Here is a 288,358-nt window from a genome sequence, read left to right as displayed (position 1 = left end):
GGCGGTAGTGCTAACCACTGAACCACCGTACTGCGGGAAAGATATGAAAGTACTGCTGAGGATTATAAATCACCATCTCATAGATTAGTAGTACAGGCCCAGTGGGCCAAATGGTCTACATTTGCTTAAACCTTACAATATTATATCTCCAAATGATCTGTATAATGAATGGCAAATATGTGATTTGGAGGGCGAGGGATGATAGGATTGGACATAACCATTCGTTATTGTGAATTGCATTGTTTGCTCTGGTGATTCTTCTAGTTGGCAATGTTGCCCAGTAGCAGGCTTGGGTACTGCGCTACAGAGAAAATGGTGCAAAATGCCTGAGGTTCAGTTAAGGAAATCTCCAAGTGCCCTTATACCCAAATTTGAAATTAAAGCCAGCAATGTCAGCTGTGGCTTAGTTAATAGCACCTTTTGTTTCTGAATTAGAAGTTTATGGGTTAAAATATTTGTCTCAAGACTAGCACATAAAATCTAGAGTAAAACTTCAGTGCCACCGAGGAAGAAAAGCAATGTTAGAGGTAAAGCCTTTTTAATTCATATGTTAAGCAGAAACTAGGAGGTAGCAAAAGATCTCGGGAGATGTCAAAGGAGTGTGCAGGAGTTCTCCTGGTGATCTGGCCAATATTAATCTCTATGAATGCTTCTAAATTGTTTGACCATCTTTACTGTTTGCACAACTTCAATGTGCACAAATTAAATGCTGCTTTTCCTACAGTATACAATGAGTACACTTTAAAGGTGCCCCATTAGCTGTGAAGTGCTTTGTAATATCATGAAAGCTGTATAATTGCAGAGCTCTTTTCAAAGTTAATATTGCAGCTCTTGATGTACAAATCTGGAGTGTGGATTTAAGGTGGACAATCCTCTACCAAAGTGTTAGAATATTTGTGTATCCGCTTGAATACACCTCTTCCTACTGCCCCTTCAACCATGACCTGACTCCCCATCACCAAACCATCATCTCCCAGACTATACAGAACCTCATCACCTCAGGAGGTCTCCCACCCACAGCTTCCAACCTCATAGTCTGGAACCCCGCACCGCCTGATTCTACCTCCTTCCCAAGATCCACAAGCCTGACCACCCAGGCCGACCCATTGTCTCAGCCTGCTCCTGCCCCACCGAACTCATCTCCACCTACCTCGATACTGTCCTATTCCCCCTCGTCCAGGAACTCCCCACATACGTTCGAGATAGTACCCATACCTTCCACCTCCTCCAAGATTTCTGTTTCCCTGGCCCCCATCGCTTCATCTTCCCCATGGCCATCCAATCCCTCTTCACCTCCTTCCGCCATGACCAGGCCCTCCAAGCCCTCCATTTCTTCCTCTCCCGAGGTCTCCAACAGTGCCCTTCCACTGACATACTCATTCGTTTGGCTGAACTGGTCCTCATTCTTAACAATTTCTCTTTCGAATCTTCCCACTTCCTCCAAACCAAAGGGGAAGCCATGGGCATCCATATGGGCCCCGGCTATGCCTGTCTCTTTATTGGCTACGTAGAACAGTCCAGCTTCCGTAGTTACACCGGCACCACTCCCCACCTCTTTCCCTGCTACATTGATGACTGCGTCGGTGCCACCTCATGCTCCCATGAGGAGGTTGAGCAGTTCATCAACTTCACCATTACATTCCACCCTGACCTTAAATTTACCTGGACCATCTCTGACACCTCCCTCCCCTTCCTGGACCTCTCCATCTCCATTAATGGCGACCGACTAGACACTGACATTTTTTTACAAACCCACCGACTCCCACAGCTACCTGGATTACACCACCTCCCACCCTACCTCCTGCAAAAATGCCATCTATTCCTGATGAAGGGCTTTTGCCCGAAATGTCGATTTTCCTGCTCGTCGGATGCTGCCTGACCTGCTGTGCTTTTCCAGCATCACTCTGATCTAAGCTATTTGTGTATCAGCTTGTTTTGTTTATACCTTCTGTACAATGTCTTCCTAGCAAGGCCTGTATTTGATGCTTATTGATAATGAGGTAAAAACAGTGACTGCAGATGCTGGAAACCAGATTCTGGATCAGTGGTGCTGGAAGAGCACAGCAGTTCAGGCAGCATCCAAGGAGCAGCAAAATCGACGTTTCGGGCAAAAGCCCTTCATCAAGTATAAAGGCAGAGAGGCTGAAGTGTGGAGAGATAAGCTAGAGGAGGGTGGGGGTGGGGAGAAAGTAGCATAGAGTACAATGGGTGAGTGGGGGAGGGGATGAAGGTGATAGGTCAGGGAGGAGAGGATGGAGTGGATAGGTGGAAAAGGAGATAGGCAGGTAGGTCAAGTCCGGACAAGTCATGGGGACAGTGCTGAGCTGGAAGTTTGAAACTAGGGTGAGGTGGGGGAAGGGGAAATGAGGAAGCTGTTGAAGTCCACATCGATGTCCTGGGGTTGAAGTGTTCCGAGGTGGAAGATGAGGCGTTCTTCATCCAGGTGTCTGGTGGTGAGGGAGCGGCGGTGAAGGAGGACCTCCATGTCCTCGGCAGGGTGGGAGGGGGAGTTTAAATGTTGGGCCACCGGGTGGTGTGGTTGATGTTCCCTAAAGCGCTCTGCTAGGAGGTGCCCAGTCTCCCCAATGTAGAGGAGACCGCATCAGGAGCAACGGATACAATAAATGATATTAGTGGATGTGCAGGTAAAACTTTGGATGTGGAAGGCTCTTTTAGGGCCTTGGATAGAGGTGAGAGAGGAGGTGTGGGCGCAGGTTTTACAGTTCCTGTGGTGGCAGGAGAAGGAGCCAGGATGGAAGGGTGGGTTGTAGGGGGGCGTGGACTTGACCAGGTAGTCACGGAGGGAACGGTCTTTGCGGAAGGTGGAAAGGGGTGGGGAGGGAAATATATCCCTGGTGGTGAGGTCTTTTTGGAGGTGACGGAAATGTCTGTGGATGATTTGGTTTATGCGAAGGTTGGTAGAGTGGAAGGTGAGCACCAGGGGTGTTCTGTCCTTGTTACAGTTGGAGGGGTGTGGCCTGAGGGCAGAGGTGCGGGATGTGGACGAGATGCGTTGGAGGGCATCTTTAACCACGTGGGAAGGGAAATTGCGGTCTCGAAAGAAGGAGGCCATCTGGTGTGTTCTGTGGTGGAACTGGTCCTCCTGGGAGCAGATACGGTGGAGGTGGAGGAATTGGGAATACGGGATGGCATTTTTGCAAGAGATAGGGTGGGAAGAGGTGTAATCCAGGTAGCTGTGGGAGTCGGTGGGTTTGTAAAAAATGTCAGTGTCAAGTCAGTCTTCATTAATGGAGATGGAGAGGTCCAGGATGGGGAGGGAGGTGTCAGAGATGGTCCAAGTAAATTTAAGGTCAGGGTGGAATGTGTTGGTGAAGTACAGAGACGACTTGAATAACTGCAGTTCACCTGGTGCAGGTGGAATGATAGTTTAGTTGGGTCAGAAACCGAAGTGAAGTCACCTGACAGGGCAGCACTCTAAAAGCTTGTGTTTTCAAATAAAACTTTAACCTTGGTGTCACATGACATCTGACCTTGCCCAACCCAGTCCAACACTGGCACCTCCATGTTAGTTTCATTAGGAAGAGACTTCTAGGAGTTTGACAAATACTTTACAAGGATGGTAATACAGTTCCAAGTTAGGATGGTGTGGACTTGTGCTGTGCAGTTAAGTGTTCCCATGCATTTGTCCTTTTAGGTTGTTGAGGTTGAGATGTCATGCATATTATGAAGTTCATGCCCATTTGATTTTTACATTAACATTTTAAAGGCTCAGTAACTTGCTGTTTTCAGGTTAATGGATTCATTTGTCATGTTTTTGCCATACAGTATTTTCTATGACACAAGTACAAATGATAAACGTGCTTGAATAGCATGTTGATATTTTTAAAGTCTGAAAAAATATTGTGAATATTTGTGTGTTAGTTTGAAAGCAATTCAAGAAAATCTGTAAACTCGGGTAGCTTTTGTTGTCGTCTTAATGTTGGAGAACATTTTAAAGGCAGAAGTGCACACCAACCAAGCTGAAATTGGAAGAGGGATGAAGTCAAAGACATCATCGAAGAGGTTTTGAAAACAGGCATGGTGAGGTAGGAAAATAGAATAATTTTGGGGAAGACCTCATAGGGCATAAACCTAATTTATGAAAATATGGAGGAAATAGAAGGCAGTTAGGAATCTGGAAGTGGAAGAAGTTGGCAAGAAAGCCATAGACTATTACTTATGTAAGTTGGAGGTAATAATCAAAGGATTTAAAGGTTTGTCATTTGACACCCAGTGGAGGTTGGCAAGAATTAAAATGCTGCTTGTGAAGTAGAGATATTGGTCAAAACGTGATGTGCAAATTAGTTTTTTTTGACTAGTTAAGTGAGATTTTTAATCAGTTAAGGGTATCAGTGGTTATGGGGAAAGGGAGGAAGGTTGAATTGAGGATTATCAGGCCGGCTATGATCTTATTAAATGGTAGAGTAGAAGCAATGGGCTGAATAGTTGACTTCAACTTCTGCGCTTTGTTTCTGAAGTCTGTGTGTTAATTTGGTACTGGATGTGCGACTATTTTAAAGCCAAACATCCGTGGTAAAATGTAATATTGCAAGAAATGCAGTGTTGCTAAAGCTCAATGATAAAAGCCACTAAAGATGAAAGCCAAATCCATTCACAAAAATTTGATTTTAAAGAATGAAGAAACTAAGCTGCTCATTGCAAAGCAAAACCATCATTTCATTTATGAAATGAAAGCCTTTGAGATGTTTCAAAGAGCTTTACAGTCATGTTGTACTGTTGAAGCATGGTTACAATAATAATGTAAGACACATGATAGCCAATTTATACACAGCCATGTTCAACAAATGTGATGTCTAATCTGTTTGTCATGTTCTTTCAGGGGTAAATACTGGCCAGAAGGCAGAGAGTGATTCGCTGCTACTACTAACAATGATGGAACTTTGGCTATATGTGAATAGGGCAACAATTTCTTTATTCTGCTAGTTAGTGCCAGTTTTAACATGATTAAGTTGGGAAGAAATGCATCTTTGTTAATGATATGTGGATTGCCTCATTAATTGAATAATAGAGTGCATTTCTCAAGACATCTTCAGAGATTAGCAAAGTCTCCTTGATGTGAGCCAAGTACAGTTAAATTTTTAATTTGTGCTGAGCTGAGATCCATGATTCATTGTGCCTTGCTGCTGGGTTAAGTACGTAATTGCCTTAGATTGACAAGCGCTGTTTTAACTTAGACCAAAAATTTGAGATTTGTCTTGGACCTGGGTGACTGAGAATAAATTTAGCTACTTGTAGTCCATTTTAGGCTTGAATGAGTAATTAGAAATTAAAAGTTGAAATTTTAAAATTGAGTTTAAATTTTTAAGAGCAAAATGACTTTTTTTATCAAAAAGACTTGGAAATTTTTGAAAAAGATACTTGTAGTTTTCCAGTGAAATCTAAATTCTCTTATTATGATGTGTTCATAATGTATCCCTGCCAAAGCTGAACTTGGTATCCCTGCTTAGCCTGGAGTACGACGCTGCATGGACCTGCTTTGTTGTTAGAAAAAAAATTCCATTGTTTCTGTCTTGTTCTCATTGCTCCGGCCATCATTTATTCAAATAGTTATGCAATATGAAATGCAATGCGTTCTTTACTTATTAATGAGTAACACCTCTGTCAAATGTTTACCTCATGTCTTAACACTGATTTCCTCACCCAGGGGGAAGCCTTTCCTTATTTATCCTGCCAAATTTCTTCAATGTTAAAACACCTGTACTAATGTTTTCAGTGTCTCTGCTCCAGTGGAAACACCCACTGTCTTCGTAGCTTCTTGGTTCCGGTTTCATGCTGACAAATCTGTACTCTGTTTTGTTATCTTCGTTCTTTAAAGAGACTTGCGAAATTGTTCATAATTTTTGACTGAGCCATTGCTTTACGCCAGCGTGGTTGTGTGTGTAGTTTTGTTTTTGTTTTTTTTTGGAAGAGAAGTCAAAAATTAGATTTGTCAGAATAACCTGTTCCTCCCAGTTTGGGAGTGGAATGGTTTTTGTTTCCTCCCCTCTTCTGATGCTTGGGGTCCATATCATCCAAGTACTGAACAGCACATCTACATGCAAATAAAAGTTGCCTATCCTATAAGCCAACTTCTGAAGAATGTCCTTTTCTTAACGAGAACAAAAATGGCTTGCTGATTTAAAAAAAACCGAAGTGGAATAGATATGTCAGTATATTTAGTTTGACAGACACCCATTGGAACTGGCTTAACAATTTCAGAGCAAATCTTAGCCAGGAAGCTGATATCTGATAAATAAGCTTGCATTCCATTCATAGAATCCCAATAGCATGGAAGCAGGCCATTCACACATGTCCACACTGTGACCCTCTGAAGCACATCCCATCTGGACCCACTCCCCTACCCTATTTCCCATGGCTAGTCCATCTAACCTGCACATCTTTGGACTGAAGGGGAAAACCAGAGCACCCAGGAAGAAACCTTTTGCAGGCATGGCAGGAATATACAAACTGCACACAGTCACCTGAGGGTGCAGCCGAACCTGGGTCCTTGGCGCTGAGAGAGAGCATGGCTAACCACTGAGCCACCATGCCACTTGTTAGTCTGGTTCATATTACAAACTAGCATTGAAACTAGACTTGTGTTCCTGACGTTTTGCTTGTTCAATAAATGGTTGATTGTTCTTTTACTTTTGGAAAATAAGTACTTCAAGAGAAATTCACAAATAATGAATGCACATTATTTAATGGCTCTAAATGAGGAATTAACGTGCTGTACATAGAGGTATAAGAATTGGAGTAGACTAATGACCCTTTTAGTGTGTTCTACTATCTGACAAATTTGTATCTTAATGTAATCCACCTGTCTTGGTTCACTAACCCTGAAAACACTCAACTAACAAATATCTTGAAGTTGAAATTTTCAATTTCATGAAGTCACAATGTTTTTCTGGGAGAGAATGTTACAGATTGCCCTCCTTTGTAGGAAAAAAGTATGTTCTCTGTCATATAGAAATGTCAATTCTTGCAAATTACTGGAATAAATGAAACCGAGCAAAATCTGTAGTTTTAATGCCCTCAAGTTTGCGTAACCTTAATTCTGTAAACTTTGTCTAACAGAGGAAACACACCTGAGACGAGGGGAACTGCATACGTAGTGTACGAAGATATTTTTGATGCCAAGAATGCTTGTGACCACTTATCTGGGTTCAATGTGTGCAACAGATACCTTGTAGTTTTGTATTACAATGCAAACAGGGTAAGCTTTGTTTCTTGGTTCTTCGTGTTGAAGTTTTATAATCAAGCCTGATTTGTGTAAACGATGCTGGAAATGGCCCATTAAAAATATACTTGTCTTTCGATAGTTAAAAATCCAAGGTATTTCACAAAAAGGGTAAAAAGTAACCAAAAAAAGTCATCGTAGGTATATAAAGAATGGATGACAATCTATTACATATAGTTCTTGTATAAAGTGATGTTCCAGCAGTGTGATTTGTCTATAACATCACTGAAGAATTAGGGAATGGTATTTTTGAGAACACTTGCCTCTGTTCACAATAACACGATTCGAGCGGCAATCAATTCACCTGCTTCATTTTGTAGTTGTGCCAATGTTGGCTAAAGTCAGAGCATGAGAGATACAGTACGATACATTGAGCAGCTTCATCTCAAAAGTTAACCTAATGAATGTTCATTGCTCTCCCTCTGAGGCAACCACAACTGTACCTGAAGGTAGTGGTGAAGACGCTCTGTCCCTGCATTAACAATATTTTTTTAAAGTAATGTATTAAATGTATTTAAATATGGTTTCAGCCTTCACTTCAGGCTGTGCTATATTGTGTTAGTATTTGGGTGGTTTTTGAGCAATCGTGAGTGATTTTAAATTGCTGTTCTGCCCCTAACCCCACCTTTCCCATAGGCCCCATTATTTCTGTTAAGCAAGGTTTTACTGGAACACAACTACTGCATTATAGGAGATCTACCTGTATAAGTTGGTGAAATAGACTTCGACAATGTTCCAAAGAGTCTGATTCAGCTTAATGCTCTGCACAGTGGATGGTAAAAGTGGGTTGGGGGAAAGGTATGCAGATTGATGGAATTCAGAATAAACCGCTTGCATGAGAATGTATAGTGTTGGAGTAATGTTGAGCTGCTATGGAGTAAATATTTTAGGGCTTAAACTTTTTTAATCCTTTTGGAAATGTGGATGTCGCTGGCAAGGGTGGCAATTATTGTCTGTCCCTAACTGCCTTGAAACCAGTTTACTTGGCTATTTCAGAAAGCAATTAAGTCAACCTCATTACTGTGGGTAAAGAACATGGCTTTCGATCTTTTAAATGGAGTTTTAAGATCATATCACTAGGACTAACTAGATTTTAGTTTAATTGGAATTTGATTCCGTCAGCTGCCATGTTAGGATATGAACATTTCTGCTGTGCATTAGCCTGGTTTCTTGACTACTGGTCCAATGACATTAGCACTACACCACATTTATCCTGAGTGTTTAGTATGGAGGACAGGAAACATGTTCAGGACTTGGGAGAAATTGGATATGTGTTGTTGAACTTTGGACAAGTTAGAATTTCTAAGAATGAAATGAGAAGCACATCAGGGTAGTTGTGTCTGGAAGTGATTATACTTTGTATAAGAGATTCAGACAAAGGAACTCAGATAGGTGCCATAGATTATTGTCAATCCACTTGATTTCTGAGCAACACCCCCGGACCACAAACAATCACTGCATAACCTGGGGAAGTGTCACATCACTGACAGCAACTTCTGGGTTTCTGCTTTTCTGCATATGTGCCGACGTTTGCTGTATGTTTCAATGGAATAATGACTGAGTGCTGCTTAGTTTTGTAATCTTCACCGCTGTAAACCTAATGACACCATCACTTTTGGGAGTAATTCTCAATGTTCTGGTAAATGTTGTATTTTGGTTTGCCATTTCTTGGATTAACAGTTGATCAGTGTGCTACAGTGGCTGTTTATTTGAAAGTAAGGTTTTGAGCTTGTTACACTTAGCCTTGATCTTTAAATTCTTTGTGGTGTTCCTTTCTGGTTAATGATCTTTTGAATCCTTAACACGAATGGAATTTCATTTTTCATTGATATAGTTCACATTTTGTAAATCTATAGCTGGATTTGGCTATTTTTGTGACTTCAGTTGGTTTTAAAAAAAAATTTGTTCTCCTTTTTACAGGCTTTCCAAAAAATGGATACAAAGAAAAAGGAAGAGCAACTTAAAATTCTCAAGGAGAAGTATGGAATCAACACTGAAACAAAATGAACCATTGGGTTTTGTTGTTTTAACTTTTGCATTGTAAATACTATTGAAAGGACTGTTGAAGATGTCATAAACTTAGCAATTAGGATAAATCTCACCAGGTTATTTTGTAGTTTAAGAATGCCATTTACTTTGAATAATCAGTGATTGTTTTAAACATTACTTCTGTTTATTTTGACTTTATGTAATATTTTCTTAATTTGAAACATAACATAATTAAGTTTGCATACAAATGGTGATGTTTATATTTGCAAATACTTTTACTGTAACTACACACCAGTTACCATGGTGATCCAGATATTATTTCTGTCAAATGTGCACTCTTGTATTCAAAACGATTGTTTGTGTACAATAAACTGTAAAATGGTTTTACGTTGGTCATTATTGACGTATTTTTGTTGCGAAGTGTGAAGCCAGTGTTCTAGTGTAAGCCTGTTGATACCAGTGTCTTGCCTGTTGATACCAATGTCTTAGGTAGCTAGAGCACTGGGTTGTGGCCTGGTTTGGGACGTGAAATGAAGAAGTCCATCTCGCCCGTAAAACAGAAGTCCATCTGTTGTTCAGTATTCTGACCTTCTCTGTCTTGTTATCCTCCCTCAAACCAGCACCTCCAAACATTAAGTGTAAATGTTGTTGTCATTAAATAGTAACCAGTTGTAAAGTTTTGAAATGTTGCAATCTTTATATTTCAAAAATGTGTAGCTTTGTATATGTATGCAAACATGTACAGAAAAAGAGCATAGTTGCTTTACCTCATTCTCATCTCTCCAGTGCTCTTCTGATCTAATACCAACTGAGACATCAGTTTGGAAAGCAATTGTAACCATTTTGAGTGACCTTTGACTGTTACAAAGCATCTTGATAAGAAATCCATTTATTTTTTGTAGCTGAACAACAATTTGATTTTTTTCTCCCCCTTGTGATCTTTGCAGTGTTTTGAGGATGTTGTTTACAGATCTACGTTAACTCGAGGCAGCCCGTTGATAATTCCAAATGCAGTGCCGTTTCCCTCTGTAGTAAGACATATTGGCCAGAATATGCCTGGCCAGATAGTTGTGGGTTTTGGTACATATGAAGTTTCAGGAAAGTGATATTGCCGAGACTCTTGGATTCCAGCCTCCATTTAGCTTTGTCCAAGGTAAGCTACAATTTCTGTTGAAATCTCTTGAAATTTTTATCCGAACAAAATTGAGATAATTTTTAAAAAAACAATTAAGTGATATTTTCATTATGAATTGCCTGTTTGAGAGCTGTAAGCTATGTCTGAATCTCACCAGGGGACTGAGGAATGTGTACAATGGGAACAGCTTATAGAATCATTAGAGATGTATAGCACAGAAACAGACCCTTCAGTCCAACCCATCCATGCCGACCAGATATCCCAACCCAATCCAGTACCATTTTCCAGTACTTGGTTCGTATTCCTGTAAACCCTTCCTATTCATGTACCCATCTAGGTGCCTTTTAAATGTTATTGTAACAGCCTCCACCACTTCCTGTGGTAGCTCATTCCACGCACTCACCACCCTCTATGAAAACTTTGCCCCTTCGGTCCCTTTTAAATTCCCCCCCCTCACCCTAATCCTCTGTCCTCCAGTTTTGGACTCCCCCATCCCAGGAAAAAGTCCTTGTCTATTTATCCTCTCCATGCCCCTCATGATTTTATAAGGCCACCCCTAATCTCCAATATACCATGGAAAACAGCCCCAGCCTATTCAGCCTGTCGCGACAGCTCAAATCTTCCAACCCTGGCAACATCCTTGTGAATGTTTTCTGAACCTTTTCAAAAGCTTTGTCAGTGAAACTGGGAAAGCTCTCATCTGTTACACTGAAGGGATCTAGCCATGGCCATTGAGAAGTTGCTGCTGAGTACTTAAACTGTTTGACAGCTGATTGCTAATTTCTTGAAAGACACTTTAATGGTTAAGCACTTCATTCACCTTCAGCTGCACTCCCTGCTGCCAAACGTCAGCATGGCTTTGGAACAGTGTCTGCAATGTCAGTATCCAAAACTGCTGAAGGGAAAGAGCAGAGGTCACGTAACAGGCACCAGGACCAGTAGGAGCACTAGCTGATATCCATTCATTACCCCTTGTCATGAAGAGATTAAAATATACACCCTTAATACATATCTTTCTAAACTTAATACACATTTTTTGTAAATATATTTATTAGCAAATTTTTTTAACTTTACAAATATTGAAAAATATAATCGATAATTTATAACAAATCTCAATATAATAAAAAGAAAACAAACACAAAAACAATACAACTGCTGTCTCCTAATTGTTAACCTACCCTCTTAATACAAAACAAACTGCAAAGCAACACCAAATAAAAGCAAAAAACACAGAATACAGAACAGCTATGCTCGGCGCAAAACTCCCAAACAGAGGAACGGAGGCATTGTATATATACCCGTATTAACTTGGGAGAACCCCCTCCAGGACCCAGGGCTTGACAAATCTAACCATTCTGGTTAAACAAACGCCCTAGTTAAGACAACTGACAAATCTGTTTCCAAATAACCCCAAGTAGGGCTGCCATGTCTTATAAAAATGGTCTGTTGTGTGGTGCACCATGTTTGTTAAAAAGTCCAAGGAAATGTGCTCCATAATTAATTTCTGCCATCCCAGCAAGCCCGGTGGGTTCTCAGGCACCCAATTCATCAGAATATTCTTCTGTGCACAGTATGCAAGCGTATTAAATAGTTTCTTCCCATGCCTGTCTAAAGATGGTAAATTCAGTAGAGGAGAGATATCGGTCTACTTTGACTTCAGTCCTCAATACCCTCCCTATCTTTCCCGCCATGGCGCTCCAATAAACACGGAGCCTGTGGCATGTCCAGAAGTAATGAGTAAAAGTACCTCCACTTATTTTACATTTGGGGCACACTTAAGATACCCCTTTTTTTTAAAACTTTGCCAGATGAGCCCTGTGTAGAACTGTTAACTGCGTAGCGCAAGTCCTATTACAGATTCAGATCCTTCGAGTATTCTCCCATGTTTCAGAAGAGATCTCCGCTCCTCGCTCTTGTTCCCAGACCTCTCATAACTGGTTAATATCCTGCCAGGCCCTGTCACCCAGCAGGCGATAGAGGGCACTAACCGAAAGGGTGCTTGTGGAATGTAACAATAACCTCTCTGTTTCGGGCTTATAGGGCTTAGTGAGAAGCGTAGTGTTCGTCTGGATGAAATCCCTAACCTGAAAAACACAGAAAAAATCTCTGCTGGGTCACCCATATTTGCAATTCAGTTGCTCAAAAGACATAACCTCCCCCTCAAACAAGTTTCCAAAACTAGAAACTCCTCTCACTGCCCATAGTTTGAACCCTGAGTCCATCATCCCTGGTCGGAACCCTGGCATACCAACTATAGGTGTAAGTGGCGAAGTCTGGGATAAACAGCCCTCACTCTGACCCATCGCCCTCCAAGCCCTGACTGTACTAATGATAATGGGTTCCGGCAGTGGTCCATAACTGTCCTCATCTTATCCGTGAACAATAGGTTAATAAGAGGGCACTTTGCTTGGGAAGCCATATTGAATTTGGATTGTTACCTACCCAATCACAGACAAAGGACAGCAGGGAACTCAATTGATCCCTTCTCATCCCTTCTTCCTCCTCCTTGAGACAACTGCAATTTAGTAAGTTTGATGAGAGGGCCGTCCACGATGCCAGACAAAGGAACCAAACCATCCCATAAGCTTCCGCAGTGTTGAGTTGGGAAATGTTAGAGGGAGCATACGCATGGGATAAAGCAAACGAGGAAGAACATTCATCTTAATGAGAGATATTCGGCCCAGCCACGAAATTGGAAGAGCCTCCCATCTCTGGAGATCTCGTCTAATATTGTCGAGTTAGTCCGAAATAACAGATCAAACTTGGGTTAGTAAAGATGCCTAGGTATTGGAACCCTGCCTGTGACCACTTAAAAGGAAACTTAGGGCCACCTTCAACTTCTGGCACATCCTTAAGGTTCCCCAAAGGCATAGACTCCGTTTTTGCAAAGTTAATCTTATATCCTGAAATAGGCCCAAATGAATTGATACATTGTATCAAATGGGGTACAGAGGTCATCGGGTTCGATAAAAAACAGAAGGACATCATCCGCGTGCAGTGTAATCTTGTGTGCCCTCGATCCCACTTCCGGAGTGGTTACGTGGACGTTCTGACGAATGGCCTCTGCCAGCGGCTCTATCACCAACGTAAACAACAACGGTGAGAGGGGGCAGCCTTGCCGACTACCCCGACCAATCCTAAAATTCCCAGACTTCACCCAGTTGGTGATGACCGCGGCCAGAGGGTGGTGATATAAAACCTCTCCCCACCGAGCAAAGACTCCACCCAATGCAAACTGTTCTAAGGTATAAAAAAAGATATGGCCATTCCACCCTGTCAAATGCTTTCTCTGCATCTAAGGAAATCATCAACCCCTGAATCAATCGTTGCTGACAAACTTGGACCATGTTCAGCAACCTTCTAATATTATTAGAGGACCTACGGCCCCTTATAAAGCCTGTCTGGTCCTCTTTAATAATATGGGGCAACACCCTTTCCAATCTCAGCGCCAGGATCTTGGACAGAATCTTGAAATCTGAATTTAATAGAGAGATGGCTCTGTATGAGGCACAATCCTCAGGAACCTTCCTCTTCTTAAGAATTAAGGAAATGTTAGCTTCTCTCAAAGATGGTGGTAGGCATTCATGCATATAGGAGTGATTGTACATCTCCAACATCGGCCCTGACAGAATCCCTATAAACTCCTTATAAAACTCACTCGGAAGACCATCAGGGCCAGGTGCTTTCCCACTCTGAAGTTGCCTAGCTGCCTCCTGTATTTCCTGAACTGTCAAGGGGGCATTAAGGAGAGAGGCCTGTTTCAAGGTTACCCCTGGGAGGTCCAGGTTCTTGAATAAGGTTTCCATTTTAGCCCTCCTGTCTTTGCAACCTTCAGACCGATACAATTCAGAGTAAAAGCTCTGAAAAGCCTCATTAATCTTTTTAGCATCGTATGTAAGGACCCTGGTGCTGTCTCTGATTACAGCAATGGACTAAGGAGCACGCTTTTTCCTAGTCAGGTACGCTAAATATTTCCCTGGCCTATCCCCATAGTTGAACAGCCTCTGTCTAGCAAAAGCAAGTTCTTTCTTTCAGTATTGAATTCAAAGCAGCCTGGATGGCCACGATCTGCTGTAGCTTAGTCACTGAAGGCCGCGCAAAATGTGCTGCCTCTGCAGCTTTCAACCGCATCTCACGTAGACGCTGCTGTTTCTCCTTCTGTTGTTTCCAGCTAGCCAATTAGGAAATAGCTAATCCCCTAGCAAAGACCTTAGCAGTCTCCCATAGCATGGACGGAATACTAGCCATGTCTGAGTTGATAGTCAAGAATTCCTGAAACTCCTTCAAAAAGTATTTCACAAATTTGGAATCCTAAAGGAGAAAAAGGTCCAAACGCCAGTGCTGCAAACCTAGCCCTTCACTCTTGGCCTTAACCTCCAAATATACTGCCGCGTGGTCAGAGATAGCTATATTCCCAATTCTACAACCCATAATCGAATCCAGAAGGGTCGAGGGAGCCAGAAAGAGGTCAATCCTCGTGTGAAATTTATGTGGGTTTGAAGAAAAGGTGAAGTCCCTGCCGGTAGGGTGAAGACATCTCCAAATATCCACCAGCCCCAACTCCTCGCATAAGTCAACCACCTGCTTGGCCTGCAAAGAAATGGTTGGGGGCCCACAAGTCATCCTCTCCACTGTCGGATCCAAAAGACAATTAAAATCCTGCCCCCCCCCCCCCATAACAACGTGCCATGTTCCAAAAGCACTCAACTTAGAGAAAGCACTAATCAAAAATTTGAGGGGGGATGCGCCAGAGGACAGTAGACATTTAAAATACCATATTCCTCCCCATGTATCAGGGCTTTAAGTATCACAAACCGTCCCTGCTCATCTTTCACTTGCTGTAATAATGTGAACGGAAGATTTTTCTGGATAAGTACCGCCACTCCCCTACTTTTAGTAGTAAAGGATGAAAAGAATACCTGGACATAATCCCCCTGTTGTAATTTCAGGTGTTGCCCATCATCAAGATGGGTTTCCTGCAACAAAGAGATATCAACCCTTTTCCCTCTCAAGGCTAGAAAGCACTTTTTTCCTTTTAACAGGCGAATGACCTCCCTTAATGTTCCAGGTGCACCATTTAATAAGACACTTAGCCATACCCCCTTTCAGACACCCTTGAACCCCTCGGAGGGAGAGCCCTGCTTACAAAGCGCAGAGCATAAGTAAATAAAGACTCATGGAATCAAGAAACTATATATACAAAAACTACTCTATCATAACTATAAACAACTATTACTACCAAAGAAATACAAAGAAAACCAACTATACAACCTTGAATGGAAGACTCTTCCCCCTGCCCACAGGGGGTATTCACCCTACCCATCCCCTCCTTCACAGCCCCTTCAAACCCGGACTGTGCCCCAGCCTTACGCCAGAAACAAAAACAAGGAGATGATCCTTAAGTCAACAGAAAAAAAGACAAAGTCAGGATGAGCACTCCACCCATCCCTGGCTTCATGTCACCCCTACTTGTGACTAAAAGAGAAGCAGAACAAACAAAAAACAAGGGGAGAGACAACAAAGAACACCCACAAAATTTCCCATCAGAAAATCCAGTTATTAAAAAAAAGGAACAACTTATTCCAAAGTCTTTCCCCACCTCTCCAAAAGGAAATTATTAGGGAGAAAGGAATAAAAAAAAGAAAGGAAAACATAGGGAAAGATAGAAAAGAGAACAAACATTAACCATATTCTTCTGGCCAATCCGTCTATTTTAAAGTGTCCATGAAGCTTTTAGCCTTATCCACCGAGTCAAATGTATAAACTGAGTTCTCGTGGCTGAAATGGAGCACTGCGGGGTATCTCATGGAGTATTGGATGTCCAGGTTCCTCAGCCTCTTTTTAACTTCATTGACGGACTTCCTCTTTCGAATTACAGCCGCTGAAAACCCAGGAAAAACATGATTTTTGACCCCTTATACATCAGCGCCTGTGTATTTTTTCCCAGGGATCTGGAAGCTTCTATGACTTTTTGCTTGTCCTTATATGAGTAGAAGTGCACTAGGACCGAGCAGGGGTGCTGCACTGGCCCTGACCTGTGCACTGTAACCCGATAAGCCCTTTCAATCTTCAGCCTGCTGGACTCCATGTGAAGGCCCAAAAACTTCGGCAGTTAGTTTTCAAAGAAACTGACTGGTTGCTCACCTTCCTCACCTTCAGGGAGCCCGACAATTTGGAGGTTTATCCCCCGACCTCGATTTTCGAGGTCATCGATATGGTCTCGCAAGGCCCGCACCTCTCGCTCCAGCACCTGGATGAGGACTTCATCGCAGCTTCCGAGGCCTTAGTTCAACCCTCCGCCTCCTCAGCCTCTCCCTGAGGCCCTGGATCTCCTGCTCGTGCTTCTGCAGCATGGATGCGATAGGTTGGACCTGGGCACGGATCTCCCCAAGGATCTCCTCAATCGCAGCTGCAACTTTCAAGGTAAGTCTTTCTGTCGCCGCAGCCACTTCCTGTGAGTCTGTCAGGTCCCCGGGAGGGGGGTTCAGGAGAGGCTGCTGCTGCTGCAGTGTCTGGTGGGGTAAGTGCTGCAGGGGAGTGTCCTCCCTGCTGCTGTTCGCTCGCTCCTTTTCCCTTTGGCATCCTTCCCACTCCCAAATATTAACAAATATGTGTTCTGTAAGGTTTTAAACTAATAATTCCACCACATAAGTTGGCCAGGGATGGCAAAAAACACCGGTATGCCTTGGCTGTTAGGCAGAGCTGACAACAGCAGTTCTACAGAATCGCCGCCATCTTGCCGAGTTAATACACATATACATTTAAAAGCACACCAATAGCCCAACAAAGAAGGCTGCTATAATGAAATGTCAGGTCAGGTGACCCTTCCTTATCAGTTCTGAGGACGGGTCGCCGGATCCGAAATGTAGAGTTTGATTTCTCTTACAGATCCTGCCAGCCCTGCTGAGCTTTTCCAGAAACTTCCGCTTTTGTTTCTGATTTACTGCATCTGCAGTTCTTTTGGGTTTTTTTATTTGAAATCACAAGCTTTCAGAGCGCTGCTGCTTTGTCAGGTGAACCTGACTGTTAGCTGAGCCATAGAATACAGGAACAAGGAGTCTATGCTAGAACTGCAGAAAATGGTGGTTAGGCTACCACTGGAGTACAGTATGCAGTCTGGTCACTGTGTTATAGGAAGGCTGTGGTGCACTAGTACATGAGGAGATTTACCAAGATGTTAGAAATCTGAAGTAAAAGCAGACCATTTTCCAGTACTTGCTGTTTTTAAATTATACATATATTGTTTTCCTTAGAGCAATGAAGGTTGAGAGGGGAACTGATGGAGGTGTGTAAGATTATGGGGGGATACCATAAGCATGCATAGGAAAGCACTTTTTCCATTAGTAGATAACCAGTAAGTGGGGGCATAGAGTTAAGTAAAAGGTAGATGGCTAAGGGAGGAGTTGAGGAAAAATTGTGGGTGGTGTGAGTTCAGAACTCACTACCTGAAACAGTGATTGAGTCAGGAACTCTCGTAACATTTAAATAGTATTCAGATATTCACTTGCATTGCTGTAACTTCCAGGGTTAGAGGTCTAGAGCTGGAAAATGGGATTAGGTTACACAGATTTTTGTTGACAGCATAGACATGATGGGCAAATTCCTTCCTTTTTTGTAAACATCTACTGTGTAACTGCTCAGATTTATGTTTGATGGGAAACAATCATTTCTTTGTGTCCCTGAACTGCTTTGGTCCAGCCCAAATTCCAAATCCACAAGATTAGATATATTTGATACTCCACTGGGATCAGACACAATCTTTCATTCTTTGCGAGATGAGATAAACAAATGGCTCATTTTTGAATATCTGTTGGAAGAAGCACATTAAAGACTTGTAATTCTGAAAAAAAATGTGAGCACATGCCAGCGTTTAATATTAGCTTCTCATTGCAGCCATACTGTTTTATTTTACGGCATATTTAATTGATTACTGGGACAATTATCCTTAATGGAAATAATTATATTGATCTGAGTTTTCCACATGATAGATTATAATTACAAACTTTGTGTTTAGATTTAACATGATGTATTTGACAGCCTCCAATAGTCACTCAATCAGAATAGGTTTATTGAGTGCTGATCTGAATTATTTCAAAACAAAATACACCAAACATCAACAATTTGAAGTGAATATAGCTGTCCACAGCACGCACATCCATTGTCTCAAGAATGCACTTCTGATCATGGTATGTGTCAGTTATTCCAGCTTTTATTTGTATTTCCTAACAATACATTGGATTATTTTTGACAAAATAAGCTCAGCATCAGGAATTCATTGTTTGAAGTGCCAACAACAGTCAGAGTCATAGAGATGTACAGCATGGAAACAGACCCTTCGGTCCAACCCATCCATGCTGACTAGATATCCTAAATTACTCTAATCTCATTTGCCAGCATTTGGCCCATATCCTTCTAAACCCTTCCCATTTATATACCCATCCAGATGGCTCTTATTCCATACACTCACTACTCTTTGCATGAAAAATGTTGCCTCTTAGGTTCCTTTTAAATCTTTCCCCTCTCTCCTTAAGCCTATGCCCTCTAGTTTTGGACTCCCCCATCCTGTGGAAAATACCTTGTCTATTTACCCTCTCCATGCCCCTCATGATTTTATAAATCTCTCTAAGGTCACCCCTGTCTCCAAAGCTCCAGATAAAACATCTCCAATCTATTCAGCTTCTCCCTATAACTCAAACCTTCCAACCCTGACCACATCCTTGTGAATCTTTTCTGAACTATTTCAAATTTCACAACATCCTTCCTACAGGAGGGAGACCAGAACTGCATGCAGTATTCGAACAGTGGCCTCACTAGTGCTCTGTACATTTGTAACATGACCTCCTAACTCCTATACTCAGTGTACTGACCAACGAAGGCAAGCACATCAAACACCTTCTTTATTATCCTGTTTACCTGCGACTTCACTGTCAAGGAACTATGAACCTGCACTCCAAAGTCTCTTTGTTTAATAATACTCCTCAGGACCTTACCATTAAGTATACAAGTCCTGCTCTGATTTGCTTTTCCAAAATGCAGCAACTCAAATTTATCTAAATGAAACTCTTATCTGTCATTCCTTATCCCATTGGCCCATCTGATCAAGGGCCTGTTGTACTCTGAGGTAATCTTCTTTGCTGTCCACAACACCTCCAAATTTGGTGTCATCTGAGAACTCACTAACCATACCACCTACGGTATGTTCACATCCAAATCATTTATATAAATGATGAAAAACAGCGGACCCAGCACTGACCCTAGTGGCACACCACTGGTCACAGGCCTTCAGTCTGAAGCAACTCTCCACCACCACCCTCTGTGGTCTACCTTCGAGCCAGTCATGTTTAAATTACTCAAATCCTGTCTTTTATATTTAAATGGTATGTGAAAGGTTTACATTCTTTGAGAGGCTTTTATTTGATTCTTGCCTTAAGAGCAACATTTTGACCATTAGTTTCTTTAAACCCCTATATTTGAAATCAGATATATTAGTTGAAGGTGATCAAAGTTCCACAGATATTCTTTAACAAACGTGCCTGCAGTGCCACCTGCTGGTCAATATGCAGAATAACAGAATCACTTTTGTGAACATCAAACAGTACAGCACAGTACAGGCCCTTCGGCCCACGATGCTGTGCCGAACATTTATCTTAATCTAACATCAAACCCTTTGGGTAAAGTTACGATCATGAAGGTGTTAATATCTGTGCACATTGGCTTCACCCATTCTCTTGATATTATACACAGTGGGTGGAGCCAAGGAGTCCTACACTAGCTTTCAGGTGCAGTCGATCCATCTGCTCCAACTCTCTAAGGCTTGACCAAATGTAGTTGTACTTTGTGCTGTCATATACCTTGGGCTAGATTTTCTGAGCAGTGGAAATCTCACATCAATTGTTACCTTCGCCCTTCTATTTGACAAAAAGAATGGATCCACGTTTCTGACAGGAGATTCCACTTGAGGCTTCCTCAGAAATAGAGTCATAGAGATGTACAGCATGGAAACAGACCTTTCAGTCCAACCCGTCCATGCCAACCAGATATCCCAACCCAATCTAATCCCACCTGCCAGCACCCGGTCCATATCCTTCCAAACCCTTCCTATTCATATACCCATCCAAATGCCTCTTAAATGTTGCAATTGTACCAGCCTCCACCACTTCCTCTGGCAGCTCATTCCATACACGTACCACCCTCTGTGTGAAAAAGTTGCCCCTCAGATCTCTTTTATATCTTTCCCCTCTCACCCTAAATCTATGCCTTCTAGTTCTGGTCTCCCAACCCCAGAGAAAAGACTTTGCCTATTACCCTATCCATACCCCTCATAGTTTTGTAAACCTCTATAAGGTCACCCCTCAGTCTCTGACGCTCCAGGGAAAACAGCCCCAGACTGTTCAGCCTCTCCCATAGCTCAAATCCTCCAATCCTGGCAACATCTTTACAGGTCTTTATAGATCCCTAAGGGGCAACGGAATAACTTTATGGAAAATGACCAGAAAGGGGAAGCAAGCATGTAAAAAAGGAGGTTTTCACCTCTCAGCATCAACAGCACTAGAAATAGCAGGAAATAAAATTCCCACCAGCACGAGCTAGCTGCCCTCAGTATTATGTCACTTAGTAAGAACCAGTTGGGAAGAGGCGAGACCTCCAGTGCAGGGTCTACAGCCCAAGGCTCAGCTCTTGTGTATCTTAGCTGTATCTCAGGGGCCTCAGTCTTTCTTGGTAGGTCCCTGTTGATATCTGTATCCTCTTGGAAGCACCTTTTTTCCCCAGTGCATCCAATGAACACATATTGCAAAGCCACCTTCATCTCCAGGATCCTCAAATGCTGCATCCCTCCATTTCCCTGGAAACATGTGTTCTCTTCTCTTATAAGCAGAGAAATGTTAGTTTAAGAAGTGGCTTGTGTGGAGACGAAGGAAAGCCAACATTTGTGAAGGGTGTCTGTCAGACCTGGGTGGATAAGGACAATAGAATGAGAGTGTGTATGAATCATGGGTACTCAAATGGGGAGAAAAGAACGAGAGGAACTTCTACATGAGTTTATTAGATGATTTCTGTAAACGTGTATGGTGGGAAAGTGCAATGCTTTGTGTAACTAATATTGTCTTTCAGAATAAACTGTGCCACATGATGACCTGGAGATAGTCAAGATGAAGATGTCTTCACCAAATAGACTCAATCATCACCAAACGTGATCCTCTGAACAGCATTCTGATCACACACAGCTACCACATCTGCACCACGGTTAGCAAGTAGTCCTTGAAGTTGTTAATTCAAAGCAGAAATGGAGTTCGCATATCAATGTCAACTATACTGCCTTCATTCAAAAACTAACAGTTTCAAGACTTGACTGAAGCGTTGCATTCTAGCATTCCCACACAAAGTGCAGAGGTGAAATGGAATACACTTTGAGAAGCCATTTATGAATCTGTACTTTTAATATGTGTGAAACCACAACAGAAAAATGTTTACAGGTTTGAGGCTAATATCACAATAGTGAAACATGTTACTCAAGCAAAACCTAGACTCATTAATTACAAGAGATAAGGGCAGCACGGTTGCACAAAGGTTAGTACTGCTGCCTCACAATTCCACCCTCAGGTGACTGTCTGTATGGAGTTTGCACATTCTCTCCATATTTATGAGGATTTTGTCCAGGTGCTCTGTTTTCCTCCCCCAGTCCAAAGATGTGCAGGTTAGATGGGATTGACCATGCTAAATTGCCCATACTGTCCAGGGATTTGTAGGCTAGGTGGATTAGCCATAGGAAATGCAGGGTTACAGGGATAAAGTGGGTCTGGGTGGAATGTGCTTTGGACAGATGAGCAAAATGATCTGCTTCCATCCTGTAGAGATTCTATGACCCAAGCCAAAAAAGATTCAGAATGCACTGAATCCTACCTGCCTATCTTCTTTTCCACCTATCCACTCCACCCTCCTCCTTGACCTATCACCTTCATCCCCTCCGCCACTCACCTATTGTACTTTGTCCCCACCCCCACCCTCCTCTAGCTTATCTCTCCATCCTTCAGGCTTTCTGCCTTTATTCCTGGTGAAGTGCTTTTGCCCGAAACGTCGATTTTCCTGCTCCTTGGATACTGCCTGAACTGCTGTGCTCTTCCAGCACCACTAATCCAGTAAGTGTGGGTCTGGGTGGGATGCTCTGCAGGTGATTGGTGTAGACTCGATGGACTGAATGACATCTTTCTGTAGGAAGTCTATAAAATAAAAACAAAGTGCTGTTAATGCTGGAGTCTGAAATAAAAGCAGTGTGCTGGAGAAACCCGCAAGTCTGGCTGTACCTATGGAGAAAGAAATAATTAATATTTTGAGTCCTTAATCTGTCACAACAAAATCATTACCATATTGCTGTTTGTGGATATTTTCTGTCCTTACATTGACTACCACCTTCCTGCATTAAAACATTGACTATATTTCAAAGATACTTCACTTCTGTAAAACGCTTTGGATACCATGTGGTTGTGAAAGGCACTAAATTAGTGTAAGATTTTTTTAACATTTTCCATATCTCTTCAAAATGATGCTGATCTGATCTGCAATTTACTAGGATAGAAGTAATTTGTAGGTAATATTTCGGTCTGATCTAGACCTATGTGGCTCCAGGTTTCTGCAATTAATATAAAGGCAGAAAATGTTACATATGTAGAGAACATTGATCAGCACACATATCAATGGTTAACAGTTGACCAGAATAGAGTCATAGAGATGCACAGCATGGAAACATAACTTTGAATTCAACTCGTCCATGCCAACTAGATATCCTAAATTAATTAGATTAGATTAGTTTACTTACAGTATGGAAACAGGCCATTCGGCCCAACAAGTCCACACCGACTCGCCAAAGCGCAACCCACCCAGACCCATTCCCCTCCATTTTACCCCTTGACCTGACACTATGGGCAATTTAGCATGGCCAATTCACCTAACCTGCATGTTTTTGGACTGTGGGAGGAAACCGGAGCACCTGGAGGAAACCCACGCAGACACGGGGAGAATGTGCAAACTCAACACAGTCAGTCGCCTGAGGCGGGAATTGAACCCAGGTTTCTGGTGCTGTGAGGCAGCAGTGCTAGCCATTGTGCCACCCACAAATCTAGTCCAATTCACCAGCACTTGTCCAAATCCCTCTAAACTCTTCCTATTCATATACCCATTCAGAAGCCTTTTAAATGTTGTAATTGTACTAACCTCCACCACTTCCTCTGGCAGCTTATTCCATACACGCACCACCCTCTTTGAGAAAAAGTTATCCCTTAGGTCTCTTTTAAACTTTTCCCCCTCACCTTAGACCTATGCCCTCTAGGTTTGGACTTGTCCACTCCAGGGAAAATACCTTGTCTATTATCCTATCCATGGCCCTCATGATTTTATAAACCTCTATAAGGTCACCCCTCAGCCTCCGACGCTCCAGGGAAAATAGCCCCAGTCTATTCGGCCTCTCCCTATAGCTCAAACCCTCCAACCCTGGTAACATCCTTGTTAATCTTTTCTGAAACCTGTCAAATTTCACAACATCCTTCCTGTAGCAGGGATGTTGCTGAAATAAATATTCTTTTTCATCATGCACTCATCAGGACCATTTATTTAAAAAAATTAGAGGGGAAAAACCCTTGAACATGTAAAAATATATATTTTTAAAATTATACTGCATGAGAAGAGAGTGCTGTAAAATGGGTGATGGCAATTTTAGGAAGCATAGGAAGAATTTAGAAGGATATGGGCCAAATGCTGCCAAATGGAACTAGATTAATATAGGATATCTGGTCAGCGTGGATGAGTCGGACCGAAGGGTCTGTTTCCATGCTGTACATTTCCATGACTCTCTGAGTCTAATATCTAATATTCAAGTTCTGTACTATCAAATCACTACCAAAGGAAGAAAGTAATTTTTTTGACAATGTTTTGAATTTTTTTGTACCTTTTACCTTGTGTTGCATAATGTCCCAAAGGTTTTTCATTTTCGAGAAAGCTTGATGCTTATTTGTCATACAGTCATAGAGTCACAAAGATGTACAGTGTGGAAACAGACCCTTCGGTCAAACCTGTCCATGCCGACCAGATATCCCAACCCAATCTAGTCCCACCTGCCAGCACCCGGCCCACATCCCTCCAACCCCTTCCTCTTCATAAACCCATCCAGATGCCTCTTAAATGTTGCAGTTGTACCAGCCTCCACCACTTCCTCTGGAGCTCGTTCCATACAAGCACTATTCCATTTGCGTGAAAATGTTGCCTCTTCGGTCTCTTTAATATCTTTCCCCTCTCACCGCAAACCTATGCCCTCTAGTTCTGGATTCCCCCACCTCAGGGAAAAAACTTTGTCTATTTTTCCTATCCATGCCCCTCATGATTTTATAAAACTCTATAAGGTCACTCCTCAGCCTCTGACACTCCAGGGGAAACAGCTCTAGCCTATTCAACCTCTCGTTATAGCCCCAAATCCTCCAACCCTGGCAACATCCTTGTAAATCTTTTCTGAACCCTTTCAAGTTTCACAAAATCTGTCCGATAGGAAGGAGACCAGAATTGCACGCAATATTCCAACAGTGGCCTAACCAATAATGAGGGCGGCACGGTGGCACAGCGGTTAGCACTGCTGCCTCACAGCGCCTGAGACCCGGTTTCAATTCCCGACTCAGGCGACTGACTGTGTGGATTCTGCACGTTCTCCCCGTGTCTGCGTGGGTTTCCTCCGGGTGCTCCGGTTTCCTCCCACAGTCCAAAGATGTGCGGATCAGGTGAATTGGCCATGCTAAATTGCCCGTAGTGTTAGGTAGGGGTAAATGTAGGGGTATGGGTGGGTTGCACTTCAGCGGGTCGGTGTGGACTTGTTGGCCCGAAGGGCCTGTTTCCACACTGTAAGTCTAATCTAAATCCAATATCCTGTACAGTCGGAACATGACCTCCCAACCCCTGTACTCAATACTCTGACCAATAAAGAAAAGCATACCAAATGCCTTCTTCACTATTCTATCTACCTGTGACTCCACTTTCAAGGAGCTATGAACCTGCATTCCAACAGTCTCCAGGACTGTGGCTGAACTACACCTCCAATTTTAGTGTCATCAGCAAACTTACTAACTGTACCTCTTATGTTTGTATCCAAATCATTTATATAAATGATGAAAAGTACTGAACCATAAACCGATCCTTGTGGCACTCCACTGGTCACAGGCCTCCAGTCTGAATAACAACCCTCCACCACCACCCTCGGTCTTCTACCTTTGAGCCAGTTCTGTATCCAAATGGCTGGTTCTCCCTGTATTCCATGAGATCTAAACTTGCTAATCAGTCTCCCATGGGGAACCTTGCCAAATGCCTTACTGAAGTCTATGTAGATCACATCTACCACTCTGCCCTCATTAATTCTCTGTTACTTCTTCAAAAAGCTCAATCAAGTTTGTGAGGCATGATTTCCCATGCACAAATCCATGTTGACTATCCCTCATCAGTGCTTGCCTTTCCAAGTACATGTACATACTGCCCCTCAGGATTTCCTCCAACAACTTGCCCATCACCGACGTAGGGCTCACTGATTTATAGTTCCCTAGCTTGTCCTTACCACCTTTCTTAAATAGTGGCACCACATTAGCCAACCCCCAGTCTTCCGGCATCTCATCGTGACTATTGATGGTACAAATATCTCAGTAAGAGGCCCAGCAATCACTTTGCTAGCTTCCCACAGAGTTCTATGGTACACCTGATCAGGTCCTGGGGATTTATCCACTTTTATGCGTTTTAAGACATCCAGCACTTCCTCCTCTGTCATATGGACATTTTTCAAGATGTCACCATTTGTTTTCCTACATTCTATATCTTCCATGTCCTTTTCTACAGTAAATACTGATGCAAAATATTCTTTTAGTATCTCCCCGACCTCCCTAGTTAACTTTTGTCCTTAATGTTTTTGTAAAACCCTTTGGATTCTCCTTAACTCTATTTGCCAAAGTTATCTCATGTCCCCATTTTGCCCTCCTAATTTCCCTCTTAAGTATATTCCTATGCCTTTATACTCTTCTAAGGACTCACTCGATCTATCCTGTCATATACCTGACATATGCTTCCTTCCTTTTCTTAACCAAATCCTCAATTTCTTTAGTCAACAGCATTCCATATACCTACCAGCCTTTCCTTTCACCAAATGGGAATATACTTTCTCTGGACTCTTGTTATCTCGTTTCTGAAGGCTTCTCATTTTCCAGCTGTCCTTTTACCTGCGAACATCTGCCCCAAATCAACCTTTGAAAGTTCTTGCCTTATACCGTCAAAATTGGCCTTCCTCTAAATTAGAACTTCAACTTCTATCCTTTTCCATCACTATTTTAAAACTAATGGAATTATGGTTGATGGCCCCAAAGTGCTCCCCCGCTGACACCTCAGTCACCTGCCCTACCTTATTTCCCAAGAGAAGGTTAAGTTTTGCACCTTCTCTAAGAGGTACGTCCACATACTGAACCAGCAAGTTTTCTTGTACACTCAACAAATTTCTCTCCATCTAAACCCTTAACACTATGGCAGTCCCAGTCTATGTTTGGAAAGTTAAAATTCCCTACCATAATCACCCTATTATTCTTACAGACAACTGAGATCTCCTTAAAAATTTGTTTCTCAATTTCCCTCAGACTATTAGGGCATCTATAATACAATCCCAATAAGGTGATCATCCTTTTCATATTTCTCAATTCCACCCAAATAACTTCCCTGGACGTATTTCCAGGAATATCCTCCTTCAGCACAGCTATAATGCTATCCCTTATCAAAAACATCACTCTCCCTCCTCTCTTGTCTCCCTTTCTGTTCTTCCTGTAGCATTTGTATCCTGGAACATTAAGCTGCCAGTCCTGTCCATCCCTGAGTCATGTTTCTGTAATTGCTATGATATCCCAGTCCCATGTTCCTAACCATGCCCTGAGTTCATCTGTCTTCCCTGTTAGGCCTCTTGTATTAAAATAAATGGAGTTTAATTATCAGTCCTACCTTGTTCTCTGCTTTGTCCCTGCCTACCCGGACTGTTTGACTCGCTTTTGTTCTCAACTGTACCAGTCTCAGATTGATCTCTTTCCTCACTATCTCCACCCTCCACCCCCCACCCCCCTGTCCATCTTACTGGTCTAAATCCTCCTGAGCAGCTCTAGCAAATTTCCCTGCCAGTATGTTAGTCCCCTTCCAATTTAGGTGCAATCCGTCCTTCTTGTACAGGTCACTTCTACCCCAAAAGGGATTCCAATAATCCAAAAATGTGAATCCTTCTTCCATACACCAGCTCCTCAGCCATGCATTCATCTGCTCTATCCTCCTACTCCTGCCCTCACTAGGTTGTAGCACTAGGAGTAATCCAGATATTACTACTCTTGAGGACCTCCTTTCTAAATTCCTGCCTAATTCTCTGTAATTTCCCTTCAGAATCTCAACCTTTTCTGTTATTATGTCGTTGGTTCCAATGTGTACAATGACCTCCGGTTTGCCCCTCTCCCCCTTAAGGACATTCTGCACCCTCTCTGAGACATCCTTGATCCTGGTACCAGGGAAGCAACACACCATTCTGATTTTTTGCTGCTGGCCACCCAAACGTCTTTCTGTAACTTGGTGTAGGGAATCCCAGAACACTTGGAACCTGATGTACACCTCATCGTATTAGGGCCAGTCTCAATACCAGAAACTTGGCTGTTCATGCTATGTTCCCCTGAGAATCCATGATCACCTACATTTTCCAAAACAGCATACTTGTTTGAAATGGGGATTACCACAGAAGACTCCTGCACTCGCTGCCTACCTCTCTTACCTTTCCTGGAGTTAACCCACCTGTGTGACTGTATCTGAAACTTTTCCCCCTTCCTATAACTGCCATCCATCACATCCCCATGCTTTTGTAAATTCCTCATTGCCTCTAACTGCCTCTCCAACCTATCCATTCAATCTGATACAATTCGCACCCAATGGCATTATTGCAGATGTAATCCTCAGTAACCCATAAACTCTCCCTAAACTCCACATCCTCTAGTAAATATATTTCTTCATTATTCTTTGTTAATGCTGACCTTCCAAATCAGAACAACTATCGAGTTGTTCCATGTAATGTCCAATGATCTTTATCAGGGACTGCTATTCTAATAGAAGGGAGTGGATAACTTTCATGCCAACACATCCATCTGAAGTTCACAGGAGCAGTTCCCCACATCAGGCAAAATATAGTGCACACACACACACACACACACACCTGTGTCTGTGAGGAGAAATCTTGTCATCACTTTCCATATGCATTGACTAGAAATGTGACCATTTTCAGAGATGGTAAGGTTTTCTCAAGCGTGGTTCGTTGCACACAAAGTCCATGTGAGTTCAAATTGATCCTGTGTTTTTACTGAAGAGAAAAGGTTTATAATTGATGTGCAAGCTGTATCTGCTTACTGGAACTCATTAAACATATCAGTGGTATTTAAACAGCAAGCAGCCACAATGCCCTCATTTGTACAGCAATCCACAACACCCATATTATTTAAAAATAAGATACTGGAGGATCATTCTTAGAGTTATCCTCTGCATCCATGGCTACTGGCATCAAGCCCATAACAGGAGAGGAACACTTCATCTCAGACACTGGAGAGAACGGATAGACTGGGACTTTTTTTCACTGGAACATAGGAGGTTGAGGGGTGACCTTATGGAGGTTTATAAAGTCATGAGATGCATAGATAAGGTGAATAGCAAAGGTGTTTTCCATGGGGAAAGGAGAAGACAATGTCCCAGGCACCAACGTTGCATATCTCATGTCCTACCAACAGCACAAACCCAGAAGAGGTGCTATATAATTGGGATGTAATTGATGAAGTTTTGCCCTACCCCCACCCCGGTTTACTCCCTCTTTTTTTTTCCTTTCATTACCTTATTGTTTAATATTATCTCCAGGGGGTGGGAAGAAAGGTTTATTTATTCATCCTTTACTTAGCAATTTTCTTTTCCCCCCCTTTTTTTCATATATATATATAGGCCAGAGGGTCTAGTTAATGTAGATGGGGGGGAAGGTGGCTTATTTTATTTTATCTTTGTCCTTGGGAGTGGGGTTGTTTTCCCCTGTTATTTTGTATTAATATATTTAATTATTATTTGCTGAGACTGTCATATATGTTTATATATGGTATTAACATTACCAAATATATCCAGGTGTTGGTGTGAGTGGGGGGGGTGGGGAGTGGGGGATAGGGTACTCACTGTTAGTTTGGTTCAGTAGTATACTTGGATTTTCTTTATCCTATCGTGGGGTGCCTGGATCAAGGGTGGGGCACTGGTTGGGAGAGGTTATAATGGGTTTTTTGGAAAGGAAGTGATGCCCGCTGGGAAAAAGGGGGAAGATCTCCATTTAAATACGTTTTATACTTTTTTTTAACTATTTAGAAATAATTCTTTTTTATTATATTGATCTGAATGTACTAAAAAGCTTTTATTTTTGTGAATTTTATATGCTCTATGCTCGGGATGTTTTGGATAAATACGGGTTTTATCGTGATCTGATGTTAACACATTCCGAGCATATATGTCACTGCTCAACTTATGTGTTATCCATTGGGTTTTTTCTCTTGAATAATGTAAGAATTTTAAAAATACACTCTGGTTAGTTGTAAGTTAGATGAGTAGTTAGTTGAGTTTTGTCTTTTTTTTCTCTTGGTATTTCTGTTTTCTTGTTTGATAGATTTTGGTTATCATTTATTTAAGATTTAACTGTATGTCAATGTTCATACTTGGGTTTTTTTTTGTTTTCTTTTGTACTGCACCCTTACCATCTACCTTTCACAGCTGTAGCTGTTGATGCCAATGTTGGACCACCACACTATCCTTGTGGAGACTCAGTCCTATCTTCCCACTGAGTTGAGTTGTATTGAGTTGTATGACACCACCACTGTCCTGAATGGGTTAGATTTTGAACAGATTAAACAACTCAACTGGGCATCTGTGGCATGCTGTGAGTCATCAGCAGCAAGTTATGTATTCACTCACATTTTGTTACTTGATGACCTAGTATATATCCCAATTTACCATAATCATAACCAGTAAGACCTGCAAGGCATACCACTGGTCATACATATAAATTAAATAAAATTAAAAATTATCGAGGAGAAAGTGAGGTCTGCAGATGATGGAGATCAGAGCTGAAAATGTATTACTGGAAAAGCGTAGCAGGTCAGGCAGCATCCAAGGAACAGGGGATTTGACGTTTCGGGCTAAGCCCTTCTTCAGGAATCCCGAAACGTCGAATCTCCTGTTCCTTGGATGCTGCCTGACCTGCTGCGCTTTTCCAGCAACACATTTACAGCCAAAATTAAAAATTACACAACACCAGGTTATAATCCAACAGGTTTATTTGGAAGCACTAGCTATCTGACGAAGGAGCTAGTGCTTTCAAATAAACCTGTTGGACTATAACCTGGTGTTGTGTGATTTTTAACTTTGCCCACCCCAGTCCAAACCCAGCTCCTCTACTTTATAAATTAAATGTCAGCCTGGTGAAAATACAGCACAGGGCTACTTGCATGTCAAACAGTAAAAAGCAGCAAGTAATAGACAGAGCTAAGTGATCTCACACAGTACGAATCAAATCAAGAATCCACAGTCTTGTCATATCCAGTTGTAAATGGTTGTGGACAATTAAATATCTAACAGGAGGAGGGTGATCCACAAATATACTCATCGCTAATGATGGGAGAGTCCAGCACATCAGTGCAAAATACAAAACTGAAGCCTCTGCAACCAACCTTAGTCAGAAATAGGGAGAGGATGATTCATCTCAGCCTCTTTCTAACATCACAGACACTGGTCTCCAGCCAATTCGACTCATTCCTTATCAATAAATGACTGAGAGCTTTGGAGACTGCACAGACTATTAACTCTGGTAACGTTCCAGCACTGGTAATGAAGATTTGTGCTCCAGAAAATTAATCGTGCCCCTAGCCAAGCTATTCTTGGTTACAGCACTGGCATCTACCCAACATTGCAGAAAATTGCCAGCCATGTTCTTTCACAAAAAGCAGGACAAATTCAACAATTACCGCCCCGGTAATCTACTCTCACTCATCAGTAAATTGATGGGCAGTGCCATCAATGTTGTTATCATGCATCCCATTCTTTGAATAACCTAGATGTGAAGGTGCTGGTGTTGGACTGGGATGGATAAAATTAAAAATCACACAACACCAGGTTATAGTCCAACAGATTTATTTGGAAGCAATAGCTTTCGGAGCACTGCTCCTCCATCAAGTAACTGTGGAGCAGGACCATGAGACACAGAATTTAAAGCAAAAGATCTCAGTGTCGTGTAACTAAAATAATATATTGAACAAACCTGGATTGCTGTTAAGTCTTTCATCTTTTAGAATGGGTTGCAGGTTTTGATTCATTAATATATAAATCTCAGAACTTCTTTTAAGTCACATTTTCAAGATAACCTAAGGCTTTATAACAACAGATGACATCTCAGCTCAGACAATGTATTAAAGGTGCGAGATTAGAGTCTGTCTGTAACCCAATCTTGAGTCAGACTGGTTCTATTTCCAAAGTAGAATTTATAAAATATTACATGAATTGAACTGCCTGCATTAACTCCCCACAGATTGTGCACTTTTTGAGCAAAATAGAACTTGTCTGCAGATATAATTCTGCAAATGCAAATAACCCCATTGACTTGTGTGTGTGTGCGTGTGTGTGTGTATGTGTGTGTGTGTGCGTGCAAGAGAGAGAGTGTGAGAGTGAGACACAGACTCTAACTCACACCTTTAATGCATTGCCAGAGCTGAGATGCTACCTAACACTGCAGATTGTTCACCACCATTTGTGAATTCTCAAACATTAAATAGGTCTGTATACCAATGCGGTAAGACCTGGAGAATATCCAGGTTTGGGCTGAAAAGGTGGCAAACGCCTCCTATCTCCTCAATTACTGACACCAACCTGCTCCCCCCCACCGCCCCGCCACCTCCATCTACAAAGCAGTCAGAAATGTGATGGAATATTCCCCATTTGCCAATAACAATCAAGAAGCTCAACACCATCCAGAGTAAAGCAACCTGGTTGATTGCCACTTCATCTTTTTTGTAAAAATTCTGAGGGTTTGAATGTTTGTGTTATAATGGTTTCATCTATTCTGACGGCTCTCACAGTCTGTGGGTGGAGGCAAAGATGCAGGTGTTGACTGCTGTGTACAAAGTTAAAAATCACACAACACCAGGTTATAGTCCAACAGGTTTAATTGGAAGCTAGTGTGCTTCCAATTAAACCTGTTGGACTATAACCTGATGTTGTGTGATTTTTAACTCCTCCTCTTGCTTTCAAAAGAATTAGATGTATCTACAACAGCTCTTGAAGATTCTAGTAATTATATCAGATCAAATATAGGTGTACTCAAATGTAGCTGAAAACAAAAATTTTGTCAAAGCTTTTCATCTTATACTCATTACTGTATACAGCCTTGACACTGGTATTTCGTGAAAACTTTCCAAGACAAATAACTTCAATAAAGCATTAGCAACTTTAACAATGCTCAAGTTTTATACTACAAAATGACTACTTATTTTAATACTTATTATTATTGAAGAACACCACCTCTTCTGCATTTACTTTCACAGTAGTTTATCCTCTAATGAGTCTTAGTGTGGGCTCAAAAAAGAGACAAAGGCCAGCCACACTTTGAAAATACAGAATCCTCCACAAGGAGCATCAGAAAGCTCCAAGAGGTAACATTTGAAATTTCTAAATGAAAAGAGAATAATTTAATGAGGAATGGCACACAGACCAGAAAGGGAAAGTAAAGGAGTTTAAGAGACAGTTCTCTAATCTCACAACAAGGATTGCCACCATTAATATTAAGTGTCACTAGACACAGCAACAAGAAACAGTGAAATGGCAGGAAAAGAAATTTTGTCCGGGATTACAGATGTGTATGGAATGAGCTGCCAGAGGAAATCCTCCAGCCCTGACAACATCTTGTAAATCTTTTCTGAACCCTTTCAAGTTTCACAACATCTTTCCGATAGGAAGGAGACCAGAATTTCACGTAATATTCCAACAGTGGCCTAACCAATGTCCTGTACAGCCGCAACATGACCTCCCAACTCCTGTACTCAATACTCTAATCAATAAAGGAAAGCATACCAAACGCTGCCTTCACTATCCTATCTACCTGCGATTCCACTTTCAAGGAGCTATGAACCTGCACTCCAAAGTTGTTTTCTTCAGCAACAGTCCCCAGGATCTTAGCATTAAGTGTAAAAGTCCTGCTCTGATTTGCTTTCCCAAAATGCAGCACCTCACATTTATCTGAGTTAAACTCCATCTGCCACATCTCGGCACATTGGTCCATCTGGTCAAGATCCTGTTGTAATCTGAGGTAACCCTCTTCGCTGTCCACTACACCTTCAATTTTGGTGTCATCTGCAAACTTACTAACTGTACCTCTTATGCTCGTATTGAAATCATTTATGTAAATGACAAAAAGTAGAGGACCCAGCACCGATCCTTGTGGCACTCCACTGGTCACAGGCCTCCAGTCTGAAATACAACCCTCCACCACCACCCTCTGTCTTCTACCTTTGAGCCAGTTCTGGATCCAAATGGTTAGTTCTCCCTGTATTCCATGCGATCTAAACTTGCTAACCAGTCTCCCATGGAGGACCTTGTCAAATGCCTTACTGAAGTCCATATAGATCACATCTACCGCACTGCCCTCATCAATCCTCTTTGTTACTTCTTCAAGAAGCTCAATCAAGTTTGTGAGACATGATTTCCCACGCACGACACAGTGTTGACTATTCCTAATCAGTCCTTACCTTTCCAAATACAAAGGTTAAAAACAAGGACTGCAGATGCTGGAAACCAGAGTCTAGATTAGAGTGGTGCTGGAAAAGCACAGCAGGTCAGGCAGCATCCAAGGAGCAGGAAAGTCGACGTTTCGGGCAAAAGCCCTTCATCAGGAATAGAGGCAGGGTGCCTGCAGAGTGGAGAGGTACATCCTGTCCCTCAGGATTCCCTCCAACAACTTGCCCAACACTGACATCAGGCTCACTAGTGTTTTGTTCCCTGGCTTATCCTTACCACCCTTCTTAAACAATGGCACCACATTAGCCAATCTCCAGTCTTCCAGCACCTCACCTGTGACTATCGATGATACAAATATCTCATCAAGAGGCCCAGCAATCACTTTTCTAGCTTCCCACAGAGTTCTGGGTTCACCTGATCAGGCCCTGGGGATTTATCCACCTTTATGCATTTCAAGACATCCAGCACTTCCTCCTCTGTAATATGGACATTTTGCAAGGGGTCACCATCTATTTCACTACAGTTTATATCTTCTATATCCTTTTCCACAGTAAATACTGATGCAAAATACTTGTTTAGTGTCTCCTCCATTTTCTGTGGCTCCACACAAAGGCCACCTTGCTGATCTTTGAGGGGCTCTATTCTCTTCCTAGTTACCCTTTTGTCCTTAATGTATTCGTAAAAAAACCCTTTGGATTCTCCTTAACTCAATTTGCCAAAGCTATTTCATGTCCCCTTTTTGCCCTCCTGATTTCCCTCTTAAGTATATTCCTACTGCCTTTATACTCTTCTAAGGATTCACTCGATCTATCCAGTCTCTACCTTACATATGCTTCCTTCTTTTCCTTAATCAAACCCTCTTATGCTCTCTTAAATGTAAAGAAGATAGATAATCATGATCATGTATAGTCATAGGGTCATACAGCACAGAAACAGGCCCTCTGTTCAATTTGTCTGAGCTGATTATGTTTCCTAAACTGAACTTATTGCCATGTGCTTGTGTTTGGTCTATATCCCTCTAAACCTTTCTTATCCATATACCAGTCCAAAATTCTTTTAAATGTTGTAATTTTACTCTACCACTTTATGTGGCAGCTCTTTCCATATACACACCATCGTCTGTGTAAATATGAAAGCATTATCTTAAGGTGAGAGAGGAAAGATCTATGAGGGACCTGAGGGGCAACCTTTTTACACAGATGATACTGTGCATATGGAAAGAATTGCCACATAAAGTGGTAGAAAAATTAAAACATTTTAAAGAATTTTGGACTGGTATATGGATAAGAAAGGTTTAGAGGGATATAGACCAAACACAAGCACATGGCAATAAGTGCAGTTTAGGAATCCTGGTCGGCACAGATTGAGTTGGGCAAAGGGCCTGTTTCTGTGCTGTCTGACTCTATATGATCATGATTATCTATCTCCTTTACATATAATGCATCAATCAATGTCAGTGACAATTATTACTGAATAAACATCCATCTTTCATTGATATGACTGAAAATCTGAAGAAGTTTACTCCAAAGTGTCAAATAACCACAATTGGTGACTGTTGACATCCAGCCTGATCATACATGACATGTATCTTATCATGGGAGGCAGGTCAATATCTACAAATTCAAGAAATGGTCTTGAAAATGAAAATTCCTGATGTGCATGTCCAAGATACTGTAAAATGTAGATTATCTCTTCCAATTTAATGAGATTGCCTAATCACGAAATCCAGGGAGCCACAAAGAAAAAAGCATTTGTTTCAACAGAGCTGCTGTCTTTTAAGATGGACATTCAGGAGACAAAATAAAAGGTCCACTAGATGTTGTTAAGGGACAACTACCTGAGTTAGCAAAGAGGAATTTTCTGTACAGGAAATTCAGGAGATCAAAGTCCTCTCAGTAAAGCAGTAGGCCAACAAAAGGACATACAAAGAACAATATCCTTGGAAGACTACCCAAGAGTTAAAAGATTCTTCAGCAGAGAAATGTTTCAAAATCAGAATAAAGGTCAATAGCCCTTAAATGAAACATCTACCTTTCTTCCAAATCTGAAAATAGCATATTCTGAGAAAAGTGTAAAAAGTGCATTTGTGAAGTCAGAGATTGGGAAATGGGGTAATGGTAAGGGCAATATTGTTACGTACATGTAATATAATGGGTTAAGTTTGAAGAAAAATGTGGTTGGAAGATGATGTATAAGATAATGGTCCTGAAGGAGTTATGCCCAGTGCCTCTTCTGCAAATATTCTATAGTGGTGAATCCTCCATCACTAGTCCTTTGGTCGGCCCAAGAGAGTAGGAGGATTGATGTCAGTGAATGACCTCAAACAACACTTTCCCATATCATGTACTGGAAGAGGTGCCAAATGCCTCAAGTTACCAACACCTTAAAGAAAATACCACAGCATCCATCACATTCAGCATTGACTTCCTCTACCACCAACACACAGAGTGTGTATCAGCTGCAAAATACACTGCAGCAGCTCATCTTCAGTAGCAGCTTCAAAACTTTAACCTCTAATACCTAAAAGGAAATTGAATCACTGAATCTGAAGTTCACAGAATTGTTACCGTACAGAAGGCCATTCAGACTATCTGTCTGCATTGGCTCCCTGAGCATTTATCCCAGGCCAATCTCCTGATGATTCTCATAATCAACAGCATTGTTTCTATTTAAAAAATCATTTCATGCTCTCTCTCTCTCTTTAACATGCCGCCACATGCTTCCAAACATTCCAAAACCTAACCACTTAGTGTGTGAAAAATATTTTCTCACTGGCATTTGTTTCTTTTGAAAAACAATTTAAAACAGTGCTCATTGGTTCTTGGTTCATACAAAAGGAGCCAGTTTTCCACTAAACCACTCTGTCTAGATTCTTCATAATTTTGAAAACATCCATTAAATATCCTCTTAGCTTTGTTCTCTTTAAGGTACACAGTTCCAACGTCTCCAATTTTTCTTCATAACTGAAGTGTATCATCCCTAGAACCACTCTTCTCACACCCTTCCTACAGTATAATATCCAGAATTGCCTAACTAATCTCTATTATAAGTTCATCAATAGCTCCCTGCTATTGAACTCTATGTTCTTACTTATGAAGCATTGAATACTGTATGCTTTTTAAATATCTCTCTCTATCTGTTCTGCCACTTTTAATAATTTATGCACATATGCACCTAGGTCTCTCTGCTCCTGTACACCCTTTTAAACGAATACATTTTATTTTGTACTCTCTCTCTCTCTCTCTCTCTCTATGTTCTTTGTTTGAAGGTGCATTACCTCTCAATTCTCTACATTGTATTTCATTAGCCACCTATCTGCCCATGTAAATGTGTCAATGCCCTTATGCAGTTCTGCACCTCAGAGGTTACAATTTTCCCAAGTTTTGTGTCATCTGCAAACTTTGAAATTGTCCCCAAGTACCAAGATCTAAATCAGATCCATATATCAGGAAAAACAAGGACCCCAAACAAACCCCTGGGAAACTTCAGGAAAAACCTTCTTCCAACCTGAGAAATGGTTCCTCAGCCTGGAACTTCTTCCTAATAGCACATTCAGTGCACCAGCCACCACTGACCCCTGCCCCATCCCACACTCCAAATTCCCTCCTGTCCCCAGCATGGATGACAACAGTTCAAGAATGCAGCTCACTTCCACCTTCTCAAGTAAATTAGGGCTGAATAATGAATGCTGGGCTAGCCAACTGATGCCCCCGTCAATGATGAATGCATTAAAGAAATGAATAAATAGCAATTAATAGCATAAAATCTCCCAATCATGATATTCATTCAGTGCTTATAAATCTCCTCAAGTGCTAAATCTCTTAAAATACAATCAAACATCCATGGAGACTCCACATCAAAGGCAACTAATAATTTAATGCCTTTTTAAGCCGTCAATCTGTTTAAACTGTCGACATGAATCATCTGTTGAGGTAATAGTAGCTTCTTATAAATCAAACAGGCATTCATAATAACAACACCCCCTGGGAAAATGTCAATCAAGAACTCTACTGTAACAGCACAACCAGATGGTCATGTTTCTTTCAAATCTACACCAGATGGTCTGTCAATCAAGGCAGTCAAACGGAGGTTTTTTTTTAACTCTCATTGACATCTTAAGACTTTTCTCATTTTTGAAGAACGTGAGATCTAATGAAACCTCACTTAAACTGAACTTATGCACCCTTTAAAAACGGTTACATCAATTTGTACCTCCCACTTACAAACTAAGTCCCTTAGAACAGCCAAAATGTCCTGGCTGAATTTTGGGTTTTCTCCTGTGTGAATTATACTGATACCATTGACCGACTGGCACAAATAAATTCTGTCAGAAATGGGAGTTGGTTCTCCACATCTGGGTCCTGGTAGTACTTTCAAGATCCATAGAATCTCCACAACCTCCTCATAGATCAGGTGCTTAGTGTTAATTAGAGTCATAGAGATGTACAGCACGGAAACAGATCCTTTGGTCCAACTCGTTCATGCCGACCAGATATCCCAACCCAATCTAGTCCCACCTGCCAGCACCTGGTCCATATTCCTCCAAACCCTTCCTATTCATATACCCATCAAGATGCCTTTTCAATGCTGCAATTGTACTAGCCTCCACCACTTCCTCTGGCAGCTTGCCCCATACACGTACCACCCTCTGAGTGAAAACATTGCCCCTTAGGTCTCTTTTATATCTTTTCCTCTCACCCTAAACTTATGCCGTCTAATTCTGCTCTCCCCCACCCCAGGGAAAAGACTTTGGCTATTTACCCTATCCATGCCCCTCATGATTTTATAAACCTTATAAAAGATCACCCCTCAGCCTTCAATGCTCCAGGGAAAACAGCTCCAGCCAGTTCAGCCTCTCCCTATAGCTCAAATCTTTCAACCCTGGCAACATCCTTGTAAATCATTTCTGAACCCTTTCAGGTTTCACATCTTTCCGATCGGAAGGAGATCAGAATTGCACGCAATATCCCAACAGTGGTCTAACCAATGTCTGTACTGCTGCAACATGGCCTCCCAACTCCTGTACTCAATACTCTGACCAACAAAGGAAAGCAAGCCACATGCTTTTCACTATCCTACCTATCTGTGACTCAAGGAGCTATGAATCTGCACTGCAAGGTCTCTTTGTTCAGCAACACTCCCAAGGACCTTAGCATTAAGTGTATAAGTCCTGCTAAGATCTACTTTCCCAAAATACAGATCCTCACATTTATCTAAATTAAACTCCACCTGCCACTTCTGGCCCATCTGAACAAGATCCCATTGTAATCTAACAATTTTGGTGTCATCAGCAAACTTGCTAACTATATCTCTTATGCTCACATTCAAATCATTTATATAAATGATGAAAAATAGTGGACACTGAAACGATCCTTGTTACATTCCACTGGTCACAGGCCTCCAGTCTGAAAAACAACCCTCTAACAGCACCCTCTGTCTTCTACCTTTGAGCCAGTTCTGTATCCAATTGGCTAGTTCTCCCTGTATTTCATGAGATCTAACACCGCTAACCAGTCTCCCATGGGAAACCTTGTTGAATGCCTTACTGAAGTCCATATCGATCACATCTACCGCTCTGCCCTCATCAATCCTCTTTGCTACTTCTTCAAAAAACTCAATCAAATTTGTGAGACATGATTTCCCACGCATACAGCCATGTTGACTATCCCTAATCAGTCCTTGCTTTTCCAAATACATGGACATCCTGTCCCTCAGGATTCCCTCCAATCAATTTGCCCACAGAGAAGATTCTGGGTAATCCAAGATGGAGGACAGGAAAAATTTCTGGCTATAACAGCTGCTCCTTTTTTTTGAGGTATTTTAGATGCTGGAGGTTATTTCCTTGAATTGGAGGAGCAGCAATTACTGTTTTATATGCTATTGCATTGTTTTGGAACTTTGGAAAAAAAAGTCAAAACAACAGCAGTTTTAAACGGGAGAAGAACAGACAAAGGAAGCACATAGGGAAGTCATTGCAGGAGAGAGAGAACCTGCACAGTTACTGCCTTTAGTGTTTGAATTCGTGTTTCGCTGGACATCACAGTACATCTGGGAAAATGATCAAACAGTGAAATTCACAACTGATCTTGAAGGAACTGTTGGGCGAAGTTCACAGCAAAGAGTCAGACAAGTTAATTGTAGTTTTAAGTGTGGCCTACAGAGAATCTGCAGTAGGGAGTAGAGTAGGTTCTTTTTTGAATATATATTTTTGGAGATATGTCTCTTGATTAAACTTAAAATATAAGCCATAACTATTAATTTAACCTGGGGCAGTGTTTGTAGAGGTATAAGATGGTGTTATTTTCTGGGTCTGTAGATTGTGAAGGAGCAAACATGGCCTTTAATAGAGTGATATGTACTTCTTGTCAGATTAGATTACTGTGTGGAAACAGGACCTTCGGCCCAACAAGTCCACACCAACCCTCCGAAGAGCAACCCACCCAGACCCATTCCCCTACACCTAACACCACGGGCAATTTAACATGGCCAATTCACCTAACCTGCTCATTTTTTTTGGACTGTGGGAGGAACTGGAGCACCCGGAGAAAACCCATGCAGACACAGGGAAAACATGCAAACTCCACAAAGACAGTTGCCTGAGGCGGGAATTGAACCCAGGTCTCTGGCACTGTGAGGCAGCAGTGCCACCCCTCAAATGTGGGAGTTTAAAGAGAATTTAAGGGTTACTGCAGATTATATCTGTCATAAATGCTGCTGGCTGCGAATCTTATCAGATTAGAATGGATCGGTTAGAGAGACAGTTAGAAGCAATGAGTTATTTGCAACAGCAACAGTATGGGATGGTTGGCAGTTATAGGAAGGGGGGAAATTCTCAGATACAGTCACATAGATGGGTTAACTCCAGGAAAGGTAAGAGAGGTAGACGGCTAGTGCAGGAGTCTTTTGTGGACATATCCATTTCAAACAGGTATGCGGTTTTGGAAAATGTAGGGGTGATGGATTCTCAGGGGAATGTAGCACAAACAGTCAAGTTTCTGGTATTGAAACTGGCTCCAATTCAATGAGGGGTACGTCGGGTTCCAAGAGATCAGTTGTATTAGGGGATTCTCTAGTTCGAGGTACAGACAGACGTTTCTGTGGCCAGCAGCGAAAAAGCAGAATGGTGTATTGCTTCCCTGTTGCCAGGATCAAAGGTGTCTCAGAGAGGGTGCAGTATGACCTCACCGGGGAGAGGGGCCACATTGGAACCAACACCATCAGAAGGGAAAAGGCTGATATTCTGAAGGGAGATTACAGAGAGTTAGGCAGAAATTTAAAAAGAAAGTCCTCGAGAGTAGTAATATCTGGATTACTCCTGGTGCTACGAGCTAGTGAGGGCAGGAATAGGATAGAGCAGATGAATGTATGGCTGAGGAGCTGGTGTACGGGGGAAGGATTCACATTTTTGGATCATTGGAATCTCTTTTGGAGTAGAAGTGACCTGTATAAGAAGGACGGATTGCACCTAAATTGGAAGGGGACTGATATACTGGCAGGGAGATTTGCTAGAACTGCTCAGGAGGATTTAAACTAGTAAGGGGGGGGGGGGGGGAGGTGGGACCAACCCAGGGAGATAGTGAGGAAAGAGATCAATCTGAAACAGGTACAGTTGAGAACAAAAGCGAGTCAAATAACCAGGGCAGGCAGGGACAAGATAGGACTAATAAATTAAACTGCATTTATTTCAATGCAAGAGGCTAACAGAGAAGGCAGATGAACTCAGGGCATTGTTAGGAATATGGGATTGGGATATCATAGCAATTACAGAAACATGGCTCAGGAATGGGCAGGACTGGCAGCTTAATGTTCCAGGATACAAATGCTACAGGAAGGATAGAAGGGAGATGGGGTGGGGTGGGGTTGGCGTTTATGATAAGGGATAGCATTACAGCTGTGCTGAGGAAGGATATTCCCGTAAATATATCCAGGGAAATTATTTGGGTGGAACTGAGAAATAAGAAAGGGATGATAACCTTATTGGGATTGTATTATAGACCCCCCCCAATAGTCAGAGGGAAATTGAGAAACAAACTTGTAAGGAGATCTCAGCTATCTGTAAGAAAAATAGGGTGGTTATGGTAGGGGATTTTAACTTTCCAAACATCGACTGGGACTGCCATAGTGTTAAGGGTTTAGATAGAGAGGAATTTGTTAAGTGTGTACAAGACAATTTTCTGATTCAGTATGTGAATGTACCAACTAGAGAAGGTGCAAAACTTGACTTACTCTTGGGAAATAATGCAGGGCAGGTGACTGAGGTGTCAGTGGGGGAGCACTTTGGGGCCAGCGACCATAATTCTATAGGTTTTAAAATAATGATGGAAAAGGATAGACCAGATCTAAAAGTTGAACTTCTAAATTGGAGAAAGGCCAAATTTGACAGTATCAGGCAAGAACTTTCGAAAGCTGATTGTGGGCAGATGTTCGCAGGTAAAGGAACAGCTGAAAAATGGGAAGCCTTCAGAAATGAGATAACGAGAATCCAGACAAAGTATATTCCTGTTAGGGTGAAAGGAAAGGCTAGTAGGTATAGGAAAGGCTGGATGACTAAAGAAATTGAGGGTTTGGTTAAGAAAAAGAAGGAAGATATGAAAGGTACAGACAGGATAGATCGAGTGAATCCTTAGAAGAGTATAAAGGCAGTAGGAGTATACGTAATAGAGAAATCAGGAGGGCAAAAAGGGGACATGAGATAGCTTTAAGGATAGTGTTAAGGAGACTCCAAAGGGTTTTTACAAATACATTAAGGATTTATTAGGTACATCTACATACTGAATCAGAAAATTTTCTTGTACACACTTAACAAATTCCTCTTCATCTAAACCCTTAACACTATGGCATTCCCAGTCTATGTTTAGAAAGTTAAAATCCCCTACCATAATCACTCTATTATTCTTACAGATAACTGAGATCGCCTTTTCTCAATTTCACTCTGACTATTAGGGGGTCTATAATTCAATCCCAATAAGCTTATCATCTCTTTCTTATTTCTCAGTTCCACCCAAATAACTTCCCTGGATATATTTCCAGAATATCCTCCCTCAGTACTTCTTGTAGATAATAGTAGGTGGAATGTGCCGGGAAACTGATAGCTCTTGTGGTTGTGACCAAATAATAGGATAGTAAATATCAGATGGGCATTCATAGACCAAAGGAAATAACTAAGAAGGAATTACTTTACATTAAAAATCAAGAGAATGCAGAACTCACTGCCACATGGGATGGTTGAAATAGTTTGCACTGATACTTGATTTGATTTGTTACTGTCACATGTACCTAGGTACCTGTGCAGTGAAACGTGTTGTCTTACATGATTTACGGGCAGAACATATGACACAGGTGCATCAGGGTAAAAGAACAGAGTGCAGGATACAATGTTGCAGCTGTTGAGAAGGTGCAGAGACAGATCAATATTAACATTAAAGAGGACCATTCAAAGTCTGATAACAAATGGCAGAAACCTGTTGGACTATAACCTGGTGTGTGATTTTAAACCTTGTACACCCCAGTCCAACACTGGCATCTCCAAATCAACATATACTTGTTTAATGCTTGATTCATGCACGAGAAAGCATAAGTGTAGAGTGCGAGGAGATAATTAGGAAGAGCCTGTATGGTATATAAACACAAGTAAGGATTGTAGGGACTGAAGGGCCTGTTTCTTGGCTGTAGATTCTATGTAAGATTTGACACAGTCTGTCCTTTGTATGGCAAATGTAGGTAAGATAGATGCATTGGCCAGGCTGATCTTAGATGCATTTGGCTTGAAAAAACAGGGTTAAAACAATGCACAAGATAGTCCTTGATTCCATCACGACTTGAATACTACTATTCATTTCAAAGTTTTCTATTCTTGGTTTGCATTTCATGTCATGTGAATTATTTTTGGTGACTTGGCAGACACAAGACAGAATATATATGAAATATGTTTGCATAACCTGGAATTAGACAAAATGAATGATGTTCCTTTTAAAAGCAGGCCACCTGTTTAAAAAGCCTCTTCTCTGATTCCATGATAGAAAGAAAACTGCACTTGATTTAAGATGAATTATCTGTCATGACAGGAAGAAGTACATGCTTTTATTAGAGTTTTTCAAACCATTGTATGGTTTATCTCAGAGCATAAGAAAGCATGGTCTGAAATAATGTCTAACTAGTCTAAATACCTGTCTTTTCAAACAGTAGCAGTGCCAAGAATGATGACTCCATCATAATAGCCTTCAACCAAAAGCTGGATGATGAATGGTTACAAAGATGAACTGGGATAGCAGCAATTAATTAAACTTAGATTAGAAACCATGTTGGCAAGTCCAAAAATGTGATTATAATGATTTCCATGCTGGTCATATTGAGAACTATTCACACTCTTACTTTGGAATTCTTGTTAATTTCTTTATGTTTAACAATAAGCTTTCGTCATATTTTATATTGAGAAAATTACTTAGAGTGGAATTTTATAGGAGCCTGAATGATGTGGGCTGACACGAAATTTGTGGTAGAACCATGTGAAAAGTCCAGTTTGGTCAACTCACTGCTTCTTTCATGCATCTGTCGATTGGCAAGGTGGGTTTCATGCTGGATAATGATATGTTGCCAATTGAGGAATATGGTCTATTCTACAATTTTCTTTTGTGATATAGTTGAGGAAAATTATATCAAAATATTTATATTTAAGTACAACTCTTGAAGTTTACAATATGTAATAGTACTGAGTATTGTATTGTCTAGATTGAGGTACACTGCCCCCTTTTACATAGAACACTTGATGTTGCATGGCCCTTGATGTTGCACTGACCTGTGAACTATTCTCAGCTCGTCCCACTACACTATCCCATCACCATCCATGCGCTTATACAAGGATTGTTTAAATCTCCTTAATGTGGCTGAGTTGACTACATTGGCAGGCAGGACATTCCGCGCCCTTACCACCCATGTTTACTAACCAATACAAAAGATAATGTCACCATCGTTCTATCAATCCATGTAGGTGCTCAACATTTTTCAGTTGAGCACATTGCACCTTTGGGTGCCACAATCCAAATGGAAAATTGGAACATTCACTAAATATGACAAGAAATGTATACATCTCCATACAAGCATAATGCCCATAAAGATAATGTCATCATCATTCTACCGATCCATGTAGTTGCTCAACATTCTGTAAGCTAACAGTCCCCTGTTACATTATGGCAGAAAGACCTTAGATGGTGGCCTTTCCTCACGGCAGCAGTTGTCCCAACTTTTAGTGCGTCCCTTGACCCACAGTTCTGGACCTTCTGGAATGTATCAGTCTGCAATACTCAGTCAAGGACAACTCTTCGCACTTGAAGATCTACAAGTTTCAGGCAGACCAGAGTATGTTTTTCCTAGTCTTTCAGGATCAGTTGATGTTGGCACATATGTCTGAGAAAGAGATGACTGGTGGTGGTTTAACCTGAGGCTCATTATGCCTCAAGGGAAGAGAGAAGTTGAGAAAGATGATGGACTTCATGATAACCTTAGCCGGTGTGGGACTTGAATTGTTGGCATCACTCTGCATTGCAAGCCAGCTATCCAACTAACTGGGCTAAGCAAACCCACAACAAGGTAAGTCACCATAGTGTACCAGACCACTGGGCTGCTCACATTAGAGAGATAACTGGTGACAATTTAATCTGAGGATTACTGCACCTGAGGTGGGGAGGGGAGACCTTGAATCTACACCATTCGTGTCACTGCATCACAAACTAGTCAACTGAGCTACCAACTGATACCAAAAAGTAGATGGCTGACTCCAAAAGCACAAGTGCCTGTATCTATGTTAAAAACTGAAAGCATTCATGAACATAGAACAATACAGCACAGAACAGGTCCTTCGGCCCACGATGTTGTGCAGAACATCTATCCTAGATTAAGCACCCATCCATGTACCTATCCAATTGCCGCTTAAAGGTTGCCAATGATTCTGACTCTACCACTCCCACGGGCAGCGCATTCCATGCCCCCACCACTCTCTGGGTAAAGAACCCACCCCTGACATCTCCCCTATACCTTCCACCCTTCACCTTAAATTTATGTCCCCTTGTAACACTCTGTTGTACCCAGGGAAAAAGTTTCTGACTGTCTACTCTATCTATTCCTCTGATCATCTTATAAACCTCTATCAAGTCACCCCTCATCCTTCGCCGTTCCAATGAGAAAAGGCCGAGAACTCTCAACCTATCCTCGTACGACCTATTCTCCATTCCAGGCAACATCCTGGTAAACCTTCTCTGCACCCTCTCCAAAGCTTCCACATCTTTCCTAAAGTGAGGCAACCAGAACTGCACACAGTACTCCAAATGTACAGCTGCAACATCACTTCATGACTCTTGAATTGAATCCCTCTGCTAATGAACGCTAATACACCATAGGCCTTCTTACAAGCTCTATCCACCTGAGTGGCAACTTTCAAAGATCTATGTACATAGACCCCAAGATCCCTCTGTTCCTCCATCTGACTAAGAACCCTACCATTAACCCTGTATTCCGCATTCTTATTTGTTCTTCCAAAATGGACAACCTCACACTTGGCAGGGTTGAACTCCATCTGCCATTCCTCAGCCCAGCTCTGCATCATATCTAAGTCCCTTTGCAGCCGACAACAGCCCTCCTTACTGTCCACAACTCCACCAATCTTCGTATCATCTGTAAATTTACTGACCCACCCTTCGACTCCCTCATCCAAGTCATTAATAAAAATTACAAACAGCAGAGGACCCAGAACTGATCCCTGCGGAACTCCACTTGTAACTGGGCTCCAGGCTGAATATTTACCATCTACCACCACTCTCTGACTTCGACCGGTTAGCCAGTTTTCTATCCAATTGGCCAAATTTTCCTCTATCCCATGCCTCCTGACTTTCCGCATAAGCCTACCATGGGGAACCTTATCAAATGCCTTACTAAAATCCATGTACTCTACCCTCATCCACATGCTTGGTCACCTCCTCAAAGAATTCAATAAGATTTGTAAGGCAAGACCTACCCTTCACAAATTCATGCTGGCTGTCCCTAATCAAGCAGTGTCTTTCCAGATACTCATAAATCCTATCACTCAGTACCCTTTCCATTACTTTGCCTACCACAGAAGTAAGACTAACTGGCCTGTAATTCCCAGGGTTATCCCTATTCCCTTTTTTGAACAGGGGCACAACATTCGCTACTCTCCAGTACCCTGGTACCACCCCCGTTGACAGTGAAGACGAAAAGATCATTGCCAACGGTACTGCAATTTCCTCTCTTGCTTCCCACATAATCCTAGGATAGATCCCGACAGGCCCGGGGGACTTGTCTATCCTCAAGTTGTTCAAAATGTCCAACACATCTTCCTTCCTAACAAGTATCTCTTCTAGCTTACCAGTCCGTTTCACACTCTCCTCTTCAACAATACGGTCCCTCTCGTTCGTAAATACTGAAGAAAAGTACTCATTCAAGACCTCTCCTATCTCTTCTGACCCAATATACAATCTCCCACTACTGTCCTTGATTGGACCTACCCTCGTTCTCGTCATTCTCATGTTTCTCACATACGCATAAAATGCCTTGGGGTTATCCTTGATCCTATCCGCCAAGGATTTTTCATGCCCTCTCTTAGCTCTCCTAATCCCTTTCTTCAGGTCCCTTCTGGCTGTCCTGTATCCCTCCACTGCTCTGTCTGAACCCTGTTTCCTCAACCTTATGTAAGCCTCCTTCTTCCTCTTTACTAGACATTCAACCTCCCTCGTCAACCAAGGCTCCCTCCACGACCATTTCTTTCCTGCCTGATAGGTACATACATATCGAGGACACATCGTATCTGCTCCTTGAAAAAGTTCCACATTTCCACCACATCCTTCTCTGACAGCCTATGCTCCCAACTTATGCTCCTCAAATCCTGTCTTACAGCATCGTAATTTCCCTTCCCCCAATTGTAAAATCTACCCTGCTGTGCGCACCTATTTCTCTCCATAACCAAGGTGAAAGTCACAGAATTGTGGTCACCATCACCAAAATGTTCACCCACTAACAAGCCCATCACTTGTCCCGGTTCATTACCGAGTACCAAATCCAATACGGCCTCCCCTCTGGTTGGACAATCTACATACTGAGTTAGAAAAGCTTCCTGGACACACGTTACATAAGATTTTATTTTTCTAGGGAATGTTCAATCGGGGTTTTCCTACAATTATATTTCTATCAAACACAAATAATTTGCTAAATTTTGCTTTGCATTACTTTATTTAATTAGTTATATGATGAAGAGCTTTTGCTTGAAACATCGACTATCCTGCTCCTCAGATGCTGCCTGACCAGCTGTGCTTTTCCAGCGGCACACTTTTTGACTTTGAATTTAATACATCCTATAAATCTGGATTTACTAAACTGCAAGGAATCTGGCAGGATTAATTTTACTGTAGCTTTGCATTGTCCCCTATGAGAACCGAGTAATTTAGCTGACATCAAGTGCATTTAAATAGTGTTGGCAGACTGCGGGAGTATTGTCACTCTTGGCTGAGTGAAGGGAAAGAAAGGGTCAAAGCAGTTGCAGATTATTGTGGCTAGCATACCTTGGAGTCAACCTAACAACATACATACACCATGACTTATTCAATCAAAAGCACAGATAGAGTGGTGCTGGAAACGCATAGCAGGTCAGGGAGCATCCGAGGAGCAGGAAAATTGACATTTCTAGCCAAAGCCCTTCATTCAGGCTTCATCAAAGTCCTGATGAAGGGCTTTGGCTCAATACATTGATTTTCCTGCTTCTCAGATGCTGCCTGACTTGCTTTTCCAGCACTACTCTAATCTTGACTCTAATCTCCAGCATCTGCAGTACCCACTTTCGCCTCAATCAAAAGCACACTGATTGCAAGGCAACACAGCCCCAAGTGCTCAAGCCACTCTTCCCCTGCCTTATAAAGACTATTCCAACATGTGCTGAAAAATGTGTTGCTGGAAAAGCACAACAGGTCAGGCAGCATCCAAGAAGCAGGAGAATAGACGTTTCAGGCATCAGCCCTTCTTCAGGAATGAAGAACATGTGGTATATGAAAGAGTGGTCCGACGTAACCTGAAGGAGCAGTGCACCAAAAGCTTGTGATTTCAAATAAATCTATTGGATTATAGCCTGGTGTTATGTGACTTCTGACCTTGTCCACTCCAGTCCACCACCGGCACCTCCACACTCTGGAGAGGGTTCACAGGAATTACAAATAGGGTAGTACGCCTTGCATCCACCTCCAACAGCTGCAACATTTGTACTGCCAATGTTGGAAAAAGATTTTGGCGCCAGGGCCGGTCCAATATGTGATGAAAGATAGTTCCAACTTTGATGCTGTAACAAATTGATCTACAGTTGCAAAACTTCATGACATTTATAATTGCATCTCATGTTAGCTATTCCTGCAGCCATTCTTTCGACATACTCTGCAAATCTTACACTTCTTTGATTCCTTCAAGGTTTTCTCAAACGAAGAGAGGCAAGTTTACACCACCGACTGATCTGCACACTTCATTGCAGACTGTGTCAAATCCATCATTTATCCGAAACACCAGCATAAATAATAGCATTAGAGGAAGCATAAGACATGAGTATAAGAAATAAACATAGAAAATGCTGGAATAATTCAGCACCTGAAGAGAGAGAAGCATACTTTATTTTTCGAGTCTGGTATGACTCTTCTTCAGATCTTTTGAGTTTCTCCAGCATGTTCTGTGTTTGCTTCAGATTTCCAGAATCCACAGTATTGTGCTTTATATGGGTATAGTCACAGAATTGTTACGGTGCCTGCAATGGCTCTATTTTGTAGTGCCAATCTCCCGCTTTTCCCTTTATCCCTGTACACCATTTCCAACGAAATAATCATCCAATGCCCACTTGAGGAGGGTGAGTAGCCTTTTGGACTCAATAGCAAGTTCATTAACTGTAGGGCTTGAATTCTCCCATGTCTTTGCTCCTGCCCCCACACACCAAGCCTTGTTATCACATAGTCTGCTATTAAAAACCCAATGTTAGCCATTAAAGTCCCCATTAATAGCTATTCACCCTCCTAGTCAGATTGTTATCTTCTCTCTCTTTAGACTCTATTCCCCCTCCCCCAACTATTGTTTACTCCTTAACCCCTCTCTACGTTCTGACTATAAACACATATTTTCCTTGCTACCATCAGTTCTGAGGAAGGGTCACTGGGCCCAAAACTTTAACTCTGATTTCTCTCCACAGTTGCTGCCGGACCTGCTGAGTTTTCAAGCAACTTATGTTTTCGAACCTATTAGCAATGTTGTTTCCCTGTCCAACTGCCATATTCTTCCAGAAGTCATACCCTTATATTACAATATATTACTGTGATCACCAAAATGGAGCATGTAGAGGCAGGGAATTTTTGTTTGTTTTAATCTAAGTGAGTGGAAACTTGCAAATATAATGATCAATTGTGAATGTACAGTCACTAAATCTTCACAATTCTTAAACAATTCAAGTATCACAAACATGAAAGTGTTAGGGTGTACCAAGCTAACAACTCTATCTGGAGAACTAACACTTATAGAATGGCATGCTTTCCTGTTCCTGCCTGCTATGATTACCTACATGTTTACTGGCTAAACTGTCTACCCTTGCGGAATACATTTGCCATTAAAAGTTCTGATGCTTTCCAGTTGGAAATGTAAGAAAAGGCTAAGTCAGTCACCTCCTTCGTGGGACCAGACATTACCAGGCCAACAGGAAAGATCACATCTCTTTGGATATTGGATTTGATATCTTTCCTGATTAAGGGCTTATGCCCGAAACGTCGAATTTCCTGTTCCTTGGATGCTGCCTGACCTACTGCGCTTTTCCAGCGACACATTTTCAGCTATGATATCTTAGCCCAAGTACTGTTACCAGTCTGATAAGTAATGCTGATGGTCCGCATTTGCACACAACTACAGCAGTGAGACCGGTTTTAAAATTAAAACAAACATGAGGCACCGACAATAAAACATAAACAAAGACTCAGAAGGCTGGCTCTCCAATCGGATAGAGTCATAATGAAGTTTCTATTGCAACATGTTCCGGGTTCAGAGCGAACCCGGAAGCGATGACGTCACAAACGATCACGCGGACACACACGCCAAGTCGCGCATGAGCGGTCCTAGAACACGTGATTCGCCAACACGGCGCAGTCCATCTCACGAAAGGGGAGAAACAACTGTCGGCTCTAAGTAATTTACCTCAAACTCCCGAAACATGAGTCCGTGCTTTCCAACAGAATAATGCTGGAAATTATAAATAATAAAATATTTGGTATTGTTAAAAAAAAGATGTCAAGAGCCAACACTACCATTCCTCTCTTTCTCTGCCCGTTCCCTCGCAGGCGTCAAAGTGAGCGGAACCAGGTTGGCGCATGCGCGGCGTGGACGGCGCAGGAGAGTCAACCGAAGCACGTTCCGCCGCCACTTTTGAAAAAGCCGCTCGATTGTGGGCGCCATGATGCCGGGTTCCAATCGAATTCAAAGACTAACGGCCCCGGGCTCGTGAATGGGGCTCTGCCCGTTGGCGGAGAAAAACAATTGAACAGGACAGGACCGCGACGAGACGGCACAAGGAGCCGTGCATCGCGGTCGCAACACGATGTGCTCGACCGTCGGGCTGCCGCCGGCGGGCGCCTGCCTGGCTTTCCGGGTGACCCGGGTGGACACCCCCCGGCCCGGCTCGGTGCTGGTCAAGCTGTGGGGCCGCTTCCAGCAGCGGGAGAGGCAACCCGAGTACCAGCGGCTGCACAGCGACATACAGAGCTGGGCCAAGGCGGCCCGGCTGGGCGTCGGCAGCGGGCGGGGCGCCCAGCCGGCCCCCCCGTTGGAGACCAACGAGCGGTGCCTGGTGGACACGGGCGGCGAGTGGCACCGGGCCCGCGTGCTGAGCCGCGTGGGCGACGATTACACCGTCTTCACCCTGGACGAGGGCCGGGCGCTGCCGGTGCGGGCCCGAAGCCTGGACCGAGGTAAGAAGGAGTTCTTCCAGCTGCCGCCCGAGGTGGTCTGCTGCATCCTGGCCAACCTGGTGCCGGCGGCCGGGGCCGGAGACGGCGGCAACGGCAGCAGCCGCCACCACCTCGCCGCCGCTTCCTCCTCGTCCTCCGCCGCCGAGGACGACCAAGAGGAGCCGGAGGAAGCGGAACAGCCGAGGATACCGGAGGGCGGCAGCGAGGGGGGCGGGGGCGGCGGCGGCGCGACCACCTGGTCGCCGGGCGCGCTCTCCTTCTTCCGGGCCCTGCAAGGCCGCACCCTGGAGGCGCAGGTGGAGGCCGTGCTGCCCAACCGCCTGGTGCTGATCGAGGTGGCGCGGGTGTCGAGGCAGCTGTGCGAGCTGGGCCTGGCCCGGCCCATCGACCCGGCCGCCTTCCGGCTGATGGTGGAGATGTCCACCTCGCGGCCTTGCGGAGCGGGCGGGGCCGCCGCCACCGCGACGCCGCCGCCGCCGCTGTCCTTCAGGAAAGAGCGCGTCCCGGTACCGCCCGGAGGCGGCGCCGGTCCCACCAGCGAAGCGCCCTCCGCCTCGGGCCCGGCGGGTCACCTGCCCGGCGAGGCGGGCTACAGCCTCAACTACTTCTACCCGCTGCTGCAGGTGGACGAGACGGTGACGGTGCGGGTGACCCACGTGCGCTACCCGGACCGCTTCTTCTGCCAGCTGCGCTGCCACTGCCCGGAGCTCGAGCGGCTGCACGACAGCATGCACCGTTACTATGACAACAGTCGCGCGGCGCCAGCGGCCGGCCCGGTTCCAGGGGCAGCTCCGGACGCCCCGCGCCGCCTCGGCTCGCCCTGCGCCGCCAAGAGCGCCGACGGCCGCTGGTACCGCGCGCTCGTGCAGCAGACGCTGGCCGACGGCGTGCTCGAGGTCTTCTACGTCGACTACGGCGACCGCGAGGTGGTGCCGGCCCGCGCCGTCCGCAAGCTCAGCCCCGGCTACTTCAAAATGCCGGTGGTCACCTACCCGTTCGCGCTGCGCGACGCCTCCGACTACGGCCGTGGCTGGTCGCCGCGCCACATCGAGCTGCTCAAGTCGCTGATCCTGCGCCGGGTGCTGCAGGCAAAGGTGGAGTACTACAGCTCGGTGGAGAACGTCTACTTCGTCACCCTGCGCCAGGAGGATGGCTCCTCCGTCAACGCGGCTTTCAACGCCCAGGCCGAGAGCCTGCTGACCGGCTACTGCGAACAGGTCCGGGCCTGGCCCGACGCTCAGAAGCCCAGCGAGCTCCAGTGCGGCGGCGACTATCTCATAGGGGACCGGAGGACCGAGGGAATCTCCTCCAAGACCAAGGATCGCGTCCCTCTGCTGAAGAACGCCAATCTCAAGATCAACGCGTTTTATGATGTTCTAGTCGAATTTGTGAAAGATCCTTCAGAGTTTTGGATACGAACCATGGAAACGGCCAGCGAATTTGAAAAGCTCATGAACAGCATTGCCAAGAAATATGCAAACGTGGGTCGAAATGAAGGATTAGTGAAAAAACCCGAACCTGGTTTGTTATGTTGCGCTAAGTTCAAGGCTGACAACTTATTTTATAGAGCTGTTATTACTGAGATTCTTGATGGCCACTTCAGGGTATTCTTCATTGATTATGGGAATATGGAAGTCGTTGGCTGGCATGATGTTAAGGTCTTGCTTCCAGAGTATAGAAAATTACCTGCCTTGGCAGTGAAGTGCTGCCTTGCTGATCTCACACCAAAAGATGGGAGCTGGAGTAGAGAAGCTATTGCCTATTTTGAAAAGGCAGTGTTTGAAAAGCATCTGGTGGTTCACGTTTTAGAGAAGGAAATGGACAAGTACTTGATTGAACTTCTCGATGTAGAAGATGAGGGAGAACCCAGTGTGAATAAATTAATCTTGCTGGCTGGTTATGCTGATCGCAAAGAACTTAAAATTTCAAATTTCAATTCAAAGAACTTGGATTTGTTGGGCCATTTGTATGTTTCTCATTCATCTGAAGAAATTGTGCATACACATGGCAGAAATAACAAAGAGAAATTGGAACAAAGACCAATGACTCCTGAAAAAATTAGACCATTTACAGAGTATTGTGGAGCGTTGACAGCAGCCTTAAGTGATTCTGTAACCACATTATTTTCCAGTCAAAGTGAATTTGATGGTGGCACAGCAACCCACCTGGAATCTGCAATTATGGAGTCTCCCTATAAACAAGAATATCTTAAAGTGGGAAGCACTGTGGATGTACAAGTATCTTACATTGATGAACCTGGTGACTTTTGGTGTCAAATGACTAAAAATACACATGAGTTGAAAATACTAATGAGTAAAATACAGGAATATTATAATACACATGAAGATAGTTTTCAGCCTGGTCAATCTGCTTGTATTGTACGGTACTCTGAAGATGGAAAGTGGTACAGAGCACTAATCCTTGGGAAAGTGACTGCGATAGAAGTGGATGTACTGTATATTGATTTTGGAAATAGAGAGAGAGTACCCATAAGTGAATTGCGTCTAATAAAACCAGAATTCCTCCTTTTCAGAGGTCAGGCATTTAGGTGCAGTCTTTATAACATCATTCAGCCCATGGGTCCTGATCCGTTCATGTGGAATGAAGATTCAATTGCTGCATTTCAAGAATTTATTGATAATGCCTTAAGCTTGTACATGGAGCTCAAATGCACAGTATATGCATTGACTGTTGTAGAAGGCAAAGGGCTGTGCAATGTTGTAGATTTGAATACCCCTTTTCAGAGTGCTTGTCAGTTACTTATTGAGCGAGGCTTAGCCAAGTTTGTAGGATCACCTAGTATTCTTGCCCCATCAGTAAGCCTTTATACCTATTACTATTCAACTCATGACGTGAAAATTGGTAGTGAAGAAGAAATGTATGTGAGCCATGTTGCAAGCCCAACAAAATTCTACTGTTTACTTGGTAGAAACCTTGGCATACTAGATAAACTTGCTGATAAGGTTAATAAACTGTCTTCTAAGATGCAGGGGTATACTTTTACGCAGGGGATTGATCCTATCTGTCTTGCAAAATATACTGATAATCGGTGGTATCGTGCTTTGGCATGGCCTATGCAAGATAGAATTCGGGTCTCTTTTGTAGACTATGGCAATAAATTAGATATTGATAAAGATGATTTGCTTCCAATACCCAACAGTGCCAAAGATGTTAAATTTTTACCTATGCAAGCAATTAAATGTGGTTTGTCTGATATACCAGTGGACCTATCACTTGACATTATTATCTGGTTTAAAAAGGCTGTAATGGATAAGCCTTTAAAAGCTGTAGTTGTAGCAAAAGAAACTGATGGAAAACTGATTGTTGAATTATATGATGGAAACATACAAATTAATGCGAAGATTAAAGAACAGTTATGCCTGCAGAATATCAGTGAAATCAAAATAAATGGAAATACTGGTAGGCAAAAAAACAAAAATGAAAAGTCTTGCACCCCATACTTGAAGAGTGACCATGACCAATCCCCTCTTAAAAGACGTGCACTTGAGGACCAAGGTGATAATAGAGATACCGAGAAGGTGACTATCACTTGCAAGCAGGACAGGTGGAAAAACAGAACAGAAGTTATTACACAGACTGAGGAGACTGGGATAAAGAAAGGTGTTCACAACAAAATGTATACCAAGAATACAAAAGAATATTTGGATGTAAAATCTGCTATGGAAATTATCGATCACAAATTAGATAGCATTTTGGTTGAAAACTCCATCAAAAAGAGCTCTGACTTAGATATAACTTGGCCTAAGTTGACAGACCTCCCACTGATGACATTAAGTAGTGGATTTAAAAGTGAGGTATCTGTCTCGCATGTTATCAGCCCATCACACTTCTTTGTTCAGCTTCTCCAAAATGAAGATAAAGTAACTGCAATGGAAGAAAAGTTGAATGCAAGCAATATGAATGACAGCAAAGTGGGAAGCTTTCAGATTGGTAATGTAGTATGTGCAGAATTTCCTGAAGATGGATCTCAATACAGAGCTGTTGTAACTCAAGTTCATGGTGATACTGTTTCTGTTGAGTATATAGATTATGGTAATACTGCAACGGTGGATGCATCAAAAGTTTTTCCTCTTCCTAAAGACTGCTTGGAAGTCTACCGGCTTAGTGTACCATGCTTTCTTTCAGGATTTCAGGATTCGAGTTTAAAAGAAAATAAAGAGGAAGCTGTCTCTGAATTCATAAAAAGAACAAATAAAACTGGAATAATGTGTGAATTTATACAACCGTGTGGGCAACTGTGGGAGGTTAATCTTCATGATGACCAGGGATCAGTAGTTGATTTGTTGAATAACTTTGCATTTAGAAATGGTACACAGTATTCTGATCCCACTGAATGCCCCATAAGTGATGTAAGATCTGCTTCAAAGCTTCTTGCACATGTCTCTGCAGTAAACTCTCCTCAGCAGTTTTGGTGTCAGTTTAAAACAACAAGTGATGGCATATTTACTGAAGCTATTGAGAAAATGAAAGATAACTGCCATAATTTAATATCCAAGGATGATTCCGCTCCTAAGGCTGGTGTTCTGTGTATGGTGAAAAGTAAAACGAGTAATAACTGGGCTACTTGTGAAATTGTGCAAGTTTGTAATAGAGGTGTTGAAGTACTCTTTCTGAAAGAAGGCATAAGGGAAGAAGTAAACAATGAAGACACAAAGGAAGTAACTCCTGCATTTACATTAACTTATGAATGTAAGTTGCATGGCTTGTTTTCGGTTGATGGAAATAGCTGGTCTAAAGAAGCCACTGAATTCTTTAAAGCTTTGGTTTTGCACAAAACTGTGACTGTTAAGGTGATTAGTACTTCTGAAGATAATGTATTGGATGTGACATTGTACGATCACTTGGATACAATTGTGAGCAGCACACTGATATCCTCAGGATTGGGTGTTGAAAAGCCAAATGTGTGTGTATCTGACAGAACCAGTTATGGACGATACATCAAGAAACTTCCTTTAGTGGGTCAGACCATTGAAGGATATATAACTGCCGCAGAAAGTCCTAGTTATTTCTGGTGTCAGTATTCGTCCCCTGAAGTTCAAATGTTATCTAGAAAAATGCAAGAAGTTGGAGTACTTGGTGTTACTAATAGGGAATTACTCTCTGACCTTTCAGTTGACGACAGCTGTTTTTGTAAATATTGTGAAGATGGGCAGTGGTACAGAGCTGAAGTAAAAAAAGTAAATGGAAACATAATATCTCTACAATATGTTGATTATGGGAATGAAGATGATGTTGGAATAGAACAAATGAAAAGAATGCCCAAAGAGTTACTAAAGATTCCCACGCAGTCTTTTCCATGTTGCCTTTCAGGATATGATTTATCTAAAGGTTCTTGGAAAGACGGTGCTGTAGATGCTCTCCTTCGTCTTTCAGATCAGTTGTTAAAAATTACTGTGGTAGCAAATGAATGTAAAGACACCAGTTTACCATCTTTGTTATTTGTCCAAATTCAGTATGTTGGTGGTGTAATCAATGATATAGTAAGACCCTTGTGGAATCCACATGTTGAAAAATATGGCAAAAACTGCCAGGTATATGATAAAGATTCATTATGTACTGGTCAGTTAACTCCTCTGCTGTCTAGCCCTGGTGGTTTGAATCGAGAAGATAAACTTATGCAGGCTATAACTTCAAATGGAGGATGTTCTGAAGTACCAAATTCAGGAAACTTTGGGAATTTTAGCAGTTTGCACAATGACGAAGAAAAATGTCTTAATCCACCTGTAAATATTCCAGAAGGGAATAATGAATTCCTAATTAATATTCCAAATATTCCGGCATCTCCAATATTGGATTGTATAGGTAATGAGGAACTCAGACAAATTACTTCAAAAACTCATGAACCTGCTGCATTGTCTTCAATTCCCACTGAAGATACTACTGAGACAGTTGTGGTTGGCAATTTTGAAGATTCTGTCTCTTCGGGTCCAGATGAAGGAATGCTTTCAACACAGCCTTGTATGGATCAATACTCTTTAAGCAACCAGATTGAAGATGCAGATCTTAAAGCACAAGGACCATTTGAAGCAAGTGAACATCTGCAGGCCTCTGTGCAGAGTATTGATTTGTATGAAGAAATTTTTAACTGCCAACAGAATCAACCCTTCACAGAGGAGATTGGTGATGACTCCATGACCCGTATTCTCATCTCCCATGATGACGATGATGACTACTATGATCAAAATGTATCAGAGCTCCAGGTGAATACCAGTGAAACGGAGGACCAATTTGAGACAGGTGGGTAAGAGCTCTTTAAACTTTAGAAGTGGTCAGAATTTTAACAAACATTTTGGAAGTAAGCTTTAAACACCTGAATCAGATTTGATTTTGATGTACTTTCTGGGAACCTTTTTTAAAAATTTAACTTGTGTTGCATTTGAGCGATGTAACATGTATACTTACACCACATGCCAGTGAACACCAGGAAATGGAGCATTTTCCTTTTGGCTAAAGATCAAGTTTTCTGGACCTGATGGATGTAGCTTAGGATATGTAAATAGGCACCTGTGAAGACAGTAGTGAATGCGATCATAGTAATCTTCCAGGAATCCTTGCATTCTGGAACAAAGTTCCAGAGGATTGGAAAATTGGCAGCGTCATGCCATTATTCAAAGAGGAAGGATGCAAAACAGCATGCGGTTAGCTTGATCAAGCGGAGTCAACTAGCTTTGTGAAGAGGAAATCATGCCTAACAAATTGATTAGAAATCTTTAAGGTAGATAAAGGGGGCAAAATGGACGTTTGGATTTTTAGAAGGCATTAAGTTAGCAGATGTCACCTACTAAATACGAGTGTTTAATGTTGAAAGTAGTAATATTAGCTTGGATAAAGGATTGACTAATAGATGGCAGAGTTTGGCTAAAGGTGTGGTATTCTCAAGATGGCAATCTGTGTAACTATTGGAATGCCATTTGGATCAGTGCTATAGCTAAAATTTTACTACAAAAATGACAGGTGAGAAAAATGAATGTATATGAGGCAGGCTGGAAGGCAAGTGGTGAGGATGGCAATCTTCAAAAGAATTTATAGAGCAGTTATTTGAGTGGACAGATGCAATATAATGTAGGGGTTTCTGAGGTTACGCACTTTGCCAGGGAGAATAGAGAAGCTGAGTAATGGTTAGTTAGAGAGACATTGCAGAAAGCTACCGAATGGAGGATTTGGGAGTCCTTGTCCTTGAATCATGAAAAGCTGGCATCTGTTTTAACACTTAACAGGGAAGGCAAATGGAATGTTGGCTTGTATTTCAAGGGAATAGAGGTATGAAAGTAGGGATGTTTGTGTTAAGACTAGACAACCATGAGTCAGACTATAGCCGGAATACTCTGAAACACTGTCGGGGTACTTATCTAAGACATTGGAGGTAGTCCAGAAAATGTTCACTAAGCTGATGCCCAGTATAGAAATGTGTTATGAAGCGAGGCTGAGTAGGTTGTGCCTGTACTTGTCGGAATATAGAACACTGAGGCGATCTTTCTTGGGGGACTTGACAGGATAGGTGTGAAACCGTTTTCCTTTTGTGGTAGTGTCTAGGACCAGAAGACCACCTCAGAAAAGGGGGTCATTCATAAGACCGATGAAGAGAGATTTCTTCCGAGGATGATGAATTTCTGTAATTTACTACAGAAGACTGATGCTAAGTCACTATATTCAAGACTGTGTGTGAATCAAGGATTATGGAAAAGGATAGGAAAGTGGAGTTTACTTATATCTGATCAACTATGATCTTGTTGAAATGGGCTGAACTGCCATTCCTTCAGTGTTGCTGGCTCGGGGTCCTGGAATTCTGTTGATCACCTGACTGAACCCAGTTTGGCCAATGATCACAGTTGTGATGCCAGAACGACTCGTGTTCCCCTTGCCTGCCTTCAGCTGAGGAGTAGCTTATCTTGTTTTGGTAAGAACAAAACTTTGTATTTTTCCAAATAGTGCATTGATAATAATTTGGCAAAAAATAAGTTGATGCTAATTCAGTAGGACATTTTGGTCTCTAATTCTTGTGACTATTCCTTGTTTCAAATGCTTGAAATTTGGAAAACTAGTGCTATAACAGCAGTTAAATGAAATCTCGTCCTCTAATATTACACTGTAGATAACAGGAAAGTTTAGTGTTAAACTGACACAAATTTCCAAATATAAATATGGCGAGGAGAGCAAGTTGGAGGCTAAGAATTCTGCAGTGATAACTCACCACCCATCTTATTCAAACTTGTCTATCATCTAAAGGCACAAGTTTGAATTGTAATGGAATGTTGTCCACTTGTCTGGTTAAGTGCAGAGCCAATATCACTCAGCTGGGAACCATCCCAAACCAAGCAGCCTGCTTATTGGCACATCATCCACAGCCTTTGACAATCACACTCTCACTTCACTGATACACAGTGAGAACAGTGTTTGTTTTATGCAAGATGTATGGCTGAAGGCTGCTCTGACTGTACATTCCAAATTAAAGATGGCAGCCATTTAGAATGGAAATATGGGAATATCACTGCCTGGAAGTTTTCCTGCAGACCATCCAAGCCAAAACCTGGAACACCCTTCCAAACATCGGAGTATCCCAACACCTTACAGATTGCATTGGTTCAAGAAGGCAACTCACCAACTTCTCACAGCTGGAGATAGGTCAATATTTTTGCACATCTGGTAACATCTGCTTCATGTTAATGAATAAAGTGTTCTAAACTATTTTTGAGTTCTGGTATGGGTTGGCTGTATTGAATGGTTAGTTTATCATGTCTTCTAGGTCATGAATTATAACCATTTGATTTAAAATCTTGCATTTTTTTAAGTCCCTTTGAGAACTTGCAAGGGTCCAGATTGGACTTGACTTTAGCCGTTATGATTTATAGAATTTTCATCAAATTCCCCCTCTTCGCTCTTTTAAGTGCTCGTCCTCTTCCATTTCTAATCTTGAAAAATCTATTCAACTATTTTTGTGAATTACTTTTGGGAAATTTTAAATTACTTAAATCATAAAACTGAAAGCTGTTTTCCAAAATCAGCTTTATCACTTTGTTTAATTTGTTTGTATTTTAAACCGTTGTTTCATCCTCAACTCTTCAGATGACAAGTTCTTCATTCCCGGGATCATTCCTTCAAACCACCTCTGGACAATCTCCAAGGCCAGCATATCTTTCCTTACATACTGGACACAAAACTGCTCATAATATTTGAAGTGTGGTCTGACCAGCACCTTATGGAGCCTCAGCAAGGCATCCCTGCTGTTATATGCTAGACCTCTTGAAAAGAACACCAACATTACATTTGCCTCCCAAGCTGTCAACTGAACCGTCTGGTTAATCTTAAGAGAATCCTAAACTAGGACTCCTAAGTCTCGTGCTTCAAATGTTACCTGTTTTGAAATGGATATTGGTGTGATGTTACTCCCTCTCACTGGTAGCTTTTGGCCAAGTGGAAAGCTTAAACTTTTGAAGTAGGAGCATGGGGTTGGATGGCTTACTCCTGACATTATCAAGTCTGCTCTAATGTACGCTTAGATCATAGCTGATCATTAATCACAACGCTTTTTTTACTGATGTAGCTCTACATTCCTTGACACTGTTAGTTTCCCAACTTGTATTGAGTGTGTTCAAATGGAATTCAGTGATAGTTTCCACAGCACTCTGAGGCAAAAGTTCCAAAGGTTCACCACCTTTTGAGTGAATAAATTCCATCTCCTCTCATAATTGGCCTATCTCATCCTGAGTTTAGGTCCTATTGTTGGATGCTCCAGATGATGGAAAAATCTTATCCACATCCTCCCTGTCATGCCCTGTAGCAACTTCCCCCTTTTTTAATTCAATCTGGATAGTCCAAGGATTAATCTGGTGCACCTCCGTTACATAATCAGTGGCACGCATGTTCATCTTTAGATAAGGGGATCAAAACTCTGTCCAGTACTCCAGGAAATCTGCCTTTTAATGTACAGGTCTGTTCAAAAACCGCTGTATTTCTATTATAATTCACGTTCACTGAGACTCCTAGTCCTATGTTAATGCAGCAGGTAGTGAGACTGGTTGGATTATCAATATCTTTAGGGTTCCCCACCCCATGACCTCTACACTTGACTCCCTGTAACTATTACTAGACCTAACTACTGTTGAGCTCAGGTCATTAATAGCACATACCTTCAGTAATTGAGCAGTTGATCTTGCTTTTTTAAAAAAAGTAAAACTTCATATTCAAAAAGCTGTTGTAATATTCTTCAAATTCGCTATTGGAGAGGGAGACCATGTTAATTACCTGGTCCTTTTTTTGCCTTATTATAAATATTCAGTACTGCCTACGTTGATATAACAATTAACTAAATCGCTAGTCTAACGGCTTCCCTTTTGTAATTGAGCATATATAATGTAGTCTTTATCTTCAGTATTTTGCTTGGTTAGTTAAATGTTACTTTGAAAATTCTGAATTATAAATGTACTAACTGCAATTTGCAATGCTTCCTACTGTATTTTCTAAAAATTTGTGCATAATATAGTTGCTGCTTTATATCAGAACTGATCAGATAATAGATTTTTAGGTGAGATAATTTGGGATGTTTTAATGATGAGTGTGATGAATATCTGCAAACCATTCATGTCTGAAGAGGCTCAGCCACCTAAAAGGGGATTATTGACCCGTTCATGTTGTATATTTTCATGTGCAACATAGAAACTTTTAAAGGGGCCTTTGACCAGCTGGATGCAAAATCTGTAATATGGTAAACTGTTGAAAGTGAAAGTTATTATTTGGTTGCTAGCTGAAGTTTTAAAACTGTATTCTTTAAAATCCTATTTCATTTATTGTGTTCAGTTAAAATTTTGTTGTCCAAATCTGTCTACGTGCAGTGCAATTACTTTTGGCAGCACTTTAAACCTGCGTCTTTTTACATGTTTTGTGCCTTGTAGCACATTACTGTTTTTGGCACTTTCTGGCAACCATGTTGTAATTAAACAGAAATTTCCATCCTCTCCTAAAAGATCAGCAGTCATAGTTTTCTCTTGCAGCCGTTGGTAACTTTTTTTTAAAAAAGTCAAATTCTGACGAATTAATTAAGTTGAAAGAACCTTCAGTTTAATCCTGATCACTATAGATTTGTGGCATTCTGTACTCCATATTCATTCTTATACTGTATACCTAATTTTTTTTCACTTACTCCGTAGTTAAAACTGCTACATTGAATATCTACCTAGAAGACGATAAAATAAAACTCTTGAATTTATTGTCATGTGTACTGAGGCACAATGAAAAGCTTTGTCTTGCGAGAAATGCAGGCAGGTCACATAGTTAAGTAGCATAGATAAGGAAATGATAGGTAAACAGTGGCAAAAGCCAAAACTCTGGTACAGTGAACGTTAAGAGTTTGAGTCCATTGAGTATTCTACCAACAGTCTGATAGAAACTGTTTAGAAACTGGCTGGTGCGTGTGCTCAGGCTTCTGTACCTTCTCCCTGATGGTAGAGGTTATAGAAAAACATTGCCAGGGTGAGATAGATCTTTGAGAATGCTGGCAGCCTTTCCTTGAGAGCGGTGGTAGATGGATTCTATAGTTGGGAGGTTGGCCTTTGTGATTGTCTGCGCCGCATTCACCACTCTGTAGCCATCTCTGATCTTGAATGGTCATAATAGGTAGTGATACATCCAGATAGAATGCTCTCTGGCGCACCTATAAAAGTTAGTGAGCTTATTTGCCGTCATGTCAGATTTCCTTAGCTGCCTGAGGAAGAAGAGACGTTGGGCGTTTGTAGCAAGTCTGTCCAAGTGAGGAGTAAAAGAAAGATTGTTGATGACCACTCCCAGGAGTTTGGCACACTCCACTCGTTCCCCTCTGTGCTGTTAATGTGTAGTGGAGCATGAGTAACATCCCGCTGAAAGTCAATAATGCGTTCCTTGGTTTTGCTGGCATTGAGAGCTAGGTTGTTCTCAGTGCAACATTTTTCCAGGTCTTCCACCTCCCGTCTGTAATCGGTTTCGTCGCCATCTGAGATTCGATCGACTATGGTGATATCATCAGCAAACTTGTAAATGGCATTAGTCTGGTATTTGGCGACACACGCTCATGGGTATGCAGTGAGTACAGTAGGGGGCTGAGTATGCTTCCCTGGGGGGGGAGAGGGGGTTCCAGTGTTAGTGAGGATGTAATATTGTCCCCAATCTTCACTGATTGTGGCCTGTGGGTCAGGAAACTGAAGATCCAGTTGAAGAGAGAGAGGCTTAGTCCGAGATCATTAAGTTTAGTAATCAGTCTTGATGGGATAATGGTGTTGAAGCCCTGAACTATAATCAATGAGTAGGACTCGTACATCGCTGTTCTTGATGTTGAGATGTTCTCTGGAGGAGTGAATGGCAAATGATATGGCATCTGATAGGCAAATTGGAGTGGATCAAGAGTAGTGGGGAGACTGGAGTTGATTTAATGCCTTTACCAACCTTTCAAAGCACTGAATGACCATCAACATTAGGGCCACTGGATGGTAGTCATTGAGACATGTTGCATGAGTTTCCTTAGGCACAGGGATGATGTTGGCCCTCTTGCAACAGGCAGGGGCAGTGGCCTGCTGCAGGGACAGGTAGAAGATGTCTGAGAACACCCCTGCTAGTTGACCTGCGCATGCTCCAATTCCATGGCCTGGTACTCTGTCTGATCCCGTTGCTTTCCTTAGATTCACACAAAGGAAAACCTGATCTGACCTTTGCAGTGACTGTTGGGATAGATTCATCTGTACTTGTCAGAATAGGTGTTACCTCGCTGCTGAAATTTTGCTTAAAGTGAGCATAGAAGGCATTGAGACGATCTGGGAGAGATGTGCCATTGCCTGCTATCTTGCACTGTCTCTTTTTAGAACCTGTGATATCATTCAGTCCTAATGGCCCTGCAAAGGTCATATTTGGATTCCTTATATTTGAGTGGGTCTCCTGATCTGAAGGCCTCACCTGGTTTTTTTGGCAGGTTCTGTATGTCCTGATTCATCCAGGGTTTCCTGTTGGAGAACACCTGGATCGACTTGCTCAGTATGCGCTCCTCCACTCACTTGCTAGTAAAGTCTGTGACTGTGGTAGCATGCTCGTCCAAGGGACATGTGGACTGTTTGAATATGGCCAAATCAGCCAATTCCAGACAGCATAGGAGTTAATCCTCCGCTGCCTCCGATCAGCACTGCACCTCAACCCACGAGAGGGTCTCTTGGTTGAGTTTTTGCCTATATTGTGGTCAGAGGTGTAAAGTCAGTATGGATAGCCCTGAGAATTTCAAAGGGTAAAAAGGCCCTAATGGGAGTTATCTACGGGCCCCCAAACAGTAGTCAGGTTGTAGAGTGTAAGTTGTGTAAGAAGTTGACAATGGCCAAAGTAATATTGTTATAGGGGATTTCAACATGCAGATAGACTGGGAGAATCAGGATGGTACTGGACCCCAAGAAAGGAGGTTTGTGGAGTGCCTCCTACATGGATTCTTAAAACAGTTTGTACTGGAGCCTACCAGGGAGAGGGCAATTCTGGATCTGGTGTTGTGCAGTGAACTGGATTTGATCAGGGATCTAAAGGAGTCATTAGGAAGTGGTGACCATAATATGATAAGTTTTAATCTTCAATTTGAGGGGGAGAATCAGGTGTGTCAATATTGCAGTTGAACAAAGGGAACTATGGAGCTTTGAGGGAAGAGCTGGCCAAAGTTTAATGGTTCAGTACTCGAGCAGGGATGGCAATGGGACAACAATGGCAGGTATTTCTGGATATAATGCAGAAGGTGGTGGATCGGTTCATTCCAAAGAGGAAGAAAGATCCTAAGGGGCGGTAGGGGTGGCTGTGGCTGACTAGGGAAGTTAAGGACTATATAAAGATGAAAGTAGTATAACCTAGCAAAGCTGACGGGAAGCCGGAGAACTGGGAAACTTTCACAGAGCAACAGAGGATTACTTTAAAAAGCAGTACGCGGAGAGAAAATGAGATACGAAGGCAAACTGGCCAAAACTATAAAAGAGGATAGCAAAAACATTTTTAGGTATATGCAAAGAAAAAAAAGTTAAGACTAAAATTGGGCCCTTGAAGACAAACGGGTGAATTTATTATGAGGAACAAGGAAATGGCAGACAGATTGAATAGGTATTCCTCATTCCTGAAGAAGAGCTTATGCCCGAAACATCGATTCTCCTGCTCCTTGGATGCAGCCTGACCTGCTGTGCTTTTCCAGCAGCGCATCTTTCAGCTCTGATCTCCAGCATCTGCAGTCCTCACTTTCTCCTCAGGATTGAATAGATACTTTGCTTGTGTCTTCCCCAGTGAAGACAGATCCACTCTCCCAGATGTAATAGTGGCAGAAGAACCTCGGCGGAGCAGGTAACGGCTGTCTGGTGGGTTTTTTTTTAAATCGCGGTATAGTCCAGTTATTGTTTTTTTAACGGCTAATATTTAAAGTTTTTTTAAGCGCCTAGCGGACCCGGAAGCTGGTGTCGCGCTAGCTTACCTGGGAAGGTTTTTTTTCTTATAAAAGAGCGCAAGCGAGGAACCCGAGGCACTACAGGGGTAGAGCCTCCCTCCCACCCTCCTCCTCTAACCTAATAATAAGACCCGTTGTGGTAAGCAGGTAAGTGCTGCATTTTGCTTGTTTGTTTCTTTATATCTAGTTTTTAAAGTTTAACTTTTAGAGGGATGGCAGCGAAGGCAGTGCAATGTTCCTCTTGCAACATGTATGAGGTGAGGGAAGCCATTAGCGTCCCTGCTGATTACACTTGCAAGAAGTGCACCAATCTCCAGCTCCTCCAAGACCGTGTTAGGGAAGTGGAGCTGGAGTTGGATGAACTGCGGATCATTCGAGAGGCAGAGGTGGTCATAGATCAGAGCTTTAGGGAAGTAGTTACTCCAAAAGTTATAGAGAGATGGGTGACAGGGGGAGTGGGAGGAAGCAGCCAGTGCAGAGACCCCCTGCGGTCATTCCCCTCAAGAACAAGTATACCATTTTGGATACTTGTGGGGGGGATGACTTACCAGGGGTAAGCAACGAGGTTCAGGCCTCTGGCACGGAGCCTATCCCTGTTGCTCAGAAGGGAAGGGTGGAGAAAGGTAGAGCGATTAGTTATTGGGGACTCAATAGTGAGGGGCACAGATAGGCGGTTTTGTGGGGGCGACAGAGACTCACGATTGGTATGTTGCCTCCCAGGTGCAAGGGTACGTGATGACTCTGATCGTGTTTTCCGGGTCCTTAAGGGGGAGGGGGAGCAGCCCCAGATCGTGGTCCACGTTGGCACCAACGACATAGGTAGGAAGAGGGGTGAGGATGTTAGGCAGGCTTTCGGGGAGCTAGGTTGGAAGATCAGAGCTAGAACGAACAGAGTTGTTGTCTCTGGTTTGTTACCCGTGCCACGTGATAGAGAGTCGAGGAATAGGGAGAGAGAACAGTTAAATGCGTGGCTACAGGGATGGTGCAGGAGGGAGGGATTCTGTTTTCTGGACAACTGGGGTTCTTTCTGGGGAAGGTGGGACCTCTATCAACAGGATGGTCTGAACCTGAGGGGCACCAGTATCCTTGGGGGGAGGTTTGCTAGTGCTCTTTGGGAGGGTTTAAACTAACTCTGCAGGGGCATGGGAACCTGGACTGTAGCTTTAGGGTACAGGATCTTGAGTGTAGGGAGGTTAGGAACATGGCATCGATCTCGAAGGGGGGTGCCTGTAAACAGGAAGGTGGCTTGAAGTATGTATACTTCAATGCCAGAAGTATAAGAAATAAGGTAGGTGAACTTGCAGCGTGGGTTGGTACCTGGGACTTCGATGTTGTGGCCATTACAGAGACGTGGGTAGAACAGGGACAGGAATGGCTGTTGCAGGTTCCAGGGTTTAAATGTTTTAGCAGGGTCAGAGATGGGGGTAAAAGAGGGGGAGGTGTGACATTGCTTGTCAAGGATAGTATTACAGCGGTGGAAAGGACGATGGAGGAAGACATGCCATCTGAGGTAGTTTGGGCTGAGGTTAGAAATAGGAAAGGTGAGGTCACCCTGTTAGGAGTTTTCTATAGGCCTCCTAATAGTCCGAGAGAAGTAGAGGAAAATATTGCGAGGATGATTCAGGAGAAGAGTGAAAGTAGCAGGGAGGTTGTTATGGGGGACTTTAACTTCCCAGATATTGACTGGGAAAGCTATAGCTTGAGTTCGTTAGATGGGTCGGTGTTTGTCCAATGTGTGCAGGAGGGTTTCCTGACACAATATGTAGACAGGCCAACAAGAGGTGAGGCTATACTGGATTTGGTTCTAGGTAATGAACCAGGCCAGGTGTTAGACTTGGAGGTAGGTGAGCACTTCGGGGACAGTGACCACAACTCGGTGACTTTTACTCTAGTGATGGAGAGGGATAAGTGTGCACTGCAGGGCAAGAGTTATAACTGGGGGCAGGGAAATTATGATGTGGTGAGGCATGACTTAGGATGCGTGGATTGGAAAAATAGACTTCAAGGGAAGAACACAAATGATTTGTGGAGATTGTTCAAGGAACAGCTAATGGGTGTCCTTGATAAGTGTGTACCAGTCAGGCAGGGAGTAAAGGGTCTTGTGAGGGAGCCGTGGTTTACTAAGGAATTGGAATCCCTTGTGAAAGGGAAGAGGGCAGCCTATGTAAAGATGAGGCGTGAAGGTTCATTTGGGGTGATTGAGAGTTATAAGGTAGCCAGGAAGGATCTAAAGAGAGAGCTAAGATCAGCGAGAAGGGGACATGAAAAGTCCTTAGTTGGTAGGATTAGGGAAAACCCAAAGGCTTTCTATAGGTATGTCAGGAATAAAAGGATGACTAGGGTAGGTATCGGTCCAGTCAAGGATAGTAGTGGGAAGTTGTGCGTGGAGGCGGAGGAGATTGGAGAGACACTAAATCAATACTTTTCGTCAGTATTCACTCAGGAACAGGACACTGTTGTTGATGTGAATATTGAGTCACAAGTGATTAGAATGGATGGCCTTGAGGTATGTAAGGAAGAGGTTTGGGGAATACTGGAAAGGATGAAAATAGATAAGTCCCCTGGGCCTGATGGCATTTATCCTAGGATCCTCTGGGAAGCTAGGGAGGAGATAGCGGAGCCATTGGCCTTGATTTTTATGTCGTCGTTGTCTACGGGAATAGTGCCAGAAGACTGGAGGATAGCGAATGTGGTCCCCTTGTTCAAGAAGGGGAGTAGGGATAGCCCTAGTAACTATAGGCCAGTGAGTCTCACTTCTGTTGTGGGCAAAGTCTAAGAGAGAATTGTAAGGGATAGGATTTATGAACATCTGGATAGGAATAATGTGATCAAGGATAGTCAGCATGGTTTTGTGAAGGGCAGGTCGTGCCTCACAAACCTTATTGAGTTCTTTTGAGAAGGTGACCAAGGAAGTGGACAAGGATAAAGCAGTAGATGTGGTGTATGTGGATTTTAGCAAGACGTTTGATAAGGTACCCCATGGTAGGCTAATGCAAAAACTACGGAGATATGTCATTGAGGGTGCATTAGAGGTTTGGATTAGGAATTGGCTGGCTGGAAGGAGACAGAGGATAGTAGTTGATGGTATAGGTTCATCTTGGAGTGCAGTTACTAGCGGTTTTTTAGGACCATTGCTGTTTGTCATCTTTATAAATGACCTAGAGGAGGGGCTTGAAAGCTGGGTGAGCAAGTTTGCGGATGACACGAAAGTCGGTGGAGTTGTGGACAGTGAAGAAGGATGTGCCAGGTTACAGCGGGATATAGATAAGTTGCAGAGCTGGGTAGAAAGGTGGCAAATGGAGTTCAATGTAGCTAAGTGTGAAGTCATTCACTTTGGTAGGAGTAACAAGAAGATGGAATTACTGGGCTAATGGTAGGCTACTTGGTAGTGTGGATGAGCAGAGCGATCTCGGTGTCCATGTACACAGATCTCTGAAAGTTGCCACCCAGGTAAATAGTGCTGTGAAGAAGGCATATGGTGTACTGGGATTTATTGGTAGAGGAATTGAGTTCCGGAGTCCTGAGGTCATGTTGCAGTTGTATAAGACTCTGGTGCGGCCTCATCTGGAGTATTGTGTGCAGTTTTGGTCGCCATACTATAGGAAGGATGTGGAGGCATTGGAACGAGTGCAGAGGAGGTTTACCAGGATGTTGCCTGGCATGGTTAGGAAGATCGTATGAGGAAAGGCTGAGGCACTTGGGGCTGTTCTCATTGGAGAAAAGATGGTTTAGGGGAGATTTGATAGAGGTGTACAATATGATTAGGGGTTTAGATAGGGTTGACAGTGAGAACCTTTTTCCGCTAATGGAGTCAGCTGCTTTAGGGGACACAGCTTTAAATTAAGGGGTGGTAAGTATAGGACAGATGTTAGGGGTAGATTCTTTACTCAGCGGGTTGTGAGTTCATGGAATGCCCTGCCAGTAGCAGTGGTGGACTTTCCCTCTTTATGGTCATTTAAACGGGCATTGGATAAGCATATGGAGGTTATTGGGCTAGTGTAGGTTAGGTCGGCTTTGGTCGGCGCAACATTGAGGGCCGAAGGGCCTGTACTGCGCTGTATTTTTCTATGTTCTAACCTAGGGTAATGGATGAACTGAAGGGAATTTATATTAGGCAGGAAATGGTGTTGGATAGACTGTTAGATCTGAAGGCTAAGTCCCTGGGACCTGATGGTATGTATCCCTGGGTACTTGAGGTGGCTCTAGAAATCATGGACGCGTTGGTAATTATCATCCAATGTTCTATAGATTCAGGATCAGTTCCTGCGGTTTGGACGATTGATAATGTTGTCCCACTTTTCAAGAATGGATGGAGAGAAAACGGAATTATAGACCTGTTAGCCTGATGTCAGTGGTGGGAAAGATAGAGCCAGAACTGTACAGCATGTAAACAGACTCTTTGGCCCAACCCGTCCATGCTGACTAGACATCCCAACCCAATCTAGTCCCACCTGCCAGCACCTGGCCCATATCCCTCTAAACCCTTCCTTTTCATATAGCCATCCAACGGTCTCTTAAATGTTGCAATTGCATCAGCCTCCACCACATCCTCTGGTACCACACTCCATTCTCGTACCACACTCTGTGAAAAAGTTGCCCCATAGGTGTCTTTCATATCTTTCCCCTCTCACCTTTAAATCTATACCCTCTAGTTCTGGACTCCCTGACCCCAGGGAAAAGACATTGTCTATTTGCCCTATCCATGCCCCTCATAATTTTGTAAACCTCGGCCTCTGCTCCAGGGAAAACAGCCCCAGCCTGTTCAGCCTCTCCCTATAGCTCAAATTCTCCAACCCTGGTAATATCCTTGTAAATCCTTTCTGAACCCTTTCAAGTTTCACAACATCCTTCCGATAGGAAGGAAGCCAGAATTGCACACAATATTCCAACAGAGGTCTAACCAATGTCCTGTCCAGCCGCAACATGACCTCCCAACTCCTGTACTCTATACTCTGACCAATAAAAGAAAGCGTACCAAACGCTTTACTTGCGACTCCACCTTCAAGGAGCTGTGAACTTGCACCCCAAGGTCTCTTTGTTCAGCAATACTCCCTAGAACCTTACCATTAAGTGTATAAGTCCTTCTAAGATTTGCTTTCCCAAAATGCAGCACCTCGCATTTATCTGAATTAAACTCCATCTGCCACTTCTCAGCCCATTGGGCAATCTGGTCAAGATCCCATCGCAATCTGAAGTAACCCTCTTTGTTGTCTGCAAACTTTATTAACTGTACTTCCTTATGCTCACATTGAAATCATTTATATAAATGACAAAAAGTAGAGGACCCAGCATCGATCCTTGTGGTCCACTGGTCACAGGCCTCCACCTGCACCACCTCCCTCTGTCCTCTACCTTTTGAGCCAGTTCTGTATACAAATGGCTAGTTCTCCCTGTATTCTGAGAGACCGAACCTTGCTAATCAGTCTCCCATGAGGGACCCTGTTGTACGCCTTACTGAAGTCAATATAGATCACACCTACCGCTCTGTCCTCATCAATCCTCTTTGTTACTTCTTCAAAAAACTCAGTCAAATTTGTGAGACATTTTCCCATACACAAAGCCATGTTGACAAGCCCTAATCAGTCCCTGCATTTCCGAATACACACACCTGTCCCTCCGGATTTCCTCCAACAACTTGTCCACCACTGATGTCAGACTCACTGGTCTGTAATTCCCTGGCTTGTCTTTACTGCCCTTCTTAAACCGTGGCACCACATTAGCCCATCTGCAGTCATCCCGCACCTCACCTGTGACTATCGATGATGCAAATATCTCAGCAAGAGGTCCAGCAATCATTTCTCTATCTTCCCAGAGAGTTCTAGGGTACACTTGATCAGGTCCTGGGGATTTATCCACCTTTTACACATTTCAAGACATCCAGCACTATTTACTCTGTAATGTGGACATTTTGCAAGATATCATCATCTATTTCCCTACAGTCTATATCTTCCATATCCTTTTCCACAGTAAATACTGATGCAAAATACTCATTTAGAATCTTCCCCCATTTTCTTCAGATCCACACAAAGTCCGTGTTTTTTTTTAGGTATTTAGAAAGATGCTGGAGGCCGTTATAAAAGATGAAATTTCGACTCATTTACACTGTGAGCAGCATGGTGGCACAGTGGTTAGCACTGCTGCCTCAGTGCCAGAGACCCGGGTTCAGTTCCTGCCTCAGGCGACTGACTGTGTGGAGTCTGCGTGGGTTTCCTCCAGGTGCTCCGGTTTCCTCCTACAGTCCAAAAATGTGCAGGTTAGGTGAATTGGCCATGTTAAATTGCCCATAGTGTTGGGTGAAGGGGTAAATGTAGGGGAATGGGTCTGGGTGGGTTGCGCTTCGGCGAGTTGGTGTGGACTTGTTGGGTCGAAGGGCCTGTTTCCACACTAAGTAATCTAATCTAAAATTTAGATAGCAGTAACAGGATAGGTCCGGGTCAGCATGGATTTACGAAGGGGGCATCATGCTTGACTAATCTTCTGGAATTTCTTTTGAGGATGTAACTATGAAGCTGGATAAGGGAGAGCCAGTGGATGGAGTGTACCTGGATTTTCAGAAAGCCTTTAATAAAGTCCTACATAGGAGATTGGTGAATAAAATTAGGGGACAAGGTATTGGTTCCAAAATACTGACTTGGATTGAAAATTGGCTGGCTGACACAAAGCAAAGAGTAGTGATAAACAGGTCCCTTTCGGAATGGCAGGCGGTGATCAGTGGGGTACCATCATGTTCGGTGCTGGGGACGCAGCTGTTTACAATATACATCAATCATATTATTTTTAATACCTTCGTCTATATTAAAATTTGCTGATGATACAAGGCTGGGTGGCATGGTGAAATGTGAAGAGGATGTTATGAGAATACAGGGTGATTTGGATAGGCTAGGTGAGTGGACGGATGCATAGCAGACGCAGTTTAATGTGGATAAATGTGTGGTTATCCACTTCTTGGTGTCAAGAGCAGAAGGAAGAATACTATCTAAATGGAGTCAAGTTAGGTGTGCAGATACTGCAGGCAGTGAAGAAAGCTAAAGGCATGCTGGCCTTCATAACATGAGGAATTGAGTATAAGGAGCAAAGAGGTCCTTCTGCAGCTGTATAGGGTCCTGGTGAGACCGCACCTGGACTATTTTGTGCAGTTCTGGTCTCCACATTTGAGGAAGGACATTCTGGCTATTAAGGGAGTGCGAGGTAAGTTCACAAGGTCAATTCCCAGAATCGCAGGCTTACCATTACTTGTTAACATACCTTGTTCGTCATAAAGTGAGCAAAACTGCTATGCCTTAAATGCAAAATAGTTTAAATACATAGAGTTTGACTGATGTTCTGGTTCAGGTTTGCTTAATGGGACGACAAGCTTCCTAGTGAAATATATATTCCCTTTTTTTTGTACCAATCTATTGCTGAATTGAAGTCTCACTGAGGCATTAATGGAGCTACAGGGTTTAGTAGGACAGATGGTCTGTTTTGCCTAGCTGCTGCTAAGGTATAAACTATTTGATAAAAAGATTTTTGCAAACATTGCACCAATGATTTTGAAAACTAATTAGTTTTGGTATAATGAATGGTTGGTACTTTCAATATTTTTCCCTTAGGAATACAGATAGCAATAACTGAAGAAGGTGCTGTAAAAGAGAAAGACATTCCTTTGAAAGATCCATTTACTGGCATGGAGAAAGGTATGTAAAGTTTTCAAAAATTTCCTGATGGTTTTTACTTATGTTTCTGCATTTAAATGTACTTATCAGTGAACATATTGCAATCTTGCAAAGCATTAATTGTTTTGTAGATTGTATGATGTAAAATCTGAAATTTTCTTTATGTACTTGAATCTGTATTAGTGGTGTATTTTATTTTTTAATTTATGCAGGATATCTGGATGGTATGGACAAGTTGGACTGAAGGGTCTGTTTTTGTGCTGTGTATATATCTGCCTGCCTGTCTCATCTCCCTGCGCACCCCCCGCCCTCCAAAGCCTCATTGTACACTTATACCAAAAGTTCAGTCAGGATAGTGATTGTGATTTTTCATTTTTAAAATCCATTTTAACTTTTCAGTATTTCTCATTTCTGTGCTTTTGTTTTCTCCTTTAATAGTAATCCCATTAATTTCCTTGCCACCGGTATTAGGTTAACTGAACTCTAATTCCTTGGACATGCTTGCTCCCCCTTTAGATATAGGAACTCCATTAGCTATCCATTAGTCCTTTGGCATACACTTTAATCTAAAAATGATTAAATATGTATTTCTGCCTCGTGAACTCTTTCCAAGATTCTTTAAAAATATGTAAGTGGAATTCACCTAGCACATAAGCTTTCTTTTGAGATTTTATTTTTTTCATTGCGCTTTTTTGTTTTAACTGCTCTTGTCTCAATACTCATTTCATCCATTTGCAATCCCATTTTGTTCTAATCTATAGGCAAGTAACTAAATCAAATTATTAATATTACTACCATCTTTGTTACTGGGCTATTATTCTGTCTATTCCTTAATTGCCTTTTTCCTATCACAATCTTATTTATTGATGTACCTGTAAAACACTTTACTATTTGACTGTGTTCCTTTATAATTTGATGTCAGAATTCCTATTTGCATTAGTCCAAACCTGACCTTAACCTAAAAGATAAATTGCTGAATGCAAATTGAAAAACCTTCAAATGCATTAACTTCAAAGGATTTAAGTTTATAATTGTTTGATACCTTAATTCTTCTACTTGTGACAAGGCAGTTTTGATCTCCTTATGTTGGTCTTTGATTTGGTATTGATTTCAGCTAAATGTTCAAGGATAGAATCGTAATCTGTATCCAATCTTAGTCTGTGTGACCCTTCAGTCCAATTAGTCTGCACTGACCATATTCCCAAACCAAACTAGTCCCTGTTGCCTGTGTTTGGCCCAAATCCCTCCAAGCCTTCCCTATTCAGTATTTAACCAGATGTCTCTTAAACGTTGTAACTGTAACTATATCTGCACTCACCACCTCTAGTAGTTTACTCCACACGTGAACCACTCTGTGCAAAAAAAATTCTTTTTAAATCTTTTAAAAAATCTTTTACCTCTAATACTGTATGTGTGAACTGTATTCAAAACATCAGTGTCGGTTTCCCAGAGTTTTGAAGCCTCCATTTCTTTCCCTGCTGTAAAAACTGACAAAATATTTGTTTAGTATCTCTCCCATCTCTTGAGGCTCTACCCCTGCATGACCCTATTCTCTCCCTAGTTACTGTTTTGCTCTTATTTACTTGTAGAACCTTACCTACCAAAGCTATCTCATCCCCTTTTTTGCCCTTCTGATTTCCCTCTTAAGACTGCCCCTACATCCTTATACTCTTTTCAAGAGATTCTCCAGTTGCCTATTTCTAATATGACTTTATTTTTTTGCCCAGAATTCATCCATTGTTCCTACTCTTAACAGCCTTACACTTCACTCTAAATGGCAGTCATTGGTTGACATTGACATGTCACAGCTTTCATCAGTTTTCATTGTGTATTTGGTTGATCATACGTATTACTTTGGCTTTTTATTTGGAGTTAAATTTGCTTATATGGTGATGTGGGGATAACTTGAAATAGTCAAGGTAGAAACTAGGTTTTTAGTTAACATTTTGAGGTCCTTCACAGTTGATTCCCAGCTAACATCTATTGTTCTCTTGAGTGTGCATGATGACTGAGTATCCTTACCCTTGATGTAGAAAAAAAAATTCAAAACCTGAGAAACTACTTTCCTCCTTATTTCAATCATAATTGCTCAATTCCTTTATTGTGTGACTATGATTCAGTGTTTGAAACTCACTAGCAAGAGGGAAACAGCTGATTTATGTTTGCTCCGTCAAGCTCTCAAATTACAGATCACCAAATTCTTCTAAACTACAGAAAATTTAAAATTATTTTTAAAACAAGTGACCAAAATGGATTTTGTATATTGGAAATTTTGTTTCACTGTGGACCACTGGTTGATTGGCTGATTATTACAAATTTCAAGTCTGCCCTACATATTCTCTCTGACTTGGCTGCATTCAAATATTCCTAGCTTTCATTCGTCCTCAATGGTCTTTGACTTATCTACTATTTCCAGGTCACATTTTGTATTACAGTTGGAAAGTATTTGTTAGTATTTCTGTGCAATGTAAATGTGCAATAAACAAATCCTGTATCTCATGATTTTGTGATTGATGTTATTGAGCCCTACTATTACTAAGTGTTGAAAAGCATTATCTGAATTGGATAACAATCTTATATGTTTCCACCATGTGTTCTCCTTCAGCCTCCCAGAAAGGGCACTAATTAATTATTAATCAATCTGGTAACTAGGCTAAGTTTCAACCAATAGGTAGAATTGGCACTATTAGTGCCCACACAATGGGCACTAACAACAATCGTAGTAAATCACATGCAACTTTGACCAGTGATTTTTCTGATCATAACCAACCCTTCTACAGGAGAGTAATCCTTTCTTTCTTATCTCAAGATTTTCAGTCGTGAGTTAAACTGTTCTTGTTTTCTGACTGAATGAAAGTTCTCCTAATATTTTTAGGCAAGGATTGAAGAAATTACCTGTTTTTTTGTTTTCCTATGAATCACCCATGCTAAAATGGATGTTGAAATTCGCTGAACTTGCATGTCTTTATCAGATATTTGGAGAGAGGCAAAATTTCATTAAATCATCCAGGTGTAGCTCCCATTTTACACCTTATAGCTTATTTGAGAGTTTAAATCGAATGTATTAATTAGATACACCCCATGCGGAATTATGAATCAGCAGTCATTCTAGGTGGGATGGGATTAGTTTAGAACGGCATCAGGGCACAGATATGGTGGGCTGAAGGACCTGTTCTTGTGCTGTTCTTTTTCAAACCTGTGTTTTAAGGATGCATCTAATTAATAGAAAAATGCAGTTCCTTCATGAAAACGGGATGTTGTTTCAGTATCCACATTAGAAAATCTGTTCTGCATAATTTGCTACCTTTTTAGCTTCTTTTACCCTTTTATGGATCTTGTGTTTTAATCCTGTACATGACATGGCAGGAAATCTGGCTTTGTCTTTTTTGACCGTCCTTGATAAATTTTACCAGTCTAAACTTTGATTTGAATGTTCGTATTGTTGGTGAGTAAAGCAACACACAATTGTCTCCATTTTGAAATGTATCATCTTTTGAAGACATAGAAACACATGCAAAATGTAACAAGGGATGTGTCATTTTAATTGCAAATCTACCATTGAAGTAACCATGAGACAATTGGGAGTTGGCCACATAAAGGTAGACATCTGGACTGATTAGTGACTGATATCATCTGTATCAGTGGTAGTCTGGAATTCATAGTGATGTCTTTGATTTTGTATATAACTAGGATGCTAAAGTCCTATCTGGCAAATATCCTTGTGTATTACTGTTGTTTCAAGAAAATGTTTAAAAATCTGTCAGTTTAGCAAAAGGTGAGTAATGGTTTGTCTTCTTCTTAATTTAACTGTTAGGAGGATGAATTTCATTTGGTGGAAAGGAAATGGAAGTCGGTTGTATCTGATTCTTGTGCTGATGTTTCATTTCTGGTGTCTGTCTAATGGATTATTGCTAAGGGGTTGCAGTTCTTTGACCACCAGTTACTAGTTAGTTAGATTCTAATCAGAAAGTCCCTCTTACAAAGGAAATGGTATTTGATTTCTAACTTTCTACTGTTTTTGCTTTGTAAGATTTTTGACTCATTTAAGGAATGTTGAAGGTTGTGGGATTATAAGGGCGTACATTGAATAAAAAAATGAGTTGCAATTTAGGTGTGACTGTGGTAAAAGTGCTATAAATAAAGTGAATTTGGTGATAACTGGATTTTTTAAATTGCTGGAGGAACTTCTGTTTGAAATAACTATTGAAGATGTAAAGGTGCATTCGCAGAAATAACCCTTATGGATGAATTGTTTGTTTGCTTTTTCAGCAGTTACTCTAATGAAATAAAATCAGTAGCACTGTTTGTGGTTTGGACCAGATATTTGTGTTTTTTGCACATGTATTTCTTCAATTTTTCCAAAGGCACACTTGAACAAACTCTTGGTGAGTCGAGATTTGAAAGGAAATAAAGCAATATACTGATTCATATCAGGTGGGTATACTGGAAGAGTTAAGATTAAGTTATTTCCTGTCAAGACTTTGATAATTTCAATTCATGCTATTCAATTTGGGTCGGAATGGAGTTTCAATTTAAACAGGTTTCCTAACGCCTGTCTGGTACGTACAGTCAAGCTAAATGAAAATATCTCAATGATCAGATGGACCAATGGGGTGAGGAGTGGCAAATGGAGTTTAATTTTGATAACTGAGATGTACAGCATTTTGGAAAATCAAATCCTGTATCAGAGCAGGACTTGTACACTTAGTGGTAAGGTTCTGGGGGTGTTGCTGAACAAAAACCTTGGAATGCAGGTTCATAGTTCCTTGAAAATAGAGTTGCGGGTAGATAGGATAGTGAAGAAGGTATTTAATATGCTTTCTTTTATTGGTCAGACCGTTGGGGTTGGGGAGGTCATGTTGCCACAGGACATGGGTTAGGCCATTTTTGGAATATTGCCATTCTGGTCTCCTTCAGAAGGATGTTGTAAAACCTGAAAGGGTTCAGAAAAGATTTACAAGGATGTTGTGATTCTGTTCGCCGAGCTGGAAGTTTTTGCTGCAAATGTTTCGTTCCCTGGCTAGGGAACATCAGTGCTATTGGAGCCTCCTGTGAAGCGCTGCTTTGATGTTTCTTCCGGTATTTATAGTGGTTTGTTCTTGCCGCTTCCGGGTGTCAGTTTCAGCTGTAGTAGTTTGTATGTGGGGTCCAGGTCTATGTGTCTGTTGATGGAGTTTGTGGATGAATGCCATGCCTCTAGGAATTCCCTGGCTGTTCTCTGTCTGGCTTGTCCTGTGATGGTAGTGTTTTCCCAGTCAAATTCATGTTCCTGGTTGTCTGAGTGTATGGCTACTAGGGATAGCTGATCGTGTCGTTTTGTGGCTAGCTGATGTTCATGGATGCGGATTGTTAGCGGTCTTCCTGTTTGTCCTATATAGTGTTTTGTGCAGTCCTTGCATGGTATTTTATAAACTACATTAGTTTGGCTCGTGCTGGCTATTGGGTCCTTTGTTCTAGTGAGTTGTTGTCTGAGTGTGGAAGTTGGCTTGTGTGCTGTTATGAGTCCTAAGGGTCGCAATAGTCTGGCTGTCAGTTCTGAGCCAGACAAGCCAGACAGAGAACAGCCAGGGAATTCCTAGAGGCGTGGCATTCATCCACAAACTCCATTAACAGACACATAGACCTGGACCCCATATACAAACCACTACAGCTGAAACTGACACCCAGAAGCGGCAAGAACAAACCACTATAAATACCGGAAGAAACATCAAAGCAGCGCTTCACAGGAGGCACCAATAGCACTGATGATGTTCCCTAGCCAGGGAACGAAACGTTTGCAGCAAAAACTTCCAGCTCGGCGAACAGAACCACAACAATGGACACCCGAGCTACAAATCTTCAACCAGAATTTACGAGGATATTGCTAGGGTTCGAGGTTTTGAGCTATAGGGAGAGGTTGAATAGGCTGGGACTGTTTTCCCTGAAGCGTAGGAGGCTAATAGGTGACCTTTTATAGAGGTTTATAAAATCATGAGGGACGTAATAGGATAAATAGACAAAAGTCTTTTCCCTGGAGTGGGGCAGTCCAGAACTAGAGGGCTTAGGTTTAGGGTGAGAGGAGAAAGATGTAAAAGAGACCCAAGGGGCAATTTTTTCATGCAGTGGGTGGTACGTGTATGGAATGAGTTGCAAGTGGAGGAGACTGGATGAGTATATGAATGAGAAGGGTTTAGAGGGTTAGGGGCCAGCTGCTGGCAAAGGGAGCCAGATTACGTTAGGATATGTGGCTGGCATGGGCGAGTGCACTGAAGGGTCAATTTCTGTGCTTGTCTTGGCTTTCAAATGCTAGATTGTCCATGCTGGAGTTGATGCTTTGTTTCTTTATCTTCACTCTAGATACACTAGACAGTGATTAACAAAGACATTTATTGATTATTGCAACAACCTAACTGCTGTTTGATGAATCGTCAAAGCTACTTGTTTTAAAATTGATCTAACGTATAATGAATGAATCAATTTAGGAGCTGTTACACACAGCCATACTAACATTAGATGCTCCAACATTCTCTTAGGTAGGTCACTGCATTAAGACATGAAACATGAATGACCTTGTATACTACATGGCTATTTGAGCCATCTTGGTTTTGCCTGGGCAAAGATGGTTTTAAAAAGTACCTATATTGAAAAAAATTCCCAATTAGATGGCTGTCCTTTTATGCTTGTGTGAAATAGCAAATATGTGAAATAAATTAATCCCAATACGTACAGTTTTTTGGTTTGTGTTAAGTGCTCTTCTGCCCTATTTTGACCTCTACTCTTGGATTGAGACTAGCTGGACCTCAGACTAGCTTTAATTTCCTTTCACCTTTAGTCTTGCATTTTGAGTGTGTAGCAGCAATCAAGAAGCATTTATGATCATGCTGTCCTTCAGCTGGTCTCATAATTTCCAGGTCTGTTAATCAAAGCTAAAGTTCTATTTTGAAATTTGATTTTAATCTCTAACATCTGCTTCAATTGTAAGCTTTGACTACTGTTGCATAATGTATTCAATATTTGGGTCTCTGCTTCTTTCTGTTTTCTTAGTTTCTTTCAAAAAAACTCTTGCCTGTTCTTCACAATTTTTCTGATAAACGCAGGGTGTAAATCATCTCTTCGACCTTGATGTGATGCAGAATGGTAGACCACAAATATTTGGAGGTTTTCAATAGGGCTTCAAATGAATACATAAAACAAGTGTGTCAAGATTTTTGAGTTGATTGCTGTATGGAAATTAGGTCTGTTAATAATTAGGACACTTCTTTCCACAACAGACCTAGGGGCTGTAACTAGGCTATTTTAAAGCATTCTTTATCATTCTTTAATTGGTAATTGCAGGGTATTATACATGTGGTTGGTTGCTAAATTTGTAACAAGTATATTTTATTTTGACCAGCAGGTTTTTGGTTTATCCAGTTGAAGATATTTGGGGCCAGAAGGATGAACAGTCAAAACTGGTTTTTGACCAGTGTCCTTTTGCAACATAACTGTTATCCACTGGTGACCCTTATTGTGGTCATAGCTTGAAGATTGCCACCATGTAGTTGTTAATGCTGTCCCAAAGCCTCCTGAGTTCACAAGCAAAGTTTTGACTTTTCCTTGTTCATTTTTGTTTCTTTATTAGAATTACCATCATTGATACTTCAAGCTGATCATGATATTTGTGTGGATGCTCAAAGTGAGAAAGAAAACCAGAGCAGTGGGTCAAGCTATTCAAATCCCTGTACTGATGTCTCCCAAAAGGAAACGGTTGGTTTTGAGGCTCACTGTGAAAAGGAAGATGGTCAATTGCGATGTTCTCATGTGGCAACAACTGCTGATAGTGTTGAATCAGATAAAGAACAATTGATTGGTGCCAGTATCAAGGTCACTGATACTGTGCTACTTTCTACTGAATCAGAAATTGCATCGCTCAAACACTTCATTGATCAAAACCAACAACACCAATTGATGCCTATTGCTGCACTTTCAGCATCAGAAAAATGAAGTGGACGTGGAAAATTTGTCGAACAAAAATGTAGAAACTGATAGCTGCTTCATTGTACAGGTCACATCTAAAGGAGAATCTGTGATTTGTCTTCAATAATGTCATCGGAGGTCTTTAGAGAAGATTTATAAAGAACTATCTGATTATTCCTTATTAAAAAACACACCATGGCTACAAATAGTGAAATTAGCTTTTCATTTAGCCCAACTGATTTTAAAGATTCTTTGGAGAAGAATACTGTAGATTCTGGAATCAATCCCTAGTCCTTAAAACTGAAACCACTCTATAGTATGTTTATGATTGATCAGGTACCTAAAAGAGTAATAGGTGATCTTTGTTTTGGGATGTTACAGTACTTCAGTCAATGTTTTAAATTTAGGGTTGAAGCTTGCATACAATTCACAGCAAAACTCAAGGTTTTCTCTTACTTGCCATGAAGTTGTCTAAATTTCTGAGCGATGCTGTTGGTGGGGGTTGGAGAGGGAGGGAGGGAATGGTGTGGTCGAGGTTGTGTTATTAACAGGTGTATGGCCTGTTGGATAGATTTTGAATTTAAAGATTACTGCTGGTACCAATCAGTTGAAATATACCATATTTCATCTGTAATGGTGAGCATAGATACTTGAAGTTGTAAAATATGATAAATCTATTAAGCAAAAATTGTAAAGAATCTTGCTGAAATCTGATCAGTATGCAAGTCTGTCAATGTCTTAAAATTATTTCTATATGTGCGTCACAGCCAAAAGTATAATCACCCCTGGTTCTAGAAAATGTCCTTTCATAAACTCTGAATTATGGATTATAATACAAGTCAACTATTATTACCAGAAACAAACAGGATTTTTCCAATGGTAGTCATCAAAATACTTTTAATGTACACTGCAAACTGTTGAAAATGTGTTCAGCTGAAGTGACAAATAAAAGCTTGTTTACGCAGACCTTTTTTTTTGCAGCTTGAAATTTTAACATGTTGACGTTTAGAAGTTGCTTTATGTTGTCCATCCATTTTATTGCACAACAGCTTATGGAAAATGTAATTACATGTCCTTGAAGACTTAGTCATCAGATTATTATTCTCCATTTTCCCAAATACATGATTTGGAATGCCAGACCTGATTATGAATTAAGCATGTAATGAGAAAACATGATTGTGATGTGTATGAAAGTTATTAACAAATCCAAATGATTATTCAGTTTTGTGGTTAAAATGTTTGTTTAGTTTATTATGTAGTATCACTGGTTTTGAGCATTTGATTGGCTAAAAAAAACTTGCTCCCTCCAGCAAGATTTCTTGAGTACAGTGTCCTAGTCAGTAGCAATAATGTTGATTTCCTTGGTGTTTAATGGTCTCTTGGTAAGAAGTATCCAGAATGAAAGGTGATTACTGCACTATACTAAAACAGTAGTTCAATGACTTTGAAGTGCATTAACCGCCCAGTGGCCTTTCCACCCTCATGTCTTTCTCCTTCAGATGCACTTTTGTAGGTAGTGAAGTCATGATAGTAGTAACACAAGTTTCATTAAACACAGCTATATTTCACCTCTAGTTTAACAGTAGGGGCACTCATTGCGTAGAAAGATATCATGGTGTAAGGTGAAGTGATAAACTACAATTAAGCACATATTGACTTATGTAAGCTACCTTATGAGTTACCTTTTGAATTTACCAAGCGAATGGCCCAGGCTAATGCTGTGACAACATGAATCATAACAAACTTGGAGAATTTGATTCACTTAAGACTAATTTTTAAATTCAGAATTATTAATTGTGTCCATTAGCTAAAGTTCATCAAGTTCAGTTAATTAACTCCATTAATACTGTGTACTGAGGGAGTGTAGTGAATACACCAAGAGACTAGGCTGACCATATTAAAAAGCATCCTCAGCCAAATCCAAGCTTGATGGAGTTGAGCATTCCTGTAAGATGATCTCTTGTGAAATCCTTTATTTATTTGATAAGTTACACAGTCACTTGAATTAAATTCATCAACAATCCAGGGTCAGAGTTTGGTTAGAACATAGAACAGTACAGCACAGTACAGGTGTTTTGGCTCTCTGTTGTGCCAGCCTTTTATCCTGCTCCAAGAGTCACTTAACTGTACCTAATATATCTGGCTTTACTATTCCTGCTGCCACTGACATCTCCCCTAAACTTTGCTCCAAATCACCTTGAAATTATGCCCCCTCATGATAGATATGTCCGCCATGGGAAAGTCTCTGGCTATCCACTCTATCTATGCCTCTCATCAACTTGTACGCCTCTATCAAGTCACCTCTCACCCTCCTTCGCTCTAATAAGAAAAGCCACAGCTTCCTCAACCTTCATCAGACATGCCCTCCAGTCCAGGCAGCACCCTCGTAAAGCTTCCACATCCATCCTATAATGAGGCAACCAGAGCTGAATACAATATTCCAAGTGTGATCTAACCAGAGCTCGAAAGAGCTGCAGCATAACGTTGTGGCTCTTAAACTTAATTCTCCCTGCTAATGAAAGCAAACACCCCATATGCCGCCTTGACAACTCTATCAACATGGCTGGCAACTTTGAGGGATCCATGCATATGAACCTCAAGGCCCCTCTGTTCCTCCACACTACCAAGTATCCTGCCTTTTAACACTGTATTCTGCATTCAAATTCAACCTTCCAAAGTGAATCACTTGACACTTTTCCAGGTTGAACTCCATCTGCCACTTTCCAGTTCAGTTCTACATCCTGTCAACGCCCCATTGCAACCTACAACAGTCCTCCACACTATCCACAAGTACACCAAACTTAGGTTCGCCAATGACACAATCAGCCCATATTTCCATATCCTCATCCAAGTCATTTTATAAAAATCACAAAGAATAGAAATCCCAGAACTGATCCCTGCAGAATACCACTGGGTCACCAAGCTCGAACCTGAATACTTTCCATCTACTACCGTCCTCTGTCTTGTATGGGCCAGCCAATTGTGTAATCCAGACGGCTAAATTTCCCTGTATCCTGTGCTGCCTCACTTTTTGAATGAGCTAAATCTATGTACAACGCATCCACTGTTCTACCTTCATCTCAAAATGTATTTTCTTACATCCTCAAAGAATTCGGCAAGGTTTGTGAGGCATAACCTGCTCCTCTGAAAGCCTTGCTATCTCTAATCCAACTATTGTTTTCCAAGTAATCATAAATCATTGTTTGATGCCTATCCTACCAGTCACTGTTTTGACTTATCTCCTTACAGCTCTGCACTCCTGTCTGACATGAGTGAGAAACAGGCTATCGGGAGAGGAGGGATGGAGAATGTTATTATACAGTGTGGGGTTGTAGGGTCACGTGAACAAGTTACATATTCACATAGCCTGCCGCCTTGTAAATCTTTGAATTTTGTAGGCCACTATCTCTAGGTTTGCCAAAAAACACTGCTATTGCTTGTTTTTTTTTTGGCTGTTTTTGTCCACGTCTACTTGCATTATTAGACTGGCCTCGTAATACTAACCTCTTTACAGTCCCTCAAACCCTAAGCCAGAATCCCAAGGCCAAGGGAGCAGCTTTTGCAGTCCTCATCTCTATTCCTTTTGGTTTCTCAAGCCTTAGACATCCAATGTATAGCTTAGCCAATCTTAATAGACAGCTTGGTCAGATGTCCTAGTGCTATTGATATTAGCAATAACCTGCTGTAAAAGCCTGAGTCTCCTGAAAACGCTCCTTCATTTGACAAATTCATGCATCATACCACACCCTTTTCTGAATGGCAGCAAAGTGCAGATGTACGATTCTAATACTGTGACGGTGTTCAGTGGTGATGTCAAAGTCTGCTCTTGTATCAACAGTGTTTCAGGAAATGCTACCAATTATGCTGATGTTTGCAGGTCCTTTTAAGATGTTTCCAAGCATTGCTTCCAAGTTGATTCTTGAACTGTTATGATCCCATTTGGTGTTATTAATGGACAGGTCAGAGTCAGACTGATATCTGGCTTAATAGATGGTTTTGTTTTTAGTTTTAATAAGGTGGTCTTCTATTGAAACACAAAAAGGCAATGTTGCAAATTTGGTTTTAACAATAAAACTTGCACAAAAGAAAGGAAGAGGAAATAAAATAAAGTAAATTAGATAACACATTTCCAGCTTTTGAAAAATTTTTAAAAATGCAATTGAATTAATACCATCATCCCATTACAATCCTCAGAATTAATTTCTCTACTCCACGTAGGTCAAACCATATGTGTGGCTTCAGTTTCTGTTCATGAAAATTTGGCAGCCTCTTCCTTCATTCATGATGTGACTAAGCATAAACTTTTTCAGATTCCAATAACCCCATATAGAATTTTAATCAAACACTTCTGGTCTGGAACTTCTGCTAAATGCCTTCCACTAGTAAGATTCCTTTTTCTAAGTAATTGTAGATAATCTCCCTTTTGCAGGTGAACTGCTTTACACATCCAGCTTCACTGAAGAATACTGGCAATTTGTCCAAACAAACTTAAAAAATATATATTGTTGTCATATGGGTACTTCTCATAATCCAAAGAAAAATCATTTCTGACCTAAATTGGAGCCTAATGCATAATTGTTTATTTTGGGAGAATTTTACAAGCCAACAATGTAAAAATAAACCCATAACTCTCTAGGAAATGCCTCTCACTGTTTTAAAGAAATCCCCACTTCTACAAAAATACTTGAAGTAAATAATTAAATTCCTTCAGACACACAAAACTTACGTGCCACTTGTTCAAATTCAAAAACTCTCATGTACAAAACGACTTGATTTTCCTGTATACATACCACACTCGCTACAACGAAGTAGAAGATGAAGATGTTAAATTAGGAGAAGGTCAATTATAAATGAATGGGGCAAGAATTGGAAATGTGGATTGAGAGCTGCTGTTTGAGGGTAAATCCACATCTGACATGTTGGAGTCCTTTAAAGATCAGTCTATTAGAGTGCCGGACAAGTATGTTCCTGTGAAAATGAAGGAGAGGAATGACAGGATTTGGTAAACTTGGATTACAAGGGAAATCATCAGCTTAGTCAAAAAAGGAAGCATATCTAACGTCAATAGAAATTTAAAAATGAAAGTCATTGAAGAACATAGAGAAAGTTGGAAGGAGTTAAAACTGAGTCAGAAGGGCTAAAAATGACTATGAAATGTCCTTGTCCAGTGAGGTTAAGGAGAATTCCAAGGCATTTTGTACCTATTTTAGGAGCAAGAGGAGAGCTAGAGAAAGTGCAGAACCTCTCAAGGAAAAGAAGGGAGGTTGTATGTGGAGGAAATAGGGGGTGGAATGGTGGGGATATCCTTAATGAGGACTTTATGTCCGTATTCACCAAAGGAATGTTGACGTTAGGAAAAAGTGTGCGAATACTCTTAAGCAATTCAACATAATGAGGAGGAAGTGTTGGGGTTTATTTTTAAATATATACAAGTCCCCAGGGCCAGATGGGACCTTTCCCAGGATAGTGTGGGAGGCAAAGCAGGAAGTAGCTGGGGACTTAACAGATACTATTGCATTCTCTTTGGCCGTAGGTAAGCTTCCAGAGGACTGGAGATTGGCCAATGCTGCTTTATTTAAGGGGGGAAAAAAGAACAATTTAAGAATAAATTAGCAATTTAAAATTCAAAAGTTGACCCTCCAACAATCAAATTAGAAAACACGCAGGTACTTAAAAGGTTAGCGAGCATCATGTTTTATCTTCCAGGAAATTATTATTGTGACTTATTAAGATTATTACAGAACCTATTCCATTGGTGGCAGCAGACAACATACAATTCAGTCCACCCAATGCCTGTCCATCTCACGTATTGTTCTGATGCTCTGCATGTCAGCAATGATCTGTAATGAAACCTGCAGCCCCCTGAGAAATCTTTCATTTGACCAGTCTATCCTCACTAAATGGCAGTCAAATGCAGATGCAGGATGCAAGTTTTGTGGCTGCATTTAATAGCTACAGCTAAATTTGCTCCTGACTCAAATGGGTTACTAATACCTTACAGGTGACCCTAATACTTGAAGATCCATTAGGATATGACTCCACCCACTGATTCTGGCTGATTCTTGAGCCATGAAGAAAGATTCCTGGTATGAGTCATGCCATCTGGACAATCAGCTTCATTTTAATTCACCCTGAGCACTGGCTGATCCACATTGGGGTTGTTCACATGTTGCAGGATATTGGTTTATTGGCCTCACAATAGGCATTTGTCAGACACCAAGGTCGCTGCTGGTCAAGGCTGATCTAAAGTATCTGAATATTACTAAGTCTGAAAAGTAAAGAGGACCACCCTTTTATTTTCAGAAGAGGTCATTTATTTTTTCCAAAACGCTGCAACTATTACTAAGGTGTTACAAGTTATACTGTCAAAAAGTGTGGTGCTGCAAAAGCACAGCTGGTCAGGCAGCATCCAAGGAGCAGGAGCGTCGATGTTTTGAGCATAAGCTCTTCATTAGTATACTGCTAATTCCTGATTGACAGTTTAGTTGTTTAGGCAGACTGCACAGCAGATTATTGTATAATAACATTGTGATAAGTCATAATGAACACTATGTGTGTCCTAAATACACTTGCAACATGGAGTCATGCTCCTATCTCCAGGGATTTGCCCTATCCGACTGCTGTTCTTTGGTAATACTGTTTCAATTAACTGGAACCTTCATTCCCATACAGATGCCTCCACCATCCTTCTGTGATCAGTCATCTGGATTATACATCCAGTAATATTATAATATACCACCACAGCAGACTTTAAAGTAATGGTGTTAGATCACAGTTCATTAAAGGATGTTATAACCAGCCTTGAAAACTAATTAGAAGAGTTTTTATTCAAGCTAACAACAGAGATAGGAAATCTGGAAACCCTTCAACAGTTTCAAGTAGTCAACTAAGTGGCTGTTGGTACTGAGCTGGACTGGAGATTAATGGAAGCCATGAATCCTAAAGTCCTGTGGTCAGGCAGTGGATATAAAGTAGTGATGGAAGATCATTCAGCTCATAATTCATGGTCTTAAAAGGATGAGCATGATATATTGTACTAGTTTAAATCATCTAAGCAAGGGAGGAAATGAGGAAACAATTTCTGTCAAATTGGCCTGGACCTTTTACCTGTTTTCTCTACATTAGATCAAATATAATATGATCTGTATGTCACCATAGTGGATGTTGCCTGAAACCAAATAAAAGCATTGACAGAAAAAAAGCCATAGAGTCATAGGGTTCAATGATTTAAATAGTAGGTTTAACATCTGAAAAAAAAAGTAAGGAAAATTAACTCTGCTTTGATCCCTGGAAAGAACAAGAAGGGGAAAAGGAAGACATGAGTTTAACAATGGGTGAGTAAACTGAAGATTGTCACTGGAATCAGCGACACACTGGGTGAACTCTTAAGAGCCACAGACCGGGCAGAATCCAATCTGCACATTATAAATGTATGAGAAAATGGGCAAACAAATATCATCTTACCCATAAAACTTGACCCAGCTTAAACAATGTCAGCTTACATACTCCTACCATAGGAATAACGTCAAGTGGAATGGTAAAAGAAATTTGGTCACTTCACAAAAGCTCAGCAATTCCTCCCTTTTCAGATGCAGTGGGTGTGAACGACGTCCTATTGCTGTACTATCCTATCAGCTTTCACTGTGAATGTGTAACATGGAAAGTATGGTGTACGTGCCAGCTCCAAGGGGTTGAGGCCACAAATATGTTATTCTAAAAAGTCGACTCTCATGGGTACATGACAGTGTAATAGGGATGAAAATTGAGATGAGAAAGTGAGGATTGCAGATGCTGGAGATCAGAAATGAAAGTGTGGTGCTGGAAAAGCAGGTCAGGCAGCATCCGAGGAGCAGGAGAATCGACATTTTGGGCATAGCCCCTTCATCATTGAGAAGCATTGAACCTTCTGCAGAACCTGTTGCAGTCAAGGAGTGTGGGATGTGTCCAGCTGCAGTGTGGCACAACTGTGTTGACCTTCCAATCATGTATTTACAGTGTGAAAATGGTGGGCAACTCCATAAAGTACTTGTGAATATAGCTTGGAAGCAGCCTCAGTGGCCAACGCCTCAGCTTCTAGACAGAAGCTGCTCAATGGCTGAATACTGCAGTAACTTTGAATCTTGGTCATATAATCAGTCATTTTAATACCCGCATATCTTGTTGCTGTGCAGATTCAAACTGCTGTAACTATCAGTGCTGAAAGAGACATGCAGGTTCTTGTAACAGTCGAACTATCTACCCACCAACAGATTGCAGGAATGCCACCTAATGGGAGCAGCTCCCGGGTGCATGAATCTGCTATGTAAGGGAAAACAGCACTCAGGCTCCTACTATCGTCACCCTGCCTTTCAACCTTTCCGCTCTTCATCTGTGTTGAATTGGCACAGTCCAAAGTCTGAAACTCAACACTCAGAGCGTTGATTGTCATCTTTTTAATTCCCATTTTCATCCAGTTATTTAAATCATTAGAGGACTGTCATGTCTTTTGTAGATCAATGTTCAGTCATTCTTTGCAAAATGCAGCCAAGAGCACATTTCCAGGTAAATGACACACAGGATCATTGCATAAAGATGCTTCATGCTGTAGTTTCCATTTTAAACACATTGCCATTCTTCAGTGAGGCAGACAACCAGGTAGATTTCTGCTATTTTGAGCCAGACACTGGCTATCCATGTGCTGTCTTTGTGTTTCTTCTCCATAGCGTACCCTTCACTCCCATAAAAACGTAAATGAAGGGAAAACTGATGTGGCCTACAAGCATTTGTATTTCACTACAGATCACAAGTGCGCTAAACCTTTCCAGTTACACTATGATGGCTCTGCCACTTTTCACTATGTGTCCTTGTCACGCAATTTTCAGCCCCTTTTGCTTTTGGTCACATTCATCCTTGTTAACTGTACTTTGTAAAATTATTTAAATTTGCAATCCATGACAAAGAAAACACAAAAAACTTGAAAAAATAGAAGTTTAATTGAACAAGAGAAAAACGACTACATTTTAGAATCTTAAGAGAGAATGACATATTATGTAGCATTTTGTGCTTGGGACATACCGAGACCGCATTTCACTGACAAATGTTAAAGATTTTAAATATATCCTAATTTTGTCAAAGATAATATTAATGAAACACTAATTGAAGAACCTAGACTAGTACATGAAACTCAAATTTGTGTCAAAACAATAACTTTATAACTGATAATAAGAAGCTAATATTCTTGGCCTAAGAGGAATTTACAGCTTGCACAACATCTTTCAGATATCAAAAATTCCAAGATAATTCAGTGTCTTTTTTTTTAATGAGCTCTAACTCTTGTAAAGGAGATACTAGGACAGATAAACAAAAGGTTAGTCAAAGGAGGAGGAAGTGGAGAAGTTTAGAAGAGGCAATTCCAGTTTGAAACACAGGCATCAATAGCACAGTGATTAAAATTGGGCACTTAGGAGATCAGAAATATTGGAGAACAGGTATGTGATGTGGAGTTGTAGATTAGAATTACAGGCAAGACCATGCAAAGACTAAACAAAGTCAAGAATTTTAAAATCAGTGCTGCTTAACTATGAGCCAGTGTACAATAGCAAACAGAATGTGATGGGTTAAAGGTACTGACTACAAGTTAGAACAGAGTTTTGGATAATAAATTTTCACAGGGTAGAATGTGGAAGGCTGGTGAACAGTACAACAGAATATTTGGAGGTAACAAAGGCACTGATTAATGTTTCAGCTGAAGATGCGCCAAGGTCAAGCGAGCCAAGCAATGTTTCTGTGTTAAAAGCTCATCCCCGTGTAAAATGTGACACCAAGGCTGGTTCCATTTCTGACAGCTGCGAGGGTTCAGAGTTTGTAGAATGGACCAAAGACAATGGTAAATCAGTACTTGATGAAAACATTTGGAAATCCAGGACTAGTGTCTGCCAATTTATAAGTGCAACAGACTAGAGATGGTGGCAAAGTAGAGCTCTTTCTTCTAGTGTACATTCAGAAACTTTCCGAAGAGGGCGCTATCAAACAGGCAAATTGATCAACATAGTAGACTGAAAATTACTGCAGGAATGGCAAACCAATTTTAGGAAAATTCTTTGGTTGCAGCTAAATAAAATCAGTTGAATGCAGTTTATTCAGTGAAGAGGTGTTAAATGACTGTACAACCAACTGGACAGAACAATAATGGATTTTGTCTCTTTCAGAGTAAACCTGAGATGCTTTAATGTGCCTAGATTAATTTAGGATGTTTCATCTGCATGGATGAGTTGGACCGAAGGGTCTGTTTCCATGCTGCGCAACCCTATGCGTCTTAGAGATGCTCAGGGAGAAAAATCCTGACTGGAGAGATTTAACATGCAAGTCAATAAAAATGGGACCGATAGAGGATGTGAAAACAACAATAAAGGAAATGAGAGGTTGGAAATGGGATGGTAAATTTGAGGGAAAAAGGTTAATAGCAGTTATGAAAGAGGAACATTACTTGAGAGAATATCAGGTAACTGGACAGCTAAGAAATTTGGGTGGTCAGAAGCATCTTGGGAAGAGAGAGAAAGAGACAGTAGATTTTGTATACAAAGGTGAGCTCAGAAAGGGCAATAGGGAAGAGAAAAAAAACCCCAGAAATCCAGGCATATGTAAGAAGAGCCTTAGAAAGGAAGCTTGTTGACAGAGTAGGAGAAAGGGGAGCTGTCAGATGAATTGATCAGATGGTCTCATCCCTTGATAATCGATTTTCTGCCTCACCTGTTCAAATTATATCTTAAAGAGATAATGTCCATTGCTTCAGTACCGTCTTTGAGAATGTAAAGAGGGCACTATTTTCCCTGGAGTTCCTTTGACTGAGATTGTAGTAGATTTCAGGAAAATCCCTATGAAAATCCCATCTTTCCCTTGACCTTAGAATTGTCTAAGAAAATTCCTAGACAAGCGGTGTAGTGTACAGATTGGCATGAATTGAAGAAGTTTAAGATTAAGGCTTAAAGTTAACTTTTATTGTCAGTTATTTCAAATACTCCCCATAACTTAGTTAAGATTATAGATCAAGGTCAACAATTTGGTTAACCTTTATCATTATAAACACTGCTAGCTGCAGTGTAGTAAATATGCTTAGAAAGATCTGTTCATCTTCATACTCTTGTGTTGGCTTCTATTTACCAGCAGGGCAGCACCCAGTATAATTACACCATTAGTAAACAGGAAACTACTAGATAGGTGGTGACTGAAGAATATTTTGGGGACCAATACAAAGTAAAAAAGGAGACTGCTACCAAATTGAACTCATTAAATCATTAACTCTAGAATGAACTCATTAATACTTTATGCTACCTGAGCTGTTAAGCTGGTGGTCTGCATTGAGCTACCATTCTCATATCTGATCTTCATTTTGTTCCAATCAATGGATTGACACTTCATGGGTGATTGGTTACAAGTGGCAGTGAAAGTAGAATCTTTGTATTATTAGGCCAAAGAAGCTATTTATCTCTTCAGGAATTGAAACCCAGGTTTCCTTCCTTCCATACACTGGCGTTTTAAAAAAATGTGCAAATTATGCACATTATTCTGAGTACATTATCTGCAGCCAAAGTAATATCTTCATTCTGTGGGTGAAAGACCGGCATCTGGAATTAGATTGTTGTGCACGCAGTTAGAAATTCCCTAAAAAACAATTTTCGTTTCTATTCAGCTGTCATAGATTATAAATATTCCATATCATTTTGCACATCAGAGACAATGTTGCCACTGTATAGGAATGTACACATTCCTGAAGAACTTATGCCTGAAACGTCGACTCTCCTGCTCTTCAGATGCTACCTGACTTATTGTGCTTTTTCCAGCGCCACATGTTTCGATACTGTATAGGTTGTCACGGACGCGTTTTACAACAGAGTGAAGAAAAAGGTTATAAAAATAAATGGCTAGGAAAACTCAGTAGCATCTGTGGAGAGAAAGTAGACTTTATATTTTGGGTCTAGTTCTGAAAGGTCACTGGACAGGAAACATTGCTGTCTCTCCGCAGATGGTGCTTATGTTTCTTATCCAGTCACCCTTCAGAACGGGACCCAAATGTTAACTCTGCTTTCTCTCCACAGATACTGGCAGACATCTGAAATTTGCCAGCCATTTTGGATTTCCAGCATCCTTCGTTCTTTTGGGTTTTTTTGGTTATGAAGAGAAAATTGGTTGGTATTCAACGGTCAATAGCAATTACAAAGTGCCACTGATGTGTTTGGAAGGAGCTGATCTTGATCAAAAATTTTAAGAGCAGCAAAAAGGACACAAAAGATGTAAACAATCATTGTAAATGAATTTTAGCATACAAGCGAGCCAAGGAAAATCTGAATGAAATAATCATTTATGTTTCCAAAAATTTGTTATACACTAATTCTTAAGAATTTTTTTTCTTAATGAGTTCTAATCACAGGTGAACATTTAGCTTCATCACAACAGTAGTTTTAGGAAAACATACAGATTAAATTAATGCTGCATCATACCTGTAAATAGTTCAATGTAATTTCAAAATACTGAATGCAATAATTGAAATCCTTAAAAACTCAGTATAATACAATTCAATTTTAAAATTGAGACAATCAATAAGAGTTACTCCAACTTGGAACCCCACTGTTTTAGAGCCCTGGAAGAATGTTAGACCTGTACATGAATGTTATATTATTCATCCAAAAGATGCATGGATTTACACACAAAATTACAGAAATAATTCTGGAGGTAAATTGTATTTTATGGCTGAGGACACATTCCTTAAACTCTAATTTTAAAGATCGCATAAGGCAAATGTTTTGCACAATGTGAGTGTTCAGTGCAGATAAATCCATTCACGCTGATAGTTATTTTTATTTTACCACAGTACGCTCAACATTCATAGTTTGGATTCAGAACTCATGAGTCATTGCTTGGGCTCAGAAGGCAAATGAATATTTGTGCCTGGTATAACGTGTTCTCCTTGTCCATCAATTAGGGGATCCCATTGATCAAAGTCCTTCTCAAGACCTGCAAAGTGAATTTTGATATTCAATTAAATCCTGAAAAAATGGAATAAGAAGGAAATTTTCTCCCTGTCACACGGGAAATGTTTGATCCATATACAGAACGATACATTCACGTCTGGACATCAGTATTAACTTTAGAATGGGAAACTGTTCTTTCCAAAGCTATTTCACCTAATTTCTGATATACAACCTTTATTATACACACTATACATTAAATAGGACAGAACTTTATGGTACAGGTCATTCTGCTATAACGTGCATTTCATTAACACAAATGTGTTTCTAAAGCAAGAAGTTTTAAGGCATGTACAGAGGAACCTCGATTATCTGAATTTCAGATTATCTGAACCAGATTGCAAGCTTGGTTAAACCGTGTTATCTGGCACTCAATTATCTGAACATTTGATTATCTGAACAAAATACTCCCTCCCATACTATTTGGATAATCGAGGTTCCTATGTATTGGTTATAACGTGATTCCGGTCCTAATAGTTTAAATGGTGCTGCTATTACACGATTTTATTATAATATGAGAGTGCGTGAGAATCAAACTAATGTGTTATATCAGAACTGACTGTTTTAAAAATGTACATTGTCATTAAACATTTTGCAATTAGTTCCAATGGGAAGTATATGATTAATATTGAAATCACAATTTCATCACAAAATGATTCACGGACTCAGAATGACTACACATCAGAAATTCAAAGAAAGAGGCATATTTCTATAGTCTTCTTGGATTGCACCTTTAGTATTGTGTTGCCTCAGTTTTAAAAAAAATACTGCTCTAATTGTTCCGATTCTTGAAATTAGGTAAGTGTTTATTCTTGAAATATGAAAGCAAATCAGTTTAATTACTCACCCAAGTGTCTTTGCATGAATGCTAAAGAAGCTTTGTTGCTAATATCAATAGCTATAAGGGGGTCTATTGTTCCTTTTAATCGAAATATCTTTCCAAGGAAAGTGCCGGTCAAAAATGTGAAATCAGGGAAGCTCTGATGTACTGTTCCCCTATAAAGAAACATAGAAAGAAAAATTAAATTCCGTCTGCAATCCAAATACAAAACCAGGTACTTTTAAGAAATAGCCACATTTTTCTCTATTCATTCTAGGGATGAGTGTGTCACAGGCAATGCCACCACCAACTGTCCATTCCTAAATACGCTGGAGGAAAAGATAGTGAGCTGCTTTCTTGAACCAATGCAGCCTAGCATTGGATATAGTCAGCTTGTTTTTGTGAAAGAGAAATTGCGTTGAACCAATTTATTGAAATTTTTTGAAGTTATAACGCTCTTTAGATAAAGGGGAATCTGTTTATGTACTGGTTCTGGATTTCCGGAATACATTTGTCAAAGTTACACATAAAAGGTTTTGAGTATTTTAGGAGTTCATTAGAGGGTTAACATACTAGCCTGGATAGAAAATTGGCTGGCAGAAAACAGAATATATCTAAAAGGGACATTTTCAATTTGCCAAGATGTGCTGACCAGGGTCCTGTAGAGGTCTGTACATAACCCTCAACTTTTTACACTTTTTATCAATGACTTAGATGAGGTGTCAAAAGTTAGGGTTTCAAAATTTGTTGATGACAAAAAAAGTTAGAAAAATATGTTGTGAAGACGTAAGCAAGATTGAAAAAAGATATAGGTTATACGAGTGGTCAAAAGCCTTGCAGATGCAGTATATTGCAGGAAAACATGAAGTTGCTGTCTTTGGGAAGAGGAATAAAAAACGCAGTATTATTTAAATGGTGAATGACTGGAGAATTCCGAGGTGTAGAACGATCTAAGTATTCTAGTGCTTAAGTCCCAAAAAATTGAAAGCAGGTATAGCAAGTGATTACAGCAGGTAATGAATGATAGGTTATTCTTTATTATGAGTGAAGTTGAACATATAAAGGAAGGATTTATGCTACGAGGCATTGGTGAGAGCACATCTCGAATACGGTGTTAGTTTCAGTCTCCTGGTTTGGAGGAAATTAATATTTCAAATGAATGACTGTTGAGAAGATTGGACAGGTTGGGGCTTATTTTACATTAGAAAACAACAAGAGTGGTTTGATTGAAGTTTAGGAGATCCTGATTGGTCTTGCCAAGGTGGATTTAGAAAGAACATTTAGTGGAAGAGTCCAGAACTTGATGAGGTGATTTTCTTTCTCTCAGAATTGAGCCCTTTGGAACTTTTTGCCCAAGAAGGGGTTGGGGTGGAGGAAGATGGAGACCCTTGGGTGGCACGGTGCTCAGTGGTTAGCACTGCTGCCTCACAGTACCAGGGTCCCAGGTTCGATTCCAGCCGTGTGTGTGTGTGTGTGTGTGTGTGTGTGTGTGTGTGTGTGTGTGTGGAGTTTGCACATTCTCCCTGTGTCTGTGTGGGTTTCCTCCAGGTGCTCTGGTTTCCTCCCACAATCCAATCATGTGCAGGTGAGGTGAATTGGCTATGCTAAATTGCCCCATAGTGTTAGGTCAATTAGTCAGAGGGAAATGGGTCTGGGTGGGTTACCTTTTGGAGGGTCGGTGTGGACTTGTTGGGCTGAAGGGCCTGTTTCCACACTGTGGGTAATCTAAAAAGAAATCTAATCTTAACAAGAGCCAGGGTTAATGGAGATAAGTGGAATCTGGTGCACACGAACCGGTCAATGTGATCAAAGCAAATAGGGGATCAGGCTTTCAAGACTGAATAGCCAACTCGTGCAACTAAATCGTATGTCTGCACTATAATAGTGTAAACTTCAGAACTTTTAATATCTGTTCATAGATCAAAAGCAGCATTAATACCTCTGAATGAACTGTTAAGGGACAAGGACAAACTGTTATACAGGGATCAAAAGCAATCAGCCATGTCTGGGAAAAGGAGGAGTTCAAACTATATAAACAAATCTGTTTTAACATCTTATTGATAATGGGCTGCCTTATGCCACAAGGACAAGGGAGTGCCCTCTGAAGACCTTAAGGAGTTAATGAAAGAACAGGCTTTGCTTCAAACAGACACTGACTGCCAAATATAACAAGGAACAGGGAAGCTACTTCTGAGAAGGTGGCAAGCTGTAGACTTGACAGCTCCAGGAGGAGTAGTCAATATTTTAGATGAAAAAAATCTAAAGGATTACGAATAATGTCACACCATAAACCTGACGGACAGAAAATGGTATAAAGATTCACCTCCAGGTCTTTTCAGCATCAGAACTTCAAAAGAACAAGGATCGAACCCTGGAGACATTCAGAGATAGACACTGCTGGTTGGAATCGTAGCTAAATTCCACCATTAATCAGATAACAGGTAGGTTGGGTTTATGAAGTTTTACTTGCTTACTTGAGGGGTCTTATTTGGATACTGTATGCAATAAAGTTCAAGTTATTGCTTCAGTATTTGATTGTCTGTGAGATTTCTTAACAAATAGCCGAATTAAAGGAAACTGTGGCTTGTATGCACATCATACTTATCCTAACCGATGAAAGTCAGTTCATTTTCTCAGATTTAAAATGTAATTAAAATCCTTCAAACAGCCTAATTCTCATCTTTCTCTCTGATCTCATACAATGACCACCTGTCTCTATCCCTGCAAACTTCTAACTCTTTTCTAGATTTGTGCCAGTCCCATCGTTAGCAGCTCTGTCTTATGCCCACCTTAGCCCCAGCTATCAATTCTCTGCCCAAACCAATCTGTTAAGACCAACCATATCTTTCATCAAGCCTTTGGCTCTCTCCTTTGGCTTAGTACTGCAACCATTAATGGCTTTTGAGGTGGTTAACTGGGACACAAACAGAAGTGCAATGCTCATTAGAAAAGTTCACCTATTATTGAAGTGTTGGCTAACAGCTATGCTTTGGTTAGGACACTGGAATGATTCCCCTGCTTTCCTCTGAATATAGTGTCAAGAGATCATTTATGTCCATGTTTACCTTCAATACCATAGTCCCCATAAAATAATTACTTACACCCTAGCACAGGGCTAACCCTTGGCAAGTGCCTCACCTCCAGCTCCTAGAATGGCCACAGAATTGAATGGATATGGTGAACAAATACCAACACATTTACTCACATGATTGTAATCATTTTTCGCTGTATTTCATTTGAATCAAGTTTTTTCATTTTCAGGATATTAATAACCCATTGGAATTTTTCGGAGTTGATGAACAGTATTGGCTCCTGTACCTTGGTATATACCTCATCCTCCAGTGGGAACATCCAAGCATCTAATGCCACTCCACATCTATGTAAAGTAGTATAGAGTTGTTAATTATCCCACAGTTATCATAAACATATTCAGCAGCTCATGCCATCAGTTTTTAGCCAAATTACATTTAAATCAGAATATTGCCTTTCAAAAGCAAATTTCTTGTTTGATTTTTAAACACAAAAAAAAGCGACCCAGCTTCAAGTTATCCAATCAACACACTATAATTTTACCATAACGTGCCTACATTATTTGTATTTTAAAGATCTATAAATCCTAATATGTTAATTTTACTTCAAAAATATTACTTTACCCACAAACTGGACATTGAAAGTGACAGATTATTTTACTCTCAGGTACCTTCCTAAGCCCCAGTTTATTCAAATTAATTAAACTGTAGTTGGTCGTTGAAATAACTCCATAGAGGGTGGTATCCCATCACCAAGTCACCCTTTATTTCTCAATGCACAGTACATGGGACTCTGACCAGCTAGCTCAAGTCAGTTGCTAGAGTGATACAGGACTCCCTGATTGGCCCAGTTTACCAGCCACAATCAGGGTACTCATACTCAGATTCACCAGGCAACCTTGTTCCAATCACTACAGTCATTGCTTTTTGAGAGAAAATGAGATGTAAACATACAGAAGGTTTACAGCATCTGAACAGAGCCTTGGTGAAATCACATCTAGAGCACTGGGTGCAGTTTGGTCTTATTTCAAAAAAGATGCAATTGCTTCAGAGACAGTTCAAAGAGGGCTTACTCAATGTATTCGTGGGATAAGAGGATTCATCTTATGAAGGATGGTTGAACAGGTTAGGCCAAGATGTATTGGAATTTACAAGAATAAGAAGTCATCTTCCTGATATATGTAAGATCGTAAGGGACTATAAGTGAATACTGGAAGGATGTTTCCTCTTGTGGGGAAAACTAGGAGACATTGTTTTAACAACAAGGAGTGGGTGGGCACAAGAGTGGGGGAGATTTCCCAGGAGAGTTGTGAGAGTGACTTCCTTCAAGGTAGAGTTATATTTCTGATAGGCAAGGGAATGAGAAGCAGACAAGAAAGTGGAACTCAGACACAACCAGATCAGCTGTGACCTTACTGAAAGGTGATCCAGGCTGGGCAGGCCAAGTAGTCTACCTCCTGTTCCCAATTTCCATCTTCCTGTATATATTTATGTGAGGCATTGATTTAACTAATGTGACAAATTATATTCAATAGTATTTCATTTATGCCCTGCTTAACTGCAAAACTAGTTTAGCCTCTGTGCCGTTGCATCTAATTTTTATAATTCTAATTCTGTGCTTGGGAATATGACCAAATTACAGTCTATATTGCTGTTTAAATAATTCAGGAGGACGACAAACAGGAGACCAGGCACTGGCTCTTAAGATTCACTGAACATTCTGACATTACTCTTGCCTCAAGCACTCTCCTTGTGACAATCATGATGTACGATTGTACAGGAAGGTAAGCAGTTAATAGCATGAAATACTACAGGAAAAAGGAAGTAGACAAGTCAGGAACAGGGAAGTTTAAACTGGTTAAAAATGATACAGGAGAAAGTGAGGACTGCAGATACTGGAGATCTGAGTCGAAGGTGTGGTGCTAGAAAAGCACAGCAGGTCAGGCAGCATCCGAGGAGCAGGAGAATCGACATTTCCAGGTACAAGCCCTTCATCAGGAAGTGATGTGGGTGGGGGGGGGGGAGCGGTGATGGGGGGTGGGGGTGGAGAAAGGAGCTGAGAGATAATGGGGGGGGGGGTAGGGTAGGTGACTGGGAAGGCGATAGATGCAGATTGTGATAGCTCGGAGGGGAGGGTGAAGTGGCTAGGTGGGAAGGAAGATGAAGAGCCAGATTGGACAGTTCAAGAGACGGGGTGCTGAGTTGGAGGGTTGGATCTGTGATGAGGTGGGTTGAGGGGAGATGAGGAAACTGGTGAAATCAATGTTGATGCCGTTAAGGGGTCTCAAGTCAGAAGAGGAGGTGTTCTTCCTCCAGTTTTTGGGCGGCTTGGATTTGGCAGCAAAGTTGACCCAGGAATTCTATGTCCTTGGTGGAATTGGAGGGGGAATTGAAGTGGTCAGCCACAGGGCAGTGGGGTTGTTTGGTGTCCCCCAGAGATGTTCCCTGAAATATTCCGCAAGTTGGCATCCTGTCTCGCCAGTGTAGCGGAGGCCACAGAGAGTAACGGATGAGGTATATGGATGTGCAGGAAAATCTCTGCTGGATGTGGAAGGATCCTTTGGGGACTTTGACAGAGGTGAGGACACAGATTTTATACCTCTTGAGGCGGCAAGAGAAGGTGTCGGGAGTGGAGGGTGGGTTCGCGGGGGAATGTGGACCTAATGAGGAAGTCACAGAGGGGATAGTTTCTGCAGAATGCAGATAGGGGTCGGGTGGGAAACATATCTCTGGGTCTGATCGTAGGTGGCAGGTATAGTGGAGGATAATGCACTGTATCCGGAGATTAGTGGAGTGGAAGGTGAGGATCAGGGAATTCTATCGTTGTTGCGGTTGGAAGGGTGGGGTTCAAGGACGGAGGTGTGAGAAGTGGAGATGTGCTGGAGGGCATTGCTGACCACGTGGGAGAGGAAATTGTGGTCCCTGAAATAGGAGGCCATCTGGGATGTCATGGAGTGGAATTGCTCCTGCTGGGAGCAGATACGGTGGAGGCATGGGAGTAAGGGATCACATTTTAACAGGAGGGGGGAGTGGGAGGTGGAGTCCAGATAGCTGTGGGAGTCAATGGGTTTGAAAAACATTTCCATGTGGAGTCAGTTGCCAGAGATTGAAAAATGAGACAGCAATGCAAAGAGCTCCTGGAAATGAGCATTATTCTGGATTTTAAAACATAACTATCATTTAACAGCTTTATTATCTAGTTAGCAGTATAAAACATACTAGAAGACAACAATGTGTTTAAAAGTGCACTGGTTCTTGTGCATTTCAGAAAGAGACATTTAAATAGTTTACCAGTTATGCATCGAGTGGTGTTATAGTAGCTCTGTTGATTAAGCATTTGCTATTGGGATTCTGCCCTGCTGTTACCAGACTTCTGAATGGACCTCTATAATTTTAAATTTAATGTTGATCTCACTCTTTATGCAGCTGTTACATTGTATTCCTTGCTCTGTTCTATGACCCTTACGTAGTTTTAATGTTATGATCTGCCTGTATTGCAAAAAAAAACCAAAACACTTTTCATTGTAGGTACATGTTACAATAACAAATCAAACCAGATATCTCAGCTTGAAAAGTTGCATCGGCACAGTGGCTAGCACTGCTGCCCTCACAGCGCCAAGGACGTGGGCTCCACTCCACCCTTGAGACAGTCTTTGTGGAATTTGCACATTCTCCCCATGTCTGTATGGGTTTCTTCCCACAGCCCAAAGATGTGCAGGTTAGGTGGATTGGCCATGGGGAGTACAGGGTTACAGGATTAGGTGGGTTTGGGTGGGATGCTCTTCAGGGGGTCGGTGTAGACTCAATGGGCCTGCTTCCACACATTCTATAGTGTTTAATTCATTTACTGAATTATCCTGAGTTTCCAAACTTTTGCCACCAGATGTCTCTTTATTAGGCTTATAAAAAGGCTGGATTATTGGTGCTGGAAGAGCACAGCAGTTCAGGCAGCATCCAAGGAGCAGTAAAATCGATGTTTCGGGCAAAAGCCCTTCATTAGGAATACAGGCAGAGATCCTGAAGCATGGAAAGATAAGCTAGAGGAGGGTGGGGGTGGGGAGAGAGTAGCATAGAGTACAATAGATGAGTGGGGGAGGGGATGAAGGTGATAGGTCGGGGGGGGGGGGGGGGGAAAAGAGGGTGGAGTGGATAGGTGGAAAAGAAGATAGCCAGCGCTCCTCAAACATTCCAGAAGATTCCTCCGGCCTCTGGAACCGCTTGGACGCCATTAGCCATGTGGTTGGTGCAGCTGCCACCCACACGTTGATTGATGATGTCACTTCCGCCCCCATCATGGCTACTCCCACAACCACTTCCACCCCTCACAATTCCTCATGCATCACACGTGGCATCACTTCCGTCCCTCACATCATCGCTGATGTCACACGCTCAGTGACTTCTGCCACCCCTACTGCCGTGTCTGCCACCACTTCCGCCCCCCCATGCCACTCACCTGCATTCTGCTGACCCGCCCCCCCCCACACAGACCCCACTGTCACTATCCCCACCCCCTCCAGAACCCCGAGGGGAACACTACCCCTGCTCATGACTCCACCCCCATTCCCCCATCACACCCACTCCAGTTACTGGCTCCGACCCCACTCCCAGCTCCACATCCACACCAGATCCCAGCTCCCAGCCCTGCCGAGTTTTCACCATCCCTCCAGACCTCCCCCTCACTGAGGACGAACGATCAGTCCTCAGCAAAGGACTCACCTTCATCCCCCTCCGTCCACCCATCAATGAATTTAATACTCGCAGCGACGTCAAACACTTCTTCCACCGCCTCCAAGCTTACTTTCACAATCAGGACTCTCGCCCACCTTCCGAGGAGCCCTTAGCCCACCTCCAACACACTGCATCCACCTGGACACCCCGTGCTGGCCTATTGTTTACCCTCGACCTCTTCATTGCCGACTGCCGCCGAGACATTAACCACCTCAACCTGTCTACCCCACTCCAACCTCTCACCCTCACAACGTGCAGCCCTCCAATCCCTCTGCTCCAATCCCAACCTCACCATCAAACCAGCAGACAAAGGGGCCGCAGTGGTAGTCTGGCACACTGACCTCTACACCGCTGAAGTCAAACACCAATTCGAGGATACCTCTTTCTACCGCCCCCTCGACCATGATCCCACCCCCCATCACCAAACCATCATCTCTCAGACCATACAGAACCTCATCACCTCAGGAGATCTCCCACCCATAGCTTCCAATGTCATAGTCCAGGAACCCCGCACTGCCCGGTTTTACCTCCTTCCCAAAATCCACAAGCCTGACCACCCTGGCCGACTCATTGTCTCAGCATGCTCCTGCCCCACTGAACTCATCTCTACCTACCTCGACAACTGTCCTGTGCCCCCTAGTCCAGGAACTCCCCACATATGTTCGAGACACCACCCACGCCCTCCACCTCCTGCAAGACTTCCATTTCCCCGGCCCCCAATGCCTCATCTTCACCATGGATATCCAATCCCTTTACACCTCCATCCGCCATGACCAGGGCCTCCAAGCCCTCCGTTTTTTCCTCTCCCGACGTCCCCAACAGTACCCTTCCACTGACACTCTCGTTTGTTTGGCTGAACTGGTCCTCACCCTGAACAATTTCTCCTTTGAATCCTCCCACTTCCTCCAGACCAAAGGGGTAGCCATGGGTACCCGTACGGGCCCCAGCTATGCCTGTCTCTTTGTTGGCTACATAGAACAGTCTATCTTCCGTAATTACACCGACACCACTCCCCACCTCTTCCTCCGCTACATTGATGACTGCATTGGCGCCACGAGGAGGTTGAGCAATTCATCAACTTCACCAACACATTCCACCCGGACCTTAAATTTACCTGGACCATCTCTGACACCTCCCTCCCCTTCCTGGACCTCTCCATCTCCATTAATGACGACCGACTTGGCACGAACATTTTTTACAAACCCACCGACTCCCACAGCTACCTGGATTACACCACTTCCCACCCTACCTCCTGCAAAATTGCCATCCCATATTCCCAATTCCTCCGCCTCTGTAGTATCTGTTCCCAGGAGGACCAGTTCTACCATGGAACACACCAGATGGCCTCCTTCTTTTGAGACCGCAATTTCCCTTCCCACATGGTCAAAGATGCCCTCCAACGCATCTCGTCCACATCCCGCACCTCCGCCCTCAGACCACACCCCTCCAACTGTAACAAGGACAGAACGCCCCTGGTGCTCACCTTCCACCCTACCAACCTTCGCATAAACCAAATCATCCAGCCACATTTCCGCCACCTCCAAAAAGACCCCACCACCAGGGGTATATTTCCCTCCGCACCCCTTTCCACCTTCCGCAAAGACAGTTCCCTCCGTGACTACCTGGTCAGGTCCACGCCCCCATACAACCCACCGTCCCATCCTGACACTTTCCCCTGCCACCGCAGGAACTGCAAAACCTGCACCCACACCTCCTCCCTCACCTCTATCCAAGGCCCTAAAAGGAGCCTTCCACATCCAACAAAGTTTTACCTGCACATCCACTAATATCATTGATTGTATCCGTTGCACCCGATGCGGTCTCCTCTACATTGGGGAGACTGGACGCCTCCTAGAAGAGCGCTTTAGGGAACATCTCCGGGACACCCGCATCAATCAACCACACCGCCCTGTGGCCTAACATTTCAACTACCCCTCCCACCCTGCCGAGGACATGGAGGTCCTGGGCCTCCTTCACCGCCGCTCCCTCACCGCCAGACGCCTGGAGGAAGAACGCCTCATCTTCCGCCTTGTAACACTTCAACCCCAGGGCATCAATGTGGACTTCAATAGTTTCCTCATTTCCCCTTCCCCCATCTCACCCTAGTTCCAAACTTCCAGCTTAGCACTGCCCCCTTGACTTGTCCTACCTGCCTACCTTCTTTTCCACCTATCCACTCCACCCTCTCCCCGCCCCCGACCTATCACCTTCATCCCCTCCCCTACTCACCCATTGTACTCTACACTACTTTCTCCCCACCCCCACCCTCTAGCTTATCTCTCCACGCTTCAGGCTCTCTGCCTGTATTCCTGATGAAGGGCTTTTGCCCGAAACATCGATTTTACTGCTCCTCGGATGCTGCCTGAACTGCTGTGCTCTTCCAGCACCATTAATCCAGAATCTGGTTTCCAGCATCTGCAGTCATTGTTTTTACCTTATAAAAAGGCTGTTTGCAATGAAAGTAAGCTGAATTTACTGTGATCCTTCCCTGTTTTCTCCCTTGGCAATCTCATCCTGTTGGATTTACTTCCAAATTCTCTCCCTTAAAATTTTACTCTTATTCTAAAACCCTTTTTTTGATGTTTATGGTATTTTTGTGGGAGCACCTTCAAGCATAATGCTCCTGAAGGTGATTCCAATCCTCTAATAAAATCCTGCGCCCTTCTCCCCTCTTTACTCTTCCACTGCTTCTTCCATCTGGGTCCAATTTTCATCTACTTTCTCAATGGTACTCTAGCCAAACAGTGCACCTTGGTGTCAACTTCCCACACATCTTGGGAGATCAGGGAACATTGAAAACATGATGATAGATACAATTATAGATCCGATGCTGGATAACTATCTATTTAAAAGAGAAGGTAGAGAGACTGTGAATTAGAGGTGAGGAGGGCTGGCATGACAGGGGAGTTTAGCCATCTTAATCTGGGCAGATTAGCCATGATTGTATTGGATGGTAGGGCAAGTTTCACCTCTAAGAAGCTCTTAATTCTGAAAAAATTGAAGTGACAATGGACTTTGGAATAAAACAGGGCAAACATTAACATCACTGTGCCTTGGTACACCTGATGTGACGATCCAATCCAATATTTGTGGAAATATTTATGTACTGACTAATGCCACACATTAGATTGAAAATTTGTATCATTCCCTCCAGTAACCCATGACTAAAAGGAAAGCAAAATTTTAGGACAAACAAGACAGAGCTTGGGTAGGGCGCCTGATAAAGAATGTTTCCAAGTTAGTTGAATATAGAAAGGGCAAAATAGACCTAATTCAACCTCAGATTGCAATTTACAAACAATGGCTGTTTACTAAGATCTTTAGTTGATGCCAATTTAGGGATAACTAAGAATAACGCCTTTGAAAGTAATCTGTGGCTGCGGTTCTCCTTTACTTCTGTTAGAGTTCTTACTTTTTGACAAGTGGCTGCGGGAATGGCTAATTTAATATACTGACTAACCAAAGTGTGGGGTACAATTTTCAAATGGAATGAACAACTGGGACATATCTGATGGATGGTTAACATTTACACAACTTTCTTCTCCCTTCAGATGTTATCTGACTTGTTACGTCTTTCCAGCATTTTGTTTTTATTTCACATATCTATTATAAGCATTTGCTCAAAAATTTTTAACTAAAATTAGAAAAAGTTTCTAAGTTCCAGTGGAAGGTCATTGACCTAAAAGTGTTAGAGCTGTATTACTCTCTAGACAACTACTATCTGACTTACTATGTATTTCTAACATTTTCAGTTCCCATTTTCGTTTCAGACTTTCAGTATCTGAATAACTTTGCTTTTATCTCGTGAGCTGTTTGGTCAGTTTGACATACAGATGTTTAAATCACACAGTATCACTGACAGTTTTCATTTACAAGCAATTTTACAAGTCCACAAATGACACGTGAGACACATTTGGCAATGAAACTTGAATTAAAGTAGCAATTGTCTATTAGCATGCAGCATGTAGTAGGATGTTCATATCACTTTGGAATACTCAAGACATTTTCTATCAACATTCACCATATATTGTACCAGATTTATTCTGACTTACCCAAACCGAACATCTTTGCTGAGTGAATCAATAACTGTGGCTGCACCAAATGAGTGGCCCATGATAGCTACTTTGTGCAGATCCAGAGAATCCTACAAAAAAAAGTGAAAATTTTTTAACGTTTAAGTAATATTATGTTACTATTTTAGAATAGTTTTTTTTTGGAAAATGTCTTACTTTGAATCAGATTGTTTAATCTAAATTTCCTTCAAAAGGTAATTTCCAAGTTGTTTCCAAATGCAAACCATGAACTACCACAGTTACACAACACTCCACAGAAACTGGTTTTCCAGCCAGCTCAAGGTTATGACCAATCTTATTTTCAATGAAACCATGGATTCACCCACTCTAGACGTCATCATGGAATGGTCTAGCAGAGGGGACTCTGGAATCCTGCAAACTGTTATGCAGCCCAAGCAATTCAAGCTAGATTTCTATGTCAGTTTCTGATCATGAGGGAAGTACTTCTGAACAAAAAGGGTTTCTCTCTTGCTTCTAACCCTTTCAAGTACTTCCAGTTAGCTAACTGCTGAATATGTAGTCAACGTTATGGTAATAAACAATTGCATATGCAGCTATTTCAGCAGCATTCATATTTTCTGTACTGAAAACAAAAAATGCTGCAAATCACAGCAGGTCAGGCCTCATCCGTGGACAGACAGCAAGCTAATGTTTTGAATCTAGACAACTCTTCATCAGAGCTGACTGAAGTATGGAGGGGCAGCATTTATGTAATAGTGAGGGGTGGAGTACTGGGGGAGAAATGATGTTGATAGCGCAGACCAAGTGATCTGAAGTGAGAATGGCAGAACAATGGTGTGTCGAACATATTTTTTGAAGCCAACATGAATCACTGTTTGATTGTTTTGAAAACTTACACAAACGCTTTGGAGAATAGCTGGTTTACCAGGGATCACAATTTACTGTAATTACACATACAAATTGTGAAACATGGATGACTTGCAAAGTAAACTGCTACCCGGCCTGACAAATACAGAATACGTCATTCAGTGATCCATAGATCCTGACTCTTTGTCTTCTATAAAAATAATCTATTTTACAATGCAATACAGATTCTTAAATGTTTCGTCTGTGTACAAAACCAGTTTGAGAAAGGTAAAGACAATGGAGGGCAGGTATAGAAGGACATAGGGAACTAGCTTTTAAACTATTCATGCTTATTGGTATGGTGTGAAGGAACAGTCAAAGGATAAAGATGGGTCAAATGGAATGACCGCAGGCAAACAGGGAGAATGAATGAATGCAAAGAAAAAAGAATGAGCATGTATAAGACAGGACACAGCACACGAGAAAAGATGTGTCCCAGCAATAAGATTATTGAACAGAATACGCAAACAAGAAGTAAGTCATTTAACACCTGAACTCTGCTCTGCCTTTTAATAATGTTATGGCTGATCTGACTGTAATCTGAAATCCATATTCTTGCATACTCTGATAACCTTTCACCCCATTGCTCACCAAGGATTTATCCACCTCTGCCTTAAAAATATCCAAAGGCTCCTCTTCCGTCATCTTTTCAAGACAGGAGTTCCAAAGACTCTCAACCCTCAGACAGAAAAGAAACACTTCATTTCATCTGCTTTTAATTGGGTGACTATCTTAAACAGTGAATCCTGGTTTCAGATTCTCTCGTAACAGGAAAAGTCTTTTCCACATTCACCCTGGCAAGGCTCCTCAGGATCTTACTCTAAACTCTAACAGATACAAGCGAGCCTGTTCAACCTTCCCTCAGAAAAATCCTCCCCATCCCGATTTTAGTCTGGTAAACCTTCCCACCACATTTCTATCCTTTCATAAATAAGGGAACAAATATTGCAGACACTACTCAAAATGGGGTTTCACAAATGTCCTGTGTAACTGAAGCATAACTGCCAAAGGTTTGTATCCAAAATGATAACACTGTTTGTTTTCTTAATAATAACAACAATAACTTGTTATACCTATATACCAACACATTGTACTTCATGCAGTAGGACACCCAATCTCTCTCAGAGCTCTCCAATCTCTAACCATTTGCATAATACCCTTTTTGGTCATTGCTCTAAAGTGAACAACTGCACATTTACATGATGCTCCATTGGCCAAATCAACCATTTTTAAGTTTACTATCTATCTTTGTCTCTTTAGCAGAATTGGCAACCATACCTTCTGTCCCTTCATCCTAGTTAGCTAACTTATGAACAGTTGAGGTCCTGATACTAATTCCCATTTATGCCACTCCTTACCTCCTGAAAAAGACCCATTTAGTGAGTACTCTCTGCATCTGGTTAGCCAGCCAATCTACCATGCATGCCAATATGCTACATCCTACAACATGGGCTTTTACTTTCACAATAAACTTTGATGTGACTACTTATGAAATGCCTTCTGGAAACCCAAGTACGATACATCCACCAGGTCCCCTTTGTGCACAGCACATGTTACTTTCTCAAAGGATTCCAATAAATTAGTTAAACCTGATTTCCCTTTCTGCCTGATTAACTTGAACTTATCTAAGTTCTCTGCTTTAATAATAGAAAGGAGCTCCTTGATTGGACCAGATTAATAGCCCCAGTCAGGAGCTCCGGCTGACAAATATAAACAGGAGTGTCAGAAGTTCTGTTTGGAGCTGGATCAATGTCGAGGACTCTCCACATGTAAACAAAGAGTGACTTGGTAATGTGATACCAGCCTCTGGAGTTAATTCAATAGGCCTATCAATTTACAAACTGCAGTTCTATAATAAATATTTAAATTTTGTAAACAATTTTAAAGGGATATATCAAGTGAGTTTGTTCTAGACCAGCCTTATATATGTATTTTAGTGGTGAGCAGCCTAAAAAGACGGTCCTCAAAAGAAATCGCTTCCTGGCCATTCCGAAGTTGGTCCCAAAATGGCTCTGCACATTTTTGCTACAAAACAGGTGAATCCTAAAAGCAAAAGATAGAAATTGTGTGCATAAAGCATCAAAGGAGATCACAGATCTAGCAAATTAAATATACACCAAGAAAGAAGGAGCAACAAAATATATATAAAATAGTCAATGAAAACAATGGAACACCTAATACAAAATGACAGAAATCAGAGATCTGTATGTTTGTGGCTTTCTAGGACATAGGAGGCTGCAATACAATTGTTCAGTATGACACTACAGAGATTATTATTTGCAAGTTCAAGCGTGCATAAGACAATACCTCATTTACCATTTTATGGACAAATCATTATCAGAATTGTTTTAAATCTGTCCATACTAACTATTTGAAAGTGCCAAGCACTGAACACAAAAAAAGGCTCTCGCCAAAGGAAATGGGCATATGCTCCTCATTCATATTGACCAAAAGCAAGATAGAATATTAGAAATTAATCATCTCCATGTGGGTACCATGACAAAGCCAGATGTTATTCACCATCTCCAGTTGCCCGGAGGCATTAGAAAAATGACATAAAAACACAAAAAAAAGAACTGCTCATCAGGAAACACTGAGCAGAGTTCTCTTTTAAAAGAAAAGAGCAGATTATGGGATCGCCTGATAGAAGGCCTTCAAATTATGAAGGTATTTGATAACGCAGATGTAGGGAAGGTGTTTCTACTTGTGAGGGTGACTGCATTAGGAGCTGTAAATAACATAGTAGTTAATAAATCCGGAAGAAATTCAGCAGAAATGATGTTACACCAAGTAATGGAATAGGAACCTACTCGTTCATAGGATCAGACAACTGTAGGTCAAACTGCGTGACTATAACAGGTTACCTTTCCAAAAGTGTATTAGTGGACCTGGTGGATCTGAAGGAAAAACTGTATTTTAAAAACATTCCAATGTTGAAATCATAAGTTTCGACCAAGCGTTCCCCCCCCCACCCCCCCCTTTATAGCACAACTTGTTCATACCTTCATTTTAGTGAAATCAAAATTCACTGGAAATATATTATTGACTGGCTTTCCCATGTTTATATCAGTAAGCAGATTTAAGGCCTTGGTGCACTCTTCTGCTCTCTGATGTACCTGCAAATCACAAAACAACAAACTGATCAATGAGAATGTTAACTAATTTTAAATGGTTTCAGGAAATTAAACAACATCAAAAAATAACTTTTAGCAAGACAAATGTCTTGGCAAATTAAAAGCAGCACAATTATAAGATTAGATTACCTACAGTGTGGAAACAGTCCTTCGGCCCAACAAGTCCACACCAACCCTCCAAAAAGAGTAACCCACCCAGACTCATTTCCCTCTGACTAATGCACCTAACACTATGGGAAATTTAACATGGCCAATTCACCTGACCTGCACATCTTTGGACTGTGGTAGGAAACTGGAGCATCTGGAGGAAACCCACGCAGACACGGGGAGAATGTAAAAACTCCACACAAACAGTCACCCGAGGCTGGAATCGAACCTGGGACCCTGGTGCTGTGAAGCAGCAGTGCTAACCACTGAGCCACCATGTAGTATTATTCACTGAAAAATTAATGACACAAGGAGTTCATTAAAGCTATTAATGCAAGGCAACTACAAGATTTAATGTGAATGGCTGCATATGAGTTGGTACTGTCTAGGGTTTAGTTTTCAATCTTTTAAATTTCAGTGGCCCTATTTGTAATTTAGCTAATAAAAAAATACAAAAGTAAAAATAAAAATACAGAATATTAAAATGCACCTTCTTCTTTGGTCTAGCTCAGCGCCCTAATATGGTCGGCCAGAAAAGATTGTGCTTTTTGGTGGAAATGTTTGGGAACCCCAGAAAATAGCAACTCGAGGCTGAAGACCAGTTCTCAGGTTCAATGTGAAATATGTAGCTGTGAAAATTGAACTTCAATCGGGAAAGTGTCAAGATCAAGAGTAGGGTATTTGTGACAACAGCTCTTCTGTTTCATATTATTTCTTCTGGTTAAATAAACTAATGGATCTACAAATGAATTCCCCATCTCAAAAGATATGGAAAGCCAGAGAAAAGACACCAGACAGAACAAATCTGTCATAGCAGGATGATACACGACACCTTTGGAAGTAATAACAGGTTGCAAACTCTTTGCTTTGGCATAATTGAATTGAATTGAATGTCATGTGTACCAAAGCACAGTGAAAAGCTTTGTCTTGTGAGCAATACAGGCAGATCACGTAGTTAAGAAGCATAGATAAGTACATAATAGTTAAACAGTAGCAAAAACAAAAACACAGGTACAGGCAAATGTTTGTGAGTCCATTGAGTATTCTAACAACAGTAGGGTAGAAACGGTTATAAAACCGGCTGGTGTGTGTGTTCAGGCTTCTGTACCTTCTTCCCGATGGTAGAGGTTGTAGAAAAGCATTGACAGGGTGAGATGGATCTTTGAGAATGCCGGCGGCCTTTCCATGACAGCAGGCCTGGTAGATGGATTCTATAGATGGGAGGTTGGCCTTTGTGATTGCCTGGGTCGAGTTCACCACTCTCTGTAACCGTCTCTGGTCATGAATGGTATAGTTGCCATACCAGGTAGTGATACATCCAGACAATATACTCTTGATGGCACACCTATAAAAGTTGGCAAGGGTATTCACCATCATGCCAAACTTCCTCACCTGCCTGAGGAAGCGGAGACGTTGTTGGGCCTTTGTAACCAGTGCATCCACATGAAGAGTCCAGAAAGCTTGTTGTTGATGACCACTCCCAGGAGTTTGACTCTCTCCACTCTTTCCACCTCTGTGCTGTTAATGTGTAGTGGAGCATGAGTAACATCCCACCGAAAGTCAATAATGAGTTCCTTGGTTTTGCCAGCAGTGAGAGCCAGGTTGTTCTCAGTGCACCATTTTTCCAGGTCTTCCACCTTCCGCCTGTAGTCTGTTTTGTCGCCATCTGAGATTCGACTGACTATGTTGGTGTCATCAGCAAACTTGTAAATGGCATTAGTCTGGTATTTGGCGACGCAGTCATGGGAGGATATTGTGTACGCAAAACCTTCAATTGTCAAATAGGTTCAAACAGCCAATCACAATGACAGGCCCAATTTCACAAACATGAGAAGGATGATTACCTAACTACTGGATGGTTTTCCAAAAATACTCCAGTCACCTTCTGTCACACGTTCGGTAAAATGGCATGAAAGAGCACGTTCTGGTGCAATTAACAACTGACCTAGCCTGTTTAAATTAGTAGCATTTTGACAGGCATATCCATATCTGAAAGCTTTAGCTCTCAAATCAAACTTCTCCCAGTAAGTTAGTCTTTTGAACAGCTACAGGAGCAAGAACTTTTGTTGTAATTTCCACTATACATCCTGTCCCATAAATGGCTTTTCCCTACAATTCAGCTGCCAGTGTCCCTTTAAATTTAATCTCCACCAATTTATTTAAAAAAGAAATCACCAGTAGTAGCTTCCTTAATGTATCCAATTAAACACCATTGCATTAATCAACTAATCACAGAAAACACTGTTTGTAACCAGTGAACACCTCAGGAATAAACTCTCTCTACTGGACATCCAATAGTTAAACCTCCATGTTCTGTGACAGCTAACCTACTGTAGTTCTTATGGTTAATTTAATAGTTTAATACGAGAAAGTGAGGACTTCCTGATGAAGAGCTGATGCTCGAAACATCGACTCTTCTGCTCCTTGGGTGCTGCCTGACTGGCTGTGCTTTCCCAGCACCACACCTTTTGACTCTTTATACAGTTTAATATCAGGCAAGATTAGGACTTCCGTATGTTGTCACAAGATAAAATTGCTTGTTAAAGTGAAAACCAAGGGGCGAAAGTCCTGAGGCTACAAAGCCTCATGTCTATTTGAAGAATGCTGATACTTTTGCTTTTTGCCTTTTTATACTATCTTTTGGCTTTACAAAACAAAATTAAAACTAACAAATATCAGGATCCATGATTTGTCGGTTATCACTAAATTGCGATTGGTACATAGACAACATTCAGCTTTGAGACTGTAGATGAAACTGCACAGTTGAAGAATATTAACCAAAGTCTATTCCCAAAAGAAGAATAGTAATGAGTCAAATGGACTTTTATATATTATGGAGAGATGGTGACATAGTGGACAATATTCCAGATCCCCAGGTCAACGTTCTAAGACATTGGGTTTGAATCCCACTACTGTGGAGATGGTGAAATTTGATTGCCATTAAAAAATTATCTGGTTCACTGTTGTCGCTTCAGGAAGGAAACCTGTCCTTACCTGGGCTGGCTTATATATGACTCCAGACCCACAGCAATGTGGTTCATTTCTTCACTGCAGGATGGGCAATCACTGCTAGCCTAGCTACTGATGTTAACATCCCACAAGTGAATAATAAAGAAATTCTGCAGTGACTGTATAATTAAATATGCTTCAAATTAGTTATGTGAATTTGCACTGGTGTGATTTGATTTGCATTGTTTTAGCATCTGATCGATCATACCTCATCATTCATAACTCCCAGAATATTAAGTTAAAAATCACACAACACCAGGTTATAGTCCAACAGGTTTATTTGGAAGCACTAATTTTTGGAGCGCTGCTCCTTCATCAGGTGGTTGTCCGAAAGCTAGTGCTTCCAAATAAACCTATTGGACTATAACCTGGTGTTGTCTGATTTTTAATTTTGTACACTCCAGTATCTCCAAATCCCAGAATATTAATGTTAGTTAAGAGACCTGGACCAAGTTCTCTTTCAAAGGCAGATTACAAACAGGCCAGGTTAATGCAAATTGCAGGTAGTTCTCCTATAATGCCATAGCCGTGTTCCAGTGAAACTTCACTTAATATAAATAACGGGGCCTATGGGAAAAGTGGGGTTAGGGGCAGACCAACAAAAAGAATCTCTCACGATGGCTTAAAAATCATCCAGAAGTCTAATGCTAGGTATAGCACAGCCTGAATGAAGGTTGAAATCATATTTATTAATAAAACAAAAGTAAATTTAACTCCGTACATTTAAAATACCTAAGAAAGGTGCTCTCTATACAGTACTTCTCACAGAAAGCTACTCTGTCGGTAGCAGACATTGCACATGCACAGAATGGTGCATAGACTTTGGTGTATGTGCAGAACAACATGAAGACAAGCACCAGCATTGAGCATGCACGGGCACTGGCGCATATGCAGAATGGCACAGACACCAGTGCACGTGCAGACCGGCACGGTGATTTTGGTGCACATATTGACGCATGTGTAGAACGAGCGTGTGAACCGATCCCCACTAGAATCGCGCTATCGCCAATGGAGGCAATAAGCGTTCTCCAAAGTACTGCTCCCCAAGTCTTCAGTGATGTTACAGCCAGATTGTGCTGCTGAAATGCATGTTATACCAGAACCACCTGTAATAGGTTTAATTCAGAAAACCACGAATGAGAAATTTGACTTTCAAGACACCCATGAATTAGTTACCTTTTTTTTCCCAAATGAAAAAGGTAGTTATGCTCTGGATCGCCATGATGCATGTTTACTATCTCCACAACAGAGGTAATCTTGTACAACATGCAAGAATAGTTTCCCAATGCCTTACCTGGTCATTCCGGAGTGGAAATTCTTGCTCTCCCTCTTTAAGTGGCTTATAATAAAGCCATTTCCTCTGCAACTGATCTAAAGGAAGTGCTGAACTGCTAGTGGAGGTTGATTCTCCTACTTTATTGACTGCTTTCACTTTCTCTTCATAGTAGTAGGTGGCTGAAGCCGACCCATCCCTGAGAAATGAACAGACAAAGTCGATTTTTCCTCAGCAATTTTCTTAGAAAGTAAAAATAAGATTAATTTTAGAATCAACGAACTGGTTAAAAGCTCAGTCATAATTTCATTTGTGTGGAGCAAACGTGAAGGACTGCATAATCTACTCTGCGCCTAGAGATAAAAGATAGGGAAATAATAGGCTGAACTGAAGATAAAATTCATATTGCTCCGTCAACACTAATATCTTCTGTTGGTTTGCTAATATGAGGTTAATCATAAAATAAAGAGACCTTACAGTACAGGTTCATAGCACCTTGAAAGTGGAGTCGCAGGTAGATAGGATAGTGAAGGCGGCATTTGGTATGCTTTCCTTTATTGCTCAGAGTATTGAGTACAGGAGTTGAGAGGTCATATTGCGGCTGCACAGGATATTGGTTAGGCCACTGTTGGAATATTGCGTGCAATTCTGGTCTCCTTCCTATCAGAAAGATGTTGTGAAACTTGAAAGGGTTCAGAAAAGATTTACAAGGATGTTGCCAAGATGTGGAGGAGGCTGGTACAATTGCAACATTTAAGAGGTATTTGGATGGGTATATGAATAGGAAAGGTTTGGAGGGATATGGGCCAGGTGCTGGCAGGTGGGACTAGATTGGGTTGGAATATCTGGTCGGTATGGACGGGTTGGACCGAAAGGTCTGTTTCCATGCTGTATGATTCTATGACTCTACAAGTTAGTATCTGGGGAAGCGGGTAAAATTATTAGCTGAATCCTGTTCTTTACCATTACTACGTCTTCTTTCATTACACCAAAGAATCAAGGGGTCTGGGAAAAAAGGCAGGGAAGTGGAGTTGAGGATTACTAGATTAGCCATGATCTCATTGAATGACTTGGCAGACTCAAATGGTTTGAATGACCTACACCTGCTCCTGTCTTATGACAAAATAAGCGCTGAAAATGTGTTGCTGGAAAAGCGCAGGTCAGGCAGCATCCAAAGAGCAGGAGAATCGACGTTTTGGGCATGAGCCCTTTTTCACCAATGCCTGAAGAAGGGCTCATGCCCGAAACATCGATTCTCCTGCTTCTTGGATGCTGCCTGACCTGCTGCGCTTTTCTAGAGCTGAAAATGTGTTGCTGATCTCCAGCATCTGCAGTGCTCACTTTCTCCTTATGACAAAATAATACAATCTCAGCTGTCTTCTAACCTATCACAGTCTTTTCCTTTTGAACTTTTCCTCCTCCTCTGTCCTCCGGCTTGCAGCTTTAACCTTTTCTGGTTCTGGGAATTCCTCTTCAAATCTCTGTACTTTTCAGTTTCCCTTTAAGACTCACAACTCCTTGACCATCTCCCCTGATATCACTGTGTGGCTCATTACCAAATCATGTAATATAAATAAAGCACCTCGAGAGGTTTGATTACATCACAGGCAGTATAAAAAAATACAAGTTGCTGCTATTGTATTGTGGACCATCAAGAAACATGGACCCATAAATTACTGCATAGAATTTTCCCAAATTTATAGTATTATTAACAATTCTTATAAACCACTCATCAATTAGTGGTGAAGCAGATACAACACGAGTTCCAATTTTCCATAAAGTGCTGGACTATTCATGCTATTCCACAGTTAATTTCAACAAAACCAAACAAAAAAAAAATGCCAACTTCACCATGAGCCCCTCCATCAAAATGAAATGCATGATATGTGTTGGCTGGACTTGTGTTGCAAATCAAACTTAGTCCAGTTGCTGCTGGTTCATGTTGTAACTATCTTGTTAATGATTAGAGACCTGGATTAAACAACTTTAAAGCTCAAAAGGGAATGACGAGGCTCTCTTTCTGAGGTAGTAAATTATTCCTAGAGTTTTTCAAAACTTGTTATGCATCTTTTCAGTATTTTTGATCTGGTCTTGTCTTCCATATTTCATATTTATGTTGGAAGTTCAGGATGCAAGTCTGTGGGCCTTCTGATGTGACTGAGTGTGAGCAGGAGAATCTTCACAAATTTCATTCAGCATAGCGAGTTTTGAGAAGATTTGTAGCTCAGGTTGAGGTTCTGGATGTAGATTTGCTCACTGAGCTGGAAGGTTCATTTTCAGACATTTTGTCACCACACTAGGTAACATTACCATACTAGGTAGAAGCTTCACCAGAGGCTCACTGATGATGTTACCTAGTATGGCGATGAAATGCCTGAAAATGAACCTTCCAGTTCAGTGGGGAAACTTACATTTATTCAGTAGATTTTAATGTGGCAGTAACCGACATGGGTCAGATGGATTGCAATGGTATTTTACAGTCCTATGCTCCTGTGTGTACTCTGAAGAGCTATGAAATTGCAACTTTAATTCAAATAAGAAATTGCTATTTTGATATCTGGATTTCACGCAGTAATTTTGGGATAGGAGCAAAAATGTTCGTATATTTCACACACTTTTCACTCATTGCATTCCCAAATACAACTTAGTTACAGTCTCCTCTTTGTTTGAACTTTTCAATTTTGTTTCTGACCTTTTTATCCTTCTTCCTCCAATTTCTCTTTCTGCATCTAATTAAAACTTAGGTACACTATTTTCTATCTTTAAAATCTTTTGATTAAGATAAGTTATTGGCTAGATTAGTGAAATGAAATGTTGACATTACCTTGCCATGATAACAAATTGCAAGACTGCAAGTTTATCTGAAAGGGGAGGTTAAAAAAAAAATCCAGCACAGGATGCTTGCTGTAAGATTTGCCATTCCAGCAACTTCTTGTTTGAACTGAAGTTGCAGTTTCATAGCTCTTAAGAATACACACAGGAGCATAGGACTGTAAAACGACATTGCAATCCATGTGACCCATGTCAGCTGCTGTCACATTAAAACATGCTGAATGACATTTCGGGAGATTCTCCGTCTCACTCACAGTGACATCAGAAGGCCCACAGAAAAACAAACATTATTTTTATTTTGGAAACATTAGTCTTACAACAGTGACAGAAATAAACAGCACCTGACATCAAGCTCTGGGGAAAAAAAAGCGGCATCATTGACAGTACACAGCAATAAGGCTGAGGACTCATAGCTATGCAGGTTATTGGGGAATAAATAGGCACAGACAGTTAAACATATTTAGGAACACATGACCAAAATAAACTCAATGGAAGAAACAATTAAATACTTTGAATTTGCATTAATATGTGCATGCACCTGTAATTCATAATCGGCAATTACTAATTCATTTCAAGTCAAAATTACCTACAGCTCATTATTACTAAACCTCAAATTATAAACAACAACAACAACAACAACAACAACAAAAAAAGAGAAACTGCTGGAAAAAATTTTTGGTTCCTTGAAGTAGTAATTAGTCAACTACCCCTCGGGCAAATATGCTGCTGCAATTAGAGAACGTAGGTTGGAAGATCTTCCAGAGCATCGACAGTAGCATAGCCCAGGGGCCAATCTGTGTTTATTACAATGTAATAACAGTAATTTTTCCACAATTACGTACTTTTAAAAATAAACATGAAATAGGTACCATCTAGTAACCATATTTTACAATTAGGATAGGGGACAATTTACAAATCAGCTGATATGAAAACTATGATAAGAAGTTTGAACCTCCAACTTGTGATGTGCAATGCCTTTATATACATTCCCATCCCTTCAGAATGGCCAAGGGTGGAAAAGTAACAAATACTTAGCTTGGAAGATTTTTATTTTTATATGCAGGGTTAACTGCATCCTTTATATTTCTTCCAGTAAGAAGCTTTTGGACCATGTCAGGCAATCATGATCATTGAAGATGACAATTGTTATGATCACAGCTGATGGGAATACTGAATGAGTCAGATCCCAGAGTGAAACTGAATTGATGGATCACAAGTTCACTTTTTGAAGTTAGTTACTGTGGCTAGTCACTGAATATATTCGTACAAAACTGCCAAAGCTCTTTTACAGAAGAACCTAAATTTATTACACAAAAGTTAATTTTCCCCCTGCAATATTATTTATGGATACTCAATCCCAATGAGGTGGTACTATCTTAATTCTTTAATTTCTTATTCAACAGATTCTGTTCAGTTTTGATGACCTAGATACTACTTCTCAGCTCTGAAAGTTTGAAAAAAAATTACACTATGTCTCTGCTTGGAAACATCATAAACTAATCTAATCTCATGATGATATAAAGCTGTTCTTCTGAAGTGAACTCAAACCACTAGTGGCTCACGGTCTTGTTTATATGTAGGTCATTAAACTTCAATTTTGTAATTGAAGACTTCAATTGTGGGTCTTCAGTTCACCAAATTAATTTGATCCTTTTCTTTTGCTAAAGTGTCAAAGAAAGCCATGATGTGGAGGTGCCAATGTTGAACGGAGTTGGACAAGATCAGAAGTCACACGATACCAGGTTATAGTCTCTGCCTATAAGTTCTGTGCCTGTGTGCTTCTCTTCACTTCATGTGATGAAGCAGAGTCGCTCTGAAAGCTTGAGATTTCAAATAAACCTGTTGTTAGGACCATAACCTGGTGTCCTGTGACTTCTGACTTATCTTTTTAAAAATAAAAGAGAAGTTGCCTTTACAGAATTGAAGGAGAAAGTGAGGACTGCAGATGCTGGAGATCAGAGCTGAAAATGTGTTGCTGGAAAAGCGCAGCAGGTCAGGCAGTATCCAAGGAGCAGGAGAATCGACATTTCGGGCATGAGCCCTTCTTCTTACAGAATTGAAGCCAAACGTCTATTTATCCTCTACTTCAAAATCTAGAGGAGAATTATATTTTATCCACCCTTATTGTATAATTCATTGATAAACACAACATCTACTTAATCTAGAGAAAATGAAGTTTATAACATTATTCCTTTGGTGTTGGAAGCACAAAGTATTACCTGTACACTTTATGTATCTCTGATACATTTTCACATTTCTGCTCCTACTACTTGGGTGTGGTGAAATCTTTAAACGGTCATGAAGACTTTTTTTTGTGTATACATGTTAATTAAGAAAACAGTTCAATCTTATTTTAAAACAAATGATCTGCTAAGCTACCAGTGACCAAACACACACATTCATATAGTGCTTTGCAAACCGAGATTAAAAGATCATCATCCAATTAGTGTATTGCATGATTTTATTACAAACAGAAAATAGCCAAAGACATAATATAGCTAAGGAACATAATCCATAGTTAAGGCTAGAAACAACAGTTCTGAATAATAACAACACAAGACACAGCTTTCATCCACTTGACAAAATTTTTAACAACTCATGAGCAACCCAACTCATACCTATCCACCGGATATTGTGCAAACAAGATGCTTCATGCAATAAAAGCAAAGTGTTTCCCATACAAGGCAAATCACATAATGTGGGATTTTGTAATCAAAAATCTACTGCATCCACAATTAAATTAGCTGATCAGTGGAGAAGGCAGGTACCACAGGTGATCACAATTTCATAACAGAATTGCAAAGACTACAGAAAGTAAAATGTTGAAATGACTAAGTTAAAAGTCATAGTGACAATGACTAAAACCAGACTATGGAAAGTTAGAGCTTGCTGCAAAATATTACATACATCAGCCAGGGAACAGACAGAATTTTAACCGTTGTTTTCAACTTGACCACAGCTTCATGTTGATGATTCTGCAATTCTACTATTGACCAAGTCTACATGCCATTCATTATACCAGAACTGACAACACATATAAGGCAACTAGCTTAAGCACTGTTGAGGTTTAATGTCCTTACCTAACTGGTTTAGCAGTGACCCATGAAATTTGTCTTTTTCCTTAACAATAGAACATGTCCACATCAGCAAATTATTCCTGCTGAGGGGCATCTACAGCATCACTCCTTACTTTTCACTTGTTTGATTTGTGTGGAATGAGGAAGGAACCTTGAACCCACTTTGTAATTAACCAGAGGTTAGGTAAATAGCAACATTTTGAGAATGCATCTCACATAGCAGCAATGTTCAGTCAGTTGTGAATAAATGTTAGAAATGAATATGACAGGCTGTACTGTTAATTCAAGACTTCTGTAGCTCCCGTCCAATGAATTGGCTTTTTTTTTAAATTAAAAAAAAGTGATTACAATAGTTGTTGCTGACAGTGACTCAGTTTCATTGATGAACCTTCCAGCTGGAGGTGGGGTGGGGAAGGAGGGAGTTGAAGATGTTGGAAACAGAGAAAGAGCCATTGTCATTTAGTCATGATTACAACATGTATGAATGTTCTAATTATAGTGCAACATAACTTTCCTTCAAGAAATTGGTACTATTCTTAATCTCTGGAGAATCAGAAATATTGACAAGAGTTGCGGCCATCTACCCAAAGGTGAAACTTGGATATTCTGGACAAGCCAGGTGACAGCATTTCATAACAGCTGCAAAAACAAAATACTGAACGTAAATTAGTCTGCATGGTCAGGCTTCATGATTCATAACAGCATTGACCAATAACTCTCAGATGTCTAGATAAAAAGTAATGAGTTATCTGAATATCTCAATGATTAAAAAGAATATTGTCTGGAGGGGACAATCTAGTCATTTGGCATCTTTTTTTTCTTCAGGATGTGAGAAGTAGACGGCACCGGTAACTGGTTGTTGGCCATGGCTGGAAAGCTCGAATGGAGACTCAAAGTTGCTCAAGTCGAATGAGTGGATGTGCTAACAATCACAAACACAATGGCGGTGACTCAGGCCAATCAAGGAGAAGGGAAGCAGTTCTGGTACCTCACTGGGAAGATTGGTGCTTTGTAACACGACGTGGATGTCTGATTGGACTGAAGCCGATAAGAGTTCAGGAACAAAACCAAGCGTTGTGTTAGGACGGACTACCGTCCCCGTGTTCGTTTGAAGGAGAGAAACACTGGATCTGATTCAAAATATAAGCTGGTTTAATGAGAGAGAGCCGTACAAAATACAGTGAGGATTGCTGCTCACTGGAGAAAGCGCCTTCTGATCTATTGTTCTCTTTGTCTAGCTTTTTAGCCCCTCGCATCCCAGTGCTACATCCTTATTTGGTAGGATACGGTATACTCTTATGGGATTGGTCCCAAGCTGATAACATTCTGTTACCTCAGTATGAGCTACGTGCAATCTAACACGGTTCCAATGTCCTGTTATCTGTTCACCCTCCCTGGGGCCTCTTTATGCCATCAGCTTTTCAGTCTGTTCTTAGTGTAACATAATGGCTTACTGTTGTCTAGTGAAGCTAACAATTTCCAGACTTGCTAATACTACCTTACGTGAGCACTACCTAACAATAAAGTTTCTTAACACAACCTAACCTTAATAATGCTTCCTAACAGTTGTCAAAGCCCTCTAGCGTAACTCCCAGAGAGCAAGAGCACATGAACAACCCTTTGCCAAGAGGTGAGAGGTGAACAATGAACAAAGGAACTGTGAAGTCTGGCTAGCTAAGCATTCCTGGGTAATGTGTTTTGATTTTAAGTGCAGTATTGAGGTAGCAGAAAGGTAATTAGTGTGGTTTCCTTTGACTATTTACTATTTGTATTTGGGAATATTTTGATAGTTAGATTTTTTGATATTTTGATACTTTTGAGAATGAAAAGGTGAATTGGTTAAGTTAAATAGTACTCCATCTTCTAAACTAATCTTCACAGAGGTTAATTACTGAAGGAGACAGTCAACAAGGGGATAATGGCAAAACAGAATCCACCCCAAATTAAAACAGATTCAAGATATTCAGTAAAGTACCACCGGTAAGCAACCTTCCGTCCAATGGGATTGAGGACTTTTGACTATTTGTGAAAATTGAATAAAGAAGAATAACTATTTGTGTGTTTGTGAATGGGGTTGTTTGCTTTGATAAGCATTCACAATAGATTCCAAATTTCTCTGCTCATACAAGAAACCCAATCCCATATCCGCATGTAAAAAGGTAAAGACACCATAGTCTCAGCAGATCATGAGGCTGCCCTCAGAGGGAGATGACTGGTAATGATTTAGGGTCACCACACCTCAGGCAAGGGAAGAAATGGAGAAGGAGCATCCTTCTTACAAACCTCAGCCAATATGGGAACTGAAGCCATTCTGTTGGCCCCACTCTGCATCCCAAACCAGCCATCCAGCCAACTCAGTTAAACTACACACAAACATATACTCACCCACGTCTGACCACAGGACAATGTTATTTCATAATATGCTCAGATATTTACGAAGAGTTCTCTTGCACAGCTTTCTCTTCAAAACTATTTGATTCTCAAATCTAGTTTCCAACTTACCCCAGTGCCGAGACTATGCTGTTAAAATAACAAGTAATTTCCTTGGTGGTAGCAGCTGACAGTAGTTCACTAACTCTGACCAATCCTCCTCCTAATAGACCACTTCCATGGTACTTCTCTTATGTTCAGTCATAACCGTTATATCACAGAGATTGTGATGCAGTGGTATGTGTCATTGAGCGATTAATCCAGAGAACTGGATAATGTCTTGGATAACTGGGTTTGAATCCTATCATGGAAGATGGCAGACTTTGAACTGAATTTCAATTGTAGAAACTTGGAATTAAAACGCAAATGATGCCATTGAAGATTGTTGTGAAAATTGATCTGATTCACTAATATCCTTTACTGAAGGAAAACTGCTGTCCTTACCTGGTTTCACCTACATGTGTCTCTAGACCCACAGCAATCTGGTTGTCCCTCAACCATCCTCTGAAATGGCAGGCAAGTCACTCAGTTGTATTAAATCAACAAGTGTCAAAAGGAAAAGGAACAAAACTGGATGGATGTGTGGCCTTAGCTACAAATGACAATGGCATACTCTGCCCTCTTGACTTTGCATGGTCCCCTTACCAACATCTAGGGGATAGCACCAAAATTGGGAGAGCTGTCTTTCAGATTATTCAAGCAATAGCCTGATATAATCATGCTCATGTAAATCAGACCACACACATAGAAATGTCCCAGACAATACCACCACAATACCATCAGCAGGGCTCTAGCCGAGCTGTTTTAATGCAGCTACAACCTTAACCTGACAACATGGAAAGTTGCCCTGCACACAAAAAGCAAGACAAATCCAACCTGGCCAATTGCCACCCCATCAGTCTACTCAGTAAAGTGATGGAAGGTGTCATCAACAGCGCAAATAAAGGAGCACTTGCTCAGCAATACCCTGCTCACTGACACCAGTTTGAGTTCTGCCAGGGCTACTCCGCTCCTAACTTCATTACACCTTCAGTTTAAACATGGACAAACTGAATTCCAGAGGGGAGACAAGACTGACAGTTTTTGACATTAATGCTGCATTTGACTAAGATATGACATTGAGGAGCCTCAGTGTTATGTTCCAGACCAAACCCCCGACAAATATATCAAGGAGACAGCCTCGATTCTAACATTTATCTTATTTGAAGACAAGTGAAACAGGCTATGTTCCATATGTAATCCAATTGGTCACACTACTCGGCTTTAAGCAAGATATATTTTATTCTACCCCAGATAAAATATATACAAAAAGGAAGAAAGAAACTGGAATAACTTAACTCTATGGAATGCTTATCAGAGTAATTAGATTATTTAACTATTAAACAGCAGCTGTTCCAATATAATAACATATCAGAGACACAGCCTTGGCAAAGGCAAAGTCACAGCATGGAAACAGACTCTTTGGTCCAACTCGTCCATGCCGACCAGATATCCTAAATTAATCTAGTCTTCTAGCACTTGGCCCATATTTCTCTGAACCTTTCTTATTTATACACCCATCCCGATGCCTTTTAAATAGTGCTAGAAGACTGAAGGATAGCGAATGTTGTTCCCTTGTTCAAGAAGGTGAGTAGAGACAACCCTGGAAATTATAGACCTGTGAGCCTTACTTCAGTTGTGGGTAAAGTGTTGGAGAGGGTTATAAGAGATAGGATGTATAAATCAGCTAGAGAGGAATAAGTTGATTAGGGACACTGAACACGGTTTTGTGAAGGGTAGGTCATGCCTTGCAATCCTTATTCAGTTCTTTGAGAAGGTGACCAAATAGGTGGATGAGGATAAAGTGGTTGATGTGGCATATATGGATTTTGGCAAGGCATTTGATAAGGTTCCCCATTGTAGGCTTTGCAAAAATAGGGAGGCATGGGATTGAGGGTGATTTAGCAGTTTGGATCAGAAATTTGCTAGCTGAAAGAAGACAGAGGGTGGTGGTTGGTGGGAAATATTCATTCTGGGAGTTCAGTTATTAGTGGGGTACCGCAAGGATCTGTTTGGGGTCCACTGTTGTTGGTCATTTATATTAATGACCTAGATGAGGGCATAGAAGGATGGGTTAGTAAATTTGCAGATGACACTAAGGCCAGTAGAGTTGTGGATAGTGACGAAGGATGTTGCAGGTTACAGAGAGACATAGATAAGCTGCAGAGCTGGGCTGAGAGGTGGAAAATAGAGTTTAATGCGGAAAAGGGTGAGGTGATTCACTTTGGAAGGGGTAACAAGAGTACAGAGTACTGGGCTAATGGTAAGATTCTTGTTAGTGTAGATGAGCAGAGAGATTTCGGTGTCCAGGTACATAAGTCCTTGAAAGTTGCCACCCAGGTTGATAGGGTTGTTAAGGCGGCATTCGATGTGTTAGCTTTTACTGATAGAGGGATTGAGTTTCGGAACCATGCTGCAGCTATACAAAACTCTGACGTGGCCATACTGGAGAGTATTGCATATAGTTCTAGTCATGACATTATAGGAAGGATGTGGAAGCTTTGGAAAGGGCTTAAAGGAGATTTACTAGGATGTTGTCTGGTATGGAAGGAAGGTCTTACGAGGAAAGGCTGCAGTACTTGAGGCTGTTTTCATTAGAAGAAGGTTGAGAGGAGACTTGAGACATATAAGATAATCACAGGGTTAGATAGAATGAACAGTGAGAGCCTTTTTCCTCAGATGGTGACGGCTACATGAGGGGACATAGCTTTAAAGTGAGGGGTGATAGATATAGGACAGATGTGAGAGGTTGTTTCTTTACTCAGTAGCAGGGGCGTGTAATGCACTGCCTTCAACAGTAGTAGACTTGCCAACTTTAACGGCATTTAAATGGTCATTGGATAAATATATGGATGAAAATGGAGTTGTGTAGGTTAGATGGGCTTCAGATTGGTTTCACAGAGTGGTGCACATGGAGGGCTGAAGGGCCTGTACTGCACTGTAATGTTCTATATTCTAAATGTTGTAATTGTACCAGCCTCCACCACTTTCTTTGGCAGCTCATTCCATACTTGCACTACCCTCTCCATGAAAAAGTTGCCCCTTAGGTCCCTTTTAAATCTTTCCCCTCTCACCCTAAACCTAAGCCCTCTAGTTCTGGACTCCCTCACCCCAGGGAAAAGACTTTGTCTATTTACCCTATCTATGTGCCTCATGATTTTATATACCTCTGTAAGGTCACCTGTCCGCCTCTGACACGCCAGGGAAAACAGCCCCAGACTATTCAGCCTCTCCCTATAGCTTAAACCCACCAACCTTGGCAACATTCTTTTAAGTCTTTTCTGAACCCTTTCAAGTTTCACAACATCCTTCCAGAATTGCATACAATATTCCAACAATGACCTAACTAATGTCCTGTACTGCCGCAACATGACCACCCAACACCTATACTCAATGCTCCAACCAATCAGGGAAAGCATACCAAACACCTGCTTCAGGACTCTACGTTCAAGGAGCTATGAACCTGTACTCCAAGGTCTCTTTGTTCAGCAAGACAGAAAGAGGAAAAAAGAGCGAGAGAGCGCGCGAGACCGCAATACTGGAGTCAACTGGAATAAAGGGGAAAAACTAAAGACTGGTTAGTGTCATCCCTGGCCAACAGGAAGATAGTGATGGTTGTTGGAGGTCAGTCATTTCAGTTCTAGGATATCACAGAATGAGATCTTCAGTGTAGTGTTCTAGGCCCAAACATTTTAGATGCTTGATCAATAACCTTCCCTCTGTCATCAGTTCAGAAGTGGGGATGTATGCTGAAGATTACACAATATCAGAACCATTCATGACTCCCCAGATCATGAAGCAGTTCATGCCTAAATATAGAGAAATCTGGACAAGATCTAGGTTTGCCATCAAGTTGACAAATAACATTTGTGCCACGCAAATGCTAGGCAATGACCATCTGTAACATCAATGATCCTAACCATCACTCCTTGATGTTCAATGGCATTAACATTGCTGAATTTCCCCACTATCAATGTACTCGGGGGTTACCATTGAGAAGAAACTGAACTAGACCAGCTATATAAATACTATGACTACATAAACAGGTCGGAATCCAAGAATCTTGTCGCAAGTAACTCACTTTCTGTCTTCCCAAAGCCAGTCCACCATCTTCAAGACATAAGTCAGTTCTGTGATAGAATTTTCCGCACTTGTCTGGATGGGTGCAGCTCCAACAACACTCAAGAAACGTAACACCATCAATGACAAAGCAATCTGGTTTCTTCACTCCACATCCACTAACATTCATTCCCCCTCCCCCACCTTACCCGATACTCAATAGCAGCAGTATACTATCAACTAGCAATCATGACAGAAATGCACCATGGCTCTTCAGACAGCTCCTTCCAAACCCATGACCACTGCCATCTAGAAGGACAAGGGCAGCAGATACATGGAAATATAAATCATACCAGAAGTGTCACTAGGTTAAAATCTAGTAACACTCTCTGTAACAGCATAATGGGTCAAACTACAGCATATGGACTGCTGTACCTCAAGAAGGCAGATCCCCACCATCTTTACAAGTAGGATGGACAATAAGTACTTGCCCAGCCAGCAGTGTCCACATCCCATGAATTAATAAAAGAATTGAATATTACTTGAAAGTGAGAATTGTTCACCCTCAATGTCCTTTCTTGTGTCAGCAAATTATTTCCCTATGTTGGTTTAGAAATTAATGTTTTTCCAAAATTACTGGAGTTGATCAGTTCCCAAGAGTAACTACTCAACAGACTATCAATTCACAAATTTTTTGTGGTACTCAGCCTTTCATCCCTTCTCTTCATGTTATTTTACCTGATTTCTACTCCCCCTGTCTCATGTTCTCTGGTGCTTGTGACTGTCTATGGATCTTCCTCTCTCTCCTGTTCCTTTTGGTGGTGCTGACTTTATCTACAATGACTCTGCTGGCCTTGCCAATGATGATCCCATCTCATGACCGAATGTTAAAACGAATAGGCCTGGAATGTCTTTCCATGTGGATTTGGTGGAAAGTCAAATGTGAGAGATGGATTGTTGAAAAAAGGTTAAAACTGTTTTCTTGATGATCAATATATCCTTACCTCCTTAGTTTAGGATACTTTAACTCAGTGCAGTGAAATGCTTCCCGTATTTGAGGATAAACCATGGAAATCCAAGCTTTTACATTATTTACATCAATACTTTTTACATTAAAATTTTATTTGGCCTCTGTTCGGATGTTGAAGGATGATATAAGCCATAGACCATTAACAGATTCTTTATGCATCACAAACATGGAAACATAGGCGTGTTATTGACATTACCTGCTTAACAAGGGAAGTCAATGGTAATTGACGTATGTTTTTAAAAAAATCAGGAAGTGAATAACTGTGTAGCAATTATGGTTGTGTTTCAAAATCCAATGCTGAAATCCTCCCTGATCTAAGATGGGGTGACTACAAAGTATTATCTGTCAAACAAGTTTTAAGTACAGTGCATTTCACAAATCCAACCATTTGTAATTTTCCAGCTACAAAATCTGGCCACATCTCAAAATGGAACTCCCTCCCTAACAGCACTGTTTTAGCGCTTTTCTGTACCCAAGAACTTCAACAATTCAAGATGACAGATCACCACCACCATCTTCTGCAGCATGTTTAGAGACTGGGAATAAATACTGGCCTAGCCAGCAATGCCTACATTCTTTTGAATGAATGGAAAAATAAATTGCTGGCAAGCAAATCAGACCATCAGTCACAGCTGGCATTGGAATCTATGCATGTAGAATGACCGGATTGAATAAATGAGAACATTCGACACAGTGTTTCCAAGCAAGCTTTCTAAGTCTACAACGAAGATTCATGATTCATACGACATTTATGCAAATAATTTTATTGACTTAGAATTCAAAATTCTTACCTGTGTTCCACTGCAGCGACTACAAATCCCTGTGAAGCCAGTTCAATACATATAGCTGAATACAGAGTCCTACAAAGGGAGAAACAGACCTTAAATTCTGCGAAGGAGAGGAATTTAACATCTCAATAAGTAACTTCGCTGTACCCCTGAGAGCTCACATTCTCTCATTACGCAAGTATTGGGTTCTGAATTGAGAGGTCAGACCGATTGATAGACTAGTAGTTAGACCTCAGCATGTAGCACTGGGAGGTCTGTTTTCTTGAAAGAAAGGTATGGTGCATGAATATCATACCCCGCCATGAAGCGAAATGAATAATCATATCCTGCCATGCATCAAGAAACATCACAAAGAAGCTTCAAATCTAATCGATTACATTGAGCAAGTGCAATTCAGTTCTTGACATGCATCAATTCACTCACTCATTAGTTATTAAAATCAATATAGAATGCTTCAGAACTCCTCCCAATTGAGAAAAACTGTTTTTTATCGAATCCAAAATTTCTGACATTTGGGTCACATACTCTTCCCTCTGAAGGGATGTACACAAGTAGATATCAGATTTGGACAGGATCAGCCAGCTAAAAGAATTTCTTCTTGTCATGCAAGGAGACAAAGGTTGGAGGTGTCGCCGATAGTACCGAGGTCTATTGCAGGCTGCAGCGCGACATAGACAGGGTGCAGAGCTGGGCTGAGAAATGGCAGATGGAGTTCAACATGGATAAATGCAAAGTGATGCATTTTGGAAGGTCAAACTCGAATGCTGAATATAGGACTAAAGACAGGATTCTTGGCAGTGTGAAGGAACAGAGGGATCTTGGTGTTTAAGTACATAGATCCCTCAAAGTTGCCACCCAAGTGGATAGGGTTGTTAAGAAAGCATATATTGTTTTGGCTTTAATTAACAAGGTGATCAGGTTTAAGAGCCACGAGGTTTTGCTGCAGCTCTACAAAACCTTGGTGAGACCACACATGGAATATTGTGTCCAGTTCTGGTCGCCCTACGATAGGAAAGATAGAGGGGCTTTGGAGAGGGTGCAAACAAGGTTTATCATGATGCTGTCTGGAATGGAGGGCTTGCCTTATGAAGAGGGTTGACTAAGCTCAGACTTTTCTCTCTGGATAGAAGGTGGAAGAGAGGTGACCTGATAGAGGTATACAAGGTAATGAGAGACATGGACAGAGTCAAGAGTCAGTCAGAGACTTTTCCCCAGGGCAGGATTGACTGGCACAAGGGGGTCATAGTCTTAAGATATTAGGAGAAAGGTATAGAGGACACATCAGAGGATGGTTCTTTACGCAAAGAGTTATGAATGCACAGAATGAGTTGCCAGCGGTGGTGGTGGAAGCAGAGTCATTAGGGACATTTAAGCAACTGCTGGACATGCACATGGATAGCAGCGAATTGAGGGGTTCCTGGGTTAGGTTATTTTATGTCACATTAGGATTAACCCTCAGCACAATGTCGTGGGCCAAAAGGCCTGTTCTGTGCTGTACATTTCTATGTAATACCCACCAAACCATCAGGACTTCCCATCCTGATGAATTAGGTAATAATAATCCTCACACTCTGTTCATTATTTCAGTCACATGGAGAGGCTACAATGGCAAGATGAACTGTAAATTAATGTGGGTTAGGTTGCTTGAGCACATCTTTAATCAGCCATTCAATAACGTCATACAATTTAGAAGAAGATCTCTCATTCATAATTGAAGTTGCAGAAAACAAGTGAAACAAGATAGAGACTGGATGGGGAGGGGCAAGGACAGGAGAAATTATGAAGCATTTCTCACAATAGCGTGTACTTAGATGGAAGGTGGCAAACTGTCCTTCCATCCACGAGACCTCATTATTTCGACCTTGAATTTTTATCAGAAGTTACTGGTCAAAATGTTGTGTGCCCAGATTATGTTTCTCCCTATTCATGAATGGATGAAGCTTTTTGGAAATTAACGGTGCATTTATTAATGATCTCATAATATAATGGCTTTACCTGAAAGCTCCAAGGCCATGAGAGAAAATGACTAAAGGATATCTTCCAGTTTTAAATGGGGCATCCCATTCTGCAGGAATGCTGTATGACCCTGTCAAAAAACAAATAATTCAACTTTACTGTTCATGCAGCAATGTTTGATCATGTATTTCTTGTTGTTTAATATAACAGAGCAAAACGTAATCATGCAATTTGAGAAATTATTTTTGTTTTAAAGTCCCTTGCTCTAACTTACACTCAAGTACTTTGTAATCCTCATTTCCAAAGAACAAACTCAATGGACTTGGTTAAAGTAGCTCACCAAAAACAATAACATAATGCCAGTAACTTGGTGATGTTATATATAGAGTTACAGAGATGTACAGCACAGAAACAAACTCTTCAGTCCAACTCGTCCATGCCGACCAGATATCCCAACCCAATTGAGTCCCATCTGCCAGCACCCGGCCCATATCCCTTCAAACCCTTCCTATTCATATACCCATCCAGATGCCTTTTAAATGTTGCAATTTTACCAGCCTCCACCACTTCCTCTGGCAGTTCATTCCATACATGTACCACTCTCTCTGTGTGAAAAAGTTGCCCCTTAGGTCTCTTTTATATCTTTCCCTCTCACCCTAAACCTATGCCATCTAGTTCTGGACTCCCCGACCCCAGGGAAAAGACGTTGTCTATTTATCCTATCTATGCCCCTCATAATTTTGTAAACTTCTATTAGGTCACCCTTCAGCCTCCGACGCTCCAGGGAAAAACAGCCCGAGCCTGTTCAGCCTCTCCCTGTAGCTCAGATCCTCTAACCATGGCAACATCCGTGTAAATCTTTTCTGAACCCTTTCAAGTTTCACAACATCCTTCCGATTGGAAGGGGACCTGAATTGGACGCAATATTCCAAAAGTAGCCTAACCAATGTCCTGTACAGCCACAACATGACCTCCCAACTCCTGCACTCAATACTCCTGTAATAAAGGAAAGCATACCAAACGCTTTCTTCACTATCCTATCTACCTGCCACTCCACTTTCAAGGAGCTACGAAACTGCACTGTAAGGTCTCTGTTCAGCAACATTCCCGAGGACCTTACCATTAAGTGTATGAGTCCTGCTAAGATTTGCTTTCCCGAATGCAGCACCTTGCAATAATCTAAATGAAACTCCATCTGCCACTTCTCTGCCCATTGGCCTATCTGATCAAGATCCCGTTGTAATCTGAGGTAATCTTCTTCGCTGCCCACTGCACTTCCAATTTTGGTGTAATCTGCAAACTTACTAACTATAACTCTTATGTTCACATCCAAATAATTCACATAAATGACAAAAAGTGGTGGACTCAGCACCGATCCTCATAGCACTCCATTGGTCACAGACCTTCCAGTCTGAAAAAATAACCCTTTATCACCACTCTGTCTTCAACCTGTGAGCCAGTTCCATTTCCAAATGGCTAGGTCTCCCTGTATTCCATAAGATCTAACCTTGCTAACCAGTCTCCCATAGACAACCTTGTCGAACGCCTTACTGAAGTCCATATAGATCATGTCTACCACTCTGCCCTCATCAATCCTCTTCATTACTTCTTCAAAAAAAAACTCAATCAGGTTTGTGAGATATGATATCCCATGCACAAAGCCATGTTGACTATCGCTAATCAGTCCTTGCTTTTCCAAATACATGTACATCCTGTCCCTCAGGACCACCTCCAACAACTTGCCCACCATTGACATCAGGCTCACTGGTCTGTATAGTTCCCTGGCTTGCCCTTACCACTTTTCTTAAATAGTGGCACGTTAGTCAACCTCCAGTCTTTCAGCGCCTCACTTGTGACTATCGATGATACAAATCTCTCAGCAAGGGGCCCAGCAATCACTTCCCTAGCTTCCCAGAGTTCTAGGGTACACCTGATCAGGTCCTGGGAATTTATCCACTTTTATGCATTTCAAGACATCCAGCACTTCCTCCTCTGTAATATGGTGACATCTTGGAAAATCTCCATCTATTTCACCACATTCTATATCTTCCATATCCTTCTCCACAGTAAATACTGATGCAAAGTGCTCGTTTAGATTCTCTCCCATCTCCTGTGGCTCCACACAAAGGCTGCCTTAATGAAACTTGTTCTTTCACTGCCAAGTGCTGAGTACTCATCTTTCCCAATATTAGGAATAACCAAGCATGGGAACTACTGTACACAATGGTCTTCTTTAAGTCCTTATTGCAGAAGCATGGTAGTTACATGGATGGTACTACTGCAAAGACATGACAGCTTCATAAGGCAGCAGCTGTATAGACGTCATAAGACAGATTCACAGATGTTTTAAAGCAGCTTCACCTGCCCAATCATGGCTCACATTCTTACACCTTTGTTTTGTGCGGTTTGGGTATCATTGTATTTGTTAATTTCATTGGCAATGGCACTTGAAACTGATCTGTGGTTAACAGCGATTGTTCAATGAAGTACTTCACATCACATGGAACCAATACTGTGGTTACCCACTGCTGTTCACTTAAATGCTTCAACCATTTTAAAGGTCACATGTTCCCTCTATAACCAGTTCCCCTTTTAGAAACACAAAACTACTATTCTTGCCCTGTAAGAAACTGCTAAGAACTCATCCTGATCTAATCAAGTCCCAATAGATTTTCCCTGATCTAATTAAGTCCAATTTTGTCTTCCCTGATCTAACTAAGCCTAATTTAACACTTTCTTGTTCTGTGGGCTTCCACTGAATCCCGTAACAACTTTTAAATTTTCCAACTGGTTTGATACAGCTTCGCAAATTTGGTATTATGTGATACAGTATGCATGCTATAGATAACTCTAAGCACATTGTTGTATAAAACAGTTACAAATAAGAAATATTTGAGCATCAACGTCAACAATTTAGATTATTACTTTTGTCCTTGGACCAGACAAGATGAAACAAACTACAGAATCTTCAGTTTTGGTTTTAAAGGAGAATGGCCATTTGATAAGATCACAGCTGATTAGATTGGAGATTACAATCCACTTTTTGTCTGCTCTGCCCATACATCCGGACTTCGTTCTCTATCAAAAAATCATTCAACTTAGTCTTGAAGAAGCCCAAATTACTGAGCCTCACTGTTTTCTGAAGAGCTCGTTTAGGGTTACACAGAAAAAAAGGTATCCTGATTGGTCTTAGAAAGATAGCGATATTATTTTTAACGTGTAATCTATTGTTCTAGCCTGGCCCACAAGTAGCATTTTCCTGGTATCCAGAGCTGAAAATGTGTTGCTGGAAAAGCACAGCATGTCAGGCAGCATCCAAGGAACAGGAGATTTGACGTTTCGGGCATAAGCCCTTCTTCATTATTAACCCAACCAGGACAACCAGTACCTACAACAAATCCGAAGCCTCCAGCAACAGACCTCCCTCCGGATCCTCCACTCCACACTTGCAGCCATGCGTCGCTTCGAATCTCCTGCTCCTTGGATGCTGCCTGACCTGCTGTGCTTTTCCAGCAACACATTTTCAGCTCTGATCTCCAGCATCTGCAGACCTCACTTTCTCCTCGAAGATTTTCCTGGTATCCACTCTATCAAATTCTTCCAAGACCTTACAGGTTTCAGTAAGCTCACTTCTCATCTGGCATTTAGCAGAAAGGCCCAATCTATCCAACCTACCTTAATAGGAAAATAAAATGAATTGTGAGAGCATTACCTCCTTTACCGAATCATGGGCAGAAAGCTGTAAACCATATCCATGAAGTGGTCTCAGCATGGCCTTGCGTCACTTCAGTAAGATGTTAATGAGTTTGGAGAAGATTTGTAGCTCAGGTAGAGATTTTGGATGTAAGTTTGCTTGTTAAGCTGGAAGGCTCATTTTCAGATGTCTGAAAATGAACCTTCCAGCTTAGCGAGCAAACTTACATTCAGTAAGATGTCTCTACTTTTATATTCCACTCCCTTCACAATAAATGCCAACATCCCAGTTGCCATCCTGCATGCAAAATTTGTGATTCGTTAACAAGATACCCAAATACTGCAGTATTGCAGAGTTCTGTAATCTCTCTCCATTTAAATGCTACTTTTTTTTATTCCACCTGTCAAAGTTAAGAAGTTCATATTGTCTCACGTTGCTTTCAAATGGCCAATTTGTCCGCACTCACCTGACCTATTTATATCCCTTCACAGACTCTACTTCCTTGTCCTAACATACTTTCCTACCTATCTTGGCTTCATTGACAAATTTAGCTACCCTTCATCCAAGTCATTAATAATAGATTGTAAACAGCTGCACTGAACCCAAAGGTACTACGCAAGTTATAGCTTGATGACCCACAACAACATGCATCCTGATACTTGGTCTACTGTTAGCTAACTGGACTAAATATTTGAACGCCATGCACTCTTATTTTGTATGGCAATCTTATCAAAGCTCTTTTGAAAAACTTAAGTTGGCACTCCTCACAGTGCCAGGGACCCAGGTTCGATTCCACCCTCAGACGACTGCACAAACTCCAGAGACAATCTACCAGTGTCTGCGTGGGTTTCCGCCTGGTACTCCAGTATCCTGCCACAGTCCAAAGATGTGTAGGTTAGATGGATTGGTCATGCTAAATTGCCATCGTGTCCAGGGATGTGCAAGTTAGGTGAATCAAGTATGGGAAAACTAGAATTTCAGGACAGGGTGGGTCTGAATGAGATGCTCTTCGGTGGGCTGGTGTGAACTCAGTGGATCGAATGGCCCGTTTCCACACTGTGGACACTTGATAAGAGCTAGGATGACATAGGTAATGAATGTATCTGCATTTATACTTGTCACAAAACTGGTCCTGTTTTTTTAAAAGCTAGTCCTTTCCTCAAGGATACTATGTCCTTGATTCTTTTCAGAGGGGTCGTAAAATACTCCAGGCTCTGAAATGGCTGGGTTGGCACAGAGACGAAAGCCCTTTTTGTTTATACGTAAACAGGTGAGACCTTAGGCCAAAGCTTTTATGGTTTTAGAAATAACCTGTATAACTCAAGGGGGTGTGGCCAGCTTTCTAGCTGAGCACTTCAAGTCAGAACTTTAGTTAGGAGTTCAGCAGTGGACTGTGTGAATGAAGAAAGACTGCTCAACTCTTTCTTCAGACCTTCTAACATCGACCTGTAAAGCCTGTTTCAGTTTTACTCTATGTTTAAGGGGGTTGTGTATTGGGATTGTTGTGTACATTTGGAACATGATAATTAACCTAGTTTGGATAGACTGGGTTCTGTAGACATTCTTTGTTCTGGTCCATTCTGAAATTTTGTGAATAAATTTTTGTCTGTTTTAAAACCTGGTAGTCAACTTAGTTAACTTAGTCCAGATAATTTTCACTGTACACTTACCAAGTCAAATTGCAAAGTTATGGTCTGGGCTGCCTGCTTAAGAATGTTTTGAATGGTCTGGCCTAGTCCATAACACACTAGAGACAGAATTTCAGTTAAAGCCACAGGCGTGCATGCAGTCAGATAACTATTTAATGAGTTGCAGAGCAGCTTTTGACAGACAAAATAAAACATTTTTATCAAGGAGGTGCAGCACAAAAGCAATTACCAGAAAAGGAAAATTCACTGAAGCCTTTCCAAGAACAATCTGTCATTGAAATGGTTTCTGCTCCAACAATCATGGTTTTTGAAAAGGAATTTATAAATTTTTTGAAGGGAAAAATAAAACAGGGGAGAGCTTCCACTTGGGTAGGAGCAAAGTTGAAGCAGGAAGTTGACATTCTACTTTCTGCACATAGCATTGAAGTAAAACAAATGAATATGTCACACTGCAGTATGTAATGCTAATAATCACAATTAAATTTCAGTGTTTTCCTCAATGGTGATCAAAAATTATTGCAACACTACATAGAAGGCTTCTTCAGTTCTCCTCTCAGAGCCAGGTCTGACTAACAGCACAATGATCTCCACCAGAGGTAACGCAAAGAGGCAGGTCCTAAATCCACTCCAACTGGAGTGGGGAAATCCAACAGCTGTTAGTCATTCAGCAATTGAACCAACTGGCTGCTAAGGAGTCCACATTGCTATGGCACTATAACACTTTTACATACAGGTCAGTCTGCAGCTAGGAATGGTGATGATAGAAGTGTCAATTTTCATGGCTGACTCTCAATGCCCCTGCCTCTTACTATTTGCCATTAATGTAATTTGAATACTTGACCCATTTGGTCATGTAAATGAGTGGGTCTGCCTTTACCATCAAATCCTGCAGTGAGACTTGATCTTGGGAGGTTGGCTCAGAGGCCACAAGATTTCCTGCAAAAAAAACACTGAAAATTGTGCAAGATTTTACCATATGACAGCAATGATATGGAGGTCAAATTTATAGGAAAAATGAAAAAAAGGATTCATCTTTAAATCCTCCTATTTCTCATCCAAGTATTGTCCCTTGACAAGCAGCATCTGAGAAGTACAGCATTTTTCTTCACATCCATGCTGACAACACCCAGCTCTACTTCGTAGTAGGATTGTGCTATTTTTCAATAATTTTGTCTTGATTAAGCAAATGGGGGATTAAATTATATTGTGTTCATGGGCAATTAGTTGTAAAACTTCCTTTGCTTTCCACAACTCTAGGCACAAGTAAGGGCATAGGTTTATGGTTTTATGGTTCAAGTTCATGTAAAACATAGTTTACACGTGAAAATGCTTGAACTAAAAATGGCTTTTCGTAAAAGAAATAGCTGTACTTTAAAAAGGCTCATTTTTTGAAACTTAATGAAAACTTTTTGAAAATGCAACAAACCTATGGCCACACACAGACATGGATACACTGTAATTATTTTGACATTAGGTTCAGCAGTGAGAGTTTTGCAGGTTGTTTCAACCTTTAAGGATGCATGTACTGGATTTCTGAGATAATATTAGGAGCTGACACTGCATACTCTGAACAGACATGTACATTGTTTTACTTCACAAACAAAGACAGGCTGTTCCAAAAGAGATGATCGTACAAAGTGCAGGAGAAACTCAGCAGGTCTGACAACACCTGTGAGAGAAATTAACATTTCAAGTCCATTGACTCCTCTTCAGAATTTGACAAATGAATCAAAATACAGGAGGAAGTGCTATTGGTAAGATGAACAGTACTTTTAAAGAAACTAATCATCTCCCTTCAAGCCAACATATCAAATAATTTGATTTTTGATGGTGTTTTCAGTTCACTACTGTGAAACATTTATAGTGGATTAAATCTACAACAATCTATCTTTACTAGCCTCACTGGTGGTCTGAACTCTATTTTCTGAACAGTGAGAGATTAGTTCAAAGTAGTACAGCAAACATTTTATGAAACAACATCTATGGGACCAGGAGTGTACCAATGGATCAAATATTCTGGATAATCAAGAGTACACATAACCACAATAAACCTGACCAAGTGAAGCTTCAAAATAAAGTGTAAAAACATCAACACACCCCCTGAAAATCAAATGTAAAAAAAAAAGTCAGTAATAGAAACATAATACAGAGGTTATGCACATCATATTATACTTTATTTCCAGAAGGAATACTCAGACTTTGTAGTAGATTGTAGTTTTTCAGGTATATAATTTTGCTGGTTTATCAAGAGTGCTGGTTTAAATAAAAAGTTTGCTGTACTAATATTCGACGTGCAATTTGCGGTTTCAAGTCTAGATGTTTGAAAAGTTCATGGTTTGGTGGAATAGCTCAAAACTGTGATCAGTCAATCATTTTTCAGACACAAATGCTGATATTTTCCCAATGCAGTTTGGTGAGAAAAGTCATTGCAAACTTCAACAAAATGTAAAGTGAACAAATATTGAAGCTTTATATGCAACATCATTTTATTGCGGTTTAAAAAAGATCAAAGCAAGAAGCAGAGGAGATATTTTCTTACCATATAAATGGTTTAAAATATAGTCAACAAATTTTCTGTTATGTTTAAGAAAATCAGCAAGCCCATAGTAATACTCATGATTAGGAATCCACAGTGGTTCTTGTTGCTTTCCACTTGGTTCACATGGGTAGTACAAGCGTAAAAAAATCCCCTGTTGGAAAAATGCATACGTAAAATATTAAAAAGCTATGAGCTAGGGAGTCTGAAAGTAAACTAAGTATTTAAAAACACAAATTAAATATTTTCAGTGCAGATAATGAAGGTATTATAGCAGGCTCATAAATGCATAATAAGGACATAATAAATAGGAGGTACAGTAGGCTATTCAGTCTCTAAAGCCTGCCTTTCTGTCCAATAAGATCATCCAATCCAATTGTGGCTTTAACTCCTCTCTTTAATATGATCTCCATATCCCTCGACTCCCACAATCAAAAATTTTTAACTCATTCTTGTAGATATCCAAAGACCCAGAATCCAGTGCACTCTGGAGTAGTGAATTCCAAAGGTTAACAACCCTCAGGAAAAAAAACTCCTCAGTTCTTAATTAGAGGAGAGCTCTTTATATTGAAACTGTGTTCCTTAGTTCTAGATTTCCCCAGGAGAAATAAGCTTTCAGCAACTACTCCACCAAGCCCCTTCAAATCTTTAATGTGTTAATAAGATCATGACAGCATCCATACTGACTCTAATTGAAGAGTCAGTCTTGTCTCATTTTGTCTCATGCGAAAGCATGTATATGATCTCAGTATGGATAGTTGACCTCTTCTGTAGAGTAAATCCTTCTTTATTTCCCCATGTCATGACTTCATAAACAAGCTTCTCTTTACTTTAGTACTTTTTATGAATTACCCTGATGAATGCAAGATCTAAATCTTCAACAAAATGTGTATTTTGCAGCAGTACTGGATAATTTAGAATATTAGGGAAACACAAACATTTGATGAGGTATGTGAAGATGTTCTTATAAATGTCGATTACAAATTGAGTGGTGGACTTAAATGTACAAGGCCCCTCGAGCAGCCAAACAGTAGTTTCTTGTTGAAACAGATACTAAGACTTAGACTCCCTAAATACAATATTTTGCATTGGTCTGAGCTATATGGAGTGAAATTATCCTGGGCTTTATTCCAATATTGTGGTAAGGTAGCTAATAAGTCAGGATGACAGTAGAGCTGTCAAATTGGTTACTATGCTCTGCTTGAGAGAAATGAAAGGAAAGAATGTCAACCAAAAAGCTCCCATTCCTGACTCCTATGGAGTGATGCAATTATAAGTATTGTTCTACTGAAATCGAATCCAAAAGCTACCTCCTTTTCATCAGATGTGACCAAATTGTTGAAACAGTATGGAGTATGAAGGCACATTTTTATAGATTATATTTTATTAACGTAGTTTCAAGTAATAAACCTTGCATATGCATATACTTTATCCAACATTGTTCACATTTATTTTATTCATTTCTAATACTTAGACTGCCACTTCAGTAACTGAGAAAGCTTGCATACTTTTGGCTGCTACTTCTTGCAATCTGTATAATCCTACTGTGTTACTTAAGTTGTGCATGTTGTTTATTATGTATACTTCTAGCTCCTTACCTGAATTGTATGATCATTCATCAAATCAATACATCCGACAAGATTTGGTCCTTTCCCAGCAGGAATCCCAAGAGAATGACTGCCATAGTTCCCCATTTCTGGTTGACTATGTACCTGTTTCTAAAAAAAACACAAGCAATCAATTGAATCTACTGGTTTTAACTGCTCCACTGCCAAGTGTCAAGAAACACTTCATCGACTAAATCCTTGTGCACAAATGTGCATTCATTAGTTTCATCATTATACTGTACAATCATTAAAGGTCAGTCCTCCCCACAACATCTCATACCTTCCACTTTGAAACACTATTCTCTAAGCATAAGATTATTGAAATGTAGCTTTCCCACACAGCAACTAAAAAAGTTTAAAAAGTTGCCTGAGAAACTAATTTTAAAAGTCCACGCTCAGATACGTCCAAGCTCTCGCACTGCAACAGTATCTTACTTGAGTTTTTCTTATCTCTGGAACATCAGAGGATGAGGGGTGACCTTATATAGGTTTATAAAATCATGAGGGGCTCACATCAGGTAAATAGGCAAGGCCTTTTCCCTGGGGTGGGGGAGACCAGAACTAGAGGGTAAGAGAGTAAGGTATAGGGTAAGAGGGGAAAAATTTAAAAAGGAACCTAAGGAGCAACTTTTTCATGTAAACAGTGTAGTGGGTATAAGGAAGTGGAGGAGGCTGGTACTCCAACCACAACACCATAAACAAGCACATAGATCTAGATGCCATCTATCAACCCCTCAGAAAACGAACAGGAAATGACATCACCACAAACCCCAGGAACCTCATCCAGGAGAAAGGTATAAATAGAAAGCAGGAGACAACAGCTTCGCTTCACTTTGCAGGTTCCCACTGATGATGTTACCTAGCCAGGTAATGAAACGTCTGGATATCAAATCTACAGCTCAGTGAGCAAACCCATACCCTAAACCTCAACCTGAGCTACAAACCTTCACAAACCTTGCGACAATTACAACATTTAAGGTATTTGGATGGGTGCATGAATAGGAAGGGTTTAATGCGATGTGGGCCACATGCTGGCAAATGAGACTAAATTAGATTAGGATATCTGGTTGGTATGGAGAGTCGGACCAATAACTCTCTCTCCCCATCGTCTCTCCAAGGTCACACTAGACCAATCAATCCCCTGCTATTCCCATGAAGTAGGTAATCTCCTTTACAGGACCACCATGATGCCCAACATTGTGAACAGTTCTCTCTTCTGTCCTTCGGCGCTATACTTCAAATTCTTTCAAAAGTTGTACACATCCTTCAAAAGGAAATATGAATTCTCTGCCCTGGAAAACTACTATCACCAGCCTCCCTATGCTCTCTAAAGTCCTTGAATGTGTGGTCACATCATATATCCCTTTTTACCCCCACAACTCCACATATAAGCCTTTCCAATAAGGTTCAACACTTTCCCCCCACCTGCTCCCCTCTCCCCACACCCCCGACCTCTCCCATACCCTGGATACAACATTTAATATGAATGACCTGCAATGTCCTTTCTTTATGTTGCCTATTTTAATCCACCCAGCAGTAGCAGTCAAGATTGCAGCTGTTTAGGCCTGGAATTCTCTCCTTCAATTAAGTCATCTCCCACCAGTTTCCTCATGTAATACTCTCCTTAAAACCAGCCACTTTGACCAAAGGTTTGGACAGCTGTCCTAATACCTTTCTTGTGCGGATTTAATGTCATATTTTGCTGGACTAAATAGTGGCCAGAATAGCAAAGCTCCATCTGGTGTACTATGTACAGTATTGATTACCTTATTTAAAAGGAAGGATCTAAAAGTTCACCATACCAATACCTGGTATGAACAGGGTATCTTATGCCAAATGTTGGACAGGCTAGGTTTATATCTACTGAAATTGAAACAAGTTAGTTATGACTTAATTAAGGTCAAGATTAGAGTGGTGCTGGAAAAGCACAGCAGGTCAGGCAACATCTGAGGAGCAGGAAAACTGACGTTTTGGTCAAAAGCCCTTCATCAGCATCACTCTAATCTTGACTCTAATCTCCAGCATCTGCAGTACCCACTTCCGCCTGTGACTTGATTGAAACAAGATTGGTCCTCATGGATTTTGTCAGGTTGGATGTAGACATGATGTTTCCTCTTGCAGGAGAATCAAGAAAGAAATAGGGGCTACTATTTAAAAATCTGTTATAACTGGGATGCAGCAATCTTTCTCTCTCACTCTCGAGAGGATCAGGAGTATTTAGAACTCTTATCCTGTGAAGGTGGTAGGAGTTGTGCCCTTTCATATTTTTAAAGGCAGATATGGTCAAAATCTTGTTAAGCAAAGACCAGAGTAGGCGGAAATGCAAATTCAAAAGTTAACAATCAGATCTGCCATGATCTTACTGAATGGCTGAACAGGCTAGGAAGACCAAATCACCTTCTCTTGCTCCTTGTTCTTACAGTTCTTTCAATTTTAACTTAACCAGAAATTTTCAATCTCAGTGCACTTAAATGTTTTTTGGACCCTACCCCTCCAACCCAACCACTAATCAAGTCTTGGCACAACCACTCCCACTTCCACCTGTATTCCCTAAAAACATATTAAAAATACCAAAGATATGAAATGCATATGATTCATTGAGAATTTCCATCGTATTAATCTTTGCAGATATGTAATCAAGACATCTGAGTCACTGTTCTTAAATGTCAAAACAATTTAGCAGAAATCTGGTCTACTTCTAACCACAGAATTTAAATACAGTATTAACCACTCTTTTGCAACTATGCTGTATTAGCAAAACTGCTTCCTGTTCAACACCTCTCAGTTCACAAATGTTATATATCAGTCAAAAGATGCAATATAGAGCATTTAAATATGTTCACACTTAATTCTGTTAAATAGATAGCTTCCTGTAAAATAATTCTTTAAAAAAAGCACTATGGCAACTAAAGCCATATTAAAAAAAGGTGACATTTGTTTTAAATTTAATTCATCCTCATTAAAGTGTACTAGCTTTGTTCTTAAAACTTTAAATTAAGGACAAAGATACTCCTCCAGTTGATTCCAAATGCATCTATGTTGCCAAACAGACAACTAAAGGAAATTGGCATATGTGGATTCTACTATCTTATGTTGCAGAATACACTACTCAGAAAATTGGATCAGGTTGCAAGTGAATGGGAAATATGCTGCTACTCTTACTTAGTTTGCTCACATATATAGCCCTAAAATATCACATGGTAACTATTCTTGTTCAACTTATTTCTTTTTTTAAAATAAAATCAACTTGCATTACTGTAGCAAATTTGCTGCAATTAAAAAAAATCATTTGAAGTCCCTTCACATGGGCACAAAACCACACGTTAGGACAGATAACCTAACTGGGTGTTAAGTTGGCATACTGCTTGTGGCAAAAATCAAAAAACAAAACTCTACCAGAGACACTAATTAAAACACAATTTCTTTAATATGTGAAGAGATGTGTGATTACGTGAATCAGCATAGCAATTGCATTTTGAACTGAATCACACAACGCACGCTCTTGATCACAATCCGTGGTGATCATTAAGTTATCAGACTCAAGTGAAAAAGTGGTCTACAATATATTTGTAGCAATTGTGTTGGGTCTGTTTAAACAAGGTATGGCTCCTTTTTGTGAAGTTAGATTTGCTTTAAGGTAGCATGCTAACTTCCCAAAGAATTTGACTTTAGGAAATCAAAACAGACAAACATGGTAGAAATAGTTCAAAAATTACTTTAGAATTTTAGTTTAACACCTGAGTATAATATTTATAGAAACAAATGCTGCCTTTAACTGACTGTTTTAGATCTATACCTACATTTATACCTGCAGGATCCAAACAGAAAAAGGAGTAATTCTTAAAGCTGACTTTTACTCCTAAGTTAAAAAAACCATTGGAGAGCATGTTATGGGTGATAGATATAGGCTGTGGAAGAAGTGAATGCTTAAACCTGGGTGCAACCTGTCGTGAATGGTGTGAAGCTTTGAATACTGAAGCTGCGTTCATCCAGGCAAGTGGAGAGTGCTCATTCCTGTCTTGTGCCTTACGGCAATGAGGAGTTAAGTGAGAATTGCTCATACCTAACGTGGCCAGCCCAGATTAGTTTCGGGATGCTGACGTTGGGGAATTCAGTAATGGTAATATTATTGAACATCAAGGGACAATAGTTACATACTGTTTTGTTGGAGACAGTCATTGCCTAGCATTTGTCTGGAGCGAATGTTACTTGCAATTTGTCGGCTCAGCTCAAGCCTGAATGTTATTCACATCTTGCTGCATGCAGGTATGTACTGCTTCATTATGAGAAGAACTAAAGCTTTGCAATCATCAATAGATTTATCACCTTATGGTAGAGAGAAGGCAGTTATCGTAGCAGCTGAAGATATGGACTGTACTAATTGTAATATTGCTCAACTAGCAACCCTGAGGTTAAAATCATTGCTCCAGTACAGAAGTTCAAACTGAAGAAATTTAAATTTAAGAATTAATAAATTTGGAATAGCACGAATGGTGATTACAAAACTAACATATTCTCATAAATACCCATATCTCCTTCACGAGAAGAAGTCTGTCAGAATGGTACACATGTGACTCCAGACACAGATCAATATGGTTGATTTTTCAATGCCCTTTGAAACAGCCTGGTCACTCACTTAGGTCGACAATTTATCACTATGGCTATTAGGAACAGGGAATTCTGTCCACCTTGCCAATGACTCTCACATCAAAAGAACAAATAATAAAGATTGTTGAGTGTCAGACACTGCTCTGAAGAAATCCTGTGATATCCTGATTTAGAGGTGACTATAACCACAACTATTGTCCTTTCTGTTAGGTATGACTTCAACCAAGGGAAAAAGTTTTCCTCCCCTATTCCCACTTTGATTTTAACCCTACTGCGAATCCTCTTACAAGGATGCCTGCCTTGAAGAAGTTTTCCTCCTCTCTATACAAGAATCTCAGGGAGTCCCTCTCCCACTGCAACTCCCAGGTCATTTCCTCTGCCCTGAAGCTCTTCAACCCTACCTGCCTATCTCCTTTTCCACCTATCCACTCCACCCTCTCCTCCCTGACCTATCACCGTCATCCCCTCCCCCACTCACCCATTGTACTCAATGCTACTTTCTCCCCACCCTCCTCTAGCTTATCTCTCCACGCTTCAGGCTCATGGCCTTTATTCCTGATGAAGGGCTTTTGCCTGAAATGTCGATTTCGCTGCACTTTGGATGCTGCCTGAGCTGCTGTGCTCTTCTAGCACCACTAGTCCAGAATCTGATTTCCAGCATCTGCATTGTTTTTACCTCTTCAATTTTACAAAGTCTATTTGATGCTACAGTGGTCAGTTATGGTCTTAACATATGGGGAACTCATTCTCACTTCTCTGTAATTCAGCTCTTTTGTTCCTGTTTAGACTTTATGGTCCTGGTGGAATCCAACTGAGCAGTGAGCAACTTATTGCTGAGTAAGCATATTCAGTTGCGTCTGTGGATTTTGAGAACATTGATGGGAAAGTAACTGTCTGGATTTGACTTGTCCTACTTTTAGTGGACAGGACAATTTTCCACATTGTCAAGTAGATGCCAGTGTTATAACTGCACTGGACTGGGTTGATTGGTTTTGGATTACAAGTCTTCTGTGGTGCAGTTGGGAGTTTAGTGGGGCCCAGAGTCTTTGCTGTCAGACTCCATTCATTTTCCTGCCACTACAACAGTGAAATATTAAAGTCATTTGGCGAATATGCATAGGGAGTGGGTGATTCTAATGAATGATAGGCCATATATTGTTTGCATATGTTAGAAGTGGTTCAGAAGACATTTGCTCAATGCTTCCTGGAATGAGTGGGCTGTCTTATGAGAATAGGTTGGACGGGCTTTATCTAGTTTCTGCCAGAGTTTACAACAGCAATGGGGATATACTTGGATAAGTCCAGAACCAGGGAACACTGTTTCAAAATTCAAGACAGAGATATGAAGAATTTTCTCAGGACTTTGGAACTGTGCCTTAGAATTCAGTAGAGGCAAGATTACTGAATATTTTTAAGGCAGAGTTAGATAGATTCTTGTTTGGAAAGGGAATCAAAGGTAATGAGAATTGAAATTCAAAAACATGAACCGACCAGCAACAATCTGATTGAATGGCACAGCTGGTTTGAGGGGCCAAATGGCTACTTGTGATTCTAATTTGTACATTCGGTCAAATGAACAGTGAAGCTAATGCTGCTCCTACATAATCTGTATCACAACTTTAGGCAAGGAACAAATGCCAATGGTCAAAATTTGTTGTTCAAACTGAGCTGAAAAAAAAACTTTACTTTTTATCTCACACCGGTGTTACGCATTGACTCAAGTAGTTTGGATTTACACAATCTCAGTTGCACAACAGATAGATGTTAAACCTGCTGGAAAAAAAGTCAGATTATTATGAACATTTGCACTTTTTTTTAAAAGAAAGAGGAATGATAATAGTCAATTACTGCCAGTCAGCCTCAGGCTGAAAACTAATGACATGTATCTCATTTCTTCAGGTATTAACTATTTTTGGAAATTTTACAAATGTTTTTTAAAAATCATTTTCACCAAATCTTTTTGCTCTTGCTCTGGATCCAAAGTTTCTTTTTATGTTTGTACTTGTTTTGTTTTTGATCAAATTCACCCTGTATAATTTACATTTGTTTCTGTGTCTTTGAGATGCTTATGTTCCAATCTTCAAATTACTAGATTAGATTACTTACTAGATTACTCACAGTGTGGAAATAGACCCTATGGCCCAACAACTCCACACCGACCCGCCGAAGCGCAACCCACCCAGACCCATTCCCCTATATTTACCCCTGCCCCTAACACTTAGGGCAATTTAGCATGGCCAATTCACCTAACCTGCACATTTTTGGACTGTGGGAGGAAACCGGAGCACCTGGAGGAAACCCACGCAGACACGGGGAGAATGTGCCACCGTCCCACCCATAATTAGCCGATAATGATCTCTTGGTTAAAGAGACAGTTTATTGATTGCCCTCTTTATAAAGATCCAGATGCACAGTTTACCTTACTTCACTTCTCAACCTGCAAATTCAGCTAATTAGGAGGCAATAATATTTGAGCTGAAGGGCGGTTGGAGTAAATCCAAATAACAGTAGACACCATTAGAAAACTTACTATAGGAAAACCTGATTCGATGCCCAATGTGCTACCAGCATCAGTCCTTAATGATTTCATTCATCAGGAACTATTATAGTAACTGCAATAGTGCACCTGTCTCCAGTGATTGTTCATTGACTCCGATAAAGTATTCTTTATTCCCCCCTCCTACCCCCTAAATACAGGTAGGATAAGTGGCCAATCCCAATTTTACCTCAGTTGGAATGACTATCAAAATTCCCACTGCTGGTATTAATCTGACCCACATGCTCATCCATCTGGCCAAGTAAGTTAACTAGGACACCTCAACTCCCTACGGAAGGGGGACCTGACATTTACTGCATTATAATTTTTTTGTTACAGTAAGAAGAGACAGAAGATACTACAGCTACACTTCAAAAAAAATCCAAATTGAAAAATATTTTAGTTCCAGTTCAAAAATCAGAGCCAAGGTGCCCTGACTTCATATCTGCAGCACCCAAATTCATTGTAGCATCATTGATGTGATGCTTTCACCAATTTTTCTCCTAACATTTTTATTTCAAACATAATAAGCAATTTTAGCTGTGAACACTTTGAGAGTTTTATAAATATAAATTCAGTGAAGCACCCCAAAAGTTACATTGGCAACTGATTAATATTGATTTAAGAAAGTCGGTTCTAAAATGAAAACAGCATTAAAAATTGGATGGCAACATCAAATGCTGAGGTTACTCCTACACTTACTGTCATGGTAAGTGTTGGAAATGCAAATAAGTTTCTTAAATAAATCTAAGATCAAATAATACTTTGCAACTTTCTGACTGCAACATCCAAAGTCTCCATTTGCAAATAAATAAGGCAGATGCACGAATCAACGTTATGGTAAAGGTTGAAGCATTTTTTAAATCTACTTTTCTAATTCACCTGTTAAGATATGGTATTACACATCTCTGGAGTAAGGAGAACTTGAACCTGTGTCTCTTAGTCCAGAGGTAGGTTCACTACCACAATAATAGAGAGCGACCCAATCTTACATTAAACTCCCTCATAGTAGAGAGTGACCCAATCTCACATTAAACTTTTTGACTGCCTCCACCAGTTGTTAATCATTAATAATGTCAGCAGTTTCAATCAGTTGATCAAGAGAGGTCAGGCCAAACACTTCCAATAATATATTTCCCATCCAGATGAATTTATGATCCAGACAGGTGTAGTGGGGACTGAATAACTTTATTTTCTTGGTGGCGATCAGTCTCTTCAGCAGATCTGGTCATGGAAGTAACCTTTCAATGTGGATTATTATTCTGTTGCTAAGGCGGAGAAATATTTAAGCAGTGCTTATCCTTAAAGCTACTAAAATGTACTTATTGATAGCAAGTTAAAATTAATTTAATATCTGTTAGCAGAGGCGAATAAAGAAAAAACATAATCTCCATGTCAACTGAGAAAAGCCATGAAAAAAAATCACAGACTTGAAATATTTACAATGCTTGCAGACCTGCAAAGTATTGCGAGTATTTTCCATTTTTACTCAAAGAAATAATACCTCTCATTTTTAAAAACTTTTTGATGGGTGTGGGTAAAATTCAAAAGATAAATCAATGAATATGTTTTTAGAAAATCTATAAACGTTCATCTTTCAAATAAGACTTTAAGTCAAAACCTGACCTGCCATATTGTGTGGACATTAAAGATCCAATGACACCATCTAAAGAAGAGCAGGGAGCTTACCCCAATCCTTGTCCCTCAGCAAATGCTTAAAACATGTTAGCTAGCAATTTGTTTCTCAGATCATATAGAAATATACTGTGCAGAAACTGGCTACAGGTACACAATCCTTTATCTGAAATCCTTGGGGCCAGTTATTTTTCAGAATTTGGAATTTTTCAGATTTTGGAATAAATGACATTTTCACAATGAAATAAAAAATATTCCTAACAGCAGACGCACGTGTGAATAGTACGAGCACTGACACACAGTTGACGTCTGCCAGTGCTGGGCTGTGTCACCACGCCACGCCTGAGTAACTGGTTTGAGTAGGTATGGAGTTGGGTCACCTGTTTTCATGCCAAAATGACACTTCCACACTCAGAGTCATAGAGTCCATGCTGATCAGATATCCCAACCCAATCTAGTCTCACTTGCCAGCACCCAGCCCATATCCCTCCAAACACTTCCTATTCATATACCCATCCAGATGCCTTTTAAATGTTGCAATTGTACTAGCCTCCACCACTTCCTCTGGCAGCCCAATCCACACACACACACACCATCCTCTCTCATCTTAAACCTGTGCCCTCTAGTTCTGGACTCCCCCATCCCAGGGGGAAAAACAACCCTTGTCTATTTACCCTATCCATGCCCCTTATGATTTTATAAACCTCTATAAAGATCACTCCTCAGCCTCTGAGTTCCAGGGAAAACAGCCCCAGTCTATTCAACCTCTCCCTATAGCTCAAATCCTCCAACCCTGGAAACATCCTTGTAAATCTTTTCTGAACCCTTTTCAAATTTCACAACACTCTTCCAATAGGTGGAGACCAGAATTGCATGCAATATTCCAAAAGTGGCCTAACCAATGTCCTGTACAACCACAACATGACCTCCCAGCACCTGTACTCAGTACTCTGACCAATAATGGAAAACATACCAAATGCTTTCTTCACTATCCTATCTACCTGCAACTCTATTTTCAAGGAGTATGAACCTGTACTCCATGGTCTCTTTGTTCAGCAACACCCCCTAGGACCTCTCCATGAAAAAATTTCAGATTTTGGATAAAGGTTCGTGTACCTAAATTGTGTTGCCTACTGCAACAGAGATTATATTATTTTTTTCAAAAAAAAACTTAAATTGGATGTAAATCATTTTGGGACACCATTTGTAAAAGGCCTTGTTGAACGCAAGTCTTTTTTTCTTTCTTTGGAATAACAACATTGCAATTCAGAGCCTTAGCCCATGTTACAAAAAAAAGAGGAGGATGACAACTGAAGTTGAATAAACACAAAGCCCCTAACCATAACAAGGGTAACCAAACAGATGAAAGTGAACACCTGCAATCTTACATCTTATCAATGCCAAAGTTTGCAAATCTATATAGTGCTGAATGGACACTCAGGCCTCCTAATGTGTAGTTTGAATGCAGGAACCAATATATTAACAATTTTAATGTCTAATGTAGTTCTGTACTGTATATTGACTGACAAGCATAACCGAAGCTAAATCAATATCAAGTTACATAGAGTCATTTATATGTCGACCGGATATTCTAAATTAATCTAGTCCCGTTTGCCAGCATTTGGCCCATATCCCACAAAACCATTCCTATTCATATAGTCATCCAGATGCCATATAAAATGTTATAACTGTACCAACCTCCACTTACTCTGGCAATTTATTCCATACATGAACCTCCCTCTGCATTAAAAGTTGCCCCTTTTAACATCTTTATCCTTTCATCTTAAACTATGTCCTTAGTTTTGGACTCCACTACCCCGGGGGAAAAAAACATGAGCTATTCACCCTATCCATGTTCCTTCATGCATTTTTCATAAGGTTACCCCTCAGCCTCTGACACTCCAGGGAAAATAGCCCCAGCCTCTCCCTATAACTCATACCCTCAAACCCTGGCAACATCTTCATTAATCTTTTCTGAATCCTGTCAAGTTTCACAACATCTTTGCTCGAGCAGTGAGACTAGAATTGAACACAGCATTCCAATAATAGCCTAACCAATGTCCTGTACAGCTGCAATATGACCTCAACTCTTATAATCAAAGCACTGACAATTAAGGCAAACATACCACTTCACTATCCTGTCTATGTGCAACTTTCAACGAACTATGAATTGGCACACTAAGGTCTCTTCAGCAACACTCCCTGGGACCTTACTGTTAAGTCCTGCCCTGATTTACCCCACCAAAATGCAGCATCTCACATTTATCTAACTTAAACTCCATCTGCCACTTCTTGGACCATCAACCCATCTGATCAAGTAACCATCTGAAGTAACCTTCTTCGCTACAAACTACACCACCAATTTTACTGTCACCTGTAAATCTACTAACTATACCTCCTATGTTCACATTCAAATCATTTATATAAATGCCAAAAAGCAGCAGACCCAGCACCAATCCCTGTGGCACCTTCTGGTCACAGGCCTACATATTCTAAGCAGTCATGTAAAAGCAGGAACATCTTTGGCTCAGTTATGTCACTTTGTTTGCAATAGCTTCAGAAAGACTAAAACCTTCAAGGTCAGATGAGCAGGTTAATTCTTCTGTTAGATTACATGACAACTGTTCCTTTCACTGATCAGATTCTCATTCAGAAAGATTAGTTTGAATACCAATGCTCACTGTATGGGAAGCTTTCAACTCAAATAAAAATTACAAATTGGCAGGCAGTCCACCACAATGTCAGCTAACCAAATGTACTTACACACACACACTTTGCACACGCCTAAAAATCACATGCACCAAAAGACTTAACAATAAGTAGAAATAAAAGTTCAGTACTTTCATTCAAAAGGTAGGACATGTCCCAACTCTTCCATCATCATAGCATTCCACTTTTCCTCAAAGAATCCCACTTGTTCCAGCAGCAAGTGAGATATGTTTTTGTGATCTTGAAAAATTGTATTCATATTTTCTCTTCGATCCAGTTGGCAGGGTAGGTGGGGCTCCAGTTTCAATGACCCACCCAAAACGCAGCACGAAGATATCAATCTGTTAAACTTGGAATGAAACTTAAACCAAACTTCTCACTCAGAACTGGAAATATTACCAACTAAAAACTTAGGCTGACAAGTTCCAACACAATTTACAAATTTGTCTCATCAGTTTAAACCTGTTCCACTTTAATGCCCTATTTAAACTTAAGTGTTTCTATTCTCTTTACTCACTCAACCTGCCTTTTAGATTCCCCCTCCCGCCCCGAAAAAAAACCTTATGTTTGATGCTGACTAACATCAGAAAACTAAATCAGCAGGTTTTGTGGGTCTCTTCTGTATCTCTCCAGCACTCAAGGTTCGATCTGAGAGGAGTACGTGAGATGCAATCTGACAAGGCCGGAACACAACGAGACTTTGACTTTTACTTCAACTTGGCAAGATAACCAAGCTTGCTTTGTTGATTCTGCTGAGTTCACCGACACCTTCCAATAACATTTCAAATTCACCTTCCCGTATTTTGGCAACCTTCAGAGAGGGCCTCTCGCCCATTTTGTTATTGAACTAGCCCGATGTTGAATTCTGTCAATAATAACAAAGCCCGTTGTCACTGATTTTATCCGATTCGTTTTGCAAATGCTACGGGTTCAATTGTTGCTGCCGTCACCACCGCCTCCTCCTCACTTAATCACTCGGCAAGCAACACAAATTAAACAAATTTTCATTGAACATTGAAAACCTGGAGTTGAAAATGTCGCGGATAAAAATCTCAGGGGAAACACATTCCCTTTAAACCATTGCTTGGAGTAGTGGGGCTGGGAGAGCGGCTAGCATAACCTTCAGCCTAGAAATCCATATTCCAGCTACTTCATACTCATTCTAAGAATTAGCCTCAGCTTCCTACGCTCTTTGTGTCGCTGAATCACAACCAGAAGGGGGTTCTGAAGACATGAAGCGGAGTCTCTGGTGAAATCCTTTTCTCTTCACTCTCTCTCAACACCAGGCGGGACCCAAACTCAGTCGGTAGCTTCCCACCCCCGTGTATTAACTCTGCTGGTTTGCTTTAAATCAATCAATCACTTCCCAGCTCTGGCCGATTCTTTGCATTCGCTATCTTAAAACACTGGGCAAACGTCATTCCTGTGCTTTTCAGATCGTTTTCGAAATAAAGAAGTGATTGTGTCGAAAGCATTTTCTTATCGCGCCCTTCAACTCGACATGATCATATAAATATGTACTCAGTACGTTTCTTACCGCTCTAAGTGCGGCGCTCTGTCCCGCTGCTGGCGTGAACAGCTTCCCAATGGACTTGTCAACACAGCCTCCAATCCTCCAAAGGCTCATTAAATCCCCCCCTCCCCTCTCACTGACTTTAACTGACACACTCTTTCATATTTCAGAGGGCACGCTGCTGCATTCCAATCGCCCTGGGCTCAGCCGAATGCCAGCTCAACCCGGGGACTCTGCCCTGAGACTGAAACCAAAAGGCCATGCCTTTTTCCCAGTCAACCCAAAAGGAGCAGATAAGCCCCTGTGACGTTGACCAGGAAGCCGAAAAAAAGAGCACATCTTTTTAAAGGAGCACAACCAATCGAGGAGTGAGCCGTAAGTATAAAGCCCAAACACGGGCATTTAAGATGCGGAGGTGCCGGGGTAGGCAAACTCAAAAATCACACGACACCGGATTCTAGTCCAACAGGTTTATTTGGAACCGCAAGCTTTTAAAACTGTGCAGTGCCCGAGACCCTTCCTCGGAGTTCGTGTCCTAGCTGAGGTGGATCTGTACAGAGTGATTAGCAATAACACCATTCATAGAATTGTCCCTGACCTGTGCACACTCTACTTTGTATTCTGTTCGGGGCTGTGGAAAAAAATAACTTACACAATGAAGCTTTCTTTAAGACTGAGCAAGGGTTTTAGTTCAGGAGAGATGTTACTTAGCAGTTCTACACGCAAAGGGTGATAAAAGTTTGGAACTTACTTCTGCAAACAGCAACTGAATGTAAATCAGTTGTTAATTTTAAATCTGAGATAGATTTTTTTGGTTAAGCAAAGGTATTAAGGATTATGAGCCAAAGACAGGTAGATGCAGTTGGGCTACAGATCAGCCATGATCTCATTACTGTAATTGGTGGAACAGCTCGAGGGGCTGAATAGCCTTCTTCTGTTCCTATGTTTCTGGATGGAGTGAAGGGCAATCCATAAACTCTGAGGCAGCTTGATCTCCCCAAGCCATTGTTCTGAGGAAAAGTCCAACGTGAGAGATTGTTGATCAATTTAACAAGATATTGGAGAGACCAGTTCATTTATCCAGACTGTAGTTAGGATCTGGAACTTGCTGCCACACGTGATGTATTTTATGTGGTGCACAGGCCAGTTGGGCAGAAGAACTGGTTTCTGTGTTCTAAATTCAATGTAATTCTGTACGCAATTGGGATTTGAATGAGTGACCTTTACCAGTAGCAAATACAAAAAGTAGCTAATCCCCCATGGGTCCAACGTGCTATCTTCCACATACATTTGTACACACTACTTATTTACATACAGGTCAATGGTTTGTATGCAGGTCAGCACTGCATTATACATTGTTTGTGGTAAGCTCTGTAATTGTTTAAGGGTCACTCGCTTTTGTCACTTTTAGTTTTCTAAACAAAGGTGTGTGCGCACTGATGGGGTCAGTGATACAGTAAGTGATCATGTCACCCACTTTAATTCAGTTAAGTTTGTTAAAGAGCAAAACTTATAAACAAACTGCAAAAAGTTTAATGAGAAATGATTTGGAGATGCTGGTGTTGGACTGGGGTGTATAAAGTTAAAAATCACAAAACACCAGTTAATAGTCCAACAGGTTTAAGTGGAAGCACTGGCTTTCAGAGTGCTGCTCCACAACCATCTGGTGAAAGGAGCGGCACTCTGAAAGCTGGTACTTTCAATTAAACCTGTTGGACTATTAACTGGTGTTGTGTGATTTTTAAACTTAATGAGAAATAACATTTTGAAATGCAGATGTAACTTGGTGGTCAAAAATTTAAAGATCAGTAAAACAATTTTCATATTTCATATCTAAATTCCATGACAAATTCCCACATTTTTCCAGTAAGTGGATTAATAAAATAATTCTCTTCAATTTCGGAAAAAAACTTATTTTGATTCACTTTTTACTCATAATAAAAATCATTCCCCAATGTATATATTGATGATGATGTCAAGCATACTGGGGAGTCGTGTTATGATGAAATCAAAGTCTAAGTATCGACTACTATCTTACACAACTCAACCATAATCGTCTGATGAATGTTTCCAAACCTCAATTCTTTGAAATGGACTTAGGTCCAGAAGAAAACAATCAAGCTCATTAATTGATTTAACAAAAATCAATTTAAAGATTTTAGAGCTTTTGTTTTATTCCTTCAGCAGATGTGGGTGTCACTGGCTGGGCCAACATTTATTAAGCTTCTCTAATTGCCCAAATAAGTGTCAACCACATTTTCCTTTGTACATTTGGAGAAAGTGAGGACTGCAGATGCTGGAGATCAGAGTCAAGAGTAGGGTGCTGGAAAAGCACAGCAGATCAGGCGCATCCGAGGAGCAGGCACAAGCTCTTCATCAGGAAACATTGATTCTCCCGCTCCTTGGATGCTGCCTGACCTGCTGTGCTTTTCCAGCACCACACTATTGACTTTGTATGTTTGGAATCATGTGTACGCATGACGAGGTATTGATGACAATTTCCTTCCCTAACGGGCTTTGGTAATCACATGTATCTGTTTTGGATACTGCTGAGAGAAATGGTCTCTCAGGAGATAACAGCAACAGCCAAATTCATGACACCATGGTTGGTTCTGCTGCAGAAGGAGAGATAGGCATGAAAATGCTCTAGTTATAGAGGATTAAATTGTAAGGGGAATAGGTATGCATTTCCGTGGCCGCAAATAAGAGTCCACGATGGCGTGTTGCCTCCCTGATACTATGGAGAAAGTGAGGACTGCAGATGCTGGAGATCAGAGCTAAAAATGTGTTGCTGGAAAAGCGCAGCAGGTCAGGCAGCATCCAAGGAGAAGGAGAATCGACGTTTTGGGCATGGGTTCTTCCTGAAGAAGGACTCATGCCCGAAACGTCGATTCTCCTTCTCCTTGGATGCTGCCTGACCTGCTGCGCTTTTCCAGCAACACATTTTCATCCCTGATGCTATGGTCTTGGAGCGGTCTCAGGACATTCTAAGGGGTGGGGGTGGGGGGGGAGTGAAGAGTCAGTGGTCATGGTACACATTGGTTCAAATGATATAGGTAAAAAAGGGATGAGATCCTAAAAGCAGAATATAGGGAACTGGGAAGAAAGTTGAAATGTAGGACCTCAAAGGTAATTATCTCAGGATTACTACCAGTGCCAGCAGGGTTATTGTGATGGGTAATGTTAACTTCCTCAAATTGACTGGGACGCGCTACGTGATAGGGGCTTGGAGGGAGCTGAATTTGTTAGGACCATTTAGGAAGGTTTCTTGAATATGTAAACAGTCCAACCAGGGAAGGGGTTATACTGGACCTGGTTTTAGGAAATGAGCCTGGTCAGGTGAGTAAAGTTTCAGTGGGGGAGTAGTGACCATAATACCATTAAGATACTCATGGATAGAGATAGGACAGCATTCCTCAGGTGAAGGTGTTAAATTGGGGGAAAGCAAGCTACAACAATATTAGGCAGAAACTGCAGAATGCTGTTTGGAGGCAGCTATTTGAGGATAAATCTACATCAGATATGTGGGAGTATTTCAAACGGCAGTTGATAAGCGTTCAGGAGCAGCACATTCCTGCGAGAATGAAGGATAGGTATGGCAAGTTACATGAACCTTGGATGATCAGGGATGTTATGATGTTGGTCAGAAAGAAAAGGAAGCATACATAAGGTATAAGAGGATGGGAACTGATGAAGCTCTTTAAGTAAATAAGAGAAGTAAGAAAGAACTTAAACAAGGAATGAGAAGGGCTAAAAGGGATCACAAAAAGTTAAAAATCACACAATACCAGGTTATAGTCCAACAGGTTTATTTGAAAGCACTAGCTTTCGGAGCGCTACTCCTTCATCAGGTAGTTGTGAAGTGTAAGATCGTGAGATACAGAATTTATAGCAAAAGTTTACAGTGTGATGCAACTGCAATTATATATTTAAAAAGACCTGGATTGTTTGTGAAGTCTCTCATCTTTTAGAATGACTATGTTGGTTTCAGTTCTTTCACATGTAAATCCCAGAACTTTCTTACAGTTACATTCTCAAGTGAACTTTAGCAATAGGTACCATGTCACCTCAAATAATGCATTGAAGGCATGAGGCTATGTTCCCCAATGTTCTGCCTGATTCTATTTCAACAAAAAGGATTTACAGAATCTTACATGGATTCATGCAGTTCTTGAGCAAAATAACATGTAATCTTGGGGGAGGGGTAGGGTGGTATGAGCATGCGTGAGAGGGCGTGTATGTGTGTGTGTGTGTGTGGGGGGGGGGGGGGGGGGGGGGGGGGGGGGGGCGGGGGAGGAAAGAGAGAGATAGAGATAGATAGCGATTCTCCGAATGGGAGGGAACACCTGTCTGGTGATTGTTGCGCGGTGTCCATTCATCCGTTGCTGTTGCCTCTACGCTATCTCACCAATGTACCATGCCTCAGGGCATCCTTGGCTGCAGCTTATGAGATAGACAACGTTGGCCGAGTTACATGAGTACTTGCCACGTACATGGTGGGAGGCATCCCCACATGTAATGGTGGTATCCATGTCAATGCTCTGATACGTCTTGTAGTGTCTACCATGACAAGGCTGTATGGTGTTGTCCTGAAAGCCGGGCAGCTTGTTGCGAACAATGATCTGTTTGAGGTTTGGCATTGGCTTAAAGGCAATAAGTGAAGGCGTGGGGAAGGTATTGGAGAGGTGCTCATCCTCATTGATAATGTTGAAGTAGGAGATGGCACGGTGCAGGGTGATATTAGATGGCCGCTGAGCCATCAGTTGGCCACTTGACACATAAGATGGCCACCAGACCACAATATGGAAAGAGACAGCAGAGCAAACACTGACACTGCCTGGGACCTCCAGAATGCTAGCACAATGCACTCACAACCTAGTTGATTGATTAGTTTAAGGTGGATGGGGGAGAGAATACACGTGAGTAACCTACACTGCCCATCGAAGTGTCTGGGGCCAGCCAACACCATTCACAGAAATGTTAACAGCTTGATATGGACTCAATACAAAGTGCTAATAGCCAGGGCTGCAGTAATCATCCTTCTCAGGAAGAGTGACTAGCGCCCATTACTGCAGCAATGGATTTCAGTACAGACACTGAAACTGACAACGTCTGCATTGAAACTAACAACAAACCGTGCTGAAATTAACAAAGGCTGCGCTGGAACTGACAATGAGTGTATCAAAACTATCATCGATTCTGCAATGATTACTATAAACAAATCATGTTACAAAGACAATAATCACATCACTAACCTATTGTATCACAAAATGTATAAAAGTATCTTGACATGTCCTCTGGGTCAGGAGAAAAATCGCAGCTGACCACTGTGCTGTTGGTGTCTTTCTCTTCCCGGATCTCCTGTATTTCCTTGTACGATAAACTCTGTTGCTGAACCCCAACTCTGACTCTGAGACTGGTGATTTTCCCCATAACAATTGATGCAGTAAGGAGGGCTCTTATTACTGGTGCCCTGGTTGAAAGCCACAATCGGGGGGCCTGCAAATGGGAAGAGTCAGACCGGTATACTGATTGTAATGTCTGATTTGCTACAGTACTGAATTAACCATTTTAAGTGCATGTCTGTGGAGAATAAGTATTTAACTGTACTAACTACTGTAAGATCCTGCTGATTGTGCTGAAACAGCCAGAGGACAAGGTAGTGCCTGTCTCAAAAACCCTGCCCTAAACTGGTTGTTAAGAGGGATAGCCCCCACATGAAGATTGGGATTTGAAGTGGGAATTGAGGTGCCAAGGGCACTAGAAGCTATTAAGCACAAGTGGCAAAGTCAGGTAACATTGGACTCTGTAGGGGCAAACAACGGAGAGTCCAGTTAGAGTTCAAGTTAAAAGTTGGGTGCTGTTTGTACTTGTAATTTCCAGTGTGGTGAGGAAGAGGACGTGATCACTCTGACCAAGAACCAAACCTCAGTGGAGCGCACGTTACCGAGATGGGGAGCGTGGACACTGTGAGTTACCATGATACTCTGTCAGTCCATTAGTAGAACGACTGAGCTTGAATAGTGGCGGTGGCCGGGAGGGCAAAGAGTCCCACCGGTAGAGAGCACACTGGGCTAGAGGTAGGTTTCTGGGCCTATCAGTAGGAGTTGGGTCAGTATATGTGGCCGAGAGGGTACAGAAGTCCCACTGGTAGAGAGCACACCCTACTGAGCCAGCATTCCCAGCCGACCAGTAGATACTGACTCGTAGTGGTGGCTGGGATGGGAGGGAAGTCCCACTGGTACAGAGCACACCTTGCTAGGAGGCTGCTATGGCTGTACGGACGGTGCTGGGACAGTATTATTGGCCGGGGGTAGAGACACTCCCACTGGTTAGGAACACTTTACTGTTGGTGGTACACCAGAGGTACACAATCTGCTAAATAGCAGATCAAAGTTTTAAAGGGAATACTGCAGGTTCCATTATTGAGAAATACAAGGCAGACAGACAAGGGTTGACAGAGCAAATGAAGAAAAGTGGTTGACACCCATCCCAGACATTAGCACAACAGAGAGTTTGGATAGATAAACAGAAACGGAATAAAACTAAAAAGATAGGGGTAACATTAGCATATCAATTAGCCAGCCTAATTGAACAAATGAGTGCCACCACAAGTAGGTGGAGAAAGGACCAGGAACAAGTTAAGGTGCTGGAGAGCAGGATAAAGGATCTAGAATTCACATTAGAAAGAATACAAGAGGAGAGAGAAATTGACATACTCTCCTCCTACGAAACCATCCAACAGGGACCAACTGCTCCCTCTGTTGGATGAACTGTGCAAGAATATAACTTAGTGCCTGTTACTAAAAGAGGGACAGAATCACAACCCAAAGCGAATTATAAACCCTTCACCCCAGGGGAGAGGCAGCAAATTATGGCCTCCCTGGGCAAATTACAGCCCCAGAGCACAAACACCTGGTTCTGGGAAGAGGTAGATAGTGGAGGGCAACAATTACACCTGAGGGACATACACCCGCTAGTCTGCGCAGCTTGCCCAGCGGACAAGTGGAGGCAGGTAGCTGGTGTACCCGACGCCACAGCAGCCCGAGACTTTGGGGAGGAAGGTGGACACGTGCCATTGCCCTCACAGCTGAGATCGATGCCCAGCAGGCCCCCTTCACCGACTTTAAAGAAGAAATCTAGATGGTGCTAGGAAATGCTTCCAAGAACTGCAGCAAGATTAGATTACTTACAGTGTGGAAACAGGCCCTTCGGCCCAACAAGTCCACACCGACCCGCCAAAGCGCAACTCACCCGTACCCCTACATTTACCCCTTACATAACACTATGGGCAACTTAGCATGGCCAATTCACCTGACCTGCACATCTCTGGACTGTGGGAGGAAACCGGAGCACCCGGAGGAAACCCACGCAGGCACGGGGAGAACGTGCAAACTCCACACAGTCTGAGTCGGGAATTGAACCCGGGTCTCTGTCGCTGTGAGGCAGCAGTGCTAACCACTGTGCCGCCCACTACACAAGTTAAAGGAGAAGAAGCCTCTGAATATGGGGAATGATTATTTAGGGTCAACAGAAATGCTCAGGGCAAGCAAACCCAGATTGGGGGAGGGGACAGGGCATTCATCCAAGCTTTTAAAGATGAGCTCTCTTAGTGTCTACCAAGCCGTCCTGAAAATGGGAGTAATAATGTCCCAGTTGAGTGAAAAGCTCCTGCAATAAAGGCAAGACCTGACAAAGCGGCCGACTGAAATGGAGGTGAGAATAGAATGAAACAATCCTGCCACAACTGTGACCGAAAGTGACACTTTGCTAGAGTGTATAGGGTCCCACGAGCAGGAGATAGACCTGGGAACAATGTAAAATACTGCAGCCACTGCAAAAGAACAGGACACATAGAAGCTGGGAAAAGCATCAGACACCCTCAAATACTACCAGAACACCGTGGAACCACAAGAGTCCCAAGGTTAGCAGAGCTGACAACCAGCTGCCCTCATTCGTGAGGATAAGGGAGAGGGAGAATTTAGATTAGAGTAGATTCCCTACAGTGTGGAAACAAGCCCTTTGGCCCAACCAGTCCACATCAACCCTCCGAAGAGTAACCCACCCAGACCCATTTCCCTCTGACCAGCACCTAGCACTATGGGCAATTTAGTATGGCCAATTCACTTAACCTGCACATCTTTGGATTGTGGGAGGAAACCGGAGCACCCGGAGAAAACCCACACAGACACGGGGAGAATGGTACCCGAGGCTGGAATCGAACCTGGGACCCTGGTGCTGTGAGGCAGCAGTGCTAACCACTGAGCCACCGTGCCTGCAGTAATAGGGAGGGAGGAAATGTGAAATGCTAGTAGACACAGGAGTGGCCGTATCTATCACAAACTTAAGCTTACCCCACACAATTAAAATGATTCACTTAACTGGGGTACGAGGGGATAAAACACCAGCTTACCTAAGCGAAACTACCCTCGATGAAATAAACAATATATGTATCCCCATGAAATTCTATGGGGGCACCATAATAGGTAACGATCTCACAAAAGAATATAATGTTCTAATCAATTGTGCAAAAGGGAAATTGATCTAAGCCCAGACAGGACGGTTGGGAGACTGAGATTGGGAAACTTACAAGTCACCTTGAAACTATTAAAGTGGCTACAGTCCCCAGTCAGGACTGGAACCTAGAAAAGGGGGGATTCGGAGCCATCTGCACCTCTGTCCCCGGAGCATGGGCAGAGACAAAGTTAGATACAGTTCTGGTTAACATAGACCTGAGAAGGGTTCCCAGACCAGAGAATAAGCCCCACCAGCAATACCCAATAAAACCCGAAGCAGAAAAAACAATTGTGGAGATAGTGAAAGGACTAGTGAGACAGGGAATCCTGACAGCAACAAGTACAACTAATTAAAATTGTGAATATATATATAGTCAATATGCCTTTGCTGCAGTCCATGACTACATGGTGGCATGGAGTAGAAGAGGGTGGATCCCCTATCAGACAGCAATTAAAAATTCAGGCACTATTGCGAGCCAGTGAACAGCCAAAAGAGGCTGCTGTAATAAAAACAGAAGTCCATCAAAAGGAGCCAGCAAAAGAGAACCCAAATTGGCTAAAATTTAAAGGAACCAGATAGCAGACCTAGCAGCTCAGAAAGCCCTAGAGCAAGAAGCCATTAACGAGACTGTAATAGCCAGTATTGAATTAGTGAAAGACGCTATCCAAATTCAGCAGCTACAGGAGGACATCCCGCAGCAAGAAAGAGCACAATGGAAACTGCAGGGGGCATTCAAAGGGAGGGATGGTTTCTGAGGCAAATAGACAAGGTGGTAGCACCAGTATGTATACAGAACACATTGCTTGAACTACTTGAACGGGCTCTCCCGTATAGGTAGAGAGAGAGAGAGAGAGAGAGAGAGTGGTGGTGGAAGGGAATGGGAAGAGACGTGGCCAAGTACTGCCGTAGATGCATGGTTTGTGCACAACATAACCCAGGGAGACCCATAAGAGTTATGATGGGTCACCAGCCCAGATCTAGGGGACCCTTCAGGTGGATTTTGCAGGGCCACTACCATCCTCCCATGGGAAAACGGACTGCCTGGTCATCATAGACCAATTCACCCTGTGGGTAGAAGCTTTCCCAACCAAAAGCTGCACTGCAACCATTGCGGCCAGAATATTAGCAGAGGAGGTAATTTCTAGGTGGGGGGTACCCTCCAGATCGACTCCAACCAAGGGACACATTTTACAGGTAAAGTCACAAAGACTGTCTGCCAATTACTCGGCATTAGACAAAAATTTCACATTCCCTATCATCCCCAGAACTCAGGGATGGCGGAGAGAATGAACAGAATACTTAAAAATACTTTAGCTAAGGCTATGCAAACCTCAGGCAGATATGGGCTGAGGTGCTGCCAGCTATAATAATGAAATTAAGAGCCACCACGAATCAGGCAACTGGGCAAACACCATATGAATTAATAAGTAGGCAAGCAATGCAATTGCCAGAGACAATAATCACAGGTGGCACCGATGTGGGCCCACTAAAAGACAAAATTCGACAGTATGTGATAGAATTAAGCGCCCAGTTGAAAGGGATGCGTAAATCTGTAATTGATAAATAAGACAAAAAGGACAAGGCAGGGGAACTCAAAATCTTCCCTGAGCTCCCAGCAGCAGGAAGCTGCATCGTAGTGCAAGCATTGCCTGACAAACAAGGCTTTGCCCCAAAATAGAATGGGCCATATGACGTGGTAATAAGTGGGGACACCCGGGCCTGCACGGATATTAAAGGAAAAGGCACATGGAAGCACTGGACCCAACTCAACCTGTTTAAAGACTCCTGTGACCAAACTAATGTCACTGACCATTCCCCAGGTGCAAACCGGAATGGCGGACAAGACAGTCATCCAGGGGGGAGTACTGAAAACACAACAGAACAAACCACATAGAAGCATGACTGCACCTCCTGACACAAGCAAAGACTTTGATTGACAACTTTATTTTAACTGCAAAATGTATGTATCTGTATGTATTTCACTGTGTTTAGGTGTCACATCTGTCGGGAGCATGTCAGGATTTGAGGATAACCTCTTCTATAAAGCCCACCTAAGCTTATATGGGAATCAAACTGTCTGCTACTCGTTGGTGTGATCAGTTGAATCCCTATTTGTGGCCTCCCCGGTGTGGACCCATCGCAATCTGTATACGGTGGACACCTCAGAAGCAGTGTGAAAACAGCAGATAGGGAAATACAAGTGGGGGCTCTAGGGTACATGGGTGCAGCTGGATTGGACCACCGGCCCATGGGGCTGGGCCCCCCAGCCTAGGGAAGGGAAGACCCATCTAAAACCCGGTAAGTACCACTCTGTTTATCAGGACAGGGGTGGGGATGCATTTATGCTCTGGTTGTCAATAACGACTCATGCGTCTAGACTCAATGCATTTATCAGTGCTGTACAGTCACCAGGGGACAGTTTACCTGCACTTGCAGTGAGCAAGCATGCTTGAATGTGACCGCGGGCAGACAACGCATATGTGGTCAGTGCAATGGCCAATGGCATCCATGTCAGCTCTGCCACATGGACGTCCCATTCGATACTCACAGGCTCACGGGGCCAGCCGGGGGATCAGGGACGATGTGGGCGGACAGACAGACAGAAGGACAGGACAATGGATGTTACTGAGCACCGAAGGGATTTCTTTTCCTATTTACACGACAGACACCCCAGACCTCCCAACCTGTTTGCAGTAGGGACAATTGCACCCCTTACTGTACCATGCCCCACTGGGAGACATGTTCAGAGAAGGATAGTGACCTCCTCCATTAGTCAGGAGTTCTGTGCTGACTGACAGGTCCCCACCACTTTGGTGTCATCAGTGGGATATGGATTTCTGGGGTCTCTACCTTTGGGGGGGTGCGCAGCAGGCATTGTCAGCACTAAAAACCAAAATTATCTTGTATGTGGCCTGACTATCTTAGGCAATGGTACCTCAAAAGCTCTGGTGGCGATTAATACAGAGCTGGCTTAACTCAGACTCTACACACAGCAGACATGTTACACGGTGGATTATCAATTAGCACAGCAAGGGGGAAGTTTGCACAATTATTGGTGATAATTGTATCACCCACGTTATTGATGCCTCTTATAACATTACAGAAGCTATCGAGAATATCTGAGACCAGTGAGATAATTTTCGACAGGGATCCACCATTACAGACAGCTGGTTAAATTGGTTGATAGGTAAATCTTAAAGACCCTATTTGGCACACGGGATAGTTCTCCTCATTGCATTCATACTGGTATTCTGTGTGGGCCTTGGGTGTTTAAAGTTCTGCTGTAAGGCGCTACTGACGAGAACTGAACTAGCAGTGAGTGTCACCACAGAAGAGCCCCCAATGAAATTGGCACTCCATGATACCCCTCAGAAACAGGAAGTCCTAGAGATGACCTACCTCTACGGTCTGCAGGAGATCTCCGAAGTCACCTCCTTGACCACAAAGGGGGGAATGAAGTGGGAGATGGCACGGGGCAGGGGGACACTAGGCACACGGACACACAAGACGGTCGCTGAGCCATCACTTGGCCACTTGACACATAAGACGGCTGCCAGACCACAATATGGAGAGAGACAGCAGAGCAAACACAGACACTGCCTTGGGCCACCAGAATGCCAACACAATGCACTCACAACTCAATTGATTAGTTTAAGACGGGTGGGGTAAGAGAATACATGAGTAATTTACACTGCCTGCCGAAGTGTCTGGATCCAGCCAACACCTTTGATAGAAATGCTAACAGCTTGATACAGACTCAATATGAATTGTTAATCATCCTTCAGTAATCATCCTTCTCTGAAAGAGTGATTAGTGCCCACTATGCACCAATGGACTTCCATGCAGACATTGAAACTGACAAATGTCTGCACTGAAACTAACAAAAAAACACTCTGAAACTAACAGAGGCTGTGCTGGAACTATATCGAAACTATCAACGATTCTGCAATGATTACTATAAATAAATCATGCTACAAAGGCAATAATCTTATCACTGACCTATCGCATCACAAGATGTATAAAAGTATCTTGACATGTGCTCCGGGTCGAGAGACGAATTGCAGCTGACCACTGTGCTGTCGGTGTCTTTCTCTCCCCGGAGCTCCAGTGTTTCCTTGTACAATAAAATGTTTCTGAACCCTCACTCTGACTCCAAGACTGATGATTTTCCCCATAACAATGTGTTGCAGGCTGCAAAGAACATGCCATAGCTTTTCGGTTCCTCTGAAGTACTGGATAACAAAGGGTACCCTGTTGGTTGCAGCTCGTGTCTGTCTCCTGAGGAGGTCATTACGATTTCTCGCTGTGGCACGTCAGAACTGGTACCCTCTCACAGACGTATACCCCTGTACACTCCCACACATTCTCTCACAGACACTCACACCACCCCCATACACACACACATAAATTTGTGGGATGAATTTGTAATTTCAGGATTACATTTGTGTTTGCTCAAAAAACTGCACGAATCCATGTATGAGTCTATAAATCCCTTTTTTAGATTAGAATCAGTCTGAACATTGGGGCACAGACAGCCTCACACATGGCACCATACACTTTTGATGCATTATCTGGGCCAACATGGCACCTATTGTTAAAGTTCACTTGAGAATGTAACTTCAAAAAAGTTCTGGGATTTACATATGAAAGAACTGAAACCAACATGGTCATTCTAAAAGATGAGAGACTTAACAAACAATCCAGGTCTTTTTCAGTATATAATTTCAGTTATATTACACTGTAAGCTTTTGCTATAAATTCTGTGTCTTACAATTGTGTATTCCACAACCACCTCATGAAGGAGCAGCGCTCCGAAAGCTAGTGCTTCCAAACAAACCTGTTGGACTATAACCTGGTGTTGTGTGATTTTTAACCCTGTCTGTGTTGTGTCTCCCCAGTGTAGGGAGGACCATACAGATTGAACCACAGACAAGAGGCTAACTTGCAGCTGTCAAAAAGTTAATATGAATAAAAGGGCCAAGTGACTCGTGCAGCACAAGGGGAGGGGATAGTAACGAGGGGTCGCACTTGCCTTCAGACACACTCCATTGGAGCCACTGCACCTCTCTGACAGGACTCCAACCCAGCCGGCTCCAGCCCCTGCGCGTGCGCCGGCTCGGACGGGGCGCGGGGTATGGGGTCGCGCGTGCGCACCAGGCCGGTTGCCGGGGAGACGCGGCGATGAGCGAGTTGCACGCGGCGGCCGCGGCCGGTAACGCGGAGCTGGTGGAGGAGATTCTGCGCAGCGGCACGTGCGACCCCAACGGCAAGGACCCTCACTGGAGCCAGAGGACGGCGCTGCACTGGGCGGCGGTGCAAGGTCAGGGCACCCAGCCCCGGGCGGGGGAGGGGCGGCGCTGCCAGGGTCCGACCGCACCCCACATCACTCTCACCCCACCCCACTCTCACCCCACCCCACCCTCACCCCACATCACCCTCACCCCACCCCACAGCACCCTCCCCCCCCCACCTCACAGCACCCTCCCCCACACCTCACAGCACCCTCCCCCCACACCTCACAGCACCCTCCCCCCCACCTCACAGCACCCTCCCCCCCCGACCTCACAGCACCCTCCCCCCCACCTCACAGCACCCTCCCCCCCCACCTCACAGCACCCTCCCCCCACACCTCACAGCACCCTCCCCCCACACCTCACAGCACCCTCCCCCCACACCTCACAGCACCCTCACCCCGCCCCACAGCACCCTCCCCCCACAGCACCCTCACCCCACCCCACAGCACCCTCACCCCACATCACAGCACCCTCCCCCCACACCTCACAGCACCCTCACCCCGCCCCACAGCACCCTCCCCCCACATCACTCTCACCCCACCCCACAGCACCCTCACCCCACAGCACCCTCACCCCACATCACAGCACCCTCCCCCCCACACCTCACAGCACCCTCCCCCCCACACCTCACAGCACCCTCCCCCCCACATCTCACAGCACCCTCCCCCCCACATCACTCTCACCCCGCCCCACAGCACCCTCACCCCACCTCACTCTCACCCCACCTCACTCTCACCCCACCCCACAGCACCCTCCCCCCACATCACCCTCACCCCACATCACTCTCACCCCACATCACTCTCACCCCACCCCACAGCACCCTCCCCCCACATCACTCTCACCCCACCCCACAGCACCCTCCCCCCACAGCACCCTCACCCCACCCCACAGCACCCGCACCCTCACCCCACCTCACTCTCCCCCCACCTCACAGCACCCTCCCCCCACCTCACAGCACTCTCACCCCACCACACTGCACCCCCACCCCACATCACCCTCATCCCACCTCACAGCACTCTCACCCCACCACACTGCACTTGTCTCCCCCCCCCATGATTAAAAACACTAATTATACCTTCTTTTTTAAGTTCAGTTCATCAAACTTTGCATTGCCATTAAAAACCCAGATACCCTGAACTGAACAAGGTGAAGAAATGGATGTTCTCACCCCTATCATGTTCACTGATTGTGAGGGTGGTCACACCACAATCATTTAGATCGTTTAGTGAAAAATTGCAACTCAAATGTTAGGTTCTTTTCACTAGGTTTCATACATGAGATGCAATTTGCACACACCAACTTCTGCAAACAGTTAAAGCTAAGTGACCCTCTTTGCAGGCAAAAGCCAAGTGTAAGTGAGGCCCTGAACAAAGAAAACACATCCCCTTTATACAGGTTGGTTGGTTGGTCATCCTCACAGATATTCTGGCCACTCTCTCTCAGTTGCACTCCTACTCAATACAACCCCCAGCCACTCCCTCACAAACACTGGTTGCTCCAGGTACAATGTTACGATGAGGTCATCCGCAGAGATAATGTAAATGTCAATGCCCTAATCCTGGGGAATCATGATGCAGACGATTTTCTGACTCGGTGATTCCCCAGGACATGGTATGTGTGATTTACCTAGCTTCGGAGGATGGCTATGAAAGTACTGCTGAATGGAAGAAATAGAATGATAATTTAATTTGATAATAGTAGGGGGAGTAGTAACAAATGACTGTCTAAATGGGGTGGGAGTCATCTGCATTTCTGCATGAATGTCATCTCCACCCACTTCCAGAATGATTTGGAGATGCCGGTGTTGGACTGGCATGTACAAAGTTAAAAATCACACAACATCAGGTTATAGTCCAACAGGTTTAATTGGATGCACACTGACTATCACCTGATGAAGGAGTGTCGCTCCGAAAGCTAGTGTGCTTCCAATTAAACCTATTGGACTATAACCTGGTGTTGTGAGATTTTTAACTTTGTACACTTCCAGAATGTTCACTCAGTGCAGTTTAACCCTTTAATATTACAGTAATGTCCAGAGAGATATTCCAATTTAATCTTTTAACATTGTACAAGGATTAGATTAGATTAGATTAGATTAGACTACTTACAGTGTGGAAACAGGCTCTTCGGCCCAACAAGTCTACACCGACCCGCCGAAGCGCAACCCACCCATACCCCTACAATTACCCCTTACCTAACACTACGGGCAATTTAGCATGGCCAATTCACCTGACCCGCACATCTTTGGACTGGGAGGAAACTGGAGCACCCGGAGGAAACCCACGCAGACACGGGGAGAACGTGCAAACTCCACACAGTCGCCTGAGTCGGGAATTGAACCCGGGTCTCAGGTGCTGTGAGGCAGCTCTCCACTCTAATTTGTGAAGACCCAATATATTGAATTTGTAGTCATTTTCACATTAGGGATAATGACAGTGGATGCTGACAGTTCATTAGATCCCAAAATCATAACAAATAGGCACAATGTGGAGATGTTGATGTTGGAAAGGTGAACAAGGTCAGAAGTCGCAAAATACCAGGTTATAGTCCAACAGGTTTATTTGAAATTTTCAGGTGAAGTGAAGAAAAGCACACAGGCAAAGAAATCAAAAGAATGTACAAATGTTGTGAGTTGTGACACTACATGTAACCCCACCATACTGTTCTGTATTTGTAAAATCTTCCTTACCTGTCCTGTTTTGACATGATTGCCTTGGTAACTTGTCATGATCTCTCTACCTTAATTAGTTTGTACAGTTTTTGGTTGTTTATTACTTTGATTAGATCCTCGGCATGCAACTCGTATACCTATCATGTTATTCCAGCCATTTAGTTTGTTTCTAGCACCATTTTTTATTTTTTGTAATTATCTCTCTGTTTCAATTAATTGGATCATCGGTCATCACATCACTTGCTATTCAGCTAGTGACACTTTACTCACACTGTCTGACACTTATGATCACCTGGAAAATCTTGTTAGTCAGTTTGTTGACCCATCACTCGCACCATTTGTACAGTCCTTTGATCAATCTGTCTATAAATTCTGTGCCTCTGTGTTTTTCTTCACTTTACCTAATGAAGGAGCAGCATTCCAAAAGCTTGTGATTTCAAATAAACCTGTTGGACTATAATCTGGTGACATAAAAAGTAGGAGCAGGGGTAGACCATTCAGTCTGTCAAGACTATTCCACCATTTAATAAATTTTATGTTGGATCTAACTGTGGCCTTAATTCTCTTGAAAGTGCTTCCATTTTCCTGTCAGTCTCCCCCACCCCATGATTTCCTGTAAGTTAAAGAAAGTATATAAATACCATTATTGTGTTAGCAAAGTTAGCCACTTGGCTGATCCTCTAGACACGTATTTTTCTATCTCTATAATTTCAAGGTTGCAGGATGTGATGTCAAATTCAATCTTGAATATATTCAATGACCCAACATCCATTGGTCTCCAAGAGAATTCCAAAGATTAGTTATTGCCATTATCTTCAACTTTTATGGTTAAACTATTCTATATTTTCCCACGGGTTGAAACATCCTTTCTGCATTTATTCTTCAAGCCTCCTCAAAATCTTATGTTTCAAAAGTTCATTTTTCTAATCTCAGCCCAGGAATCCCCCTAGTGAACCTTCTCTTTGCAAGTATACTCCTCCTTACATTGAACACAATACTCTGGATATGGCTTCACCAGTGCCCTGTAAAGTTGTAGCATGGCTTTCCTACATGAAGTCTTCACTCCTTTTGAATAAAGTCCAGCATCCAGGCTATGTTTAAGATAAAGCTGAAATAAAATTAGTATGTGCTATTAATGGTGTGGCTTTAATTTTTTTAGGGGTCAGATGTCTTGCTTGCAACTTCAACTAAAGTTACAAATTTGTTGTAGGCTAAGATATGTGGTGCGATGGTAGTGTTCTTACCTCTGGGTCAGGATGCCCGTTCAAGTCCCACCTGCTGCAGAGGCGTGTAATAACATCTCTGAACAGGTTGATCAGAAAATATGTAAATAACATTATTGTAGTAACAAAGTTAGCCACTAAGCTGTCCTCTTGTCACGTATTTTTTGATCTCTGTATTTTTCTATTTTGGAGGTTAGATGTGATCTATCTTTTTCTAACCACCTTCCTTGTTTCTCCACTTCTGCTTTTGATTCATATGTACTTGTCAAATTGCACATCATGTAAGACTACACTGTTTCTGTATCTGAAGTGATTTTTTTAGGGTCACACAAAAATCCAGCATTTTGGTCATTCTTGCCAACTTATTAATTTAAAAATATTTTGAATAAGTCCCTTGGAGCGTTATCCCACTTTATGCAAAAAAGGGCAAACACTTAACAGAGATGGCCATTTTAAATATGGGAAAAAAATACAGAAATCTATTTATATTCCAAAGAATGATTTTTGCCAGGAACCTGAAAGGATAGTCAAAACTTAAATTGCCCAGATCAATTCAATTAAATGGAGCTATTTTTTCAGTTGTAAAGTTTCAAACAGAGCTGTGCATGTGACTGTCTGGAGAATTTACCTAAGTTTTACGTAAATCATGTTTAACCTTTAATGTGACGACCTTATTTTGTTTCACTTTCAGGAAAACCAGACATGGTTAAACTTCTTATCACAAATGGATCTCGATCTTGCTTAAGAACTGAGACTGGATGGACTGCGGCTCATTTTGCTGCAGAATCTGGAAAATTATCCGTCCTTCGAATGCTGCATTCTCTACACGCTCCTATTGACAAAGCAGATCTCTATGGGGACACCCCTAAAAGAATTGCAGATATATATGGGCAGAAAGACTGTGTTAAATTCCTTGAAGTGTAAGTGGTGGCATATAAATATTGTCGATAGTTTGTTATTTCTGTAATAGTGGTTATTACACCGTTGTTAAACTCAAATAGACAATGATGAAAGATTGGGAAACGTTTTATAAAGCATTTTGATTCACCTTTGTGAATCCAGTGATCAAATTTCCCAATCACGTTAATGACATAAGCTAAATTTAGTATGAATGTGGACCTTGGAATTTATACTGGTAGTAACTAGGAGTTGGAGCAAGACAGATGGGGGTTGGGGTGGGGATAGCAAGGATGGGATTTGACTTAAAAAAAAAGTACAAGGAAGTCAAATTTTGAGGCTAAGATTTTTAAACAATACTTAAATGGTGAATTTAATTAAGCTTGAGATTAACAATTTTTTAAATAAATTGTAAAATTAGAAAAACTGAGAGCATTTGTAATTCTGAAATGTGTTATAGTGCATAAACTAATTTCTGTTTATTTGCAGAGCTGAGCAAGAGTGCTCCAATTACAGGAGAGTCGCTGAAACGACAGGTATTGTATTAGATGACACAGATGAAGAGTGGGAAATCCAGAAAGAAGAACAACTGGCTGAAATGAGAGCAGCTTCCCAGAATAAGTGTAGCAATGTACTTGGCGTTCAACAAAAGCACAAAGGCTGCACTTACACAGTGAGACCTAAGACAGCAAATCCTAAAGGAAAGTTATCAAATATTAATAGGGCTTGTAGAAAAAAGAAGGAAAGGTAAGATCTAGGTCCAGGTCAGGTACAACTTGTGACCAGTTCAGCAGCATTACCTACGGTCATTTAAACCGATAGTTTCTTCTGGTGTGAATACAGAACAAGCAGCCAACTAAACTTGATCAATGTAGTTTTGCACACTGCAGAAAGGCACCTTATTGTGAGAGGAATATCATAATTGTGTGGTGTTTATCTGCCTTTAGTTTGTTGTATTGCACAAAACTTTCTATAACTGTGGAGTAAGAATGACATTGCACCAGTTCTTTTGAGGAAATTTACAGTGCATTAACAATGAAACATCAATACTTCATTGATTGCCACTTCAAAGATATTCCAAGTTCTCTACTTATTTACCTACTTTTACCACCTCTCAAAAAAGCCTAGCTTGTGTAGGTTTTCTAGATTTTTGTCAAATAATACACTTCAGTAGATTTATTTACATCCAAGAATGTGGCCCAAAGTCACTTGATATTGATGTAACTGAAATTTCAGGCTTCATGTTTGAAAACAATTTCCTCTTGAAACCTGCACAACACTTGATAAAAATTCCACTGAGTTAGTGCATCCGTCATCTTTTGGATCCCTATTCAGGTGTATCTATGCATCCATATCCTCGTGTGTTAACATTGTTGGGATTGCCAGTGTCCTCCTAAGAGATTGCTTGTGTTTAGGCTCTCTGCTTGGTTGTGGTACCAATTATTGCCTTGGTGTGTGAATACCAATGAAATTTAAACTCCTGCTCTTGCCAAAATTCCAGCCAGTGACCCGTATCCTGTCCTCTGATTGACCAGTAGCTCTCAGTGGGCAAGACATTTACCATCAAGCACCTCGATTGTGGTGGGCCGAAAGGTGGCCACTTAACTGTCTAAAAGACAATTGATTTTGTTGGATTTCCATCATGGAACTGAGAGGGATTCCCACTGTTCTTTTTTCTCCCACTGGTCAGATCCCCATCAATCTCTCAAAATACAACCTTGCTAACACTGACTCAGATTATCTGCAATTCACAAGTTCATATCCCTCTTATGCAAGTTATGATGATTCTTGTCAGAAACGATGCAAGCTGTTGCTGCATAGCATGATATTTTAATTAACATCCCAAAGGTACTGATTTCTGTACTTAGATCGATAACTTAGTAGTGTGAAACATCACATATGCTTTTCAATGTCAGTTGGTAATCCAGTACTCTATATTGTTATGCAATCATATTCCTTATACAATGTAACTCAAATTTATTTGTTTTAGAGTCATTACTGACTGTTCAACTATTCTGTTGGTTTTCTAAACTCTTTATGATAGGAAGATTAATAATGAAAAATGTTTGAATTACTGATGAAATTTTAGATTTTTTTTACAAACTCAATTTAAATTTTATAGTTACAACTGAAAATGCCTCTTCCTGTATTCAGATAGTGTTGTCTGTGATCTGTGGTTATTTGATGGTTTTTTTCCTCTGAGAAGCTTAATATATTTCAGAAATTGTATATTTAACATGTAGACGTTTGGTTTTATAAATCATTTGATTATGGACTATTTACTTTCCAGTTTTAGAAACGGGAAGATTTTTGTTGTAATTTTATTTTAATTAGTTGATTCACAAAACAATGAAATAAATGTACCATTAAGAGTGAGACTTACTTTCCAAATCTTTACGTTTTGCATTTTCTGCTAAATTATTTTGTTTACACTATGTTTCTCTCTTTGTAACTTGGTTTCAGTTTTTCACAGCCCTACCATTTGGTGAACTCATTAAAACAGATGCAGAAAAGTTACTGGTGATCTTATTATGTCCATGAACAATAGATTATATTAAAGCCAGTTTATTTTCACATGGTGATACAAAATTTTGACATGGTACATTGTAATTTTAAGCTTATGATCAGTTTTGAAGTTTGTCTGCAGAGGTAGCAAGAGGAGTTGGATAGAGGAGTTGATTAGTTGAAAGGTTGAGTGAGCGAAGTATCCTGAGTTGCTTTTTAAAACTGCTTGTGGGTCCTTAGCACAGTATATTCTTTTCTTTTCTTTCGACAGTTAAACTGTGAAATCCTTGCGGGTGAATCAGTGTTGCATGAATCCCATGCTTCAACTAATGCAGTTTTCAGGTTGCTAACTGTTGCTGCAGAAAATTATTTGATCAACTTGATTAACTTAATAATTTATGGTGACATTTTCAATACATGTCTTCAATACAAATCAATTTAAAAAAATTTTTTACCTCATAATTGTTAAAAATTGAAAATTGTACAGCCTGTAATTGCAATGCATACAACTCTGAAATTCTCAATAGAAATATTCATATTATGCAAAGGATATCATTGTCAGAGAGAACATTATTAACATATCAAAAGAATGTTCTCTGTACTAAACCACAAACTATTGAATGTTAAATACCATTTCAAACAATTTGAGATTATCCTCCGAAATATCAGCTCAAAGTTTCTAGTCTGCAGATTCTTGGAGACTGGTTATGGGACCAGAGATACAAGTCAGTGTCCTATGGAAGTACTGATGTGGTGACCTATGTGCAAATTGCTCAGGAAGTTAGAACATGTTGGGAAAGTCCCTTGCACTCTCTGACCCTCCACAAAATTCTCTGAGCCCAAGTCAGAGATTTGGGACAGGCCTGTTGAAACGTTTCTGGATAGTTACTCAGGAAATTCTATTTTTATAAAACCAATAACTCCTGGTAACTCCAAAACTGGTAACGCTAAATTCACACTGATCTCCCACTTATCATTCTGATGTTCTGACTGCCATCAGGCTACAGGCTTCAACCACAAACCTTCTCCACTGAAAACACCAGTCACTTTTCAAACCAATTCCCTAACCAATACCACACACCCCAATTATTCCCTATCACAACCGACTAACCCTGACTACCTGGAATAGCATCCTGGCCTGACTTCCCCTGACCTCTGTTGCTCCATCCACCTGCCTGTGGACCCACCTATTATGTCACACTCTAGTTTATTTATTTACGATTAGAGCCATTAAATTTATTATGCCTGCTATGTAAAGGTATTAATTATAAACACTAACAGCCATTTCTAAACATAATTGTAATTAAACTATGAGATTAGAAAGTATCTTTATTTATTTACTCTTACTTGATAGGTAGGTCATCTTGACCTTATCTGGTAAACATTCTTCATTGATAGATACAGAGAAAGAACTCTCCTTTATATAGTACCCGATCATAGTTGTCAGGCCATTCAAAAGCATTTCAACTTTTGAGTTGGTTTGCAGTCACTGTTTTTGGTAAATATACTACCAGTTTTGTCTTGATTATTCTAAGCATGGAAAGGTGGTTTGATTTGCTGACAAAGTAGTTATCAAGAGCCAATAACCATGCAATAACAAATCAATTAATCTACATTTAGTGGTATGGGTTTAGTTTTGCTTCCTACACATGCAGCCTGAAATGTAAATGTGTGGTGGTGAAAATAAATTAGTCTGTTCACTTGTTAGACAGCACACACATTTATTGCCCCAGTGTAAAGTTGAATCAATCAATCAATCAATCCAAAACTATCAGAGTTTCCTACTCTTATGTCAGACCAACTATTTGTGCAATGTCAGAGTTTAAGGCACTATGTAATGAATACATCACATGAGGCCAATCTTAAATTGGTCAAGATTGTTACAGATGTAATGATTTTGCAAATGTTTAACTACACTTTAAATAAAAATCTAACTGTGATACTACGACCTCAGCCCATGGAGTTGGCTGCACCATTCAAGAGATCATGGCTGATCCATTCATTCTCAAGTCCACTTCCCTGCAATTCCTTAAAACTCTTGAATCGCTTACTGATTAAAAATCACTCTCTCTGTCTTTAATGTACGAAATAACCCAGCCTTAACAGCTCTCTGCCACAAAGAATTGCACTAATTCACTATCTCTGAAAGAAAAAAAAAATCCTCATTTGTATTTTATTCTGAGAATTAAGCCCTCTGGTCCTAGAATCCATGTCTAACCTGTCCCCTAACAAATCTGTATGTTTCAATAACGTTGCCTATCATTCTCAACCTCTCCTCATAGGATAGTTCCTCTGTACCTGGTGTCTGCCAAGTGAATCCAAGTGTCTCCAATCCAGTATATCTTTCATTCGCTAAGGGGCCCAAAACTGCTCACATCATTCCAGCTGTGATCTGACTAGTGCTTTGCAAAGCTTTAGCAAAACCTCCCTGCTCTTATTACCCTTAGAAATAAAGGCCAGCATTCAATTCACCTTCCCTATTATCTGCTGAACTTGGATGCTAGATTTTTGAGATTTGTGGATGAGGACTCTCAAATATCTGCTCTGCACCCTTTCTCCACTTGAATTATATTCAGCTCCTTTACTCTTGCTGAATTGCATAACACTCTTTCCCTTTTTGTCTTCACTTTTTGTTATCTGCAAATCTAGAATAGCATTAGTTTCATATCCAGGCCATGCATGTACATTTGAAATAGAATGGGCTCAAGCATTGGCCTTTTGGGACTTCACTCAATAGCTTCCCCAGTCACATCTGTTTTCCCTATTTTCCTATTTTCTTTCTTCCTCCAACCAGTTAGACCATTGCTGATTGTATACTCCAGTGTCACTTTACCACATCAACTCCATTGAATCATACAAAAGTTACAACACAGAAAGAAGCCATTCAGCCCTTTTGTTCTGCACCAATTGTACAAACTAGCTGCCCATTCTAATCCCACTTGGTCTAAAATTTTTCACCTTGTGGCACTTTAGATGCAGATCCAAGTTCCTTTCAAATGTGTTGACGGCTTCTATCTCAATTACAAGCTAAGCAGTAAATTTTAGACATGTTTGGTTTTTCTTGTGTCCACCCTAATCTTTCTACCATTCACAAAACACCATCTATAGCTTAACTAATGTTTTATGTAGTTACATAATTATATCCCTATTATTGTATTCAATATCTTTCCCAATGAAGGAAAGCATCTATCTGCCTTCTTTCTGACATTATCTGTGTCACTTTCATCGACCAGTGGACATGCACTCCAAGATTAAAACAAAACAAAAAAACTGCAGAAAAACTAGAAATCAAAAATTGCTGGAAGAACTCAACAGCTCAGGCAGCATCTTTGCACCAAAAACAGTTGAAGAACTGTTCTGAGCAGAACAGTTGCAAAGAAGGATCACCAGACCTGAAATGTTCACTCTGGTTTCTCTCCATAGATACTGTCTGAGTTTTTCCAGCAGTTTCTTATTTTGTCTCATTTTCTTTTCTTGTTCTAATGCCACCCATGTTTATTGTGTATTCTTCTGCTTTGTTTGTCCTCACCAAATGCATAGCTTACTACTCTGAAATGAATTTCTTTTAGTTTCCAACCAAACCATTGATATCTCCTTATAGTCAACAGCCATTTTGTTTTCAACTATCCAGCCAATTTTTGTGATTTTGCAGATTTCCCAATCATTTGAGTCTAAATCATTTATATACAAACAGCAAAGCTAAGTTAGACTGGAAACAATTTACCATTTGCAAGAAACATGCCCTTTGTTTCCTGTTACTGAGCCAATTTTTGATTCAACTTACCTGTGAAAATGCCTCATTTGTCCAAAGGCAAATTCTTGTTCTCAGGTGCTGAGAAGCTGATTAGCATGTTTTTGTATTTCATTAATTACACAACTGATCCTATTAACTTCAGCTTCTTAATTAATTTTTCCCAGTTGATAAACTTGAGACTGCCGAAACTCAACATGAGAACTAAACACTACATGTTGAATTCGATCCTCAGAGTCGAGTCCAGGCCACAGTCAGTCAGGGTGGATGGCACATAATCCAAGACTTTTCTGGGGTCAGCCCATGGGGTCATTGAGGCTGGAAGCAGCTCAAAACTGGGACTTATCACAAAATGAGTCTGAGTTAAGGGTCAAATGTTTGGGATTGGAAACAGGGACAAGAGGAATAGGGGGATATTGTGGGTCACAAGCAAAGTGTGTAATTTACTCATGCAAGTGCAAATTTGGAACCTTACCACATTAATCTGAAACTGGAAGGAAATGCTTGCTAAAATGGGAGCTGTAAATACTGTTTCTTTTCAGAGGGGTTGGAGTGTAGCACTGGAGAATGTAAGGGCCCACATTACTCATATTTTTGTTCAAATCAACCTGCTTAGAGATGTTAGAACACATTTCTGGAACAGATGGGATTTGAACACAGGTCTTTTGGCTCAGAAATAAGGACACGATCATTGCACCTAAAGAACTGTTCACTTATCATTATTCAAGTGAATAAAACTGCTTGCGAAATGCCTTCAATTCACTATTAATCTGTAAATCAATATTGTCCCACTAATCCAATTAAGACATGCATTTATAATGACTCATTAGGATTATATTGTCCCCAGTGATTACCACCTTGTGATCTGTTAATGATACTCAGAGCTCAAGTGACCAAGTTACACAAACTAAGGATTTGTGTCTCGCATTATAACTGCCATATCCTGACAACCCACAGTAGCCAGTTATGATTCTATTGTTCAGCTGGAAAAGAGAGTGGACAATTTTCAGGGTAAGGGACTCCTAAATGGGCCAGGTCTGCTGAGAGTCTCCTGTCTAGGTGCATGTTCACCCCCCTCAACATGAACTAATGCATGAATTGAAATAAACAGGCAGGGAAGAGATGGAGGAACCACACACGTTTGGACCGTTCTGAGAAGATATTTATGGGGTGCTTGTTAGCCTTTCCTCCACATTGTGGGTGCCTCCTGGCACCATCCTGTCTACCTGAGAAAGGTGCAGTGAGGCCGAGATCCCCCACCTTGTCTGCATTTCATTTTGTCATTGATGCTGAACAAGTGTGCCTAGAGACCAAAAAAGAGAAAATGCTGGAAAATCTCAGCAAGTCTGGCAGCATCTGTAAGGAGAGAAAAGAGCTGACGTTTTGAGTCTAACTGACCCTTTGCCAAAGCTCCTGTGCCTAGAGAAATGGAATGTAGATCAGAGAGCGTATCCAACAGCCACTGAGCATTCTGTTGGATCTAGATCTCTGAACCAGCTGCCACCCTTTTCTTGTAGGCAACCAAGTATTTCACATAACATTGTGAAGAGGCTCCTCAATCTTTCACTCCATAATACTGAAGGTGTCCAATTTAATCTGCCTGATGTTCTCCTGTAGGTTGACCATATCACATGGTTAGGTGCAGCAGCAAGACTTATGAATGAGGCTGAGTTGGTGCCTAGTTTCTAAGAGTCCTCTGAGGGGCTTCTGATGATGAGGGATTCTACCTGAGATCTTCTGTGTGCTGCTCATGCCTGTGTTTGTGAAGGAGAAGAAAGGCTATTAAGTGGTAATGCTCATTTAAGAAGAACAGAGTACTACGTAACTCATTGGGTCAATGGCCTATAGTGGTTTCATCAGCATCACAAAACCAGTTGTGATCTTTTGTGGACAGCTTGACCATTTATTCCTGATGTCCACTGCATCTCCCACTGGTCTTGTCCTTCTTGGCCCAGTTGTGGGCCAGTGTTTCCAGAAATGAGTTAAAGAGATGGCTTGCATATAATAGAAATGGATGCAGGAACAGTTTACACTTCAACAGGAACAGTTTTTGAGAATGCATGAGCAGGCAATGTCGTGGGCATCCCTAATGAGTGAACAGGAAGTGCAAGTTTATTATCTTGAAAGGATCACATGGTACTCAGCCCATGAGCATACATTATGTATTTAATGTTGAGGCTTGTAGTCCATTTCCCTTGGTGAAATACATTTGCAGTGATCAAATTAGAGGGAGTCGTACACCTATGAGTTCAAGGTAACAAAGAACTAAATGAAAGAAGATGATACTATTTATTGTTATGAAGATGTGTGTGTACTATACCTTTAATACAGTTAAAAGCTAGCAGTGACAGCACCAATTGTTCTCAATAAGGTACGATGTAACATGTGCTCCAGTTACTGGTGCACATGTTACATTCCTGATGAAGGGCTGATGCCCGAAACATCGAATTTCCTGCTCCTTGGATGCTGCCTGACCTGCTGCGCTTTCCCAGCAACACATTTTCAGCTCTGATCTCCAGCATCTGCAGACCTCACTTTCTCCTCCAGTTACTGGGGTAGCTAGTTGCCTGGGGAAAAAAAAAACAAATTTGAATTTGGTCAATCAGTTTAAATTATACCCCCAAAATACCAAATTCCAATCAAGTTTAAATTGAGTATATTGACAATCTTAAAAGCCAAAGACACAATCTGATGCTGTGGGGGTATAAGACCAGGGAAAATTGAACAGTTGGGAGGAGAACTGCCAAGCCAACAACATCTGCACACTGCCCATAAAAATAGCTCTCTTAAAGGTACCTTTATCGATCAGTGACCTGTGAAGCAGAATCCCCAAGAAGAAGAAGAGAAGACAGGAATACAGAGAAAATTGAAAGTTTTGAGATAAGAAGTTTTGTTTTATAAATCTTAATTGGGGTTTTATTGGGCTAATATTGTAGAAGGGGAAGTAAAAGATAGGTTAAATGAAGGAGTTGTAAATAGTTGTTAGTTAATTATTCACTGTTATACTTTAAGAAATAAAGTTGTTAATTTTTACTTTAAATAGTTTTTGGCCTCTCGAATTTTCACAAATTACTGCATGGGATAAATATTTTCTGTGTTTCTGGTTTAAATTAAGCAGGAGAGTTTACCCTGTGTCGTAACATTATTCTTGTGAAGTGTGAAAGATCACTTACAGGACAACCAACAGAGCACAGTTTTATAGAGGTCAGAGCAGTGAAGTATGCTACAATCTCTGTACAGGCAGAATTGGTCTGTTATGCTGGCCTCCTTATGCATTTTACCATATAGTAAACTGAACGTTTGTTAACTCTATCCACCAGGACACCCAGGACAGTATCCAAATACCTTTGGACCAGTTTGGCCTTTTTTGGAGCCATCACATCACAGTCTGAGGGGTCAGCCTGAGTTGTGAACATAAAATTGCAAAGCCACCATCTCCTGGCCCAAAGGCAAGAATGGTGCCAAACAAACAAAAAAAACCTTCCAATGTTACCTTCTCTGAATTACTGTTTGGATAATTGTCAAAACATACATCTGCACTCTTATTGAAGAAAGAGGAAAAGTTGTTGTAAGGATTTCTCACTTTTTCAGGTAACTTATTCATTAGCCATTTGTATTATTTTCATAATCTATTATGTAACCTATAGACTATGATCTTTTGAAAGAACACAGTTAAACTCTGAATGACTATGTTACTATTATAAGAAGATCATTGGATGTCTGTTGCCCTCTTAATATACTGCCAGTAATGCAGATTTACATCACGAGAAATTTAGTTGCATGGTACAAGAATGCTGTAAAGATAAATTTGCTGTTCAAAGTCCAGGAAATTGAGAAACTGAATTTAGTGTGCCTGTACAACACGGCACTGTTAAGATATTTGGATCTACTACCTCAATCATGAACTTCTCTGGACTGTTTTCCCTTTGCTTAACATTATTGATCACCCACTGTAATACTTTAGCGGTAAGATACAGTTCTTGTAGGTTAAAAAGTTATTTGTTGTTGTTTCATTATTTCAACAAATATCAATCTTCTTTTTCCAGATCAGAGATACTTCTTTTGAGAATGGTATATATGAAGATATTTTGCCTTTTATTTTCCTGCTCAATATTTTAAGAATTTTCACTGCTTCTTAGATTGCAAAAGTCAACTTGTTAAAATCTTGTCTTTCCTTCACCAGTTTATGATGTAGATCCTGGGGATTTTCGAGATGACATTCCAAAAATAAATTTAGGTAGGTGTAAAATTTAAACAGAAAGCTTGTTCTTTATCACCTTTTAGGTTATATTCTTTCAAATCTAATAAGAATACAACCTAAAATTCTTCATCTTAATTCAATTTATATGTTTTTATATGTGTGATGTTTTTGATCAGCGGGCAGAGCATTCAGTGTATTTTTCTAATTACCTTGTTCTTAGACTCCCGAAGGTTTCTGTTTCAAGGCGACATTGTACAGAGTGTAAGTGTGAGACACATTACATTGATTTCTAAGGTAGCAATTTATAACAATATACTTCCAATTATGAATATGTTATTGATTTACTCACTCTGTTACAGCTGGAACGGAATGCTCTTAAAGATCCAACATCGAGATGGAAATTCCCTATTCCGTACATTCTGGCTGACAACCTTGGTAATTTTTTCTATATAAACTTGTCGATAATCAGAAGGCATTGAAGTACTATTAATTTACATCATAGTCAGAGTATCTATTGTAAGAAGAGTAACATTGCTATCTTAATATTATTTTACTTGAGATTTAATACTTGCAAGTATCCAATTATTCTTACCGACACATCAACTTGACCTTAATTTGTTTATTTCAAGCTATTGCAATCTAAAGGGGAAGTTATTTCAAATTTAATAAAGAAAAAAATTAAATCCATTAACAAAATTATTTACACATTTCTAAGTACAGTAATTATTTGCAAAGTGGTGGAAAGTTGTTTGATGCATCAGAGCACAGATCTGAGTTGAATGAGCGATCACTTAGGACTGTCCCAGTATCTAATCTCGGGCAATGGACTGAGTACTTGGCCCTCTGTTGTTTTGTATATAGTAGCTTGGATCTGAATAATTTAAAAATAAACTGCCCGTCATATCATATCTGCTTGTAACACAAAATTTCACATGTATACTCTAAAAAAATATCAGGAGTAACTTTTGATCAGGGAATGGTTTTCTGTGTATTTTTAGCAAGGTTTTTACCTCTTTGAAATGACTGTTTTATAATTAATGTCTGTCAGTTGGAAAATGAAGATCAAGGTAGTTCATGATTTATTTAAACAAATTGTTCATTTTTTTAGTATTTTGATTTACAGATCTAAATGCCAAGGGTGAAATCTTGAACTCATTTGAGCAGTATCGCTTGAAATCCTGTGTTGATTTCAAACCCTATGATGGCGAGAAAACATACATAATTTTTCAAAAATTAGATGGGTATGTATGTAATCACACAGTTGTATTAATAAATCAAGCAGGAATCGTGTTATTGTACAAAATTTGATGTTCTGGAACCAAAATGCTCTGTGTGCTAGTTTGTTGCAAATAGGAATTCTGTATGAGCATGTTCAGTGTTTGTTCAAGAGTACAGCATTATTTCTCCCCATAGGAACTATGCAAAGGTCTAAATAATGTGGTATACCAAAGCTATCATATTTTGTACTCGTAAAACATCAAGGCAATTCTCACTGACCTCCATCACTCCCAATACTATAGCATGCAGCTTTTAAATTCCACAATCTTAGTCACAAGTTTACTTCAGTCTATGTCTACAAAGTCCTCTAACTCCATTTCTCATTTTGAACCTTTAAATTTTACTGAGTCAAGATTATGGAGTGTTCAATTATCTCTTGATGCAGGGCTTTTCAGCTAACAGCCTGACACTTTGGAATAATTTCCACACCCTCCTACCTTGCTACATGGCATCCAACTTCTAAAACCTTCCTCAAAATCTGCATATTTATGCTTACCATTCAGTGACCTTCTCCAACTCTTCCCAAAATTCTTAGTTGTGTGCCCACCCCTGTTTTATTTTTAAAGTGTTTTGATGTAAGGAAGATTCAGCTTTGTTTCAAATGTTTGACTTGCTTCAAACTGATACGTTTTCAAACCTGTGAGAAAGAATTTCTTCTTGTTGCATTTAGTGTAAAGAATCATCTTGTGGAATAGGCACAGGAAAATTGATTACATGTAGGATTACACATTAACGTTTGAGTCCACTTAAGTTTAAATCCTTAAATTTAAAGTTAAAAATCACACAACACTAGGTTATAGTCCATCAGGTTTATTTGGAAGCACTAGCTTTCAGAGTGTTGCTCCTTCATCAGGTGGTTGTGGAGTATAAGATCATAAGACATAGAATTTATAGCAAAAGTTTACAGTGTGATGCAACTGAAATTATATATTGAAAAAGACCTGGATTGTTTGTTAAGTCTCTCATCTTTTAGAATGACCATGTTGGTTTCAGTTCTTTCATATATAAATCCCAGAACATTACTCCTGATGCTACGAGCTAATGACGGCCGGAGTAGGAGGATAGAGCAGATAAATGCATGGCTGAGAAGCTGGTGTATGGGAGAAGGATTCACATTTTTGGATCATTGGAATCTCTTTTGCGATAGAAATGACCTGTACAAGAAGGGGGCGGGGGTGTGTACCCAGGGAGATAGTGAGGAAAGAGATCGATCTGAGACTGGTACAGCTGAGAACAGAAGTGAGTCAAACAGTCAGGGCAGGCAGGGACAAGGTAGGACTAATAAATTAAACTGCATTTATTTCAATGCAAGAGGCCTAACAGGGAAGGCAGATGAACTCAGGGCATGGTTAGGAACATGTGACTGGGATATCATAGCAATTACAGAAACATGGCTCAAGGATGGGCAGGACTGGCAGCTTAATGTTCCAGGATACACATGCTACAGGAAGGATAGAAAGAGAGGCAAGGGAGGAGGGGGAGTGGCGTTTTTGATAAGGACTAGCAATACAGCTGTGCTGAGGGAGGATATTCCTGGAAGTACACCCAGGGAAGTTACTGGGTGGAATTGATAAATTAGAAAGGGATGATCACCTTATTGGAATTGTATTATAGACCGCCTAATAGAGGGAAATTGAGAAACAAACTTGTAAGGAGATCTCAGCTATCTGTAAGAATAATAGGGTAGTTATGGGTGGGGATTTTAACTTTCCAAACATAGATTGGGACTGCCATAGTGTTAAGGGTTTAGATGGAGAGGAATTTGTTAAATGTGTACAAGAAAATTTTCTGATTCAGTTTGTGGATGCACCAGTAGAGAAGGTGCAAAATTTGACCTACTCTTGGAAAATAAGGCAGGGCAGGTGACTGAGGTGTCAGTGGGGGAGCACTTTGAGGCCAGTGACCATAATTCTATTAGATTTAAAATAGTGATGGAAAAGGATAGACCAGATCTAAAAGGTGAAGTTCTAAATTGGAGAAAGGCCAAATTTGACGGTATTAGGCAAGAACTTTCAAAAGCTGATTGTGGGCAGATGTTCACAGGTAAAAGGATGGCAGGAAAATGGGAAGCCTTCAGAAATGAGACAATGAGAATCCAGAGAAAGTATGTTCCTGTTAGGGTGAAGGGAAAGGCTGGTTAAGAAAAAGAAGGAAGCATATGTCAGGTATAAACAGGATAGATTGACCGAACCCTTAGAAGAGTATAAAAGCAGCAGGAGTATACTTAAGAGGGAAATCAGGAGGACAAAAAAGGGGATATGAGATAGCTTTGGCAAATAAAATTAAGAAGAATCCAAAGTGTTTTTACAAATACATTAAGGACAAAAGGTTAGCTAGGGAAAGAATAGGGCTCCTCAAAGATCAGCAAGGCAGCCTTTGTGTGGACCTGTAGAAAATGCGGGAGATACTAAACGAGTAATTTGCATCAGTATTTGTGGGCGGCACGGTGGCACAATGGTTAGCACTGCTGCCTCACAGCGCCTGAGACCCGGGTTCAGTTCCCGACTCAGGCGACTGACTGTGTGGAGTTTGCACGTTCTCCCCGTGTCAGCGTGGGTTTCCTCCGGGTGCTCCGGTTTCCTCCCACAGTCCAAAGATGTGCGGGTCAGGTGAATTGGCCATGCTAAATTGCCCGTAGTGTTAGGTAAGGGGTAAATGTAGGGGTATGGGTGGGTTTCGCTTCGGCGGGTCGGTGTGGACTTGTTGGGCCGAAGGGCCTGTTTCCACACTGTAAGTCTAATCTAATCTAATCTATTTATGGTGGAAGAGGATATGGAAGATATAGACTGTAGTGCAATAGATGGTGACCACTTGAAAAATGTCCATAATACAGAGGAGGCATTGCTGGATGTCTTGAAACACATGAAGGTGCATGAATCCCCAGGACCTGATCCGGTGTACCCTAGAACCCTGTGGGAAGCTAGAGAAGTGATTGCTGGATCTCTTGCTGAGAGATTTGTATCATTGGTAGTCACAGGGAGGTGCCGGAAGACTGGAGGTTGGCTAACGTGATGCCACTGTTTAAGAAAGGTGGTAAGGATAAGCCATGGAACTATAAACCAGTGAGTCTGATGTCAGTGATGGGCAAGTTGGTGGAGGGAATCCTGAGGGACAGGATGTACATGTATTTGGAAAGGCAAGGACTGATTAGGGATAGTCAACATGGCTTTGTGTGTGGGAAATCATGTCTCACAAACTTGAATGAGTTTTTTGAAGAAGTAACAAAGAAGATTGATGAGGGCAGAGCGGTAGATGTGATCTAGATGGACTTCAGTAAGGCGTTTGACAAGGTTCCCCATGGGAGACTGGTTAGCAAGGTTAGATCTCACAGAAAACAGGGAGAACTAGCCATTTGGATACAGAACTGACTCAAAGGTAGAAGACATAAAATGAAGGTGGAGGGTTGTTTTTCAGATTGGAGGCCTGTGACCAGTGGAGTGCCACAAGGATCAGTGCTGGGCCCTCTACTTTTTGTCATTTACATAAATGACTTGGATGTGAGCATAAGAGGTACAGTTAGTAAGTTTGCAGTTGACACCAAAATTGGAGGTGTAGTGGACAGCCAAGAAGATTACAACAGGATCTTGATCGAATGGGCAGATGGAGTTTAATTCAGATGAATGCGAGGTGCTGCATTTTAGGAAAACAAATCTCAGCAGGTTTTATACACTTAATGGTAAGGTCTTAGGGAGTGTTGCTGATCAAAGAAACCTTGGAGTGCAGGTTTATAGCTCCTCTAAATAGATTAGATTAGATTACTTACAGTGTGGAAACAGGCCCTTCACCCCAACAAGTCCACACCGACCCGCCGAAGCACAACCCACCCATACCCCTATATTTACCCCTTACCTAACACTATGGGCAATTTAGCATGGCCAATTCACCTGACCCGCACATCTTTGGACTGTGGGAGGAAACCGGAGCACCCAGAGGAAACCCACGCAGACACGGGGAGAACGTGCAAACTCCACACAGTCAGTCGCCTGAGTCGGGAATTGAACCCGGGTCTCAGGCGCTGTGAGACAGCAGTGCTAACTACTGTGCCACCGTGCCGCCCACAAAGTGGGCTCCTTGAAAGTGAAATTGCAAGTAGATAGGATAGTGAAGGAGGTGTTTGGTATGCTTTCCTTTATTGGTCAGAGTATTGAGTACAGGAATTGGGAGGTCATTTTGCAGCTGTACAGGACATTGGTTAGGCCACTGTTCTAATATTGCATGCAATTCTGGTCTCCTTCCTATCAGAAAGATGTTGTGAAACTTGAAAGGGTTCAGAAAAGATTTACAAGGATGTTGCCTAGGTTGGAGGATTTGAGCTATAGGGAGAGGTTGAACAGGCTGGGGCTATTTTCCCTGGAGTGTCAGAGGCTGAGGGGTAACCTCATAGAGGTTTACAAAATTATGAGGGGCATGGATAGGATAAATAGACAAGGTCTTTTCCCTGGGGCTGGGGTTTCCAAAACTCGAGGTCGTAGGCTTTGGGTGAGAAGGGAAAGTTATAAAAGAGACTTAAGGGGCAACTTTTTCACACAGAGGGTGGTATGTGTATGGAATGAGCTGCCAGAGGAAGTGATGGAGGCTGAAACAATTGCAACATCTAAAAGGGATTTGGATGAGTATATGAATAGGAAGGGTTTGGAGGGATATGGGTTGGGTGTTGGCAGGTGGGACTAGATTGGGTTGGGATATCTGGTTGACATGGACGGATTGGACCAAAGGGTCTGTTTCCATGCTATACAGCTCTATGACTCTAAATGTTGCTGAATATTGTGCCATCACCAACAAACACACTACTTCTGACCTTATGTTGGAGGGAAAGTCATTGATGAAACTAAAAAAGATTGTTGGGTCTAAGATCCCACCCTAAGAAACTCCTGTAGTGATATACTGGGGCTGTGATCATTGATCTGCAACCACCACAACCATCTTTCTTTGAGCCAAGTAGGGTTCCAATCAGAGAGGAGCTTTCCCCTGATACCTATTGACTCAAATTTTGTGAAAACCATTGATCAAGTGCCTGCGTTGATGTCAGGAACAGTCACTCTTACTTCACCTCTGGACTCTTGTCCATGCTTGGGCCAAGGCTGTAATGAGGTCAAGAGCTTTGTGGTCCTAGCACAGCTGAGGTTAAAGGTGGCATATAAATCTCAGCCCTTCTTGATTTGTTTATGTATGAACCATTAAAAACATCTTTATTGAACAGGTGCTGGTCTTCTGTTGGTGACTTGCACAGTGGCCAAACTGTATCCATTGGTGAACGATGTGACTATAAAGCTATTGTTGAGCACGAACTCCTACATGCATTAGGATTCTACCATGAACAATCAAGGACAGACCGGGATGACTATGTTAACATTTGGTGGGATGAAATTATTCCAGGTCGGATTTCAAATTTTCATTCTTTTCAATTATAGGGACGTCAGCACCATCTGAAAGTAAAGACCTTAGCTATGCAGCCACTCATTTTAAAAAAATACAATGTGCTAAAAGTTTCTCACCTTTGAGAATAAAGAAAATGTAGTTTGGAACCTCTGCACAGAATTTGCTGTAAAGGAGATTCAAGCAAACAGACCAAAGTGGCAATTGGCAGTAACCAGTTGCCAGACTAAGTACAAATCTTCTCTGTGGTGGGCTGAAATTAAATGGAACTACTTACTACAGTCACAATGCAAAACACATGTCACTGAAAACATATTGGCCTAGATTTTATCATAGTAATGATGTTAAAACTGTCAGTGACATCATTATGCCTTTGAAGCTTCCAGCAACTTCTGGAGTCCATACAGTTAAACAGACAATGTCAGAAGTTGTTTTAGGGATTTTGTTTGCTCCCACGTCAGTAGAGTATTGATCTACTCCTTTGTTACATTCATTTAGACTCACTGATCTGATGAGAATACATCTTTTATGTTAATAACCTTACTGTGAAATCCCTTGAAAAATGTATATCCTATTGAATGAAGTATAATTTAATTAATTATTGCTGAAAAATAATATTTTGTTGTATGATAAATATCTGCATTGCCGTAAAAAAATTTGCGGGTATAAAAAAGTATTAGCATGTTAAATATTGCATTTAGACTGTTCATCTCAACAGTCTAGATAGTCTAGCCTGATAATCTATAAATATATCTAGATTATAAGTCTTGAATCAAGCTTTGAATCTTCTCAAATTCAGGTTTAAAGGTGAGAGTCCACAATATCGTTCATGAGGCATTACACTTAATAGAGCCACAAAAAACATGCAATGTAATTTTACTATCTTAAACATTTTTCCATCTCATCTTTTGAAAGAGTTCAAAATAGACTGTTTAACACATGGATTACATTCAATTCTGGTCTCCCTGCTAGAGGAAAGACGTTGTGAAATTTGAAGGGATTCAGAAAAGGTTTACAAGGATGTTGCCAGGGTTGGAGGATTTAAGCAAAGGGGATGCTGAGTAGGCTGGGGCTATTTTCTCTGGAACATTGGAGACTGAGTGGTGACCTTATAGAAGTTGATAAAATCATGAGGGGCATGGATCAGGTGAAAGCCAATGCCTTTTCCCTGGGGTGGGGGAGTCCAGAACTAGAAGACATAGGTTTAAGGTGAGAGGGGAAAGATTTAAAAGAGACCTAAAGGGCAAATTTTTCAGGCAGTGGGTAGTACGTGTGGAATGAGCTATCAGAGGAGGTGGTGGAGGCTGGTACAATTATTATTTAAAAGGCATCTGGATGGATATATGTATAGGAAGGGTTTAGAAGAATATGGGCCAAATGCTGGTAAATGGGACTAGATTAATTTGGGATATCTGGTCGGCATGGACGAGTTGGACTGAAGGGTCTGTTTCAATGCTGTATATATCTATGACTTTACGACTCTATGATAAACAGAATTTAATTTTGAACAGGCGTCTGGGAGATTTATGAGTACCTGCCATTGTTCATCTAATTAGCGAATTTGCACTGATTAAAATCATAGGATTTTTTTGAACTCAGTTGAACTCTTCCCAACTTTGTTGGACTTGAAATGGCCACAAGTTGTGAAAGAAGATAGGAATCCAGAATTATTGATGCAATAACTCAATATTTGATACGGTGTGTCTAAAAGTTAATAAAGAAATGTTCATTTCTATGCAGGTATGGAGCATAACTTTGTGGTATATGATGATAATTATATTACGGACCTGAATACTCCATATGATTATGAATCTTTGATGCATTATGCACCATTCTCTTTCAACAAAAATGATAGTTTTCCTACTATCACTGCAAAAATACCAGCATTTAATGAAATAATTGGACAGCGATTGGACTTCAGTGCCATTGATTTGCTAAGGCTCAATCGCATGTATAACTGCAGTAAGTTCAATTTTCAGTGTTTACTTAGAATAGAAATAGGACTCTACAGAGAGTTCAACACTTAAAGAATAGTTCATTAAATCTATTTTCTCATGTATCTTTTTCTCAGGTTCCACTCTCACGTTGTTGGACCAATGCTCCTTTGAGTTCATTAATATCTGTGGCATGATTCAGGGTGAAAATGAAGATGTTGACTGGGTTCATATGAAGAGCAATCCTGGGAATGAGGATCATACTGTAAATGGCAAATGCAGAGGTGGGTGTACACTTGGCTACCTTTTTTATACTTATTAGTACTGCTTATCAATAGACTATTAATATCAACAGCTGCAGCTTGTATCTATTCATTATTTTAAAGTATTTCATGGATTTTTACAGAAACATTGTCAAACAAAAATTGACACTAAACTAAATAAAAAAGAAATTCAGACAGCAAAGAGTTATTTCAATGGCTGTTTTAAAGAACGAAAGAGCGATGGATGGGCAGAGACGTTTAGGGAGTAATTAGTAAGCACGAGTCTTTGCAGTTGAAGGTATACTCAGTTAAGGTGATATGCTTAAAATTAGGGAAGAGGTCGGATTAGAAAAACGTAGGCATCTTGAAGAATTGTGTTATCTTTTCTAGATCTAGAGATAGGGCAGAGTGAGGAGGTCATGGAGGAAGTCAAAAACAAGAATGAGAATTTTAAAATGACGCCATTGTTTAATCAGGTGCCTAGGTCAACTAATAACCAGAGATGAAATAAATGAACCAGATTGATGCAAGTTAGGACATGAGCAGCAAAGCTTAGGATGGTCTCAAATTTGCAGAGAGTGGAAAATGGGATGTCAACCAGGAGTGTATTAGAATTGTCAAGCTTAGAGGTAACAAAGCCAGAAGTTTCAACAGCAGATGAGCCTGTATTGGATAATGACATGAAAATGACATTAAATAATAATCTTGGTGCTTTCACCAATCGGAGCATTGTGTTACAAGTATGACTTTTAGAAAGACAGGAAGATAAAAAGGCCATTCGATCAACATTCAACATTCTATAACTCAATTGGATCATGACTGACTCCAATTTTCTACTAACTACCTACCTTTGTCCCGCAATCCTCAGTAATTTAGCCTAACAAAATCTATCAATCTCAGTTTGATATTTTAATTTGAATTGACCTTGGCAGCATTTGAGGTAGAGAGTTATTAATATCCTTTTTTCGCTGTGTAAAGATGTACTTTCAAGCATCACCTATGAATGGCCTAGCTCTAATTGTAATGTAAAACTCCCATGTTCTGGTTCCTCAATATTCAATATAACATGCATTATAAATAATAAGTATCAAATATAAGCCTGCCTTGCATGGATGCCATGTGACATGGAAGTCTAAGTCGTTTAGATTGCATGGTTGCAAGAGCTTCCTGGTCAGTGATACCCATCCTAAGAGAAATAACTAGGAGGAAGATCATGTCAATATATTGGCCAGTTTTGGTGATAAGTCTGAATAGTTGCATTTGTTGGGCATTGATGGTTTGGGGACAGCAAATTACTCTATCCGTTTTCTGTTTTCCATTTTGTGAATATAATTCAAAATGGCAACTCCAAGGGCAGAACTTTTCTCTTCCTGGTGTGGTGTGTGAAAGTTGGGGGTGGTAACATAAAATGAGAATGAAAACCTGGGAATTTCGACATTAAGCAATCATTTCCCAACTTTCCCCTTCAGTTTTATGGGTGACTTTGGAATCTTACTATTAAATGGTGGCAGGAGCTATGATGGGGTTTACATCAGGGCACACTAACTGAGACCTAGGTGTCTAGCAAACCTGTTGTTCTCTGGTTGGGGTTGGAGCCACTCTGATCAGGCTATGGATAGAACCTCTGTTCTTGGTTTGGGGTAGACGAGGACCGAGGACCTGAACCCTGGGCAAGTAGAAACACTGGGGCCCATGATTTCTGTTCCAATCCCTGGTGGCAATGATGTATTTCCATATATTTGCATCTTGTTATTAACCCAACTCACCTCACTTCAAATTCTCCTCTTTTGAAACTAGACAGTGCAAATTCCTAACATGAAGGTCTGCCCAGTAGCTGTAGCTCACTAGTGGCTTATGATCACATTGATCGTAATCATTGGTGGACTCCTCCATCCTTTGATCCAGCTGCCATACACACCTGTCTGCTGCTCCTGTCCAAATATATGGATTTTCACAAAGTTAATATTATTTGAGACAATGAGATCATCTTGTGCCTGGACTTGAGCAAGTATCTGGCCTCCACCTGTCCTCAGAGAGTCAGAGAGCTGAGGTGATTGTTCCTTGGCCAGCTACAGAAATGTACCAGTGATGTGCTCACCAGACTGTGGCCCTGAGTCTCGTCTAGATTGGGAAGGCACCGAGGTGAAAGTCTCTAAACTGGTAGAGGAGTGAAAGTGAAATCCTTGACAGTGCATCCTCTGAGGATTGAATGGCTTCCTCCTCAGAGGTGGAGCGGGATCTGAAGGTCTCCAGTGCTGGCATCTTTGGAGCAGTGGTTTACTGCATGTTGCTAATGCCTACATAGGAGAAGACAAATTATTTATGAAACAAAGTCAAAGCTTGTTCAGGATAAGAACGTGTTAACGCAGTTTTAGTATTAAAACTATTTTCTAAAAGTGTCAAAATGCAGAAAAGCACTGGTTAACACCCAAGCTAATAGGAAACCTAGAACTATGAGATAGGCATGTCAAGAGTGCACCTAAAACATCAAATAAGGTGTTACTGTGGAAGCTGATTATTATCCTGTGTTTGGGTGCTGTTCCACTATCTGCTTTTGGTTCAGGATGCTGTGTTTGTGCTGGGTGACTGACTGCCTGAGAAGGATCCCCTGCGTGAGTCAAAAGCACCTGAACAGGTCCTCACCCAATGTCACACACCCAAACAGACCATTTAAAAAAATTTGTATATCGCTCACCAGAAACCATGTAATCACTTGCAAGAGTGACTGAGTATTATTAAAAGAGCTGGATACCCAACTACTGTTGCTGGAAAGGTGATTTTGAATAACTACCGCAGTTGCAAAATATTTCAAAGTACTCTGGAGTGCTTTGGAGTTAATGTTTGAGAGCTGGTACTTACAGTCAATGTGTTAGCAAAGGAGGTAACCCAGGTGTGGGAGCTGTACTCCTTGATCTGCAATATCACGAGTCACTATGGAGATGGTGATGTAGTGCCAATGTCATTCATGTAGTAGTCCAGAGATTAATGGCAATACTCTGGTGATAGGATATCAAATCCCACCATGGTAGCTGGTGAAATTTGAAATTATTAAAATTCATTAAGAGTGAATAATGCCCAGAAAATTGTAGTTGATTCTTGTAAAGATCTATTTGTCTATCTAACGTCCTGTAAGAGGAAATCTGCCATCTTTAACTGGTCTGGCCTACCTATAACTTCAGATCCACAGCAATGTGGTTGGCTGTGAGCCATCGCTGACATGGACTAGTAAATTGCTCAGTTCAGGGAAGTACGGGTGGGCAGAAAATGCTGGGTCTTGCCTGCCATGCCCAGGTCTTCTGAAAGCATATAGAAATAGGACAGATGATGCAATGGAGAGAAGCTCTGTGAAAGAGGAGGAGAAGCAGCAGCAGCACCGAGCTCTAATAAGTGGACAGGCTATTGTAGGACAAGTTATCAAGCTGTTTCCTGTCATACAACTTATGTTGCGGCTGTTCAGGACAATGGTTAGGCCGATGTTGGAATATTGCATACAATTCTGGTCTCCTTCCTATCGGAAAGATGTTGTGAAACTTAAAAGGATTCAGAAAAGATTTACAAGGATGTTGCCTGGGTTGGAGGATTCGAGCTATAGGGAGAGGTTGAATAAGCTAGAGCTGTTTTCCCTGGAGCGTCGGAGGCTGAGGGGTGACCTTATGGAGGTTTATAAAATCGTGAGGGACATGGATAGGATAAAGAGACAAAGTCTTTTCTCTGGGGTGGGGGAGACCAGAACTAGAGGGAATAGGTTTAGGGTGAGAGGGGCAACTTTTTGACACAATGGTTGGTACGTGTATGGAATGAGCTGCCAGGGGAAGTGGTGGAGGCTAGTACAATTGCAACATTTAAAAAGCATCTGGATGGGTATATGAATAGGAAGGGTTTGGAGGGATATGGGCCAGGTGTGGCAGGTGAGACTAGATTGGTTGGGATATCTGGTCGGTTTGGACAGGTTGGACCGAAGGGTCTGTTTCTGTGCTGTACGTCTCCATGACTCTGGTCAACATGGACTCACCAATGCCCAACCTTACATCCATTGGGGCTGCTCCATTACAGCCTGAGGTGGTTTTCCTCTTTCTCCTGTAAATGTGGCAAAAGGCTTGAAGGAATCTGAAAACCTTAACAGAAGAGTTGAGGAGTATTGGCTTGAATAAGCATAATAGCCTGAGGTCCACATTGCAGTTTTCAATTAGTCCCCATCTCAAGATGAAGAGGAGAAAGGCAGTGTTGTATGGTTATCATTGATGACCTCAGTATTACTCAATGCAACAAGCCCACCCCCACTCCTTCCCCCTTCACCTTGCCACTCATATTCAGTCCTCTAGGTCTCCCTCCTGACAGTTGCAGCCTTCACCTGCAAGGGAGAATTCATAATGAAAATATCTATGTGGCACTCTATTCTGTGGTGTTCGTGCCTATAATGCTGCAGAGCAGGAGGTACGTGGAGGCAGCAGGAGGCGGGCATGAGGTGGGCATCATCTGAAGATGTGTAGGTGTGGATGAGAAGGAGCTTGTGAATGGTAGGTGTGAGTCCTGAATCCGAGTGAGTGCTTTTAGGTGCTTTATTTGGGTGTGGTGTCCAAGCACTATGAAGAGGTGGTGGCCTGTTGAATCTGAACTGTGATGTGAAGATTCATTCACTGTGCTTTGCCATGTACGTGAGATCATTAGACTTCTCGAGTTATTGTGGCCACCTTCTCATGGTTCATCTCCGAGTATTGACCAGCACTCCATCCTTAAGCACTTGTTGCCACGTCCTTGAGACTTGCTTGTGCCCTGAGCTCTGTTATCACAATGGTGTGTCCTGGAAGAGGTTGGGTCCTTAGCAAGATTTAGAGAAACTGCAGAGCTTAGGCTGTTGTCAAGATAACCTCAGTCTTTAATATTCTGCTAACTATTTACACTATTGGAGCCTGCACACAGAATCATGTCTCTCCAAATTCTACTGTCAAGTGATCTCTTATAGCACTACTGATACAGGCTGGCTAGTTACAGATTTGAGCATTAGCCCTTTACCCTAGTGAAAAAAAAAGTAGGGGTAATCTCCTGCAGTCCAGATTAGAGTGGTGCTGGAAAAGCACAGCAGGTCAGGCAGCATCGGAAGAGTAGGAAAACAATGTTTTGGGCAAAAGCCCTTCATCAGGAATGAAGGGCTTTTGCCCAAAACGTTGATTTTACAGCTCCTCGGTTGCTGCCTGATTTACTGTGCTTTTCCAGCACCACTCTAATCTGGACTCTGATCTCCAGCATCTGCAGGCCTCACTTTTGCCTATAATCTCCTGCAGTTCATATCTTGACTAATGCTTCCTGTGTAGTCTCATTGATTCTTGCAGGCCTTTCCCGTTCCTGGTGCTCCATTCCTCTTTATCTGCAGTTTCCCAACATAACTTTATGATGGAACCCATCCCTCCTGCAGGGCAGCTTTTTTAAAAGAGGCACAAAGTACCTTTAAAGAGCTGGAGACAAGATAGAATATTTGTCAGTGTTACACATGAATGCACCTAGATTGTAGGACAAAGAATGAATTGAAAGTGTGCTGCTGGTTAAAGCACAGCAGGTTAGGCAGCATCCAAGGAACAGGAAATTTGACATTTCGGGCCAGAGCCCTTCATCAGGAATTGACCAAGTTCAGGTTACTGTACAGTTCATATGTCAGAAATGATTTTCCCACAAATAGACATTTGTGACTCAAAAGAAGAACTAACTTTCATGAAAACTTATGTAGTAAGCAAGGAAAGGTCAAGGGTGATAGAGGGAGTGTCAAGGATGATGGAGGGAAGGGCAAAGGTAATTGAGTGAGGGTGGAGGGTGATGGCTTTCTACTCAAGAGAGCCAAGTATAGAAGTGAGGGAAACAGTTTGGGTTCTAAATCCTTCCCCGACAGGCAGAATAACGTTGCTGGCTTGCAGGGAGTGGAGGACTTATGGTTAAGATTTATTACAGAGCCCAGAATGTTGGCCACTATTAGGTAAATGTGAGGTCAGCAATTTCCTGCTGGTTCCTGCAATTGACCTGGTTCCTCAATTGTACATTGCTAATTTTCTGGCACCTTAATGATTGTGTGTGGCCAGACATCCTGTTTCTGAGTTGACGCCCTGATCATTTCTGGTCTTGCATTGGAATAGTCACCACTGCAATAACATTCCAATCAATTACAGCAATCTTCAAAGAACTTCTGCTTTACTGGGATTGTATTTTCCAGTTATCATTAGGATCTACAGTCAACCATCATGAAGTCATAAACATATGCAAAATAATTGTTTAATTTCACAATATGTAACGGGCAATTGGAAATCTTTCCACTTACTCAGATAATCCACTCAATTTTAGTTAGATGTGAATTCTGACACTCAGGTCTAGCCAGGGCAGGAAACACCTTGAATTTATGGAGTTCCTTATGCATTCTCAGCACATTCTGATGTGCTTTACAGCCAATTACACTTGAATGGTGGTTGCCATTGGTTTGCTCACAATTTCAGCAATCAATGCATGCAAAACAATGTGATAAATGATCTGATTGTCTGGATTGATCCTTGTTATCTGAGGGCTAACTATTGGTCACAACACTCAGAGAACTCTTGTTAGTTTTTTGAACAGTGCCAAGAGATTATGTAAGTCAATCACAGAGCTCATAGGGTATCCAGTGTTTCACCTGAAAGACAAAACCATTGGAAATAAAAATTTGTTTTGTATTAAAACTGGAACATGACATTAGACTTTATGCTCAAGCCCTGAAGCGGAGTTGAACTCAAGACCTTTGGATTTAAAGATAAACATGTTGACAATCATAGTGTTTTATTTCAAGAGCTGATATAAGAACTGGATTTAGATTACAGTTATTATTTTACAAGATATCCTTATCAGCTATCACAAAAGTCAGATTTGACTGTTGCTAAATTGTATGATGATCCAAAGTAGAAAAGAAGCCTCAGCCATGGAGCCTCAAGCTGATAAAACAAACAGATACTTCATTCTTGGATGATATCTGATATCTTGGTTGCTAGATAAAGATTGAAGTAAATATTGTTGACTTAGCTTGTTGTCAAAGTGCACATGACAAGGTACTAGTATCAAGCTTTGACAGTTTTTTTTTTAGTAATGGTGTCGATTAAAATGCTGCCACATTTTTAAGGACTATTATCGGAGTGCAATGAGCAGAGGAATTACTTAGTTTAATGATTAAGAAAGCTTTGCTTGGTAATGAAAATCAAAAACTTGCACATTTTATCTGGTCATGTCTCTTATGCATTAGGATGCCTGAGCTGTCAGGGTTGCCACTTGTTGCTTCAAGAAACTTTGTAAAGTGCCTTGTTAAAACTCACTGGGGTAACTTGCTGGAAATCAAGCCCCACCATTCCTGAAGTCATCTCCAAAGTTAAAGGTTTGGTACAGTGTGCAAACTTCCCAGATTTACCTAACTTTCAGACACAGGTTGCCAGAAAGCATGGATCAGGTTTTCATATTAAATAAGAATCATAATTTACTACAAGTAATTAGACTCTGGCTACAAGTAAACAGCTATAAAGTGTCAGCATATAATGCTACTAGGTAAACTCTAATCCCCTTAAAAACTCCCTCTTACATAGAGATAGACAAAGAGAAAATAGGTTATGGACGGAAGAAAAAAATAGTTCAGTATTTTTTGTTCCCAGGATCTGTTATTGAGATTATCCCTATGGCTTTACACCTGCCCAGGATGTTCCATTGATTGTCTTTCTCTGTTACTTCTACTCATTGGTAAGTGACACAAGGTTCCCTTATAAAAAGTCTCTGACATATTATTTAAAAGTCGCAACTGACAACATCTGTGGCAGGAAAGACTAGCTAGTTTACTTCGTGTTTACATTGAGTTTTTTTTCTGTAGAGAATAAAGACATTGCTCCCAGAAGAACTGAATACTTCTTTCTCTCTCTAACTAGCTTCCAGCTCAAACAACCTGAGAAGCAATCATGCAGTTGTTGGCAGGTGATAAAAGATTTGCCATTGATTTCTGGTCACTAGTCCATAATTCAATCAAATTCTTGGGGCCAAAATAAAAGCTACAACTGTACACCCCGTCAACTTCAAAATTGTCTGCAACTGTATTCCAATTGCAGCCTATTCTGTTGTTTATGATGCCTGCCATCTGTGTCAAGTTGCTTGTTTTGCACAACTGCACCTACCCTCTCAAACACTGGTCCTATCTAAAGCAGCTCTTTCTCATTTCAGTCTACAGTTTTTTAACACACAAATTAAAAAGACACAATCCCTACAGCATGAGGATTTCATGCACTCAGAGTCATTTATTTGTGTTCATTTTTGTTCAGAGTTGGGCAGGTGCTCTGACCTAACTTCTCTCTCTCATTGTTGTCCATCTTCCGTTTGTCCTTTCCCTTCTGATATTTGTCACTTAACTTGAGTGAACATATTCCCCCAGCTTTGTCCTTAAAGAGTAAACATCTGCAACTGCTTCCCTGACTTTCTTTAACTGCTTATTATTACAGAATGATATAGCCTGATCTCACTATTGTGTCTATTTAGTATAGTCAGTTTGCAAATGTTTTCTCCCTCTATTTATGACCTATTTATCGAAACATGATAACTCATAATAATACTTCATTCCTTTTGACTGAAATGGGTTTTGACTCTGTCTTTCCTGAATACACTCAAATCAGAATTCCATCTCTGCCATAGTATATAGCACACACCTTCTCAAAGTAACAAAGCTACATTTTCTTTTCTCATTCTCGACTAAGATGCAACCTTTGATAGGTTTGACCATGCATCCTCCCCCAACTATGTTGTCGAGCAGGATGGGACTGGTCTCACCTGGTTCCATTCATATCCATCTCACTCCTATCAGAATATCATTTGTAAAGTATCTTCTGTCTTCTCTTCCTGCTCTTACATCGTAAGCTCTGGTGTACCCTAAGGACCAATTGTTGCCTCTCTCCACCACTCCCATTATCTCTTCTATCTGCTGCCCCTCAGCAATTATCACCAAAGTCAAGATTAGAGTGGTGCTGAAAAAGCACAGCAGATCAGGCAGCATCTGAGGAGCAGGAAAATCGACATTTCGGACAAAAGCCCTTCATCAGGAATGGATGCAGGGAGCCTCCGGGGTGGAGAGACAAATGGGAGGGTCTCTCATTTATCTCTCCACCTGGAGGCTCCCTGCCTCATCTGCTGTGCTTTTCCAGCACCACTCTAATCTTGACTCTAATCTCCCGCATCTGCAGTCCTCACCTTTGCCTAATTATCACCAAAGGCACAGTCTCAGTTTTAACCCAAACACCAACGATATCTGACTCAACCTCAACATCACCTTTCTCAATTACTCCGTAATTGCCAAATTACCTAAAATCCACGACTGGATGGGTGAAAATTTCCTCCAGTTAAATATTGGAAAGATTGAAATTATTATTTTTTAGTCTCCACTTCAAACTCAGTTCCTAGAAAATGGCTTTATTCCTCTTCCTGGCAACTCTCTGAGATTGTAACAGAACGTTTGCAGTTTTGGTGCCTACTTGACCATGTGATAAATTTTTGACCACATGTATGATATATTGTTGTCACATGTACCGAGATAAAGTGAAAAGTGTTGTCTAGCATACTTTACTGATAGATTGTACCATACAAAGTGCATCAAGGTAGCAGAATACAGTGCAGAATATAGTGTTACAGTCGCAAAGCAGGTGCAGAGAGAGAGAGATAGAGAGAGATCAGAATGAATATTTGAGAGGTCCGTTCAAAAGTCTGATAATGGCGCGGAAGAAATTATTCTTGAATCTGTTTGTACCTATTCAAACTTTTATAACTTCTGCCTAATGGAAGAGGGTGGAGAAGAGTAAAACCAGTGTGGGAGGGGTCTTTGATTATGTTGGTTTGATGCAGCAGAAAGTATAGATGGAGTCAATGGATGGGGTGCTGATTTATTTGTGTGATGGACTGGGTTGTGCTCACGACTCTCTGTAGTTTCTTGCAGTCTTGGGAAGATCAGTTGCCATACCAATCTGTGATGCATCCAGATAAGATGCTTTTCATGTTGCATCTATTAAAAAGAGCCCTTGTGGGCATGCCAAATTTCCTTAGGCTCCTGAGGAAGTAGAGGCGTTGTTGTGCTTTCTTGACCATTGCGTTGACATGGGTTGTTCTGGACAGATTGTTGATGGCCAACACTCCCGGGAACCTGACCCTCTCGACCAATTCCATCTCAGTATCATTGATGTAGACAGGAGTGTGCCATCCAGTCTGCTTCCTGAAGTAAATGAGCAGCTCCTTCGTTTTGCTGATGTTGATGGAGAGATTGTTGTCTTTACACCATGTCATTAAACGACCAATTGCTTTCCTGTATACTGTCTCATTGTTGAGGTCCAACCTACAATTGTGATGTTACCAGCAAACTTGGAAATGAAGATGGGGTGGAATTTGGTCACGCAGTCATACTTGGCCATGCATATTCATACTATCACGAAGACAAGCTACTTCAACGCCATAAAATTCTAAAACGTCTTCTCTTCTGATACTAAATTCCTTTTGTTATCTATCTATTCCAAAACAATCTAACTGGTCTCCTCATTCTATCCAAAATAAACCAACATAAAAATTGTTGTACATTCATGCAATGTCTTTGTTGTAAAATTCTCATCCTATTTTCTTACCTCTCCTTATTCCTTTAACATCCTTCAGACCACAACCCTCCAAGATATTTGCAGTTATCTAACTCTGACCTCTTGAACATACCCAATTTTAATCACTCAACTGTTGGTAGCCATACCTCTAGGCCTGAAACCCTTGAGTATTCTCCCTACATCTTTTTGCCCCATTTTGTTAAATTAAGGTAGGACCAAATTACGGTTGGAATCTGTACTGAAAACAAAAAATGCTAAAAATCACAGTGGGTCACGCAACATCCATAGACAGAGAGAGCAAGCTAAAGTTTTGAGTTTAGATAACTCTTTATTACCTAGCTTCAAAACGTCAGCTTGCTCTGTCTCTACAGTTGTTCATTTAAGATGCTTCCTAAAACCTATATTTGGCCAAGCTTTCAATTATCGGATCAGATAAGGGATGGAACATTGGTTAGTAATGCTTCCTCACAGCGCCAGGGACCCGGGTTTGATTCCACCCTCAGGTGACTGTCTGTGTAGAGTTTGCACATTCTCCCTGTGTATGTGTGCATTTCCTCCAGGTGCTCTGATTTCCTCCCACAGACCAAAAATGTGCAGGTTTTGTGGATTGGCCATGCTAAATTGCTCATATTGTTCAGGAATGTGTAAGTTAGATGGAACAGCCATAGGGAATGCAGGGTTAAAAGGATAGGATTGAGGGTGGGTCTGGGTGGAATGCTCTTTGGAGGGTCAGTCTGCACTCAGTGGGTTGAATGGTCTGCTTCCACACTGTAGGGATTCTATGATTCTAGATATATGCTTACGTGGTTCGGTGTCAAATTTTGTTTTCTAACAAAGTGGTGTCTTGCATATTTTATTGTGTTAAAGGTGCTACATAAGTATAAATCGCTGTTATTGTACAAACACGTTGGTTATTATGAAATATTCTTATTTGTCTATGGCAGGTGATTTCTCTGGTCATCCAGAACCATGCAGTAGCTGCAGTACACTAATCTTCTCATGTTAGAAGCTCAGGTTTGTCATGGACTAGGCCAGACCTCCTCAAAGCATTTCAAGAAATTAGCTTAGACCCTAACTTTGCAAGTTGTTTTAAGCAGGTGTAATGTGGATATTCCAGGAGTGATGCAGCTGGTTAAACCACTTAGTTTAAAACAAAACAGAATTTATTTACAAGAAACCAAATGAAACACAAACAAAAGAGAACTGAATGCCGAAGAACGCAGCCTATCTGAAAACTCAATAAATTATACCAACTTAATGATGCTGTTCCCATTACTGGCAACAATCCCCATAATCACTCCTTGGCAGTAAAGGTAAAATCAAACACAGGGACTTACAGGAGAGAAGTCAGAGAGAGAGAGTCAGCATGGACCTGCTTCTTTGGGTCCAGCAGCTTCACAACTGCCTGACTGCTTTCAGCGACTAGCCACACTGCCAAAAAAACAATCAAACCAGAGAAAAGCTGAGCTGGGAGAACTGGCCACTCAGCTTTTATTGTATGAGTGTTTTTTTTAAACTTGAAAGCCTTTTTCCTGAGGCAATATCTGTTAGCTATAAATAAACTGGCCCTAAAACCCATCTAAGCCCTGACTTGAAACCTGTGTTTTTCTGGCCATCCTCAAAACAAAATCATGGACAAGATCCCCTTGATAAAGGAGTAGCATCATTACAGGCTGGAGTCATATTTCGCACAATATTCAGACTTTAGGCAGGGAATTTTTTTTTTGTCGGCTAACGTGTCAATTCTGTTGGGGTATTTCTTCTTGATGATTTTGCCTGGCGTGCAAGAGTCATAGAGTCATAGAAATGCACGGAAACAGAACCTTCAGTCCAACCCGTCCATGCTGACCGGATATTGCAACCCAACCTTATCAATGACAATTGTCACAACTTAAGTTTTTTTTTGCTATAAAGTCCTAAATCAGATATTTTACTGAAGAATGATTCAGTTTTCTCCTGTTGCTAACTAACCCTTCGTGTTTTAGATTCTGGATACTTCATGTACTTTGACGTGCAAAGTGGAAAGATTGGTCAAACCGCTCTTCTGGAATCCCGAATCCTTTATCCCAAAAGGACTGAGCAGTGCCTTCAGTTCTTCTATAAAATGACAGGAAGTCTGAAGGATAAACTTGTCATATGGATGAAAATGGATGATGGAACTGGAACTGTTCGAAAACTAGTTAAAATTAAGACCTTTCAAGGTATGAGTCTTTGAATATTTTGAGAGTTCACTTTTTTAACAGAGGACCAGACAGTGAGAGGAAGTTCTCAGTAGTGAGTGGTGAGAGGTCTATGAGTGGGAATTATTACTCAGTATCACCCTCATTACTACCTAATCTCACCTCATTAATCTGTGCATTCCTGTTCTACCACCCGCTATATAGAAACTTGATGTGATGAATTCCTGGCCTGAAAGTTAGAGCGAGTATTGGGCCACTCCAACTTGTCAAACGTCTATCAAATCTCCTGGCACCATAGTCTCAGGACACTTTCCATTGGCAATGGCTGTAAATGCCCCCTGGCTATGGACACTGGAATCAACACATGCCAGCCTCCCTACTTCATTGTGGAACATTCACAATGCATTTACATTTCAATGTTTCACTTTAGAGCCAATGGGCTGAGGAGTGGCAGATAGAGTTTAATTTAGATAAATATGAGGTGCTGCATTTTGGAAAGGCAAATCAGGGCAGGACTTATACACTTAATGGTAAGATCCTGGGGCATGTTGCTGAACAAAGATACCTTGGAGTGCAGGTTCATAGTTCTTTGAAAGTGGAGTTACAGGTAGATAGGATAGCGAAGAAGGCATTTGCTACGCTTTCCCTTTTTGGTCAGAGCATTGAGTATAGGAGTTGGGAGTTCATGTTGCGGCTGCACAGGACATTGGTAAGGCTACTTTTGGAATATTGTGTGCAATTCTGGTCTCCCTCCAATTGAAAGGATGTTGTGAAACTTGAAAGAGTTCAGAGAAGATTTGCAGGTATGTTGCTAGTGTTGGAGGATTTGAGCTATAGGGAGAGGCTGAACAGACTAGGGCTCCTTTCTTTAGAGTGTTGGGAGGCTGAGGGGTGACCTTACAGAGGTTTATAAAATCATGAGGGGCATGGATAAGGTAAATAGACAAAGTCTTTTCCCTGGGGTGGGGAGTCCAGAACTAGAGGGCATACCTTTAAGGTGAGATGGGAAAAATTTAGATGGAACCTAAGGGGCAACTTTTTCACATAGAGGATGGTGCATGTATGGAATAAGCTGCCAGAGGAAGTGGTGGAGGCTGGTACAATTACAACATTTAAAAGTGATCTAGATGAATGGATGAATAGGAAGGGTTTAGTGGGATATGGGCCAAGTGCTGGGAAATGCGACTAGATTTAGTTGGGATATCTGGTGGGCATGGATGAGTTGCACTAGAGTATCTGTTTCTGTGCTGTACATCTCTTTGACTCTATAGGAGCTAAGACTCGCCAGGCGTTTTCTCCCACATCTCATCCACTATTTTTATATTTAGTTGTTCATAGTTAAGGTGAATAGTAAGGTCTTTTCTGTAGGCTGGACGAGTTTACAACTATGGGGCATATTTTTAAGTGAGAGGAGAAAGTTTTAAAGTGGACTTGAGGGGCAACATTTTTACACAAAGAGTGGCTCGTGTGTGGAATGAACTGCTTGAGGAAATGGTGCATTTGGGTACAGTTACAACATTTAAAAGACATTTGGATTAGTACATGAATAGGAAATGTTTGGACTGATATGGTCTAAATGCAGGCAAGTAGGACTAGTTTAGTTTGGAAACATGATTGGTGTGGATTATTTGGACTCAAGGGTCTGTTTCCGTGCTGTATGACCCTGTGTTCAAGAGTCGCAAAGCCTTCAAATTACAAATTTATTTACCATATTCAAATGCATACATATAATGTCTTCTATGAATATTTTCCTCATGCAAAACTACAAATAGCTTAGAAGTCCATGGAATCAGTATTACTAAACTTCTAATCTATAATTTGGACTATCAGGGCGTATAGAGAAATATGTTGGGTTTATGGCAAATATCCAAACTTTTTTCACTAAACCACACTGTTTGCTTTTCTTTAGCTGATGGCAGCCATGCCTGGAACATTGCCCATGTGACTCTTCATGCAAAGGTCAAGTTCCGATATCTCTTTCAAGGTATAATTGGTGATACCACAAATTCTCCAGGTGGTATTTTCCTGGATGACATCACTCTTACTGAGACCCGTTGCCCTCAAGCTGTCTGGCACATAAAGAACTTCTCTGCCATTCTTCAAAGCACGGGAGTTAATGATACTTTAAAAAGCCCACGGTTCTACAACACAGAGGGTTATGGCTATGGCCTCATTTTACATCCTCACTCACGTCATGAAAACTACATGGGGTTGTTTTTCCAACTATGCAGTGGTGAAAATGATGGCATCCTCGAGTGGCCAGCGGGGAACAGGCAAGCCATGGTCACAGTCATGGACCAAGATCCTGATGTAAAACTTAGAATGTCATCCAGTAGAAGCTTCACCACAAACGGAAGCAAAGTAATAGCAGGTGAGAAAATGCAATTACTGTATCTCCAAAGAAACTCCAGTACAATGCTGCAAGGTTTGGACATTAGGCCTCTTGGGTTGAATAAGCTTTTCTTCTCAATTAACGTGATCCATTTCTAGAGTTCGAAATGTGTAGAGATGAAAAAGCACCGCAGGTCAGGCAACATCCGAGGAGCAGGAGAGTCGACACTTCGGGCATAAGCCCCAACAATCCAATATATTTTGTTTAAATGCATTATGCCGATTGTGAAACATTAAATGGTTTTGTTTCGAAAAGGGAGAATCACAGAAAGCTACATAGCTTCTTGTTATGGCCCTGAGCTTGGATCCTTCTCCAGTTTACTTCCCCTGTCCCCTAATGCCTACTTGGAACTCATCTATCCATGCAACAACCTCCTGATCCCACAAACCAATTAACAGCAAGCTGTTGATCATCTAACCTCCCTTCCTGGACAGCATGTTAAATGATGTGGTACTTATCAAGTCACTCTCTTCAATATTGAGTTCAACGCCTTCAGATGGTGAACTTACTCCCATTTCTTCCCCTTTTTTAGCTTTACTTGTTGCATTCTCTCTCACCATGTCCTCTCTCCGCTCCCCCATCTCCAGTGGGACTGTCTTTTCTTTCCAGTTTGGCAGTTAGACTCGACATTGCTCTGCCATTCTCACATTCCAATCACTTAACCTGTATTATCATACCCTTTCTCCCTCACTATTCCACCCCCCCATAACATAAATGCTGCCCCCTCCACACTTTGCGTTAGCTCTGATGAAGTCATCTCGAGTCGAAATGTTAGCTTGCTCTCTCTCCACTGGATGCTGCTTGAGCCACTGTAATTTCCAACATTTTTTGTTTTCAGTACAGATTCCAGCATCTGCAATAAATTGCTCTTACACTCTCTTCAGGTGTTGTACTTCCCTTGTTCAAATCTAACATTATCATCCACCTCCTCTACGGAACACTTTTGATTACTCTCCACTTTCAAAATGCTGCTGCATTTCCAAGCTCCTTTCCTCTCTAAAATTTCTGAATGTGTCTTTGCATCCCTGGTAAATTCTCATCTTTTGTGGAACTCTGTGGTTGAACTTCTTTCATTGGACTTACAGGTCAGAACAGCATTGAAATGGCTTCAGCAAAATCACAAAAATGTGGTGAGGAGCATAGCACCACACCATTTTTCTGCTTCTAGCATTCTTGATTGTGCTAATGGTTATCATTTAATTCTTTGGAGAATTTTACACAAATGTCAGTGTCTAGGATGGCATTATTGGAGCATTCCTCTGCAAGAAGAATTACATGACTGGGAAAGAAGCTTAAGCTGCTTATTGGTGCCATTTGAACCATGACTTCACTTGCTAAAACACACTCTCATGTGGACTAGATGAGACCCACAGAATACTGACAGGTTGTTGGGGAATGTTAACAGTTAAACTAGTTCCTTGCATGAGGTCAGGCTCATCACATAATCCATGAAGCAAGAAAATGCTTGCTTTTGCATATTGTTTACAACAGTCAGCATTGGAATAACCGACCTTCTAAGGCTTGATGTTTCAAGGTTGCAGTGCCTTGGTGAAAGGCTGTGCACCAGTCACAAATGTTCAGAAATACCTGTTGAGCCAACCGCAACTTTTCATCCAGGACTTTTCACGCAGAGGGTGGTGCTTATTTGGAATGAGCTGCCAGAGGAAGCTGGTGGAGGCTGGTACAATTGCAATACTTGAAAGGAATCTGGATGGGTACATGATTGGGAAGGGTTTAGAGAGACGTGGGCCAAATGCTGGCAAACGTGACTAGATTAATTTAGGATATGTGGTCAGCATGGATGAGTTAGACTGTTTCTGTGCTATATATGTCTGTGCTCAATGACTCTTCAAAAGCAGTGTGAACTTGAATATCATTCAATTGTTGGCCATTTGATTATCACAAATGTCTGATGGTTGCTCCCATGTTGATCAGCTGACCCATAGATTTAATGATCTTTTCCTATCCCCCAAAATTCTTATGAACATAAAGCCATATGGTCCCAGAGAAATCTTCCAAATGTTTATTAGCTGTTTGATGTAGAAAAATAACACGTGTTTCACATTGATCAACAAATCTTTTGTAATTTGCTGAGGAAAACTGATTATTTTGTTGATGAGGTAATAATATACTTTTAGTGACATTTTAATAATATGTTGTTGCACCCTGTGGATGATGCTGAATTGAATAAAATGTTATCTGCATATTTTTCTCTGCTACCCTTTTCATTAGAAGAAAAATGTTACTAATTACGTCCACAGTTTTTGACGTGTTGTGAAGAAAAGATTACCAAAATCATGTGTGAATCTGCCTGTCACTGTGTGTTCTTTGTCATTGTTTAAGCAATAATAGTGTAAGATTCCAGTATCTTCTCAAGATAATGCTTTACTTTAAGATTAGATTCTCTACAGTTAGAAACAGGCCCTTCGGCCCAACCAGTTCACACCAACCCTCTGAAGTGTAACTCACTTCCCTCTGTCTAATGCACCTAACACTATGGGCAATTTAGCATGCCCAATCCACCTGACCTGCGCATCTTTGGACTGTGGGAGGAAACGCACACAGACACGGGGAGAATGTGCACACTCCACACAGATAGTCGCCCAAGGCTGGAATCGAACCTGGGACCCTAGTGCTGTGAGTCAGCAATGCTAGCCACTGTGTTGCCCTATTATTTTTGACTTGTTTGAATTGCAGAAAACCCAGTGAATGCCTCAAGTTAAAAACTATCACACCATGGATTATCTGACATTTGCTATTTTCATGTTAGATTTCTATACTCAGGGCCTTGCAGTCATTTATGATATTTAAAGTAGTTTGGAAATAATTTGCATCTGTATGAATTTAATTACAGACAGAAATGACACCTTCTTCTGGGACAGGCCTACGCTCACTGGAACCTATGATTCTATTTGTGATTGCTACCGGAGCATTGCCTGGGGTTGGTCAGCTTTCATGTCACACAAGCAGCTTCAGCGTAGAAACTTCTTAAAAAATGACGACCTCATTATTTTTGTTGAGTTTAACGGTAAAGAAACTTTTATTTTCTTTTGCTTATGAATCTTTCTCCAGATTTTATGATCTGTTCAAGAAAAAGATAACAAGATCACAGTATTGTTACAGCCATTTAGCCCATCTTCAAATGAGTATCATTACCTAGTGCCAATATCCTATTTTCCCCCCATACCTTTGCATGACTCTTGAATTCCCTCCACTGAACCTGCCTCCATAACATTTCCAGGCAGCACATTCCACACCTTAGCTACTTGCTGTGTGACAAAACTCTTTCCTCATTTCACCCTTGCTTTTTTAAATCTACACCCTCTTGTTTTGGTTCCTTCCATAAATGGGAACAGCTTCTCCCTATTTTCTCTATCCAGTCATCACTTGATTTTAAAAATCATTATCAAATCTCCTCTTAGCCTTCTTCAATCCAAAGAGAACAGTCCCAAACTCTTCAATCTGTCTTCATAACTGAAGTTTCTTAACTCTGTAACCATTCTTGTAATTCAGCACACTTTCCAATGCATTCACATCTTTTCGACACTGTGGTGCCCACAGCTGTACACAATATTCCAGCAAGTTTCATACTTCTGCTTGTATTTTCTTCAGTATTAACAGTGATAGCTGTTTTGGTATAAAGCTCTTGAAATATCGACATATATGAAAGAAAATAATAAATGCTTTTAAACAAAGGGCGATTTGTGTAATATTAGGAAGAGAACACCACAGACACTTTAATTTGTTCCACATATTGTGATTTAATGTGCTGTTGAATCAAACATCTATGAATTTCTTTAAGGGGTTGTTATATTGTAGATGGAACGTAGAACATTACAGCGCAGCACAGGTCCTTCGACTCTCAATGTTGCACTGACCAGTGAAACCGACCTGAAGCCCATCTATTTTCATCCAAATGTTTATCCAATGACCATTTAAGTGCCCCTAAAGTTGGCGAGTCTACTACTGTTGCAGGCAAGGCATTCCATGCCCCAATCACTCTCTGAGTAAAGAACCTACATCTGACATCTGTCCTACATCTATCACCCCTCAATTTAAAGCTATGTCCCCTTCTGCTAGCCATTACCATTCAAGGAAAAAGGCTCTCATTGTCCACCCTATTTAATCCTCTAATCATCTTGTAATCTGATACTACTCTGTTTAGAGTGTCTGACCCAGAGAATACAAATCGTTGAGCATAGCCAGCTCGATTGGCTTACCATTTCTTAACCATCCTTCCTGAGTTGATCATCAGTAACATTTATCACTTTTTTTGTTACATAGCTATTTCACTTCAATTAAACTTAGTTAACCAAATCACAAAGAAAAAGAGTAAATTCTAAGAATTTTTTTTGAGCGGAAGAGAATAGAATTTATTAGCTGGCAAAGCTGAGAAAAGTAAGAAAATATCACATGAAGCACATACAGAAATACAGATAATAAAAGAAGGGAGCTGAAAAGGTGTCTACAGACAGGACGATAAAGGCAGCTGTGGGTTAACATTTATTTTCGAGCTCTTGAGTATGCAAGACTGGAATCTGATTCCCAGTTGTTCCACTGTTTCCTCAGGTGGAGTGAAGTTTGAAAATAACCTTGATCTCTTGGTGAATGGTAATTTTCCAAGTTGCTTTTTCACCAGCACTGGTCCCTGAGTCTAAGAGAGGGAAGACTGAGTATTCACAAGTCTATTTTCCTTTTCTCTCTCCTGCCGATCGGAGCATCTGTTGATAAAAAATAATTTGCACATCATTGCGTCTGCTCATTTTTTTTACCAGCAGGAGGCTGGAAAGATGCAGCAAGGCAGGCAGCATCAGGAGGTGGAGGTTAGCGTTTCGGGTGTAACCCTTTTTCAGGACTGTGGGTGAGGGTATGGGGAGCTGCAGATAAAGAGTATAGGTTGGGGAGAGGGGCAAGGTGATGAGGTAGGGATAGGTGAGCACAGGTAGAGGATACGACCTGGTTAGTCGATGGGGAGCTACCTGGTTGGTAGCTGGAAGGAAAGGTCAGTCAGAGGAATGGAAGGGAGAGGGAGGTGCTGGAAAAGGAGTCGGAGTGTAAGAAGGGAGGTTATTTGAAATTGGAGAACTCCATTCTGTATGACTCTATGACTATGACTATAATCTATGGATGCTAATCATTGGCACAGGGAAGATTAAGAGGTGATCTTGAGTCCTCTGGGCTGAATGCTGCCCAGGAGGAAGATGAGGTGTTGTATCTCCAATTTGTGGTCTGGTTCGCTGTGGCAATGGAGGAGGCCGAGGATGGTCATGTCAGAAAGGGAGTGGGAAGCGGAATTAAAATGGGCGGTGACTGGGAGGTCAGGACGGCTCCCATGGGCCTGGCTGAGATGCTCGGCAAAACGTGCCTTGAGTTTACGTTTGGTCTCCCTGATTTAAGAAGTCAGGAGCACCTGGTGCCATAAACTAGGTTGGAAGAGAGACAGCTTGATTTGCATAAATGTGAGATTTTGCATTTTGGTAAAACAAGCAAGGGCAGGACTTATACAATTAACGATAGGACCCTGGATTGTATTGGGAACAGAGAGACCTTGGGGGATCGGGTACATAATCCCTTGAAATTTGCGTCACATGTATACAGGATGGTTAAGAAGACATTTAGCATGCGTGCCTTCATTGAGTATAGGAGCTGGGACGCCATGTTGAGGTTGTACAGGATGTTGGTGAGGCCTCTTCTGGAGTACTGTGTACCCTGTTATAGGAAAGATATTATTAAATTGGAGAAAGTTCAGAAAGGATTTGCCAGGATGTTTCCAGGAATGGAGGGTTGGATAGGCTGGAACTTCTTTCACTCGAGCATAGGAAGTTAAGGTTTATAAAATCCTAAGGGGTGTAGATAAGGTGAATGACAAAGATCTTTTCCCTAGGGTGGGGTAGTTTAAAACTGGGGGCATATTTTAAGGTCAGGGGAGAAAGATTTAAAAAAGGACACGAGGGGCAACTTTTTTCTACTGTGTGTGAAATGAACTGCCAGAGAAAGTGGTTGGTGCAGGTTCAGTTACAGTGTTTAAAAGACATTGCAATAAGTTCATGAATAGGAAAGGTTTGGAGGGCTATCGGCCAAGTGCAGGCAGGTGGGACTGGTTTAGTTCGGAAACATGGTCGGTGTGGACTGGTTGGACCAAAAGGCCTGTTTCCGTGCTGTATGACTCTATGACTATGACTATAATCTATTGATGCTAATCATTGGAGCAGAGAAGATTAAGAGGTGATTTTGAGGTATTCAAAATAATGAACAATTTTGACAGGGTAAGGAAGGATATTTTGTTTTCTCTAGTTAGTATGTCAGTAACTAGGGATCACAATTCCAAGGTTGTCAGCAAGAAAGCTTGAGAAACTTCTTTGCTCAGAGAGTTGTTAGGATTTGCGATGGGAGAATGGTGGAGACAGATTCTATAGGAGGATTCAAAAGTGAGCTGGATATAAATTTGAAAGTGATGAAGTTTGAGGGCTGTGGAGACAGAGCTGGCGAATGGGACTGGCTGGGTAGCTCTTTTGGAAGCCAGTACAGACATGATAGGTCGAATAGCCTCCTTCTATACAGTAACATTCTGCGGTTGTATGATTCTTAATATTGTTCCTTGCTTTGATGTAGAAGCTTCTTAAATTCTCTTTGAAGTAATTTACTCCATACTGTCTTCTCATTGATAAGTACTGGCTTAGAGATGTTTTGCTGAGGATAAAATCTATGCTGCACAAAAAAGAATTGGTTAACTACAGAGTAACTATAAAATTCCAATCTGTTAATTTATTAACTTGATTACTCACAAAGTCCACATAATCTTTAACTATGGAATTCTAAAATGTGTAACAGCCATCAGTAAGGGCACTGGATCATTGCCCATGGAGATACATTCCACCAAAAAGTCAGCATTTTCAGGAGAGATAGGGAGGAAATCTGGGAGATAAGAGAGGAATTATAGGGTTTAAATTGAATAACTGTTAAAAGTTGGCACAGTATGGGAACTTTGCACTTTGTGTATTTAATGATTTCTATGTTCAACCAGCAATCATCAGATAGTTCATTAGTTGCACACATAGCTGGGGTTACAGAGCTGTAATTTGTTGCTCACCAGTTAAACTTCCTGTGTAACTCTTAACACAGAGCACATAGAGGTTAGAGGAAGAGCTGAGAATTATATAGAAAGTGAATCTATTCTCAGAAACTGTGAGATGGGACAGAAGAGGCTCCACATGTTTCAGATGCTGCATTGCAGAGAATAGTGCAGAATGTGGAAGGAAGAATGGCCTTATATGTGCATGGGAGAAAGGAGGCCTTCACAGGATGTGGTCAAAGGCTATGGGAACATGTAGTGTCCAAATAACTGCTAAGGATCTAGTCCAGTGGCCTAAATGCAGAGTCACAAAGAGTTCAGTAAGTGCGTACAAACATTCAAATTGGGAGCAGGGGCAGGGCCTCAAAGGTATTCAATAATCCCACCTCTCCTACCCTGAGAGGCCGAATTTCAGTCTTGCAACTTCTGTTGCAACGCTCTCTTCATCTCTGTTCAAAAAGTGCAATCTCTCATTTTTTAAATGGTGCTCCCTAGTTCTAGGGTCACCCACAAGATGAAACATTGAAAAACAAAAAATGCTGGAGATCACAGTGGGTCCGGCAGCATTCATGGAGCGATAGCAAGCTAATGTTTCGAGTCTGGATGACTCTTCGTCAGAGTTGAAGTGTGGAGGGGACAGCATTTGTGCTATATTGGGGGTGGGGGTGTGGAGGGAGAGTTGCCAGGTAGCTTTAGAGTAGTGAGGGAGAAAGGGTCGTGCCAAACCAGAAAGAACAGCTCCACTGGGATGGGGGAAGGGGAGAGAGGGTGACAGAGAATGTAACGAGCAAAGCTAAAATATTTTGACACTGAAGGAATGGCGATATATTTCCAAGTCAGCTGTTGAGTGTCTTGGAAGGGAATGTGCAGTTGATGGTGTTCTCATACATCTGTAGCTCTCATCCTTCTAGTTGGAAGTGGTCATGGGTTAGGGAAGGTGCTGTCTAAGAATCTTTGATGAATTTCTACAGTGCGTCTTGTATATAGTTCACACTACTGCTACTGAACGTCAGTGGTGGTGGGAGTGAACCTATATCTGTAAACTGACATTGTCACAAAACTTAGACATTGCAACACCTAGATCCTTCCTCGAGTTCTACATTTGTTCTCTTAACATTTTGCTTTTTCATTCTTCCTGCCAACGTGAACAATTTCTCGCTTTGCTACATTTATAGAGATGAAGAGTACGGAAACAGACCCTTCAGTCAAACATGCCATGCCAAACAAATATCCTAATCAAATCTAATCCCATGAACTAGCACTTGGCCCATATCCCTCTAAACCCTTCCCATTCATATATCCATCCAGATGCCTTTTAAAGGTTGTAATTGTATCAGCCTCCACCACTTCCTCTGGCAGCTCATTCCATACACACACCACCCTCTGCCTGAAAAACAATGTCCCTTAGGTCCCTTTTAAATTTTTCCCCTCTCAACCTAAGCCTATGCCCTCTAGTTCTGGACTCTCCCAACCTGGGAAAATGTCTTATTTATCCTATCCATGCCCCACATGATTTTATAAACCACAATAAGGTCACCCTTAGCCTTCAACATTCCTGGGAAATTAGACCTACTCTATTCAACCTCTCCCTATAGCTCAAACCCTCCAACCCTGGCACCATCCTTATAAATCTTTTCTGAACCCTTTCATGTTTTGCAACATCCTTCTGAGAGCAGGGAAACCAGAATATATTATATAGTGAAAGTCTAAGGCCTCAGCACAGCATTTGTGGGACCATACTCCTGCCATTCAGAAAAATGACTCTTCATGCATACACTGTTTCCTACAGCTGCTCATTCTTGTATCCAGGCTAGTAAGTTACCTGCTCTACTATGTGCTTCTACTTTGTGCAATAATCTTTTATGTGGCACCTTGTGAAATTTCTTCAGAAAATCCAAGTACAGAACATTACCATGTACCCTCTTCATCCATAGTGCATGTTACTCCTTGAAAAAAAAATCCATTTAGCAGTTTAAATAATATATTCCTTTCACAAATCCATGATGACTCTTCCCCATTACTTTGAACTTTCCAAGTGCCCACTTTAAGCTCCTTAATTAATTCTAACATTTTCCCCATGACAGATGTAAAGGTAACTGACCTATAGTTTCCTGTTGCCTGCCTACTTTAGTTTTAGAATAATAGGGTTATTATTGTTGTGGCTGAAAATGTGTTGCTGGTGAAGGATTCCTGATGAAGGGCTTATGCTCGAAACGTCGAATTCTCTATTCCTGAGATGCTGCCTGTCCTGCTGTGCTTTGACCAGCAACACATTTTCAGCTGTGATCTCCAGCATCTGCAGACCTCATTTTTTACTTATTATTGTTGTGTTCCAGTATGACGGACCCTTTCCAGAATTTAAAGGATTTTGGAAAATTAATACCAATACATTTTCCATCCTATTAGCCATTTCTTATGAGAGATTAGGATGACCTGGGTGTTGTCGGTCTGCAGCTCTATATGTTTGCTCAGTACTGCTCCCCTACTCATTATTATTTCATCAAATTCATCTCTTCTTTCCACTTCTGATGTGTAGCTATTGCTGGATTTTTTAAAACTCTTGTTAGTGAAGGCAGAAGTAAAATATTTATTCCTTTAATCCATGTTTTTCTTATTATCTGCTATTAACTCCTCATTCTCACATTCTATTTGATCAATACTCAATTTAATTAAGCTTTTCAATTTAAAATAATTGTAAAATCTTTTGGCATTTGTTTTTACATTTCTAGCAAGCTTTCTCTGAAGTTCTAATTTATTTCTCCTGATTCACACTTTAGTCATTCTCTGTTGTTCTTTACATTTTGTAATTTTCTGCCCTGCATGCATCTTTACACTATTACATGCTTTTTGCGTAAACTTGAATCTTCCCTTAACTCCTTTAGTTAAAAAGTGGATCTTCCCATTGTAAGTTTCCTTAACTGAAGGAATATACTGATTCTGATCCTGAAATATCTGCTAAAATGTCTATCTTTGCTTCTCTAATGATTTAATTTCCAGCTTAGCATCACTGTTCATTTAATTTAGCCTGAACTTTCATGACTGCATGGTTGCCCTTATTTAAGTTTAAAATATTAACCTTAGACCAAACTTCTCAGTTTCAAACTGCATGTAAATTTTAGTCATTTGTGGTTACTGCTGTCTAAGTGTCCAATTACTCTGAAGTCATTACTTAATTCCATCTCACTAGACAATATCAAGTCTAGTTTAATTAGCTTTCTGGATGATTCCAGAAAATGCTGTTCCACGAAACTATCTCAACATCATTCTGTGAATCCTTCATCCAGGCTTCTATTGTCATTCTGATTTTCCAGTTTATCTGTAGATTAAGATAGCGCCTGATCATTGCCTTCCCATTATTCAAAGTACACAATATTTCTTCTTGTATATTTTTTTCTGTATTGTGGTTACTCTTGCTATCATTTTCACTGATGACTTCTTCTCTGATATTTCTTACCTTCATCAAAACTAATTCGACATCCTGATCTCCTGAATTGAGGTCTTCATTTTATACCAATGCCATCTTTGATTACCAGCGCTATCCCTCAATCTTTACTGCTTCATTTTTTTTTGCATGTCAGATACCCCTCAATATCCAAGACACAATCGTTGCCAATCCATGTCTATAATATATGTCAGATCATAATTATTTACTTCAGTGTGTGCCATCACTTAATTTACCGTGATGTCACATGTTCAGATGCAGAGCCTTTTGTCTTGGCTTTTGGGGTGTACTTAGGTTCTTTTCTCTCTGACCCCTCCTGCCATTTTCTGACTTTCATCCTCCACATTACTACTTTGTTCTGCTGCCTCAACTCTATCCCTTGATAGAGTTGCACCTGATTTGTTGCACTTTCCCAAGATCCTTCCATCTACATTGTTTAGTTTAAATTCATCTTCGCTTCATTGATATCTGGTTTGCTAGAACAACGGTCTCAGCACAGTTTGGGTACACACAGTCCATAGCCTCTCGTACTGGTGCCAGTGTCCCTCAAAATGAAATGCCCTTCTCTTACACTGAAAGGTGCATTAATTTCTCTAATTTTACTTGCCCTTTGCCAAGTTGCATGTGACCCAGGTAATAATCCAGATATTGTTAACCTTTGAGGTTCTGCTTTACAACTTAGCACCAAACTTCTCAAGCTGCCTAAACAGAACTCCTCGGTACTTTGTTGATATTGACGTGGATCACAACCACTGGATCTACCCCTCTCGTTTCAAGTCCTTCTCCAGCCCAGAGCAGAAATTCCAATCTGTAGTGCTGGGCAGATAACACAGCTATCTAGACTTGCTCTATACTGCAGAAATCAGTGTCAGTCACTCGCACTATATTGTCCCCTGCCACCACCACATTCCTGTTTAGTCCACAGGTGAGTTCAATAAGCTGAGTTACTCATCGCAGAGTTAACAGTTTTGAACTGCTTTTGCAGTATGATATTTATACAGAGTCAGAGATAGAGTAATACAACAGAGAAACAGACCCTTCGGTCCCACTCCTCCATGCCAACCACGCTTCCCAAGTTAAACTAGTCTCATTTGCCTGCATTTGGCCCATTTTCCTCAAAAGCTTTCCAATTCATGTACCTATCCAAATATCTTTTAAATGTTGTATCTGTACCTGCATCTACCCCTGGCAGTTCTTCCACAGACGTGCCACTCTGTGTGATAAAAGGTTGCCCCTCAGGTCCCTTTTAAATCTTACTCCTCTCACCTTAAAATTATACCCACAGTTTTGAACTCCCCTACCCGAGGAAAAAGATCTTTGTTATCCACGATATCTATACTGTCATGATTTTATAAACCTGTAAGGTCATCCCTTGATCTCTTATGACCTGGTGAAAAAAGTCCCAGTCTATCCAGTGTCTCCTTATAACTCAAACCCTCGAGTCCCAGCAACATTTTAGTAAACATTTTCTGCACCCTTTCCAATTTAATAATATTCTTAACCTCCAGGATGTTAATGGATAAAATAACAGGATAAAATAATGCTCATTATTGGCACACAACTTTTTGACTTTAACTATTCAGGCTCCTTTCTGAAGATTTACACCACTGGAGCGTGCATTAGGATAGTGGATGGTGTCTGTTGAATAAAAGTTGAGAACAACTCAGGAGAGTAGAGTACAATATAGAAAGAGAACTATTATCAACTGTGCGTTCCACTTACTGAACTTCAGTGCTTTCTTTTTAAAGATCTGACTCCACTCATTAACTCCGAAGTTCCAATTCATCCTCCAAGTTCCCCTGAAAGGCATCGGCGAGCAGTGGATTATGCTGAATATGTCCAAGAGCCTCAGAGCCCCCTGCGAGATTTGTGTCACCCTGAATATTGTCTAAATGGTGGAGTGTGCATTATGACAAAAGGGAAAGCAAGTTGCAGGTAGGTGAAGGTTCCTGATCTTGGGTGAAGACACTCTGAGGAAGGGAATTGGCTGCTATCTCACTCCAGTCATTGAGTTACATTTATGATGTTATAAAATACTTTGTCATTTGCCATCAAAACCTCACTGTTTTGAAGCTAATTTTAAAGGTAGATATCTGGATTCAAACTTGTCTGATTCAAGATCCAGTACTACCTGGCACTTGTACAGGTTTTCAAATTGGCAGTAGCTACAGATGGTGCAGATTTTCATGTCTTATTCACATTAAATAATTGTCTGTGAGATTGCACGTGGCATAAACGTGGGCAATTCCATGAGAAGGTATTTAATGAAAGTGACGGGAACATTCTGCCAGCTAAAGGGTCATTGAGTTGCCCTTTCTTTTGGGAGAGCTCCTCAAGCATGTAATTGGTCCTTCTCTATGATCAAGGCTCTGAGTAGTGGTGAATTCCAGAAGGAGCTGGCAGCTTTGGCAGCTGTTGGCATTGAACCCAATGGAGGCCCAAGACATGGCAAATTGGGGGTAACAGGGGATGGATCTGCAGCAATGGCAGTAGGCTTGCTCTTGATGGGTGATGCCAATGAGCACCTTTAAATGAGGGGTCACCTCTTCCACCTCCACCACATCTGCAAGCTCACACGCACCAATGCCATGCACTTTCCAGACTTCCATCTTGGGGAGACCTTTGCCTGCTGTCAGGTTCATACCACAATAAGGTGCTTAAGTGGGCATGAACTGCATCAACATTAAACATCAACTACAGACCCATGTTGGCATTGGGGCATGAAGTCCAGACAAGAACCTTCCCACTCTGGACGTAATTGGGGAAAAGGCAAGAAGGCAGCAGAGTTTCTAACTGCCATCCTCCTCCCTGATGAAATGCCCCTTACCACTGAGCCCACCTCAGGGGAGAGCATTAATTTCCCCCCGAGGCATGTGACTTCCCCAACCCCAGTTATCTTTGGACCTGTGCTCAGGTGTTCACTTCCAGACTGAGCACAAAGGAGAGGTTTGTCTTACTATGCTTTCCACCTTCATTGTCAACTTCAAATGGGATTCGGACCAGGAAAACCCAACGCAAACAAAAATAAATGATCACCACCTCAAAAAAATTCGGAGTGGGGCCACGGGATGAAATTCTGCGACGAAATGAAGAGATAACATGTCACAAAAGTGACCTCCTTTTGTTCTAAACCATCCTATCACTCTATGAGCACTGAACATCATTCTCCTGGGTATGATCTGAATCCATGTTCTCAGACTAACTTGTTACAGCTCAAAATGGGTTGAGCTTTGGTAATGGAGAGTAATATTTCTTACTATTTTATTTCAGGTGTGACTCGACTCAAACACGCTTGTATTTTGGTGAGCGCTGTGAAAAAACGCAAATTCATGGTTCCCTCTTTGGGATAATGATTGGAGCCACTGCTGGTGTGATAGCTCTGGCCGTTGCTGTAATTAGCATGATTGCAAAAACACGCATTAATGGGAAACATCCGATCGGAAGTCTTTGACTCATAAGTCACAAAACTCTGTGACGTTGTTATATTCTGTATGAGCTGCCTTCAGAAACATAGATTTGCATGTCTACAATGATTCCGTAAAGATTGAATTGTGTTTATGCTTAATCACATCTAACATGACTCCCTTTTCCATTGGAAATGATTACCATATATATCCATATACAGAATTACCAGGCTGAACCTGCTATTTTCCCAGTTAGAGCTAGTCTCCATCTATCTCACGTGCAAATAACTACTGTATTCTTTGCAGCACGTACTTGAATATTTGTGCCTTTTTAATTAAAACTCCAGTTTCCATACCATTTCTGTATCTTAAGCCATTTGATTGCTCTTGGGTCCCTGCTCCGCATTTTCTGCTCTCTGACTCTCAGACTCTCATTCTGTCACAATGTAGGATTGCCGCCTGCTTCGCTGTTATCAAAATTCCCAGTCTGAAGAAAATTTGACTTCCTTGGCTCTTTTTTTTTTGTTAATCTCTTGAAAAGAGAGGGCTGAGAAGATATGGTTGAATTGTTGAAAAAGATGAAATGTTTGGATAAATTGAATCCTAGCTGGTTCCTCTGTTATACAGAGAACTCAAACCAATGGAGAGGCAATGGCCTGGTTGTATTGTCGCTGGACTATTAATTCAGAGGCCTCAATAATATTCTGGTGGGCCAGGTTTGAATCCTCCCATGGCAGATGGTGAAATTTGAATTCAATAAATGTCTGGAATTGCGAGTCTAATGATGACTGTGAAACCATTAGCGATTGTTGGAAAAACCGTCTGGTTCACTAATGTCCTTTTGAGGGAAGGAAACTGCCATCTTACCTGGTCTGGCCTACATGTGACTCCAGACCCACAGCAATGTGGTTGACTCTTAATTATCCTCTGGCAATTAGGGATGGGCAATAAATACTGGCCTAGCTGGCGAGTCCCTCATCCCATTTTAAAAAATAATCACTAAAAACTGATTGCACATGGTGGAGAGATTATATCTGAATAATGGACACTAAATTGGTGGTCATGAAGTAACTTTTGGATAGATATGAAGGTGGCCAGATATCTGATTTTGTACTAGATAGTTGGATTTTATCTGGTCTGGCCACTGATGACTTCATATTAGTATTTTGGTCCATAGTGTATTTATATTAGTCAAACACCAGGAGGAGCATGTGTTCTTTACTTTCCCTATCGCAGCAGTGTAATACAATAAGAAACAGGAAAAGGGTTTTTTTTGTGTTTACAATAAATAATAACTAGTGCTACTCCCGGCTGTGTGAGAGCATAGCAGCTGTTACCAGCCCAGCTCAACCTCTCCATTCCCCAGTTCATCTCCTCCCCACCCTCAGGATCCACCATGGATCAGTGAGGATCAGCCCACAGAATTCTCATTCCAAGTGGTTTTCCAATTTTCTCCCCCTACAAGTCACGTTTATGATTTAAAAACCACAATAGGGAAAAGACATTGCTGAGTCAATCTTTTACCTGAAATGTAGTAGAATGCAGGCAAGGGTGCAACATATTTCAGAGAGTTTTAGCAAGGGATAAGATAAAATTTTGTCAGTCAAAGGGATTCAGGGTTATTAAAAATGTAAGATGGTTGCAGAAAGTTATACCAAATTCTAATCCCTGAAGCTGTTGCAATGTTAATTGGCAAGTGAAAAATCATTCGCTATGGGATATTTACTTTTAACATGCAATGACTATTCTACATGCTGTTGATAGTGTCCAGTGAGAGCAAATGAACAAATAGAGATTGGTGAGAGATCAGCAGCAAAATGGGAGTTAGAGAAAGAAAGGTGCATGTGATGTGCTGAGGGCTCTGTAACAGATGGACAGAGTTGGGCCATTGCAAAGTTATCCATTGTGAGACCACCTGCACTGACCAGATCTACAGCCATGAAAACAGCGACCGAGATCTTCATCCTGTCTGCAAGTACGTACAGTACACAATGCTTTTTATTGGAGAGAGCTCTGAAGAATTATTGAATGTTTAAACACTTGATCCCAAATCACTCTGTACTTCGAAAGATGCTGCAATAAAAATGTGCTTGAACAGAATTAAAACATGTTTATTTCAATCCGATATTAGTCAGTTGGTGCTTCATTCCAGATAGTGTTACGTTATCCACGTTAGTGAGATCTCATAGAGTCATAGTCAAAGAGATGTACAGCATGGAAACAGACAGCTCAGTACGAGTCGTCCATGCTGACCAGGTATCCTAAATAAATCTTATCCCATTTGCCAGCACTTTGCCCATATCCCTCTGAACCCTTCCTATTCATATACCTTTTAAAAGTTGCAATTTTACTAGCCTCCACCACATCCTCTGGCAACTCATTCGATACAAGCACCACCTCTGCATGAAAAAGTTGCCCTTTAGTTCTCTTTTAAATCTTTCCCCGCTCACCTTAAACCTATGCCCTCTGGTTTTGGACTCCCCTACCCTGGGGAGAGAGGACCTTGGCTATTCAGCTTATCCATGCCCTTCATGATTTTATAAACTTCTATAAATTCTCTATTTCTGGCTGTTGCTGGGTTCATCTGGGATAATGTGTTAAAAATTGGCTAAGAAGGCTTTTTTTTAAAGAAAAATCAATATTCTGGGCCCTGTTAAGGTAAGTCTGGATGTATCCAGACTTCCTGTGCTGAATACCAAAACAAATGAGGCAAGTTCTTGAAATTTAGTCTTCAGTAAGCTAATGATGTATCTGGGATGTTTCACTATTTTCCCTCACCCCTTCCCTCTCTACCTTTACATTGGTGAAGATTATCCTGGTGTGTTTCCTGCAACAAGACAACAGTGTACTTCCAAGTGGGGAGGGCCGGAGGTTGAAAGCAGCCAAACCATTTCGATGATAAAATGTTTGGCATTTTGGTGGATACAGACAAGATCCTTTGCTAGAAACAAAATCAGGCTGAAAATGAAGACTGCAGCAGGGCATACTCCCTCCATAGCAGCCCCAGGCAGCAGCCGTAAGCCGGGGAATGAGAGAGGAGTTATCAATGTTTCATGCACAGGCACAAATTCCAGGAAGGGGAGTCAGGGCCGAAGACATATCCTGGCAGGGAGGTGCCCTGTGGCTGTATTGCCTTCCTGAGCTGGGTTCCCCCCATCTGAGAGGCCGGTGATCTGCTGCACCTGGCCTTCTATTCGTCCTGGTCCATCTGTCTTCATTTTCTCAGGAAGACAACTACAGTCATCAATGTCCCAACAGCAGAAGGGCACAGGTTTCTTGGTGGAAATAGCCTCTGTTGGGAGCTTAAGAAGTAAAAGAGTTTCTTGGTTCTGTGAACAGTCACTGGTGGCAGACCCTAGAGATGAGGGATGCACACAAGTCTCCATATTGTGAGACATGCTGTGCCCTGATAGCAAGGGCAATGATATTGTTAATCAACCAGCTCAGTACACACCTCTGGAGCAGCTGGGACTCAGGTGTTGGAACACTATCACTGCAGCCAAAAGTTGTCTCTGTCCATTGTTCATTTAGATCCAGCTTCAGCATATGCAGCAACTTGGTGAAGGTGCCATGTCAGCTGTGTGATAATCACATTGCATCAAAATGGTGCGCTTATTGTGCCCTGACCCGCTCCTCAACTCAGACCTACATCAATCAATCATTCAACTTTACATTCAGTGTGTGCATCCTATGTCACACTTGCAATTTGCACAAATAATGGGCCTCCTTTGACCAGCATTGGTCACTTTTAAATTAATCGCTAATCACTACAATGTCACTGAGATGCCAATGTTCAGTTTCAGACAACTAATGGAATAATGCAAGTCACCTTTGACCAGCATTTGAATCCTGATCTCCTTCATTCCACAGGCACTGCAAATGGATGATGAAATGATTGCAAGTTCAAAGTAGTTGTGTTTGCAAATACCCGTGTCATGGATTTGCCTCTTCAATGTCCTAGCATCCAGCTTTTGCTCATCAATGTAATACTGACTGGGTGTTATCCCGAACATTTTCCAGTTGCATTTCACATTTAGAGAATGGTCAGTAATAGCAAGGAATGTAACTCCATTTGGTTGCTGGGTATCGACCCATAAATCCTTCGCCATTCCCTTGCCCCAGAATCTCCATGTGCCATTTTACACTCACTGTACCTCGACAGCCCATTTCTACCAAACCTACATATATGGTGACGCACCATATTGAACATTGCTTCCACTGTCCTCCCTGCCCACGAGCCCTGGCTTTCCACCTCAATGATGGCCATCCCGCTCCTGTTTGGTCCCCCTGTGGAGGACATCACTGTTCAACTCTCCAGATGTCTGTTTTCCCCACACAGTCATAACTCCCTCATCCCTTTTGGCATGATCCTCCCACTGCCATCACAGGGTCCCCCTTACAGCAGACTCATCCCCAGGTCTATATCCATCCCAGATCTCTGACTGACCTTGATGAGCAGCCCCTAGACATGACTGATGAGACCTCTGACTGCAATATTTGCAGATCCCTGACAGATGATCCCAAATCGGGTAAAGGAATGAATGGTGCAAGCATGCAGGTTGGTGTGAAGTGAGTGACCACTAGGAGAACAAGTGCTGGCATTCGGCCCAGGTCAAATCTATGAACTATGCCTTCCCTGTGGACAATATGTCCTTGCGTAGCCTTCCAGTGCCCCTATACCGCCAATCTGTGATTCATAAATGCTGTGCATGTTGCCAGATAACCACTCTGACTTCCATATTGCATTTTGTCAACATCTGTTCATCATGTTAGAAAGCTGAATATTATTCTACCAGCTCCATCATACTCAACCTTGTCATCTTCTGCCTTTCCCAAATGTTTGCATCATCAATGGAAGCCTTTACAGGCTAGAACTGCAGCAGACCGAGACAACAGCTGTATTAAGACCATAAGACATAGGAGTAGAAGTAAGGCCATTCGGCCCATCGAGTCCACTCCACCATTCAATCATGGCTGATGGGCATTTCAACTCCACTTACCCGCACTCTCCCTGTAGCCCTTAATTCCTGTGACATCAAGAATTTATCAATCTCTGTCTTGAAGACATTTAGCGTCCCGGCTTCCACTGCACTCCGCAGTGCATATTCTTCCAGGCCATGATTTAGCTAAAGTGCACAATGCTCTCTGAGTGGATTAATTGGAATTACTGTCTGAGAATGCCAAAGGTATGTTGCATCAAACCCTTGATGGGCTGCATACACTCTTCCTAGCCTCTTGAGCCCAGTATTAACCATCAGCCGTAATGTCAGCACAGAACCTCAGTCCTCCAGAAGTCATATTTCTGGAGTCTCGTTCTTTCAGATAAAACTGGCACTGAAATTGACAGCCTTCACAAATTATTACAAGAACTTTTTTTTTGTAACCTTGTTTATTTAATATATTTGGAAACTATTTTCTGCTGTGTCTAACAAAAAAAGAAGATAATGTAGCATGTTATTAAATCTCCATCACTTAATTGATTCTTTAGAATGTTAAATTCTGCAAGCGCGATTATTTCTGTTCCATCATCTGAATATTATACACACATTTGCATCTATATGAAATATCTACAGTAAATCAATGATATTTGAATGTTTTTGTTTTTTAAAGTAAATGACAATTAATTGATTTGTAAGGAGTATGAAACAGTAAGAAAAATTGTTTTCACATCCAGTTTGTTAAAATAATCGTTTCAAAATAATTTTACATCACTGATGGGCAATGTAAATTCCACATAATTAAAACACTACCTCAAATCTTGATACAATTGTGCTTCAGCAATGATGTTTTTTCATTCTGTGCTATTGATTTGCAAGTTATCTTGCCCTCTGCTACCAGTAAGACAGATTGAAGTCATATTGCTCATTAGAATGTGTCTTAATGCCAACTAGTTTATACTAAAATAGGTGCTTTCCTTTATTCTCTGGAAAATGAACAATTTCAGGTTGGCTGATCTGTAACTGACGTTCTGTAGGACTCAGATGTGGAAGTGGAATTTTTAATGGAACATTTGGTGAATTTGAGAATTTGCCGAGGTGTGAAAGAATTCCTATTTTTATTTAGTTTCTCTTCACTGGGTTAATAATATTAAAAGATGTGTATATGATCTTCATTTAAAATTCAGCTTTGATGCTAAATAGAAATCAAAATAGATTGGTTTCATGGAAGCTACTTGTGGATTTGTGTGGAATCTTTAAATCTTTATTTGGTCCAACATCACAAATTATAATGCAATGCATTTCATCATTTACTTCAAACATGACGAGCTGAGTTAAGTATTGATATATTAAAGCTTTATTTTGTGCATTGCATAATATAATTCTTCTGATGTGAACACTTACAACTGTGATGAGTTTGCTTGGGAATGTATTAATCCTCATAATTTTGAAATAGTCAAAGTCAATTACTTTGTAAAAGTTTTACTTTTTTATTTTAGAATGAGTGGCACGGTGACACGGTGGTTAGCACTACTGTCTCATAGCACCAGAGACCCGGGTTCAATTCCCGGCTCAGGTGACTGACTGTTTGGAGTTTGCGCATTCTCTCCGTGTCTGCGTGGGTTTCCTCCGGGTGCTCCAGTTTCCTCCCACAGTCCAAAAATATGCAGGTTAGGTGAATTGGCCAGATTAAATTGCCCATAGTGTTAGGTGAAGGGGTAAATGTAGGGGAATGGGTCTGGGTGGGTTGTGCTTCGGAGGGTTGGTGTGGACTTGTTGGGCCAAAGGGCCTGTTTCCACACTGTAAGTTATCTAAATCTAAATCATAATAGCCCTTGTCAGCTAGTAAATCAGAACCAGTTATTGAATAGTAACAAATCAGATCAGTAATTAAAATTAAAGCTTTCACTTAAATTGATGTCTCTACAGAAAAAGATAAATACCTTTTCTGTTCATATTGGAACTTCCAGTCACTACTATTGGAGACATTTATGTGCACTCTTCATTCTCAATGAGTTCTGACATTTGAATAGTATCATATAAAATAATAACATAAATTTACTTTATGTAAAATACATTTCTAAATCTAGTACATGAAGCTGAGATTTTCAGATTAGAGCTAATATTTAATAAAACAAAACTCAAGTAATGATAAGACATTTCAATTGGTTTCTTATTTTCTGTCTGATACTCCAAAATGCTGGGAAAGCAGTAATCTATAGAAACTATTTGCCAAGAACTGTAACTTGCGAATTATCAAAGGAACTGCCGAGCATATTGGTGTAGAACTTCTGATTTTCCATCCTGTGTAACCTATGGGAGAAAACGATTTAATTTTAACAATGCAGGTCTTGCAATGTTTTTTTTGATAATGTAACTCATAGCTCTTGTCAAAAAAGATTATAGCCTCAGAATAAATGCATAGACCACAAGTTTTAAACACAAATCCTACAGTATTATGCAGTTAGAATGATCTCTTCTGCACAATTATTTATGGGTTTGTTGTTGATATTTGGTTACGACTACAAAATGATCATTTGGAAATTTTATAAAACTGTTGCCAAATTGAAACTTTTTATTTATTGTCACTAATTATAAATTGCAGCAGAATTTGGAATGTTAAATTCAAGCACAAATTCCTGTCTATTAGTTTATCTAGCAAAACATACAGAGGCTTACAAATCCCAGATCACTGAATTCATAAATACTTAAGTGGTGGCACAAAAGCAAGACCCTACGAACGCTAAAAATCTGAACTAAAACACAAGTTGTTGAAAGTTCTCAGTAGTTCTGGTGATATTTCATAGCATCCCTGCAGCGTGGAAACAGGCTATTTGGCCCATCAAGTCTAACTGACCATCCAAAGAGAATCCCCCCAGACCTACCCTATCCCTGTAACCCTGTATTTCCCATGGCTAATCCACCTAGCCTGCACATCCCTAGACACTACTTATAAATTTAGCCTAGCCAATCCAGTAACCTGCACATCTTTGGACTGTGGGGGGAAACCGAAGCACCCGGAGAGACTCAGGCAGACACATGGCAAATGTGCTAACCACTGTGCCACCCTGCTGCCCACTTGTGGAGAGGTAAAGTTAATGTTTGAGTTTGGCCGTTTCAGCAAAACTTGGAAAAGTGAGAAATGCATGTTTTGAGCAAGTGTGCGGTGGATGGGATGGGAGATGGAACAGAGAACAACGGAAAATGTCTATTATACTGTGGAGGGCAGGAGGGTTTAAGTGACAATTTATTTCCAAGGTCAAAGGGAACAGTAATGGCCAAGTAAATAAGCAATGAATGGATCTGGAGGAAGTGTGAATGACTGGATCCTGAATAGATATGGGCCTAAAACAAAGAAAAGGAAATAAGAGAGAAAACTGAACCAAATAAATTGAAACAAAACTTGGACAGAGACCACAATCTAAATTTGTTGAATTTAATGTAGAATTCCTAGTTTAAAGTTGAGGTGTTTTTTGGACTTGTTTTCAGTTTCAATAAAACACTGCAGGAGGCCACAGACAGAAAGTTCAGAATGGGAATCAAGTCGAGAATTAAAATGACAGGTTCTGGAAGTGCAGGGTCTAGCTTGTGGACTGAATGGAGGTATGCCACAATGCAATTATCTGACTAGGAGAAAGTGAGGATCGCAGATGCTGGAGAGTCAAGAGTTGAAAAGTGTGGCGATGGAAAAGCACAGCAGGTTAGGCAGCATCCGAGGAGCAGAAGAGTTGATGTTTCGGGCATAAGCCATTCATCAGGAATGTGGGGGTGGAGAAGGGGGCTGATAGGTAAATAGGAGGGTGGGGGTGGGGTTGGGGGAAGGTAGCTGGATGTAGGTGGGGGCAATTGTGATAGGTCAGTGGGGAGGGTGGACCAGATAGGGGGGGATGGAAGATGGACAAGTAGGACGAGTCAAGAGTGTGGTGCCGAGTTGGAGAATTGGATCTGGGATGAGGTGGGGGGAGGGGAGATTTGAAAGCTAGTCAAGTTGATGTTGCCACCGCCGACCGGAGGAAGAGCACCTCATCTTTCATCTTGGCACCCTCCAACCACACAACATCAAAGTTGACCTATAATATATTACACTGGAAGGGGTAAAATTGAATTCTTGTTCCACGGATGGAAAGTTGAGGTCTTGAACGGTAAGGAGGGAGGATATTAGAGGACAGATGCAATCTCTTGCCCTTGGGTGGAAGGGAGATGTGAGAAGGGAAGGAATTATTGAATCACTGGGGATCAAACTGGTGGGCGGCACGGTGGCACAGTGGTTAGCACTGCTGCCTCACAGCGCCTGTAGACCCGGGTTCAATTCCCGACTCAGGCGACTGACTGTGTGGAGTTTGCACGTTCTCCCCGTGTCTGCGTGGGTTTCCTCCGGGTGCTCCGGTTTCCTCCCACAGTCACAAAGATGTGCGGGTCAGGTGAATTGGCCATGCTAAATTGCCCATAGTGTTAGGTAAGGGGTATATGTGGGGGTATGGGGGGGTTTCGCTTCGGCGGGTCGGTGTGGACTTGTTGGGCCGAAGGGCCTGTTTCCACACTGTAAGTCTAATCTAATCTAAACCAGAGTATCACAGAGGGAACAATCCCTTTAGAATTATGAAAGGTGAGGGAGAGGAAGATGTGATTGTCGAAGGCATCAAGGTGGAGGAGGCAGAAATGAATGAGGATGATCTGCAAATACAGAAGCTGATAGCATTGAGGGTGGGGACAAGGGGAGACCATCAATTAATATAAAAAGAAGGGGAAGGGGCAAGAGCAGAAATATGGGAAATAGCATGGACAAGGCTAAGAACCCCATCAACCAAGTTATGTTTTATTGAGCTTCCCTTCTTCACTTGTCTTTCTGGGTGGACTTATGACAATTAGGATACTCTTTCCTACCTACATTCTGAATTTGAAATTTCATGGACTTTACTCTAAAATGTTAATGATACCTAGTTCTTTAGCATGATCTATCTCTCACTCTTCCTTTTCCTTCCTTAACTCCTCCCTCTTTATTCCTGGGGATAGGTCATCAACCAAAACTCAGGATAAGTCCTTACAGGGACTGCAACAGCATTTCCTGTAGGGACTTGTCAGTTTCGTTTCCTCAGTTTCTTTTCCTTCATTGTACTGCAACCTTCCATATTCCTCTGACAGTGATTGAGAGGACCTTCTCACCTTTCTCTTGCATGGAAAAGGGCTGTCCTAATTCTCTCTTTCATGGGCGGCCCCAGCAGGTGACATAATAAACTGTTCAAAAGTTACCGCTCTTGAGATTTAGTTTTACTTTGAGTCCCTAACTCTTTAAAATGTTTCCTTTAAAATCTTAAACCTAATTCAGGTCAATGTAGCCATTTCATTTTCTTTACTGCTTCTGAACAAGGCATCTAATATTTTCGCAGGAGTGGAAACAGTGTAGGTGTGTTCTCATATTCACACAATTCCAATAGTTCACAGAGATAACTGTACATGTTAAAATAAAATGGCAAAGCTGATGTGATTTTTCACAAGTTGGATGTCTAAAAATTGAATTGAGCATCTATTTTAGATCTGGTGTCTGGGGGGAGAAAATCTAAAATTGTCTGATCTCTTTTGAGAGATTGGGTACTCTTTTAGTCATGGTCTTGGGCATGTTAACGGGAGGCCGTGTCCTTTAAGAGAGGTATATTGTGCCTTTTGGTTTTGTTAAAAACAAACATGGTTATGTGTAAGAAATGCATAAAGTTATTGGAACTGTCAAGCTCACTCAGGTCAAAAGGAATTATAAAAATAGTTTGCATAACTTTCAAAGGAAGTTGTCAGTTTCTCAGTGCATTTAAAATTCCTGTAATTTAAATATTTGGAAACAAAAATGTTGTGTTAAAAGATAAGTACTTACTATTTGTTGGCATAAGCTTAAAGCCTACCAGTTGACAAAAGCTTAGTGTATTATTACAGGATTAATACTTCATAACTGATTTCACAGCCTTTCCTTATCACAGTTGGATGCCTGTTATTACTTCACAGTTTGATTGACAGGTTCATTTTCTGACATGAGAGAAGAGATTTTAATGCTTCTTTTTATAAGGAATTAAAGGCAATTAGATGTGGTCAATCTTTTAAATCAATGAGTGATTATTTAATATTCCATCATTGATAGGCACTTAAGAACTTTATTTAATCTCAGCATGGGTGCTGAGGTCTGTCAATGTTGGAGACTGTGGAGTTTAAATGGGAGGTATGGGGCAAAGATGACAAGTTAAGAGCATGGGTTGCCATGCATGGAAAACACAGTGGCCTAGGAATAATCAAGAGCCGTAGGAGATGGGTTCATGGACGTAGGCTGGCATGAATAATAGATAATAACTTAGTATTGAGGGTTTGAAGGACCATGAGTAGAGGTAAGCATGGAACGGCTTGAAGGGCCATGGGGTTAGTTGGGGTCATGAGGTGGCATGAAGGAAATGAGGGATATAGGGATGCCAAATTGGTATGGATGGGGCATGGACACTTTGGGAGGATGAGGGACCATGAAGGCTGAGGGTAGGATGGCTGAATTTTCCTCTGTTGTTTTTTATCCCCCCACCCCCTCACTTTGACAAAATATTGATGAACTGAGGCAGGGCCCTTGCTCCAGCCAGCCTCTGCACGAGAGGTTTAGAGAGCAGGGAACTTGCCTGAAAAACCCTCACAGCCTGGGAGCCAAGATTCAGGCCAATTTGTGAATCAATAATTGCAACAACTCTGGGAACCTCCGTTAGCTATGTGGGTGGTCAGTTGCATTTTCTCTTTCCACACAATGTTCACTTCAATTTCGTTGGTCAGTTCTTGGGGGAGCGGACTGAACTTTCTCAGCCTGCAGAAAACAGGCTGGGAGGCACAGAGGCTGGTAAAGAAATGAGGTACCAGCTTGGACTGGCTTCTCAAAGTGCTGCTTCCTTGGTGTATTTTACCATTGGTGGTACTGGAAATGGACAGGGTGCCTAACTCAAGGAGGCAGGCAGCTGTTTTATACAGATAAAGACCCAATGAGGAGTCAATTTATATTGTTGTCACAGACTTCCTGTATCTGGAGAGGCACCAGCTATTAGGAAAGTGACCTCCCATTGGAGAACGTTTCTACTCTGAAAGTCAGCCTTGTGAACTTTTAAAATACTTTTCTTCAGCTACCAGCACATCTGATGTTTCCGGAATTCATCAGCATCAATTCATGGCCAGGTGGCATTGCTGTGGCTACCAACCTTCTGACTTGGCTTGCTGCCATATTTACTTGGAATGCAGGCTCAAATGCAGCTGATTAGGGGTCCTCTTGTCATACAATTGTCAAATGGGTCCCTTTATCCTAAGTCCTGCCTCATAATCTCCTTCTCACCATGACTCTCCAAGGTCCTCACTCATCAGATTAATTGCAGGGTGACAATGAGGACCACAGATGCTGGAGATTAGAGTCAAAAGTGTGGTGCTGGAAAAGCACAGCAGGTCAGGCAACTTCCAAGGAGCAGGAGAATTGACTTTTCGGGCGAATATTTGGAAACAAAAATGTTGTGTTAAAATATCAGTACTTACTATTTGTTGGCATAAGCTTAAAGCTTACCAGTTGACAAAAGCTTAGTCTATCATTACAGGATTAATGCTTCATAACTGATTTCACAGCCTTTCATTATCATATTCCTGCTGAAGGGCTTCTGACCAAAACGTCGATTCTCCTGCTCCTCGGATGCTATTGATCTGCTAAGCCTTTCCAGCACCACACCCTCAAGATAAATTGCAGTCCCAGTGATCCCAAACATCCAACAGTTCCAAACTCTCACAAAGACAGCAAAACTCTCTTTGACACATCACATAAGTTGTCTCACTGTCAACTGAAATCTGCCAATCTGAAAATAACTAATCACACCTCTCTCTTAACTGATACATTCCTCATTTCTGATTGAAATGTACCAATGGTTAAAGTACCAAGTAAACATCTTTAAGTAGTTCCTAGTATTGAACAAAAAACTAAATTGAACTGAAAAATCTGTAAGATTTTTAAAAAATGAAAATGACGGTGGTTACGACTCACTAAATTTCACTAAAATCTTATTACAATTCTTCAAACTATTACATTCTTCTGGGCTCACACTCCAACAGCAATTTGAGATTTGGAAATCATAGCATTTCCTCTGCCCAAGACCACAACAATATCACAGAGAGTTGTGAACGCAAACCAGCCTTCCTTTCACTGGCTCCATCGATCCTTCCCATTGCCTCAGGAAAGCAGCAAACATCATCGAAGATCCCTGCCACCCCAATTACACTCTCTTCAATCCTCATCCATTGGGTAGAAGATACAAACATTTAAAAACACATATCAACAGTTTCAAGAACAACTTCTTTCCTGCTGTTATCAAACTTATGAATGGACTTATTAGAGTTAATCTTTCTCTGTAACTTCTCTGTAGCTATAACACTCTACTCTGCATTCTTTTCTATTACACTAACGTACTTGCATAAGGTGGGATTTGTCTGGATAGCACACAAAACAATACTCTTCACTGCATTTCAGTAGATATAACAATAATAAATCAAATCTAATCAAATGTAATTTAACAGTGTTTTACGTGATAACTATGCTTGTACCAGTAATTGGATACATTAGATAACTTTATTCCTTCTGAAAGAATGATTGCTATGCAATTCAAATGGGGTCTGACAAAATAGATTTCATCCAATTGCCTCGCACATTCTTGTCCATGCAGTCTTAATGTTGGTGATTCTGGAGAATCCACCACCGCGATTGTATGAACAAGGCTAATCAAAACATAACTTGCTCTAAATGGTTGAGGTGGTATCCATAATGCAATAGGTTATATGTGGGCCAGTGCTGAGGGACTGAGTCAAGATTAGGGTGGTGCTGGAAAAGCACAGCAGGTCAGGCAGCATCCAAGGAGCAGGAAAATCGATGTTTCAGGCAAACGCCCTTCAGCAGGAATTCCTGATGAAGGGCATTTGCCCGAAACACCGATTTTCCTGCTCCTCGGATGCTGCCTGACCTGATGTGCTTTTCCTGTGCTACTCTGATCTTGATGCTAATCTCCAGCATCTGTAGTATCCACCTCTACCTGAGGAACTGACCTGATAGGCCAAATAGTTTCTTCTTTTGCTGTTCTTTTGAGTTTCGTTAACTTCTGTGAGATTGCCACGAATTTTACTAACCTTACTTTTTAAGCGAATGAGATATTGTTTTTGAGTAGACATTCTCAGATGTACTTTGAAAGGTCTGAAAAAAATTAAAGTCATATAGTATTACTTGTGATATCTCTTTAATTGTTTTAAAGAACATAGACTTGTCCTGTTTTAGACAAAAAGACCTGGCAAACTTGATCCATTCTGCGGCAGAATAATGCTCTGTCTTGAACCATTAAATAAAGATCAGGGACATCTCACTAAATGCTGTCATGTGAACACTTTGAGGGATGCATAACACCTCTCTGACTGAATGGATTGTCTCACATTGACCAGCCTTGAATTACTACTACCTTACTCGGTTTGATGGAAAATATCTCAAATGACACCAAGATTCCCATTCACAAATTCTCAAAATACCATCAAGGCAGCACTTAAAAGAGCTTCAAAGGTCTGCACATTTCTCTCAGTGTGCACTCCACTGTCAGAGGATCAGAACTGAGGGAACACTGCAGTGTCAGAGGAATAGTTATGCAGCTGGTGCAAAGTTCATATTTGCAGGGCTGGAATTGGGGAATGCAAGCAGCATATGGAAGCAGCGCCTCAGCATTGACACAAGAGCAGGATTCTCTGGTTTTGAGCTCCTTTGAAGCCAATGGACAGCACTCCACTGAACCCGCACAAAGTAAGTTCTCCATTGGAGAAAGGTGAGAGATTACTTAAAGTGTTTGTGTTTGTTGTTCTGAGACTGTGGAATGTATCATAGCAACAGCCCACTAAGATCTGTTGCAAGGCGCATATTATATCTTCTTGCATCATCTTGGGAGGCCATCAAATGGTAACTCAGACTATATATCCGATTTTTCCCTTGCATGAAAGTAACAAATGACCAGTTACCGTTTTCAATTCAATTCACTGCCCAATCAGTTTCCTAACCAGGTCTAGAATTCCTCAAATCCTTTCAGTTAGATCTTTCGCATGACCTACTCTTTTTATATTTTTATTCGAAATATTGGATCTACATTTATAATTACTCGATCTGAATCCCTGTTAAAACCCTGAGTTGGAAAATATCAGGTTCAAGGAATTTGCTAATTTAACAATATTTTATTTTCTATTCCTCTTTGTTGTTGACATTAATTTTAGGGAGTTCCAGTCCTTGACTGATTTCCATGAAGTGTCTGTTATATCTTCTTCTGTGACACAAGGGGTAGATTTTCATGTACTCAGGGAGACTTCATGGAGTTTTGAAAATGGCAACCAGGACTTGATTCTGGGCTATATGCTGGAGAGTTATGCTGCAGCTGTATAGACTTTAGTTAGGCCCACATTTACAGTATTGTGTGCAGTTCTGGTCACCTCATCATAGGAAGCATGTGGAGGCTTTGCAAAGAGGTTTACCAGGCTGTTGCCTGGATCTGAGTGCATTAGCTATAAGGAGAGACTGGACAATCTTAGGATATTTTGACTGGAATATTGGAGGCTGAGGGGTGACCTGATAGAAGTATACAAAATGATGAGCAGCGTGGCTAGATGGTTGGAGCATGTCGGCAATGGAGGTGATAGTAGCAGATATGATAGCAAGGCAGAAGAGGCATTCAGACAGTCACATGAACAGGCAGGGAATGGAGGGATATGGACCGCTTGGAAACAGATGGGATTAGTTTAGAATTGCATCATAGTCAGTGCAGAAATGATGAGCCAAAGGGATTGTTCCTATGCCGTACTGTTCTATGTCCTATGATGCAGCATCCAATGATGTTCTGAGCCTCTGTTGCAACACAGATAGCCTCCCCAGAAGTCTGACTGTTGTAACAGAAGTTTAAGCTGAAGTTACGCTGGGTCAGCTTATTGCCATGCAGTCTCACACTGCTGCTGTCATGGATGTCGAGGTGTTCCGAGAGGTCTGCTATATCTTTTACTAATCTATGCTGTAACAGATTTCCAGGATTACAGAGTAACAATCCTGTGGAATGTGGTTCCATCAAATGCAAAACTGCTCCCCTTTCTCAGGATAACAGTGTTCACCCATCCCCTGCCCCTCACCACAGCTTCAGTAGTCCTCCTGTTGTTTATCAGTCAGAAAGATTGCTTTCAAACATTCCAAAGTGGTGCCATCTGTATCTGGCCTAGTGTGGCTCAAAGTCATCTCCAAAGCCATCAGTTGTTTCCTTCACTAAAATTCAACAGCTTTCCATCACCTTTCCATAGCTACTGCAGTAGCACTGTGTTGGTCACCAGGAAAGACAAAAGGACCCAAAACAATGCACAAGGATTTGATTGTGATATCACAGGACTTCTTTGATGTATATGGTATAGAATACTTGTTTTATATTGGCTTTTATTTCACCATTGGAGCAGGACTGACACTGTGCTGCTTAGTGGCACAATTGATAATCCGTGTGTAGCTGCTGTTTTGTCAGTAAATGGGATTTGGGGTTGTGGTGTTGGTAATCTCATTCACAGAATATCTTTATCTACATCCAGAGTAGAAAAAGAAAAGCAATATGTTATGCCTCTTTCCTTCTCCTTTTTGCACTGCCACTCCTATTTATCCTGTTCCCATGATTTGACTGCTCAATGCCTTGGCAGGGGTTATCTGAATGCCTCAATTGATAGCCCCGGCAGAGACAACCATACAAACTTTTGCCCCTGCTAGCACCAAAACATTGAGTGCTACAAGACCCAAGTTTTGCATTCAGTATCACTACCCTGCTATCCTTTCCTTGCTAAAACATTATGGTCTGGTTAGAGTCCAACAGGTTTAATTGGAAGCACACTAGCTTTCGGAGCGCCGCTCCTTCTTCAGGTGATAGTGGAAGACAAAATTGTAAGGCACAGAATTTATAGCAAGAATTTACAGTGTTACGTAACTGAAATTATACATTGAAAAATACCTTGATTATCTTTCATCTGTTCAAATACCATGAATTTTTCACTTCTTTCATGTATAAATCACAAACCTTTTTCTAAAAGTTGCATTCTCAGGTTAGCTGTGACAATTGATGTTAGCTAGACAATATGTTGAAGGTGTTAGTCCCCTGTGTTCTCTGTCTATGCCATGATGTTTAGATTGATTCTAATCTAAAAAGGGAGATAACAGAGTTTTACATGAATTCATGCAGTTTTTGAGCAAAGTACAAAGGAGCTCTGTAAGTACAAATTCACCCCACAAAATATATGTGTGCATGTGGGTCATTGTGTCTGTCTGGGTTGGGGGGTTGTGAGTGTGAGGAAGAGAGAGAGAGAGAGAGAGAGAGAGAGAGAGAGAGTGTGTGTGTGTGTGTGTGTGTGTGTGTGTGTGTGTGTGTGTGTGTGTGTGTGTGTGTGTGTGTGTGTGTGTGTGATGAGTGTAGAAAGTCTTAAGTCTGTGACTCCCACACTCACACATACACCTCCTCACAGACTTAAGACACTCTACACTCACTACACACATATATAGACTCTTCCTCACACTCACAACCCCCAACCCAGACAGACACACACAGACACAATGACCCACATGCACACATATATTTTGTGGGGTGAATTTGTACTTACAGAGCTACTTTGTACTTTGCTCAAAAACTGCATGAATTCATGTAAAACTCTGTTATCTCCCTTTTTAGATTAGAATCAATCTAAACATCATGGCATAGACAGAGAACACAGGGGACAAACACCTTCAACATATTGTCTAACTAACATCAATTGTTACAGCTAACCTGAGAATGCAACTTTTAGAAAAAGGATTTTTGATTTACACATGAAAGAAGTGAAACTATCATGGTATTTGAACAGATGAAAGACTCAACAGACAATCAAGGTATTTTTCAATGTATAATTTCAGTTACATAACACTGTAAATTCTTGCTATAAATTCTGTGCCTTACAATTTTGTCCTCCACTATTACCTGATGAAGGAGCGGCGCTCCGAAAGCTAGTGTGCTTCCAATTAAACCTGTTGGACTATAACCTGGTGTTGTGTGACTTTTAACTTTGTACACCCCAGTCCAACACTGGCATCTCCATATCATTATGGTCTGGAGTATTTAACTCCCACCGGTGGTTACTGCTGGTATGGAAATGGGAGAGAGGAGCTGCAGAAACACACAGGTAATGGGCTCAATAAAGTAGGCTCTGTGGTGTGTATGCCCTGTTGCTAGTAGAATGTCAGTGGCAGTGGGCTGTGACCTTTAACTGGCTCTTAACTGGCCTCAATTGGCCTAGGGTGGGTAGACTAACCTTCTCCTTCTTGGGCTTAATTGGAGGCCATTAGGAATGTCCATTCCAAATTTTTCTCAACACATTAAATTCCCCTCTGCTCTGACCACTCTCTGGGTAAGGGGTGAAGGTGGTGTTAAATCCACCCTACATGCGGTTCAACCAACAAATTTAGACTGTGATTTGGTGCATCAATATTCCAGCTGTATAGGGGATGTTGGGTATTTAATAGTGAACGTGTTCAGGATTGTTGCTCTCAAATGAAAGCAAAATACTGCAGAATGATGAAAATCTGAAACAAACACAGAAAATGCTGGAGAAACTCAGCAAGTCTGGCAACATATGTGGAGAGAGAAACTGAGTTAATGTTTCTGATATGACTCTCCTTCAGAACCCATAAATGTTACACCATGGTTAAGTACAATGGATTCCTGAAGAAGGGCTTATGCCCGAAACGTCGAATCTCCTGTTCCTTGGATGCTGCCTGACCTGCTGCGCTTTTCCAGCAACACATTTTCAGCTACAATGGACCAAGTCAACTATTAACTTTCTCTGCCATCAGCAATGCACAAGACTGATATCGTCTCTCTTTCTGTAGTGAGACAATTTGCTTATTCTTGTCAGTACCCTGACAGATTTGATCTTGCTGTGCTGTACTAAGGAAATCCTGTACTGTTGAAGTGCAATATTTGACCTTTGACACCAAAAGTCCTATCTGCTCAAAAATCCCTTAGAGATAAAAGGAGGTCTCTTGGTATTCTGATCAGTATTTATTCCTTAATCAATATCACTCCAAACCAGCTATTTGGCCATTACTTGGTATTTAATTGTGAAATCTGGTTGTGCCCAAACTGTTTCCTGCATTTGAACCAGGAAACACTTCAAAAGTAGCTAATTGGCTGCAAAGTGATTTGGAATCTCCTGAGCTTTTGATAGGTGCTCTGTCAGTGCATACCTTTCTCCTTCCTTAAAGGTTACATTTAGGTTTGGGGCAAGCCTCAAAAGATGGCGCTTGTCGAACCTTCACCTCCCAAACCAACTTGTAAAAAGTTACCAGTAACTAGGCTTCTTCATTTGCTTTCTCCAAGCTTCTTTGATATTTCGAGACATGCAGTCGACTGGGAATGCTTTTCTGTGCTCTTTCTGCTTCACAAAGGGGTTATGCACAACTGTTTGCTGTCAAAATGAATCATGTGGCAGTGGTCCTGCCTCTGTCCTAGAAGTTCAGGGCTCAGCCCCTACCTGACCTGGAGGTACGTCATAGTATGTCTGAACATATTCATTAAATATATTTGGATTACAGCCATAGATTGTGTGATGTCCACCTGTACCTCTCCAGGAAATGTCAATTCCAGTTCCTTTGGAGAGGACAGCTAATACTAAATCCTTTCCCTATTCATAGTCTATAAGTTGTCTTTGCTCATCCCTAATTCCCAACGACGTTTCAATCTAAATAATTTCTCTAAACTATATGTGAGAATTTTCCATGGCAATATTTTGATTGAAATTTCACCCTTCTTTTAAATCAAAGCAATAATTTAACTAATGTATCTTACTGCTTATAATGTGATTTCAGATTTAAATGTAAAACGTACCATTGACTTAAAGTACTTTGTGAAGGCTACGCGGACCTACAATTAATGAAAAGAAATAAACGTTTAAGATTAGTTGTATATACAAGAAGCAAAAGTGCTTAAATTAACAAAACAAAGCTCAAAATGTTTTCACCTTTGTCTCTGTGAAACTGGAAGTCAGTAAAATAAATAAACCCTGGAAAAGAAATGATTGAATGTCATTACATCCCATTATCATTTTTAAAAACAACAATACTGCACCATAAATGTACTTTACCTGAAGTGAATTTAAAATGACAAATGCGTAATAGAAAAACGCATGAGCATCCTCAGTTAGGAGAAATCCAATGACCCAGGTCAATCCAAAAGTTGGACTAAGAATAAGGACAGCTTTAATGATTTTCTTAATTGTCCTTTTATCCTCCTTGTTTTTTCCTTCTGATACAGATGGCCTCATTATTTTCACAATGACTGCTGTCAGGATAAACATATTGATTCCAATAATGCATCCAGCTGGTATGATGAACGCGTGAAAGGCAGTGATGGTTCCAAATGGACTGACATTTAGCCAACAATGACTCTTACTCTTATATTTGCCTTTGCTGATGAAGCTTGTCGCTGAGGCAATCACTATTATCAAGGGGCAAACATAGCCGAGAAAAAAAGAAATCGACATAAAGGCTAACTTGCTCATCTGATGGAAAACAAAGATAAGCCGATACAGAAGCGTTAGACTTTGAGCCAATGTCCAAAAGAAAACAGAAAGGAAAAAAAAATGACTGAAAATTGTAGCAATTGTACACAACGTTTCATTGTCTTTAACAAATTGAATTGAACCAACCAGAAAGAACGATTGGGCAAATAACAAAGCAATAGCAGTATTGATGAGGGTAGTGTGACGAAAGCGAGTGACATTGCTTTTGACAACTGTGTTCCACACAACAATTTCAACAGTGATAAAGCATATCAAGGATGCAATGGAAACAGACAATCCTGCATATGTGATTTCGTCAAGGTATGGAATATCTCTCTCCTTTTCAGCCATGAGTACAGCAAACGATGTTAAGTGTGTGCAGGTACAGTTTGTTCCTTTCTCAGTAACATGCGTTTCGCAACCTTCATTCGACCAGCCACCTCTCCCATAATCCCAAAAAACACAGTTTGCAGTTTCCGGATTGCCTTTTCCTGATTTTGGAGAGAAAAACATCTTGACAGTAATTTTGGAGTTCTTTCTGTCTGTAACATTGTTAACTTGCAATGTAGTTGATTGAACCAGGCTATTTATAAACTTATCATCTGAGTTTGAAGGTAAACTTTCATCTATGTTCAAATATAGGATGCTTGATATTTTGAAAGAATTATTATTCACCCTTTCTTTCAAACTTTTGCTTTCTATCTCTACTGTAGAATTTTCAGAAAAACTCTCATGATAACCTTTTGAGGGAACAGTGTTAAACTTTTGCCCCTTAAGCTTAATATTTGGAACATCCAGTACATAGTTTTCCTCATGAGATTGAAATGCTTCACTGAATTTTTCAACTGATCTCATCAATGTGATTGAATAGGTGCTGTTGTTTTCTCTGTCCTGCTGCACATCAAGTGTTGCATTGCTTGCTATTGAGAGGAAATCCTGTAAGGAAATAAAAGTGACACAGCAATATTAAGCAAGGAATGTTCTTTAACAAATTAGAATGGCAAATCTTGGGAATGAGAACAAAATCTTCACTACTTCACCAAAAATGCAATGTTTCAATCCCAGTTAATGCTGGCTGCATGTAAACCATTTCATGATTGATTATCACTGGTATGACTATTCCAATTTTCATTAAATATGTTAACTTTTTTAAAAAAAAAGTAGGACTCTCAGTGCCAAAGATTGAAATTTTAGCTTTTTTAAACTTGCGTCAACACATCACATTTCCACTGTAGGCACATAAGGCCACATGCAGGATAAAGTTCCCCCAATGGATTGTCAGGAGCAAGATTCAACCCTTGCTTCACGACAGTCCTCCTAAAGCACCATGGGAGCAACCCCAATTACAATTTTACTCATCCTCTTTGAATCAAATAGTATTGTCAATTAGTTCCAAATTCAGATAATTCTATGATATGGTCTATCAAAGAATGATAGAACTCAGAAAAAAAAGGTCAAAAATAACTGCGGATGTTAGAAATCAGAAACGAACACAGAAATTGCTGGAGAAACTCAGCACGTCTGGCAGCATCGGTAGAGAGAAAGCAGAGTTAATGTTTTGGGTACAGTGACCCTTTTTCAGAACTGAAGAACTATGTTCACTTTGAAAAGGTACTGAAGTTATGAAGAAGGGTCACTGGACCTGAAACACTAACTGAAAAGGGGCAATTGGCCTATTATGAGTTGTAATTTTTTTTGCAAAGTGGTCTAATTGTTTCCACTCCCTGTTTTTCTCTTTCTCTAGAGTTTGTCGTGTCCAGGTAAGGAGGAAATTTCTCTCCTATGTTCAAACAACTTCCTTCACAACAAAGGTGTAAATTCTTTTCCAACAATTATATCTTTCTCCCACCTTTAAAAAAATCCAGTTAATTGTCTTGTAAGTAATAATAAGACAACTAACATGATTTTATTCAATTAAAGAAAGAGCAATGTTATTAACCATGAAATCCAAGGAAATCCATCAAAACTGTGTTGTCAAGCACATGGTCTAGATGCAGTCACAGACAAGTGCACATACAAAGTTAAAGGGGAATAGTTACCCATTCAAAGTAGGACAATATACAGTTTGTTTAGAATCCTTTCATCCTCCTTAAGATGTAATATTTTAACCTGAGGCAGATGTTGATTAGTTGGTTTCTTGAGTGCAGTGTGTCAGCGTGAACATTGTAGTTATTAAAATTCTCAATTTCTCCATGACTTTTTTCTATACGTGTTTCTATGTGGACTGGGTGATGACACATTTTAGAGAGGGAGAGAGAGAGAGAGACACACACACACACACATGCAATGGATACTTCAGCTTCTTTCCAAGTATCTGCTAAAACCTCCATTGAAATACTGGCTCCAGTTATATTTCTGAGAAATTATTTGGGGTGAGTGTGATAGCTGAAGCTTCAAACAGGCACGACAACTGGATTTACCAGTGGGAAATGCGGTAAGTGGAGGATATGATTCACAGGGTATTCCAGTGGAAATGGACGCCCTTGCCAGTCCAACTGTGTTTGGGGAATGCCACTTGAATGAAGGCAATTGCTTGACCTCTCTCAGGTCATATCGTGAACAGAAGTTAGCCCACAGCAAAACCCCAAATCAAAGCCAAGCCTTGGCCAAAAAATTAAAAGCTTCTTCAGGATCCAGGCCAGCAAGCCACTGTAGTTGCTGCCACTATTCGGACTCAAGACCACAAAGGAGTCCTACTAGACTTAAATAGATAAGAGAACGCATAGGCCGGTATCCAGGGAGTGCACACCCTGGGAAGTCCACTCCATCTGGTTTGGAACAGTTAAAATGCTTAGCAATATCGAAATCACTTCCAATCGAAATAAACATCTGGCTACACGGACACATGGTTTGAAAGAAGCTCAATACTGGTCATTTTAATAATTGCAGAACCAGTCTTTAACAAAATTCAATCTGGATTCCAAACCTTAAGACCGTGTAAGACCTCAGTTAGACTGAGAAGGTATACCAGGGAACTTTAAGGTTAAGATTATGGTACAACTTTGGTTCCAGTCTCTTTTGAGAAGCAGCTGGTTCAGTTACCAGCTGATTGTAGTAAAAGGCTCAGGATCCAAGCTTGATGGGGCGAAATTGGTTGAGAGAGATTTCCCTGGATTGGCTCCGATTAAAAATTGGCTGCCTGAGTAAAGTCGAATGAAATACCTGGAAGTCTCTCAGGAAAGACTATCAAAGGAACCAAAGCCACCTTAAATCCATGATTCTACAAGAACCGCCCAGTGCCATTTGCTTTACAGTCAAAGATAGAGGCAGAAATCAGAAGGCTGGAAAGTGAGGGAATCATCAGACCTGTTCAGTTTATGGAATGGGCAGTACTGGTCATCCAACTGTGAAGCCCAACAGGTTGGTTCGCCTTCGTGGAGATTTTAAACAGATGGAAAACCGTTTTTTGCAGCTGGATAAATACCAAATCCCTTACTTAGAGCATTTATACGCAAAACTGGCGGGCGCCTGTCTTTCACAAAGGTGGACATGTGCCATGCATACTTTAATTACAGTTAGGTGAGGATTTGCAGAGATATGCTACAATTAATACCCAGAAGGGTTTGTGTCAATATACGAGACTGCCATTTGGGGTAACGTCAGCCTGTGCAGTTTTTCCAGTGGACAGTGAAGAACATTGTCATTTATCTAGATGACCTGTCATAACAGGGAAGACCAATAAGGAGAACTTAGAGAACTCATACACATCCTTTGACATTTCTTCCAGGTGGGCATACACCTGAGAAGGGAGAAATGTGTGCTCTAGGTACCTCAAGTGACCTACTTGGGTTACAATGTTGATAAAACCTGTTAAACCCGTCGAAAGATAAATTGAGGGCGATTGAAGATGCACTGATTCTCACTTCTGTACCAGAGCTTAGGTCTTTCATATGGCTAGTGAGTTATTATGGAAAGTTCATACACAACCTTGCTTCCATCCTGGCATCTTTCCATCCAATCCTAAAAAAAGGGTCAGCCTTGGGAATGGTCATGTAGCCAAGCCATAGCTTTCGGGGAAGTGCAGAAACAGCTATCATCCTCAAAGGTGTTGGTCCCAAGTGAGAACTAGTATTGACATACAATGCCTCCCCATACAGCATCAGGGTAAGTATTAGCTCATGGGTGGCCCAATGGAGAGGAATGCACCCAATAAAGTATGCATCCAGGACTTTGGCAAATGCAGAGCAAAAATATAAACATGCGGCAAATACTTCACACAGAGGTTGGTGGATGTTTGGAACGCATTGCCAGTAGAGGTGGAAGAGGCAGGCACGGTAGATTTATTTAAGATGCTTCTGGACAGATGCATGAGTTGGTGGGGAGCAGAGGGATACAGATGCTTAGGAATTGGGCAACAGGTTTAAACAGTAGATTTGGATTGGCTCAGGCTTGGAGGGCCGAAGGGCCTGTTCCTGGGCTGTATATTTTCTTTGTGTTTTTTATATATACAGATAGAGAATGAAGGTTTGGTGGTCATATTTCGAGTCTGGAAGTACCACAAAACCTTTCTAGACGTAATAATCACAAATCACAAACCCCTGCTAGGTCTTCTTAAAGAGGACAAAGCAGTGCCACCCATAGCTTCAGACCAAGTTCAACAGTGGGCACTAATACTGAGTGAGTATAATTACAAGTAGGAGCGCCATCTGGGAGGCCAAGTAGTGAATGCAGATGAATTGAGCCATCTCCCATTGGCAGGTACACCACTGGTGGCACCACCATGGGAAGAGTCCATAAGGGTTTTAAATTTTCTGGACTCACTTCCAGCCACAGCTGACGATATCAGATTGTGGACGCAGTAAGATCCGGTCCTGGGAAAATTGAAATAGCTGGTGGTGATGGGGGAAACCAAAGGTCTGTTCAACCTTTTGAAGCCTTTTGGACCTGGAGAGACCAGGTCACAGTAGAGGACAGCTTATTATTATGGGGAGCAAGAGTGATTGTCCCGAGCAAAGGTCATGGACAGACACTGGCTGAACTCCACCACCATCATACAGGGGTCTCCAAAATGAAGATGTTAGCCAGAAGTTATGTCCTGTGACCAGGACTGGATAGAGACATATTTGGATTGGTGGGGCAGTGCACAGAGTGCCCTTGGTTTGGTTCCACATTGATTAAGCAAGTCATTTCATAGACTCAATCTTCTCAGTCATTGTAGATGCCCACTCAAAGTGGCTGGATGTGCATAATGTTCATTCATCAAACATAGGAACAAAGATGGAAATACTGTTTTCATCTTTTCTAATACATGGGCTCCCGGAAGTGTTGGTCTCAGATAACAGGTCATCATTTACCAGCAGGGAGTTTGAATACTTCCTAAAGTCGCTTGGCATTCAGCTTCATACCATCCATCATCCAATGGTCTGGGAGAGAGGGTAGTTCAAACTTTGAAGGCAGGCTTAAAGAAACAGCTGACAGCCTCAGGAGATACCAAACTGTCCTGGTTCCTATTTGATTATGCAACAGACAAGGATAGCTCCAGCAGAGTTGCTAATGGGGAGCAGACTCTGCATCGAGTTAAATCCGATCTTCCTGTACCTGGCAGTGGGGTGTGAAAAGTATCAGGAACGCAAGTCCCCAATGGCAGACTCCGCCAAGTGAGAGAAACAGAGAGGATGAAGTTTGGTGTAGAATCCACAGAAATGGCCTCACATAGGTAAGAGGCTTGGTTGGTGCGAGGTCAGGTGAAAGTGAGTACTGTACATGCTGGAGATTAGAGTCATGCTGGAAAAGCACAGCAGGTCAGGCAGCATCTGAGGTGCAGGAAAATCAACATTTTGGGCAGGAGCCCTTCATCAGGAACAAGGTCAGGACCAGTCCTGTAAAAAGTTCGGGTAGGAGCGACGGTCCTGAATAAGCACCTGGACCAAAAGAAAGCTGTAAAGTTGCAAATGGTGCGGCAACAAAATATGCCCTGCTCCTCGGAATAGTCGGAGTCCATGGGTTTTCCCTCTCTGTCAAATGTTGAAGAACTCTCTAAATCTGAGGTGGGCACAGTGGATCTCACCGCATCGACACCTCTGCTGCCAGAAGAAGAGAGTGAATTTCTCCCGAGTCGCTCAAGGTGCAGGAGGCGAATGTCTGTGTTTTACATGCCGCCCATATCAGAGGCAGAATCAGAGGAATCTGACCTAGTGCTAAAGAGCCCAGGAGGTGCTGCAAGAAAAAGGACTGCCCTCAGACTCAGAGAGGGAGGGATTTAATGATTGTAATGAGGTCAGCCAGGTGGACTTCATAGAAGATGAGCTCCTTGATTGGGGCTGTTAATCTGAAAAGAAGCTGCAGAGAGTTGTGAACTCAGCCAAGTCCATCATGCAAACCAGCCTCCCATCCATTGACTCCATCTATACTTCCCTCAGGAAAGCAACCAACATAATCAAAGGCCCCTTCCATCCTGGTTATACTCTCTTCCATGCTCTTCCATCGGTTAGAAGATCTAAAAATTTATACATACACGACGAATAGATTCAAGAACAGCTTCTTCCTTGCAGGTATTAGAATTTTGAATGGACTTTTTAAATTTAATATTGATTTTGTTGTCTGTGTACTTCCTCTGCAGTCATAACATTTATTTCTCGCTCTGTTCTACTATCCATATGCACTTTGTGCTGTATGATCTGCCTATACTGCACACAAAACAAAACTTTTTACTGTACCTAGATACATGTGACAGTAATAAGTCAAATAAATCAAATCAAAATCTGGTCTAATCAGGGAGTTGACAGGTTAAAAAGGGGCACGTCAGACTTTCTTACAGCCTGAGAGCGGGCTCTGAGGAAGCTGGATCAGGGTCAAAGACTTTCCACATATAAATACAGGGTGACTTGGTGATAGGATACTAGCCTCTGTGGAGTTATTTCAGTTTTGGTGGTCATTTTAAAATTGTAGTTCATTTTGAACTGTTTTTTGCTCAACTTCAAAATACTAGGTTTTTAAGATGATCAATGGGTTTTTAAAAGATCAATATACCTAGTATAGCTAAGGTTACCTCTGGAAGCTAGGTTTGAGCAGCAGGTGAATATCACTGTTTCACTCTGTACTATTTAGTCGCAATGCCATTGGTGTTCAGCACCATTAGGGTGTTGCCTAAGTACGTGGCTGTACATCTCAATGATTTGTGAATCGTATCAAACAACAAACCCTTTGGCAGTTTGCAATAAAAAAAGGTGCTAATTGTACCCAACCAGCCCATACTCATGAAGGTCACAACATGATAACCTATATCAGATGGATTCCCAAGAATGAATGACATCTACAACATAATCTTAAGTGTGTGAAGAATTCAGTTTTGATTCATCTCTTTGTTACCGTACTTGGTCAAATGTGGTTTTGATGCCTGTTGTGAAACTTGAAAGGGTTCAGAAAAGATTTACAAGGATGTTGCCAGGGTTGGAGGATTTGAGCTATAGGCAGAGGTTGAATCGGCTAGGGCTGTTTTCCCTGGAGTGTCAGAGGCTGAGGGGCGACCTTATAGAGGTTTATGAAATCATGACGGGCATGGATAGGATAAATAGACAAAGTTTTTTCCCTGGGGTGGGGGAGTCCAGAACTAGAAGACATAGGTTTAGGGTGAGAGGGGAAAGAAATAAAAGAGACTTAAGAGACAACTTTTTCACACAAAGGTTGGTACGTGTATGGAATGACTGGCAGAGGAAGTGGTGGAGGCTGGTACAATTGCAAAATTGAAAAGATATCTGGATGGATATATGATTAGGATGGGTTTGGAGGGATATGGGCCAGGTGCTGGCAGGTGGGACTAGATTGGGTTGGGATATCTGGTCGGCACGGACAAATGGACTGAAGGCTCTGTTTCTGTGCTGTACATCTCTATGACTGTCAATCTGATATCATTGACTTCATACAGAATGGAAGCTGGCGATTTGGCCCATCTAGTCCACACCGCCCTTCCGAAGATCATTCCACCCTGACTCACCCCATCCCTGTGACCTTGCATTTCCCATGGCTAACCCACCAAGTCCATGCATCCTTGGACACTATGGGCAATTTAGCATGACCCATCCACTTTAACCTGCACATCTTTGGACTGTGGGAGGAAACTCATACAGAAATGGGGAGAACGTGTAAACTCTGCATAGTCACCTGAGGCTGGAATTGAACACAGGTCCCTGGTGCTGTGAGGTAGCAATGCTAACCACTGAGCCACCATGCCTCCCTAAAAACTTGAAGTTTCCCCTCAAGGTGACTGCCTGCAGTACGTCACTTGTAGCTTTCATAATTATAACTTTAACACTCGCACCTCACCTCCATTACATGATAAGATACAGTAAAATTCAATAATTCATCACTGAACAAAAATATTAATGCAACTACTTTCTTAAATAGGCACTTTAGCTTAGAACATGTCCTTCTAGACAGTTTAACTATGTATAAAATGAAAAAGGTTTTAATTGCTCTGATCTTCTTACAAAGAAAGGAAAGTTACTTACTGCCATAACACTATCATTAAATGTAGAATTTGACCTCTCAGTGGCTAAGGTAAGTGTATCCAGAATTTTAATTGCAACTAAAGTATCGGCAAGATTCTTCTGATTGTCAATCAAGTCACTTATATTCTGCAATACTTCTGGCAGCTTATGGCATGTTGAATCGCGTCCATTGCTCAGTTCCTGTAAGACAACACAAACCAAATAAAGTAAAATAAATTCTGCACTACTCTTTGGGGTACAATACATTCAACCCCAAATTTTTTACTTTTGCTATTCGGGTCTCTTACGGTGTTTCCTGAGGTGAGCTTTAGAACAATAGGAATGTTTCTGCCTTGCTGGCGATTGAATTATGGATTTGCAGCGACTGAGTAAGTCAATTTCCAATCTTATTAAATGACTGTTTTTCTTTTCACAGCTGCATCCATTTTTGTGAAAATTGTTCTTTAGTAACACGTATTGGGATACCATTATTATCTTGTGGTGTCACACGCATCAGGTTCTAGGAGAAAATGAGGACTGCAGATGCTGGAGATCGGAGTCGAAAAGTGCGATGCTGGAAAAGCACAGCAGGTCAGGCAGCATCTGAGGGGCAGGAGAGTCAACGTTACGAGCATGAATTCTTTACCAGGAGTGCTTCCTGATGAAGAGCTCATGCTCAAAATGTCGACTCTCCAGCTCCTCGGATGCTGCCTGACCAGCTGTGCTTTTCCAATGCCACACTTTTTGACACACATCAGAATCTGTCTTTCAGTCTGTCGCTCCAGGAATGGAGCCATGTGGAATCCAAACCTTATAAACTTGACTAGTAGACCGGCCTGCTGAACACATTCCTGATGTTGGCCCTGAGATGAACAAGCAACGATACTCTTTAAAGATCTTATTAATGGTGAGTTTAGAAGGTCAACTGGGATTCTCAAGTTAGCTCCTGGTTTGGAGCTAACAGCAGGCAGGGAGGGTGGTGGTTGGCGATGAAAAAGATCAACTTTCTGGAGGCAGTTGCCAATGCTTCAGGTGGGCTACAGGTCCTTCAAGCCTGATATGGGTGCAACCAAAGGCAACCCAGTGCAGAGGCTCTGTCCAGGTTCTACCCAACATATGATCCGAAGATGTGAGAACAGAAGGAGGCCATTTGGCCCATTGAGTCTGCTCATTCAGATCATGGCTGATCTGTAAACTCTCAACTCCACCTTCCTGCTTTATGCCCATAACACTCGATTCTCAACACTTAAAAATCTGTCACCGTCAGCCTTGGATATACTTTCTTAGAGCCCTGTGCGGTAAGGAATTCTGCAGAGTTTCCTTCCCATCTCTGTCTTAAATGGGTAACCCCCTCAAGCTAAACTTGAACGGGATCGTGAAACTCTGAGGAAAGCCCTCAGCCTGAAAAATGATCTGGAGATGACGTGGAAACGAAGCAAGGATAATGTGAGAGAAACCTTTTCACACACTGCCATTTGCAAGTAACCTTATTTTAGAGAAATGAAAAACTGTAGAGTATCAATTGTTCGTTACATTGGTGCATAGACATCAGTTTCTCGGCATATGAAGCAAAATCCAAAAGTTTTTAAAATATGTCTAAAAGATTGACTTAATTTTAAGAACCTTCATGAAGGTTCACAACTGGGTGCAATTTTGCATGTTCGCTGTCCAAATTAATTCAATTGGCTGCCTTGGAGTTTCAGGGACAAGAAAGCAATGCCCTGGCTACCTTCCAATGCAATGTTTCTTAAACCAAAGCAAAAAGAAACTCAAGCAATTCTAACTTGAAATTTCTACATCTTTTAGCTTACTTCAGTTGAAATATACCCCAAAATAAATGTGAAAACTCCCATCCAAGAAATACGGAATTTGGCCACACAAACAAGACTGAGTTTTAAATGAGACCGAGAGCTCTGTCAGCTAATTTCCTCATAGTTAGACAAGTAAATTTCATCGAAGCCCACATTGAAGATTACCTGGGCCAAATTCAATAATTTGATTAGTGCTTTGTTTGTACAGTTGATAAACACTTTGTCCCATTGGCCGTCCTCATTGCATAATCGTACTATTTTTCCAATTCTTCCTTCTGCACAGGAGTCATTGCTTTCTGCGTACTGGCCAGCTATGGTAGTTTGCCAATTGTAACCTTGACTGTTTTCATTCTCGCATGATACTTCATTCCCTGAACAGAAGTTTGAAACAGAAAACAGATCACAAGGGGCAGTCTATTTTGCTCTAAATACATTTACATCATTTTCATTTCTTCTTTATCAGCAAATTGTACAGCATCCATGTTATTCCGTAACTGAACTTTGGCCATGGTGATCCTTTTGGCAATACTTTGATCAGAATGGCCAGTTCAACATCCTCCCACCACACATTTGAGCAGCAGTGTGTTGGATAATGCACCATTAATATTCTAATTACTTATTATCCATTGTAAAGAAAGAATTCGAGCATATTTAATATGTGTACCAAAATTAACATTTATACATATTTTATTCAGTTGAAGAGCAAAATTTTGTCTCTCTTAACTGAAATGTAAAGCAATGATAGATTATTTACTTTATATTAAGGAATGAACTTGGCATTATATAGGAATGTTCAACACCTAAAGGCATCACTACACATTTTGCTCCAGTAGAATACTGTCAAAGAATAGTTGATGCTGCAATGTAAACAGACATTGCAATATGATCCTAACAAGTTCCCAACAAAAGAATTACTGCTGTCATGTTGGGAACCCTCCAACCACAAGGTATGAATTCAGATTTCTCCAGCTTCCTCATTTCCCCTCCCCCCACCTTGTCTCAGTCGGTTCCCTCAACTCAGCACCGCCCTCCTAACCTGCAATCCTCTTCCTGACCTCTCCGCCCCCACCCCACTCCGGCCTATCACCCTCACCTTGACCTCCTTCCACCTATCCCACCTCCATCGCCCCTCCCCCTAGTCCCTCCTCCCTACCTTTTATCTCAGCCGGCTTGGCTCTCTCTCTCTTATTCCTGATGAAGGGCTTATGCTCGAAACGTCGAATTCTCTATTCCTGAGATGCTGCCTAACCTGCTGTGCTTTGACCAGCAACACATTTGCAGCTGTGATCTCCAGCATCTGCAGACCTCATTTTTTACTCGAAGATAAATGCAGTGATCAATTTATGTGCAGCAAAGTGTCACAAGTGACAAAAAACCCATAAACTTTTTTTATATAGGGAATAATGTTGACCAGAACACTAGAAGAGCACTATGCTCTTTTTCTCATAGTGCTCCGGGACCTTTTATATCCATCTAATCCAACTGACTACATATTGATTTAATTTCTGAAACAAGTGAGAGTTGAGCCACTTGCATTGATATTTTAGCTATTTCCATCTTTGGTAGTGCCCTCAGATAGGTGCACAAGCATGACTTCTTTCAGTTGGGAAGTCATTTAACTTCAGTTAAGTTGAAACTGTGATTCAATATTAGAAATTCCAACAGGTTATAACCATTGCAGTCCCCAGCAGATTACTGATCAACGAGAATTTGAGCTGCTGTCTCTTCCTTAGTCCCTAAAGTGATTTTTCTCCTTTATTCCTACCCTCCTCCTGACACCTTGCTAATAAGGAGCTTTGTAGTGATTGGAACAATGGTCAGGTGGAACTCACTGACTATGAGATCCTTGATTGGGATTGTTAACCTTGGACAATCAGGGATATCCGGCTGACAAATATAAACAGGGGCCTAGCATTGCCCTTCAATGTGAAGGGCCCTGCTTGTCACTGGCCACTCGGGTGTTTCCTTTCTTCCTGGTGGTGGAAACCGAATAAAGATTTGTGCACCTTGTGTCTTTCACTGTGTCTCACACCTGAACACACACAGCATGGGTGCTGGGGGAAAATATGCACTACCGCCTAACTGTGGGGTAAAAAAAAACAGGAGAGTCAGGGATTCTCTTTATAAAAATAATTTTAAAAAATAAATAAACAGGGTCCTGGCCAAACTGGCCATAAACAGGTCCAGGCAGCGGGCCGTGGAGGGAGTTGTTAGGGCCAACTGCCTGCCCCTCTTCTGTAGTTACGTTCGAGCCTGGGTGTCTCTGGAGAAGGAGCATGCAGTGTCCACCAACACCCTTGTTCAGTGAGAGGTGGGCGTCGCAAGGAGTGGAGTGTATTATTTCTCCCTCCAACTCTATTTGATTTAATCTCCTTCATGTTTTTGATCATGTAGCATTGCCCATTGTTGAGAAGGGCACTGCTTGTCACTGGTCACCCTGGTGTTTCCTTTCTTCCCTCGTGGTGGAAAATGAATAAGGATTTATACACCTGTTGTCTTTCACTGTGTCTCACACCTAAAAAAAATATAAACAGGAGGTTCAGAAAGTCTCTTCATTCTAGAGACTGGTTCTGAGCAAGCTGGTCAAAGCCCATGTACTGTGCAAGTGTAAATAAATGGTGACTTGTTGATAGGATATCAATCTCTGTACAGTCATTTCAATATGAAGCAAGCGCATTCTTCAATTCTGCTCGTTGAACTGGAAAGGTTGAGCTTCTTCTGTCTCATAACATCTTGGAATACGTAGCAGATGCTCCTTGCCACAAAGTAATAAGACAGAGCTTGAGAGGAGCATGAGATCCTACACCCCAGAGAGGGAACCCAGTAAAAACTCATAAATATGTGGAAATACGAAACTGGTCTGAACTGGAGTTCTATATTAAGGTTTACAAGATTACTCAGGACCAGCCCTGCCATTTCCACATCTTATTGCTTTTTCCTTAATACAAGCTTTCCAACACTAGGCTCTCTTGGCTTTGAATTTAAAAGATTCAAGAGACAAGCAAAATACATTTAAACTGGTGAGTGGAGACGTACTGGTCTGACTGATGTTCCAAAAAAGGTCCCCGGACCCGAAACATTAACTCTGCTTTCTCTCCACAGATACCGCCTGACCAGCTGAGTTTCCACAGCAAATTCTGTTTTCATTTCTGGTCTGAATAGTCTTGTATACTTCAAAAAGACCAGATGGATAAGTGTGTGTCTCAATCACAAGTAGTAATGGTGTTATTACCATTATTTTTCCTTCTAGGAAGAACTGAGCATCTTTGTTGACTTGGATGTCAAAGTGGGCAACTCCCAGGTGGGAAACAAACCCAAAGGGCTCTATCAGAAATAAAGCATTAATGTATCAGGAAAGATTGGGAACTACACCAGACTATCTCTGATGATAACTGATAGCCCAGCAAATAAATGAACAAGACTGATTTCTTTGCTCTTCATTATTTCAGGAACATTTTATTGAATCTGGAGACAAATGTTTTACTTACCTTTTAAGACAGAAATAGTTATAATTGCAGATGTATTTTGATTTACCATATTTGTGAATGTACATCTGTACACAGTACTGTTGGCAAATTTGTAATCTATCGTATATTTCCAACACTTGGTGTCATTGACAGTTTGCACAAATTCATATGAAACTCCATCTGAAATTAAAATAATAGATCCTCATTTATATGAAGCATTTCATAATGTAAGGATATCCAAAAACATTTCACAGCCAGTAACATATCTTTGAAGTTATAGTCACAGTCCTAGGTTGGATTCTTAATTTTCACAGTAAAAGGTGAGGGTATGGTGGCTCAGGGGTCAGGACTGCTGCCTCACAGCACCAGGGACCTGGGTTCAATTCCAGACTGCGTGGGTTTCCTCTCACAGTCCAAAGATGTGCAGGTTAGGTGAATTGACCATGCTGAATTGCCCATAGTGTTCAGGGATGTGTAGGTTAGGTGCATTAGTCAGGGATAAATATAGGTTGTGGGAATGGGTTATGCTTTGGATGGTCAGTGTGGACTTGATGGGCCAAATGGCCTGTTTCCACACTGTAGGGATTCTATGAATCCCACATGCAGTATTTTTGGGTAACAATCACAGAGTGTGTTTTCTATGATATTGATTGAGGGATAAATATTGACTTAGAACCAGGGGTAATTCATTTATTCTTCTTTGAAATAATAACATGGGATCTTTCATATCAACCTTAGAAGACATAGTTATTATTAGCAAATCTCACGTGGAAAAGTGACCTCAGACAGTGTAGCACCCTCTCCAAACTGCACTCAAGTATTCACTGAAAAGTTTGCAATTAAAACTCTGGGAGTGGAAATTGAACCCCTGACCTTGTGATTCATGACAAAATTGATAATAAGTAGAACTACTGCTGAAACACCTAAAAAGTAGGAAGATAAAATGAATTATTCACCCTAGTGATACACCAGCAATTACGACAGTTGTTCAATATTGATTCAAAGTGCTAAGTCCCTGTCAGTTTCAAGCTGTCATTCTCATTCTTGAAATGATCACAAGTGTAAGGATATTCAGCAAGATGTTTGGATTGCCAGTTTTAACTTACAAGCTACAACTCAAGGTAAAGATCTACCTTCATCTGCAGCTCTTACATTCAGATGAAAAGGGCTGTACATTCCTGCCTGCCCACACAGATGCACATGATTCACAGGAACCGGACTGAAGGCTATTTAGACAATTATCTCAACTTCATCCAGAGCAAGGGGAGGTGATGGCTTTGTGGTGTTATCAGGAGACTATTAATCCAGATCCTGATTTGAATTCTACTGTGGCTGGAAGAGGAATTTTAATTCAACAAAGATCATCCGTTAAGAGTCCAATGAAGACCATGATACCATTGTTGAGGGAAAAAATGTACACCTGGTTCACTAAGGCCTTTAGGGAAGGAAAGTGCTGGCCTTACAAGTGATTTCAGACCCACAGCAGTGTGTTTGACTCTTAATTGTCCTTTTGGCAATGAGAGATGGACAATAAATGCTGGCCTAGTCAACAGCACCCACATCTCAAGGACAAGTAAATCAAGAAAAAAGTGTTGAGCTAATACTTTTGCTGTTTATGTTAAAAATCTTTCAAAAGTGCCTCATATATCTTTGCATTGCTTTTCTTCTTTTTAATAAAGTCATGTAATTTTCTTGAAAGAATAATTGACAATCTCATGAGGGTATGCTCATTGACGAATAACCATGGTAAAACAAACTGCAAAAACAAAACTTATGATTATCCAAGCCAGCTTTCACTCTCGAATGTAGCTTGTTCAGTATTGCCATTAAATCAGCTAATAGCAGTATGCCTGGATGGATACAGCCCCATTAAAGTATCATGGCATTGGAACATAAGAACAGGAGTAGGTCATTCAGCCTGTCAAGTCTGTTTGACCGTTCAATGAGACAATGGTTGATCTGTAGCCTAACTCCATGTACCTGTTTTTGGTCCATATCCCTTAATACCTTTGCTTAACAAAACGTTATGTCTCAGATTTAAAATTAAGAACTGATTCAGTATCCAGTACTGTGTGTGTGAGGAGAGAGTTCCAAGCATCTTTTACCCTTTGTATATAGAAGTGCTTCCTGACATCTCTCCTAATTATCAGGTTATGTTGCCTAGTTCTGGAATCCCCAACCATGGATAGACATAATCGTTATCTCCCTTGTCTTTTCCTGCTAATATCTTGAAGATATTCAAAAACCGGATGTGAATTATCCTTTATTCTGGGTGCATTCCCTGGCCTGCTCACTTCCAAGATCTCCAGTCTGCTCACCCGTTGGCCATGTTTGAAACAGACTGGTAGCCACTCTGGAATCGCAAACATAAATAAGTCTTGATCTAACTTTAAAGTGGCCTGGAAGATTTTGGAATCAATGGATTTATTCAAATAAAGTAAATGGGATAAATAAAGGCAAGTGACAATAAACTTCATACAGGCAATCATTCAATTTCCATTTTGAAGGTATATATTTGTCAAACACAGCAGTTATTTAGAATGAGTGGCTATAAACCATGACTTGATGAAAATTTTCATAGCTTAGATGTAATATTTCATGATCACAAAAAAAGGATTTTAACATTTTAATTTAAGATGAGAAATCAGTGTATTTCAGAAATTCACAATATTCATATAATTCTTCATATTTTGACCTAAAGGAAACATGAATAAAAATATAACATTGCGTAGTTATACCTGAGCTTCCTCTTGCTTCCAATGTGACAGTATAATTTTCTCCATCATCCTTGATGCAACATTTGACAGGGATAGTCTCATTTCTTGCAATTGAGTATTGTGATGGAATGGTTGTAATCTCCTCAGGGAGAAGAACAATGTTTGAATCTGCAGTAGCTTCATGGATCATTGAACCATTTGCAAAATTAAAATGACAATAGTATCTACCTGCATAATGCAATGTGAAACAGATACACACATTCAGTAAAATGATGGAATGAGTAACAGGGGCTGCTCTTTCATTAGACAGAGATGACCAGTGATAGTTTAGCCTGAGAGCTGCCACTTTTCAGAGGAGGGGAAATGTTCCTGCATCCTCTGAGGGTCCATTCCTAAAGATGGCAATGGTGGCAGAACTGGTGTTGATGATTGAAGAGGATCTGGAGGTGGAGTTGGCTGGACATTGTCTTATCACCTAATTAGATCGTCTGCTGGAAGCTGGGGTGGAGCCGAGGAAGAATCACTCGATGGCTATGCACACTCCCTTATCTAAATAATGACATCGGCAGACTAGAGGAATTCTCACTGACTTCTTCCGAAAATCTTAAACCTCCTCCCCTGCCAATTTGCTTTGAAAGGGATTAAGGTGTGAATAACTGGCATCACCTTGGCCTCCATCAATTTGGAACCACCCCTTCCAACTGTGAGTGTTCCTGCCCTGCAGAAAAACAGAAGAACATCTGATTGGGCATACGTGAGGTTTGGGAGCAGGAATATCTATACCAGCTCCTGAGCTCCTTCCAACAATTGATTTACAACCAAGCTACTCTGCAACTGGTAGAATAATGACAGCATGAAATGGTTCTCACATGTTCAATCCACATTGTCCATCTGCTGCTGAGTCTTGCACACAGTTGTCCTACCTGAGATCTCACTGCGCTCACACTGTTACTCAGCCTGGAACTCCCTGTGAGTGCCACTTTGCAATGGCTTTGTCATTGTACAACACAGCTCATTATTCATTCTTTCTCAGTCTGGAGCTACGTTCCTGTATTGAGTCTGGCTGGTGCTGATCTCCGCTGCTACCTCTATCTATATCACCTTGGTCTGATCAAAGCCTTCCCTATTGCTATCTCTGGGAAATAACTCCTCCCTCCACTCCCAGATAATTAGAAGAAAAACCCATAGCAAAACACAGCTTATACACAAGTTCTATTTCCTGCTGTGACTGTGGCCTCTTGTGGTGTGGGAAGAGGGTGTGAAGCTTGGCTGAACTAATGCTTCTGGCTTTTATTGAGTGAATAGCTGACTGTGTCCCTTAAATAAAGTGTCAGGACATTCAGCTCCAGAAAGTAACGGTGAGGGGAGGAGTTTCCTGCACTTCCAGCACATGTTTGCCAAGCTAGGTGTGTGTACATATGTAGTTAGCTGAGAACTGTCCAATTGCAGAACATAGATACCACCCAACAGGAAGTGACATTTCCTTCCATGTTTGCTGCTAAACTTAGATTCAATAACAGAAGATTTCACACATGGATTACTAATGCTAAGATTCAAAAGAAATGAGTGAAAATAATAGGAAATAATCCAAAAATAAATTAGCACTCATATTCAAAGTCTAAAAGCCAAAGAATGTGGAATAATGTCAGAAGTGTATGCTATTAGATTTTGGAACCATCAATTATTAATAAATCAACAACTTGCGCTTTGCTATAATTTTACTGTCAATGGCCTTACCTTTCCACATTGAAGTTGCACTGATTGCAAGATTGGATGTAGATATAGGATCATTCACAAAGTTATAATGACGTGAAGAAATAATTGCTTTTTCCTTATCTTTAGGTCCTTTAATGAACCAGTTCACAGACTCTACCTTGTCATTAATTGTACAATTTATCCTTAGCGGTTTCTTATAATAAATGGTTTCAGGATAAACTATAATCATCACCAGTCCTAAAAGAAAATTGCCAGTTAATACAATTAATATTTTAACAGCACACCTTAAAACAAATTTTAAAACTTATTATTACTCAGCATCACAATTGTAATTGAGGAGGCATTTAGCAGGAACTGTAGGATAATTCTTATGCTATTGGACTTGTAATCCTGGAAACTCAGTAATGGTGACCAGTGATCCATAGACTCATAGAGTCAGAGATATATACAGCATGAACACAGCCCCCCCAGTCCAACTTGTACATGCGGACCAAATATCCTAAATTAATCAGCTCTTGACCCGTGTCCGTCCAAGCTCTTCAGATTCATACACCCATCCAGATGCCTTTTAAATGCTGTAATTGTACCACCTCCACCACTCCCTCTGGCAGCTCATTCCATGCAATGCACCACCCTCTGCATAAAAAAAGGTGCTCCTTAGTTCTCTTTTAAATCTCTCCCTACTCACCTTAAACCTATGCCCTCTTGTTTTGGACTCCCCTACCCTGGGAAGGAGATCTCAACTATTTACTCTATCCATGCCCCTCATGATTTTATAAACCGTTATGAGGTCACCCCTCAGCCTCTGATGCTCCATAGAAAAGAAGCCCAGGTTAGTCAGCCTCTCCCTAAAGCTCAACTCTCCAACCCTGGCAATGTCCTTGTAAATAGTGTCATAAAAACACCATCTAGTTCACTAATATCTTTCAGGGAAAGAAATTTGGCCTCTTTAATCAATCTCTCCTGTATTTCAGACCAATTGTAGTAGATTGATTCTTAATGGGGAGGTAATGGCCTAGTGGTATTATCGCTGGCCTGTTACTGCAGAGACCCAGGTAATGTTGGGGGACCCAAGTTCAAGTCCTACTACAGCAGATAGTGGAATTTGAAAATTAAAAAAATGTCTGGAACTAGGAATTTAATGATGACCGTGAATCAATTGTCAGGAAAAATCCATCTGTTTCATTCATGTCCTTTTTGGCAATGAAACTGCCATCCTTACCTGGTCTGGCCTACAGCAATGTGGTTGACACTTAAGTGCCTTCTGGGAAAATAGGGATGGACAATAAATGCTGCCTCACCATCAACCTCACACCTTCATTCCGTGAATGAACAAAGGAAACAAAACTGTCCTTTGAAATACTGAAACAAGACTGAGAACTGACCTTATAGAAGTTGAAAATAAAGAGGAACATGGATAGGGCAAATAGACAAGTTTTACCTCCCAGGATAGGGGAGACCAAAACTAGAGGTCGTAGGTTTAGGGTGAGAGGGGAAAGATGCAAAAGGGACCTAAAGGGCAACTTTTTCATGCAGAGGGTGGTGTGTGTATGGAATGAGCTGCAGAGAAAATGATGCAAGTGGGTACAATTGCAACATTTAAAAAGCATCTGGATGGGTATATGAATAGGAAGGGCTTAGAAGGATATGGGCCAAATGCTGGCAAATGGGACAAGATCAATTTAGGATATCCAATCAGCATGGCCGAGTTGGACCGAAGGGTACATCTCGATGACTCTACGACTAAGCCATTCAGTTGCATGATATGGTCACGCCAAACACAGAGGGAGTGGAATTCCTTTCCATTATAGTAGGTCTGACAGTTGAATGTGACGCCCATAAAATGGTAATGTCCTGTAAATGGCATTCTGCACAACAGCAAGTCTGCAACTGTAATGAAGCTATGTCTCACTCCTTCTCCTTCTTCCTGGCAAAAGTGTAGAAAATGTGTTCAGTTTTAGGGATAGGGACATTCAGTGAGGTTCATTTTGCGAGTAAAAAATGAGGTCTGCAGATGCTGGAGATCACAGCTGCAAATGTGTTGCTGGTCAAAGCACAGCAGGTTAGGCAGCATCTCAGGAATAGAGAATTCGACGTTTCGAGCATAAGCCCTTCATCAGGAATAAGAGAGAGAGCCAAGCAGGCTGAGATAAAAGGTAGGGAGGAGGGACTAGGGGGAGGGGCGATGGAGGTGGGATAGGTGGAAGGAGGTCAAGGTGAGGGTGATAGGCCGGAGTGGGGTGGGGGCGGAGAGGTCAGGAAGAGGATTGCAGGTTAGGAGGGCGGTGCTGAGTTGAGGGAACCGACTGAGACAAGGTGGGGGGAGGGGAAATGAGGAAGCTGGAGAAATCTGAATTCATACCTTGTGGTTGGAGGGTTCCCAGGCGGAAGATGAGGCGCTCCTCCTCCAGCCGTCGTGTAGTTGTGTTCTGCCGGTGGAGGAGTCCAAGGACCTGCATGTCCTCGGTGGAGTGGGAGGGGGAGTTAAAGTGTTGAGCCACGGGGTGATTGGGTTGGTTGGTTCGGGCGGCCCAGAGGTGTTCTCTGAAGCGTTCCGCAAGTAAGCGGCCTGTCTCACCAATATAGAGGAGGCCACATCGGGTGCAGCGGATGCAATAGATGATGTGTGTGGAGGTACAGGTGAACTTGTGGCGGATATGGAAGGATCCCTTGGGGGCTTGGAGGGAAGTGAGTGTGGAGGTGTGGGCGCAAGTTTTACATTTCCTGCGGTTGCAGGGGAAGGTGCCGGGGGTGGAGGTTGGGTTGGTGGGGGGTGTGGATCTGACAAGGGAGTCACGAAGGGAGTGGTCCTTGCGGAACGCTGATAGGGGAGGGGAGGGAAATATATCCTTGGTGGTGGGGTCCGTTTGGAGGTGGCGGAAATGGCGGCGGATAATACGTTGTATGCGCAGGTTGGTGGGGTGGTAGGTGAGAACCAGTGGGGTTCTGTCTTGGTGGCGGTTGGAGGAGCGGGGCTCAAGGGCGGAGGAGCGGGAAGTGGAGGAGATGCGGTGGAGGGCATCGTCGATCACGTCTGGGGGGAATCTGCGGTCCTTGAAGAAGGAGGCCATCTGGGCTGTGCGGTGTTGGAATTGGTCCTCCTGGGAGCAGATGCGGCGGAGACGAAGGAATTGGGAATATGGGATGGCGTTTTTACAGGGGGCAGGGTGGGAGGAGGTGTAGTCCAGGTAGCTGTGGGAGTCAGTCGGTTTATAATAGATGTCTGTGTTGAGTCGTTTTGCGGCAGGGAATGGGAAGTTATGAGGTGTTGTCAGTTTCCCATGTTGTCAGGAACCTGCTGTTTTAACATTCACAGACACTGTCAATATAGCCTTCCCCTTCTTCTTCCTCTTCCAAAAGCCTGACATGTCCTATTGCACATTCTCCCTGTCATGCTGTAGCCCTGTGGTGTAAGAGTTATTGCAAGCATGGCTGACAGGAAGGTACTTGAAGTAAGGACCAAGCCCTACAGGCTCCCTGTGGGCTTAAGCAACTTTAAAGAACCAGCAATAACTTCCACAATGTGCAGTTAAATTCACCAGATATCAATAAACACCTAATGTGTCTAATTGATGGTCCATTTCGTTAGTGCTCTTTTGTGAGGATGAGGGGTTATTACCCATTGCTGCGTTCACTTGTGTAAGACTAAGAGAAGATGGTGAATTCTAAAAAACAGTGTTGATGTAAAATCATTGTTACTCCTTTCACTTCCATGGGACACTCCCTGTGCATGTGCTAACACCCTCACCAAAATGGCCTGTAGAAATGTGCACCTTCACCATCAATGCTACCTTAGAGTTATAGACACACACTTAGATTAGACTTACAGTGTGGAAACAGGCCCTTCGGCCCAACAAGTCCACACCGACCCGCCGAAGCGCAACCCACCCATACCCCTACATTTACCCCTTACCTAACACTACGGGCAATTTAGCTTGGCCAATTCACCTAACCTGCACATCTTTGGACTGTGGGAGGAAACCGGAGCACCCGGAGGAAACCCACGCAGACACGGGGAGAACGTGCAAACTCCACACAGTCAGTCGCCTGAGTCGGGAATTGAACCCGGGTCTACAGGCGCTGTGAGGCAGCAGTGCTAACCACTGTGCCACCGTGCCGCCCTGCTGAAAAAAATAGGGAAGGGAATTGAATTTAATGTCTGCAACTTCGAAGTGGCAGTAAAAGTTTTGTTTTGTGTTTAAATAATGGTTGGTGAAACTGTTGATAAGTTATCAATTGATGGACTGTCTGGAAAAAGCAGTTAAGACAGCATCTGCCAAGAGCTTGCAAATATTAATTATTAACATTGTGGTAGTCTTTTCAATACTTAAAACATCGAGTTCTTACCTGATAATTTCACTTTAAAGGATTGCAAATCCACTTTGAAACTATAATTGATCAGATTAGCTGCATCTTGGACATGATGCCAAAGGAGGTTTGACTTTATATCTCCATTAATTATAAGATCGTATTCAACTGTGCTCCCATTTCTAGTCAATATAAAATTTAAAGAAGATTTTTGTATGAATATATATAAGAATAAAGAACAATGAAGAGTATTTCAGCTCTTGAGAAATTGGGAAGAGCTGCTTTAACACAAACAAGCTGTAGTGCCTAGATGTCTGAGGCGGGCATTATGTCTGTATATGGATATTGAGTTGTTTTGCTCAGATAAGACTCTAAGGCAGTTTATCTACTGGCTGAGGTATCTGCCAATGACGCTCTATTCACTCAGAGTGGGTGAAGCAGAACCAGAAATACCAAAAACTAAGGACATCATTTCTGCATGTGGTACCATGAAACCTCCCTCACCAACACTCAAGCTTAGATGTCCAGAACCTGCATCTGATATTCCCCCAGCACTTAACTTACCTCACAATAAAATTCAGGGTTATAAAACTGTGGTTGCCTCCTGTTTTGATGCTAGATTTTATTTTTAAAGGTAGAATAGATAAATGCCTTTGTTGATTCCACAGCCCCATCCAATCCCAATCACCTCCTCCATTCACTATTCAGGTGATTAAGTGGTTGGCACTCAGGACATAATTGTATAACTGATCTGACTTGAGTTCAATAATTTCACATCATGAATACTGACATACTATTTGATTTTTGATTTGCCAAATGTCTATCTGTATCTTGTTTTCATGTTTTGCTTTCATACACATCTCTGCTTTATTCTACCCTTTACACCTATTAGCAAATGTGGATTTGGTGATAGTGAGCTATTTCAAACAACCCATAAGACCATAAGAGCATAAGAAATAGAAACTGGAATAGACAGTTTGGCCACTCAAACCTGTTCTATCATTCGATAGGATTGTGGTTGATCTAACATCCCTCACATTCACTTTCCTGCCTTTTCCCTGTAATCCTTAATTCATATATAAATCTATATATATTTTTTTACATTCCCTACCGTGTGGAAACAGGCCCTTCAGCCCCACATCGACCCTCTGAAGAGTAACCCACCCAGACCCATTTCCCTCTGACTAATGTACCTAACACTATGAGCAATTTAGCAATTCACCTAACCTGCACATCTTTGGACAGTGGGAGGAAACTGGAGTACCCAGAGGAAACCCACGCATACACGGAGAGAACATGCAAACTCCATGCAGACAGTCACCAAAGGCTGGAATTGAACCCAGGTCACTGGCACTGTGAGGCCACAGTGCTAGCCACTGAGCCACCATGCCACCCTGCCTTAAATATGCACAAGGATTCACAACTCTCTGAGTGAATAAATTCCTCCTCATCTCAGTCTGAAATTGATGGCCATTCATTCTGATACTGTTCTCCCTGGTCCTAGACTCCCCTATGAGAGAAAACATCCTCTCAGCATTTACCCAGTCTAATCCCTTAAGAATCATATGAGATCACCTCTCATTCTTCTAAAGTCCAATGAATAGAGTCCCAAACTGTTTAACCTTTGCTCTAAGACCATCCCTCCATACCAGGATTTTTCTAGTGAAATTTCAATGAAATAATGTCTTTCCTTAAATAAGCAGAACAAAACCACTCACAGTGCACCAGATGCGGTCTCACCAGCACCTTGTACACTTACAGTAAGACTTTCCCCTACTCTTATACTCTAACCCCCTTGAAATAAAGGCCGATATTCCATTAGCTTTCCTGATTACCTGCTGCTAACATTCTGTGTCTTGTACACAACTACCCCTTAGATTGGTCTTCCTGAGAGTCAACCATGGAAAGCGACTGGCCTGGATGGTGTCCCCGGCTGAGCACTCATATCATGTGGGGACCAGCTAGTGGAGGTATTCACTGACATCTTCAACCTCTCCCTCCTACAAGCTGAAGTTCCCACCTGCTTCTATAAGACCACCATCATCCCAATATTTAACTACATGCACTGTGCCTTAATGACTACCACCGTTGACCTCCATAATCATGAAGTGCTTCGAGAGGCTGGTCATGGCCCAGTCTCACAGCCTGCCTCGACCACCTACAATCTGCATATCAATGAAACAGGGTAAAAACAATGACTGCAGATGCTGGAAACCAGATTCTGGATCAGTGGTGCTGGAAGAGCACAGCAGTTCAGGCAGCATCCAACGAGCAGCGAAATCGACATTTCGGGCAAAAAGCCCTTCATCAGGAATAAAGGCAGTGAGCTGGAAGCATGGAGAGATACTCCCTGAGATTCTTGTAGAGAGAGGAGGAAAACTTCTTCAAGACAGGCATCCTTGCAAGAGGATTCGCAAGGATCAATTAGGTAAAAACAATGACTGCAGATCAATGAAACAGGTCCACAGCAGATGGCATTTCCCTAGCTCCGCACTCATCCTTAGAACATCTAACAACAAGGACACCAATGTCAGACTCCTGCTCATTGAATGCGGAGCTGTAGTCAATGCCATTATTCCCTCCAGACTGATCTCAAAACTCCAGACCTAGGTCTTGGCTTTGTCCTCTGCAATCCTCAGCTTCCTCCCCACAGACCGCAATCAGTGAAGATAGACAAGTTTGCAATGACACCACTATGGTAGGATGGATAGCAAAGAAGGATGAGTCAGAATACAGAAAGATAGAGGGCTTGGTGTCGTAGTGCAATGAGAACAACCTCTGTCTCAATGTTGGCAAAACTACAGAAGGAAGGAAAACACACTCTCGTCTACGTCAATGGACCTGACATTGAGGGGGTTGAGACTGTCAAATTCCTAGGAGTGACGATCACTAACAAACTGTCCTGGATCTCCCCACTTGAATGCGATGGTCGAGAAGGCACAACAACACCTCTTCTTTCTCAGGCAGCATAGGAAACTCAGCATGTCCATAAGGACCCTCAGCAGCTTTTACAGATGCACCATTGAAAGCATACTGTCCGAGTGCTAATGATCTGGAATGGGAACTGCTCAGCCCAGGACCACAACAAACAACAGAAGGTGGTGTGCACAGCCCAGACCATCACAGGAGCCAACCTTCCGTCCATTGACTCCAGTTACACCTTATTGCTATGGAAAGGTTGCTAACATCATCAAAGACCCATCCCACCATGGTAATGATCTCCTACAACCTATACCATCAGGTAGAAGATGCAGAAGCTTGAATACTCGCACTAACAGGTTCAAGAACAGCTTCTTCCCGGCCGTTATTAGACTGATGAATGGAATCTCTAACTTCAAATAATGTTAATCTTGTTAATGTTGATCTTGTTCACGCATATCCTGTGAGGTATAACTTGTATGCCTCACTCTGTCCAAGTTTTTCTCACCCTATGACCTGTATGTCCTTGCTTAATATGATCTGCCTATACTGTTTGCAAACAAAGCTTTTCACTGTACTTAGGTACACGTGACAATAAATCAAATCAAGGCCCCTTTATGTTGCATTTCTCTGTGGTTCTTCTCCATTTAAAGAATATTCTGATCTTTTGCTCCCCTTTCCAATGTTAACAAATTCACATTTTCCCATCGAATAATCCATTTGCCAACACTGCCACTGCCCTGTCTCCTTGAGAAGAAGGGGAAACTAGAGTAAGGTCAAGGTGACCGATCCTGTTCCCATTTATGATTGGTGTTGAACAACCTGCGGGCTGCTGTGTGCACATGTCTAGCAGATGCTGAGTTTGCTAGAACCAGATACATGCATGACTGAGGCAGCAAGATCCCACTGGTGCTGGTGCAGTTCTGCAGCCTTTATTTCAGCTTGCCCAGTGCCTCAGACAAATCTTCCTGCTGGTCTTGTGTCTACTTGTGTATTTGGATAAAGTCCTTCATTCCTGACACGATGGGTTCTCTCCTAGCAGAGGCTGAGGAGGTGCCTGGTCTCCTGATGTTCTCTGAGTGCCAATGTTTCTTCCTTAGTCAGTTGTGGAGATGTGGCAGAGATGCATTCAACAGCATTTGCTCCTGACACCATCCTGGCTAAAGTACCCACAAGGGGCCATTATCTTTGGCTGGTAGAGAGTATAGGAGACAGCATTCCTCTCAGGGAACCTACTGCTTTTTCCTCAGAGGTGATGGGGGAAGCAGGACCAGCCTCTTAGCTGATGACACCATGCTGATTGCAATGGTGCTTACAGGAGAGGAAAGTAGGAATGCATCACGAACAAGGGGTAGATGTTTGAGCAGGTTAAGAATACATGCACTGTGGGAGGAAATGAGAGAGTAGCACAGCAATGGACAACAATTGATGACTGGGGGAGATGGAGGTTTCAACATTTTGTCAGGACCAGTCCCGGTCCTCACCAACCCATCAAGCAAAGATCCTGTCTTTATAAGAGGTCTTGAGCCAAAGGTCAGGTGCCTCACCACCCACCTTGGCTCTCTCTCTGCTCTGTTTTGGTCTGTTTTCTCCTGGAAGGAAACAAAGAAGAGGACTGAGATGAAAGTGGCTGCTAGTGCAGCTGCAAGAGGGAGAAAGGCGATGGGGTGTCCCGAGTGAGATATTGCATTCACCTGGTCCTTGGGAAAAGAATGTCTCAGCAAAAGCGACATCTGATTTCGGGTAAAATTCAGCCTGCATTCTAAATAAACCACAGTGGCTATGATTTGTAAGTCTTTGAAATGTAGCCTGGGGTGGTTTGAAATCCATTCACATGATTCAACATTGACGCTTCATTTCTGTTTTAAATGGATGACTCTTGATTTTTACACAATAATCCTGTTGCTGTGGCCTATATGGGTATGATCTTAAAGATGCTGTGGAATGTGGTCGTCAAATATCTATGTTCGGTCATTTTTCAATAAACTGTTTGCAACTCCTTAACTTGAGCGAATAATCTGTAATCTTTAGAAGCAAATCTGACAGGTGGAAGTTGGGAAGAAGGTAGTGAGGAAGTTGTGATCATTGGGCAGCTGACCAGTTAGCTGTGGTGTATTGGAGGAGCACAGTGCTGCTCCTATTGATCCAACCAGAAATATTAAAAATGCACTTGGCTTTTCCAATTGACAGTCCTTGCCTACCTTCAGCTGCTGGGTTTCCTCACTAAAGAATGTGTAGGTTGATTTGCCTCCTAGAAGCAAGTTGCTCGTCTAATTGCATCTTGCTACCATAAAAACTAAAAGGGGGCGGATTCAAGCAGGGTGGTGCAGGGTTGAGATTTATTTGCTTTACCTTTCTACAATTCCTCTGATCCAAACCCATTTCTGGATTTCAAAATCCCTCCTATTCATTTATTATCAGGCCAATAGTTACAACTATAAAAATATAAACAGGCAACATAAGCCAGAGAGTGGGGCTCAGATGGAGAAAAATCTGAGTACTAGGAATGCAAGATTTATACAAGATATTCAAATATTAACCAATAGTAAGCCAGCTGTAAACAATTGAATCAGCTCTGAATGTGCTTTATCTGAGGAAACAATTGCCAAAGAAATAAAAGCTAAAACAAAATCGAGAAACAACTATTAAAAATAAATCACATTGGAATTAATGCATCTGTTGTACCCATTAATCTTAATTCAATTGGTTAAAAATTTACCCAATCTGAAGTCCATCAACACAGCGGAACCCTGGCAAGTTACTGTAAGAACTGGCAAGCTGCAAACAATGATGATACATCAAAGTTACTTACAGGAGTGCAATTCAAATCTTTCTATTCCCTCATACTACAGTTAGTTCGGATATAACGCAATAGTTACATTCTCGTGCAATCTTGCATTTTAAGAAAACTGTGCAATAACCACGCTACGTAAAATAATGGGGTCTGAATCACATTATAGCCAATATGGGTAAAGAAAGCTCACACTTTACTGTCTAAATTCTTCAACCAATTAAAGCCAATCTGGGCTGGAGAAGCATGTGTTATTGCAGAACAGTCTGTATCAACAAAAGGGATTGAACAATTTGGGGAGAGGGGTGTGTTTTAAGTAATGCATGCATTGCCCATTGAGGAAGGTGTAACCTCTGATCTTAGCACCTGCATGCCTTGGTCCCACCATTGTCCACACCTCAAACAAAATAGTGAATCCCACTTATCTGATTGTCCTCGCCAATCATATTGAACTTTAAACAAGCTCAACCAACCCATTATTTAGTTATTCACATATGGTGGGTGGGCTGCCAATGTTTGGGTGTATTTTAGGGTTGGTGGTTGGGAAAAAAGTGCGTTGATACTTCTTATATTACATTACCCCCTTACACAGGAAAATACCTAGTGGTGGGCACATAATATCCAACTTAGAATTAATATTTTGAGTCAAACATGACTTCTTCACAACTGAAGGGGGTGGAAATGTGATAGGTTTTACATCATTGAGAGAAATACATCTCCACTGATCAGGGTGTCTTGAGGCCACTAATTGGTGACCTTTGATTGGCTGGAGGAAGGACCTCTAACCTTCACTTGGTCAGATGACTTGCCTCACACCTTTGGGCTGACCTGATTGCTTGAAACTCTGTAATCACAGTGATGTCACTGGGAGTGGTAGTCACTGCTGGGATGACAAGACTTTTCTAGAATCAGAGTGATGGAGCACCTGGAAATGGGAACATCCAAGGTCTTTTGGTAAGGTAGGAGATAGCAGCATTGGAGTCATGATGGATCAAGCAGGTAAGGAGGGAGCACCCAGGCTTAGAGTTAAGCTGGAGTGAGGTTTAGGATGTTTAGGTTGGGGAGTAATGGGGGGAGAGTGTGATAAGGTGGTAGGGGACTCCTATTCTCAATAAAGGAAAAATAATGGAAACAACATGTGGCAGAATAATGTTGTCAGTCATTGAGAGTGCAACTAATAGCATGGGATGGCATAGCAGCTCATTGGTTAGCACTGCTGCCTCACAGTGCCAGGGACCTGGGTTTGACTCCTGCCTCGGGTGACTGTGTGGAGTTTGCATATTCTCTCTGTGTCTGCATGGGTTTCCTCCCACAATCCAAAGATATGCAGATTAGATGAATTCACTATGCTAAATTGCCCATAATGTTCAGGGATGTGAGATTAGGTGCATTAGTCAGGGATAAATGTAGAGTAGTAGGGGAATGGGTCTAATGGGTTACTCTTTGGAGGGTTGGTGTGGACATGTTGGGCTGAAGGGCCTGTTTCCACACTGTCAGGATTCTATAATAGCAGTTCTAGTTTCAGGCTGAAAACAAATGAAAGAACTGGAAATTGGATGCAGCAAAAGTTTTAGTGAAAACATGGGGTCTTTAATTTTCATAAGAGACGAGTAAAGCAAATTTTTGATATACATTCTCATTTTCGAAGCTGTTTGCTCAGAATATAACATTATTCCCATGACCGTTCTTTACTATATTTAGGGAAGGCCTTCATTATCAAGCATTTATGAAGTTATGAATTTTAGATGAACCTTTAAATTAATGATAGGTATCACAAAGATTGTAACATTTATTGGAATTAATCAATGTAAATATTTGAAATAACAATTGAAAAATGTTCCACTATTAATATCCTAACATAATGCATATTTAGGACATTTCTGATTTACTTGATTCAGTCTGACTGTGGAACTAAATAACAATTCAGCATATATAATCTTTCATTTATCAATACTTTTGCCTTACGCACCAACCAACTCTAATCTATTCATTCAGTCAGAAGTTTGAGTCATCTGTTAAAATAGTAGAAATATCAAGATTAATCTTGCAAACCTATGATTTGGAGATGCCGGTGTTGGACTGGGGTGTACAAAGTTAAAAATCACACAACACCAGGTTTAATTGGAAGCACTAGCTTCTGGAACTTTCACCATCTGTTGAAAGAGCAGCGCTCCGAAAGCTAGTGCTTCCAATTAAACCTGTTGGACTATAACCTGGTGTTGTGTGATTGTTAACCTTATAAAGCTATATTTTCCTTATGAATCTTTTAGGCAGTTGACAGTATCTTGTCAACAATATTCATAGGAATTATTTATATTTTTTTCTCAGAATTATGTTATATTGTGATATACATACCATTCTGGTCAGATTTGTCTTATATTCAGTAGAATTCATTACTTCATCAGAACTTGCATTGAGTTTAAATGAACCTGTTGCTTTGACTGCAAAGAAACAATGAAAGAATTATCAGTTTTTTGAAATGACTGGTTTTGTTGTCAAACAGAATTTAGGCAGAATTTGCATGTCTCAAATTCTTGACCCCATTCCACAATCTGATTAACAACAAAATTACTTGGTTCATAATTCTATGCTTGCAATATTTATCTGGGGCCAACTCCATCCAGAACAACTGGGAGTTTCAAACCATTAGACCAATCTGGAAAAAAAATCAAGTATTGGTAATGGTGACCATGCAAGTAAAGCATTGTTGTCAAAACCTATCGGGTTCAGAAATATCCTTTAGGGATAGAAATCCAATGCCCTTACTTAGTCTGGCCTATGAGTGATCCCTGATCTATAGCAGTATGATTGATACTTAATTGCTGTCTGAAATGACCCAGCAAGTAACTCACTACCACCTTCACCACTTAAACAATTAGGGATGGTCAAAATGTGCTAGCCGTCCCTGTAATGTACACACTCGTGAATTTATGTACCTCTAAAAAGAAAATGTAGTGAAGTGTGTTTGAACAGAGTTTGCTTTTGACTCTCCTATCAGAGAATCCAAAATTAGGGAAAGGCTAAGTAATTGAAATTCTTTTAAAACACTTCAGTCATGCTTCTGTAAATGGAAGAGTAGAACCATTGGGAGAAGGGGGAGAAGGGAGGAGTGGGGAGCGAACCTCCACCACAGTTCTGCTCATTGGCCATGATATTGGCAAATGTTTTTATTTTAAATGGGGTATCCTTTGCTCTTTTGCCATAGTGTTTTCTTAAAAAATCATTCACGGGACAAGGGAGTCGCTGGTTAGATAGCATTTATTGCCCACCCCTAGTTACCCAGAGTGCGATTAAGTGTCAGCTACATTACTATGGGTCTGGAGTCATATGTAGGTCAGACCAGGTAAGGATGGCTGTTTCCTTCCCTCTAAAGGACATTAGTGAACCAGATGGGTTTTTCTGACAATCGACAGTGGATTCATGATCAAAGTTAGACTCTCAATGACAGGACTATTTCCTTGAGTATTGACAATTAAGGTGTGATCTAATTGGTGTATCTCATGCCATTTGATAGAAAATAACTATATTTCCTGGGGTTTTGAGGTGGGGTTGATTTTGGAACAAGGGGTCATAACCTTCAAATTAGAGAAAAGCTATTTCGGAGTGATGACCAGAAGCACTTTTTCATACAAAGTGTAGTGGAAATCTAGAACTCCCTCGCTAAGATGCAGCAGCGTGGTGACCCAGTTGTGAGCAGTGCTGCCTGACAATGCCAGGGATTGGTATTTGATTACACCCTCGGGCAACTATGTTTAGTTACATGTCCTTCATAGGTTTCCTCTGGGTACTCTGGCTTCCTCTCTACAGGTAAAAACAATGACTGCAGATGCTGGAAACCAGATTCTGGATTAGTGGTGCTGGAAAAGCACAGCAGTTCAGGCAGCATCTGAGGAGCAGGAAAATCGACGTTTCGGGCAAAAGTCCTTCATCAGGAATAGAGCTTTTGCCTGAAACGTCGATTTGCTGCTCCTCGGATGCTGCCTGAACTGCTGCGCTTTTCCAGCACTACTAATCCAGAATTCCTCTCTACAGTCCAATGATGTGCAGGTTAGGTGAATTGGCCATGGGAAATGCAAGGTTACAGGGATAGGGTAAGGGAGTGAGTCTGGGTGGAATGGTCTTTGGAGGATCGGTATGGACATGATGGACTGAATGGACTGCTTCCACACTGTAGGGATTTTATGGAAAAGCTGCAGTTTTGAAATGTCCAATATTGAGACCTTGTTTTATTATTTCATGGAATCTAAAAATGTCCAGTGCTCGTTGCTCATCCCTAACTCCCTTGAGAGTCAGAAGTCACAAGTGACCAGGTTATAGTCAAACAGCTTTATTTGAAATCACAAGCATTTGGAGTGCTGCTCTGAAAGTTTGTGATTTCAAATAAACCTGTTGAGCTATAACTTGGTGATGTGTGACTTCTGACTTTGCCCACCCCAGTCCAACACCTCCACATCATCCCTCGAGAAGACAGTGGTAAACTGCTTTCTTAAACAATTGCAGTTCATTTGCTTTTGGACCTATGTCAATGTTGTTAGGAAGATGTATGATAATGTACAGTCAGAATACTTGGTTATGAAACCCAGGCAGATTATAGGAGTTGAAATATGAAGCCACTAGCATTTAATTATTGGTGAACTAGGCTTGAATTGCTGAATGGTCTATTTCTGTTCCCATGTTCTTATGGTATAGGGCTCAAGCCAGAAAATTCCAATACAAATTCATTCCCACAGAGTTGGATAGCACTGAAGGAGAATTCTATGAAAATATGCTCCAAATAATCCCAGTACTTATTACTATTTTTTTCTAAGTATTACCATTAAGCATTTGAAGCTTTTCAGGGGTTTGTGGGATTTAGATACATCGAGGGAATGGGCAAGTGCATGGCAGATGCAGTATCATGTGCATAACTGCAGTTAAAAAATGAGGTCTGCAGATGCTGGAGATCACAGCTGAAAATGTGTTGCTGGTTAAAGCACAGCAGGTTAGGCAGCATCCAAGGAGCAGGAAATTGATGAAGGGCTTATGCCCGAAACGTCGAATTTCCTGTTCCTTGGATGCTGCCTAACCTGCTGTGCTTTAACCAGCAACACATTTTCAGCATAACTGCAGTTGTCCACTTGAGTTGGAAAATCAGAATGACAGAGTATTGATTGAGTGGCGATAGATTGGGAAAAGTTAATGTGTAAAGGGGCCTCGTGGTCTTTGTACACTAGTCATTGAAATTTAGCATACAGGTGTAGGAAGGATTTAGAATCATAGACTCATAAAGCAAGGAAGGAGGCCCTTTAGTCCAACTTGTCCATGCTGAGTTTCTCAAACTAAACTCGCCCCACTTGTCTGCATTTGGTCCATGTCCCTCTAAACCTTTCCCATTCATGGATCTGTCCTCATGTCTTTTAAATGTTGCAACAGCACCTGCATCTACCACTTCCTCTGGCAGTTCATTCCACATACGAACCACCCGCTGTGAGAAAAGTTGCCCCTTTGGTCCCTTTTAAATCTTTCTCCTCTCCCTTTAAAACTATGTCCTCTTGTTTTTGAACTCTCCTACCCTAGGAAAAACACCTTTGCAATTCACCTTACCTATACCAAGCAAGCAAAAAATATAATGGCCGCGATTGGAAGGGGGTTTGAATACAGGAGAAGGGGAGTTTTACTGTTAACTGTACAGGGCCTTGATGAGACCACAGCTGGAATATTTGTATACAGTTTTGGTCTCCTTACCTAAGAAGAACTGTACCTTCCATAGAGAGAGTGCAGTGAAGATTCAGCAGACTACTTACAGGAAGCTGTAAGTTTGTAATATGAGGCGAGATTAGGTCCAATGGGCTGTATTCACTGGTAGTTAGAAGACTGAGTCGGGTCTCATTAAAATATATCACATTTTGACAGGGTTGGACAGAATGGTTGCAGGGATGATGTTTCTTATGACTGGGGCGGGTGGAGGAGGGAGAGGGGTGCAATTTAGAATAAGGAGTCATGATCTCAGGATAGCGAAAAGCTATTGAGGTAAGGAGAAGCTTTCACTGAGGACGATGAGCCTGTGAAATTCTTTACCACACAAGACTGCGATGGCTGAACCCCTGAACAAGTTTATAAAAGAAACAGATGTCTAGAGGCAAAAGATGTCCTAAGGTACAGGAAGAGAGCAGGAGGATGGTATTGACATAGAGGATGAGTCATGATTATATTAAATAGCAGTATGGGCTCTCTCAAGCACTACTTGCTGATGGGTATTCTCTGAAAAGTTCACCATGTATTCCACAATACTTCCTTATAGATGGTGGAAAAGACCTTTGGACTAGGAGGTCACTTAGTCACTGCAGAATTTCTGCAGAATGTCTCTGACCTGGTCTTGTAGCCACAATATTCAGGGGGTTGATCCAAAAGTAAAATGTTTTAAATATATTTTGCATTCTCTCTCTTTCAGAAATATTTGCATGGAAGTATATAACATACCACAAACTTCACTCTAGTCTGAATAATACAGCCTCAAATAAAATCAACATGGGAGTTACCGTGATTAATTTAAATGTCAGCCAAACAGCTCATTGTTGTGAAGGATTGATAAAATACAAATCTTGCTTTTAAAAAAATACTAATCTTGTTTGTTCATGATATATTTTGACATTATTCTTTGTTTGTCAAAAACGCCTACTCTCTGGCCAAACACTATCATCAATGTTTTTGATAACACACTTTGCATACTGACATTGTGAAACAATCTGCACTATATCTGCAAATATGTTATTGAACAATGTTTTTTCCTGGATACTTACAATTGTTATTGATTGCTGATACTGTGAAGTCTTTTTATAAAATATAACTCAGGTTCAAAGTGAGCTCGAAGCACAGACAAATGAATAAACGGCATCAAGGCTTCAGTTTTAATATTTGGGAAGGCAAAGTTTGAGTGACCAATTTCCCCTGAGTATAACCCTGAATGACGAGGCAGCAGGGTGTTGGAGCCTTAACGCCAGTGGTCAGTCAATGCTATTTTGAGCTTGTCCTGCAGTTTGAGTGAAGCAGTGTTTGAAATAAATGGCATGGCTCTTTTAGCTTTTCTGTGTGTCATGACTCACCAGTTAGCACAATGGTTGACAGATCTGAAGTAGCCCAACATTAGAAAATTGCAAATTAATTTTGTCAGGATCAGAGAGTAAGAATACTGTTCCATAAATAATGTGGCTCGCTGCTGCTTTGAGCTGGACCTCTCTCATCAGGTTATGCAACGGTAGTAGATTTGCCAACTTTAAGTACATTTAAGTTGTCATTGGATAAGCATATGGACGTACATGGAATAGTGTAGGTTAGATGGGCTTCAGATTGGTATGACAGGTCAGCGCAACATCGAGGACCGAAGGGCCTGTACTGTGCTGTAATGTTCTATGTTCTCCATCTTCCACCTACAGGGTTTCATTCACAGGACGAAGGTGTCACTGGCTAGACCAGCATTTATTGCCAATATCAGGGGCAGCTAAGAATCAATCACATTGTTATGCATCAGGAGTCACTTGTAGGCCAGGCCAGGTAAGGATGGTAGTTTCCTTCCCTGAAGGACATTAGTGAACCACATGGGTATTTTCCCTGACAGTCAGCAATGGTATCATTAGACTCTTAATTCCAGATGTTTAAAACTGAATTTAAACTCCACCATCTGTCGCAGCAGGTTTCGAATCCAGGTTCCTAGAATATTACCTGAGTTAGCAATAGTACCATTAGACGATTGCCTCCCCAAAATTAACATATTAATAAAAGATGGGCTTGATATCGATCTCCGAGTAATTGATCATCACACAGGAATCATGCAGTCGGAAGGGGTTTTATTAGGAACTGGAAGTCAGTAATCTGCAAGGTTGCTGATGATGACGTGAGGTATTCAGACTAAGAGCCTGCTGGTGATCAGATATGATTTGGAGATGCCGGTGTTGGACTGGGGTGTACAAAGTTAAAATTCACACTACACCAGGTTATAGTCCAACAGGTTTAATTGGAAGCGCACTAGCTTTCGGAAGGAGCGTCACTCCGAAAGCTAGTGTGCTTCCAATTAAACCTGTTGGACTGTAACCTGGTGTTGTGATTTTTGACGGTGATCAGATAGACATTGTCTCTGTCTTCCCCAGGTGCATCAATCTATGGAGAGAGGTATGCTGAGGTAGCAGCAACCCATATGGACTTCACGCCTAGGATGCACTGGCCCATACAAATTGGGTTTGGGTTCCATACAACTGACAAATCCCAGCTATGCAGATGGGATGGCAGCAAACTCAAATAGATCACAAAAATGCCAAGGATTGAGGAGGGACACTTCCTTGCACTGTTTTTTGGAATGGCTTACTCAATAAAAACTGTGTTATTAAAGCTAACAAGAGTTCACGACCAAACAATGTGCATTTGTAAAGTTGCTTTAAATGCTACAAGGTACAGAGGCATGATCAGCCAACATTTGACAGAAAGCCAAGTAAGAAATTATTAGGTTTGCAGTACAAGGGTTTGACCAAAGAATAGATTTTGAGCAGAAGATTGGAAGAGGAAATGGAGGTTTAAGTAGGGATCTGAAGAGTTTAAAGCACAATTGAAGCCAGATTTGGAGCAGAATCTCCAGAGGGCTCTGAGCTGGAGGAGGTCACAGTGAGGGAGGTGCGAGGCAATGTCAGGCTTTGAATGCAAGGATGTATAGTCTGGAAGTGTTGACAGGCAGGAAACCAATGTAATCAGCAAGTATAAGAGTAGCAGGCGATGATGTGAAATAGGATGTGGGCAGCACACAAATGTGGGAAAGTAAAAAGCCAGAGGCAGCTGGCATGTCAGCTCTGAGAGCTTTGGCACAAACAGCATTGACCACATTGTTCCCATGTCAGTGTACTTCAGGGCAACATTATAAGAAGTGTTGTCTTTCAGATGAGTGATTAACTGCATGTTGATCTACTGCTTGTGTTTGCATTTTAAGCAAATGCAATATTCAATTTCCAGCGAGGGGACGGCCTATTGGTATTATCACTGGACTGTTAATCTAGAGACCCAGGTAATGTTCTGGGGACCCAAGTTCAAATGGTGGACTCCAACACTAGAGGGCTTAGGTTTTTAGGGTGAGAGGGGAAAAATTTAAAAGGGATCTAAGGAGGAACATTTTTTATGCAGTGGGTGGTACATGTATAGAATGAACTACCAGAGGAAGTGATGGAGGCTAGTACAATTATAAATTTAAAAGACATCTGGATGGGTATATGAATAGGAAGGGTTTAGAGGGATATTGGCAAAGTGCTGGCAGATGGTGGAATTTGAATTCAATAAAAACCTGGAATTAAGAGTTGAATGCAAATTTTCAGAAAAGCCTATCGGGTTCACTAATGTCAATTAGGGAAGAACACCTCCATGTGACTTCAGGCCCACAGCAATGTGGTTGTCTGTTAACTGGCCTCTGGGTAATTAAGTTCAGGCAATAAATGTTGGCTTAGCCAGTGATTCCCACATCCCACCAATAAATTAAAACAAAGCAGTTTTTAAAAGTATGTTAAATAGATGTTACAAAGCTATAATATGGACTTTCAGCTCAGTTGGGCTTCAGAATGAGGAATTTTAAATACAAACAGCCACATTTTCTACTTGTAAAGATGCTCAGGACAATACAACAATCTAGCAAAGATACCTTTGTTAAGTTATTTGTCTATCAGAATGATGTTGTGAAACTTGAAAGGGTTCAGAAAAGATTTAAAAGGGTGTTGGCCAGGGTTGGAGGATCTTAGTTCCAGGAAGAGGCTGAACAGGCTGGGGCTGTTTTCCCTGGAGCGTCAGAGGCTGAGGGGTGACCTTGTAGAGGTTTACAAAATTATGAGGGGCATGGATAGGATAAATAGACAAGGTCTTTTTGCTGGGATGGGGGAGTCCAGAACTAGAGGGCTTAGGTTTTTAGAGTGAGAGGGGAAAACTTTAAAAGGAATCTAAGGGGCAATTTTTTCATTGAGCGGGTGGCGCCTGTATGGAATGAGCAGGCAGAAGAAGTGATGGAGGCTGGTACAATTGCAGCATTAAAAAGGCATCTGGAGGGGTATATGAATAGGAAGGGTTTAGGGGAATATTGGCAAAGTGCTGGCAAATGAGACTAGATTAGGTTAGGATATCTGGTCGGCATGGACGAGTTGGACCGAAGGGTCTCTTTCTGTGCTGTACATCTCTGACTCTACGACTTCTTTATTTTTTCCATTGTTGAATTATTTTTATCAAGTGTATGGAAATTATAAACTAGTACATCCTTTAATTTTTATTGAGAAAACAAAACCAATTTTGAGACTTGCTGAATTTCATAGTGAAGGAATACCTAGATTTAAAACAAACATTTTTTTCATTTCAAATGTTTTTCTTTGCTGCTCAAAGAATTGAGTGACTTACCTTTCTTAGTTAGAGTTTTGATATTTTCTGGACAGGATCCAATTCCATTTATGTAATGATGACTACAGTTAGACTCACAAGGTGTTTCTGAAGATGTCATATTTTCCTGCCTGTCTTCATCAAAGCAGATGCATGTTGCATTGTTGTCAAAATAATTACATTCTAAACAAATACAATAAGCAGCCAGTTACTAAAATTGTGGAACATCTTGAAACATTTTGAAAAACAATTGTTATGGCAGTATGAAATTCGATCAAAAATGTTTTCACACTGTTAAGTTGGCTAGTCAAAACCCTAATGATTCTAGAGATATTTTTAACCCTTAATTCCAGACGTGTTTTTTTTTAAAGAGGAATGCTACAGAAATGAGCTAACTGCAGATATAAGAACAACAAACAAAGAAAATTACAGCACAGGAACAGGTCTCTGGCCCTCCTCGCCTGCGCCGATCCAGATCCTCTATCTAAACATGTCACCTGTTTTCTAAGGATCTGTATCCCTCTGCTCCCTGCCCATTCATGTATCTTTCTAGATACATCTTCAATAGTACTATCGTGCCTGCCTCTACTACCTCCGCTGGCAATGCATTCCAGGCACCCAACCCCCTCTGTGTGAAGGACTTTCCATGCATATCTCCCTTAAAATTTTCCCCTCTCACCTTGAACTTGTGTCCCTAGTAAATGAAGTCCCTCACTCTGGGAAAAGCTTCTTGCTATCACCCTGACTATACATCTCATGATTTTGTAGACCTCCACCCCCCCCCCCCTCCCCCACCCCCCTCAACCTCCGTCTTTCGAATGAAAACAATCCTAATCAACATCCTGGTGAACTCCGCTGCACCCTCTCCAAAGCATCCATATCCTTTTGGTAATGTGGTAACCAGAACTGTACGCAGTGTTCCAAATGTGGCCAAACCAAAGTCTTATATAACTGTAACATAACCTGCCAGCTCTTGTACTCAATACCCAGTCTGATGAAGAAAAGCATGCTGTATGCTGCCTTGCCCACTTGGCAGACCTGCATTGCCACCTTCAGGGTACAATGGACCTGAACACCCAGATCACTCTGTATATCAGTCTTCCCCAGGGCTTTTCCATTTACTGTATAGTTTGCTCTTAAATTGGATCTTGCAAATGCATCATCTCTCATTTGCCCGGAATGAACTCCATCTGTCATTTCTCTGCCCAACTCTCCAATTGATGTATATTCTATTGTATTCTCTGGCAGTCCCTTTCACTATCTGCTACTCCACCAATCTTAGTGTCATCTGCAAACTTGCTAATTAGACCATCAATACCTTCCTCCAGATTTATGTATATCACAAACAACAGTGGTCCCAGCACAGATCCCTGTGGAACTCCACTGATCACAGTTCCCCATTTTGAGAAACTCCCTTCCATTATTACTCTCTGTTTCTTGTTGCTCAGCTGGTCCTTTTTTTTATCTAGCTAGTACACTCCGAACCCCATTCAACTTCACATTGTCCATCAGCCTACCATGAGGAACGTAATCAAATGCCTTACTGAAGTCCATGTATATGACATCTACAGCCCTTCCCTCATCAATCAACGTTGCCACTTCCTCAAAGAATTCTATTAAGTTGGCAAGACACGACCTTCCCAGCACAAAACCATGTTGCCTATGACTGATAAGCCCATTTTTTTTTTCCAAATGGGAATAGATCTTCTCCAGCAGCTTCCCTACCACTGACATCAGATCACTATTCTATAATTACCTGGAATATCCCTGCTACCCTTCTTAATCAAGGGGACAACATAAGCAATTTTCCAGTCCTCAGGGATGCCCCCCCCCCCCCCCCCAGCTATTTTCTCTCTCACTTTCCTCAGTATCCTGGGATAGATCCCATCTGGACCTGGGGACTTGTCCACCTTATTGCTATTTACAATACCTAACACTTCCTCCCTCCTTCTGCCGACTTGACCTAGAGTAATCAAACATCTATCCCTAACCTCAAAATCCATCGTGTTCCTCTCCTCAGTGAATACTGATGCAAAATTCCCGTTAAGAATCTCACCCATTTCCTCTGACTTCATGTATAACTTTCCTCCTTTGTCCTTGTGTGCGCCAACCCTTTCACTAGTTACCCACTTGTCCCTTATATGTGAATAAAAGGATTTGGGATTTTCCTTAACCCTGCTTGCTAGGGATATTTTATGACCCCTTTTAGCCCTCTTAATTTCTCATTTCCGATTGGTCCTTTTTCCCGATTCTTCCAAAGTTTTGTCTGTCTTATGTCGCCAAGACCTTATGTAAGCTTCCTTTTTCCTCTTAGCGACTGTCACAATTTCACCTGTCATCCATGGTTCACTAATCTTACCATTTCTATCCCTCATTTTCACAGGAACGTACTTCTCCTGAACTCTAATCAACCTCTTTTTAAGAGCCTACCACATATCAAATGTGGATTTATCTTCAAACAGCTGCCCCCAATCGACATTCCTTTGTTCTTGCTGAATTTTGGATTGTTGCCCTTTCCCCAATATAGCACTCTTACTTCAGGACCACTCTCGTCTTTTTCCACGAGTATTCTAAAACTTACGGAATTGTGATTATTATTCCCTACTGAAATCCCCTACTGAAACGTCAACCACCTGGCCAGGCTTATTCCCCAACACCAGGTCCAGTATGGCTCTTTCCCAAGTTGGACTATTTATATATGGCTCTAGAAAACCTTCCCGGATGCTCCTTATAAATTCTGTTTCATCCAGTCCTCTAATACTTAATTTCCCCAGCATTAACTGGGATTCACTAAAATCTCCTATCACCACCATCCTATTGCTCCTATATCTTTCCATAATCTGTTTACATTTTAGTACCTTTATCTCAAGCTCCCTGTTGGGAGGTCCCAACACTATTACCACACCCTTTCTATTTCTGAGCTCTGCCCATATCTGCTCGAGTCCTCCATAGTACCCTCCTTTAGCACAGCTGTGATATCCGCTCTGACCAGCAATGCAACTCCTCCACCCCTTTTACGTCCAGCTCTATCCCACCTGAAGCATCGATACCCTGGGATATTTGGTAAATTCAATGGCTGTCATAGATACTGTCTGGGACTGATGGGTGAAATACGTAAAGGTGTAAAGGAACTTCAAAGACATTGGAGTGTGAACTCTTGAGATTACAAAGATGATAAGGGGCTGACAATCCTTCCTCAACAGCAAGCTCCCACCTACTCCTGCGAGAATTACATCCCAAATAGCAGACATATTTTGTGCTTTTCCTTCTGAAGAATACATGACGACTGAGGTTTTAAAGCCAGCTTTAATTCTACTGGGGTATGTTAGTGGGATTGAATGTTTTTGTCTATACTAGCTTGGGTTCAAGCATCAATGTGCTGTGTAGGCCACTGACAAAGACCTATCCCCTAGTCATCTATGCTGCAGGTAAAGATCACCTCTCACTCTGAGTGCTAGAAGTCAGCTTGCTTTGCCAGACTTAAGAGAAATGGGACAACAAAATGACCCTGTCTCATCCTGAATCAATTATTCAACCACCATTGTCAATTCTACCAAAAAACTCCATTGCAATGATCATAACATTCAACTATCTGCTCCTTAATAATAATTCATACACAATTCAGATTACTTGTTTTGTTTTAATGTTTAATCTTTTTGAAACACCTCTTATTTCTAATCTGAATGTATGTTCATGTGCTACTAATTCTTTTCATGTATACTAATTAATAAACTCTTTGTTAACTCAAGAAAATTTGGTTAAATTCGAATATAAGTTCATTTGAGTCTAGGGGAAACATTTTCATAAATGAAGGGAACCACTCTTGAGTTAATCATGTTGAAATCAACAAAAAAAGGTGGGTGATTAAAGATGGGGGACCTGTTTATCCTTTCTCACCCAGGGGCTTAATTTCGAAGTACCCACCTGGAACTATTACAAACCGGGGAACCTCGTCCAGCTTCTGTGGTTAACAAACAACGTGATTGACTCTTAAGTGCCCCCTGGGGTAAGCAATAAATGCTGGCCAAGCCAGTGACACCCTTATGCCATGAATGAATTTTAAAAATATATATAATTTTCTACAATGAACTAATTCTCTCTGCCAGATATCGCTCGCTATCTAATTTTCCAAATTATGCGGGGAACCTGCTAGTGAATTAGTGGATAGGAAAAGTACAATATATCCATGCCATACTTGGCCCCTTTTAAATTTCTGTATGTTTGGGATTTAATTTCTGGTTTCCATCATGGTGAGAGCTGCTTGAACTGGGATTGGAACCTTTATTGACATTTGAGATCTAATCTGAAAATGTGTTGCTGGAAAAGCGCAGCAGGTCAGGCAGCATCCGAGGAACAGGAGATTCGACGTTTCTGAAGAAGGGCTTATGCCTGAAATGTCAAATCTCCTGTTCCTTGGATGCTGCCTGACCTGCTGCGCTTTTCCAGCAACACATTTTCAGCTCTGATCTCCAGCATCTGCAGACCTCACTATCTCCTCCCATTTGAGATCTAATGTCTACATTTGTTGACTCCCAGTTCAGACATCAGGTCAAAGTTACCTCCTATACTGTGTTGCCATGGTGTTTTATTCTGTCTGTTTTTTGAAATAAATATGACACTTTCTCATTTGTTCACAGTTTAAAAATGGACAGATAGGAATTTAACCAAATATATTTAGTCGCGAATTAAATATACACATAGAGGTTTAGGGTGTAGCTTTGCTCGCTGAGCTGTAGGTTTGATATCCAGACGTTTCATTATCTGGCTAGGTAACATCATCAGTGGTGACATCCAAGTGAAGCGAAGCTGTTGTCTCCTGCTTCCTTCACTTGGAGGTTCCCACTGATGATATTACCTAGCCAGGTAATGAAACGTCTGGATATCAAACCTACAGCTCAGCGAGCAAAGCTACACCCTAAACCTCAACCTGAGCTACAAACCTGCACAAACCTTGCAAAAACAGAGGTAACATAAACATGACAATTTAGTCTCGCTGAGTTGCAGGAAGCTTTGATGCAGTTTCCAAGAAAGAAACAGTTCCTTATATTTTGTGTGAAACATTTACAGCTGCAAGAGCTGAGAGTGTTTTCTTTTTTGCCATGAGCTGAATCTGATGCCAAGTTCACAAAAGGCCGAGAACCAAGATATTTACCCAATCTGCCACATCACCGCCTCATGATAAATGTTGCTTAATTCAGTTTAAACTCACTCCCTTACTGCAAATCTGTACGCTAACTCCTCCAACATGTATTCCTGCTTTCTCACGAATTTGATTTAATTATGAAGGTAATGGAATTTGCCTTCATTCGGTACAACCTGAAATAACCTGAACAAAAAAAAATCCCCAAAGAATTGCAGATGCTGAAAATCAGAAACAAAAACAGAAATTGCTGGAAAAGTACTCAGCAGGTCTGGCAGCATCTGTGGAGAGAAAGTAGAATTAACGTTTCGGATCCAGTGAACCTTTCTCAGGACAGAATGCTCTGAAACTGTTTCTAAAATTACCTGAGCTAGAGTAAGCAAACATTTGTGGAATAACATGTGAAAGGTCTTAAACATTGAAACTATCATTTTCAGCAGTGTGTTTATATAGAATAAGGTGTTCTCTTAGTAATGTCTAAATTAGAAGTGACATGTTCTATTTACAGCTAAAGTGTCTTGTCGCGAGTGATTCATGGCCCTCAGTTTGCCTATCTCATTGAACTGCTTTCCATCTCATTAATTCTGCAAGAGATCACTTCTCATGGAATTGCACAGTAGGAGAGGTGGAAGTACTTGCCATTGCCAGATTGTCTGGCGTTCATGCCTTGAGTGCCATATTTAAAACCTAGCCACCCACCACTTTGGACACTACATGCCAGGAATTTGTTTTCATACGGTGGTGCTTGGTCAATATGGCAAAGAGGGAAGCAGGACTTGCATCTCATTTTGTGGATATGGACTGGAGAAGGCAGTCCTGCAGATCATTGACGGGTCTCCACGCCACCAGACCAAGCCAGCCTAGACCCAGATAGCAGCCTGAGTCAGTGCTGTGCTCTGAGAGATACTCGTCAGTGCTGGAATAAGCTCAATGCTTTAGCTCTGCAAGGACAACTGCTATTATCTTCTCTCTCTGCAGCCTCACACTCAAAGGGATACCTCACACACGAACTCTGCCATTGGAGATGCTCCTCACCAAAGCTCATGTCAACTCAATGGCTCTCATTCACCTCACAATCCCAAACCACTAACCATTCTTGCCTTCTGCACTTCCTACACCCCCACCGTGGGCACTCCACCAACACACTTATGATTCTAAGTGTGTACTGACACTCTGAGAACTGCCATAAAGCTGGACATCCTCGACAGAAGATGATCCTATTAACCCCCCTTCAATGACTTTGTTTAAATCCACAGATATCCACAGCAATAGCTGGCAGATACATCAGATACAGTCAAGAAACTGGATTGAAGGGTGGAAAACTCCACCAACGCACTGGTTTCGACATGCATGTGTCTACCTGTTTCCCATGAAGACAGCGTCTGCATTGCTATAGCCATAGGTTCTTAGTATCAATGACAAAGTGAGATGGGTACGAGGGACCTTGGCCTCATTCCAGGCACATCTTCCTCTCAGGGCAACAGAGCAATGCCAGTGGGAGGAGGAGCTACACACAGAACCACCCCCCCCTCCACCCCGCCCAGAAGTTCCCTGTCAGGACACTTCAGCAGTGCATGGCCTCTTTACCTCTACCTGCTATCCCCGACTCTGCCAGTAACTAATGAACTGCCCACTGATAAAGTTCTTGACCAATTGCCCAAACCTTCAGGATTGAACTTGTACCACAACCAATCCCTGGAACTGTTTCCCCACGCAACTATCCCCCTCCCCAGCTACCTATGTGTGATCAATCGAATGGTGCTCTGAAGCTCTAATCTATATTCTTTGCATATTTTGAAAATTTTCAGATTTGTTCAACATTGTTTTTGAGGACTCTACTGATTTGAGGTGGTAATGATCAATTACCCTGAGCAGTAACCTTCTAATGGTGTTCGACAGCCAGAATAATGTCAGTGGAGAGTAAGCCACAAGTCTCTCTGAAACAATTAATCAGCCATTAGGCCAGTAACTAGGTTAATTAGGACATTACAAATTAGCATTTCATTATGTGTGTTAATTGACTCATTGTCTTGTCAGCCAAGAACATATAATAAGACAAAGATGTTTAAAAGCATGCCCTGGGGAACTGTAATGATGCAGTGGTAATAATCAAGTTACTGGGCTAAAGGTTCCCTGGCTCAAGTCTCTCCTGCTCCTGTAACAAGGTCGCTGAA

At 41.3% G+C, this 288,358-nt stretch overlaps 7 protein-coding genes and 1 long non-coding RNA gene across 11 annotated transcripts in view; 5 read left to right on the top strand and 3 right to left on the bottom strand.

Moving 5' to 3' along the window:
• The window catches only part of sf3b6 (splicing factor 3b, subunit 6), a 13,135-nt gene extending 3,519 nt beyond the window's left edge, over positions 1 to 9,616 (top strand). Inside the window, exons 3-4 of the mRNA XM_060821964.1 lie at positions 7,078 to 7,216; positions 9,161 to 9,616. Of these exons, the coding sequence (XP_060677947.1) occupies positions 7,078 to 7,216; positions 9,161 to 9,247 (226 nt within the window). The 3' untranslated portion in view covers positions 9,248 to 9,616. The remainder of the gene's footprint in view (positions 1 to 7,077; positions 7,217 to 9,160) is intronic.
• A 42,182-nt stretch (positions 9,617 to 51,798) lies between these two features.
• On the top strand, positions 51,799 to 57,800 carry LOC132836024 (tudor domain-containing protein 6-like). Its single transcript, XM_060855226.1, has 3 exons — positions 51,799 to 52,238; positions 52,392 to 57,669; positions 57,774 to 57,800. The coding sequence occupies exons 1-3, from the start codon at positions 51,799 to 51,801 to the stop codon at positions 57,798 to 57,800; spliced, it is 5,745 nt and encodes a 1,914-aa protein (XP_060711209.1).
• Positions 57,801 to 58,131: 331 nt separating this feature from the next.
• On the top strand, positions 58,132 to 82,307 carry LOC132808037 (uncharacterized). Of its 2 annotated transcripts, XM_060821956.1 has the most exons (4): positions 58,132 to 58,426; positions 74,198 to 74,281; positions 78,625 to 78,694; positions 81,861 to 82,307. In XM_060821956.1, exons 1-3 carry the CDS (start codon positions 58,150 to 58,152, stop codon positions 78,669 to 78,671), a joined length of 408 nt encoding a protein of 135 aa, XP_060677939.1. In that variant the 5' UTR covers positions 58,132 to 58,149; the 3' UTR covers positions 78,672 to 78,694; positions 81,861 to 82,307. The 2 variants fall into 2 exon arrangements, with proteins under 2 accessions (XP_060677939.1, XP_060677930.1); XM_060821947.1 differs by lacking the exon at positions 78,625 to 78,694.
• A 12,209-nt stretch (positions 82,308 to 94,516) lies between these two features.
• Positions 94,517 to 168,590, bottom strand: pla2g7 (phospholipase A2, group VII (platelet-activating factor acetylhydrolase, plasma)). 3 transcript variants are annotated; one of them, XM_060853602.1, is made up of 11 exons: positions 168,527 to 168,590; positions 141,968 to 142,087; positions 140,373 to 140,523; positions 132,530 to 132,620; positions 130,538 to 130,606; positions 116,301 to 116,478; positions 111,719 to 111,832; positions 107,829 to 107,920; positions 99,225 to 99,395; positions 96,047 to 96,195; positions 94,517 to 95,185 (listed from the first exon to the last, which is right to left on the bottom strand). In XM_060853602.1, the coding sequence occupies exons 2-11, from the start codon at positions 142,061 to 142,063 to the stop codon at positions 95,082 to 95,084; spliced, it is 1,215 nt and encodes a 404-aa protein (XP_060709585.1). In that variant the 5' UTR covers positions 142,064 to 142,087; positions 168,527 to 168,590; the 3' UTR covers positions 94,517 to 95,081. The 3 variants fall into 3 exon arrangements, with proteins under 3 accessions (XP_060709585.1, XP_060709569.1, XP_060709577.1); XM_060853586.1 differs by lacking the exon at positions 168,527 to 168,590 and adding an exon at positions 155,002 to 155,276; XM_060853594.1 differs by lacking the exon at positions 168,527 to 168,590 and adding an exon at positions 153,596 to 154,693.
• A 64-nt stretch (positions 168,591 to 168,654) lies between these two features.
• On the top strand, positions 168,655 to 175,503 carry LOC132834668 (ankyrin repeat domain-containing protein 66). The gene is made up of 3 exons (XM_060853616.1): positions 168,655 to 168,814; positions 173,374 to 173,602; positions 174,069 to 175,503. The coding sequence occupies exons 1-3, from the start codon at positions 168,676 to 168,678 to the stop codon at positions 174,328 to 174,330; spliced, it is 630 nt and encodes a 209-aa protein (XP_060709599.1). The 5' UTR covers positions 168,655 to 168,675; the 3' UTR covers positions 174,331 to 175,503.
• A 5,759-nt stretch (positions 175,504 to 181,262) lies between these two features.
• On the top strand, positions 181,263 to 222,031 carry LOC132836014 (meprin A subunit alpha-like). Its single transcript, XM_060855215.1, has 13 exons — positions 181,263 to 181,269; positions 184,019 to 184,072; positions 184,257 to 184,297; positions 184,396 to 184,471; positions 185,160 to 185,277; positions 190,515 to 190,690; positions 192,431 to 192,652; positions 192,762 to 192,908; positions 205,480 to 205,695; positions 207,584 to 208,045; positions 210,921 to 211,094; positions 220,329 to 220,515; positions 221,851 to 222,031. Exons 1-13 carry the CDS (start codon positions 181,263 to 181,265, stop codon positions 222,029 to 222,031), a joined length of 2,061 nt encoding a protein of 686 aa, XP_060711198.1.
• A 7,016-nt stretch (positions 222,032 to 229,047) lies between these two features.
• LOC132836006 (adhesion G-protein coupled receptor F3-like) lies at positions 229,048 to 264,281 on the bottom strand. The gene is made up of 11 exons (XM_060855202.1): positions 264,278 to 264,281; positions 260,680 to 260,895; positions 258,964 to 259,170; positions 256,247 to 256,405; positions 252,924 to 253,129; positions 250,969 to 251,148; positions 242,105 to 243,457; positions 241,982 to 242,023; positions 241,849 to 241,884; positions 236,081 to 236,144; positions 229,048 to 229,234 (listed from the first exon to the last, which is right to left on the bottom strand). Exons 1-10 carry the CDS (start codon positions 264,279 to 264,281, stop codon positions 236,082 to 236,084), a joined length of 2,466 nt encoding a protein of 821 aa, XP_060711185.1. The 3' UTR covers positions 229,048 to 229,234; position 236,081.
• Positions 264,282 to 265,066: 785 nt separating this feature from the next.
• Positions 265,067 to 281,153, bottom strand: LOC132808033 (uncharacterized). Its single transcript, XR_009642020.1, has 4 exons — positions 281,066 to 281,153; positions 273,032 to 273,117; positions 270,605 to 270,663; positions 265,067 to 265,148 (listed from the first exon to the last, which is right to left on the bottom strand). It is a non-coding gene; the product is annotated as an uncharacterized LOC132808033 (long non-coding RNA).
• Between the last annotated feature and the right edge of the window lie 7,205 nt (positions 281,154 to 288,358).

The sequence above is a fragment of the Hemiscyllium ocellatum genome, chromosome 3, assembly GCF_020745735.1.
Source record: "Hemiscyllium ocellatum isolate sHemOce1 chromosome 3, sHemOce1.pat.X.cur, whole genome shotgun sequence".
NCBI lineage: Eukaryota > Metazoa > Chordata > Chondrichthyes > Orectolobiformes > Hemiscylliidae > Hemiscyllium > Hemiscyllium ocellatum.
The sequence above is the reverse complement of the archived record's forward strand: the minus strand, read 5'-3'. Positions and strand labels throughout refer to the sequence as shown.

What these genes read in the sequence shown, in the direction of transcription:
- LOC132836024 (XM_060855226.1), top strand. Translation starts at nt 51,799, where the DNA reads ATGTGCTCGACCGTCGGGCTGCCGCCGGCGGGCGCCTGCCTGGCTTTC. An exon ending in GCCAACCTGGTGCCGGCGGC is followed by an intron (nt 52,239 to 52,391) that starts CGGGGCCGGAGA and finishes CGGGGGCGGCGG; the next exon opens with CGGCGCGACCACCTGGTCGC. An exon ending in GTGGTGTAATCAATGATATA is followed by an intron (nt 57,670 to 57,773) that starts GTAAGACCCTTG and finishes TCTGCTGTCTAG; the next exon opens with CCCTGGTGGTTTGAATCGAG.
- LOC132808037 (XM_060821947.1), top strand. Translation starts at nt 58,150, where the DNA reads ATGGATCAATACTCTTTAAGCAACCAGATTGAAGATGCAGATCTTAAA. An exon ending in GGAGGACCAATTTGAGACAG is followed by an intron (nt 58,427 to 74,197) that starts GTGGGTAAGAGC and finishes TTTTTCCCTTAG; the next exon opens with GAATACAGATAGCAATAACT. An exon ending in ATTTACTGGCATGGAGAAAG is followed by an intron (nt 74,282 to 81,860) that starts GTATGTAAAGTT and finishes TTTCTTTATTAG; the next exon opens with AATTACCATCATTGATACTT.
- pla2g7 (XM_060853586.1), bottom strand. Translation starts at nt 155,091, where the DNA reads ATGAGCCTTTGGAGGATTGGAGGCTGTGTTGACAAGTCCATTGGGAAG. An exon ending in TGAATGATCATACAATTCAG is followed by an intron (nt 140,524 to 141,967) that starts GTAAGGAGCTAG and finishes TTTTTCCAACAG; the next exon opens with GGGATTTTTTTACGCTTGTA. An exon ending in ATTCATGCAAAGACACTTGG is followed by an intron (nt 95,186 to 96,046) that starts GTGAGTAATTAA and finishes TTCACTTTGCAG; the next exon opens with GTCTTGAGAAGGACTTTGAT.
- LOC132834668 (XM_060853616.1), top strand. Translation starts at nt 168,676, where the DNA reads ATGAGCGAGTTGCACGCGGCGGCCGCGGCCGGTAACGCGGAGCTGGTG. An exon ending in GCACTGGGCGGCGGTGCAAG is followed by an intron (nt 168,815 to 173,373) that starts GTCAGGGCACCC and finishes TTTCACTTTCAG; the next exon opens with GAAAACCAGACATGGTTAAA. An exon ending in TGTGTTAAATTCCTTGAAGT is followed by an intron (nt 173,603 to 174,068) that starts GTAAGTGGTGGC and finishes GTTTATTTGCAG; the next exon opens with AGCTGAGCAAGAGTGCTCCA.
- LOC132836014 (XM_060855215.1), top strand. An exon ending in AAGGCGACATTGTACAGAGT is followed by an intron (nt 184,298 to 184,395) that starts GTAAGTGTGAGA and finishes ACTCTGTTACAG; the next exon opens with CTGGAACGGAATGCTCTTAA. An exon ending in CGGAAGCAAAGTAATAGCAG is followed by an intron (nt 208,046 to 210,920) that starts GTGAGAAAATGC and finishes ATTTAATTACAG; the next exon opens with ACAGAAATGACACCTTCTTC.
- LOC132836006 (XM_060855202.1), bottom strand. An exon ending in GGAAGCAAGAGGAAGCTCAG is followed by an intron (nt 256,406 to 258,963) that starts GTATAACTACGC and finishes TTTTAATTTCAG; the next exon opens with ATGGAGTTTCATATGAATTT. An exon ending in TCATTTTAAATTCACTTCAG is followed by an intron (nt 242,024 to 242,104) that starts GTAAAGTACATT and finishes TTTCTTTTCCAG; the next exon opens with GGTTTATTTATTTTACTGAC.